This window comes from Moschus berezovskii, chromosome 19 (genome assembly GCF_049115385.1).
Source record: "Moschus berezovskii isolate FMDL1 chromosome 19, NW_MosBer_1.0, whole genome shotgun sequence".
Lineage (NCBI taxonomy): Eukaryota > Metazoa > Chordata > Mammalia > Artiodactyla > Moschidae > Moschus > Moschus berezovskii.
In genome coordinates, this window is record NC_142478.1 from 71,414,212 (window position 1) to 71,658,250 (window position 244,039).

At 49.2% G+C, this 244,039-nt stretch overlaps 3 protein-coding genes across 8 annotated transcripts; 2 read left to right on the top strand and 1 right to left on the bottom strand.

The window, feature by feature from the left end:
- The first annotated feature begins 375 nt into the window (after positions 1-375).
- On the top strand, positions 376-161,194 carry ZNRF3 (zinc and ring finger 3). Of its 5 annotated transcripts, none has more exons than XM_088828303.1 (13): positions 376-910; positions 87,275-87,400; positions 136,606-136,680; positions 137,082-137,213; positions 138,542-138,652; positions 139,608-139,775; positions 141,842-141,944; positions 142,570-144,339; positions 145,390-153,408; positions 154,787-155,209; positions 156,834-157,025; positions 159,606-159,716; positions 160,525-161,189. In XM_088828303.1, the coding sequence occupies exons 1-9, from the start codon at positions 611-613 to the stop codon at positions 145,431-145,433; spliced, it is 2,829 nt and encodes a 942-aa protein (XP_088684429.1). In that variant the 5' UTR covers positions 376-610; the 3' UTR covers positions 145,434-153,408; positions 154,787-155,209; positions 156,834-157,025; positions 159,606-159,716; positions 160,525-161,189. The 5 variants fall into 5 exon arrangements, with proteins under 5 accessions (XP_088684429.1, XP_088684430.1, XP_055261018.2 ...); XM_088828304.1 differs by having other exon boundaries at positions 145,390-151,596; positions 153,272-155,209; positions 160,525-161,188; XM_055405043.2 differs by having other exon boundaries at positions 145,390-155,209; positions 160,525-161,194.
- C19H22orf31 (chromosome 19 C22orf31 homolog) lies at positions 146,046-155,152 on the bottom strand. Its single transcript, XM_088827863.1, is given in 7 exon segments — positions 146,046-146,228; positions 146,332-146,469; positions 147,340-147,435; positions 149,459-149,944; positions 151,247-151,696; positions 153,299-153,336; positions 155,029-155,152. Coding segments are annotated over 7 exon segments (1,515 nt in total).
- Positions 161,195-161,437: 243 nt separating the features above from the next.
- Positions 161,438-216,479, top strand: KREMEN1 (kringle containing transmembrane protein 1). Of its 2 annotated transcripts, none has more exons than XM_055405049.2 (9): positions 161,438-161,658; positions 180,066-180,228; positions 184,092-184,183; positions 200,747-200,871; positions 206,757-206,910; positions 208,441-208,773; positions 209,578-209,736; positions 210,808-210,892; positions 212,696-216,479. In XM_055405049.2, the coding sequence occupies exons 1-9, from the start codon at positions 161,562-161,564 to the stop codon at positions 212,862-212,864; spliced, it is 1,377 nt and encodes a 458-aa protein (XP_055261024.1). In that variant the 5' UTR covers positions 161,438-161,561; the 3' UTR covers positions 212,865-216,479. The 2 variants fall into 2 exon arrangements, with proteins under 2 accessions (XP_055261024.1, XP_055261026.1); XM_055405051.2 differs by lacking the exon at positions 161,438-161,658 and adding an exon at positions 179,442-179,554 and having other exon boundaries at positions 180,066-180,125.
- Positions 216,480-244,039: the final 27,560 nt, after the last annotated feature.

Sequence of the window (244,039 nt, forward strand, 5' to 3'; positions counted from 1 at the left end):
CCTGACTTCTGCATGAGACCAGGAGGCGCGGGGCCGCCAGAGAGGACGCGCATCGCCCTGGAGCAGGATGCGGTCTCCACTCCCGCCGAACTTCTGCAACCGCGAGGAGAAATGTCTGCCGCCGAGGGCGGGGCGCGGCGGGGGCGGAGCGCGATGAAGGGGCGTGGCTAGAGCCTGGGGGCGGAGCGAGGACGAAGGGGAGGGGCAAGACGGTAGGCGATGGGCGGAGCGACAGTAAGGGGAGGGGCGCAGACGGCGGGCGAGGGGGCGGGGCGAGTATGGGGGCGTGTCCACTGCCCGGCTCCGCCCCCGCCACAGACGCGCCCGCCCCGCCTACCCGCTCCCCCGCCCCCCGGCAGCCGCGGCGGTCGAGCGCGGGGAGGGAGGGGAGAGCGGGTCACGACGTTGCCGGGGCGGGGATAACCCCTCACGTGGAGCAGATGAAAGGGCCGCGGCGCGACGGCCGTGGGAGCCCAGCCGAGCCTGCGACCCACAAAGCCGCCGCCGCCGCCGCGATGGGGCTGTGAGGCGTCCGCCCGCGCTCGGTCCTCCGCCGGCCCGCGACTATGCCCGGCCGCGCCCGCCCTCCGCGCCCTCCCGCCGCAGGACCATGAGGCCGCGCTCGGGCGGGCGCCCAGGGGCCCCGGGCCGCCGCCGCCGCCGCCTCCGCCGCCGCCCCCGCGGCCCCCGCGGCCGCCGCCTGCCGCCGCCGCCACCGCTGCCGCTGCTGCTCGGGCTGTTGCTCGCGGCCGCGGGGCCCGGCACGGCGCGGGCCAAGGAGACGGCGTTCGTGGAGGTGGTGCTGTTCGAGTCGAGCCCGAGCGGCGACTACACCACCTACACCACCGGCCTCACGGGCCGCTTCTCGCGGGCCGGGGCCACGCTCAGCGCGGAGGGCGAAATCGTGCAGGTAGCTGCCCGCCGCCCGGGCCCCGCGCCGCCGCCGCCACAAGATGGCTCCGGGGGCTGCGCCCGCCGACCCCGCCGCGGGCTGGCGGGCGGGCGGGCGGGAGGGGCGGCGAGGAGGCCGGCGGCATCCCTCGCGGGCGGGACGCGGCCTCCGGGGCGCCGCCGTGGGGGGGCGAGCGCACGTGGGGGCTCGGCCTCCCGTGGGTCCCGGGAGCGGGAGGGGAGACCCCGGGTCCCGGCGCCCAGGCTGAGGCAGCCCCCTCAGGCGGGCGGGGCGCTCGCCTTTACCTCAGGTGGAAGTCCCGGCAAAACTACCTGTTGAATGCCAACTTCGGCGAGACGAGTGATGAAGGATGGGGTGGCTCGTTCCAGGTCGCAGGCTGTGCAGGTTCTTTGAGGGAGCAGCCAGGCTTGTCCGAGGGTCTCCCCCGGAGCCTGCCGCCAGCCTCACCTGGGCGCCCACCCTCTCGCGGGGGCGCTGGACCAGCAGCCGCAGGAGGAGAGGCAGCGGGAGCTGGCGGAGGAGTGGGGATCGCGGGTGCCCTGGAGTGGCCGGAGCAGCAGCCCTCGCTGCGTGCCTCAGATTACAGAGAGGGTGGGAGGGAGGCAGCCTGCCCGCTCCTCGGCCAAGGACTGGTGCAGAGGGCCTGCACCTCGGGAGGAGGGTCGCTCGCTGACAGGGCCTCCACCTTGCTCCGAATGAAAGGGGTGTGCATTGCAAAGGAAGCTGGTGGAGCTGGGGGGGGCGGAGAGGGGGCTGCAGAGCGAGCTTTAAGCAGACCCCCGCTCTGTGGAGGAGGGACTCTGAGCCCAAGCCTCTGCAGGTGGTGAGCTGGGTACATGCCTTCCTGCTTCCTTGGCTGTGATTTTATCAACTTATTAGTAGACAGCCAGCACATTTACCACGGTGAATATGCGTGCCTGGGATGGGAGTGATTTGAAATGGTTGGCTTGTCTTTGAACCTTTTGCGGGTGAGGGGATGGCTGCAGGGGCTCCAAGCTTTGAGGCCTTGTGCGCTTTACTCTTGGATGAGTTATGAATGAAGAGTGGGGGACTGAATGGAATTAACTGCAAGCAGCCTTTCATTTCCCCTCCCCTGGTGCAGACTGAAAAAACTGCAGGGTTAGGGCAGGGGGCAGTGTGGCTTGGCCCTTAGAGGTGTGTCCTTAGGTTCCTGTCTCAGACTTCTGCAGGACAGATAGAAGGGGAAAAACTTACAGGTTGTCTGAGCTCTGTGACTACACATATGTTAAAAGCTTTTGGACTTTTTAGGGGGGTAATGTTATAATTATAGTCTTTAATTTATAAGCTTTAGAGACCATGGTCTGCTGAAGATTCCTGCAGCCTTTCAGTTGCAGCCTTCAAGCACAGTTTGAATCTTAATGCCTGCTCCTTGTGATTTCTTGTTTCTCTTTGAGGCTTTCACTGTGGCCTGATGCCTGTAGAAAATGTTTGATTTACAGCTTTCTAAGAGAAAAGATGTTTTAATCATGGCACTTCACTTTTTGAAGGAGACTTTTGAAGTTTGCGATTTTTATCTGCAGTGTTTTAACTTGTACTCTTTCTCCCTGGTAGGCTGTCTGGCGAGCTATCCATTATGAGTAGTGCAGTGCTTTGGAGATAATCTTGGGTTCGCCATTTAATACAAAATTAGCAGTTTAAACACACCATTTGTAACTATTTTATCCTTGGAAGTGGGGAGATACTGTGTGAATTTGGCAGAAGGAATCTGTTCTCTTTTGAAACTTTTTGAAGTGCTTATCTAACTCTTTTGTAGTCCATTAGCCTCACCAAAAAAAAAAAAAAGTCAACAACTGCTAAGTAAAGAAAAATGACTTAAATGGTATTTAATAAGTTTACCTGTTAAGCAATCACTAATAAGTGTCCTAATTCCCTTATAACTGCAGTAACACTGGTGAGTTTATCTCAGCTGTCTGAGTAGTCATTTCTTAGTGTTCTCTACATCTTTGATAACTTTATTGTGAGGCCTACTTGCTGAACCTGTGTGCACAGAAGGAGCTCGGCGTGGCTTCCAGGGCTGTGTGTGTACAGAGGCGGCTGCTGCTGCTGCTGCTAAGTCGCTTCAGTCGTGTTCGACTCTGTGCGACCCCATAGAGGGCAGCCACCAGGCTCTGCCGTCCCTGGGATTCTCCAAGCAAGAACACTGGAGTGGGTTGCCATTTCCTTCTCCCGTGTACAGAGGCTGGCATGCTTTTATTCTTGGAATACTCCTGAGTGAAGGAACTAGCGTGGCCCGTCAGCTCCGAAGAAGGTTTTTGTGAGGGAAGCTGATGTTTTAGGACTGCCGAGAGAGAGAATGTCACATCTTGCGTGGGAAATGAGAATGTAGAAGAAACAACTTGGTTGTTTCTTCAGCTTCAGATTAATCAGATTTTCTAAGTGCCCTTGTTGAACTTTTCAAGCCTCCTTCTATTTACTATCTTTAAAAAAAAAAAAAAACTCTTGCTATTTGCTATTTAATATTTTTATGGTCTTCGGAGCAGAGTTCCTTTTCCTTTAACTAAACCTAAATCGTAGCACTTTCAGCGCTGGTTTTGTTGCCGAGGGATTCTGTAGCACAGTTTTTCATGCTTTAGGGGAGAAAAGAACCTGTCTGAGAGCCTCTTTCCTTTAAGAATTCTAAGATAGGAAATTGGTTTGTATCATTGATTTTTTTCCCCTCTGTATTGTATGCAATGAAAGTATGTGTCTGTTTATAGAGTAGATACCTTATCACAGTCTGGTTTGCCCAGATACCTCTAATTAGAATACCTGTTCATTCATCTGCATGGGTTGGGGTAGGAGGAGGCCTGGTAAAGAAGGGTGTGTGTGTGAGTGAAAGAGAGAGAGTGAGAAAGACATACAGAGAGAGAGAGGGAAATTCAAACCTTGGGATTAGTCATTAAGAGTGTTGGTTCTCTCCTTGTGCATTTTAGGCTTAAATAACTTTCCCAAGGTCATCACTGTGCTCTGAAAGAAGAGAGATCCTTTTTCTTTTTTGACATCTTCGTCTGTGAAAGTTGTGGAAACAATATGTGGCTATGAAGTGCTATTCACTACTTTTAGTATCTTATTTATTCATGCAGCGTTACAGCCTGTTTGTTTGTAAGTGTCAAGCATACAGTGTGAACGCTGGAGGAAGTAATTACACTTCTGCTTTAGTTCTGAAGTGTGGAACTTTTAAGGGTTCTTAGATGTATTGATACATATTTCATCTTTGAACCAATTTGTTGCTATTAATGAGATCATTATCTGAAACTTTCAGACTTTCGCTGTTCAGCTCACATGGTTAGTGATGTTAAATAAAGACCCAATTAAACACTGGCTAGTGGTATGTGAATTGGTTAAGCAAACAAAGAAAATTTGCATAGCCAGAGGTGAAAGATTGTTTTAAATGGAAATGTATTCCCCCCCCACCTTGAAGTCAAATATTTAGAAACGCTTGAGAAATTCATTTGTAGGAGAAATCTGAAAGGTAGGTTTTGTGTAACTTTAAAATCGGCCTCTGGATCCTGGATTAAGTGTTGAATGGTCTTGAAAACAGAGCTTGCTGAGAACATTTAAGAACTAAGCCAGTGCCTTTAGCCACGAGGGCTGGGAGGAGAGCTGAGTGGTGGTTCAGAAAGGCTTGAGTGAGGTCCTTAAATAGCCAATGTTAACTAAGGGTATCAGAGAGAATAATTTTAGGAAACTAATTCCTCTGCCTTGTCTCCCTGTCAGTGTGTTTCTGCAGTTTAGCATTTGATCAAACACTTTCTTTTCATCTCCATTTTAAGTTAAGTTAACAGGCCTGCCTCTCTAAAAATTGACTTGACCTAATAGAACAATTGCGTGCTGACAGCTGACCTGGATTTACACAAAAAGGGATTGCTGACTGTCTTGTCAGAAGGGCCTTCATAGGTTAAAACCAAGCATTTGATTTAGGGAAAGACATCAGGGCTGTGTTTTGTGACCTCGTGAATTCTTTAGAGGCTCTTACTTTCTGTCTCGTTCCCTGAGATGCCATGGGACTTACTAATACAGCTCTGAATGGAGATGAAGATGGGAGTGAGGGATAAGTGTACAGCCTGTGGACTAGAGAGGGTGATGCTGGCTTCTCTTTAGGAGCATTTATTTTGTAGGGCACTGTGCCAAGCTCGTCATGTGTTTGCTCATCTAAGTCTTTAACATGGAATCAACAACTGTTGTTGATCCATTTGACAGAGGAGGAAACTGAGGCTGAGAAAGGCTATTTGACTTCAGCAACCTCACATAGCTAGCAAATGATAAAACTTGGGTTGAAACCCGGGTCTGTCTGGCCCCTTTGTTCCTATTACCGTTAAATAAATAGGAGTTGACTGGTTAGGTCCTGACGTTTGTTCAAGTCTAATTTTTAACAGTCTAGAATAGGGGTTCTTAACCTGAGTGTCACAGACTTCCAAGGATGGCCTGTGAATCCTTGAAATTATGCATACAGTCCTGTAAATGTGCACTTTTATTTTCCTGAGAAGATGTGTAATTTTCCCCTAAGGTGGGTTCTCTGATGCCCCTCCTCTCCAAGAGGAAAAAGAGAAGCAGTCCTGTCATCAAGTCATCCATCCCCGGGGATCTGAAGGCAGTAATGTGCGGCTCAGGTTAGCAAGAATCATTGAGAAGTCTACAGGTTTATGTGTCTCTGTCGAGCGTGTTCACTTGATGGATTTCTACTCAAGCCCTGTTCTGTACCAGATACTGTACTGCTGTTCCTTTAGATTTGTGTGGATAAATGATAATTCTTCCTGATGGGGTCTCCACACACAGCGGAGCCCTTAGTCTTGAAGGCATCCTTTACCTCTAATGGATTAATTTCTCTCCATTTCATCTATCTGTAGTAGTGAAATGCATTATCCTTGAGAGAAATGAGAAGGTATAGTTACTCCAAGAATTTTCTGCATTTAATATCGAATCACTATGTTGTATACCTGGAACTAACATAATGTTTTTGGTCAATTATACGTCAATTAAAGAATTTTCTGCATTTAGATGGTGAAAAGCAGGAAGATGAGGCTCTGAATGCAGAGTGTGGGAGTGTGGACTGCAGGTGTGTGTGTCTTCAGTATTCACTGGGAAATGAAATGGAGCATCCATTGATGTTGAAACGCCTTGAGAGCAACCCCTCACTGCTTCTCCATGGACCTGGCCACAGGCCTGTTTTTTTTTGTTCATCCCTGGTCCCCAGTGCCTGCTGCTTCTCAGACACTCAGTATTCAGTGAATGGATGATGGATTCAGAGTGGACGCCAGGCGGGCAGTGGATCTTTATGAGAACCACTTCATGTGCTTTGGCTAATACATTCTGGGGTCAGCTTTCCTTTTTGGTGGTTGTTTACAGAAACTTGCTTGCTTAGATGGAAAGAATGGTTCTGGTTGGAACCACTGCTGTTGTCATCCCAGGCTGTGGGACAGTGACACACGTGTGTGTGCCTCTGTGTTCAGGAGTAGGGTATCTGGCGTTATGAAGGTCTGAAGACATTCTTTTCATGGTAAGACACTGATTATTGAGAGCGGCCTAATGTGGACAGCTGTTAGGGATGGACAGACACATGAAGAACAGTTCATGGCCAGGCCCTAGTGTCCCTGGGCGTAACTGTAAAAGTTTGGTATTCAGGATTATCATTACCCTGAATATTATGTCATGTGAAAACTTTGCTTTTTGATGGCATCGCACAAGTCTGGAGAATGCAGATTGGCAGTTCATGACAAAAAGGATGTTTAAATCCATTTCGATAATCCGAAGACCCAGACTCAGCCCTTTAATATGTTAGATGAGGAGGCCAAGGTCCAGAGAAGTGAAGGGCCAGCACCGCTTGGTGAGGTTGAGATAACCCTGGAGAACCGTTTGGGTCTCCCAGGTTTGGGCCTTTCGGTCATCTTCAGCTGTACCTTGGCTGAGTGTGCCAGGGAGAGCCGACTCAGAAGCGAGCTTAGTGATCAGGTGTCTGACTGGGGAAAGCCAGGTCTCATAAAGTTGCACCTTGGGTGTAAGTGGCTACTTTTCTCTGTTAGTTTAGAGTTTTCACTCAGTCTTCCTCTGTCAGAGCTCTTAAAAATAGATGGTCATGATCCCATGTTTCCTGCATGCCAGGTACTGGGTACAGCACCTGAACTTATACTCAGTGGACAAGGGAAATGGGATGGCCCAGGTTTTCAGATGAGGAAACTAAGCTCAGAGAGCTAAGGTCACTCGTGGAAGATGCTGAGCAGGTCAGTTGCAGGGCTCATATTAAAACCCAGCTCTTTGTGATTCCCAGCCATTTCTGTTTTCACAAGCCTGCTTCACTTGGCACTTTCTTCTGCTTGGGATGAGATTATGGGAATTGATGGTGGAATTTAGAGTCAGTATAAACCCAGACTGATGGACCAAGAGAGGAGTCGGTAACTTCAAGTGAGAAAACCCTCTGCCCTTGGAGATTCCTCTCCTTCCTTCCTTCCCCTTTTCTCTTTCTGTTTTCAATCACACAGTCTCATTCCACCTTGTTTTTTTCCATGAAGAGCTAATCCGCCAAGGTTGGGAAGAGGGACCAGTCACTTGAAGTACACCGCTGTGGCGTGATGGCATGTCCGTTGTTTTCTGGCTTCGGGGAAATTGGAGTGGCCGTGGCGCTCTGGCATTTAGAGAGATCTCTGAAGTGAGACACACCTCCTTCCTGTAGCTGGCTTTTCAGAGCCCTTTCACAGCCTGTGTGACTTTCCCCAAAGAGGCTCCTTCCCGTGTTCATCGCCTTTCTTCCTTTATTTACACAGTCTGCGTGTTCCCTGTGATCTGAAATTTTGTTTCAAAGATGGTTAGAACCTGAAGCTGTGGCTTCCCTCTGCTCATCCCGTCCTCCTGGTGGTTAAAACTTCTCGTGGGTCTGCATTCCTGCAGTGGGCCGGTGTTCACTGCTGCCTTCTGTGCCCCCGACCCTGTGCGGGGCGAGGCAGCAGGTGGGTATGAGGGAGGCGCGGGCCCTGCCCGCAGGTGGCCAAGTGGAGGGGGCGGGCGGTGTGCTGACCATAGGGCCCCTCCGGGGGGACACAGCTGTGTGAAACCGGGGTGCACCTGGCCCAGGTGTGACAAATGGGCCTGGGCAGCCCATTCTGAAGAGGCACGTCTGCGTAGTGACACAGTCCTTGGGTTTGTGCCTTTTGGCCCTTTCCTGCTCATTTTTTTGGTTTGTTTTGTTTTTTACCTACCTTTGAGGTTAAAAGCGATAACCCCTCTGCAGAGAGGTGCCTTTATACCTGCCAAACAGCACGGGGAGGCCATAAAGAGTAGAGGGTCTTTGTTCCATCTGCCGCTTGAATGAGATGTTTGAAATTCTGACTTTGAGCGGCTCTGTTGACTCACGATAGTGTGAAGAGAATGAGGTCAGCCGGGCTGTTGTGGTTCAGGGGAGAGCGTTTTATTTTTATTGCCCTTCAGATGTGTGGTAAGGCTTGACATTAACCCCCTTCTCGGCCCAGCAGCCAATGTGATATGGTTGTTTAGAAATTCAGTGGGTAGAGTCGATTTGGTGAAGACAGACTCTGATGATGCTAGAAGTTTCACAGGGAAATGTATGTTGGAATGGGAGCTTCTGGTCTCCTGGTGCAGAAGCTGCTGCATTTTTAAAATAAGAGAGTTAAGAGTGGTGCTTGATCAGGTGCATGTAACCCTCTGGTACAGTAAGAGTTTAAACTTGATTTTTTTTTTTTTTACTTAAACCGAGTACGCTAACTTGTCAGAAGACGTTTCTTGAGTTCCTGCTGTGGATACACCTAGAGAAGCAGCAGCTCTGTGCACCCACGATACAGTTTGTGGTTTGCAGGTGCTGTTTTCATGATTTCTCCTGTGCACAGTGAGCCATTGAATTATCTGCACTTCCCAGAGGAAACTGGGGCTGAGAGTGTAAGTAAACTTCTCAGGGCCACAGAGCTGGGATCGAACTTGGGTCACTTGAAGACAAACCTCGAGACCCTCTTGCTCGAGGACCTGGGTGTCCTTAGACACGATTTGGGCAAAAAGACTGGGATAGATTCATTTTACATTACCTCTCGTCAGGGCCAATGTTTCCCGTTAAAGAAACAGATCATCTGTCGTTTATTCTTTTAACTATGAAAATCATACATGTTGATTGTAGAATACTTGGAAAATAAAAGTATGAAAAAGAAAATCAGTCCCACTGCCTCCACGTAACCTCTGTTAACCTTTTGTGATTTGGGATAGCTTTCCTTTCCATTTTTTTTTCCTATGCCCTTAGATTTTTTAGAAACTTCGAAAAAACACTATATAGTGTTAATGACCCTTTGTGTACCTTAAGTATTTCTCTCTTACTAATATTCCAAAACACTTTTAGTGTCTTGTTTTCCATTATTATAAGTGATGCTGTGGGGAGCTTTTTTCTCTATCCCTTGATTATCTTCATAGACTCAAGTTCTAGGATTGGGACCCCGGTGTGGAGAGGTATAAATACTTTCCCTGATCCTGTTGTGTGTTGTCAGTTCCCCCTGCAAAAGAGCGGGGCTAGTTTAAATTCCCCAGCCAGGTTGGCATTCATGTTTCCACGCACCCCTGCTCACAATGGGTAGTTTCTTAAAAAAACAAAACAAACATACCAATTGAAGGCAGGAGGAGAAGGGGACTACAGAGGATAGGATGGTTGGATGGCATCACCGACTCGATGGACATGAGTTTGAGCAAGCTCCGGGAGATTGTGAAGGACAGGGAAGCCTGGCATGTTGCAGTCCATGGGGTCTCAAAGAGTTGGACATGACTGACCAACTGAACCCACTGAAAAACAACTTCACAAAAGTGAAAGCCTGTATATTCCTGTATATGTGTTAGTCGCTCAGTCGTGTCCAACTCTTTGCGACCCCATGGAGTGCAGCCCACTAGGCTCCTCTGTCCATGGGGTTTCCCAGGCAAGAATACTGGAGTGGGTTGCCATTTCCTTCTCCAGAGGATCTTCCCCACCCAGGAATCGAACCCAGGTCTCCTGCATTGCAGGCAGATTCTTTACCACCTGAGCCCCAGGGAAGCCCTGTTATTTCTGTCACTTAGTAAGTGGTAAAATACTGGCTTTCCCCCTCTGCCACGAGGATCTGAGATGCGATTGTCAGTATCAAAGGGAAGGTGCCTGGCGTGGTATCTGGGTCCGTCCCCAGCGGTTGTGTCTGAGCCCAATCCAGGAGCAGGCGCCCTAGGGCTCTGGGCAGGGACCAGCGTCTGGCCAGGCAGATGGCCACGCTCTGAGGCCTAGAGAAGACCTCATGGAAGGGACCGCCTCGTGGTGGGCACACCCGGTGGCAGCAGATTGTGGCCCAGGAGGGTGCTGCTGCCTGGGATGTTCTCTGCCCTGCCTCTCTCCCTGTCCCCTCATTCAGAGCGGCGCTGTTGTCAGCATGTGGTAGGCAGAGGTGTGTTATAGTCGAGCTCCAGACTGTCAGGGTGCCCCTAAACAGCAGGCCCACGGGCGGAAAACGGCTTCCTGCTGTTTCGTTTGATCCCTGTTAAAAATCTAGAAGTTTTACATAAAAATCTGGAGCTTTGGCTCTTCTCAAAAAACCAAAAGATCTGGCAGCGTCGGGTCCACATTCCCACGTGGCGACAGCCTGCTCCAGTGAGACAGCAGCTGCCCTCTTCAGATGGGGCGCAGGCCCTGGTTTACAAGCTGCTCGTGCATTGCGGCGGCTCACCACTCTCACGGGTAATGATCCCGCGCCTGCTGGCGCCTGGGGCCCCCGTGGGCAGTAGTGTTTGCCATCCTTTCTCTCGCTGGAAGTTGTGGAGCCGAAAGCGTTTAAGTTGCGCTTGACAAGTCTCCGTTGTCCCTCCCCTGCCATCTGTGTGGCAGACGGCTGGGCCGTTAGTGACTTTATGACACTTCACTGCACCTTGTGAGCCTCAGGTTCTGCTTCCGGGGAGGGCCCGGCGGTCCTGGCATGGCCAGAGCGCTCTTGTTCGTAGCTGCTGTTTTTTGGCTGCCCCGCGTGGCATGAGGGATCTTAGTTCCCCGACCAGGGATTGAGCCTGCGCCCCCTGCAGTGGAGCACAGGGTCTTAGCCACTGGACCACGAGGGATGTCCCCCCCTGACCAGAGTGTTCTTCTCAGTTGACAAGGTGCTTCTGTTCCCTGGAGCCATTTGGCTCGCACCTTCATCTCGATCTTTGTCCCTTCTCTCTTTTTGCTCCTTGGTTTTTCTTTGACTATGAGAGCTCCTGTTTGAACCAGAGGGCACCCTGGAATGCCAATGCCCTGATCTCCTTTGACAGTGAGGGTGCTGTGGGCAAGGGCCTCGAGCCTTTGGTGGCAGGAGGAACTGGGGTTAAAACTCGGGTCTCGTTGGTCCAGGTGCTGGCCTCCCTGGAGCAGCATCCTTCTCTGATGCTCGGGTTCCAGCAAGTTTTCCACGCACTTTTAGGGCACCCCTCCACCCCTTGAACTTTCACCCGTATTCCTGGTTTCGTCCTCCCAGCTCAGAGAGCCTTCCCTGGATTCTGCCCAGAGGGCCATCTGCCATTCAGGTTGTCCCAGCTGCCAAGGCTTGTCCCACACTTGATGTCGAAGGCGTTTCTTTGTACCTAATTTTACTTAAGTGCCTTCGACATTTGTGTGTTCAGCACCTTTATGCGATTTTTGGAACCACCACTGGGTACCCGGAGGCTTGGCATCATTTCAATTTTCAGAAAGTGCCTCAGTCTTGGAGTAGGTGGTAGGCAGGCGGCTAATGGCATGTAAAGAATGTTGCAAGCGTGACTTGCAAAGCCATTTGCAAAATGTAAATCGAGGTAGCTTGTGGCCAAGTCAGAGGAATTGGTGCCCTTGCTCCCTCCTGCTGACCTTGCCCCTTCACGTCATCCGATGCCGCCTCAGCATCTCCCTGCCTCCTCGGTCTGTCTCCCCTGAGCAGCTCTTCCCCTCCACACGGGCTTCATCTTTCCCAAGTAACCGCTGATCTTGTCATTCCCTCCATCAGAATCTTTCAGTGCTGTCCCCTTGTTTGCTGAGCACAGAGCTGGCCTGGGACGCGGGCCTGTGTTCTGGGTGTTCCGGCTTTTATTTCCCGAATGGGTCCTGGGCTTCCCTCCCTCTGTGACCTTCCACAGGGATACATTTCTGCTGATCGCACTTTCCCGACCCCCACCTTTGCCCCCTACTCCACTTTCCCTTCTCCCCAGTGCTTTCACCTGTGGTCAAACTTCCAGCCATTCCTGTCAGGCGTTCCCAAATTCTGCTGGTGGGCTCCTTCTACCCAAGCCCTCCATTTTTCTCAGCTGATCTTCCATACCTTACTATTTCTTTTTCCCCACAAAGTCACGGCTCCCAGCAGAGAGGGCTTGTGACTTCCTCATCCCCGCTGTTGCCCTGCAGTAAAGCTCTTAAATATTTACTCAACTGAAATTCTCCTAGATCATGATACTTAGGGATACGGTAGAGGTGGAGATGTTAGTGGAGCCAAAAAAAAAAAGACTTGGCTTTTTGAGGGAGAGCTTTCTGTGATTGGAGAAACCGTTCACAAGACGTGGGTGTGTCCTAGGGCTATTCCAAATAGTTGGGGTGGACCAGACTCTCAAAATAATTTCCCCTTGCTTCTGTTCTCTGGGTCTGGAAAAAGGACATGGGATGAGGCTGTAGCACCATCTAACTCCTTCCCGGCTGGCGAGTCTGCCTGGGTGCAATGTTCGGAGCATGCTGGACAAGAGACATCTCAGCTTAGACTTTTAGGGAGTATTTTTTTTTTTTTTAATGAGCAATATTTTTGTGTCACTTAGAAAGCTGGTGTTTTGGGAAATAGTAAAAGTTACATGCAGCATAGAGTCGGACACTACTGAAGCGACTTAGCAGCAGCACTCCCAGAAGGGCCCATTCTTCACTCACGTTTGCATCATGATGTTTTCTCAACTCCCCTCTCCCCGCACACTGCCCCACCTCTGGCCTTGGGAGTTCCGGCTGAGGCTGTGTTTGGGTGCTGGGTGGAAAGCCGCTTTCTCTCTCTTTTCGAAATTCACTTGTTGATTTTTCGTTGCACCGTGTCTTTGTGGCTGCACCCGGGCTTTCTCTAGTTGGGGCGAGCGGGGCTCCTCTCTAGCTGCGGTGTGCACACTTCTCATCGCTGTGGCTTCTTTTCTTAAAAAATATCTCCTTTATTTGATTCACTGTGGCTGTGCTGGGTCTCATTGCTGCGCGGGCTTTTCTCTAGTTGCGGGGAGTGGGGGCCCCTCTCTGGTTTCGGTGCTTGGGCTTCTCCTGGTGGCCTCTCTTGCTGTGGAGCGCGTGGGCTGCAGTAGTTGCAGCTCCCGGACTCTCGAGCACAGACTCAGTAGCCGTGGTCCGTGGGCTCAGCTGCTCTGAGGCATGTGGGATCTTTACAGACCAGGGCTCCAACCTGTGTCTCTTGCACTGGCAGGCGGACTCTTTACCACTGAGCCACCAGGGCAGCCCCTGCTCTGGCTTCTTTCGTTTTGGAGCCTGGGCTCTAGAATGCAGGCTCAGTAGTGGTGGCCCACAGGCTTAGTTGCTCCGTGGCATGTGGAATCTTCCCAGACCAGGGATCGAACCCATGGCCCCTGCATTGGCAGGTGGACTCCTATCCACTGTCCTAGCAGGGAAGTCGGGAAGCAGTTTTAAAGGACGACCGGTAGTACTCTAAAGAGACCAGCAGGGACTATTTCCCTGGTGGTCCACTGGCTAAGACTCCATGCTCCCAATGCAGGGGGCCCGGGTTCAATCCTTGGTCAGGGAGCTAGATCCCACATGCTGCGATTAAGCGTTCACAGGCCACAATGAAGATCAAAGATCCTGAGTGCCGCAACCGAGACCCAGCACAGCCAAATAATAAACACACAAAAATAAATGTTAAAGAGGCTGGCAGACTACGAGTGGAAGGCATTAGAGTTCCAGTTTAAAGAACATGATTTTCTAGTCTTTAAGCAGCCCACCGTACACATTTGGGAATTATTAAGTTATTGCTTTGTTGTGTACATGTTGGCATGTTGAGGTTTTTCGGTTATTTATTGTTTTTTTTGTGGAACAGTGGCTATTATATGGGTGCTGGGACCTTCAGAAATAGTTCAGAGTCTATCTGTGACGTGTTATATTTCACTTGTACTGGAGGCTAGTCGCGCCTTTTCACAGCATGACCACTCCAGAAATGTTCTGAGGCCCCTCAGGTAAGCGTCAGCCTCACCCAGGGAGTTTAGTGAGCAGCCAACGTGTAGTTCTGAAGCTTTGGTGTTACTGGGTTTAAATCTCTAGGACACACACAAACTTGCTTGGCACTAAATGTGCCGTCTGGGTGATTCAGGTTCCAGTGGCAGTGGTAATTTTTGCATTTCCTGACTCTTGTGTTTAAATTTGCAGTCTCAACATTGCATCACCATAAGTTTTCACATTTAATGAATATTTATGTGGAGCCGAGTTCTATACGAATGTGGCGGTTTCTGACTTGATTATAGCTCGCTGCGTGCTGTGGCCAGGAGTGCCCTACAGACAACAGAGCTGGCACACGCCTCAGCACGCCAGGCCCTGGCGGATGTGGTTAGGGACCACAGTGACTGGTGCTCTGGTTGCCATGCCAACCTTGTTTTTGGAAGGGGGAGGCTCTGAAACAGCAATGGGGTTGGGGGTAAGAATAGTTTCGAATATTCCAAGTGGAATGATTCCCTGTTATGTGCTCCTAGGAGAAGATGTAGAAAACCCTCGAGTTCTTACTGCATGCTCAGGGAACAGGAGTTAACTTTCTTAGTTATGCAAGGCTGTTTGCATTGCCCCCTTGCAAACTTGTCAAAGTTCAGGCGTGAGTGTCTTCCCTACTTGTATGTGTGTCTGCGTGCACACGTGTATTTGTATGCTCAGTTGTGTCCAACTCTTTGCAACTCCATGGACTGTAGCCCACCAGGCTCCTCTGCCCATGGGATTCTCCAGGCAAGAATACTGGAGTAGATTGCCATTTCCTTCTCCATCCAGGGGATCTTCCCCACCCAGGGATCAAACCCGTTTCTCCTGCCATGGCAAGCAGATTCTTTACCATCTGAGCCACCTGGGAAGCCCGTCTACCCTACTTACTGCAGGGTAAATAGGGACTCTTCAGTCTCTTAAAAGTTACAAATCCCTCCCTCCACCTTCTGCCAACATCCCTTGCCCTCTGATATCTCTGATCCAACGGGGGTGATGGGGGGAGTGAAAGGGAAAGAACATGAGGCGGGATGGATAAGGGACTCTCCCTCCCGGAGCTCCTCATCCTCATTCCTCCCTGCTTCCCATTTCAGGAAGGCTTATCCTCTCCCCTCCCTGATCCTGTATATTCAGCAGAGACCATGATGGCAGGTGCTACCCCCCTGCCCATAAGTGGGATTTCAGGATGTACAGCTCTCAAGGTTGGGCATTCAGAGCTGGGACAAGGATAGGAGTGGTCTCTGCCACCCAGCCCTGGGATGCTGCCTGCCCCTTTGCAAATGATGTCCCACAGAATTAATTCTGTGGTGCTTGGTGTTGTGCAGTGAAACATCCGGAAGGGGATTGATCAGGCCCAGTAAGCTCGATGGGAGGCCCTGATGGTGGGGTGGGATGGGACGCCAGGGCACTGTCCTGGGAACCAGCGCCCCTCTGCAGAAGGAGACCCGAGTCCCTCGAGGCCGGGCTGGGGCAGTGTCAACAGCTCAGGTGGTCCCATGGTTAGAGGGCCCGCCCCCACCCCTCTGAATGGAGGCTTACTGCTGCAGAAGGGGATGTGACCACACGTGTCATCGTTGCTCAGTGACTCAGGGTCACCTGTATGACTCTCCAGTAGACTGCTCTTGTCTTCAGGGCAGGGCTTGGGGCTCGGCCTTTTGACATTTACCCATTCTGACTCACAGTGTCCCTTTGTATGAATGAGGGAAAGCTGCCCCTTCCTCAAGATACCTGGCATCTCTTTGCCCTAACGTGGATGCAGGATGACTGCAGGAGTGGACAGCGCCCCCTGGAGTTGTGCAGTCATGAGGTACCCGCCTGTACATTCGCTCTCTCCTCCCCCACAAGTCTTCTCTCTCAGCAAATGCGATTTGCGCCCCCCTGCCTTCTGTAGTCCATTCCTAGAAAACCAGGGAGCCAGTTTGTCAGAATTGAGAGTAAAGTTAGGAAACAAGATTCCAAGGTGAGTCAGGAGTTTAGTACAGGGATTTTTAACATCTGCTTTGTCTGCTGTTTTGCTTTGGACTGCCTGGAGTGGGGTCCTCAGGCCTTGGATGTTAAACAGAGAGGCCTTCCAGGTAAACAGGCCTTCTGTGGAGCGGAAATGGCACCCCATTTTATGGGAGAAGATACACATGCTTTCCTAGGAACCAACTTAAAAATTACCTTTTGGCCTATCACCTAATTTGGGTATGAGTTCTCTTTGGTTCTGTGTTATAACCTTGAGCCAGCCGTATTTCAGGAGCTGGGATGGCTCCTCTGAGTCTTGGGGCATTGGTGTGACTGTTAGCCTTAGTCTGCACCTTTGCTATGCAGACACCCAGGACTCATTGGCTTCCTTAAACTGTGTGTAAATGTTGGTGGTTCTGGATTTCCTTTGCTGACGTGAGAGGCAGCAGGGCAAACTGCCTAGGCTTGGACCCGACCCTGCCAGTTACCTGCTGTAGAAAGGTGACCATGCCTCCCTGGGTCTCAGTTTCCTCACCTGTAAAATGGAATTGAGTTACAACATGCACTTTGCTCAAGTGATGAAAGGATGATGATGAAGACAGTAATGTGCATACTTGCATAATGTTCCTCCTGTATACGAACACTCACCGTGTTGTTCCCAAGCGGCTGAAACTTTTTATTCTGAAGTCATCTGATCAAGGTTAAAGAATCCAAAGATGCTAGTCATCGGCAGGAGAAGTGACCATACCGTAGGAATCATTTCCCAACACGCTCAGTGCCTGACCGCTTGCACCCGTGGCTCTTCTCTCCTGGGAGTGTCTGTGAGGGGCCGGGGTGTTCAGTGCCTCGTGGATCCCGGGGGCCCTCTTTCAGCACTGTGTCCTGGTGGGTGGGGGGAAGCCCTGCTGCAGCTCCATCTGCTCAAGGCTGGGCCCTGTAGCCCGGTCACCGTCCAGGTTCCGAGCTCGGTCACTTGGACCTGTGTTCACACCCACACATCCACAGGCATGTGAACGTGTGAACTTCCAGTCCAGTGCATAGGAAGCAAGGCTTCTAGACCAGCCTGCTCCTTGTCCCTGAGGCCACTTGGCCTGCCTGCGGGCATGGCTGCTCCCAGGGGAAGCGGGGTGGTGGCTGGCTGCTCTGGATCCGGCCAGGGCCCGGGGGATGTTGTGATGCGCCCAGGCCGTGCTCTCGGGGCCTATTACCTGGGACCTGAGGCGGGCACAAGTGACTTCCACGCTTGGTTCGGTCCAGTGCGATTATGCCAAAGCACATACTTTATTAATCTTAAGCCCCCAAGTTAGGCACGTGGACTTTTTTCTAAAAATAGGAATGACCAGAGTGCATTGTGGGTTTTTTTTTTTTTTTAAAATAACTGCCCCCATCCCCTTTGCCAGGACTGGGCAGTGCATTCCTCTCCTTGAATGGAGGCGGTAGTTTCCACCTTGGCCTGCCCCCTTCTCCCACATTCCTGAGACAGGGCGATGGAAAGATGCCCCTTTCTCTTCCGTGCAGGTGTGTTTTCTCTCTGCATTCTCCAAGAGGTGCTGCTTCTTTCTAATTCAAGTCCAGAGAATCTTGCTCCTGGAAGGACCTGCCGTCCTGATGCAGACTTCACTAATGGGGGAGCTCTTTAGAATCCCGACTCTGAATGTGTGTTGGGAAACTGCTGGGTGACTGGGGGGCTCGGCCGTCATTTCTCGCAAGGCATGTGAGCGGGGTCAGGATGTGAAGAAGGGCTTAGGTGAAGGGCCCCCTCACAGGGCAGGAAGAACACATTTGGTATTAGGAGGTGAGTTCGTCCTTACCTGGTCGGGGGTGGGGGGGTAGGGTGGGGGAAAGCAGGCTCTAAATAAGCAAGCAACCTAACCTCACCTTGAAAACGATTCTGGGCCGGCCTCCTCCCTTCCTTTCCCTCAGCCTCTGCCGGGGACCTGGTGGGATTTACCAGCTTTGAAGTCCTAAGGTGCTATTTTAATACTTTTCTTTTACACTGCAGGTTTGGAGACCGATTTAACTAGATTCTGGAGGGAGCTCACTTTACAGCATTCTTAAGAGCTCTGACAATCTTGAAAGAGTTAAACTCTAATTAGCTCATTCCTAAGGTATTTAATGCCCTTATTAAAACTCAACTGCTCGTTCACTTTTTTCTTTAGTGAATCAGATTTCTCGAGGAGCTGAGCCCTCGCTCCTCAGATCACAGGCTCACATGTTGAAGCTGGCAGAGCGCTGGAGGCTAGTTCCTATCTGTGTGACAGCATTTTTAATTTAACAGGACCGCCTTTGATGTTTCCAAATATTTATAGGCAGCTTTAGATCATTTCAGTGTGTGCTTTCTTTTTCTTTTCTTCTCTCTCTCTCTTTTTTAAAAAAAAACTGGAGCAAAAGTTCTCCCTCATGCAACAGCCTTCCTTTTATCCTGTTGGTTTATTTTTGTTTCCTTTGCAGCTTTAGCGAAGGCTCTCTGGGTGCATTCACACACGCACACAGGCTTGACCCTTCCTTTTGCTTCTTTGGTAAAGACCACCTCTCTATATCATCCTGCCGGCTTGACATTGCTTAGGGCACTTTTCTGCTGTCCCTTGACTTTCTAGAAGCTGAGATTTTTTTTTTTTTTCCTGATTTGGCTCAGGAATCTGCTCTCTGGCTGACCTGAGGGCTTTCAGATCCGCGCGGAGACCTGGGCAATGTGTGTGGAGGTGTCTCTTTATGGATGACCAGGCTCCTCCTGTGCGTCTTGACTGGGCCCCAGCACGTTCTGATTTATGATGTAACTCTGGCAAGGACCGTCGTAGCTGGGGCAGGAAACACAGAGAGACAGAACCCTGTCCTGATCTCTGCAGGCCTGCTCCATTTGGTTTTGCTGGACTTCTGGCCAAAAGTAGTAGAGAACCTTTAGACCTCAGGCTCGGGAATGGGAAAAACAGAGCTACGAGGTAGATTTGTTAAACTATTAAGGAAAAGGGAAAGGAAACTTTGTACCAATCAAATCCAATGACAAGACAGAGGACAGTGGTTTCTCCCAGGCTGGACTCTGGGTAAACATTCTGCTTGTGAAACTACTCAAGTGATTACCTCTCGGCCGCTGTCACTTAACCTGGCCTGGAACCTTGCGTGGCTGGCTCCACTATCCCTGGCTCTGCCTGCTCCTGCAGGGGAGGCTTTGGGGGCTGAAGGTCACATGGGTGGTTGGTGAAATATTTGAATGAATGAAAGAATACCATGTTAGAGACTGCCCTTGGGGCTTTACACTGTTGGTCCTACTGGACCCTCAGGATGCTTCCACGCGGTGAGAGGTTCCATCCCTGTGTCCCTGGGTGACACCAAGGTGCAGGGAGGTTTAACGCAACTAGTGACTGGAGAAGCTGGCCCAGAACACAGGACTGTGTTTCCAGCCTTGCTGTAAGGTGGTTTGAGGCCGGTAAACCCTATGGTGGTCTGCTCGCCTCTTACAGGTAACTATGGCCACCAGCTGCATGCCGGGGTTTGGAGCTGACCAGGCTCTTGCCACAGAAAGGGTGCCGTGGTGCCAAGCATGGCCTGGGAGTTGGGCCAGCGTGTGCATCCCAGTTCTGCCACTGCCAGGCTGTGACCTTGGCCAGGTCATCAGCCTCCCTGAACTTCTGCCTCCCTATCCCTCACCCGGGACAGGATAGCTCGTCCCTCCAGAGGATCATGAGCTAATTCATGGAAAGCATGCAGAAAGTGTTTAATATATGTTAGCACCCTGGCTTTGCTGCTGTAGAGCCTTCGCCCTCAAGGAGTCCACAGTCCTGCCAGAAAGACAGTCAGGCCAAGCAGGTGACTGTGGTAGGCGCAGCAGAGATGTCCTAGTGCTCAGGAGGCACCCAGGATGGAGTCACGGGTGTGGGTTTCTGCCTTCCCTCACTCAGCACCTGCGGATCGAGTGCCCTGTGCTAAGGAAGCCTCCCCTCCCCCTCCTGAAATTTCCCTTTCCCTTGGGGGAGCTTGAGTTAAAATGTTAATTGCCACCTGGAGAAAGGTTTCCTGAAGTCATTTTCACTTGAAACCCCAAGGTGCCAATCGGGGGCATTTGACAGTTTATCTGTGTGGCTCTGTGTTATCCGTCAACTGTTATTTTAACCTCATCTAATTTCCCCCCTAATTTTCCTGGTCTATCACACACGAGAAGGGCACTGTCCTTGAGAATGTACCGGCAACTCGCCGAGGGAGCAGGTGGTGATCCTTTTGTTCCTCACGGTGCCCAGATGGTGTCTGTGCCTTCTCATGGTCTGGTTCCATGGGGATTTGTTGATAAGGGTTCGCTTTGATTTGGTTTTCCAACCCAGCGCCATATTCAGATTTGATTACCAGCACTCTGTAATTCTTTTCTCTGCTCCATTTCATTGTCTCTGTAAACACAAGTCTCATTCTTCACCTCCCCGCCCTTCTGCCAGCAGCAAGGATGGTGGCGCAGGAGAACTTTGGCGTGGTCCAGAGTTGGTGGTTCATAGCTTTCATTTGTTGAGTTGATTGATAACGTGTTTAATAAGATACGTTACATATTTTTAACAAAAAAAAGCATAATCAAACAAATGATACAGCTGAAAGGAGGTTGCTATTGTCTGCTGTATACTTTAAGAACCCAGATTAAGCCTCTTTCCTAAAACAGAAATCGGGTCAATTTTGGAGCCTTTTCGTTGAGTTAGCAAGCTTTCAGTGGGAAGCGGGTGTTTTGTAAATACACTGGCGGACCATGAAAATAGTGTTAATTTTCTACTTGGCTCCATTTGAAGATACCCACCAGGGTGGGTCACTCTGCTCAGCATGGGGGGGCCCCTGCTTTCTTTAAATAGTAGACGAGCTTCCCATCAAAGTAGCTTCCATGCAGCTAAGTCAGCAACCGGTTGAAAGGAGAGTTTGGAAGAAGGGTGAATGAGAGAGGAGGCGGCATACGACTGAATTGTGCTGCTGGTCTGCTCTGCAGTGTCCATGAGAATCGAGCGAAGCCCAGATTTCTCTCCAAAGAACCCCTGCTCCCTTCCCTTCCCTCGGGCATCTTGGTGGTGTCCTTCTGTCCTTGGGCCCCGGGTGCTCGTCAGCAACAGACAAGGATGAAGCAGCAGTGTCTGAAAGCACACCTCCCAGTAGCACTGGGGAGCGTGCGAGGTTATTCTGGAGAGAAGTGGGCGTCACTGGCAAACCTGGACAGAAGGAAGCGCAGGGAGGTTGAAACAGTGCCCCTGCGGCCTGAAAGTGGCGCTGTTTGTGTTCTCCAGTTACACTCGTGGACCGTCCACATGCCCCCTGCCCTGTGGGGCATGTCTTGCCCCCACTCTGACTGTCAAAACGAGGAGCAAAACCCACTGTGCGTCACACCCCTTCCTCTGGCTCAGCTGGCCCAGTTATGTGCTCAGGAGGATGCTGTGTGGTTTTGCTCGGAAGGGAAAGTCCGCACTGATGACACAGTGACAGGACCTGTGCTTGCAGTCTGGGTGCTTGTAATTGGGGACTAGAGCTGTCTTGGGGGGAGCAAAGGGGAAGGTGATGGTCCAGCAGGGCCCGCGGCTTCTCAGGCCAGGCCCAGCATCTCTGTTGGGCTTGTCAGGCCTGCTTGCCCACAGGAGCTCTTTTAAAGGTTTTGAACCACTTTCCAGAACTCCGAAGCCCTGCCTAGTCTTAAGTCTCTGTGGAAACTTGCGCTCTGGGGATGGGCAGCCCCTAGGAGCTGGCCGCCTCTAGTGTGGCCCGGCCGTCCAGGGGGCTTCCTGTTGGCCTCGCTTGCCGCCCTGCCGTGGACTCTGCCTCCTGTCCAAGACGGTGTTCACTTGTACTGATTTTCTTAGAAAATAAACTAAAATTCGATCTTGCTGGTAGGGGACGGTTCTGCAAATCTGTCCCATAGGCTTGTGTTCCTAGAAATGTTCAGTGAAAAGAAGGAAGGGCCTCCTTCTGGCCCACGTCTCTTCCTCATTATGCAACGAGTTTGCTGAGATCTGGTTTGTGTCCAGGAGCCTCAGTTTCTCCATTAGACCCCGGGTCTGAAATGGGGTGAAAAGAGAGGTGAGTGGACGCAGCGCTGTCTGCTGTGGGTTCGGGCGGCCCCGGTCTCTTCACCGTGGGCCGTGTTCTGTGTTCTTGGGCACGGCGGTGAGGAAGCCTGGGGTGTTTAAGGGTGCGTCCGGCCGTGCTTATGCTCTCTTTCCTGGAGTGGTTTGATGAATGTGGGCCTGACATCTTCCGGGTAGTGTGCACAGAACCACTGCGGGCCTCCTTCTGAGTGACCAGGGCAAGGGTGAGGGGGTGCTTCTGGGCCAGCGGGAAAGCCAGACTGTGCCCCCGAGATGGTGACAGGGCTGGATTGAGTACTGTGTGCCCAGGGCCGTGGGAAAGCGCCTGTCTTTGCTGCGAAACTCCTGGGAGCTCGCCTTCAGCTGGGTTCTTAAAGAACAGCGCTTGGATCTCAGGGGGTGGGTGGGGGACATTCCTTGCTGAGACCCAGGGCCGGGTTGGCCTCCGCCAGGGCTTTTCCAAGCTTGTGGGGGTCACAAGTAGACCAGGAGGCCCCGTGGCGTGTAGAGCGTGCTGGTGGCAAGCGGAGGCACTACTTGGAGACAGGACTCCCGACCTCCTCCCCTACCTGTCACATGAGTGAGACCCCAGGGAGCCAGCCCCTCTGAGCCTCAGAGCCCACATCCGTGAACTGGGCGTGGGGGCCAGGTGAGATTCCCGGGGGCTCAGATCTGTGTGCCCAGGGGTGGGATGGGAGCTGGAAAGGGGAGAGCCACCCATGCTGGAGAACCAGGGAAGCAATGAACTTCAGAGGGCAAGCACGGGATGGATCGGGGCGGCAGGGGGTGGGGTGGGAGTGGTGGTTTGAATTCCAGCGAAGGTGTGTGACTCTTTTGGCTGATGGGCTCCACAGCTCCATGCGGTGGTTAGGAGCTCCCTGTGCACGTCTGGATTTTTGATAACATGACCTCCCCCCTGCTCCAGGCTCCCTAGCCAGCAGCAGGGTTTGTAATCACAGCCGCCCAGAGGCTCAGTTGGGGGCTGTGCTCTCCTCTCCTGAGGAGAATAGCCTGGAATGTAAGGGAGTAAGTGACATTTGAGTGAAAACCTTGAATTCACTTTATTAAAGATAAATAAATTACATGCCAACTTTGGCCTTTAACTGTTATTAGTAACAAATTGCTCTCCACCCGTACTCTCAACCATTCATGACACCCTGGGGAAATTTGCTGTTGTGGCCCTTTTTTTCCTGAGAGTTTTCCTTCTTCTTTTTTTAAAAATATACCACAAGTGTTTAGAACCTTCTAGGGGAGCGATTCATCAGCAGCCTCTTAGGTTCTGCCCATAACCCTTCAGCTGGGGCTCCATCTGTTGACAGTCCTGGGTTTCCGAAGAGCAATTCTGACGTCCGTTAGGATTAGGCAATCGAGTGACAGACAGGCTGGGTTTGGACATTTTTCTGGTTATTGACAGGCCTGACTGTGGCTTCTCCCACATGAATGAGGAATATATTTTTCTAAATCCAGCCACTGAGCCAAATGAGCCACACAAGGATAAACTCTGTTTGTTTACAAATTATGTAAGCGGAGGGCCTGACCATTAAATTCTTTTGGGCCAGAATTCCTAGCCCCTCTTCAAAGTTGTAATCAAACTAAACAAACACTTTCCACAGGAACTAACTCCCTCCTGAGAAGCAGGAGCATCTGTTCCTGGGAGGCCGTCAGCGGCTCTGGAATGTTTAAAGTAGAAATATGTAACCAAGGTGAAGCCAGTTCCAGGAGCTGTTGCTTGCTCTAGCCAGGACCAAAGCACATGTCAGCTTTTTAATTTAGGGCGAGAGGTGCAGAATGAACTGGGGCCAGTCCGGGCGGCATTCTCCCTAGAATGTTTAATTTTCTGTTTTCATCTTTCCCTGCCTCTCATAGTTTCAGCTCTTTTGTGACCTTTATTCCTTTCTGCTTAAGTCACTTAAAAAAAAAGAAAAAGCTTGATCCTTATCTCTGAGCTATGCTGGATCACATCTGGGGATCAAGGAGCCCTCCTCCTCACCAAAGCCCTCACTTACTGCTTCTCTGTCCCTAGGAAAGAAGTCAGGTGCAGAACACACGCTCCTGGGGAGGAAGACTGAGGCTGTCTTGCATTTGTTGATCTGGCTGACTTTGTTTATTTTGGTTTGGGAATATTGTGAGTTTTTAGGGCCTGTATTAAAACAGAGGTACCCTTTCTAAAGTCCAGCGCAGATTTCTCTGGATTAGGCCTCAAAGACGAGCTTTTCTCAGGGCACCTTCTGAAAGATACCCAGTCCTACAGAATGCTCTGGAAAGGGTTCTACGGTGAGCTAACTTTGAGAATGCTGTTTATCATCATTCCATCTTGGAGACTTAGACTGCTCAGTAGTGAGTTAATGGCTCAGCGAAACCCCGCTGAAAAGGAACTGAACTCTGTTCGAGCTGGCATTTCATGAGTATCCTTGATCCTACAGCTCTCTTTTTTCAAAGGCCCCAAGGTGCTGGGGAAACTCCACTCCAGCTGTCTGGCATTAGGTTGGTTTAGGAACCACGTTCATCCTGTCGATGTCCTGTCGGATCACGAGCATGGAAGGCCAAGACTGTGTTGATTTCCAACTTCCTACAGGGCCCTGGGACAGTCATCCCCCCAAGAGCGGTCCGAACGCCTCTCAGCTGTGATGGGCCCTTTTCTTCCATCTGGGCAGGTTTGTGGTCTTCTCTGGACTTGGGTGATGGATGGGTTTGGGGTCAGAGTGTATAAAGAACCAAGAGACAGCACCTGTCTTTGAAGACTTTTAATGTCTACCAGCATGGGAAGATTCGTGAAAGAGTTAAGCAGTGATACCTTCCAAGCGGATAGGAGGTAATACCAGAGCAAGCCCAGCACCAGGTCCAGGCGGCCTGTCCTCTGGGCATTTGTCAGGGGCAGGAAGGAGCAAGAGTGTTGCAACCGAGTGAGCTGTGGGGCGATAAGACAGAGGAGCAGCCTGGCACCCGAGACGTCCTGAATGACTTGCTGCTGGGCTTGGCCCTGCGTTTGACCCATGTTCACGTGGAGCAGTCCCTCAGACTGCTCCGTGGTTGGTGTCAGAGTTGGATGCAATGCGCGTTGGAAGGAGCCTCTGGAAGGAGCACTCTCTTGGCTCCTGGGCTGGGTTCACATCCTGGATTTGGGGTTGGCCACCCTCCCCAACTCCTGACCCTCAGGCTGTGAGTCTGGCAGCTGGGTTTTGGGGCCCAGCTGCCTCAGAGGCACTGGGCTGAGTAGGATGGATGTGCATCTTTCAGGTTTGTCTACCTTGGTTAATGGACGGGAAGATTACATACGCTCTCCTGGCTCTGGTTGCCTGTAGGAATAATGTAACACGAGCAGGGCCGAGCCGCTCTCCCCGTGAGTGTGAAGAGGAGACTCCAGATGAGTTTTAACTCTTCTCCAACAATGTGTCACATTTCACAGAGTGTTGACTTAGGGCTTTTTTTTCTTTTTTTTAACTTTTTCAAGTGGGGTTGACCCTCCTGATGGAGACTGTCAGCAGTTGAGCTCTCCCTAGCCAGGGGTATCCCTCCCTTTGCCTCAGTGGCTTTTGATGAGGTCCCAGCCTCTGTTATGGCCCTGAGAGTGGGACTCAGCCTCTCTTCAGCTCCCTGCCCCCAACACACACATGCCCCTCAAGGAAGCAGCGTCTTTTTGCAGGGGTGCTGAAGTCAGAAGGTTCTTCCTTATACGGATCCAGACTCCATGCCTTGGTTCTGGTTTCTAGAGTATGTTAGCGTCTTCGGGCTCCCGGAACAAAGCACCACAGACTAGGTGGCTCATGCGGCAGAAATCCCTCTTCTCCTGGTTCTGGAGGCTCCACTTCCAAGATCAAGATGGCGGCAGGGTTGATTTCTTCAGAGGCCTTTCTCTTTGCCTCACAGACAGCCTTCTTCCCGTGTGCTCACATGGTCTTCCCTCGGTGATCATTTCTGTCCAGATTTCCCCTTCTTAAAATGACACCAGTCGTACTGGATTAGAGCTCACCTTTAAGCTGATCACCCCTTTAAAGGTCATACTCTAAGGTCCTGGGGGTTTGGACTTCAATATAGAGATTTTGGGGAGATACAATTCAACCGGAACATGTAGAACCACTAAGACGTGACGGCCCTTCAGATCTTTGAAGGTGGTTATCCTGCCACCCGCTACCCACCACCGCCGATGAAACCGATAACATTGGTTTTCTCCTCGCTGAGCACCCTGGTTCTTTCTATGATTCTTCACCTGAGATGGGTTTGAGATCCTTGACCAAGGCTTGCTTCAGTTAGGAAGATACAACATCGAGTACCCTGGACTGCCTACTGTATTCTAGATGGAATTAATTCTAATATCTCCTCCAGCGAATAGTTTTGATGATTTTTTTGGAAAAAATTTAAAGGCTAAAATTAGACCTAAGTTTCGGTAGCAACTTTACTATATTTATCTTTCATCTTGCCTGAGTTGGTCTGGCCGCTGACAAATGTACACACGTGCGTGCACACCCCCTCACGAGAGTGGTGCTGACCATGAGTCTTCTTCGGACTCAGGGTCCAGCCTTATTCACCACTCTTGTCCTTCTTTATACTTCGGTCTTAGGAAAGCCAGTGGGGATAGTTATTTCAAAGGAACAAATAAATGGAGAGTTGTGTTTATTCTTTTGAAGTGTAATTGCTGTCTGGAGAGCCTCGAAGTAACTCAGTTACTTGAATATAACTCCTTTTAGGTACATACTCTATGTCAAGTTCTAGTGTAATTAGAGTTAAGATTATAAGGTATCCTCTTCACTTGTGGAGACTGTTTTACTTCTTATTGTCCACATCTCCTCCACCAGAAATTAAGTGTCAAAAGGCCTATCTGTTTTGTTCTTTGTATCTTCAGCGCATGGCGGAGCGAAGTTTACAGTTTGCTGAATGACTAAGCGAAGCCTCTGAATCGCCTTGTGTTGATCTGATCTGGAGTGTCCTGTTGTGTCTCAGAGGCCCAAGCACAGCATAAATGGCAGCTGGGGTTTGGGGGATGCTCCGGCTGCTTCCTCTTGGCACTGAGCTATGGATCTTTCCACCAAGAGGCCCTTGGTGCCGTTCACTTTAATGCTCAGTACTGGTTTGTAAATCCTGAGGATGGTTCTGACCTTCTCCCTCCACTGTAGCCTCTTCAGATGAAGCTCAACACTCTTGGAGTTCCTTTCTTTGAAGACACTTTGACTGCACCACCCAGGGTTTCCAAATTTTGGCTCTGAGATGCCCAGAACCTTGGCCCCACACAGCTGTTGGGCCCTCTCTGTTCAGGAGGCCTGATGACATTAAAAACACCAACTATTTATAGCATCCTTTTCAGTGTCAGGAAATTACAGGATGCTCTTGCCAGTGGGTCGGGACAAACACCCACCTGCCCATCACTCTAGGGCTGCCCAGAAGCTGGCAGCCAGGTGGCGGGAGTGGAGGCCCACCTGGGTGCGGTTGGGGCCTCCCAGGACGCCCTGGGATTTCTAGTAGGTCCTTGGAGATAGATAGTGTGGGTGGGGGTAAAAACACAAGAGATGCCAAGGTATGTAGACTCCTGAGAGAAGCCCTTGTTGCTCTACCTGCAGCCCCTAGGTGACTGTGTCTTGGGTGGTCTGTGCAGAGAAGCCTGCTAGGTTAGGTCCCTGGTGAGCAGGAGCATGCCCAGAGCAGTGTCCAGGTCTTCTTTCCTGGAAGGATCCCTCGGATTCCAGGATGGGCACTGAGGATGCTGATTCTGGCTCTGGGGCCACACAGTCTCTGGAGGGTGAAGAATCTGGAGAGAATGTGAGAGCTCTCGAGGAGAACTGAGTGGGTCTGGGGTCTTAATCTTCCCTCCCCTGCTCCTTTGGAAGGCCTTCCAAGCAGTCCTGGGGAAGGGGGGGGCCCTCAAGGCGCTGCCCCACATGCTTAGAAGGGACTCAGCCGCTAGGATGCCGCCAAGGGTGGGTGGGCTCTCCCCAGGCCTCCAGGTCTCAAGGGGTCAGACTTTGGGGGCCAGGCTTGGCGTTAGCTTTTGAGCCCTTGAGCCCCTCGTGTGGCTCAGGGAGGGACTGAGAGAGAGAGAGGCCTGGTCTGCTAGCAGGAGTTTCCATTTAGCCCTGCCTCTGGAAGGCGCGCTGCCTTGCTGGAAGGGTGGGGAGCCGGCCTGCGTGCGGGCTGAGACGGCTCCCTGCGACCCCGCCAGGCCCCCACGGCCTTCTCAGGGTTAACGGCCCTGCTTTGGAAGCAGCTGGCCAGTTTACACTCCTCCCCGGGCTGTACAAAAATACTTCCTTTGAAGTGTGGGGAGACGCGGCAGAGGGTAAAACCTGGTGGAGAACCGAATCGGAGCGGGGCCTGTTGCCCGCACGTCTCTCCTGGGAGACTGCGGGGGAGGAAGTGAGCCCCCAGCCTTCCTGGTGACCCATCAGCGGGTCGAGTCTCCTCACACATTCACAGCTTGCAGCGGGGATGCGGCTGGCTTCCTCCTTGTGAATGTGTGCGCGCGTGTGCGTGCGCGCACACGTGTGTTTATGTTTAAAGTTTCTGCAAAAAGAGTGTTTCTCCCCAAGAGAGATGGCTAGACTGCAGCTCCTGGCGCAGGCAGGAGCCCCTCTGACCACACAGCTCCCGGGGGCTGCTCCAGTGGGGGTGGCATCCGGGTTTCTGGGAAACCCTGGTGTTTCCACCGAATCCTCAAGGATTGAGCCCGGCTCCTTGCCCCCCGCGGGGGTGGGACAGCCACCACAGATCCGGCCTGTGATTCAGATCCGAGCAGTGCAGCCCGGAAGACCCACAGGCTCAGGGCGGGAGGTTCTGATTCTGACACTTGGGACTCCTTGCTGAGAGCCAGCATGATGCCCTGACCCCTCTTAACCTCAGGGGTCCCTGTCCGAAAAGTGGGGCTGGCGGCTCCTGCCGCCAGGATGTCAGTGTTATAAGGATCCATGGAAATCAAGGTTCGAGGGCACCCTGAGAAAGTGCAAGACCCTTCTGAAGTGCAGGGCCCGCTGCTGTGGAGCAGAAACGGCATTTAGGGTAGAAGAGAATGCCAGAGCAGAAATGAGACGGAACAAAGCTTGAATGTCTTCTTAATCCTTGAGTATTTGCAGCTGAGGAGGGGTCGGGGTGAGATGGGAGGAGAAGCAGCTGTTAGATTCTAGGGGAAGAATGCCAACCTGTTTCTCCCCACAGATGGGGCCACACAAGTTCTTTCTGAAGTGGGGTTTGCAGTCCTTTCTTTGCTGGGAGGTGCCCTTATTATATGGATTCCTTACTTCTCATGACACTGTCCTATCTCCTTTAGACAAGGGGTGAGGGCCACAGATTTCAAATATCACAGGGCTAACATTTGTCACTGCCTTGGGACGTGATCACGATATGCCCGCATGACGTTAAGCACTCAACACAGATGACCATATTTATTTCACATAATAACTCTGTGCTGTTAAGTGCCCTTGTCCCCATTTTATAGATGAGGAAACTGAGACTTTAAAGAAGTGAAATGACTCATCCAAGGTCTTACTCCCTCCTGATACAAATATGGAAATGCAGACCCAGTCAAGATGATTTTAAACCCTTTACTCTTCATTGCTCTTAAGTTACACTAAGTGATGAAGGTTGAAATTTAATTCAGTGCCCCAAGCCTGGTCAGAAACTGTTTTTAGGAAAAGAAGCAGAACATTGAACTCCATTCCTTCTGATGGTTATGTTCATCTGTTGATTCTTCCTGATTGGTTGTATTTGAATTAAATACTTTTTTTCCCACTTGCAGTTTTTGAAAAGGAACTTTTCTAGTTCTTTGTGTTGTCTTCATAACATAAATGCTGTTTTCTCTATCATTGGGAAGGAAGGAAGATGGTTGCAGGGCTCTGTAATGGTGGCTTTCCTGCAGCTGAAGGTCTTGGTGTTGGGCATTTATGTACCTCTAGGAATCTTCGCTGTAAACTTTTGGTCTTACCCCAGACTAGATCCAGACTTGGCACTTACTTCAAGGGACCTGAGATCCCATCCTTGACCTTCCTCAGTGAAGGAGGGAGAGGATTGGGAAAGCTTGAGTGATTTACCCCCAGTTGCACATGGGGCCAGACCCAGGTCCAGGCCAGCAGGCCACTGGCCACATGCTTCTCCTTTTCACCCGAATTTCAAACAGGAGAGTAGATGAAAGGACTAGAAATGACAAGTCAGAGGAGTAGGAGGGCTCTCATTTGCAAACAGTTTCTTTTGATCTTCACCCCTTTGTTTAAACACGTGCCCCCCCCCCCACCCCAGCAAAGCCACATTGGCAGCCTGAACACATGGTTCTCTTTGGTTCATTGAGGGACAGTCATTTCTCTCTTAGCAGGAAGCCCCCCCACCCTCCAATGGCCTGTTTCAGCTAGGGCCCCGCATCCCCTCCTTGACTCTGCTACTCGGCTGCCAGATGTCACATTCCTCTTCAGGAGTCTTTGAGAGCTTTTTGACTCTCTGTAGGGTGGAGTCTAAACCCTGTTACCCTAATATTCTAAAGCCCTTGGCATTTTGCTCCCCATCTGTCTTTGCAGTGTGATACCCCACTGTAGAATCACTCACCTCCTCCAAACAGACTTTGTTTGCCTCTTTGCTTACTTTCTGCCCATCTTTCAAGCCTGCCACATCCAGGAAGCTCATGGCTGCACCCAACCATCTCTGCTGCCCCTGAACTTGAAAAAGCCTCATCTGGTCATATGTCTGTCACTTCATAATAGGCTCTGTGTGTGTGTGTGTGCCTCTTCACTAGATTGCAAGCCTACTGAAGTCAGAGGCAGGTTTTGTGTGTGTGTGTGTGTGTCTGCCTCTTCACTAGATTGCAAGCCTATTGAAGTCAGAGGCAGGTTTTGTGTGTGTGTGTGTGTGTGTGTGTGTCTGCCTCTTCACTAGATTGCAAGCCTATTGAAGTCAGAGGCAAGTTTTGTGTGTGTGTGTGTGTGTCTGCCTCTTCACTAGATTGCAAGCCTATTGAAGTCAGAGGCAGGTTTTGTGTGTGTGTGTGTCTGCCTCTTCACTAGATTGCAAGCCTATTGAAGTCAGAGGCAGGTTTTGTGTGTGTGTGTGTGTGTGTGTCTGCCTCTTCACTAGATTGCAAGCCTATTGAAGTCAGAGGCAGGTTTTGTGTGTGTGTGTGTGTGTGTGTGTGTGTGTGTGTCTGCCTCTTCACTAGATTGCAAGCCTATTGAAGTCAGAGGCAGGCCTTCTGAGTTGCACCAGCACTCTGCAGGGTCTTGGTTGGATGCTACATAAGAATCTGGGACTGCAGTCTTAACATTTTTTCTGTTAATAGGAATGAAAGACTTGATCAATGAGTTTCCAAAATAATTAACAGATAGATTTTTGTGCCAGAGAGATCTTGAGATCTTGCTATGCCAGAATCAATATGCTTTTAAATCAGAAACTCTTGAATGAGTGGGGGAATTTTTGCACATTTTAAAATGCATGTGATTTTACTAGGAACCAGTCTAGAGTGGGGTTTTTGGAATTAGACCGCTTGAGGATGAAAGCTAACAAGGGTGTGCAGTTTTAATCTGCTGTTGAGGTTTTGCTCCCCCTGGTTGGTTGTCCTTTTATTTTTAGGCTTTGACTTCAGGGTTCTGATAACTTCTCCCCCCGAACTCACTTCTTGGATCTCTGCTCATACCATTACAGTTGTATTCATCTCTTAAAAATATCCCTAATCTTTTCAGCTATTATGATACTGTATCTTGTTTCCTTGACCCTTTCAGAAGTTTTTGGTTGTTGTGCCCTGGACTCTGAGGGGTGCAGGTGTGTTGATGTCTTCACTGGAGTTTCCGGTCTGAGCTCCCAAAGGTGGATCCACCGTATGGAGAGGGTTTATTTCTCCTTGTCCAGCCCTTTCCTCTGCCTTCTGGCCTGTATGTGTATGAAATTCTGGCCTTGAACACACCTAACAGTCCTGGACCCTGTCTGTTTCCAAGTTAGCTCTTCCGTGCCCATCTGCGTGTGGCTTGTCCAGCTGCAGTAGCCAGTAGAATCATGTTTGCATCCCCACATGCATTTTCCTTCTTGGCATTTCGTCCCCCCCACACCATTTCTTACACCCCAGTTAAACCTGTAATAGAAGAGGGTCATCATTAATAACTCTCCATTGACAGAATGCAGGGACTGGCTGGGAGAAGCTAGGCAGCTTACCCAAGGCCGTAGCTCTAGAAGGGAGCAAGGTCGGCCTTACAAGGCAACCCAGAGATGTGCTGTGCACCCCTGGCCCCCATGGTGGTGTTGGGAGGCCAATGACTGGACACGAACCTGTAGCCCTTTGAGGAAGGGAGTGGTCCAAACAGAGCAACCTGGAGTGCTCAACTCCAGGGGCCGCTTTTGATCTGATTTCTATAAGTAATGGATTTGGGGGAGGGGGGGTTGGAATTTCCTCCAGGTTGTCCTGCGTTTGTGGGTGTTTGTTTTTTGGGGGAGAGATGTGTTCTCATCTTTCTCTTAAAGAAGGCTGAGGCCCTTAAACCAATGAGGAGCTCCCGACAGGGGTGCCCTTGCACCCCTCTTGCTGCAGGGATGGCACTGGGGAAGCTGGCTCCCCTGAGCCACATGTGCCCTGGTAGCTCCAGCGACTGCCCTGGAGGCAGAGTAGGAAAGTCTGATGTGTTCCCCTCACCCATCCCCCTGTCAGACCGCTGATTTCTTTCCTAAAATAAAAAGCCTATGAGGAATAACCTTTTAAAATAGCAAAGCGTCAAGAGGTTAGTTTCTTTTTCAAGTTCCTATTGTAGACAGTCTTCTACTTGTATTCGCAAGTAGACAGAAGGTGTCCTGTGCACCGCCACCCCGCCCAGCCGCCCTCACCTGCTTTAGAAGCTGTCAGCTCCCCGCCCCTCCCGTTCTTTTGAAGCAGAGCCTGCCTGTATCGTTCTTTAATCTGGAAATATTGAAAAATCTGTAAATATTCCCTAAAAGATAGTGGGTTTGTAAAAACATAACCTCAGTGCTATTCCCACAAGAGGTTATCTCTGAGCACAGGGACAGCGGCCCTCCCTGCTCCGCTTGGTAAGCCATCTCCAGCGTCCTGGCCCTGGCAGCCGAGTCTGGGGGCTGGGTGGTGATTGGCGGTCCCCGTGTGGACCGCGGTTCCCCGCGTGGGCGCGCACGATGGTATCGGCTTGGCCCCGGGGCGGGAACCTCAAGATCAAAGGGCACCGCGCGCTCCGCGCTTCAAAGCCGCCGAGCAGCCGGGATTGATGCAGAGAAAGAGACTCTGCTGATGTAATCGCAGCCTGTGAGACAGGTTCTTTTTTTTTTTTAATTTAAACAAAGACACCCCTTGTTTGTTTAGAGAGGTGAAGCGTGTGCCGCGGAGGGCACCCGGCATCTGGAGGGCTCCAAGCCTGGTGGAGGGGCGGTGGGGGCGGGGGGGTGGCGCGGGTAGGGCAGGAATGCGCCAAGCATGGAGAGTTTTCTTAGCTAGACTTGCCCGAGTTTTCCGGAAAACACAAACTGTTTCTGTTAGGAGCAGCTGATTTTTTGTCCGTTTCTTGGGGGTGGTCGGGTTTGTTCCCAAGTGGCCTTCCTGAGATTTTGAAAGCAGCATCCTCTGGTGGGTGAGTCAGCCTTGGGAGCACACCCAGTGAACCAGGTGGGAGATAAACCAGAAGTAGGCAGGGGAGCCTGGGGCCCCTCCTCCGCTTGTTCCTCACCTGTCCCCTCCACGGTGGATGGGAGAGGTTTGCCTGACTCAGGCTGGTGGACAGGGCTTTCTGTTGGGGAGGTGTTCCCCAACAATGCGGTAGAATGCCAGGATCCCCAGCACCCCTAGCCTGAACGTCCTCCAAGTATTTATAAGAATCACAGACATGTGGCTGATCTGAATGTTCCCAGCTTAAGCCGGTGTGTCTGCCTTTAGCAATTTGTTCAGTACACACATTGGCAAAAGCCTGTGCCATGCATACCTTCCATGAGTAAAGTCAGAGCTGTGCGCCATCGTCTTACAGACACAGAGCTGCACGCGTAAAGTAGTCCTCCACAGTGGGCCAGCTTACTGGACCTTGAGCTCCTTCCCGGGATCTCTCCCACATCAGAGGTTGGGATCACTGGGGTCTGAGGTGCTCAGCCAGGCCGAGTTCATGGTGACTGACTCCCACCTTGGCATCTTACAGGCACTTTAAACCAGCACGTGTAAAAAGCAGATTTCTCTTCTGTTCTCAAATCCATTTCCCTTGTGTCCTTGGTTGTAACTCAAGCTCAAATCCTGCCATCTTTCTAGTCTCTCTTCTCTCTTCTGGCCCCAAAGAGGCCTGCGTCCATGCAAGTCAAATTGTCTGTAAGCTCTTTGACAGCACGACTGGGAGGTTTTTATCCTTTTTTTAAACTATAAATCAGATTTCTCCCATCTTCTATGAAAGCCCCCCAAATATTTTATTGTGAAAAATTTCAGAGGAAAAGAAAAAGCGTTCTATAATGAATGACTGTACCCCCACCGTCTGCTGTTAGCGCTTTACTGTGCTTGCTGTATCGCATATCTGTCCCTCTGTTCATGTGATGTGTCTTAAATATTTGAAACCTGTGCACATGTATTTGGTAGGTGCTCAGATGTCTTAATGGATGTGATGGGGTTATTTGAGGTTCCCTTTTTATTCTGTTTTTACAAATTTCAGATCCAGGTATCTGTCTGTCTCTCTCTCTCAAGCTGGAGCAGACCCAGGGATCTTGGTTCTTTGTTTAGGCACTCAAAGGAGAACCCCGAAGGCTGCACCTGGGCCATAGAGTCTGCTTTGGGACCTGTTGTGTTTGAATGACTTGTCCCCTCACGCTTCCAGAGCCCATTGCTCTTCCTCAGTCTTGTCCTGACCTTTGCTGCCTGCTGATGTGGCCTGGGGTTCTGCAAGGCTTAGAGACTATACATTTTCCTACAACAAAGGACACTACTGTAGAGCGTACAGTTAGCCAGCTGGGTGGAATGTCTGGTAGGTTTTAAAGAAATTGGTGTTAAGGCTCTCTAGTTTGAACGGTATTGTTTTTTTATTTATTGTTTGTTTTTAACTAAGTAAAACAAGTCATGTTTCTTGGAATATTAGTATGAACCTGTGCTTTGGAGGGAAATATCACAGGAATTGACAAAGTCAGCTTATTGTGTAACCCTTTCAGTTGAAAGGCCTTCCTTCGCTCTTGCTTATAAACCTGCTTGAAGGATCCTGGAAACCTAAGCTACTTTGACTTCTGTGTAAAAACCTACATGTAAAAAGCTTGGCAAAGTTGAAGTGAACCATGGATTGCTGCACTTAAACTGGCCTTCTTTCTCTTTGCTTCGCTTGGCTGTGCGTCTCCTCCAGAACAAGCCAATGGGATTGCGGGTGTGTGCAAAGTCTTCTAGGGGAGAAGTGCTTGCTTTCACTGTTATGAACAGGAAAGGGACCACGTCTTCAGGCTTTACCTGATTCTTCTTCTTTAGAGAATGGGTCGGCTCTTCACTTTGTGTGTGGGGAGCAGATTTCCATTTCAGTCCTGGTTTCCCTGGTTACGGGGTTGGGGTAAGAGAGATTTCAGTTTAAGGTGTGTGTGTGTCCAAATGACCTGACTTTGCCGTGGTCTCTGTGCTGCCTCCAGGATGCTGAGAGGTCTGTGACACCAGTCGTGTTGTGAATCTGCAGGGTGTGCCTTTTGCTCCAGGGTTGTACCTGTTTAATTTTGCTGTAACGGTAGAAGGCAGCTATGCAGCCTTTTAAATAATGATGCCAAGCCCACCATCTCCAGTTTGATTCTATTTGGAGACCTTTCTTTGGTCTGGACCCATGATCCAGCAATACTTGTGATTTGATTGTCTCCCGAATCCCTATCTTGGTCTTTAATTTTTTTTTTTTTTTGCCCAAATCTTATTTTGAAGTTTTTAAACACATGGAAAAGTTTAATGAATAGTTGAGTGTGGCAAAATGTTAATAGTTGCCCACTTTATACTCTGACACATTGTTGTGTGTGCATTTTTTTTTTCTGTGTTGGCCATTCAAAAGGTGCTAGTTTTTTTACCCCTCAATACTCCAGCATACATGCAGTGAAGACTAAGGACATGCTGCTACCTACTGTGTCATCATCACGCCTATGAACGTGACATATTTAAATTTCTCTAAGTGTCTCAACATGGCTGTAATAACTGGCTTTGAAAAATGCAGGATGCATTCAGGCTTCTCTCGTCCTGTGGTAGCCAGCCTTTAAGTGGTTATATTCTGCAGATGCTCAGATACCAGAATGCTCATGGGACAGCAATACCAAAGGAAAGCTGCTCCTACAGGCCTACTGTCACAGTAAGCCAGGCCAGTTTCACCTTTCCATCTGCTTATGGTCTTTAAAAATGAAGCTCTGGACAAACTTTTCAGTTCATTTTCATCCCCATCCATGAGATAATTGGAGGTATCATGGAATGTGAAAGAAAAAAGAGAACTGACCAGCATTCTTGTGCTGTTTCACCACGTACACGAAAATTGTAGTCTTTGAAAATTCCTGCCAAGAGATTGGGAGTTTTATCAGGAATACCAGGAAGCCGGTGGCCTTTGAGTCCTGTTTGAGTTGAGAGGGAAGAAATCGCCTCTTCCTTTGGTTTGTCCAGAGGCTGGTTTTTCTGATGATGTAAACAGAATCGACAGGTCTGGAAACTCCTTTCTCCAAGGTGACTTCTTCAATCCCGGCACCGACCGCATTTTAAGCTGGATCATTCTCGGTCTGCCGGGGGTGGCGGGGGACTGTCCCGTGCATCTCAGCCACCCCTCCCCACCCGCTGGATGCTAGTAACAAACTTCCCTCTCAGTTATGACAACTAGAAATGTCTCCAGATGTGTGTGTATGTGTGGAGAGCAGGGGGAGTGGCACAAAGCTTCTTATGGTTAAGAACCATTGTTTCAGAAATGTTTTAGGGTTAATTACTGAGTTGAGGTTGACCGGGCTCCTGATGAATTTCTGTGGAGGGATATTTCCTATAGCCATGAGAATTAAGCTATGTTAAGCCCTCTCCCTGTGTGAGAGCCCAGAAATTCCTAAGATGTCACCGGCCAGGGACTGAAATCAGTTGGCAGATGACAACAGATTGTGTGCCTTTTGTGATAAGCTGATACTGTTGGGACCTGTAGATGGCTGGGTGATTGAACAAGGTCAGTTCACTTGAAGAAGGGAATGATTTAAAAAGTTTAAAAGCAGACATTCAGACTCAGGCTTTTGTGAATGGGACCACTGATTTATATTCCTCAAACCCTTATTTTAGCCTTCCTCTTGATCTAGCACTTAAAATTCACAGTTCTGGGCTTCTAAGCAAAGGGAAAACTTACAAATACCTGCAAAGCTATCAGAAATTCTGATACAAAGCTTCTAGAAGTTGCTTTCCCCTCACCCCTTTACATCTAGTCTTCAAAAGTTGCACTTAGTTCTCAACCGTTTTTAAAGTTACTTGCCTTCATTCAATCTTTCTTTCCACATTTTTTGACTTAGTTTTCCTAGACTAAAACTCAATGTTTTGATAACATTTATGATTTAGTTTCGTTCTAAACTCGTATCAGACAGAGTAAGAACAAACAGATCTATAAACACATACAGTCTCGCTAATGGGGATGGTTTCCTGGCCAGGCATCTGCAATGGGTACCAGCCAGTGGCGTATTGGGCAGTTCTGTTGATAGCCACTGCTCTTTTCCAAAGTAGTGGAGTGATTCCAGATGAAGGCAGTGCCCTTTCCTAAGTGTGGGCCGCCTCAGGAGTTGGAAGATCTGGGAGCAAGAGACCCCAAGCTTACTTTAGAGACCTCAACCTTCTGGCTGCTCATCTGTCTGGTTGGAGTGATAGTAACCCTGGTCTTAACCACCATGCAGGTCATCCTGCAGGTTCCAGGCAGGTCACCTAAGGGACACGCTGTACTCACCTTTGCAAATGTGCCCTGGGGCCCCTGGTGTGTTATTAGTGAGTCAGCTCTTGCCGAGTCTGCGAATGGATTGCTGTTCTGAGGGTGTGTTGGTTGCTTCTTGCTCTCTGACCACAGGACACCAGAACCATCACACTGAGTGCTTTGGGCCAGAATAGGAAGCAGAAGCGACTCTGTTCAGTCAGTGATCATACCCGTTGTTCGTTGGTGTAGTTCAGTCGCTAAGTCATGTCCAACTGTTTGTGACCCATGAACTGCCGGCAACACGCCAGGCTTACCTGTCTTTCATTATCTCCCAGAGTCTGCTCAAACCCATGTCCATTGAGTCGGTGATGCCATCCAACCATCTCATCCTTTGTCGCCCCCTTCTCCTGCCCTCAGTCTTTCCCAGCATCAGGGTCTTTTCCAGTGAGTCGCTCTTGGTGTCAAGGGGCCAAAGTATTGGAGCTTCAGCTTCAGCATCAGTCCTTCCAATGAATATTCAGTGTTGATTTCCTTTAGGATGGACGGGTTGGATCTCTCTGCTGTTCACGGGGCTCTCGAGAGCCCTCTCCAGCGTGTCCATACCCGTAACTGAGGAGGCCACTCTCGGCTCCTGTCGGCAGACTCTGTTGTTGTCGTAGGTGGAGTGGAGATGCTTGAGTGGAGATGCTGGCTTCTCAGTGGCGAGTGCAGACAGCAGGTGGGGGCGAGTGGGCCGGAGGTTCTGGGTCCTCATCCTGGCTCCTGTGCCTGTTCTTTGACGTGCCTGCAGAGTAAGTCTGCATCATCCTGGAGGAAGAGAGGCCATCATTTCATTGCAACATTCTAGGGCATTCTGGACAGTAAGAAATTATATATACATTTTTCCAGGATGCTGCTTTCATTCTTTCATCATCAGGCTAACTAGCGTTAGAGCTGTCAGCAGAGTCTTATGCTGCTTCATGAATGGTTAGATAAATCTCGTGCTGATGTTCAGATGTTGAAGGACCTTTTGTTGTGGAATGTCTCCAGTCAGAGAAACTGAGTCCATCCAGTCACTCTTTTTGTAACCTTCCTCCTCCTCCTCCCACCTTGGGAAGCTAGACTCTCCCCAGTAACTGAAGAGGTTATTTTGTGAGTACATTTGTAGCTTGAAGAATAGCACAATTGTGTTGCAATTAACATTAGGGAAACCCTGGAATTATTAATGCAAATTGTTATTAGTGCAGCACAGATTCTGCCCTGAAGCTAGCACTGGTCTTCTGACGTGGAATTGACCGAAGGGGAAACATCCAGGAGGCTGCACTTGGTTAAGGAAGCCCATCCATCCATTCCAGGTGCTAGGAACACCGCAGCGGAAAAGACTCAGATCCAACATCATACTGGGAAACTATCATACCACCGCAGTCATGCTGAAAACAGAGGGGCCTCCTCCTGTCCAGTTTCCCGGGGCTGGACTTGCAGTGAATGTGTGATCCAGAAACAGCTAAGCTTTGGTCACCTGGCAAAATACAGGTGAGGTTTCCATGGTCAGAGGAGGTGTGATGGGGATACCCTTAGCGTGGTGAGGCTCCACCATGGAGAGCCTGGGGGACCTGAACTCGGTGACAAGTGCAGACTGTACACCAGGCCCAGGACCCACTTGGAGCAGAGGCTGTGGAAGGGCCGGATTGTGTGTGGCTCCTTGTAACTGGGGCTCAGGTGATGGCCTTACCCTGCTCCAGCGCAGAGAGGACCAGCTCAGCCCCGCCCACCCATGAGCATTCTGGAGTGCCTATTTGAAATCAAAGATGAAAGCCTAGCAAAGGGAGGTATGCCTGGGGCAGTGGGAGGTGGTGGAGCCGATGCTTATCTGAGCTGGGGGAGGCCTGGCCCTCTCCTGCGCTTGGTTTCCTCACCTGTAAAAGGAGGCCTGCATCTCAAAGGTCTCTACTGCTTTGAATTTACAAAAAAAAAAAAAAAAGAAAACCCTGCAGCAGCTCAACATTGTTGAGTAAGAATGTAACCAGTTGCCTCTTTGATCTTTGATCAGCGATCCGCTTGAGTGGAGGGGACCTGGCTTTTCCTGGCTCCCGCTACCTTTGGCGTGAATGCAAACTGTCTGTCTGTAGAAGACCAAGGCCCTGCCGTCAGGGTCAGAAGCTCGGGCGGTGTGAGGGTGTGAGGGTGCGGGAGCCGCATGGCAACAGGGGCTCCTCACCGACTGTCCCCAAGCCGCTGTGCCCAACAGTGAGCTGAGCTGAGAGGCGAGACCCCACAGAGAGGTGCCTTCTGCAACTGGAGCCCTGAAGCCTGGGGGCAGGGCTGACCCCTGTTCCTTCAGTCCTTGTCTTGGGTGTTGCTGCCTGTGATCAGCCACCCCCCTCCCCTAGTGGCCTCCCCCACCCCACCCCCACCCCCACCCCAGGAGGTTCACCCCTTGTCCGCCTTCTCTTTACCAGCAGCCGATCCTCAGTGTGGGTCCTCTCTGAGCCGGGCCCTTCCCTCTCCCCCACGCCCCTGTCTCTCCCTCCCTCTGCCCCAAAGACAGAAAGCCAAACTTCTAATTATATGGAGACAAAGACTGCCAAAGTTCATTAGAAGTGGTGTGTGTGTGTGTGTGTGTGTGTGTGTGTGTGTGCGCAGTCCACCTATAATAACAGCCAAATCTTCCGCAGCGTATCATCTGACATTTTAGAATAGAGACTTTCTTTTCATGGCAAAGCCATATTTTAATAGCTGTGGTTTTTAAAATATCATCTCAAGTCAAGAACAAATGCATTCTTCTCAATTATGCCCTGATTCCACCATGATCTTCCCTTTCTTCTGCTTAATGTCTCTAGAAATCATTGGGATCTACTTGTTAAAACTGGGGGATTGCACATTACAGTTGTTCAAGTCTGAGCAGTGTGGTAATTAGAAGGTGTTTCAGGCGTTATTCTGATTTTCTTTTTTTTTGAAGGGACATTCCTGAACTTGAACGGAGCAGTGTTCCTCATGAGCCAGGGGCCGTGGAAGCACACGTTGGAGTCTTCTGGTGGGCGTCGTAACTGCTGAGGAGTTAAATGTTACCCCTGCCCATGTTTAAACATTAACCAGAGGGCTTCCTCTGCCGTTATCTGTTATCAACAATTACTTGGAACATTTTCTGGCAGTGGGAGCTTTGTTTTTCTTCCGAGGAGATGCTAAAACAGGATGAGACTAGACATTAGGCTGCAACAAAGGAAGATTCTTGATTATATCCAGCGAAACACTGGCATTGTGGGTACATAAAGTTTGCCGTCTCAACATTCTGTAACCTCCTGTCAACACCTCTTGCCCACCTAACACACACACACAGAGTTACCTGGGTCCGGGGGGAGAGGGCTGTAGTAATTATTTCACTGTATAAAGATGAACAGTACCTCTTTTCCTGTTTTGGTCTCGTTGTTGTTTTTGGTCACTAAGTCGTGTCTGAAGGCTCTTTTTGCGACCCCATGGACTGTAGCCTGCCAAGCTTTTCTGTCCATGGACTTTCCCAGGCAAGAATACTGGAGTAGGGTTGCCATTTCCTTCTCCAGGGGATCTTCCTGACCCAGGGATCAAACCCACATCTCTTGCACTGGCAGGTAGATTCTTTACCACTGAGCCACCTGGGAAGCCCCCTTTAGGGCCACTCATTAAAAGTGCTTTGTGGAGACAGTGATGGCGAGGTACAGGTAAACACAGTGAGTGCTCTGGTGAGGTGCTGATGCCCTGAGGCCACTCATATCTGGGGGTCCTGCCCTACTGCAGATGTGTTCACTGGGTTATGAACAAAAGGCCAGGTGACCCAGAAACTTAAACCCGGAGAAGAACAAAAGTACTTTCAAACTCACAAATGGGAAGATGCTGGAGGCTCCTGAATGGCCCCTCTGGAGTGCTCTCCCTGCCACCTCGCTTTGGAGCCCTGGCGTCTAATAGCGTCTCAGCCCAGAGGGCCCCATAAAATTTCAGCCTGTTTCTATGTAGAGTGGTCTGGAGTGGCCGTTTCTCTCCGCCCCTCATTTACTCTCAAATACCCCGCTGGAAAAAGAGCTGATGAGGTGCATTGAGAGTTGGCATCAAAAGCCGTTCATTGATCGCCATCGCCCAGTGCTCCTGGATTTTTTGGCCTTAAATTCCATTTAAAAAAATTGCTTTTGGGCTTCCCTGGCAGTCCAGTGGTTAAGACTCCATGCTGTCAATGCAGGGGGTGTGGGTTCGATCCCTGGTCTGGGAACCAAGATCCCACATGCCACCCGGTGTGGCCAAAAAAAAAAAAAAAAAAATTATCCCCCCAAATTGCTTTAAGGCATAGCTCCTGTAATTCAAGCAAACATTACAGTCTCATCAGTGAAAAAGTATTCAGATTAAGAAAGGAGTCGCCTTGGCAACCCACTCTTCTTCCTGTAAATGCTGCAGGCACCAGCTGGGTGCCTAGTTTTTCTCTCCTGCGGTTTATCTGTTATCTGCTAGCTCTGTTGCTAGACGTGCTGACCCAGGGCTCCTCTGAGTAGAACAGGGGTACTGGGGCACCACAGCTAAGCCCTAGCGTGGCATGCGACGCGGGTCGGGTGAAGCAGGACATGCTCGAAGGCGTTTGTGGGGCAGTGCTGCTGACCTGAAGCTCCTGGGTGTCACATCTCTTCTGTATGCTTCAGATGTTGCCCCACTTTCTGAGTATGGCTATTGCGATTCTTTTTTTTTTTTTTAAGTCTTTATTTATTTGGCTGGACCCGGGTCTCAGTTGTGTCACATGGGATCCTCGTTGCATCATGTAGGACCCCTCGTCTCCACACACAGTTTTGGGCTTAGTAGTTGGCGGCTTGTGCAGGCTTAGTTGCTTCATGGCCTGTGGGATCCTAGTTTCCCAGTCAGGGATTGAACCCGCATCCCTGGCATGGCAAAGTGGATTCTTAGCCACTGGACCACCAGGGAAGCCCCTGTCACGATTCTTGATCCTCTCGGTGTTGTTTTCCTGCTGTGGTGCTCCCAGGGTGGAATTTCGGGATATCTCAGTTCCTCTGACCTCAGACAAAACACACAGACTTGTCCCTGTTCCCGTCCTTTGTCCCCAGAGGCAGCTCTTCGGGGGCCCTCAGAGGCAGCCCACTTCGGTGTCACAGGCGATCAAGCCCCACCGTCTTCAGGTGTCAAGTCACTCGGCTCCGACCTTGGCATGGCTCTCCTGTGGCCTGGGTTTTGGGTGCCCCACCAGTGTGCTCGGTTCACTTGTCTTTATTCCAGGTTCTTTGCTTTGGGTATACTTCCAAGCTCCTTTTCAAGTCTGCCTGTTCTGTTTTGACTATAACAGTGACACTTGTGACAAAGCCAGTTTCTGTCATCTAGAACAGTGTTCTCGAAATTTTGTGTGCATCCTCACCTGGCTCCACCTCAGAGTCCGATTCAGTGGCCCTGGAGATCGGGGGAGCTGAGAATTGCATCTATAACAAGTTTCCAGATGCTGCTGCTGCTGATCTGGCAACTCCCCTTTGAGAACCATGGATCTTGCAGGGACAGGGAGACACCATCTTCAATCTGACCACTCAGAACCGCTGTTAACTTCTGAGATGTAGTGAATATGTGCTGGCGTATTTACATGGACAGATTTTTTAAAAGCAAAGATGGTTCTGGGCTGTAGAGGTTATCGCTTTTGAAAGAAGCCAACTTCTGATTTTAGAATAGTTTCAGACTTGCAGATAAGCTGCAAAGATGGAATAGATAGTTCCCATATTCTGCACCCAGTTTCTCTTATTGTTAATAACTTATCTTCTTATGGTACCTTTGTCACAACTAAGGGACCAGCACCGGTACACTGCAGTTAGGTAAATAAACTCCACACTGGTTTTGCTTTTAATGAAAATATTCCTTTTAATATTTTTTTTCCCCTTAGGATTCAGATACCAGAACTGTATAGTGACAGAAGTAAAAGGCCTCTTCACTCCCCCATCTCAGTACCTGTATATGTCAGAGTATTTTTCTGTGCACTTATGCACTCATGTTATCACTCACACACAGACACACACACACACACACGCCTACACCTTATTTTTGGACATGTTCTTTTCATCTAATGTGTCTTGAACATTTTTCTGTCTGTTGGTGTATCTAGATCTGTCCCATTGTGTTTTGATGGATAGCGCACATTGTTTGGTCCTCTTTTTAAACCTAATAATATCTCATCAGTTTCCAGATTCTAAATCTAGTGGATAAAAGGTGAGGTTTGGCACGCCTCCCTTTTATCTTACACTAGAGGTGAGACGTTATTTGCCCGCCTCTGTGGAGTACTTAGCAGGTTCCAGGCACCGCCAGGCCTTCACCTTTAGCATACATTATCTCACGCACTTATCAAAACAACCTTATGAAACAGGCATCATTATTATCCTTATTAACAGATGAGGAGACTGAGGGTCAGGAAGGTGAAGTGAGCAAAACCCTTTGATGACTTTCTAGTTGCAGCATGCTCTCTGGCTTTTCTTTTCTTTAACTGCCCCCCCGCCCCACACTTTTAAAGGTTCATTTATTTTTGACTGCATTGGGTCTTCGTTGCTGCATGCGGGTTTTCTCTAGTTGTGGTGCGTGGCCTTCTCATTGTGGCGTCTCTTGTTGCAGAGCACAGGTCCTAGGCGTGCTGGCTTCAATAGTTGCAGCTCAGGAGCTCTAGAGAGAGGGCTCAGTACAGTTCTGGATCCAGGGCTTAGTTGCTCTGTGGCACGTGGACCCAGAATCGAACCTGTGCCCCCTTCATTGGCAGGCTGATTCTTAACCACTGGACCACCAGGGAAGTCCCCCTGGCGTTTTGAGTGCCATGAGCCTCTCCGCTTAGCGTGACCATGCTGTGTTTGTTCACCTCTCCTGTGGGCCACACCCAGTGCTCAAATATGAAAGTGAAGGATGTCCTTTAGGAACGGGCCATTTATCTGCATGGGAAGACATGCAGATAAACAAAGAACTACATCAGAGGTTTTAAGTTACTGATGGGGTTTTGACGCCTTAAAAAAAGTTCCACCAGAGGAGGGGACGTGTGCCTGGAACTGTTGCAGGACAGAGGTGCAGAGGGGAGTAGAGCTTCAGGCTTGGCAGTCAGAGCTGAGTTCATAGTTAGCTGAGTGACCCAAGGTAAGGCGCTTGACCTTTTTGAGTCTTTACCATGAGTACCTTCTTACAGTTGTTGTAAGATTAAATAGATGCATGGTAAGAGCTCGCTGTTGTTATGCTCAATAAATACATAAATACATATTAAGTATTTTTTTCAGTACCTAGTGGGCCTCATACATATAAGCGTGTAATCTCTGCCACATCAGTTGCTGAGTGGAAACTTGCACTGAAAAATCCTTGGAACGTTCCAGATAGGAAATAAGGGAGGAACCACATCTCACAGTCTTCTTTTATCTCTTAAGACCAAATCTTGAAGGTCTCCTGGGATGCCTCATGCCCAATTTTGCCTTCTTTAAAAAAAAAAAAAAATTGTTATTTATTTACTTTTGGCTGCATCAGGCCTTCGTTGTGGTGCACGGGCTTCTGTCTAGTTGCAGCATGCAGGCTGTTTAGTTGAGGTGCGTGGCTAGGTCATCCCCCAGCACATGGACTCTTAGTTCCCCAACCAGGAGTTGAACCCTGCCTTGGAAGGCTGATTCCTATCCACCAGGCCAACCGGGGGAGTCCCAGTTTTGCCTTCTCACAATGGTCCTCGCTGTAGGCACCGACCCCTCGCTCCCGCGACTGCTGTTATCCCATTCGTGCCTTCTCTGCCCCCTGCAATTGCAGAGTCTCTGCCTCTCATTCTTGCGTCCCCTGCGGTTAAATGGAAACACACTGAATATCAGTTGCAGAACCAGGTGCTGTAAAGGAGGGGCGCATGCTCTCGTTGCCAAGGTGGTCAAACTTACACACGATGGATGGTCTCGGAAGAGTTTCCCAGACGTTAGCCTTTTACACCCAAACTTGAATTTTTAACACGGATGAGTTACTGCACATTTTGTTCAGCAAGATTTTTCATTTAATTTTATTTTTTTATGGTTTTGGCTGCACTGTGCAACACGTGGGATCTTAGTTTCCTGACTAGGGATAGAACGCACACCCCCTGTGTTGGAAGGGCGGAGGCTTGACCACTCGACTGGTCTCCAGAGAAGTCCCTCAGCAAGAGTTTTTTAATGAACTCTATCTTGATATATGAGTAGTCTTCATCATGAGTTAATCCTTGGCTCTTGCGCTGGGAAGAAAGATTTATGTTGATACCCCACCCCCTTAGGAAAGCTGGACAGAACCTCAGGCATCTCGCATAGCCAGGACAGTCCTGACCAGGCCACCACAGGGTGGATAAAATGCAGTTTGCCCTTTTCCTTTCCTATGTATGCCTGGGGTAGAGAAGCCTCTGGCCAAGATCCTGGACCAGTCAAGCTGGAATAATATTGTAAAGATTTGGTTGAAGATGCGGTGAATTGAGCTAAAGGAAAGACTAGCTGCTTTGCTGTGTAATGGCTTGGAGAACTTTCTGAGTTTGTCCTGGGGGACTGGTGGTTAAAACACATTCCATGTCGACCTGAACTGTCCAAACAGTCATCTTGAGAAGAAACAAGGCAGTGTTATTTTTGTTTTTGTTTTTCCTCCTTTCCCTGGAAAATCGGCCAAACCCCCACATATTGGTTGGAAAGTGGGCTTGACATGAATATGTGAAAACCCACTCTTCTGGATTCAGAAAGCAGGACTCCCATTTCTGACGGGCAGCAACAACCATGCTGCATTTCTGCCTTTTTTTTTTAAAAGAAGTTTGCTCCTCCTAAGAGAGCCAACTATTCAGGAAACTTAATCACAGGTTCTTCTTCCATTCAGACTAATCTGGTCATTCAGAGGCCCTCGCCCTCCCCTTCAGAGACTGCCGGCGGCCTGATCTGGGGCCACGGAGGTCTTCCTGTGGGCCTTCGGAAGGCTGAGAGGGCAGGAGCAAGTCTGATTCTCCGGCTTAGGGGGTTGGGTTTTGCCTCTTAAACTTAATCTCCAGTCGTGAACTGTAAGGGAGACGCAGCATCAGAGACCAACTTTCCTTTATCATTACCACTGCAGCCAGAAGCTTCTAATGGCTTTGGCCAAAAAAAAAAAAAATTATGAAAATGACCCAACATAACAGAAATGTGTTTCACTGAGGTTGTTCATTTTACGGACAGTTGCTCCTTTTCAGGCACTTGGATCACGCTCGTGAATCCCTCCCTTCTTTCTTTCTGTCCCCTCATCTTGTTCTGTCCCCAGTTCTCTGATGTGTTCAGGGACAGTGGGAGGGCCTGGAGAAGTCTTTCTTCACGTAAATTAGTGCCTGCATCTCTCCTCATACGTCTCTCATTTTCTTGGGAATGACAAACAAGACAAAAAGCCCACGAGAGTAGAAGCAGGGCTCTCAGAAACCCTGTGATGGCTGCAGCATTGGTGGCGGAGGAACAAAGTGGCGAGGCCCTGGCACGCCGATTAGGAGCAGTCGCTTGTTCACCAGCTGGGTGGCCATAGAAGGTGTCTGGAGAACCGCAGATTTATGTCTGTTGATTTGAATTCAGAGGAGTTTTTGAAATTTTTTATTTTTTTTCCTTTCATTTCATGTTGACTCTTTTCCACTTGGCTGAGGACAAACCCAGATAAAAGTCTTGGCCTATTGAAAAGGCCATTTAAATCTTGTCCTTTTGTTTTTTAGTACAGCACATTTTATATCCGCAAAATGTGGTGAAGACAGAGCCATTGATAAAAAACAGATTGTGAAAGTCTTTGACTTGCGAGTGTTTACCCTGGAAGAGATCACCCTTGCCTCTTCAACTTTGCCCTTTCACACAGGATATGGTTCCAAGACAGAGTTTCGCAGGATAGGGTTCCCTGATAAAGTTTTGGACCTGAACCCTGTTGCGTGTGTACGTCTAGCCCCATGAACCTCTCACTTGTTTCAGGAAATCACTTTGAGCGAAACAATACCTTCTCTGAGGCTCTGAGCACGTTCTTATCGAAACCACGTGGTACAGACATGGGGATCGGGCTGAGGACACACAGATGTGTCCACCTGCCTGGGGGCCTGATGTCCGTGACTACCCACTGAAACCGACAGACTGTCCTTTGGAAGCATTTTCTCTCAGAACTTCTGTAGAGCATGACAAGCCATTCAATAGCTGCCTGAAATGAAGACCAAGCCTCTCACCCCTCTCCTTGTCCCCGGACTTTTATGGTTGTCACCCGTGAGTGGAAAGGACTTCAGCCTGGGAGCTGGGAGACTGGCCTCCAGGTGAGCCGGGGGCATGTCCCAAAGCCTGTCTTCCTTCAGCCTGCAGGAATGGGACTTGATCCTCCTACTGTCTCTTCCCCCAAGTCCCGCGTGATTTCTGGGGCTGGAGAGCGCAGGTGTGACAGGGCCTCTCTGAGGCGTCCGCTTAGAGTCTGTGGGGCCTGCTGACTGCTGTGCCTCTATGCCTGGAAAAGTGAGGACCGCACCTACTCAGATTTGGGGGCGCACTCAGATTCCCCCGTTTAGATTCTGTAGACCGCAGCTAGGTCCACTCTGCTTTGTGGCTGGAGTTGCTCTGCTGGGAAAGGGGCGTTTGGAACCGAGGATTTAGAGATCTTTCTACCAGGAGGTGATTTCTTTTGTACTGAGATGGTACATAAAGCTGGTTGTTGTTGTTTAGTCCGTAAGTCCCTAAGTGTCCGACTCTTTGCGACCCCACAGACTGCAGCCCAGCAGGCCCCTCTCTCCATGGGGTTTCCCAGGCAAGAATACTGGAGTGAGTTGCCATTTCCTTCTCCAGGGGATCTTCCCGACCCAGGGATTGAAGCTGCATCTGCTGCATTGGCAGGCGGGTTCTTTACCACTGAGCCACCAGGGAAGCCCCTTATGCTGGTCCTTGCCATTTTATCACTAATGGCTGTGTTTTTCTTTCCACAGCCGTGGGTTTTCTCTGGCCGTCTCTCCAGTAGGCCCACAGCTCTGACTAGTGCTTAAAAAGGCAAGTTCAGGAAGCACTGTTTTCTGTGTTTCTTCTTTCCCTCCTTTCCCCCTTGTTGAGCCACACAGAACTGCCAGGTTTTATGTTCCACTGGGCAGCTGCTACCAGTCTGATGTTTTTCTCTCTGCTTCTTCCTCCTCCTCCTATGCCCCCTCCCCCGGACGCCCCCTCCCCAACCCGTGCTCTGCTCCGAGGGGCGCGCTGCCGTACCTTTGTGGTTCTTCTGCAGCTGCCGGACTTTGATGGGGACATGCTTGCTGCCTCTACACTCGCTTCCCGTAGCAACCGGCTCTTTGAAGATGACCTCTTGCTGTTTGCCTGTTGTCTCTTGTGTTGGATTATAGATGAGAGATTTACCAGGCTGGGGGTAGGGGCCTGCTGTTAGCACATTTCTTTCAGGGCTCCCAGCGTCCCTCAGCCTGTGCTTTCTCTTTCCAGAATATGAGGTCTGGGGGTGGGTTGGGGTAGGGAGGGGACTTTCGTGCTGAACCGAACACACTTTTGAGTGTGTAGGATTGCCCTGGTGGTGAGACAATTTGGAAATAGATGCCGCAGCAGTTCCTTACTGGAGTTACTGGGTTTACTTTTCCTTTTTATCATAGTGAGATTGGCCCTCATGGGAGGCGGAGGGCACTCATTCCCCTGCCAGCCTGCTCCCTGTCAGTGTTTGCGTGTTGGAACGAAACCTGCTTCCTGATATAATCTGAGCTCTGGGCATCACCAGAGTGTCTGAATCTCCACACACTTGAACACCCGTGTTTTCCCCCCAAAGTGCCAAGTTTCCTCTTTCTTGAAAGGCTTAGAATCCCCTCACATGTGGCCCCTGTCTGGCATGGAGAGCCCCCAACGTGCTGTGCATGTCTCTGTTGAGCCCTGTGGAAGCGCTGTGGAGAGAACGAGGCCGTTGTGGAACAGCAAGGATTCCAAAAGAACCCTGGAGTAAAACAAAAACTGGCCTTATTTATTTATTTTTAACAGTTGGACTGTGAAGAAAGCTGAGCACCAAAGAATTGATGCTTTTGAACTGTGGTGTTGGAGAAGACTCTTGAGAGTCCCTTGGACGGCAAGGAGATCCAACTAGTCCATCCTAAAGGAGATCAGTCCTGGGTATTCGTTGGAAGGACTGATGCTAAGGCTGAAAGTCCAATACTTTGGCCACCTTATGTTAAAGGTTGACTCTTTGGAAAAGACTCTGATGCTGGGAGGGATTGGGGGCAGGAGGAGAAGGGGACGACAGAGAATGAGATGGATGGATGGCATCACCGACTCAATGGACATGAGTTTGGGTGAACTCCGGGGGTTGGTGATGGACAGGGAGGCCTGGCATGCTGTGATTCATGGGGTCGCAAAGAGTCGGACACAACTGAGTGACTGAACTGAACTGAACTGAACGTACCTGAAATGGCGAAGACCAGTATAATAGTAGAACCTGTTTTAGTAACAGGTATAAGAAAATAGCTGTTTTTATGCGCTGCTGGTAGGAGGGTGGTTTGTAGCAGCAGCACATGTATCTAGAGGCTTACAAATATTCTGACTCCTTGACTCAGCAGTTTTTCTTCTAGGAATTTATCCTAGAAAGAAAAATCAGAGGTGCCCAACAAGATTTTCGTGTGAGGATGTTCACTAGTATGTTCAGTTCAGTCGCTCAGTCGTGTCCGACTCTCCGTGACCCCATGAATCACAGCACACCAGGCCTCCCTGTCCATCACCAACTCCCAGAGTTCACTCAAACTCATGTCCATCGAGTCGGTGATGCCATCCAGCCATCTCATTCTCTGTCGTCCCCTTCTCCTCCTGCCCTCAGTCCCTCCCAGCATCAGAGTCTTTTCCAGTGAGTCAACTTGTCGCATGAGGTGGCCAAAGTATCGGAGTTTCAGCTTTAGCATCAGTCCTTCCAATGAACACCCCAGATTGATCTCCTTTAGAATGGACTGGTTGGATCTCCTTGCAGTCCAAGGGACTCTCAAGAGTCTTCTCCAGCACCACAGTTCAAAAGCATCAATTCTTTGGCGATCAGCTTTCTTCACAGTCCAACTCTCAAATCCATACATGACCACGGGAAAAACTATAGCCTTGACTAGACGGATCTTGGTTGGCAAAGTAATGTCTCTGCTTTTAAATATGCTATCTAGGTTGGTCATAACTTTCCTTCCAAGGAGTAAGCGTCTTTTAATTTCCTGGCTGCAATCAGCATCCGCAGTGATTTTGGAGCCCCCAAAAATAAAGTCTGACACTGTTTCCACTGTTTCCCCATCTGTTCCCCATGAAGTGATGGGACCAGATGCCATAATGTTACTTACTGCCAGTAATGAGAATATGTAACAATCAAGAGCTGGGTCAGTGACAGTACTTTTGTTCATATAGTCGAGTTCCATGCATACCTTAAAATTGCTTGAGAGGATTTAATGTTGAGGGAGAATGCTCGTAAGTGAAAAAAAAGCAGAATATAATAACACAGTGGGCTTCACAGGGGGCTTAGTAGTAAAGAATCCACCTGCCAATGTAGGAGACACGAGTTCGATCCCTGGGTCGGGAAGATCCCCTGGAGAAGGAAATGGCAACCCACTCCAGTATTCTTGCCTGGGAAATCCCATGGACAGAGGAGCCTGGCAGGCTACAGTCCATGGGCTCTCAGAGTTGGATACCACTCAGCAACTAACACACACTTTTACATAGTTTCTAAAGCTAAGTATTTTTAAAATACGTAAACCAAGTTAATGCATCTGTTCTTTTGTTGTTGTCATTAGAGTGTGCGTGTGAGGTTTTTTTTATTCTTTTAATTAGCATCACCATCATTCTCTGTGTGAGAGAAATGGCTTTGCAGCTTTAAGAAGTTGCAGTTTTATCCAAAAGGAAGTTTTGTCCCTTAGCAGGAATTCAATAAGGTAATATATCATCTTTTGTAATCATGCAGTGACACCTGACTTCAAAGTGACTTGCTAATTTATGGGCATTGGTGTTTGGATTGGTTGTTTTTGGCAGAGTCCAGGTAGACTGTCCACTTGCTAGGGGTGTATGAATGACAGTGTGCTTTGGGGGCCTTTTCTGTTTGTTAGTGGTTGAAAGCACTAGTTACGGACTCTACCTTTCTTAGGAAATGTTTGTGATTTGGAGGGAAGGAGAAGTGTTCACAGGTGCTGGTTTTATGAGCAGGTTATTTAAGGGAGTCAGAGTGGCGGGAGAGGGTTTTGAGGACTTTAAGGTGAGTTTCTGGAGAAGGCACTGGCAAGCCACTCCAGTACTCTTGCCTAGAAAATCCCATGGATGGAGGAGCCTGGTAGGCTGAGTCCATGGGGTCACTCAGTCGGACACGGCTGAGAGACCTCACTTTCACTTTTCACTTTCACGCATTGGAGAAGGAAATGGCAACCCACTCCAGTGTTCTTGCCTGGAGAATCCCAGGGACAGGGGAACCTGGTGGGCTGCCGTCTTTGGGGTCGCACAGAGTCGGACACGACTGAAGCGACTTAGCAGCAGCAGCAGCAGCAAGGTGAGTTTCATTTGTGTTTGGCAGTAGCAGATGATGGTGGCTGAAGGTAGCAAGGTCTGTTCGGTCTATTGAGGTGAACTTGACTATGAGGTTGATTTACTTATCATAGCTTTGCTACAAGCCTTATACTTCTTCAACCATCACTGTCACCAGTTACTTGGAAACTCATAAAGCTGGGAGGAAGAGAAATAGAGCAGTCATTTCTTGAGAAGGCATTGAGAGTCAAGTCTAGAATGCTGGAATATGGATAAAACTGGCTTCTGTTGGGTTCATCTTGTGCGAGGGACTAGTGAAGTTAGGGTTGGCTCTTCTAAAAGGGCTTAGTTTTTTAACACTCCCTTCTATTTTGAATCCTTTAAATAGGGACATGTGGGAATTTACAGGTGTCTAGATGGAGTTTTAATTAGTATCCTGTTTTTAACCATTTATTACTGAGTAATGTTGCATTGTATGAACACCACATTTTGTTTATCCATTCATCAGTTGGTGACCATTGGGTTTCTACTCTTTGGTTATTATAAACAATGCTGCTGTGAACAGTCATGAACAGGTCTCTGTGTGAACCTGTTTTCACTTCTCTTGGGTGTAAGCCTGGCAGTGGTATTGCTAGGTCATATGGTACTCTGTGTTCATGTTTTCAGGAACTCCCAGACTATTTTCCAAATGGTTGTACCATTTACATTCTTATCAGCAGTGCATGAGGGTTCCAATTTCTCTGTCCTCATCAACATTTGTTATTGTCTGTTTTGTTCTTTTTGTTGTAGTCTTCCTAGTAGGTATGTTCTTTTTCTATTGTAAGACTCCTTAATGCTAAGTAGTAAGGAGCACAAAGATTTTCTTTATGAGAGTTGTTTTGCTGTTGTTCAGTCACTTAGTCATGTCCAACTCTTTGTGACCCCATGGTCTGTAGCATGCCAGGCTCCTCTGTCTTCCACTATCTCCCAGGGTTTGCGCAAATTTTTGACTGTTGAGTCGGTGATGTAATCTAACCATCTCATCCTCTGCGGCCCCCTTTTCCTTTTGCCTTCAGTCTTTCCCAGCGTCAGGGTCTTCTCCAGCGAGTCATCTCCTCACATCAGGTGGCCAAAGTATTGGAGCTTCAACTTCAGCATCAGTCCTTCCAGTGAATATTCAGGGTTGATTTCCTTTAGGATTGACTGGTTTGATCTCCTTGCTGTCCAAGGGACTCTCAAGAATCTTCTTTAGCATCGAAAGTTCTATGATGCTACAGTTCGAAAGCATCAATTCTTTGGCGCTCAGCCTTCTTTATGGTCCAACTCACATATCCGTACATGACTACTGGAAAATAAGCCATAACTTTGACTAGACAGACCTTTGTCAGCCAAGTGATGTCTCTGCTGTTTAGTACACTGCCTAGTTTTGTCATATCTTCCTCTGAGCATTTTTTAAACCTACTGATATTTGCCAGATAAGAAATTAAAACAGAAACTTTAAAAATATACTTTAAAATAATAACAAGCCCATTACATGTTAACGTAACTAACATTTTTTATGAAACAGGATTATATTTTGGAGATACAGTGAGAAGAATGGTCTGGTTTTGTATTTTCCTAACTCTCTTTAGCGTCTGGCTTCACACATGATAGTTGGATTCTCACACCTACTTCTGTACCCAGTCTGTTTTGATATGCTTTGGTTGAAGTATATGAAGAAAATCTGGCCTTACTCAGATATGTAGTTGGAAAACAGGAATATTTTCTTAGCTTCTCAAGATAATTGTGGATATTCTTTGATACTATGTCAATACTCAGGAAGAGGTAGTTTCTCGAAGGTTAGGTATAAAGTGGAACCTGAAACCATATTGATGAACTCTTCATGCTCTGTTCTGTTGAAATCCATTGATCTTGCTTGTCCTTTGAAGGGATCTCTTACTAATGAATGATTTTGTATTATCATGCACTGGTCATTTAGAAAATACTGATTCACTGAGTCACGCAGCTCTTTCAAATGTGGACACATTTCATCATATAGTATTTAAAAAATCACATTTGTTACTGTCCTTATTCTTCTCAGTAGGAAAGCCTTTAAGTAGTTCTGGGATTCTGTCAAGATCATGGTGGTAGATACAAATTTCCCCAACCTCTGATTTTACTTGGAAGCTCAAATTTTATCATTGGCAACAAATATTATCAATTGTTTTTCTTGAAGTGGCAGGCTCATTTCATTCATTTCTGAGAAAATGTCTGCCTTATACCTGTCTGTATAACCATATGTTTTAAGTAAAAATGGTGACCTATTAAGAAGTGGCTAGTTCAGCTTGCAACTCACAGTCACATGGTATTGTATGATTTATCATGAGGCAACCATGTGCTTTGGTATGCAACAGACATGCTTTGTGCAAACTTCTCATTTTTTCACACTGAATATTAAAAAGTATGTACTTAGGAGTTGAGGGCTTCCCTGGTGGCTCAGCTGGTGAAGAATCCGCCTGCAGTGCAAAAGACCTGGGCTCAATCCCTGGGTTGGGAAGATTCCCCTGGAGGAGGAAATGGCAACCCACTCCAGTATTCTTGCCTGGAGAATTCCATGGGCTGTAGCCCATGGGGTCGCAAAGAGTCGGACATGTCCGAGCAACTTTCACTTCACTGGGAGTTGAACACTAATAAAAAAATTTTAAAGTTAAATAAAAATAGCTTTTATTCATCAGTGTTCTTAATCATTATTGCTTCATTGACATTCTTCTTTATTTCTTTGTTTTTAAATTTTGGTTGTGCCACGTGGCATGAGGGATCTTAGTTCCCAGACCAGGGATCGAACCTGTGCCCCCTGCGTTGGAAGTGCAGAGTCCTAACCACTGCACCGCCAGGGAATCCCTGCTTCAGCAACATTCTCAAGGAAACTGTGTTTTCTGACTGCAAGTGCACAGTGATCAGGAGTGCAGCCTGGCGCCGCGGCCTCGGTTCCCACGACAGTCTTTTCCCACTGTTGGGCTTGCACCGTCAGTGCATGCGCTGCACAGTGTGAAAGGCAAACGTTGCCTTAGGATCTTTACAGAAATAGTTTTGCACTCACAAGTTCTCTGAAGAGGTTTCAGGACCACTCACCCCTGCAGCCATCACCCCTTTTGGGCTTCCCTGGTGGCTCAGACGGTAAAGAATCTGCCTGTCAATGCAGGAGACCCAGGTTCCGTCCCTGGGTTGAGAAGATTCTCTGGAGAAGGAAATGGCAGTCCACTCCAGTATTCTTGCCTGGAGAATTCCATGGAAAGAGGAGCCTGGCGAACTATAGTCGACAGGGTTGAAAAGAGTTGGACACTACCAAGCAACTAACACAAACCCTGCCCCTATACTACCCCCGCCAGGAGCTTGTAGACTGGACTTTCAGAACCCAAGGGTTAGATGGCATTTAATGGAAATGGGGATTAAATTGTTTTGAAGGCACTTGGCTCTCTGGTGAGGCTTCCCAGGTGGCTCACTGGTAAAGAATCTGCCTGCCAATGCAGGAGACACAGGTTTGATCCCTGGGTTGGGAAGGTATCCCCTGGCGGAGGAAATGGCAACCCACTCCATTATTGCCTGGAAAATTCCATGGACAGAGGAGCCTGGTGGGCTACCGTCCATGAGGTCGCAGAGAGTCGGACACGACTGAGCATGAATATCTGTTGCTGCTTTCTTCTCTGATAGTTATGCCTCTCTGGTATCACATGTTAGCACACACTTGCCTGGTGATGGTGACTGTGTGTGTGTGTGTGTATTATGCACCTTGTAGTTGGACATTCTTCCCAGTTGTCAGCAATATTCAGAATCAAAAAGCCATTACCGCTGAGGTCCCTTTAAAAATAATATGCCTTCCGCCTTTTTTTTCCTTCCAAGTAAAGGACCCTCTTCATTGCCTGTCTTTGCCAAATGTAGTGTTTCCTCATTTCATGCTTTGAATCTGAGAAAGCGGGTCCCCCTGGGGCCTCCTTCCATGCGTCTTGTTTCTCAGGACACTCCTTCCTCTGAAAACCCCAGGTGGGTGTCTAGCTCAAGCCTGGGCCAGTGGCTGGCAGTGACCCGATCCTTGCCACGTAAATCCTCCCTGAATGGCAGGAGACTCAAACTTAGCAGTTCACAGAATTGTAAGGTGAGCCCCGTTTCCCAGCCAATTATGACTCGATCTAAAGCCGTAGCTGGGCCATTAATGTATTTTGGGCCTTGTCCTCTTTTATATCTTGCCAAACTCGGAGAGTCTACTGTATAGCTACTGGCAACAGGCCTCTGCCAAAACAGTCTGTGAATGTATCATTTTACACTTCATTTTTTCCTGTTTCCCCCTGTGATGGCACCTTGCCTGTGTTTCTCTCCCACATCTTTCCACCCACTTAAAAAAAAATTATCCATTTAATTTACTCCTGCACTGTGATACAGACTTGTGGGTTCTGTAGTTACTTATTGTGAAAGAGATGCTAAAGAAAAGAAAATGCTCATTTCTTATAGGGCCCTTTCTTTCTTATGTACCCGTGGTTCTCCAAGGGTCTTATGGGTGGAATTACGTTCCCCCACCCCAAAAATCACATGTCAAGTTTCTAACCCCCAGTACCTCAGACTGTGACCTTCTGGGGAGATGGATTCCTTACAGAGGTAATCAAGTTAAAATGAGATCATTCGGGTGGGTCCTGATCAAATGTGATTGGTGTCCTTATAATATGGAGAAATCTGGACACAGACACGAACAGAGGGAGAACACCACGTGAAGGCAGGAAACAGTGACCGATGATTCTGCGAACCACAGAGGGCCAGAGGTCGCCAGCAGCACCCCCGCAAGCCAAGGGAGAGGCGGGGGACAGATTCACCCTCAGACTCCTCACTCTCTGACTGCTGCCCTCCGGGACAGCGGGACAGGGCGTGGGTGTTGAGGCCACTGGGTCTGTGGCGTTTGTCAGGGCAGCCCTAGGACACGGAGACCGGCTGCAAGGCTGACTGCGCTGTCTCATGGCCCTGTGGTTCTGTCATTTGCCTTGGACCTTTGTACCACAGGTCTCACCACGGACGGTCTCCCCGTGTTGCCCCCGCCTGAGGGTCAAGCCCCCCTTGCTCAGAGCAAGGCTCCCTTAGTGCTCCTGCTGGTGAGGCCTCCCAGAAGGATGGAAGGGGGGTGGGATTGCACCCCAAAGCAGGCAACTCCAGGCGTCCGCCTCCATCCTTCCCTGCCCGGCCTCCTTTTGCTCCCTGTCTTGCCGAGCCAGAGTGGGTATCTTCTTTGCTCCAAGTGCTTCCTCCCCAGGACCCTCCTGCGGGTTCCCGGCCGACCACCGCCTGTGTGAGCCGCACTGGGAGGAGTGGTGGCCAAAAAAGCGCCCTGCTGGGGGTGCTCCAGGGCCCTGCAACTCCCCTCTTTCGTGGTAGTTTGGTTCTCGGCAGGATGTCCTTGTAAAACTTTTATGAAGATGTTGTCGTGCTCGCATTGGAGGTTGCAAATCGCTGTTAAGTTGGCTAAGTCCCGTGTCCCCCAGGAATGTGGGACGCTGAGGAAATGCCTCCAGGCCCTCCCTTCTGGATGGGCACTCCTCAGCAGCAGCTGCCTGCTCCGAAAGTTGAACTGGATGGATGGATTAAGGGCCATCAGCTAGGCCTTTGTTTAAAAATATTTAAAATATGTTTGAACCTCCCTTTTATCAACAAAGAGCAGTTCCTTTCAGCAGAGAGAAGTTTTTCATTTCCATGTGTTTTTTTTTTTTTTTGCAATTTTTGTTTGGTCGCTTTGTATATTTGTGACTTTGGGAAAGTGTTCCCATTCACGTTTTTGAAAGCCGAGCACAAAAGGGGCTGCATAATGTCCTATTTTGCTTAAGGGAAAAGAGCAGTTTACTTCTATTAAGAATATAATGTTTATGAAGATAATCTTCTCAGGCTCGAGTTAATTTTTTCTGGTGCTGTTGACGATTTAGAAAAAAAAAAAAAGACCACGTTTGAGAATGTGTGTATTTAAAACTTCTCTGGAATTAGGAGTCTGTGGAGGTATATCAATAATGAAAATGAGCTCTGCAAGTTACAAAGAAATAAAAAGAAGTTCCTAATGTCGGGGGACCGTGCCGTTCTTAGAATGAGGAGCCTTTAACCTGCTCAGAGTCCCTGACCGTTAAGGTATTTTGAGTTAAATGTCAGAATAAAGTATTTTCCTAAAATAAGATCCAGGTTTCCCCTTGCCTTCCTCCGTGATGATCACAGTTTTGTGTATCAGGTTTCTGCTTCACTTCAGATCTTCTCTGGGCATCTGCCCAGAGTTATTAGAAACCCGAGCTCCCTTCTCTCTATGCATGCAGGAAGGGCCAGCGTGTTGCACAACCCCAGGGGCCCCATTCATCTGAGAACAGATGAGACCAGCGTGTGAAGGGTGCTGGCTGGAGCCGGGCCGCACGTGCAGGTGCCGACAGGAAAGGCAAGGCGGGTGGGGGTCCCTGCTCTGGGGGTCATGTATTACGTAATCGCATTTAGAAACGGACCTGGGCATAAACCCTGATACTCTGTGCCCTTGATAAACCAAATCATTCATCTGGAGAAATATTTGGCCAGCCCTGACTTATGGCTCTTGCCCTCCTGCCACGAGCTTACACAGCTTGATGGGGTGAGGCCACAGCCCGTGAAAGATCAACCCGGAGAATCGTCAGTTGACTCTCCAGGTTGCTTTGAACCTGCTTGCAGGCCAGTCCTGCAGTTGAGGAAAGGAACATACTTGCATTTCTCCTTTTTATGCGTTTCTCCAGTACCCCTTCATGTGCTCCAGTGGGTTCTGGAGACCGAAATCCAAGTCTCGAGACAGAGTTTGAAGAAGACGAAGAGGGCTTTAGGTAAACATTCTCGAATATTTCAAAAGTTTCAGGGTTTTGGATTGAGGTTAGGGACACGCACCACCCAAGACTGAGGTTCCACTCTGTCCTAAAAGGAATTGGCTCCAGTCAGTCACGTGCCAGCTGTTAATTAGACATTTAACAAATGGCTCGTGCAGCTCTTAGGTTGAATCCTTTGAACTTGCCATTTTTGTAAGTCAGAAATGGTTGCATATCCATGATTTCCCATGCTCCTACCCAGAATTCTCTGGGGAGGCTCAGAAGAGCAGGGAGCTGGGACCCATATGCCTGGTGCTGGGCTGGGTTCTGTGTGTGTCTAAGTGTGTGTGAGAGAGAGAGAGTGACATTGGGCAGGTCACCAGCCCCCTCGAACTGCAGTTCACTGCTCTAACAGGCATGATGCGGTACCTTGTTGTGGGATTTTTTTAAACTATTAAAAAAATTTTTTTTGAAAGATTTATTTATTTTTGGCTGTGTTGGGTCTTCATTGCCACATGGGCTTTTTCTCTAGTTGCACTGAGTGGGGACTACTCTCCAGTTGTGGCTCCCGGGCTTCTCATTGTGGTGGCTCCTCATGCTGGGGAGCACAGACTCTAGGGCGTATGGGCTCAGGGGCCGTGGCCCCCGAGTTCTGGAGCAGGCTCAGCAGTCGTGGCTCACAGGCTTGGTTGCTCAGGTGGGATCTTCTTAGACCAGGGGTCAGACCCATGTCCCCTGTATTGGTGCGTGGATTCTCAAGCCCTGGACCACCAGGGAAGCCTGTGGAGTTGTTTCCTAGATGAAGTGTGTTCAGTCTGTAAAGCCCCTGGAGCAGGCGTGGCTCATGGCTCGCTCTGTGCACTCTTGTATAACGTGGTTATTCTCGTAACACCTTCACGTTTCCTCCCATACCTGTGAGCCACGGTTGTTTATTTGAAAATTTTCTTTAAAGTGACCGTAATTCTAAACACTGAAATAACTTATCTTATTGATTTTTAGAGGCTTTCCTTTTTGGTATCATGTAATCTCTGACATTGGAATGTCTCAGAACCCATGGTGTGTCCTAGTTTAATTTTTTCCTCGCCATGTTTGGTTGATGGTATTTGAGCTTTGGTGAAAAATGGTACTTTTGAAAGGAGACTTGCATCAAGAATTTGTGCTCGTTAACTTTTTCTAACTCATACTAAAATGAACATATGTGTGTTGTTTTCAAAAGTCCGCCCATGTACCACCTTGAATCCTCTGGTTTTACTTTAGGGCTAGTTGATAGGACTTCCAGTACTAAACATGGCTGGGAAACTGACAGTAAGCCGTTCTTCTGTTTGCTCCCACACCAACCCCCGATGGCCCACTGAGGTCCTGTCCGCTGGGCAGGGTGGCGTGCAAAGGGTCCTCTCTGTCTCTGGGACAGGGACGCCCACGTGGTGGACCAGTTGGCCCACCTGACTGATGGTCGGTGGCTCTGCCCTTCACTGGAACACATCAAATACCACAGAGATGGTCAGAGACAGGGATGTCTGGCTTGGCCAGCAGTGCCTTCAAGTAGCGGGCCTGTTCTTCACAGGCTGCTTTCTGGGATAGAAGTGGGCTGGTCAAGTGCTGTGTGAGGCCTGCCCTGAAATACAAGGGACCAGACAGGTGTGTAGAACAGGTAAGGTAGGGAGGGGTCGTTTCTGCCAACACCTTTAGGTCTTCCTATTACAAAGAAGTGTTTGATGACATGTTTTCAATTTTCTCAGCAGCCTTTCATTTCTGTTTCCTTGATTTTCTTTCTTTTTTTAGCAGCAGTGTCTTTCACGGGATGAAATCCCGAGCTTCCTAGAAACAAAGGGATCTCCCGACTCTTCGCTCCTTTCCTTCTCTGGGGCTGGTGTTTTCTTCACGACCAATTGAGGAGCAGGAGCACAGGGAATTTGGGGAAGCCGGTTCTGCCTTTTCTCCTCCAGGAAGAGAGGCGTGTCTGCAGAGCCAGGGGCCTGCCTTTCAGTCCTTTGAAGTCACCCGCTCTGCTGGAGACAGTTTCCCCACTAGCTTTGAGCCTCGAGCTGAGCAAAAAGAAAAAAAAAGAATCACTTAATTGCCCAAAGCAGTACGTGAGGTGCGTGTGGAGGGCTTCACACATTCCTGCTTTAACTTTATCTGCCAGAGAGCTGAGAAAACTTTTTCTTAGACTCATGCCTTCTTAGGGGCATGCCTGCTTCTTATACACCTGGACGTTTGAAGGCCTCCTGTAGTGGTGCGGAGGGGAGGGGGTCTCCATTCCTTCAGGGATGGGGGATAAATAGTCCCCAAAGGGCTTTGGAATCAGGCCAGGTTAGTTCTGGAGGAAAGATTGGGCCTGAGAGCCACTACTGCTTTTCACTACAAAATGTCTTTAGCCCTCAGGGGCCTCAGCAGCTAAGTGGGGTCCAGCGGCACAGAGAGTCCTGAGGGGCACCTCCCGCTCCCAGCACATATTGATTTGTTAAGAAGGAAAATTTGAATCAGATCTAGAAAGGTAATATTGGGCAGACCACAGGGCATTTTGTTCAAGGCTGTCTGCATTTGGAAGAGCATTGTAGAGCAGTGTAGATTTATGTTAGTGTCTTTTTTTTTTTTTAAGATTTATTATTTTTTGGCTGTGCTGGGTCTTTGTTGCTGCCCTCAGGCTTTCTCTAGTTGCAGTGATCGGGGACTTCTGTCTAGTCGCGGTGCGTGGACTTCTCACTGCGGTGGCTTCTCTGGTTGCGGAGCACAGGCTCTAGGAGCTCGGGCTTCAGTAATTGTGAAGCACAGGCTTAGTTGCTCTGAGGCACGTGGGATCTTCCTGGACCACGATTGACCGGTGTCCCTTGCCTTGCAAGGCGGATTCTTAACCATTGGACCACTGGGAAAGCCCAGTGTCTTTGGTTTAGGACACTTGGTGTACGACGTCACTGTGGCTTGGAGCCAGAGCAATGCTTTCCAAATTCCATCTCTGTCGAGGGGCTTTGCAGAGCCGGGGTCCTGCTCTGGTGGCACCGGATAAGGCTCAGTCATAGGACTGCCAGCTGAGGATTGTCATCCGGAGCCCCTCCAGCAGGGGGGCATCCTTAGTGTGCATCCAGCAGAGGGGCATCCTTCACCATACCACTCCCAGCACCTGTCACAGTGCCTGACCCCAGAGGATGCTCAGTAAATTTATTGACCAGGTTTATAAACTTACAAATTGCTTTCTGATGGATAATAACTAGCTCACTGTTTCTGAGACCTTGTTCATCTCATTGCATCTAGTAATATTATCAATATACTACCTCCTCGAGATTGCACCCATTCAAGAGGTGGGAACACTCCATCTGGGAGTGTGGAGAACTTTGAGGGGGAAGAAGGATGCTTCAAAAAGCAAGTGACGCTTCTGCCCAGTTGTTAATAAGAGCCGAGGTTACTAGTCACCATTGATTGATTTGGAGATGGATAAAAGTCGGTTTTACCTTTGTCTCCCTCAGATCCAGAAAATGACTGAAAAGTTGGGTATTTTTTCCTGTTGGGGCAGGCACATGACCCAGGGACTCAGGGGCCTTGTCGGTGGAGGGGGCTCAGAGTGGCTGGTTTGCCTGTGGGTCCAGCGGCCGCCCTGTCTCTTTGGACATGTCGCCTCCTGAGCACAGGCCTCTCCTCTTGCTCAGGACTGTCAATCTCCAGTGAAGGAGTGGATATGACCTGCACTGAGGTTTGTGAAGACTGTGTACCTGGCAGTGGTTGCTGCCCACGGGGGCCGAGGATGAGGGAGTGGCCCTGATGGCCACAGAGACTCCGGGAGCCTCAGGCTGGGGGCCGGCCGCACTCGGTCCTTCTGCCCTCTGTGGGTGCCGACTCCTCCAGCTTCCTTCACTTGGCCCGTTTCCCAGTTTGGCTTCTCTCTCAGCTCTAGGTAAACAAGTTGACTGTGTTCAAAACCAAATGACTTGCATCTGGTACATTTTGTCCTCACATCTTATAGCAAGGACTAAACGGAACCGGGGTCATCAGCTGGGAAGCACACAGCCTCGTGGGAAGGCCAGGCCCTGGAGGAGGGTGCCCTTTCTGGTCCGGAAGTCCTCACCATCACAAGCGCTCCGGAAGGTTACCTTTTGGACTTCACCGTCCCATCCTTCCCAAGGGAAGCCGAGTTGCTTCTCAGGCTCATCTTAAGACCACAGGGGTGAGAATCCCAGTTTTGTTGAAAATAATTAGACCTCAGAAACAAGAAAATACAGGCTGGTCTTCCTGGAGGAAGAAGCAGGCTCAGTTTACACAAGCCTCTGGCCCAGCAGCTCTCTGACTCCCACACGGAAAGTGACCCCCGAGCTGTGGAACCAGGCAGCTTGGTGGGCACTCGCCCTTGGACTGCCACACCCGCTGGCTGCTGCCGCCTGCACCCCCCACCCCAGGAGAGCAGCACAGTTCATGATGGAGATAAACCTCCGGCCCCAGTGGACTTCTTGTAAATTAAGGTTATGCTCTCCGATGGATAAAAAGATGCCCATTCACCAAGGCACATGTTCACATCTAGAAGTAATGGCATCCTATTACCATATACAATTGTGACTTTTGTAAATAACAATAATTGTCAAATAGTGGCCACTGTCATATCATTCTTCCCGCTACTTCTTGGGAGCATCGAGTTATGATTCCTGTCATGTAGTCAGTTTCAGATAGAAAGTGAGAAACCTAAGTTGAATTATCTTGCTTGTCTACCCTTGACCTGTTTTCTTTGGCATAGGCAAGTAATTTTCAAAGCGGCCTCAGAAGTTCATCTTCATCAGAATCATGTTAAAATCCCTAGTCTGTGTCCCAGTCCTGGAGATTCTGATTGGGGTTATGTGTATGGCTGGACTTTGCATTTTTTGTGTGTTTACAGTCCCTTCTTTGTGGTTAAAATGTGCATGGAATGAGATGTACAGATCTTAAGTGTACCACACGGTGGCCCCTTGCGGAACTCAGCCTTTGTCTCTTTGGTCAAGATAAGGAACAACACGACCACCAGCCCAGAAGGTTCCGTCGTGCCCATTCCCAGTCAGTCCCCACCGGACTGCTCACCTCACGGTGCCCAGGGCTTCTGGTCAGTGGCGGCCAAGAACTGCTGGCGATTTCTGAGCTCCCGCACTGAATTGGAAGTCTGGTCTAGCAGGAAGGGTTGAGCATTGGAGTTAGCATCTGAAGTCAAGGCTCTTGGATCCTGTGGATCTTGGTCCTCCTGATAGGATCTATACAGTGTATATATGTGCGTGACTCTGCTCTGTCTTCGCCGCTGTGCGGTGTTCCCTGGCTGCAGTCTGTGTAGGTGCTATACTTCATTGCAGTGTGCAGGTGTTTCATTGCGGTGGCTTCTCTTGTTGCAAAGCACGAGTTCTAGTAGATGTGGTACATGGGTTTAATTGCTCTGTAGCATTTGGGATCTTCCCTGACCAGGGATTGAACCCGTGGCCTCTGTATTGACAGGCAGATTCTTAACCAGTAGACCACCAGGGAAGTCTGACAGGGACTGTATTTTAAAAAGACCTATTTTGGGCAACCTTCTTAGGAGTTACAAGCTACCTGTGGGTCTGCCTTGCTGCTCCCTTCTGAAATCAGGGTGTTTTCAGTTCTGGATGTGGAATCTCCGTTGTTGTTCAGACTTTTAGATCTTTGGGCCTGTTTCAACAAAATACCATGGACTGGGCAGCTTATAAGGAACAGAAATTTATTTCTCACTTTTCTGGAGGCTGCAATTCTGAGATCTGGGTGCCAGCATAGTTGGTGAGGGACCTCTCCTGGGCTTCAGACTTCTCACTGCATCCTCACATGGCAGAAGAGGCCAGAGAGTTCTGTGGAGCCTCATTCACAAGGCACTGATGCCATACCTGACATAAGCACCCCCTCGAGGCCCCACCCACTTAATACCATCACCTTTGGGGGCTAAGACTGCAACAGAAGAATTCTGTGGGGACACAAGCATTCAGACCATAGCAGTGCCCATCGCCTGCCAGGCTCTTGTGGGCTCCAGCCCCTTCGTGGCTCAGTTGTATCCAACTCTTTGTGACCCCAAGGACTGTAGCCTGCCAGACTCCTCTATCCGTGGAATTCTCCAGGCAAGAATACTGGAGTGGGTTGCCATCTCCTCCTCCAGAGGATCTTCCTGATCCAGAGATTAAACCTGGGTCTGCTGCATTTCAGGCAGATTCTTTACCGTCTGAGTCCCCAGGGAAGCCCCTGGTACTCTTCGGTGCTCATTACCTTACCTTTCTTACAGCTCTGTGAATAGGATGGGGCGGATGGTTAAATCCTGTGTATTGTGGAGAAACTGAGGTCCAGAAAGAAAAAAATAATTTTTTTTTTTTTTTTGCCCGAGACGACCCAGGGAGATCGCCGAAGAATTGATGCTTTTGAACTGTGGTGTTGGAGAAGACTCTTGAGAGTCCCTTATACTGCAAGGAGATCCAACCAGTCCATTCTAAAGGAGATCAATCCTGGGTGTTCATTGGAAGGACTGATGCTAAAGCTGAAACTGCAATACTTTGGCCACCTCATGCGATGAGTTGACTCACTGGAAAAGACTCTGATGCTGGGAAAGGTTGGGGGCGGGAGGAGAAGGGGACGACAGAGAATGAGATGGCTGGATGGCATCACCGACTCTGTGGACATGAGTTTGAGTGAACTCCGGGAGTTGGTGATGGACAGGGAGGCCTGGCGTGCTGTGATTCATGGGGTCGCAAAGAGTCAGACACGACTGAGCGACTGAACTGAACTGAACTGAACCCAGGGAGATCACCGGCAGCCTGAGCTCTGCCTTTTGCTCCCAAGTTTCCTGTGTCACCTGACCTCCCACTGGTCTCTGACCCCAGAACACCTTCACTGCTGGTTTCCCATGGTGTTTTGTTTTGTTTTATTCTGCGCTGCATGGTGCTGCCCAAACAAGATCTCTTAACCACAACAGTTCCCCAGTAAGCCTGCAGCATCCAACACATTTCTTTATCTTCTAGATTTGAGCCAATCCTGACTTTTAAGAAAATTTGAGGAGAACAGGGTAAAGAGTATCTCTAGACTTTTTTTGTTTTTCCCTCTCTTGAGATCAGAGGGAAATAATAGATTTCAGAGTCTAAGGTTAACATGACAGTCGCTAGCCAGGTGTGGCTCCTTAAATTTGAATTCGTTAAGATTAAGTAAAACTTAAAGTGCAATTGCCCAGTTTCCACGGCCACATGTGGCTCATGGCTCCCGCAGTGTCACTGCAGAAACAGAGCATCCCCATCATCATGGAAGGTGCTGCCAGACGGCCCTGGCCTAAAGCCGCAGCCTTCACTGAAGGACTTCTATGACCTCTGACCTTACACGGAAGGCTCGGGATGCAGAGGGTGTGATGTAGTTGTCTGTGGCACTGACGTGTTCAGGCCACCTTCGAACAGTCTCTGGTTCAGTTCCTTAAAAGACACAAGCGGTCTCTCATTTTTCCCAGAGAGGGACGACCTCTGTCTCTAGTCATTGTACTGAAATGTTACCAGTGCTCCTCCGATCAGGCAGCCTCCCATGACAGAATCCAGAACCAGCGTCTGTCGGCCTTGGATCCAGCCAGCCACAGACGGAAAGTGTTCGGTTGGGAAGCAGAATTCCAGAAAGTCCCCAAATGCGGAAACTGGATTTGCCTCATGCTGGTGACTCTTTAGCATTCAGTTCAGTTCAGTTGCTCAGTCGTGTCCAACTCTCCGCGACCCCATGAATCACAGCACCACAGGCCTCCCTGTCTATCACCAACTCCTGGAGTTCACTCAAACTCATGTCTTTAGCATTACATTGTATTTACAACTATTGACCTTGTGTTGAATGTTATAAGTAATCTAGAGATGACATAAAGTGAACAGAAGGACGAGTGTATTTGGTGTGCTCAGTCACTTCAGTCATGTCTGACTCCTCGTACCGCTTTGGACTGCAGCCCTTCAGGCTCCTCTGTCCATGGCATTTCCCAGGCAAGAGTACTGGTGTGGGTTCCCATGCCCTCCTCCAGATTATCTTCCCGACCTAAGGATCGAACCCGCGTCTCTTACATCTCCGCATTGGCAGTCGGGTTCTTTACCACTAGCGCCACCTGTGTAGATCATATGCAAATACGCACCATTTTGTACAAGGGACTTGAGCATCCTTGGATTTTGGTATGCAGGAGAATGGGGGATGGGGGTGGCATTCTGGAACCAGTTGCCGTGGACACTGATGGACAACTGTATTATCTCTGTCCCGTGTTTGCATGTGGTCACACTGCATGTGCTGTTAGTGGTGCATCGTGACACAGTTGTGTGTGCATGGACGAACACATATGTGTGAAGGCACAGCCTGTGTTGGGAGAGGTGTGGGGGGGTGAACGAGCCGCCACATTGCTGCCCCCACCCTTAAGAATTTCACTGTTACTGGTCTCTGACTGGAATTTGGTTTGTGCATTCTTTGGGTTTGTAAGAATAAAAGCCTGAATGCAGAGTTACAGGTAAGGGACTGCTTAGTTCCTGTGCGTCAGATGTAAAGTTATTCCATGCACACTGGCTGGTAGCGGGAATGTCCTTTTGGAAGAGCGAAGCGGAGAGGGCTCGTGTGGCTCAGCGCGTACACTGCCTCTGATGGGATGGTGAGACACCCAGAGGGCCCCACTCTCGGCTTCAGGCTCTATTCCACCAAGATTAGGGTTTACAAAGCCCGAAGCGCCAAATCCACACTCGTGATCTAGAAAAGATGTCGTCTCGTATTGGTTTTCCTGGTCCGGTTCTAAGCTAGAGCTGAATCAGAGAAGGAAAGTTTTCTTCCTTCTTTCCTAGGTCATTACATGTTTATGAATGAACAGCCTATTTACATAACTGAATGTCGGCACTGAGTTGCTTCTGATGTTTGGTTGGGGTGGAGAGCTCCATGGTGGAGTTGCTGACTCTTTTTAGAATGTTGTCTTTGTTTTTTGCCCTGAATTCAGCAATTTCCTTAAAACAAACAAACAAACTTTTAATTAGTGTTTATATACCATAAAGTAACCATTTAAAGGTAAAATGTAGGAAGTTTTGATAGATGTAGATCACCTTGTGAAACCAACACCACAACCAGTGTTTTCATTACCCATGAAAATTTCTTATCCCTTGGCAGCCCATCCCTTCCTCTGGCCCAGCCCCAGAGGATCACTGGTCTGCCTCCTGTCACTACAGATAAGCTTCTATTTTCTAGAATTTTGCATTGATGGAAACAGCATTATGTACCCTTTCTGTGGGGAGGGGAGGAAGGCTGGGTTCCTTTATTCGGTGTGTTGATTTTGACGGTCATCTGTCTTGTAGCACGCATCCGTGTTTTGTAGCTCTTTATGGCTGGGTAGTATTCCATTGTATGGATATACCAGATCTTATTTAGTCATTTACTTTGTTCATGGACACTGGGTTGTTCCCACTTTCTGGCTTTTGCAAGCAAAGCTGCTATGACTATTTGAGTACAAGATTTGTGTGGGCAAATGTTTTCATTTCTCTCGTGTAAATGCCCAGGAGTAGAATGGCTGGGTCACCCGGTAGGTCTGTGTCTTATTTTATAAGAAGCTGCCAAACTGCTTTTCCAGAGTGACTGTGCCACTTTGCCTTCCAGAAAACAGTGCACGAGAGCTCCCATTGCTCTGCATCCTCACCATCCCTTCGTATCGTGAGTCCTTTCGTTTCAGCCCTTCTCGGGGTGTGTGGCAGCCTGTCTTGTGGCGGTTGCGTCTCTCTGGCGGCTGATGACGCTGAGCGTCTTTCCGTGCGCTCATTCGCCACCCTTGTCACTCCCTCTGTGGAGTCTTTATTCAGATCCTCTCCCCATTTTTACCTGGATTGTTTGTGTTTCTGTTATGGAGTTTTAAGAGTTCTTTATACATTCTGGATAATAGTCCTCAGTCTTCTTTTGAGTCTCACAGTCATTTTCGTATCTTTGTAGTAAGACAGGGCCCAGCTTTCATTTTAGTGTTCAGAACTGAACTCCTTCCAAAACAAACCTGTTCCGTCATTCTTTTTCATCTCAGGCATTCACATTTCTATCCTCGGGGCCCTTCTTGACTACCATCTCTCTCCTCCACCCACGTCCAATCCGTCGACAATTCCTGCTGCTCTACCTTCAGATTATATTCAGAACCCGACCGCTTTCACCACGTCTGCCCTGTCCTTACCCACCGTCATTTCTCCTCTGGGTTCTCGGCCTCCTAGCTGGTGTCCCTTCACCTCCGCTCCCACTTCCTGCCACCCTCCCCACCCATCTTTCCCCAAATGGAGCAGCCAGAGCAGCCCTGTTAAACCCCAGGCCCGGCCCTCTCTCTCGCTGCTCTGTTGAGAATCCCCACCTGCCTAGGAGGGCCTGTAAAGCCCTCGCCTTTCTGCCTCGTTCCATCGCCCTTGCCCACTCTCTTCCTCAGGCCCTGCAGACCTGCCTCAGGCTTCTTGCACTTGCGGTTGTTCCCTGTTTTCTGGGATAATTTTCTTCCTGCAGGCATGGCTCTCACCCTTACCTCCTTCAAGTCTTTGTTTAAATATTCACCTTCTGCTCAGTGTTTATGTTTAATTTGGAGTTGCTTTCCTCCCGCCCCCCCGGCCCCGCCCCTAGTTCCAAACACCAAATATAAAAAGAAAATTAAAGATGCAATTATGCTCAAAAACAAGACAGACATATCTGTGAAAAACACACAACCAAATAAAAAACATCAGCCTTTTTATGCTGAAGCCACAGCCCCACTCCGCTGGGAGTCTGGAAGTAGGCTGTGTAGCTGGGAGCCCTGCTCTGCTGGGGCAGAGGGAACTAAAAGTAGCCCACGAGCCAGACTCACTGCTGAAAACAAGGTCTGGGCTGGCCGCTCTGGCTGTGGAAGGAAGCTAAAAACATCCAAGACAATTACTGCTCAGGGTGAAGTCTAGGGCACTGGGAAGAAGCAGACACAATCCTGCAGCCCACTCGTGGCCCAGCATCACCTGGAGGCACGACTGAAGTTTGCCTGCGTCACTATGTGCTAGGGGTCCTGACCTGTCAACATGAGGCGGACCCTGGGAGAAGTGACCACAAAACTGTGGGGGAGGGGTGGTGCAGAAGAGACCCACCCCCACTGCCACCCCCACCTGACTCCACTCCACCTCCTGCTGACTAACTCCGAGTGGACTTGCAAACCAAAACTCCAGAACATCTGAAGTACTAAAGATAGCCAACCAAATCAACACTGAGAGATACAGAGTTACGTGAAAATAGAGCAGTCCAGTATTGACTGTAAAATGCATGTTTAGATTTATCAGAGACGGAAGAAATTACAGCTATAAGAAAACAGGAGACACAACAGACAGAAAGGAAGTATTAATAGGTAGGTATGAAAAAAAAAGTGCAAATGCCAGAAATGAAAATTGAGAACGAAATTCAAATCTTGATGAATGAAGCCCCGTACTGGACAAACATACAGATAGGATTAGTGAATTGGAAAATACGCAGAATGCTGAAGAGGAGGAGTAAAAATGTTTCAATAGAGTAGCTGGGTCACATGTAGGGAAGACCTGAGCCTCCCACCAGATCCAGTAGGTGCTCTTGAGGAAGAGAGACAGGCCAGTAGCAGACAAGCGCTATTCAGAGATGAAGCCTGAGAATTTTCCAGAGGCAAAACAAGGTACAAGTTTTCAGAATGAAACACACCCAGTGCTTTGCTTTAACAAGGTGAATTAAAATAAACCCACAAGTCCACACCTGGACATGCTGCAGTACAATAGCCCAATGTAGACATAAAGCAAAAATCTCCCAAACTACCAAAAGAGAGAAGACTGTCAACCCATGAAGGAGCGGCAGTTTTGGTTTGTTTGATTGGCTTTTGTTTGAAAAACTACATTTTTATTTTACTTTATTTATTTATTTGGCTGCACAGTGTGGCATATGGGATCTTAGTTCCTCAAGCCAAGCAGGGATCACACTCACGTCCCCTGATTGGAAGCGTGGAATCTTAACCACTGGCCCTCCAGGGAAGTCCAGTCCCAGGAGTGGCAGTTTTAAGGCGGTGCTTTTTCTGCAGACATTCCACTCCATCTCAAGCCTTGATCCTAAGTGCTAAGGCAGAAGGTTACTGCTTAAGTCGTTAAGCAGCCACAGATTTTGTCTCATTGAGCAGTAAGGGGACCTGCGTCTGAGGTGCCACCCTCTTGTTGTTGCTGTTGTTCGGTAGCTCAGTCGTGTCCGACTCTTTGCAACCCCATGGACTGCAGCATGCCAGGCTTCCCTGTCCTTCGCCATCTCCCGGAGCTTCCTCAAACTCACGTCCATTGAGTCAGTGATGCCATCCAACCATCTCGTCCTCTGTCATCCCCTTCTCCTCCTGCCTTCAATCTTTCCCAGCATCAGGGTCTTTTCCAGTGACTCAGCTCCTCACATCAGGTGGCCAAAGTATTGGAGCTTCAGCATCAGTCCTTCCAATGAATATTCAGGACTGATTTCCTTTAGGATGGACTGGTTTGATCTCCTTGCAGTCCCAAGGACTCTCAAGCATCTTTTCCAACACCACAGTCCAAAAGCAATTCAGCGCTCAGCCTTCTTTATGGTCCAACTCGCACATCCATACATGACTACTGGAAAAAAAGCCATAACTTTGACTAGATGGACCTTTGTTGGCAAAGTAATTTCTCTGCTTTTTAATATGCTCTCTAGGTTTGTCATAGCTTTTCTTAGAAGGAGCAGCATCTTTTAATTTCATGGCTGCAGTCACCATCTTCTGGCCACCCCCTGCTACCCCCACATCCGAAGATGTACGAGCCGGGGTGTTTCTTGCCACATTTTATAGATGCAGAATCTCGAAGACCCAAGGGGCTGAATGACAATGACCTGTTCAAGGCCACAGCTGTAGGAGACAGAGTTGAGGCTGCTGCCCGGAGCCTGTGCTCTGTTCACCTCTCCTCAGGGTGGGAAATCAGATAAGCAGGCTTCCCGGGTGATCTGGAGTTGTTTGGTGCTAGAACCAAGCCAGGTTCTCTCAATGGGCTCTATCATGGTGGGTGGTCTTTCTCGCCTGGGCTGGGAGTGGTCCTCCAGCTTCTGGCTCTGGGTCAACTACATCCTGGGAAAGGTGATGGAAAGATGGGCTGGTTATCCTCCTATGCTGACACACAGACTGAAGTCCTGCTGCAGTCCTGCTTCTTTGGCCACCTCCCAATTTAAAAAATGACTTGTTATTTTATTAACATGTTTCTGAACCTAGTTGGTACACTTATGATTTGCTATTGTGTGTTACTTTTTTCTTCAGGTTAGAAAAATTGATATAGATTGGTAGTTTTCTTCATGCCAAGGTACTTTTTGGTACCCGTTGAGTTTCAGAGGTTTAATTTATTTTTACATTTCCCCCCATCATTTAGACAAGGACCTAGGAGCTTTGCATTGGTAGGAATTATGTTTTTGCCAGTCAGGACATTGGGAAAAGTATCTGAAAGCAGACAGGAGACATACTAGGAAGACTACTGATTTATGGAGTCAGTCGACTGTGCTTGAGATGGGGGTGCGGTGGGTAGATTTCTTATGTAACAAAGTCATCCGGTTTATGCTTTTTTTTTTTTCAATTGGCATATGATTGTTGGTTTCTGCTGTACAGTGAAGTGAGTCAGCTATATATGTATACATATATCCCCTCCCTCTCAGAGCTCCCTCCAACCCCACCCACTTATGATTTCTCAAAAAATAAAGGGATTGAGATGTAAAACAGTATATCAGATAATGTGGCCACCATCATGAATTTGGCATTTTTATTTCCATGGCTGCTTCTGTCTTAAATGGGTCTGGTGGATGATTATGGCTGCTTGCACATTCCTAGATTTGGAACTTTGGTTTGTGGAGGCAGAGGGCCATGAAGCCTTCTTCACTGGGGAACCGATCTGTTTCTCCTCTGCTGCCCCTCAGAGTGGATGATGCCTCACTTTTGGAGTCCCTTGTCCCCCACATCCCTGTCAACCCTTCTCCTTTCTCTCACCGTTGGTTTAAACTCAAGGTCAACCAAATAACTAAGACGGTATCAGGATAGGAACCATTCTTAGCACTTGGGTTGGAGAAAACATGTTCATTTTCTTTTCAGCACCAAGAAGGTGCTATGAATGGGGTCGTATTTTATGTCTACTGTGGCAGGGTAGTAAAGGCTGCTGCTGCTGCTGCTAAGTCATTTCAGTCGTGTCCGACTCTGTGTGACCCCATAGACGGAAGCCCACCAGGCTCCCCTGTCCCTGGGATTCTCCAGGCAAGAACACTGGAGTGGGTTGCCATTTCCTTCTCCAATGTGTGAAAGTGAAAAGTAAAAGTGAAGTCGCTCAGTCGTGTCCGACCCTTAGCCACCCCATGGACTGCAGCCTACCAGGCTCCTCCATCCGTGGGATTTTCTAGGCAAGAGTACTGGAGTGGCTTGCCATTGCCTTCTCCAGTAGTAAAGGCTGCTGCTGCTGCTGCTGCTAAGTCACTTCAGTCGTGTCCAACTCTGTGTGACCCCATAGACGGAAGCCCACCAGGCTCCCCCGTCCCTGGGACTCTCCAGGCAAGAACACTGGAGTGGGTTGCCATTTCCTTCTCCAGTGTGTGAAAGTGGAAAGTGAAAAGTGAAAGTGAAGTTGCTCAGTCGTGTCCGACCCTTAGCGACCCCACAGACTGCAGCCTACCAGGCTCCTCCATCCATGGGATTTTCTAGGCAATAGTACTGGAGTGGCTTGCCATTGCCTTCTCCGGTAGTAAAGGCTACCTGGGTTTAAATCTCAGCCATACCACTGACTTGGATGTAACCTTGAACGAATCACTGAACCCCTCTGACTCGATTTCCTTATCTAAAAAACGGGAATACTAAGAATACCTAACTCAAGGTTGTTAGGATCAAGTGAATTATCACCTGTAAAACTGGAAAACTGGTGCCCAGAGCACAGCAAGCCCACGAGAAGTGCTGGCAGCTATTACAATCCACCACTCTTCTCTGATCTTTACAACAAACTTATAATGTTAGTTCACCCAACTGAATAAAGACCCTTGAAGACAGAGGCCCACGTATAGACTCTTATATCAATTTTACACACACACAATGTGGCCTTGCCTTCACTTTGAAATACTGGTCTCCTGGGTTGGTAGCCTTGAAATTAAACCCTGCAAAAACTGGTCCATGAGTCTGATACCCAGGAACAGAGTCCTTGAAGACTCCAGGAGCTTGTCCCCATGCCCTTCCCCAGCCTGGCGGTCACTCCCCTCAGGTCCTAAATGTTGAGGGGTAAGGGTGGTAACATGAAGCAAAGGGTCTCAAAACCCCCCAATCCAGGGGACCTTTAATTATTTGTTTTTTTTATTTTTGGTTTCTTTACTGTGCGCGGGCTTCCTCTAGTTGCAGCGAGCGGGGGCCACTCTTTGTCACGATGCACGGGCTTCTCATTGAGGTGGCTTCTCTCATTGCCGAGCACAGGCTCGAGGTACACTGCTCCGTAGTTGTAGCCCACGGGCTTAGCTGCTCCACTGGCACATGGACTCTTCCCAGACCAGGGATCGAACCTGTGTCTCCTGCATTGGCAGGTGAATTCTTTACCACTGAGCCACCAGGGAGATCCTAGAGGGCCTTTTAAACCATCCGTCTCTGGCATCAAATGCTGGGTGCCCTGCTAAAGGTTAAAGGTGCCCTGTTGTTGAGGAGCAGGGTTTAGGGAGTGGCGTTAACCAGGCTGGCCAGGCAGTGCAGACCCAGCCTGGGCTGTGACCTCTGTGGTGCACTCTTAGAGCGAGAACTTTAATAGCAGATATAATAAAGCTTAGGTGTCATAGTGAGGTGAGGAAAGGGCAGAAGGCTGTCCCAGCTTGTGCTAATAATGCCTGAGACCTGGTGGTGTCTGCAGGGGGCCTGGAGCAGAGCTCAGGCATCATCTCGTTAATCCTCCCCAAACCCCCATGGGGTGAGCAGGGAGGCGGCAGGCATTCCCCTCTCTCTCAGGATCCAAGCGAACGGAGCCCTCATGCCACTCGTCCAAGGTTGTCCCGGGTGGGAAGGCGCAGAGTATAATTTATTGCTTTTATTGTTGTGGTCTCCTCTCCTCCCTATCCCCCTGCCCCTGCTATTAGCAGACTAACACAGGACAGTTTTAATCAGGCGGTTTTCATCCAGTGTCCCTTTCTGAAGGCTCCAGTCTGGAAACTCAGCAGCGCAATTCCAGAGAGGCGGGACGGGATGGGTGAACCCAGGGCCTGTGGGTGGAGCTAGTGAGTCCTTGAGGGCCCCGAGGCACCCTTCCCCTCCCTGCAGGCTCTTGCCCCCCACCCCCGTTCCTGATCCATCACTGGGGTCCCGCTTTCCTGTGACAGGTCTCTCGCTTGGGTCCATGGTCTCGGGCGTGGCGAACGGGGTGGTTGCACCTCCGCCCCACTCTGCTCTCACCCACCCTCTTGTCCCTCTTCCTCAAGACCCCACCCTCTTAGACCCTGTGCCTTGATACATACCCCTCACCCCCAGCCCCGGGATCCTAATTTACCGAGTATGTTGGCTCCTGCTGTCTTGCAGGCCCTGTCCCTACTTTACGCCCGAGGAAGTGGACCTCCAGGACTGCATTCTCTTCAGCACGCCATACCATTGCTCTTATTTAGAGTTCTGCCCTAATTTTTTTTTCTCCTTTAACTTTCCTTTTATGTGCATAGCTCTTTCATAACAGCTTTGTCGAGATATAATTTACACCCCATACAGTTCACTGTATAAAGTATAGGGTTCAGTGGTTTTTAGTATATTCGCAGAGCTGTAGAATGTCAGTTCAGTTCAGTTCAGTTCAGTCGCTCAGTCGTGTCCGACTCTCCGCGACCCCATGAATCACAGCACGCCAGGCCTCCCTGTCCATCACCAACTCCCGGAGTTCACTCAAACTCATGTCCACAGAATCGGTGATGCCATCCAGCCATCTCATTCTCCGTCGTCCCCTTCTCCTCCCGCCCCCAACCTTTCCCAGCATCAGAGTCCCCACAATCCATATTAGAACATTCAAATCATATCAAAAAAGAAGCCTTGTCCCTTTTCGGTCCTACTTCCCCAGCCTCTCATTCCTCAACCCTCCAGCCTTACGCAACCATGACTCTATATTCTGCATTTATAGATTTCCCTGTGCCGGACTTTCATCTGAGTAGAGCGATGTAATCTGTGGACTTTGTGACTGGTTTCTTTGACTCAGCTGAATATCTTCAAGGCTCACCTGTGTTGCAGTGTGTATCAGTACTCCGTTCCTCTGCATAGCCAGATGGTATGCCCTTGTATGAGTTTGCCATGTTTTGTTTACCCATTCACCTATTGATGGACATTTGGGTTGTTTCCATCTTTTTGGTGGAATAACGAATAGTGTTACCATACACTTCCAGGTGCTAGTGTTTGTGTGGATATATGTTTTCATCTCTGCTGGTTATATAGCTAGGAGTGGAATTGCCAGGTCAGATGGTAACTCTGTTTGCAAGATTATTGTACTGTCTTCACAGTTCCCAAAGCAGTGAATAGAGGTTCTAATTTTTCCACCTGGTAGACAACACTTGTTATTTTCTTTCTGATTACAGCCATCTTAGAGGGTATGGGGGCTTCCCTAGTGGCTCAGACTGTAAAGAATCCACCTGCAATGCGGGAGACCTGGGTTTGAACACTGAATTGGGAAGATCTCCTGGAGAAGGGAACGGCTACCCACTCCAGTATTCTTGCCTGGAGAATCCGCATGGACAGAGGAGCCTGGTGGGCTACAGTCCATGGGGTGGCAAACAGTCAGACAAGACCGAGTGACTAAGCACAGTGGAGTGCCAAGGGTATGAAGTGGTGGCTCATTGTGGTTTTGATTTGCATTTCCTTGATGGCTAATGACGTAGAGCAACTTTTCATGTGCTTATTTGCATTTGCTTTTTTTTTTTGAGAAATATCTATTTGGATCCCTTGCCCATGTTTTAGTTAGATAATTTGTCCTTTCGTTGCTGAGTTGTGAGGACGTTTCCGCATTTTAGTCCATTATCAGATGCATAGTTTGTGTGTGTTTTCCTCCATCTTGCGGGCTGTCTCTGCACGTTCTTGAGGGTGTCCTTTCCATTTGTCACTAGTTCAGTTGATCTGTTTTTTCTCTGGTTGCGTGTGCTTCTGGTGTCAGGTGTGTTGTCCCACTGGCCACCTGCCGGGACACGGGCCCTCTCCAGGTCTAACCCCAGGAATAGATGCACGTAGTCGGGATCAGCACTGCCCTCAGACGGGAAGCGAGCCCTGAGGAGGCATGGCTCTTCCCAGGTGGCCAGAAGTTAAGCGGCAGTGCCGGGAGCCACCCTGGCCAGCGGCTCATAGCCACATCCAGCACGTCAGGACAGCACCATGGGGTCAGCGGAAAGGACAGGCTCTGCCTGCAGGCTGGACACCCGCGTGCCCGCTCCCAACACAGTGCGGAGTCCCTCCGCATCCACAAGGGTCACTTGGCAACTGTTGGCTCATTCCTGCCATTTTACTTTCTGTGTTTTACTAATTAAGGAGACGTTCTGAATGAAAATGAATTAGAAGCCTGATTGGGAGGTAATGTAATGAATCTACCTCCCCAAGGCCTGACTTCCTTTGCATTCGGAAAATGCCTCAGAGTTACAGCAAGGCTGCATTCTCTCCCTAACTCCTCAAATCTCAAGAGTTGTCTTTATTTTATAAGGAACCCCTGACTTGCCCTTCATTGTCATATTTGGGGTGAAGAAGTATATTTTCTGGGGCTTTCTAGGTGGCAATAGTGGTAAAGAACCTGCCTGCCAATGCAGGAGACATAAGAGATGGGGCTCTGATCCCTCAGTCGAGAAGTTCCGCTGGAGGAGGGCAGAGCAACCCACTGCAGTATTCTTGCCTGGAGAATCCCATGGGCAGAGGAGCCTGGCAAGCTACAGTCCACAGGGTCGCAAAGAGTCAGACACAACTAAGCAACTTAGCATGCACACCGTGTATTTTCTAGGTGAAAGAATTTTTAGCTTTATTTTTGTTTCAGGTGTTTTTGTCCATCTGTCTTGTGTGTTTCAGAGGAAGGAAGATAACTCGCCCTGTTAGTAGGTGAAGTGTTTCTGTGATCAGGTGGCGTCTTGAGCAAGTTGGGCGCGTCAGAATGACGGGAGCTGAGCTGCTGTCATCTTTGGTTAGGATCGTGTTCATGGTTGATTCCTCGCTGTTTGCTACTGTATAATAATTTCCTCCTGTGTTTTCTTTGCTGAGCCCTTGCACGCAGCCTGTGCTGTTTGACCAGCACTTGCTCCCAGTGCCAAGCTGCATGTGGGGTCTTAGCTCCTGGACCAGGGATCAAACCCACACCCCCTGCATTGGAAAGCGAAGTCTTAACCATTGGACCACCAGGGAAGTCCCAACAATAGGTCTTTGATTACCTTCTGTTGTGCAGTGTCCAGCACCGGGTCAGCGCTCAGCAAACGTTGGTTTGGATGAATACTAAAATAAAATCCACGAAAGGGAAGTCTCCAGATACCCTTACACTCTAAACCCATCAGCTTTTAAAATTCTTTGTCTCCTTGCGTCCTTTGCCCCTGTGCAGATGGTAGTTTTGAATAGGTGCTGCCTTATGAATACACTTTTCTCACGACTTCATACATGGTACTTTTTATACCCTGTTATCTTCATCATTATCTTCTTAGGGTTGTACAATATCCCATAAATTAGGCATGTTGTTTTGTTTGATTATATACTCTTGGGGAAATCTTTTTTCTTTCTACGTTTTCATAGTTTGGAGGGGGACTGCTTGAAGATTTTATAATGTAAAGTTGTTACTGTTCAGTCACGAAGTCATGTCTGACCTTTTGCGACCCCATAAACTACAGCACACCAGGCTTCCTTGTCCTTCACTATCTCCTAGAGTTTGCTCAAATCATGTCCTTTGAGTCAGTGATGCCATCCAACCAGCTCATCCTCTGCTGCCCTCTTCTCCTCTTGCCCTCAATCTTTCCCAGCATCATGGTCTTTTCCAGTGAGTTGCCTCTTTGCATCAGGTAACCAAATTATTAGAGCTTCAGCTTCAGCATCCCTCCTTCTAATGAATATTCAGGGTTTATTTCCTTTAGGATTGTGTTTCTTCTTTTATTTATTTAGTTTGTTTTTGACTTATTTGTTTTAGATTAATTCCTCAGTATCTTCTCTGAAAATGGAATTATGGGGGAAAGGAAGTCATAAGATCTCGGGTTTGTTGCATGTTGCTAGACAGATTCCACCCAAGTCCACATATACCCAGCAGCACTCCCCTGTGGTTAGCATTGGTTTACGTTGGTGATTTTACTGTGCATTAATCCACAGTAAGGCTGATGGTCTTTCAGTTTTCTTACTATAACCTATTGATGTCTATCCTATAACCATCATTTCATTCCTTTCTGCTACTGATAACATGGAGACGTTTTAAGAATATCTTGTTCCTTCTGCCTCCTTTTGTTGTTCTTGAGCTTCCCTAAAGGGCTTCCCTTAACTCAAGTTGCCTCCTCGATTCTCAGAATAGCTTACGGACAGCCAAACTGAGCTTTTCTATGCATTGCTATACACCTGTTCCAACAGAATTGATCGAGTGAGTCCTTTCTCCATTCTTATGTTGCCCTGGTTTACGTCATATTAAGATCTTATAACAACTTAAATGTGTTTTTGGAATTCCTTTTCTACTTGTTCCATTTTTCTAGTTTTATTGATTTTGTGGTTTTATAGTATTGTTTGTAAAACTGGAAGAATGAGATGCCCACTTTACGCTTTGCCCTCCAACATATTTCTTCTCGATTTAGTAACTCTTTGGTGTGTACAGGCACCAAACCCTTACCTTTTTTATTGTAGGAACAATCAAGTGTCCTTTATTACGTCGCCTTGCAGTTTAAAATAAAACTGTGTCCGTGAATTTCTGTGTGGAGCTCAGTTCTTGTCATCAGGTAGTGGTATGAGTCACTTTGAGTCATTTTTAGAACAGAACATTTTCAGACGGTTTTCTATAGGCTATTGGATACTTTTTTCTTTTTTAAAAAATAAAATTTAACTTGTGAAACATATGCTCACCTACTTGGAGTCAGAATTGGAAGTTCTAAGTGAAGGTCTATAAAGTCAGACCTGGGATGTACACAGGGCTATATCTAAGTTCCAACATAATTGTCTGACCAAATTCAGTGCCTGGGGATGTTCAGGAGAAAGGGTGGATTTGAAATACTTGCTGCTTTGCACAACTTCCAACAGGCAGCTTCTCAGTGGTTCTTTTGGTGCCAAGAGGAACCAAACAGGGTAGATGCGGTTCTTGGTTTTTCTCTAAAAAGTGATGCCTATGGCCGAAGACCACGTTCAGAAAACCAGAGTCCTCAGCAAAAGAAACACTGGTTTTAATCCTCAAACAATTCCCATTTCGAAGTTTCCACCAAACAGCAACAACAGCCAGCTCCTTTTCTGTGTTTGTCTGTGGTACTTTCTGTTCCCATTGCTATGACAACTGGGGGAGAAAAACTGTGTTCAGGGACCTCTGGATTCTAGCTCCAGAAGGAGGTTCAGGATGTTTGTTCAAAGAGCAAAAGAGAGCTGTTTCTTTGTACATAGAAGAGAAAAAAAATAATCCTGTGATTCAAGAGAGAAGCGGGTGGAGCTGTCCTTTTCCACTCTTTCACATAAATTATAAGTCTTGACTGCAGCCACCACACCTTTTAAGAAAAGGTCCAGGGCTGTGAAACCCTGTACCACAATGACACCCTACCCTAGTTGACGGGCGGCAAAAGGACAAAAGGAAGGAAGTTTCCCTTTTAAATCCCCAGGAATTTTTTGATGAGATAATATTACAGACCGAAATGTCTCTCCTCCTATTCGTTCCGTGTTTGGCTCCAGTGTAACAGTAACCCACTTAGGAGCAGGCGGCCCTTTTGAAGTTATTTTAAACTTGCAGCAGAGTGTGGAGATACTGTAACCTTGGATAAGAGCTCTACCAGCCCCGGTTTCAGTTTTGCCCTTTCAGACTTGTGGAAAGCGCCCCGGTATATCTCAAGGATTTTGTACTGAGAGCTTCTTAAAGAGCGGGTCTTGGTTTCAAAGCCTGGCTTGATGTCCCGTCCCCAAGGGAGCGAGGTTCTGTTTTCTCCAGTTATTTAACCTTGTCTGACATAGCCTTTCAGCTTTGAAGTTCCCTCTAGTCTTCGTCCATTAAGAAAATAGTGAAACCCTGATAGTCAACCCTATCAGACTCTGAGAAATCTGAAGAAGGTCCATCTTCATATTTCAGCATGAAGCCGGATGCTCGATTCCTGGCACCGCAGGTGGCCGGGACTCTGCTCTGCTCATTATTAGCCATTTGCCCCCCGAGCAGCTCCTTGTGGGGAAGTGCAGGTCAGTCGTTCGGCACCCCTCCTGGAGGTTATGGGATCTATCTGTGTCTGGGAGAAAACCAGGGCCCCTTAGAACAACCGGCTTGTTGTGTCTGCCATCTCTGCAACCCCCAAGTCCCCGTAACACCCTGGTGCCACCCGGAAGTTATTTTGGGCTGTGGGGGTGGCGTGGGCTGCAGGGGTGGCGTGGGCTGCAGGTCCTCTCTGCACCATTCTCCCTGAGTCCTCCCCATGCCGCGTTCCCACTATCGCCAACCCTGGGCCTGGGGGCTCCCGACGGCCCTCCTCCAAGGCCACGGTCCTGTGCAGGTTGCCTGCGGGGTCTCTCTGGCCCGATGGAACACTTCCCTGCAGGACCCAGAGAATCGGCTGGAACACCTGAAGGAAGGTGTTCTGTCCAGCAGTTCCCTCAAAAATCTTAACCAAACTCAAGCGCATATACGTTTATAACAAGCAAAGGGTACTTCATGGCTTTTAATAAAAAGAGGCTTCCTCCGGGGCACGCATTGCCATTCCCGATTGCTCTTCTCAGAGGGAACTATTTTCAGTTATTTAGTAGTTTCTTCTACTGTTCACCTCCAGGAATATTTCTAAGTTTCTGTCAATAATTTCTAAATAGCGAGCTTATGCTGCCTCATATTTTAGCCCATTTATATGTTTTTTGACTTCCTCCTATGGAAGATGGAGATTTTGTTCTCTTACCCGCCTCATCCCTTCCCTGGTCCCAATCTTTCTGCCTGCCCCTGACCGCCGCCCCAACACACACACATTTCCCATCTCTGCATTTTCCCAGTGTAGTCACATAATAATTAATGCCTAGATCGGGATTTACATTTTATGGCCATCACTATTCCCAAGCAGGTCCTGTGTGCCATGCCCTGCTGTAGCTTACAATTCTGGCCTTAACTTTCCCAGAGTTAATAATTGTCCCCTCTGCCTCCACTGCTTTAGTTTGCTATATAATTATCGCATTTCGTTCTCCTGTTCAGAACTCTAACACTGCCCAGTGCTGCCGGACCCCTGGGTGCTGGCCCAGGCTGCTGCTGCTTGCTTGTTATCTGGTGCTCTCTGCAGTGCTCGTCCTTCTGGCCCCATCTGGGCTGCTCGCCCAGCCGGCCGGTGGCAGAGCTGTCATCCTGGGATTTCCCTCTATTTTTCTTCTCTGTTGGGTTCCCTGTGCCCTCGATCCAAGGCCTACCTCATCCTCGCTTTACTCCTTCGTCTTATCGGAGGTGACAGCAACTTCTGAGGTCAGACCGGGGTGGGAGAATTTGAAATTTATCCTCTATTCCTCATCCCCCTCCACCACCCTGATAAAGCCCTGTCATGGGCCTGCCCCAGGGAAGGGAGGCAGCATTGTGTTCCCCGCACTTCGAGAGCGCTGTCCGCCCCTGCCAGCCCAGCTGCGGTGACCAAGAAGGAGCAGCCTTTGCTCCTGTGCTGTTGCCAGGAAATCCTGAGGGCGCCAGTAAAGTCCTAGGAGTGTGTTGGTGCTTGGGGATCAATGGCTGTAAGAGCCGCTTCTACTAAAATTCATGTAGTCGCTTGCTGAAATTCTGTTTTGTCCCGGTCCCTCACCCAGGCAAACAGAGGCCCAAATGACTTCCAAGCAGAGCTGAGGCGTGGTAGCAGTGGTCATTTATTGAGCACCTTTTGGGTGCAAGGCTGTGGGTGGGGTGAAAGGGGACCTCTGAGAAGACTTCTAGAAGCAGCTGCCCATCCCTGAGGAGAGAGTGAAGGAACTGTGGCAAGCACCATGTAAAGCGTTTGGGAACACAGGGGTATAAGTCGCTAGCTGTACTGGTGCATTTAAGAAAGCTCCATGGAAGGGCTGACCTTGAAACTGGTCTTGAAGGACAGATGATTCTAGGCAGAAGTGTGACTTGCAAGCAAGCGTGACATGTCTAGAGAAAGTGAAGAAGGAGAGGACTTTCCCACTGATGGAGCGTCTGCTGTGCAACTGTGATGATGTGTTCTATCTCATTGAATCCTCACAGCACCCTGTTGAGGCAGATGCTGCTGTTCCCATTTTACAGATGAGAAAGTAGAGGTTTACAGAAATTGAGTCCTCTGCCTAAGGAGATGTGCCTCATAAGAGGCAGGTTTCAAAACATGGTTATATAATTCCAAAGCTTGCATCCTCTCCACCCCCCAAACACTCCTCGCAACAAAATCAGGAGGAAAACAGCAAGAGGCACAACTTCTTTTTTAAAAAAACTTCTATTATTTATCTGCACCGGGTCTTAGTTGTGGAACTTAGGATCTTCAATCTTTGCTGGGGCCTGTGGGATCTAGTTCCCTGACCAGGGATTCAGCCTTGGCCCCCTCCGTTGTGAGTGCAGAGTCTTAGCCACTGGACCACCTGGAAAGTTTCTAGACACAGCTTCTTAATGTCAAGCCTCACTATAGAGGACCAGCTGGGAATTTGCCTTCAGTTAACTTAAGCAAGAATGTTGACATCACAAAGTTATTCTGAGAGCGCAAGACCAGAGTTACAACACAAGACAGATCTTCTGTTAAATCCTCACAGTTTAGGGTAGCTTGTGAATTACTGGCATTGTTCTTCTGTGGACCCGCTCAGGAGTTTTCCTGATCTTCTCATCATTTCAGGCTGTCGTTCCCCTCCTTCAGTATTCTGTCTCCAGTGAGTTTTTGTCAAGCTCTGTTCTAGGTTTCTGAGTCTGTTTGGCTTTTTCCTTTATGCTTTCATTAGCTTTGGGTTGGCCAGAAAGTTGGTTTGGGTTTTCCCATAAGATGTTACAGAGCCAATAGCGTGGAGCCCTTGGAAAAAGAGGACCCCAGGGTGTGAATGTTTGGAGACCTAGGGCAGCAGGCACTTCTGGAAGCTGATGTCGTTCGTCCTCAGGGCTGAGTTGAGAGAGACCCAACTGGACAGTATCTGGCAGGTGGATGGAAGACACCTGTTACACCTGAGACGTGGCTGAGATTGTGTTCTCAGGCTGGGTAGTTCAGGCCTCTGGAGATACAAACTAGAGTAAGGAACTCTAAGGAACTCGGCAGAGAAAGAACTCCGGAGAGGAGCTTGGAAGTCAGTGGAGACAGTGAGGTCGGTTTTGGATGCGCTGAGATGCGATCTTGGGGGCCCTTTTACCCTCCCCAGGGAAAACAAACCACCCACACCAACCCATGACACCCGCCGGCGCTTTACAGAAATTCCTTTTGGTTTTTAAGTCTTTGATCCATGTTCAGAAGTCAACACCCTTGACAGGGCTGACACTTTGAGCTGCTCACAGTCACCCCAGCGATGGTCTGAAAGAGAGTCTGGGGGTGGGGAGGGGAGTGGGAGGGCGTGGTCACCAAGAAGGGGAGGGCCTGTCGGGGGGCGCAGGCCAGGGCTCCAGGGGGACCTCGGTGTGTTGAGGTGTGTGCAGTGGGGATTTCTGAGAGTTCAGGGCACCCCCTTGCTGCCCCTCCCATGCCTGCATGTCCTACTCCATAGCTCGAGCCTCTGCCCAGTCTGCCAACGGGCCCCAGTTTTTTCTCCCGCTCCTGCTGCTCTGGTTTCCCGGTACCACCCTCCCAGGCCCCTTCTTTCTCTGTCTGTCCCTCCATCTCCTCCCCCTCAAAGCCCTTGCTGTTGGCATCAGGCGTGTCAGGGTCAGGCTTGAGTCACATCTACTTTAAGTTCGTTTCTTCTTCATGCGTGTACCTGTGCTGTCCCTGACCCAGCATCTCTCAGAATCTGCCCCATGAGAAAGTGTGAGCATCATAAGCACAGCATGGGCTGACCATCAAAGGAGAGGGAATGCTGGTTTCAGCAAAGGTTAAAAACCCTTTTTTTAAACCTCAGGCCCCTGCAGAGCTTTAATTTCCAGATGTAGATCCCAAATTCGCAAGCCCTGTTGCTCCGCCTTCCTGCTTGTGTGGAACTGTCGGTCACGGGGCGGGGCTAGGACTCTGAGGACAGGGCCTCCTGAAGGGACACAGGGCTGGCTTAGACTCTGGAGGAGTGGAAACCACTGTTGTCCAACACTGTGGATCCCCGTGTTGACTGCGGACAGTAGTTTCTGAGTAAACTCTTGGGACATTAAAAAGAAAAACAACCTTTTAGCGTTTATTTAATTATTGGGCTGCACCAAGTCTAAGTTGTGGCATGCAGGATCTAGTTCCCTGACCAGGGATTGAACCCTGGGCCCCTGCATCGGGAGCTCAGAGTCTTAGCCACCGGACCACCAGGGAAGCCCCCCAAAAGCTTTTTTATTTCAGTAAAATTGACATCAAATTTACCATTTAAGCCATTTTAACGTATACAATTCAAAGTCCCTTTGAATGTTCATAAATACCAAAATTCCTTCCCTGAGAAGAAAATTAGATAGGAATTTGGCAAGTATCCTTTCTAAATTTTTTTTGAGAATTTATATTCCTAAATATATCAGTAAAAAAGACATTTAAAATTTTGTGTGTGTCAAACTGTATATACTTTTCAATTTCATTTTGTATGTCACTGTGATTTGATGTGTCTGTACTAGTGTATAGATCAGCCTCATTTCTTTAAACTGCTATGTAAGATTCAAAATCTGAATAAAGCACAACTTACAAATCCTCTTTAAAAAAAAATAAAGTATACAGTTCAGAGGCATTTAGTCCATTCACAGTGTTCGCATGTCCATTACTATCAGCTGACGCCACAACATTTTCATCCATAAAGTGAGTGGGGGATTAGGAGAATGTTTTAGTTTCCTATTTGCTGCTCTAACAAGTTACATCAAACCGAATGGGTTGAAGCAACACAGACTTACTCTCGCATATTTCTGGGTGAGAAGTGAAAAAAAATGGGTTGGCAGGGCTACATTCGCTCTGGAGGCATGCGAGAGAATCCTTTTCCTTGTCTTTTCTAGCTTCTGGAAGCCAACCACCTGCTTTCCTTGGCTTCTGGCTCCCACCTCCATCTTCACAGCAAATCACTCCAGCCTCTGCTTCCCCACTCATGTCGCCCCTGTTTCCACGATTTCCCCTTTGCCTTGTCAGGACCCTTGTGGTTACACTGGGCTCACCCAGATAATCCAGGACATCAAAGTTCATCACATCTCTAAGTCTCTTGTGTCTTTTAAGATAACATATTCCCAGGCTCTGGAGATTAGGGCATTGATCTATTCTGGCTAACAGGGTGGGTTCTTCCGTCTCTTGCATCTGTACCACGCCAGGAACCTAAAGACAAAGTTCTTCCGGTTATTTAAAGAGCTTAGCACCGTGATACAGCCCTCGTGGTAGGTTAGGTTTATCCTTGAGCACATCCTCCTCTTGGATGATTATCGGGGATTCTTCCGTCTGATCCCGGACTCAACACTAAGAACTGTTGAGCGCAAACGGCAGCATCATTCTGTGTTCAGGCTTCCACCGACGTCACTTTTCCTGGTAAAAATTTGACCAGCTCTTCTACCTATCTCTGATTCTGTGCTTTGCCAAATTTTGAAAAAAACCTCAAAAGAGTGTCACCTGTCTCCCAGTGACCAGGAGTGGCCTTTAAACGGCCTGTTAATTTTACCGCCGATGCCGCCCGTGGCTAGTGGTCTCTCCATAAATTCCTCACTTTTCCAGTTCCTCTTGCATCAGCTGAAGTAGATGTGTTTTCAGGTCTGGGAGCCAAATAGTCTGGGATGCTGCCACTGAACGTCACGGTGTTTCACAGTGATTTAGACCTGCCGTTACGTGGGAGTTAAGCTGTTTCTCTTTTCCTGCTTCCCATCAGGTGGCATCCGCCTTGGGTGGCTGCTCCGTACAGAGCAGTGAGACAGCGTCCATCCAGTCTATTTGTAGTGATCCTACCGTGTCCTCCCCAGGGGTTCGGCTCATTGTGCTGAAATAGCATCCCCCGAGGGTTGAAAACCGCCCTCACCGCCGCCCCTGCCAGACGCTTTTCGGTCTCGAGGTTAACTGGCATCTGAGACGGGCCCCGCGGGAGCCCCGCAGCCTGCCCACTGACGCTTTCCCCCACTTGTTCCCCAGATGCACCCACTGGGCCTGTGCAACAATAATGACGAAGAGGACCTGTATGAATACGGCTGGGTCGGAGTGGTGAAACTGGAGCAGCCGGAGCTGGACCCCAAACCATGCCTCACTGTCCTCGGCAAGGTGAGCTAAGCCCCAGGCACTCCTCCCACCTGCCCTGCTTCTGACCGGTGTCGTCCACGCCCTCACATAGCCGGGTACAGAGAAGGGCCCCTGTTGGCACAGCGCTTCTTCCTGGCTGAAGTCGTGTGTTGGGGCAGCCCCCCCGCCAGGGAGGTCAGCGGCTTGGACACTGGTGGCAGCTGCAGCCTCAGAGTGGCCTCCACCCTTGTCTGCCATGTGGCCTCAGGCAGGTCTCTCGCCCTCAGGGATTCCAAGTTTCTTATCGGTGGGTTGATCATAGAGATTCACAGTCCTTATCTTACACCCCAGGGGCCAGATATTTCAGCATTCTGAGATTTGGGGGGGTTTAGAAAAGTGCTTAGGTGCACATATTTTGTATTAAGGAGACATGGGGTGCCCTCAGTAACCAAACACACGCAGAGCTGGGGAGCCACCTGCACAGATATTCACATCTAGTGGGACACCTGGAATCTAAATAGCCCGGTGTTAGTTCAGGGCCTTGGTGTTTTGCTGCCAGCTGAGTTATGGAAAAACCTGGGGGTTGTGGAGCTTTTTTGGTTTCAGAATGGCAGACAGCAATTATGGTCCTGTCTTAGAACTTACCTCACAGGTCGGCCAGGAGGTAAGATGAGAGGCAAACGTGTAGCAGAGAGTGCTCCAGAAATGTCTGCTGCCATTGCCTGTTTCGTTCTCCCACTTCGCAGTACTTTATAAAAACAAAAAACAGCTCTTTTAGGGTCAGCATCACCTCTGGTTGCAGTATGAGATGAAAGATAGAGGTCCATTTATTTTGGAAAACCGTCCGTCAGTGATGTGAAAATACAACATGACATCTTGTTTTAAACCGGCTTGTTTTGGTGAAAGAGAAAGGTTTGGAGAAAGCTACTAGGATTTTGGTTGGATAAGTGTTATCACTTGGATGTTTCTTTATCCTCTCAGAAGCAGCTGTTCTAGGTATCACGGGGAGAGAACTGGAGGGGGTGGGGGGAAAACAGTCCTGGTTCTGACCTCCTGAGGAGATTCAGGCCAGAGCAGAGTGGTTCTGATACAGGGCACTTGAGAGAGAGCCTTTTGCAACACTTGAAAATGTCCCAGGGACTTGTCTGGTGGTCCAGTGGCTAAGACTCCACACTCCCAATGCAGCAGGCCCGGGTTCAATCCCTGGTCAGGGAACTAGATCCCACATTGCCACGACTAAGAGTTTGCATGCTGCCGCTGAAGATCCCGCGTGCCGCACCAAAGACCCGGCACAGCCAAATAAATAGCTAAATACTAGAAAGAAAGAAAGAAAATGTCCCGGCCAGTGTCTCCTTGAAGACTTTTGGCCCAGGAGACCCTCATGGATCTGTGATGTTTGTGTCTCACCCGTCTTCTGGGTAGCTTCCAACTGCGTGTCGAGTTCCCCTGCCTTCTTCTTTCATTATTTGATTTTGGCTGTGCTGAGTCTTCACTGCCGTGAGGGCTCTTCTCCAGTTGCAGTGCACGGGCTTCTCAGTACGGTAGCTTCTCCTGTTTCGAAGCACAAGCCCTAGGGTGTGTAGGCTTAGTTGCTCTGAGACATGTGGGATCTTCCCAGGTCAGGGATCAAACCCGTGCCTCCTGCATTGGAAGGGGGATTGTTTACCACTGAGCCGCTAGGGAACCACCCCCCCCCCCCCCCCCCGCCACCTCCCCACCCCATCCCCCGCTCCAGCCATCCTTTTATAGAAGAAGGAAAAACAAAAAAACCCCTCAGGGACTATTGCCTGTTTGGTTTACAATTCACGAAGTAGATTCTATGTGTTTCTGGCAGCCCCATCCTTCATCGTTTAAATAGGTGGCCATGCTGCCTAATGACGCTCAGAGAGCTGCAACCCCCTCGAGAACACGTTAGTGTTTTCCCAGAAGGAGTGCCAGCCACATCCAAAGCTTGGTCACAGCGCTCTCCTTGTAGGTAATACTCCCCTAACAGAGTATTTTCCTTTGTACCGAAGCTGCTGCTCCGCAGGGCTCAGAGGCTCGGCCGAGTTTGCTCTGCCACAGTCCGGTGGGCCTCCACCCGCGCGTCTGTCACGTCTGTAAATGGGCTGGAGCAGGACCCCCTCGGGCCCCGCCCACCATGGTCTCCTGAAGTCACTCGAGAACCCAGCTGCTGCTCCTCTGCCTGGAACAGCCATGGAGTGGGTGTGACTTGAGTCGTGTATGGCTTGGCCTGCCGGCCCGTGAACCCAGAGAGAATAAAAACCCTTGACATACACTGCACCGTTAAGTATCTGTCATGTTTATTCCTTCACTAAGTATTTATTGAACGCAGGACCTCAGCACGAGATTCCCCCTGCTTGCAAGCAACAGGCCACCCCCGACCCCTTATCCCCACCTCCATGGTTCTGTTTGGAGAGGCTGTGTGGTGGCCAGGCAGTATTCACACGTGGTTAGTGACTGAAATTTGGCTTAACACCCACGTAAAATCATGAGCAAACCCGCCAGGGCCAGACACAGCAGGGCAGTTTCGCCTTTGAAAACCTGGGTTGACTGAGCAGGTACCGGAGGCGGCCTTTCTCCCTGTCTCCTTCCTCACCTCTCTCCCTCCCTCCCTCTCACCTTCTTCAGTGTCCTTTCTTGTTTCCGGCTTCCGTTTTACTTACTTTGCCTGCTGCCCTTTCTTTCTTCCCGAGCCCCCCAGCAAGCCCAGTGGCAAGAGGGTAACACGGGATGAGTGGGGCCGCCCGCCCCACCGCGGACGCTGGGCGTGGTTCTCTGTACTCAGGCGTGTTTCCCTCTGCCCTCAGCGGTGAGGGCAAGAAGGAGGTGGGCAGCGAGGACGATCACAAAAGGAAGAAGCCGCAGCCAAGTCCCCGTGGGGGTGCGGGTGGGCCCCTCCTCCTCTTGTGGATGTTGAGACTTGTTGCAAACCATAGAAGGGAGGGTCCGCCCCCATCTGGACGGGCCTGTACGGGGAGGGGGAGACACAGACCCCTCTCCCTCCCCGTCACCCACCCCCTTCACCTACCCGCCCACAGAGAATGCCATGGGGGAAACGCTGAAATACCGGAGGAATGTCCTAAATTAAAACAACGTTAAATGCCTCTCCAGGAGTTCAAATAAAGTTTCATTTTAAGAGTGAAAGACATAAACTCATCACCTGGGTTTATTACTGAGTGCTTTTGAACGCCTCAAAAAAAGGGAACACTGTAAACTCAAGAGAGAAAAGTGATTTACGATCCCCTCCTTATAATCTTTTTGATTCTGGAGGAGGCAAAGGCAGACAGTTGGATCAGCTCGGGGGGCTGGGCGGGGGTTCAAAGTTGGGATGGAGGTAAGCCGCCCTACCCCCCCCCCCCCGCCCCCCAGAATGCAGCAGGCCAGGGTTCCAGGCCAGACCCCGGTCAAGTCCCTTCCGCTTCCTGGGCCTCTCTCTTCCACATCATGTGACGAGGCTGTCCTGGGTTCCTTGCTCATCTGATATGTTGAACTTCTGTATCATATTAAAAAGCTTCCCTTGAGATTCTACCTTTCAGAGATTTCTGGTTGCAACACTAAAAGACTGGCTGTGTTACCCGCGACGATCTAAGTCTTCAGAAATTAAAACAGAATAAAGTAGACATTTCTGAGTAGCTTGCTTTTGAAAGTCAGGGTCTTCAACCATCTCCAAAGTTGTAAGAGTCTGTGTTTAGGCCCCAGGCATTTCAGCCCTTCAATTCAAACAGTATTTATTGTATAAAGCATCCTATGGGATAGGTAAGACATCGTCCGGCCACTGCATGTACAGCCTTGTGGCAGGGAACACACCAGACCTGCTCAGGTCCAACACAGCCTGCTTGGCCCAGAGTCACCAAACATGGAAGCAGGGCAGAGCTCCGTCCCCCACACCCCAGGCTGGAGGGGGCTCTTAGGGTTCTGAAGCACAGGATGGTCAACAGACTTGAACTTGGCTCTTGCCAGTCCTCAGGAGGACAGCAGGAAGTTAGCAGAAAGACAAGAAAAGCAGGCGGCTTAAATCAAAGAGAACCCAGCTTTGGCTGAGTGGCCTCGGAAAGGTCCCTTCAGTTCTTGGGGCCTGTTCTCACCAGGGCTCACACTACCCCTGTCATTGTGTTGGGAGTTCTATGGGGAGCCCCAAGCACAGCGCCCAGCCCTCGGTGGATGCCCCGCGAGGGTGTGACAGCAGCCCTCGTGTGCTGGGTACTCGCTGAGAACCGGAAGAGTCCCACGCAGTGTCTCCTCCCATCGGCAGGCTGACTCTGGGGCGGTGTCTAGATGCCCATGCTGTGCTGAGGACATCTCAACGCCTCCAGAGGTCAGACGGCTCCGAGGCCGAGCCCAAATCTGAGGTGAGGCCTGTCCCGCCGCCTCCCCAGCGTTGCTGTCTTCCCCCTGCCTCCTGTGGTCTTTGCCGGTTTCTCTGGACTTAAGAACGGGCGCGCTTCAGTGGTTACTGGCCACGTGAGGAGTGCTGGTTCTTTTGAGTAGAAACCCCACTTGAGCTGTGTTGAGCCCAAAGGGGGATCTCCTCCTGAGGTTCCAAGTGTCGTCGGGGAGCCCGAGATGGGGGTGCTGTGCTCCTCTGCAGCTGCTGACCACAGGGCTCAGTACCAGGGCCCCTCCCTGAGTCTTCTGGGCGTCTGCTTCATTTCACCCTGACTCGCTATCTCCTGGGGGGAATAGCGCCCGAATATCCCTTGATCCGATGCATCTTGGATCAGGTGCTCCCTTTAGTCTGTCAGCTGTGATCAGAGCTGGGAACATGCTGGAACTACCCAGCTGTGAGTGTGTGTGTTGCGGGGAGGGAGGGTGGAAGATGCACTTTCCAGAAGGAAGCTGGTGGGGGCCAGCACTGGGCTACTGTCCCTCAGCAGCCCCCTCTGGCACCAGGTCACGTGTGCGCTCACAAGCCACCGGGAGACAGCCTCAGCTTCTCCCCAGCTGGTCAGAGAGGTGCCAGTGGGAAGGGCCTGCTCTGGTTCCTGCGCCCAGGGAACCTGCTTCCTCTTGTTCTGAACCGAGGGCCTGTCCCCAGGACAGGCAGCTGTGGCTGGGAGCGAGTGGCTGGAGGGGCTGTGCGAGGGGGTGAGGCGGGAGCAGTTTCCTCGGCAGGTATTGAAAGCTGCTGGGGCAGGAGGAGGCTTTGAGATGAAAGGGTTTCATCTCCGTCTGCCAGGAAGCTGGGAGCCACTGAAGGTTTGCCGGGGAGTTCGCTTGGCAATGGTGTCTAGGTCTAGGGAGAGGGTCAGTCGGGTTACTGTGCTGGCGGGTGTTTCCGGAGCTGAACAGGCCCAGACACCGGGGCTTTGGGAGCTCTGATAAGGCTCTAGCCAATGATGTTGACCTCGTGTTCGCCCTCAGATCTCCCAGCTCTCCACCCAGCCTCTTCTGTTTCTACCTGCGGCAGCCGCCTGGCCGAGCACGGCAGGCAGACGCTGCTGGGAACCCCCATCCTGTGAGACTGAGCTGCGGGAAACCCAGGGGTGAGGGGTTGGTGGAGAACGGAGCCTCATGTCCAGCCCTCAGAGTGTTTCTTGGTAACTTCTTCTAGAGAACAAATCCCTTGGTGCCCAAAGCGACTGCAAGACAGAAAACAGAATCAAAGGAATTCACTGTTTTCAAGATGGTTGGGGGAACGGGAACATGTAATGGTTAAAATTTGGGTTTAGTCACCAGACTAACCTGAATTTAAAGCCCAGTTCCAGCCCCCAGATCCATGTGGCCTGGGACCGTCACCAAACCCTTCTGCCCGATTCCACCTTCCGGAGACAGGAGGGACCTCAGGAGGAGAGTGTATGTCGGGTTCACACACGGCCAGAGACACAAATCAACTAGCAGTTCTTGGTGCCCAAGCTCCCTTCCTTTCTCCCTCCCTGCTTCCCTTATTATCCTTCGGTTGCTTTCAGCACTCACAGTGCCGTTACTTAAGTAGTCAAATCCTTAGAGACAGAAGTAGAGCGGTGGTTGCCAGGGCTGCGGGGAGGAGAGGATGAGGAATTAGTGTTTAACGGGGCCAGGGTTTCAGAGAGGAGGTGGAAGAGTTCTGGAGATGAATGGTGGGTGGTGGTCAGGGGGTGGGGGGTCATCGTGCCCTCCTCATCCAGGGTTCGGTCACAGGTGGGTGTCCCCTGCAACCCTGGGGGCCCTGACCCCTAGGCCAAGCCCAGCCTAGCGCCCCTGGGAATGAGATCCCCAACTGCATCTGAAAAGCCAAAGGAAGGTACTGGCCGACTGGAGCAGGGTCTAGAGCAGCAGCCCCCATCACAGGCACTGCTGGGAACTGAGTGTGAAGTTTGCCACATATCTGAGCTCAGGGCACTGTGACTGAGCAATTTGCCACGGTATCCCCAGGAGCACCTGTGTTTGGGACACTTACCTGTGTCACATCTTCCCAGAGCACGTCACCTGGGGCCTCTTATTGCAGCGATTCTCACCTGGGGTGGGGGTGGGGGGTGCACACACCCCTCCCTAAGGTCATCTGGCAGTATCAGGAGTCATGTTTGGTTTTCAAACAGAAATATCCAGGAGAGGGTAAGGGGGTGGGGCTGCTGCTGGCATCAAGCAAGTGGAAGCCGGGGACGCTACTTTGCTGCTCAGCACCCCTCAATGCACAGGCCAGGCCCCCCTAACCACAAAGTGCACTCTGGCCCTAGACGCTAACTAGTGTCACTGTTGAGGAGTCCCATCTCTCTGGGACACGTGCTGTCTCCCTGAGCAGACCCTTAATTCCCACTTCTTCCTTTGCTTCTCTGCCCTCTGGCTTCTGGCATGAAGGCAGGTCCATGGTGTCTGCTGGCATGTTGGCTGAGGTGCGTGGTCCGTGTCAGGGTGCGTTTGTTTCCATGTGAGGAGTGCGGGGAGCAGGATTTGCATGGATGCGTCGTGCCGGTACCACCCGGGCCCCCTGCACTCCTCTGCGCGCCTCACCCTGGGCCGGTCCACCTCCCTCTGTCTTCATTTCTCCATGCCATCCTCCGTAAAGAGCGTTGTGATGATTTAAAAAAATGACGTCCGTCAGTCCTTAGAGGGTGTGACTACTCAGCAAATATCAGTTTCCTCCCCGCTCTAAACATACTCCTAAGATGAGGTGGGTTTCTGGCTGGAGAGGAAGTTTGGAAGGCTCCTCAGATTTATTTTAAGGAGCACTTGGGTACATACCTCCCATATTTGGTTAAAAAGGAAAGCAAGAAAGGAAACTTAGTAAAAGAAATCAGATCAGGAAGAAAAGATTGGCATGATATGAATGGAAAAAGGAAAATCTCAGGGAATACCACTTTGCTTCTCACGTCCTGTGTCTGATTTGAAAGTCACAAACTTTTAATGGGATGCTTTTCTTCTTCACCTAAATCTTCCAGGAACCTCTTGGTTAACAGGCTATATTAAGCACAAGACTTTTTTTTTTTTTTTAAGCTAAATCTGAGACATTTTCAGCTATAAAAGGCTAACCGAAACTTTTCTTTGAAATCCCCTGAAAGGCTTCAGGCAGTTTTGACGGTAGAGCAAGTGAATAAAACAAACTAATGTTTCTGGCGGTCTGAGGCTGCCGACCACCTCCCTGGACCAGGGGAAGCCTGGCTCACAGCACTCCTCTGGCCACTGTCCCCTCCAAGTGAACCAGGCTCTCAATAGAGCAGTGGCCACAAACAAGGCTGTCCCAGGAAACTGGGGCTGATGTGACAGGCCAGCAGAAAAGATCATCAGAACTAGCTAATGGGGCTTCCCCGGTGGTCCAGAGGTAAAGAATCCACCTGCCAATGCAAGGGACACTGGTTCGATGCCTGGTCCGGGAAGATCCCACCTGTCTTGGGGTGACCACTGAGTCCAAGCTCTAGAGCCCGTGTGCAGCAACGAAGACCCAGTGCAACCAAAAATGAACAAAAAAATAAATAAATTTTACAGTAGTGATGACTTTTTGAGGGGCCATTTTGAATTCACTTATGTGAAGTTAGAACCTAGCACAGTAAGTCATGGTACTGTGTATAGAAACAGTCCCAAGCCAGGTGGCCTGCATCTCTCATACCTGGAGATCAGCCCCAAGGCTCCATCTCCTTACTGTTTGTTCTCATCTCCTTTCTGCCCAGGCTGGGCAGAGAGTCCCACGGGGTGCAGCCACGGAGGAGCAGGGATGCTGGCCAGCTTTGTCTGCTAACTGTGGACAGAAGCCATTTCTCTGCCTCATTGTCTTCGAGTTCATTCCCCATACAGAAAGCACCGTATTTCATCTGATAAAAGGTAGCATTCTGCTTTGGTGAGCTTACTTTCCAAATCAGACTTCAGGCCCTGTAGTGTAATAAGTTTTGTGCTGTTTTAAGTTTGAGGCAGTCTTAACAATTGGGATACTGAAACCCTTTAAATCCTGCCTCATTTTTGCTAGTTATAAAAATACTTAAGAGTACCAACACATTCCAGTAGTTCTAAGCACTGCTGGATAAAATAAATTTCTAGTCTGCCTGAAGATCTTGGTCTATTTTTCCTCCTCTGCCCATGGAATTCTCCAGACAAGAATACTAGAGTGAGTAGCCACCCCTTTCTCCAGGGGCTCTTCCCGACCCAGGGATACGAACCTGGGTCTCCCGCATTGCAGGCAGGTTCTTTACTGTCCAGGCTACCAGGGAAGCTCATAAAGCACGCAGCTGTCCCTATTACACTTTACCCCATTGCTGATGGATTTTCACAAGCGTGTTGCGTGCTAAGTCACTCTTTAGTCATGTCCAACTCTGTGCAACCTTATGGACTGTAGCCCACCAGGCTCCTCTGTCCGAGGGATTCTCCAGGCAAGAATGCTGGAGTGGATTGCCATGCCCTTCTCCAGAGGATCTTCCCAACCCAGGGACCGAACCCGTGTCTCTTGCATCTCCTGCATCGGCAGCCAAGTTCTTTACCACTAGTGCCGCTTGGGAAGCCCATTTCACAAGTATCAACTTTTAAATGAATCTCAGAGAATATGGAATTTGCTAAGAACCTTTGTTATTTTGGCTCAATCTTTAGAAATCAAATTTTAAAGCGGTTAGCTTCAAGATCTTTTTTTTTTAAATCTGTTTGCAAACATAGTAAATTGTTCGTTTTCGGTTTGCTTTTGGTCATAAAGTTGGATTAAGGGGTTGGATAAAGGGGTCCCGTGTGCCCTGCCCTTCCAGTGGAAGCTCCGAGTCTTAACCACTGGACCGCCAAGGAAGTCCCTAGATTTTTTTTTTTCAGATGAGTTATTTTTGTAATGTTTTTCCTTTTTTTAGAGTTTCAATTAATAGAATCTTAACATTTTATAATCCCGTCGCGGAGAGTCCGACACGACTGAGCGACTGAACTGAACCCAAAATTTAAAGCGAAAGCGAAAGCGAAGTCACTCAGTCGTGTCTGACTCTTAGCGACCCCATGGACTGCAGCCTACCAGGCTCCTCCGTACGTGGGATTTTCCAGGCAAGAGTACTGGAGTGGGGTGCCATCGCCTTCTCCATTAACTTATTTTACTGTTTCTATAACTAACAATTTTCTGGTCCCTTTCCTTTTTTTTTTAAAGCAATATAGTAATTTTACACAATCCTATGTTCCTAGTGCCAAGAACAGTGCCTAGTACATATATTTGGCATTTGGTAGATATTTGTTGCATGAAACAATTAATTATGGATTATTTAAAAACCGAAGGGGAAAATCCAACTTTAATTTTACTCCTTTAATTCAAGTACTGTCAGTCTCGGTTTATTCCCTTCCAGTCTTCCAGGGAATCCAAGTCTGATTTTTAATGTAATTATTATGAAGGTATGCATCTCTGTTCTGCCTTTTTAAACTTAATAACATATGCTAGTCATTTGAGCAGTTTGCTATTATTTTTGTAACCTGTCCTTTCATTGGCTGCATGACATGACAGTAGAACATGCCATGATGTAGTTGACCCCCAGGGTTCAGTAATTAGATGGCTTCTGTTTTATTTTTTAATCCTTACAGAGAAGCCACACTGAAAACTTTCTTCATATAAGATGGACTTTCGGGTTGTTGGTTTTTTTTTTTTTTCTCTTTGAATTATTCTCTCATGGTAATATTCCAGGAGCAGATTATAGATCAAAGGACATAAACATTTTTTAATGACTCTTGCTGCAAACAGTTGCAAAGTGCTTTTCAGGAAAGTTCCCTCAGTTTACCTTGCCACTAGTGAAGTAAGCGTGAACCATTTTCCACAGAAACAAATGCTAACATTGACCGTTACAGTTAGTATGTTTCTTTACTGATTAGAAAGATAAAAATAATACTTCAGTGTTTCCTTTGCATTTCTTTGATTATCAGCAAGCATTAAGCGCCAAGCATCTTTCCATCTACTAATTAAATTTCCTCTCTTGTGAATTGTCTATTCTGGCCCCTTGCTCTCTTATGGGTGGATCTTAATGTAGTTTTTTTTTTAAATAGCAACGTATTAATTCCTTGTTTGGAATGTTTTTAAACTGGCCCTTGTATTTACTAATTTTGTCTGTTGTTTTAGCTTTCTTGGCATGCAGAAGTTTAAAGTTTTTACATAGCCAGAACTCCTTCATGATTTCTTCTATTGCTTTTAAGGTTATTTTCTCCCCTCCCTTGCAAGCTTAGAATCATTTTGCCTTTTGTACTGTTTCTGTTATCATTGTTTTTCTTTTAATATATTACATCTTTAAATCACTCAATTTATTTTGATGTATAACATCAGGGAGTGGCTAATTAGAGTCTCTGCCTTTCTCAAAGTTGTCATTTCCTTCGTTTTATGTATCTTCCTCCTTTAAAAAGATAACATATTCTGACCTACTGAAACCTATAGCAGACAGTGTTATCTACTGTCAGATTCTGTATCCCTTTTAAGGCCAATAACACAGTTTTAATTTTTGTTGTTTCAGAACATAGTCCCCAAGTTAAGTAAAATATGCTTGTTTGCAAACACTTTATTTTTTGGCAAATTTATTTAGTTACTAATTTTGGCCACCCTGTGCAGCATGTGGAATTAGTTAAGCAGGGATCGAACCCACTCCCCCTTTAGTGGAAGTGCAGAGTATTAACCACTGGCCTGCTGGGGAAGTCCTGCTTACAAAAACATTTAAAAGGATTAATCCATTGGTAAATCAACAAAGCAAATGCCTGCTGTTGCTATTGTTTAGACCAGGGAATTCTAATTAAACCTCATTCTCTCCCACTCAGTAAGTATATCATGAAAGTATGAAAGTGTTAGTCACTCAGTCGTATCCGACTCTTTGCAACCCTTTGAACTGTAGCCCGCCAGGCTTCTCTGTCCATGGAATTCTCCAGGGAATACGGAGTGGGTTGCCATTGCCTCCTCCAGGGGATCTTCCCGACCCTGGGATTGAACGCAGGTCTCCTGCATTGCAGGCAGATTCTTTACCGTCTGAGCCACCAGGAAACCCTTAAGTATATCATAGCCCTGCCTCAATTCTGTCAGCATGGGGAGCTGCTTTCAGAATCTATTCATCATCATATCCAAGTTTCACTCCATTTTAGCACACACACGTAAGTTTTACTAGGAGGTGTATACTATGGTTAAAACCAACTGCCAGCCAAGCCTATTTCAACTTTGAAATGCCCAAGATCTTTTCCCTATCAAAGTTTTTCTACCCATTTCTGTTGAAGAAGTAAGTTTTCAGATGATTGGCCTCTACACAGAAATAGAAAAGAAATGACTGATCAGGTTGTTCCCACACAGAGGCTTCTTTTTATCTAAGCATAGAGTGGTTTTTTTGGGCTTCGCAGATGGCTCAGTGGTAAAGAGTCCACCTGCCAGTGCAGGAGATGCAAGAGACACGGGTTCAATCTCTGGGTCAGGAAGACCCCCTGAAGAAGGGAATGGTAGCCCACTGCAGTATGCTTGCCTGGGAAATCCCATGGATAGAGGAGCCTGGCGGGCTGCAGTCCATGGGGCCACAGAGTCGGACACGAGTGAGCATGCACACATGCACACACAGTGGATTTTAGTACATTCACAAAATTGGGCGACCATCACCCGCTGTCAATTTTAGTATTTTCATATTCTTTATGTGTTATGGATAGAAGTCCCTTATCAGGTGTCTGAACATTTTCATCAACCCGGAAAGAAACCATGTACCACTGAGCCATCCTCTCCCCTCCATCCCGGGCATTCCGTACACATGGAATCACGCAGAACATGAACTTCTGTATCTGTTTCTTTTTTGCTTAGCATGATGTCTTCAAGGTTCATCCATGTGACAGTAAGCTGTCAGTACATAATTTCTTTTTATTGCCAAATAATAGTTCATTGTGTGTGTTCATTGCTTGTTTATCCGTTGATGTACGGATAAAAACATTTAGATTGTTTCTACTTTTGGGTTACTAGAGTGATGCTCCTATGAACATTTGTGTGCATGATCTTGTGTAGGTATCGGTTTTCATGTATCTTGGGCAGTTAACTAAGAGTGGAATTGCTGGGTTATATGATAACTGTTTAGACTTTGAGGAACTACCAAACTATTTTCCCAAGGGGCCGCACGTCCCACACTACTGCCAGCAGTGTATGATTCCTCCAAATCCTAGCCAACTCTTGTTATTGTCTGTCTTTTTGATTACAGCCATCCTACTGGGTATGAAGTGGTATTTCATTGCGGTTTTGCTTTGCATTTCCCTGTTGGACAATGATATCGAGCATCTTTTCTATGTGCTTATTGAAAGTTTGAATATCTTCTATGAAGATCCTAAGAGTTTTTCATATATCCTCGATACCTGTCCCTTATCAGATATATGGTTTGCAAATATTTTCTCCTATACTGGGGGTTTTGTTTCAGTTTGTTGATAGTGTCCTTTGGAGCAGAAAAGCTTAACTTTCAGCAGAGTCCAGTTGATTGATATTTTCTTTTAGTATCATGCCTAAGAAATCACTAGAAAGCTCATTCTTTCTCTTTTAAATTTTATTGAAGTATAGTTGATTTACAATGTTGTGTTAATTTCTGCTGTGTAGCCAAGTGATGAGTTAGACACATCTATATTCCTCTTCACATTCTTTTCCATTACGGTTTATCACAAGAAGGAAAGCTCTCTCTTTCACTGAGACCCACTAGTGGTCCTTACTGGTCATATATTTAAGGCCCCTTCTGGGATTTGTAATAAAGAATTTACCCTCTTTCCCCCGCAAGAAGCTTACGGCTAACAGAGGGCCAGGAAACACTGGCCCGCCACTTCCCAGAATCCCAGCAGATGCCTATGAATGCGGGTGCCCCCACTGACCAAGCTCAGGGACCCGATTTCTGAGGCTCAAGGTTATATTCTGTCAGGCTTAAGTAGAGAAGACAAGACAGTCTACCAAAACAAAGGGGCAGGAAGAGCCAGTTTTGAAGTGCTCCAGGAAGGATGTAGGCGAGTGACAGCTGTCAGCGAGGCGCCCACCTCCATTGTGCTGTTGGTGCCTTGGAGGAGATGGCAGCTCACAAGTCCCATTTTAGAGCATTCAGGATCCTGAAAAATCTTTCCAAAATAATTTTTCTCTTAAAAGGTTTTGCCGATGAGCACCGGCAATGTGGAAAGAACTCCTGAACTGTTGGCTGCACCCTTGTTCTCCAGAGAGGGCGTAGGTGTCTTTGGGGTCCAGAGTCATCGACTGGGATGATGTCCTCCCAAGAGCACAGGCAGTGCGGGGGTCTTCCTCTGAGTTCTGGCCGTAACCACCGCCGGCCTGCAAGGCCTCGCTTAAGACCACTCAGCCTTGGCAAGCATGTGCTTCAGAAAGTCCCCAGCCGAAACCAGATAGACAGACGCACATGGCAGTGGGAGCCGGTGGTGCAGAGGCTTCCCACTTGCTGGACATGAGGCTCTTATCCTAAGTTCTTTTCATGCGGTCAGAAGCGCTGAGAAAAGGGGAGGAAAAAAAACTTTTTGCAGTTATATAGGGCTTCCCCGGTGGCTCCCAGTGGTAAAAAACTGCTTGCCAATGTAGGAGACAAGGGTTCAATCCCTGGGTTGGAAAGATCCCCTGGAGAAGGAAATGGCAACCCGCTCCAGTATTTTTGCCTGGAGAATCCCCATGGACAGAGGAGCCTGTTGAACTACAGTCCATGAGTTGGACATACTGAGCACACATGCACGTGTCATTTATGGCATCTGAAATTCATCTAAGACCCTGAAAATGCTATTTGTTGTTTACGCACCCCATTTTTCCTGCTAAACAGTCTTCAGTTCCTCTGCTTGCATTACAGTGCAGTTTGCTTTTCTATCACAAGTGTGTTAGATGGATGGATGGGTGACTGGATGCGGTAGGCTACCATGCAGAATGTTTACTTGACATGGAAATGGACTCTTCCCCTAAAGGTCAAAATAGAATCAGTTTGTTTTGCAAAAGGATTACGTTTTGTAGAAATGCTTTCAACTATGCTCACTGCCCTGCAAACTAAACCCCCGCCACACACAAAAAAAATTAAGACAAATGCAGTGTGCACCCGCCTCTTAAGCATCGTGTTCTGTTAGGAAGCTGGTGTTATGAAGCCTCCTCTCTTCCAGCCCCACCATCTGTATCCCTCTGCGCCATTGTCATCTCTGCTTAGGTTGGGCTTTCTTCTCCGAATGAGAGAAACTAAGAAAATTGCCTGTTTTAGGCAATGCAGGTGTGTTTCAGAGATTTAGAGTTAAGAAGTCAAGTAAATGTTTTGGCAGCCCAACAAAGGTAAGAAAGGGAGAAGGTACCTAATGGGCCTTTCAAATTACAGGCCTGTCCAAACACCACCTTCCCCAGGAGCCGCTGGTCAGGGCCAAAGCCTGCCCTGCTCAGTGGCGGCCACGAGGCCAGGCTGAGAAGTGGGCTCACTTCTCTCACTGGCCCTGGCCCTGGCCCAGTGCCCAGCAGGATGCTGTTGGACTCTGATGGAAAAGATTCTCATCAGTCAGGGCAAGATCTTTCCTCCTTAACAGATTCTAATCACATCACTTCCTCTTCCTTGCTGGGGGTGGAAAAAATCACAGATAGATTCTCCCCCCTCCCCTGCCCCCATCTCCCCGACCCCCGTTTAAATTGGAACCCTGAAGAGATGGGGCACAGCATCGCAGATAACTTGTTCAGTGTAACTTCATCTATCTTGAGGGTTGGGAGGTGGACAACTATGAGAGGACCTGGAAGCAGCAAGTTTCAGGGGGTCCACCCTCAGCGCGTCAGTCTCAGTGGCTTCTGGGTCTCCTGGTTTAAGAGCAGAGACATCCTTGAAGGAGGTAACTCTGACCTGCCAGTGGTGTGTCTCTTCTGAGAAGAGAACAGCAGACATGAAGGCTGCCTCTCTTCCTTTCCCCACATCCCCCCACCCCAGTGTCTTCCACTGGATCACCTTGGCAGGGCCTCATCTGAGGAGGAGGGCAGGAGGAGGGAGGTGGGAGCACGGGGCGGCTCCTTTGATCACCTCCCTCCGGGTTCCAGGCCCCACTGCCAGCAGGCCAGCCAAAGGGCCGGCTCTACTGATCTGATGAGGTGCTGAATGGGACCCGAAGGGCAGTGACGGGAGCGAGAAGAAAGCCTCGGGAATGAAAAGGAAACCCCGTGAACCTGCTTGGCTTCACTGGCCAGATTCTCCTACCAGGGAGCCGCTCAGTTCCTGCCAGCCCCCGCGGGCCGCCTGCCCCTCCCGCCTCCACTTTTCAGACCCCCGTGCGTGTTTGACGTTTGAATCGAGGCTGCTTTCCCTGGTTCTCAGGCTGGGAACCCACTGCGCCTGTTTCCATGGTCACTGGGAAGCGCTCAGCGCCATGTGCTTCAAAGGGAACCTTTCCCCTCCAGGCGCTCGCGCTGCCTGCCCCAGGCGGCCACACAATGAGCGGCTCCTCTGAGCCAGGCCTCTGACCCTCACTGCCCGCCAGGAGGGAAGCCTCCCCTCCGCCCAGTGCGGCTGTGTACCCGTGCGCCGGTCTCGCATGCCCTGGTAGGCTCTGATGGGATGTAGAGATCATAGGTTGGTGAGAGTTTGGGGAGCCTTTCTGAAACTGAAGGAAAGAACCAAGCCCGAGCCCCTTACAATTGGAAGAGAGTGGCCTCCTTTGGGGCAGGAGAGGGAAAGGAATAGGAGGCTGGATTGAGGAAGGTCGTGGGACCAGCAGGTCGTGGGTGGCTTCCTCTGCTAGATCCGTGTCTTTAGGGTCAGCAGAGAATGGAATCGATGCAGATGGCCCTGCTTCATGTCCCAGGAGCCAGGGTGGTCCGGGTGGTACCTGTTCACTCCTCCAGGACCACAGATGCGGAGCAGTCACCCCGCCCCGCCTCCCAGCTTGACTTTTGTCTTGGCTCTTTGTTGAATAATGCAGAGGAGTGGTGCCTCTCACATCATTTGTAGAGACAGAGGCAATGTAGGTGATCTGGGAGGGCTGCTGGACAGTGTTGCCAGAATTAAAAGATGAAATGTCCCCTGAGAACTCACCTTTCAGATATCAAGTCTGCCCTCTTCCCTCAGAGCCCAAATGTTAATTTCTGCCTTGGGCTTCCTGAACTAGAGGCTTGTGGGAAGGTGGATGTTTCTCCAGCTGTTAATTTGCTACCTAGCTTTGCATGTGTGGGTGCTCAGTCTCACTGTCATGTCTGACTCTTTGTGACCCCATGGACTGTAGCCCACCAGGCTCCTCTGTCCATGGGATTCTCCAGGCAAGAACACTGGAGTGGGCTGCCATTTCCTCTTCCAGGGGATCTTCCTGACCCAGGGATCCAACCTGCATCTCCTGTGTCTCCTGCATCGGCAGGCAGATTCTTTACCACTGAGCCACCTGCCTTTTATAATATTTTGATGACACTTCTTCTTTTTTCTCTTGCTCATTTGCCCTTTCTATGAAAACTCAATCTTGTTCCTTTTTACACAGCTACCCGAAACAGTCCCTCTCTCATTTGCGTGCTCAGATGATGAGGCTGGAACATACGATGGTGGCACAAGCTCTCTATATTCAAGAATGTCATCCTCACCATGTCCTGTTTGGTGGGCAGAATATGTGCTCCAAACCGTATTCTTACCAGTGGGATCAGGCAACCGTGAGCTGTTCAGGGTCTGGCCATGGGGTCTGGGGGTTGCTGATCACTCACGTGTGCTATGGGGTGATCCAGGTTCTGAGCCGACTCTCTCGAGATTCTTGATCCACCTCGACATGCAGAAGTTGATGTGCTGTGATGATTTACTTTGGCCCTGTTAGGTTGTCGGTCACATGACTTGAAGAAACTAGGAAAGAGAGGAGTGTTGATTGACTTGAACCTGTTGGGTTTTCTGCCTCGCCTTCCTCCCCAGGGCCAGGCTTGTCTGACTTGGATGTGGCACTACGAGGCTGAACGAAGGAGGACTGTTTTCTTTCTGTGTGTTCTCAGGACAGAGCTCAGTGAGACGGGCGTGGGACGGCAGGTGGAGACCGTACAGGCGATGGCTCCTGCCTTGGATTTAGCCATTCTTCAGAAGAATGTGGTTGGGTTTTCACCCCTTGGGGTGACAGAGGATGAGATGGTTGGATGGCATCACCAACTCAATGAACACGAGTTTGAGCAAGCTCCGGGAGATGATGAAGGACAGGGAAGCCTGGTGTGCTGCAGTCCATGGGGTCGCAAAGAGTCGGACACGACTTAGTGACTAAGCAACAACAGAAAGTGCCAGTGACTATCCCTCTTGGCAGCTTTCATAGAAGGACTGGGAAACTTAGATGCCTCTCACCACTCGAAACTGATTCTCCAGTTCCAGGTCTGTGGTTTGTCTGAATTCTGTGGCTGCGATCATCTAGGGAGCCAGTTAATCTTTTTTGTTCAGTTGTTGGGCGAGGATTTGTGACTGAAGGTGTGGATGTGTACAGTGATGTAAAATTTACCTGAAGTCTCAGAACTACAGCTTCCCACACACTCCTTTGTCCTGGTTGCCTGGGTCCCTCAACCTTTAGCAGGCAGCTTCAGGGTGTCCACAGGGCTCCAGCCACCCTCTGGGCACTGCGAGGCCATCACGGAGAGAGCCTCAGGACCGACTCCTTCAGGTCTTTGCTCATACATCACTTTTTCTTAAAAGTCTTTCTGGACCGGTGGTGTGGGAAACTGACCTCTCAAGGATGGTTGGGTTTGGGGTAAGAAACTCCAGGAGGAAGGGAAACTCCAGAAGTGGGACTGGCAGGAATAGCAAAGCCCTTGCTGTGTCCCGGGGCAGGGTATGCAGAAAGAGCGACTGGACAGGGCTTCGTGGTTTTAGTGGACATAAGAGCCCTTTGGTAGGGAGGGCATTTCCAGGGAGCATGTCAAAAGGTGTGCAAAAGAGGAGCACACAGTGGAGGGAACTGGGAGTGCTTAGATCTAGACACAGAATCCCAGTTTGGACATTTCTATGATGTTGCTGTAAATTGCTGTTCTGTGGCAGTTTAAGTAAAATAGAGGAATAAACTCAAAGAGGTCTTAAAATGTAGACTCCAAGAGGATTTTTACATGATTGAACTAAAGTGGTACTTGGTAGAACCTGCCCGGCCAACGCGAACACAAACAGGGGCTCTAGTTTCCCTTCCCTGTGGCGTTTATTCTTTTTACCCTGAGTCTTCTCTCTACTTTGTGGTTCTGTCTGTATATATGGAGTTTCTCTGGTGGCTCAGACGGTAAAGAATCTGCCTGCAATGCAGGAGACCAAGGTTCAGTCCCTGATTTGGGACGATCCCCTGGAGAAGGGAAAGGCTACCCACTCCAGTATTCTTTCGTGGAGAATCCCGTGGACAGAGAAGCTTGGCGGCCCACAGTCCATATGGTCACAAAGAGTCGTACACGGCTGAGCGACTAACACTGTTATCATTTTAAGCATTTTCAAGTGTGCAGTTCTTTGCACGAAGTACTTTCACATTCCGTGCGACCGTCACCACCGTCCGTCTCAGAACTTTCTCCTTTTCTCCAGTTGAGACTCTGTGCCCCTTAAACACCAGCTCCCCATCCGTCCCCCTCCCTAGGCCCTCCTGGCAGCTGCCGCTCTCCTTTCTGTCTGTGAATTTGGTTACTCCAGGTGCCTCCGGTCAGTTGGGTTGAGCACTGTCTGTCCTTTTATGTGCTTTTCACTGAGCGTAATGTCTTTAAGGTGCGTCCGTGGTGTAGCACGCATCAGAGTTCCTTTTTCCGGTTGAGTAATATCTTTGTGTGTACACGTTTGTTTATGCATTCATCGCTCAATGGACGACTGGGCTGTTTCCATCTTTCAGCTGCTGTGAATAATGTTACTATGAACACAGATATACAAATGTCTCTTCAAGACCCTACTTTCAGTTCTTTTGGGTCGATACCCAGAAGCAGAAATGCTGGACCACATGGTAATTCTATGCCTAACTGTTTGAGGGATCACCACACCTTTCTCAACAGTTGTCCCATTTGCATTCCCACCAGTAATGAAGAGGGGTTCAGTTTTCTCCACATCCTGTCAACACTTCTTGTGTTTTGTTTTCTCATAGTCTTCTTTAGGGGTGTGAGGTGATTTTTTTCACTGTGATTTTGATTTGCGTTTCCCTAATGATTAGTGAGGGCTTCCTAAGTGGTAAAGAACCTGCCTGCTAATGCAGGAGATGTAGGAGACATGAGTTTGATCCCTGGCTCAGGAAGATCCCCTGGAGGAATGCACAGCAACCCACTCCAGTATTCTTGCCTGGAGAATGCCATGGACAGAGGAGCCTGGTGGGTTACAGTCCATGGAGTCGCACAGAGTTGGACACGACCAAAGTGACCTAGCACGCGTGCACACACGCAGTGATTAGTGATGTTACGCATCTTTTCTTGTACTTATTGGCTGTTTGTATATCTGCTTTGGATAAGGGCTGTTCAAGTCCTTTGCCCATTTTTTAACCGAGTTGGGATCCAGATTCTCTCTTTTCTTTTTCCGTTTGTGGCCTTGTGCTTTTGATGTCTCTTCTCTCTTTTGCACTTGCTCCTTAATTCATCGCCTGCTAACATTTTTCTTACACGTAGAAAGTTATGCAAACACATCCTACACCTTGGTCTTGGTTTAGAATTTACTGTTGTCCTGAGAGTTCCAGAAAGGAAGAGAACGTTTTGCTTCCCATGCCGGGCTCTCGACTCCCTGTGTTGGAAGATGCGCTGTTGTGGATGCAAAGAGTGATATGGAACCACACAGAAAGTTCCGAGGCCGTTCGGAGGCCGGCCGCAGGGGTCCAGCAGGCTGGCCGCGCTATTCTGCGGTCGACCTCTCGCGAACGGGGAGCTCCTGTTGGCCTCCGTGGCCAGCTGCCACCGGCCCCATGGTGTGAATGGCGAGGAAGTGGGGGCTGGTGGCTGGCCGCCCTCCAGGATGTAGCCTCTGCTGGCAGGGAACCAAGGCGGAGGGGAAAACACGCTTGTGTATGAGAGAAATAGTGCCAGTTCCAAAACCTATAATTCCCAAGTTTAAAAAAAAAAAAAAAAAAGGCGGGGGGGTGGATTTTTCAACCAAACTGTGCTTTTATCTTTGGATTCTGAATGGGAGATTGTTCACACAGCTAAGCTGGCTGCTGAAGCCAGGCCAGTTAAAACAATATGCAGGCAGCTCCCCTCCAAGTAACCAGAAACTGTTGGCTCAAAGGCGCCCGAGCCGAGGAACCAACCTGCTGGGAGACGTTTTCCAAGTAACTCCAAGCAACAGCCTGAATGTAAATTCTCCTGCTGGGGAATGGCACTTTGGCAAATGAAGACCCTAATTAGAGATGGAAGGGTTTCTATTTTGTTTTTCTTTAATCCTTACCCTGGGGCCTTTGCAGGGCCGCCATGTCTCTGCTTGTGTGCAAAGACATTTCCAGCTCCTCTTTGTAACCAGATCCTCTTTGGGGAAAGAAGCAACAAGCTGACAATGCGGGCCCACCACCGCAGCCGGGGGGCACCCCGCCACTGGCCTCATCCCCAAACAAAGAGCTCGGGCTGGGCCGAGAGCCGGGTCACCTGGACTGACCAGGTCGTTTGAAGCTGATGGCCAAGTTGGGTCCCAGGCCACCACTACCACCCCCAGCCCCCTCGCCCCTCGCCCTGTGAGCCGCTCAAATGCACGCTTAGACTACAAGCGAAGTTTCTCAAGTCCCGAAGGAGAGCAGTGCGAACAGAATGCAAAGCAGCGGAGAGGAGCCGCAGCTCCGAGGTGCCCAGGCCAAAGTGGAGTTGGAACCGGGTGGCAGGGCCCTCTGATGTCTTCAGCTTCACACATCCGTGAGACTGACGGGCTGTGCTCCTTTTCAGACTCATCACCGCTTGGTATCTTTGCCAGGAGAATTCCATGGAGAGAGGAGCCTGGTGGGCTACAGTCCACGGGGTCTCAAAGAGTCAGCCATGACTGAGCAGCTAACACCTTCACCTTCTTGAATATCCCGAAGTATCACAGGTGTAGAGAATCTACCCATACCAGTTTCATTCTGTTTTGTGTACATTGGTGATTTGCCCAAGGACCCTCAGGGGCTAGCACAGATGGTCTTGCTCATTTTTATCTCTCTCGTCCAAAAAAGGCAAATGAGCAATGTTCTCTGTGCCCAGAGTACCGGGCTGTGGGTAGAGGGCAGAACAAACGGTGGACGATTCTAGATGATGAAGATGAGCACGAGTGATGCACCTTCCTCGATGCTCTTTGAGGAGTCCATCGTCCCTCACGTTGGGAGGAGTGGGAAGGACACATAAGAAGCCATGTGCCTGAGCATTTTATGCACCATTGAGGGCTGTCACCTGATGGGTCCCTGGATGCTTGTGCCCGATGAGTGCCTTCAAAAGTTCCTAAGGGAAAATGGCACATTTTGGAGTCGCATATAGGAAGGACGCCTCTCCTGAGCTGCCATTCCCTGAGCACGGAGCCCTGGGCCACACTGGATCCGGAGAGTCTCCTCTGATGCCCACAACTCCCAACCTCCTTTAAGATGAATATGCCAAGTCTTGGGGAGGACAGTTGCCTGCAGCCACCTCCTGGCTCTGTCCAGGCCCCCAAGTAACTCCAGACCTGCCCTAGGCCAGCCAACTCCTCTTTGCCCATCAGTTCTGTCCTTTGCATTAGAAGTAAAGCCTACAGATGGTGGTTCTTTCACTTGTGTATGTGTAACAGTCCAGCCAGAGGACTGGAAAAGGTCAGTCTTCATCCCGATCCCAAAGAAAGGCACTGCCAAAGAATGCTCAGACTACTGCACAATTGCACTCATCTCACACACTAGCAAAGTAATGCTCAAAATTCTCCAAGCCAGGCTTCAACAGTACGTGAACCGTGAACTTCCAGATGTTCAAGCTGGATTTAGAAAACGGAGAGGAACCAGAGATCCAATTGCCAACATCCTTTGGGTCATCGAAAAAGCGAGAGAGTTCCAGAAAGACATCTATTTGTTTTATTGATTATGGCAAAGCCTTTGACTGTGTGGATCACAACGAACTGTGGAAAATTCTTAAAGAGATAGGAATACCAGATCACCTGACCTGCCTCCTGAGAAATCTGTATGCAGGTCAAGAAACAACAGTTAGAACCAGACACGGAACAACAGACTGGTTCCAAATAGGGAAAGGAGTACATCAAGGCTGTATATTGTCACCCTGCTTATTTAACCTGTATGCAGAGTATATCATGAGAAATGTTGGACTGGATGAAGCACAAGCTAGAATCAAGATTGCTAGGAGAAATATCAATAACCTCAGATACGCAGATGACACCACACTTACGGCAGAAAGCAAAGAACTAAAGAACCTCTTGATAAAAGTGAAAGAGGAGAGTGAAAAAGGTGGCTTAAAACCCAACATTCAGGAAACGAAGATCATGGCATCTGGTCCCATCGCTTCATGGCAAATAGATGGGGAAACAATGGAAACAGTGACAATCTTTATTTTGGGGGGCTCCAAAATCACTGCAGATGGTTTCTGTAGCCATGAAATTAAAAGACACTTGCTCCTTGGAAGAAGAGTTATGACCAACCTAGACAGCATGTGAAAAAGCAGAGACATTACTTTGCCAACAAAGGTCTGTCTAGTCAAAGCTATGGTTTTTCCAGTGGTCATGTATGGATATGAGAGTTGGGCTACAAAGAAAGCTGGGCACTGAAGAATTGATTCTTTTGAACTGTGGTGTTGGAGAAGATGCTTCAGAGTCCCTTGTACTGCAAGGAGATCCAACCAGCCCATAATAAAGGAGATCAGTCCTGAATATTCATTGGAAGGACTGATGCTGAACCTGAAACTCCAATACTTTGGCCACCTGATGCGAATAACTGACTCACTAGAAAAGACCCTGATGCTTGGGAAGATTGAAGGCGGGAGGAGAAGGGGTCAAGATGGTTGAATGGCATCACTGACTCAATGGACATGAATTTGAGTAAGCTCTAGGATTTAGTGATGTACAGGGAAACCTGGTGTGTTGCAGTCCATGGGGTTGGATATGACTGAGCCACTGAACTGAACTGAACAGGGCAGATGGATTCCTAACCAACAGGCCACACCCCCACTGGGGAGGAGCCCACCGTTGCCACCCTTTCCTGTTGTCATGTGCCCAAGGGCCATGTCCACTGTGCCTGTTTCCCAGAAGCCCTCAACCCGCTCAAACTCTCTGAAGTGCAGCTTCAGGGAGCCCCAGGGAGTCTGTCCGTTCACGCTGTGCCTGTGGTCAGGCCGCTGCAGCTCGTCCACCACCTGGCTGGGTGATACCCGTGAGGAGCTTCCCTTTGGCATCAGCGACTGGCCTGGTTCCAGCCTCGCATCCATGCTTTAATTTTCAGCAGGGCTTCTAGAAACTACTCGAAGTCCCTGGAAAACAGGCAGATCGAAACGAAAGTGAAGTGAACGTTGCTCAGTTGGGTCCGACTCTTTATGACCCCATGGACTACACAGTCCATGGAATTCTCCAGGCTAGAATACTGGAGTGCATAGTCGTTCCCTTCTCCAGGGGATCTTCCCAACCCAAGGATTGAACTCAGGTCTCCTGCATTGCAGGCGGATTCTTTACCAGCTAAGCCACCAGGGAAGCCCAGAAACAAAAAGACAACCAAGTTTCTAGAGGTCCCATTGATCCTTTTAAAAAGCTAAGACAGAGACTGCCCTGGTGGTCCAGTGGGTAAGAATATACCTTGCAATGCAGGGGACATGGATTTGATCCCTGGTCAGGGAACTCAGGGAACTAAGATCCCACAGGCCTTGGATCAGCATACAAATGAGAGAGACAGGGGTTTGAGCCCTTCTCTGGGGATCTTCCAGTCTGAGGAAGCCAATAAATACATAAATATTTTTTGAAAACAAATTTAAAAAAATATTAAAATATAAGACAAAAGGAAACCTTCCCACCGTGCCCTCAATTTATCTTTTTGCTTTTCAGAAGTGTTGTGCTTAAGTGACAGAACGTGGTAGCAACTTGACCCTTGTTGTTATAAAAAATTTTTGCCATGTTACACAGTCACGGCTAACTTCAAGAAAGCTGTATCAGACTGAAAAGAGGGAATACAGTCATCTGCATGTCAGCTTGTACCTGGGCTTCCCCGATGGCTCAGATGGTAAAGAATCCGCCTGCAATGCAGGAGAACTGGCTTTGATCCCTGGGTCGGGAAGATCCCCCAGAGAAGGGAATGGCTACCCACTCCAGTATTCTTGCCTGGAGAATCCCATGGACAGAGGAATCTGGTGGGCTACAGTCCATGAGGTCGCAAAGAGTCAGACACGACCAAGTGACTGTTTTTTTCTTTTTGTACCTAATAAACAGCTTAAACCATCGCCTGCTAAACTTCTTATTGCAGCGGGCTTGGAAGAGGGCCCGAGTGTTAAGAACCAAATTCAATCACAGAGTTTCGATTGCCGGTGTGACCGTAAGCACGGTGACACAGAGAGAACTGCGATGCTGTACTCCGTTAGCGGGAGGAACTGGGGGCAGGAATGGGCACCATTCTCTGACATTAGCAACCACAGACGTCACAGATACTGCTGGCGGTCTTTTTCCAGACCAGCCTAGCATTGCTAATAGTGGTAAAATATCTCCATGCTCTGAAGGAAAAAAACAGTGCCGAAGTCTTCATAGTCTTAATATTGTTCCCTAAATATCTTTCCCCTGTATTTTTCCTTTTGCCCTGGTTATTTCCATGTTGCTCTGGGAAATCACGCAGACATCCAAGGGCTGACCCTAAGGATCCTTGCCAAAATCTTGCCCCTAGGAAGAGATGAGAAATGTCACTGGAATTACCCCTGTTGTTTTTCTTGCTTTGTGTTATTGTTGTTCAGTTACCCAGTAGTGTCCGACTCTTTGCGACCCCCATGGACTGCAGCACTCCAGGCTTCCCTGTCCGTCACTGTCTCCCAGAGTTTGCTCTCTCGTGTCCATTGAGTCAGTGATGCCATCCAACCACCTCATCCTCTGCCACCTGCTTCTTCTCCTGCCCTCAGTCTTTCCCAGCATCAGGGTCTTTTCCAATGAGTCGGCTCTTCACATCAGGTGACCAAATTATTGGAGTTTCAGCTTGAGCATCAGTCCTTCCAGTCAGTCCAGAGTTGATGTCCCCCTCCCCCCCACTTTTTAAATTTTTTAAACAAGGCAGTTAATAGTGGTGGCATCTTTGATGGCCCTCAGTCATCTGAAGTCATTTGTTAATGCCCTGCATGCCCTCAGCTGGTTCCTCCAGAGCAGTCACCCTGTGAGCTGCCTGAGCTGTGTGGCAGGCAGGCTTCAGCGATGTGATTTCTCATGTCCGTAGGATCCCCAAGCCCTGGCAATTCAGCGCACTGCATAGAAGCCAGGGTGGGGACGAGAGCTTGTAGGCCATCTCACTGCAACCCCGCATTTGACCAGAGGCAAAGATATACCAGGGCTCCCAGCAGTGGGGAAAGGATGCAACGAGCTCGACTCACAGCAGCTCCCTTTTGTGTGGAAGAACCTACTGCATCTTTGGATTCCATTCCTCTGTTCATGAAGTAACTTCTATATCCCCTTGCATGCGTGCTTAGTCGCTCAGTCGTGTCTGACCCTTTGCAACCCTACAGACTGTATGTAGCCCACCAGGCTCCTCCATCTATGGGATTCTCCAGGCAAGAATACTGGAGTGGGTTGCCATTTCCACCTCCAGGGGATCTTCCGGACCCAGGGGTTGAACCCACATCTCCTGTATCTCCCACATTGGCAGGCGGATTCTTTACCTGCTGAGCCACTGGGAAAGTCCCGTGTCCCAAGTCTTCTGCTCAATGCTGCTGATACAGTGGTAACTCAGATAGACAGGTCTCCTGCCCACAGGGGGCTGGTGGGCAGTGAAGGGGGCGCAGAGACCCCTGGCAAGTACACACACACACACGACAGGCTGTGATGTGCCTCTTGAGACCAGTACACAGGTGGGAGGCTGTCTGGGGCGTCTCTGCACATAGGCTGCCTTGAGCGGAGAGCCTGTCAGAGTCGAGGTTCCCACACCTCTCACCACGTCCCAGGCGCCCGCCTCTGCACCGACCCGACCCGGCACCTGCTCTTTGAAACGTCTGCTGCGTGGGGGGGCGCACTCTTGATTCCTGTGATTCCTGTCACTTTCTAACCATCAAATGGAACTTCGCTTCCATATATGTTCATCTGCCAAGTAATAGAGCGAGAGCACTCGAGTCTTGCAGAAAGTTAACAACTTATTTGAGGTATCCTGTTAAATATTATCTATTAATACTTGATTATTTGGTGACAACTTCTTTCAGATCCTCTAAAAGTTATCTAATGTGCTGGATGCTGTTAAAGGATGTGCTGTATGTAAAAGCTTTATTCTAATAATTTCCTAAAACTTACTGTATGGGGTTTTTTTTTCCCTTAATGGCTAGTTGTAGCCTAAGAAACCCCAAGTTTAAACAAACCTTGAATGGAGGGACTTCCCTGGTGGTCCAGTGGCTAAGACTGTGCTCCCAAAGCAGGGGACCTGGGTTCAATCTCTGGTTAGGGGACTAGATACCGCATGCTGCGACGAAGACCCAGCACAGCTAAATAAATAAACATTAAAACAAGAGAAAACTGCAATTGAAACTTAGGTTTCGGTGTATTGCTTTGGGTCAATATCCTTCCTTCCAGACTTTTCCTTTCCTTCTCCTAGTGGCTTTAAGAAGGAAGGGAAGGAAGGAAAGGGGAAAAGAAAAAAACATCCCCAAGCTATTGCAATGAAAACCAGCTTGGCTGGTGAAAGCTGTATCTTCTACTCTGAATTAAATAATTTTGCAAGAGGTCAGCTAGTCATCCCTAGATGATGTCTGTGATCCTGGCAAAACTCATGGTCACAGTTCACGGCAGAGCTTCCGGTGCACTGACCTCGCGGTTGCCTGAAAATCTAGAGACCAGACCAACCCTGCGTCCCCTCAGCCCAAGATGATAAGTGCATTTGGGAAGGTGATGTGGTGTCTGACCACCCAAGGTAGATGCAAGTGTGGACACAGGCTGTAATGAGCTAGAGAACTTTCTCTTTAGAAAAAAAGTGAATGAGAAGCAAGGCTTTGCCAGGGCAAGGGATGGGCGCTCTAGCAAATAAAAGGTTACACTAGAACCCACTTCCTTTGTTCTACTAAGTAAAGTCTTGCTAACACTGAATAATTATAGTAGGAAAAACCTGAATGAGGCCATCCTGTCACTTGTTCAATGAAGGTTAATTTAAGGGACTTAAATTCAAGGGTTAATTTAATGAGACTTGAGATAAAGCTTGAATTTAGGGATTTTTGCAAATTACCTGTTAGAGGTGGTGAAAACAGAAGTGTATTTGTTCCTTTTATGTGCGTGACCTCTTAGCATTTAAGTGATTACTGATTAACCAAGGAGTTTGAAATAAAACTTTTCATATTCTGATTTAAAGAACTTGACCCAGCTGAAGGCGGCTTATGTTGGGGAGCAGTGAGGGGTGGGATAGGGGTGGGCAGGATGCAGTATCTCAAGCAACGTGACTTCAGCTAGAGAAATGTCCCTCTGGGCAAAGCTCCCCTTGTTCTAAGGAGAATGCCCAGTGGTGCACAAAGCCACCTCTGCAACCCTTTTTCATCCAAGAGACTTGAAATGGGAGAGAAATGCTTGCCTAGAGAGGACGGTCTGGTCCCTGTATTCTAGATGAACTAGGAGAACAGTGCTTTGCCCCACAAACGGTCTTCATCAGCCAGCACATTGGCCCAGGCTCCTTCACGTAGTCATCTCAGGGTTCCCAGCAGCAGAAGAGAGCCAGCCCAATGCACAGGCACTTAGCAAGCCTCTGCAGGCATCATATGTGCTTACCAACCATTGGCCAAAGCCAGTAACAGGACCAAGCTCAAGCCCAAGGTAGGGCTTGAGAATTCAAAGCTGTAGGATTAAACTCTCCCTCCTTGTGGCTGGATTTTCTTTTCTGTCTCCCTTGACAGGTGTGAATTTCTTGTTAACACTTGACCAGAGAAGCTATTTGATGCTTTGGGTCAAACGTGTAACTCGTAATTGACCCAGGAAGGATGGGAGATCACGGGGAAGCAGTTTAAATTCTGATGACTCACCTAACTGTGGAGGAGACTGTTTCGGTTCTGCTCCAGACGAAAGCTAAAGGTGGCACAGGAGAAAGCCAGTGCCACTCATATTTGTGACAGCAAGCTAAAGCGATTCCTAAACACATGGATATACCCGGTTCAAAACTCAAACTCAAATTCCTTTCTCTCAAAGCAGCATTGTCTGATTCGTAGCAATCAACACTTGTTAGCACCATGACTCATTTGAGACTAGATCCTAGCTGCCATTCCTTGGTGCCTTCAGGGTGCTCACAGCGTGCCACGCACTTGGCACCCATGAACTGTCTGATCCCCTGAACAACCTTACAGAGTCCTATCGCTGGCTCACTCCTCCCCGAGCGGGAAGCCTGTGGGTCAGATAGAAACAACGAATTCAGGGGCACCTATTTAGGAAGTCAGAGAGTCCGGAATTTTAAAAAATAACGATTTATTTTTGGCTGCGCTTGGGTCTTCGTTGCTGCGAGCAGGCCTTCTTTAGTTGTGGTGAGCGGGGGCTACTCCTCATCATGCTCGGGCTGCCCACTGTGGGGGCCTCTCGTTGCGGAGCAGAGGCTCCAGGGCGCAGGCTTAGTAGTTGTGGTGCTCGGGCTTTATCTGCTTGCGGCACGTGGAATCTTCCCCGATGAGGGATGGAACCTCGTGTCCCCTGCACTGGCAAGTGGATTCTTATCCGCCTTATCAATTTTCAAAGAATCGCTCAGGCCACTAGACTCCCAGGACTGTGGGCAGCTGGGACACTCTCCACCCCGCATGCCCTCCAGTCCTGATCATCCCCCACCAACACGTGATCTTCTCTCCCGCCTACTGACCCGGGAGTCCCCAGGGGCTCGGGACTGCCGGCCCAGCTTTCCTATTCATCCAGATTCACCAAGAGTGGACTGGCTTTAGAGTGTAGAGACGTGACATATCAGAAGGAGGTCTTAATCTTGCTCAGTCTGGATAATTTTTAAAACCAGCTTTAGAATTTTCCTATATCAGCTAATGCTAACAGCATTCACATGATGAAAGCTATCTGTGTCAAAAAATTTTGCTTTTAAGCAGTTAAGAGCAATAATGGGGAAAGAATGTTTCCAGATTCTGCCTGCCTCCCCCACCTCTTAAGTTCTCTATTGATGTATAATCAACATAATAGACAGTACATATTTGAAGTGTACAGTTTGATAAGTTTTTACCGCCGCCCACCCCCCCATACACACACACATCCATGAAACTAGGATCAGAGTCAAGATAGCGACTTTCTATCGCTCCAAAAAGTTCCCTTTTGCCTCTTTGATACCCTTCCCTGCCACCCTCTCTGTCCCTTGCCATTCCCCAGACAACCATTACTTGCTTTCTCCTCTGTAGATTAATTTGACTTTATATGAATAAAATCATATAAGATGTACTCTTTAATCTGACTTCTTTCACTCAGCATAATTAGCATACTTTGAGATTCATCCGTGTTGATTGTATCAGCAGTTTATTCCTTTTAAAATTTTAAATGAGAAAAGGGAACACTGCTCTTTTTTTTTCCCTCTGAACTTGGCCCAGGACTATTGAAGTTGCCTACCAAATTGTACATTAACCAACTAATGCCAGCAATGAGTTAATCTATAACCTCATCTGTTAGCGGTTAATGCGACCCCCAAACCTAAGCTCCTCCTGACTGTCAGTCAGACCCTGATCCTGGGCACCCTTTCCCTTGGGGGCTCAAACTGAAGTCAGGCTGCAGGGCTTGGGGAACCCAGTAATTGTGAGTCTTGGTTCATCCCTGTCCACGGTCGAATCTGAACGTAGCCCATCTTCGTGTTCTCGTGACAGGGGTCTCTGGGCTTTGTGATGGTGTGGCCGGCAGAAGAGCAGGCTCTGGGTTCTCTGAGAGAAGCTTGGACTTCAGTCAGCTCTCTTTTATATTTCTAAGTTTGAGCTATGCAAATGCCCAGTAGAAGCAAATTCAGTATATGGGGCAGAAATGAGGAGACCCCTGCATTGTTTCAAAAGTAGTCACTTTGGGATTTTTTTTTCAAATAATGAACTCAATTCACTTGAAATTATTTGAATTGACACTTCTTTTCAAGACTCCATCTCCTTTTAAGGCTAACATACACCTGTCTGCTATCAAGTTCATTGCAGTTCACCGTCTTCCTTTTACAGATCAGTTTCTTTTTAACAGCTCTTTCCTTAAATGTTTGGTTTCAGACCTCTTAGTGTAGGAATGTTCTAGTAAACGACTGCTTAAAATAATATGCAAAATACTTATGTTCTTAGGCATAGGTACCAGTTAAATATATCTTTCAGCTATTTTTGGAAAACTATCACTGGACGCCCCTGAGTTTTGATTTTCTCCCAAAAGGAAAGCTCAGACATGACACAACATAATGGACTGCAGAGAAGTGGGGGCAGGGCCGACAGGATGTGAGCTGAACGCCCTCCCCTGCTGCCAGCGTGCTCTGACCTCGGGAAGTCACCGCATCCTCTGCAAATCTGGGGCGTGGGGCTAGGTGCTCTTTAATCCCGTTCCAGGACCGAGAGGCACTTAATCGATTCAGATGGACCATAGTCGAGGAGGTCAGTGTTGCCTCAGAGGCCCCCTTTATCCCTCTGCGTGAGGACCACAGCGGCTCCTCAGCTGGGTCACGTTGGCACCCGGGAGAAGCAGGCTCACCCTCTCTTCTGGATCTGGCTCACCGGTCCTTCCAAATAGCCAGCCTCCCGTGGGGGAACGGTTTGACTTGTTTAGCTTCAAAACGATGCCAGCCAGTCCCCCACTGCCTGCCTGATGGTGGAGTGCTTCCTGAACCAGCCCTGGCATATTCTACAATCACCTGCTTGTTTTTTGGGGGTGGGGTGTGGGCGGTGGGTTACATGGGCTTCCCAGATGGCTCAGTGGTAAAGAAAGGAGACGAAGGTTCCCGATCCCTGGTCAGGAAGATCCCCTGGAGGAGAGCATGGCAACCCGCTCCAGCGTTCTTGCCTGGCGGAGCCCATCAGAGGAGCCCATGGGGTCGCAGAGTGGGACATGACTGGACACACACCCACCCCACCCCGCTTACCTACCACAAGCCAGCCCGCCAAGCTCTCGGATCGTGAAACAAAGCGTAAGCACCTGGATCACGACCCAGCTCTTTCCTGTTCTTCTTTTGAGACTTCCCCAACAGGAAAGGCTCTGGGTAATTGATAGAGATTATCCCTGATTCCCTTAATGTAACCTTTTTACTCTTTCCTTTTCCTGGGATTAAGCTGTTCCTTTGCAAGAAGTCCTCTTCTTAATGACACAGTCATCGACCCATTATTGACCAAAGGAAGCGATCCAGCCCAACCCCACCTTTCTGTGGTTCACAGTCCCTTTGGTCTCTTTCATTATAAACGACTTTCAAAGTTATTAACTGTTTGTTTTTTTTTCAATTTTTGGCACAGTGAAAGGCTATCAAACTACACTTTAAAATCAGTCTGCCTGCTTGAAGCAATAATTGCCCGTGTATTTGTTATCGGCTATGAGTGTTCCCTCAGAAGAGATGTTTTAGTATTTGCTGAGTGAGGGTTCCAAGGCAGTATAGCCTGCCCGGGATGATGAGTTGAGGTCTGACGTAAAGTGGAGACACGTGGGCCCTGTCAGCAGGCACCTTCCTTCCCCCTATTTCCCCCCTTTCCCGTTTTTCCTTCATTCAAGGAGTATTTCTTGCTGTGCATACAGGGCCCCCAGTGTGACTGCTGCAGCTCCGAGCTAAGAGGGATTAAATCTTTTAGGACTGGGCCTGCTCAGCATATGACTGTACCATCATGGTAGGCACTTGAGAAATACGTGTTACATAAATAACTCCTGGGGAAGACTGTCATAATCACACATTTGCCTGTAAGCATAGAGCAAGCAAACTGAGCCTTGTGTACGGGTCAGAGCACCCCTCCCAGAAAAAAATGCAATTTCAGTTAGTGATCCAAAAATGTCAGTAAACCATAGGAGCTCTTGGACACTGTGTGCTGGAAATTAACCTGTGGGCCTGCTGCCTTCTACTGAGAGAAAAAGAGAGTTAGTTGGTAAGTAGTAGTCAAGCTGGAGAAGGCAATGGCACCCCACTCTAGGACTCTTGCCAGAAAAACCCCACGGACAGAGGAGCCTGGTGGGCAGCAGCCCATGGGGTCTCACAGAGTCGGACAGGACTGAAGCGACTTAGTGGTGGCGGCAGCAGCAGTCAAGCTTCCCCGGCGCTCACTGATAAAGACTCCACCTGCCAGTGCAGGAGATGCGGGTTGGATCCCTGGGTCGGGAAGACCCCCTGGAGGAGGGAATGGCAGCCCACTCCAGTATTCTTGCCTAGGAAATCCCAAGGACAGAGGAGCCTGGCGGGGCTGCAGTCCATGGGGTTGTGAAGAGTCAGGCACGACTGAGTGACTAAACAGCAGCAACCAAGTGGCAGTCAGTATTTACACGGTGGCCTTGGGAGGGGACCGTGATGTGTAATCACCCCACGCTACAGAGCATCGCCTCTCCCCTTCATAGGACTTGGTGGTGTCTGCAAGGTCTTCGGCCTCAGCCAGCACCTCACGTGTCCAGCTCCCAGCCAGCCTTCCCTTCCTCTTCACTTGGGCATGTTGGCCGCCAAAGCCCTTCCCAGCCACTTTTGAGCCCACAGCGCACGCCACCCCCATCCCAGCTCCTCTTTGGAGCTCCTATTTGGAGCATCCCTCAAGGCGGTGGTCCCACAGGGTTGGGCTCTCGATCCACTCTTTTCCCCTGTTGGTCCAGCTCCCTCTCTCTAGTCAGGACACTGCAAGCTCTGCACAGGAGAGTGATCACCGCCGACGGCCTTGCAGCCCAGGCTGCAGGCAGGACGGGACTGTGGGCCCAGGAAGTAACTGCTGCCGCCACCCTGATGCTGGGTAGGGATACACAGGAACCTCTTTCTCCTCCAGCTCAGGTCTGTTCTTGGCCTGAGGAAGGCCTGCTCGGTGCCTGCTCAGCTTGTCTCCCTCCACCTCCCATCACCACCACCATTGTGGTGACTGTTTATTGAGCGCCAGGCCTGGAATGCATTGGGGGAAAAACACGAGTGTACTTTCCACATGGCCTTCAGCTTGCTGGTCTGTAGATATGGGCTTATAAGGCTTGTTCTTTGAATTAGACACTAGAATATGGCCTTGCTGGGCTGAACGAACTCCCATGATGTTTTCTAGTCTGCCCCACGATCTCAGCTGCTCTTGCCAGCGTCCCCCTCCACACCCCCAGTCCCCGTCCCTAGAAGGGCTCCTAACAGCACAGTTGATCTGACTTCCCGCAGGAAAGTGGATCTGAGGTGGGCAGGTGGGATCCCAGTTCTGTGACTCGGCTAACTCGGCTCAGGGTGTGCTTGAAGACTTTGTTCAAGAAAGTGTGGGTCTTGTTAAGAAAAACAGGACTCTGGAAATGGAATCCTTGAGATTCTCATCTTGAATTTTGATCATCCTATTATCACAGAAGACTCTTCTGGAACTTTCATTCTGTTGCTCTGTCCAGTCAGGCCCCTGGGCCCCGGGAGATCCTCTGCAGTGAACCCCTAAGTTTGCCCCTTATGGGGTAGGGAGTTGCTCTGTGCCCACAGCGCCTCCCCCCAGCATGAGGGCCTTGGCACATTTGCTGCCTGAGGGGTCCCAGGTACCCTGCCGGAGGATGCCTGGGATAGTGACTGCCCCCGACCTTTGACCTTTGACTCTGAGCCTCCTGCTTGGTGGGGCAGTGGGGCATGTTATCATTTCCTCAGTCAGACATCGAAAGAAGCGCAATTATTTATTGCCTTGAAGCACGTTTTTCTGAGTGCCTTCCTTAGGTCTGAGCTACAGCAGCCTAAGTGGGCTTCTAGAAACCAAACAGCCCAACTGAGAAAGGAATCAGGCTGTCCTGGGACCGGGGCTGGGGTCGGGGGGTTGGCTGTGGACAAGGGATGGGTGAGCTAGGGCTGAGACGCACACTCCCGCCGCCCCGTCCTCTGACCTCCTCAGGGTCTCAGTCTGGTGGTCCAGCTCTCAGCTGTGCCCAAGGATCAACCCAGGGAGCCTTCAATCCTACAGAGGCAGGGTCCACCTTCCCGCCCTGGGCCCCGGTCTCCAGGGAGGGCCTGCCCCCACCCCGTGTTTTTAAGAGGCTCCCAGAACATTCAGATGTGTTACTGGCCACCTTCTCCTGGTTCTGTGCCTAAACAGTGAGGTTCCTGTGTGTCCAGGGTGTGCAGCACAGTCATGCTGACTTCCAGAACCTTCCACAGGTACAGTCCCTGTGAGTCCAGCAGAGTGCCTGCTGCTCTGTGTGGGAACTGGACCTGCAGGAGGGACCTGGAGAGGAGAGGAAGCCTGCACACAAGCGGTCATGGGGAGGGCCAGGGGCCCCAAGGAGACACTCCTGGCATACGTACTGCATCGAGATGGAGATGGTGCCAAAGTGCCTACCGCGTGCCAGGCGCTTTCTCGTCTCGTCTGTGAGCGTCATCCCCACCGTGCAGGTGCTCACAGTCAGAGCTGGGGAGGTGAGCCGGGTTTTTTTTTCTCTTAAAACACCAGCAGTGCTAAAAAGAACCCGGGTCAACCACCCATTCACAAGTCCCCTTCCAGCTACTGTTCTTTCTCAGGGCCAGCATGGTTGTGGGGGGTGTCACCAAACCCCTCCCTGGGCTGAGGGGCACTGGGCAATTCTGCCCAAGGTGGGTGGGGGGAAAGGTGTGGTTCTGTTGCTGCTATAAATGGCTATGGTGTAAAGTTAAGAGACGATGAAACGATATCACTCAAATTCTAATACAAGTCACAGATACAAGGAATCACGACAGCAGGGTACACAGGGGAGGACTGATGTGAACCAGGCTCAGTAGATCCTTAAGAACTATACAATGAGGGAGTACCCTCTTTGAGCCTGCACTGCCTAAGGAGCAGTGGACCTGCCTCCTGAATGAACAGCTTCTGACTGAGACAGTCATGAGCTTTCAAAGCAGCTAACCTGTGCAAAAGCAGGACGTCCCACCCTGCCACCCCACTTCATGTCGACTGCGTGAGCTGCATGGCATTTGTAAAGGGAGTTTTAAAGAGAGGGGGAGTCCAGCTGGGTTAGGATAAGAGATACCTGGAACTTCATTGTGGGGTTGGGAAATAGAATACTTACATAAGGTATTAGTGGGTGGGGCTTCCCCAATGGCTCATGCCTACCAACGCAGGAGACACAAGACATGCAGCTTTGATCCCTGGGTTGGGAAGATCCCCTGGAGGAGGCAATGGCAACCCACTCCACTATTCTTGCCTGGGAAATTCCATGGACAGAGGAGTCTGGCAGGGTACAATCCGTGGGGTTGCAAAGAGTCGGACACGACTGAGCACACACACACATGAACTATTAATGGACTACCATTCATGTCTGCACACATCTCCATCAGGCTTGATTTTTGGAAGCCCCTAGGATACCATGCTAACCATGATATACGTCAAGGTTGTATATTGTCACCCTGCTTATTTAACTTATATGCAGAGTACATCATGAGGAACGCTGGGCTGGAAGAAGCACAAGCTGGAATCAAGATTGCCAGGAGAAATATCAATAACCTCAGATATGCAGATGACACCACCCTTATGGCAGAAAGTGAAGAGGAACTCAAAGGCCTCTTGATGAAAGTGAAAGAGGAGAGTGAAAAGGTTGGCTTGAAACTCAACATTCAGAAAACGAAGATCATGGCATCTGGTCCCATCACTTCATGGGAAATAGATGGGGAAACAGTGGAAACAGTGTCAGACTTTATTTTTTGGGGCTCCAAAATCACTGCAGATGCTGATTGTAGCCAGGAAATTAAAAGACGCTTACTCCTTGGAAGGAAAGTTATGACCAACCTAGATAGCATATTAAAAAGCAGAGACATTACTTTGCCAACAAAGGTCCATCTAGTCAAGGCTATGGTTTTTCCCGTGGTCATGTATGGATGTGAGAGTTGGACTGTGAAGAAAGCTGAGTGCCGAAGAATTGATGCTTTTGAACTGTGGTGCTGGAGAAGACTCTTGAGAGTCCCTTGGACTGCAAGGAGATCCAACCAGTCCATTCTAAAGAAGATCAATCTGGGGTGTTCATTGGAAGGACTGATGCTAAAGCTGAAACTCCAGTACTTTGGCCACCTCATGCGACGAGTTGACTCCCTGGAAAAGACTCTGATGCTGGGAGGGAGTGGGGGTAGGAGGAGACGGGGACGACAGAGAATGAGATGGCTGGATGGCATCACCGACTCGATGGACATGAGTTTGAGTGAACTCCAGGAGTTGGTGATGGACAGGGAAGCCTGGCGTGCTGTGATTCATGGGGTCGCAGAGTCGGACACGACTGAGCAACTGAACTGAACTGAACTGAAGGATACCATGCGGAGAAGGCAATGGCAAGCCACTCCAGTACTCTTGCCTAGAAAATTCCATGGATGGAGGAGCCTGGTAGGCTGCAGTCCGTGGGGTCGCTAAGGGTCAGACACGACTGAACGACTTCACTTTCACTTTTCACTTTCACACATTGGAGAAGGAAATGGCAACCCACTCCAGTGTTCTTGCCTGGAGAATCCCAGGGATGGGGAAGCCTGATGGGCTTCCGTCTATGGGGTCACACAGAGTTGGACATGACTGAAGTGACTTAGCAGCAGCAGCAGCAGGATACCATGAGTATCTCTCTAGCCTCAGATTATAGAGAGAGGCTGCTGTCACAGTCTCAGCTCCCCACGATACCACGGCTGTATCATGTAACCCCTGGCCGTCCAGCTCCAAACCAGGAACGAGCCCCACCTCACCTGCAGATGTGTTGTGCAGGATCCGTGCTGTTTGAAAGCACTCGCTGCCTCGCCCTTACACAACAGGTTACTTTCCCTCTCTAGGTCTGATGCTCTGGGGTGGTCATGTCCCAAGACCAGGTGGGGGAGGCCCAGCTTCCACAGCTTCTGGCCACTCAAAGACAATCCAAGAGGAAGCCCCCTTCTAAATTGTTTCCAGGATCCCAGATCTCCCCCAAGATGGCCCTGTGCTGGCTTCCAGGACCTTGCAGTACTGTCCTCCAGGACCCTCCTCCTGGGGGCAGGGTACCCTGGCAGCACAGCCCTCTTCCCTAGGAGGGTGGGTGGACTTTGGCCTCTAGACTGGGGTGACCGCTCGCATATGCACAAGCTCCCCCCGCCCCAAATGCAGGGTGGGCCTGGGGTCAGCCTTCTCCACACCGAAACATTCCGACAGTGAACTCCAAGGAGTTGGAGAAATTTCAGTTAGAACCTGACCTTTCAAGCCTCTGCTGCTGCTGCTAAGTCACTTCAGTCGTGTCCGACTCTGTGTGACCCCATAGACGGAAGCCCACCAGGCTCCCCTGTCCCTGGGATTCTCCAGGCAAGAACACTGGAGTGGGTTGCCATTTCCTTCTCCAATGTGTGAAAGTGAAAAGTCAAAGTGACTATGAAGGTGTATATGTTAAGATATGTATGCGTGTGAGTGTGTGCTCAGTCGTCTCCAACTCTGTGCATGGACTGTAGCCTGCCAGGCTCCTCTGTCCATGGAATTCTCCAGACAAGAATACTGGAGTCGGTTGCCATTTACTCCACCAAGGGGTCTTCCCAACCCAGGGATCGAACCCGAGTCTCCTGCATCTCTTGCGTTGGCAGGCAGATTTCTTTACCACTAAGCCACCTGGGAAGCCCTCAAGATAGATGGTAGTAGCATTTATTCTATTTAAAGGTTTGTTAGTTTCCCCTCAAGCCCCACAGATGGGAAGAGCAAGCCTGCTTGGGGCATGCAGAAATTCTTTCATCCAGATTCCCTTCCTCTTAATAAAAATAAGAAAACATATAATCAGACTATCCTAGGGTTGTTTTTTGTTTTTGTTTTCATTTTGCCACCTGATTCAGGAATTCCTCCGCCTCATCAGCAGTCTTGCTTGGGATGCTGGTTACCTAGCTTCTAGACCTATTTGAGTCCAGTTGAACCAGGAGAGGCCTCAGAATGTGCCTCTGACAGGCTCCCCAGAGGTTTCCTGCAGCTTCTGACTCTGGTACCTCGGCCTTGTCTGAATTTTAAAACTGACTGAGAAACTCAGAAAAATCCTGCAGTGGGGGGCTCCCTTCTGAACAGATGAAATAGGCATCTCCGGGGCAGGGTCCCAGGCCTGCAGGCTGCCCGGGACCCCACGACTTGCCAAGGTTGAGAAGCAAGTCCGCCAGGAGCCCGGCCTTTGCTCTCCTAGTGGAAGGGAGCCTGTTGGGTCTTCAGACTCTGCAGGCACTGTTGTTGTTAAGCCCGATCCCGCCACCTAATTAACACTTGTTTATATTAAACAAGCGTTAGCTGCCCTATGCAGAGAAGGGGGTGGTCCTTTTTGAAGTTTCTAGTTGCTGACTTTATAAGATCTGGCCTGAAATGGGGCTTCTGGAAATTCATCAACCCGACAAACCAGCTAACAAGCCCTTCGAGAAGTTTCTCTCACAGGCACGGCCACCTCCCGAGGAACAACCCAACCTGCGGAGGTTCTCCCCCTCCCCTCTACCCCAACACTTCTTGACCCGGCAGCGCGGTGGCGCAGGAGGGCGTGGACAGCTTCCCGGGTTTGGGTGCTCCTCGTCAAGGTGTTAAAGAGGATCGTTGTGTTTCTTGGAACTGGTCTTAATGTCTCTGTTTAAGATTAAGATCTAGGGAAACGCATTTCCGTTCGAGACCCAGCGTTTTCTGCTCGTGAAGGGCACCAACCTGGTGATGGCGCCGTGACACGGCCGCGGCCCCCAGCCTCTCCGGCCGGTTCCTTTAATTAGGAGAAATTAAGTGGGGCTGCTACATATTTTGAGAATAAATAACACCGTTTAAACGCAGGCAGCCTTAACCACTAACTTAACCGCTTAGTTCTCGCTGCTACATGTCTCCTAAGTAGATCGGTATAATCTTCACTAGAACTTAAAATGCATCAGCTTCGGTCTGGAGCTCGGAACCCGCAGCCGACGCTAGCGCAGGGAGGGCTTAATGACTTTAATTATGGCGAGAAATACCTTCTCCGGGCGGGAGGGGCGCGGCCGGCGGGCCGGGGTCAGAGGAGGCCGGATGGGAGCCCGGGCCCCCCAGCCCCCACCCCCGAAGACGGCCCCGCGGCGTGGGGGGAGGGGAAGCGGGGGGGGCGGGGCCGGGACGGGGGAGGCCGCGGGGCCTCGGAGTTCTGAGCCGTGTTTGTGGCTTCGGCGCTTTGATCTCCGGCCAGGGAAACCTGGAAGGTCAGGCCGGGCTGCAGCCAAGCCCCGGAGCCAGGAGCCGGTGGAGCGGGCCGGGCCGCGCCACCCGCCGGCCGCCCCCATCCGCCTCCTCCCGCCCCGGAAAGTGGGCGCGCCTGGCCGCCCGACACCCCCGCTTCCCTACAACCACCCCCTCACTGGGTTGGAGCTGTTTTGCGTTGGTCTCCCTTTAGGCAGTGGATTAGGGTCTCCAAGTTGTGGCAGTAAACCAGACATATGCCCTGCAACTTTTGTTTAGTAACTGCCCTATCTGTCGCACATACTGTAAACGAAACCAGGTTATTTTTTTAAGCTCTGTGCTCCTCCGCACCTCCTTTCCCTCCTAACCCTCCCCTGCAGATTCCGCGCCCCGCCCCTCCCAGAGCGGCAGGTGATTCCCCTGCCCAGTTGGCGTTTTAGGGTCGGTTTTTTTTTTTTTTTTATCTGGCCGCCACTTCTGACGCCCACCCCCTTCTTGGCACCAGGCTTTTCTCACCATGTGCGCCGGTGTGTGACCTCATTTCCTATGGAATGAAAGGTTTCTGTAGGAAAACAGGGCGCTTGGTGAGACGGGCCTTGCAAGCCCCCTCGGCTGGCAAAGAGTGTCCCCTGTCGTGCGGTGACTCATGCCTCAGGGCGCAGCGGCGGACCAGAAAGCCCAAGAGCCCCGTGCCTGGGTGGCCATTCAGCCGGGAACACAGGGGAGGAGGAGGAGGAAAGGAAAGAGTGAGGAGCGCAGCTTCAGAATCCCCCCCCAGCGGCGTCCAGAGGGAGGGGCGCGCGGGACCCGAGCGCTGGCTTGTTTGTGCTGGGGTGGGACCAGCCAAGAAGGACTGGTGAGCGTCAGGCAGGGTGTCTGCGTCTGGCTGGTGGTCTCTGTATGTGGAGAGGCCCGCCTGAGCAGGGCTTGTTAGGGGCCCTGCGTTCCTGGCAGGGACCGTGCCTGGAGGTTCAGGCCTCAAGTGGATGAACCTCGCAAGCCTGCACTTCTGGTCTCTTGTGGCTCTGCCCAAGGACATGTTTGAGTCTGGGGGTTCGGAATCTGCCACCAGTTCTGGGATCTTGACGGCAGGCCAGTGTGCACACTCTGCCCCTCTGTGTCATGCAGGCCAGCTTCTCCCATCAGTCTTCTAGGAGGAAGGAAAGCCAGGTTTTCCTGAGTGATGAGAGGACAGTGAAAATGCACATTTCCTGCCGTCTGTGCCCGTGGATATACCTGGAGGTGGTGGTTTGCTCAGCTCTCGTCTGCTGAGAGTTGTCAGGGAGGCTTGCCTTCCTCCTGGGAGTAGAAGGGGCAGATGCGACGAGTGCCCTGACATCAGAGACCTGCTTACAAGAGGCCTGGGACCCTATAAAGAGCCCCGGTGAGGCAGAGCCACTCTCAGGGACTGGGGTGGAGGTTCCCTTGAGAGAATAATTCCTGAGTTAGAACCAACCACCAATAGAAGGCCTGTACGCAAGCACTGCAGCAGAAGACCCGGTCGCAGCTCATAAGAAACCAAATCGCCAGCATCTGCCCAGCAGAGGATCCTTACTTCCGAGAAGATCTGGTAGAGAATGAACCTTCCGCCACTCAGAAAGAGTCAGAGGAAACAGGAGACCAGGTGGCCTGGAGCGAGCTGCAGCCCGTGCTTGGGACAGCAGGGCTCGGTGTGTTTGATGCTAACCCCCGGGGCAAAAGCTCATCCTTTTTAGGTCAATCAACAGATGTTTCTAGGCCATTTTACCCTGTGCCAGGCTCTTTGCTGGATTCTGGGAATGGAGCGGGAAAGAAGTCTGAGGCCTTGGCTGCCCTCTAGTGAGGGAGGCACTTTAAGTAAACAGTGACAGTGTGATGTCACAAGAGCTGTTCCAGTGGAACGCCTGAGGCTCTGAGAGTTTGAGGAGGCCCAGCTGGCTTGTGGGCGAGAGGCAGCGTGTCTCCCCAGCAGGTGGGCAAGGAACTGTAGAAGCCCCTCCTCGGGGCTGGTGGGTTGAGTTCGCAGAAAGCCGGAGGAGTCGCATCCTATTCTGTTTTTTCGGAGGATAGCCGATTAACAGTGTCATGCTACGTCCAGGTGGGCAGCAGAGGAGCTCAGCCACACACACGTTCTCCCCCATACTCCCTTCCCAGCCAGGCTGCTGCGTGACATTGAACAGAGTTCCCTGTGCTGTACTGTAGGACTCGGTGGTTACCCATTTTAAGTAGAGCTCACGTCTTATTCTAAGAGCATCACGGAGTCATTCTGGAGAGTGGGGCGGGGCAGGTCTTCGATCAGAATGCCCTCTTGTACTGCATGGAGACTCTGCGGGGCCTGGGGGGCGATGGGGGCAGGCAGGGTGGGCTACGGAGCCCCCGGGAGGGTGCTGGTTGTGACTCACGTGAGAACTCGAGCGTCCGGGACAGGGTGGCAGCAACAGGAAAAGGATGATTGAATGTGGAAGATGGAATCAGCAAAACTTGGTGAGCAGCCGAGCGTCGGGGTGAGGGCAAAGGGGTGTGGTTCAGGCTGGCCCCTTGGGGGCGCTCGTGGGGCCCCTCTCTCCAGAGAGAGCCCTGGCTATAGGAAGGCCAGGACCGTGTGAAGGGTAGGCGCACACTCCTCTATCAGCCTGAGCTGGAACAGTGAGCTCTGCCCCGGGAACAGCTGCAGAAGGAACTCGGGAGCCCCGCTGAAGCAGGAAGCCGATGCCAGGTTGTGGGCACTAAGCCCTGGGCCTCTGGTGCCATCTTGGATTCTCCACGACTGTGGTTTCTGCCACCGTGGGTCATACTGCTGTGTATATTGGAGGACGGCTGCACATGAACACTCTTGAGTAAGAAAGGGAGAGACCTCAGCGCCCTTACCCTGCTTCTTGCCAACCAAGTTCTCTTCCCCCTCCCAGGACAACAGCAGGTGTGTGGAGACAGATGCCTCTGGAAGGTCCTGGCTTGGATCCTTCCCGGGGTGCCTGGCACACAGTTGGCCCCCTTAAGGAGCTGTCACATTGCACTGTGTCCAGCTGACCCTCAAGCAACACAGGTTTGAAATATGGGTCCATGTAGACACGGGTTTTTTCAGTGGTCAGTGCTGCATAACCCAGGGGCTTGAATCTGCGAACACGGAACCAGGGACGTGGAAGAGCCCTGGAGACTGAGGAGCCAAGTATACAGAGGGTGACTGTAAGGTCCGTGACGATTTCCCTTCAGTTGTGCAGAGGGTCAGCACCCTGACCCCCACATTATTCGAGGGTCAACTGTTAACTGAATGTTTTCACACCAGTGACCACCTCCTTTAAGCTGCAGTGGGTGTATTCCTTAGACATTGTCTTCCAGATCAAAATGTAGATTCTGGCCCATCCCTCACCCTCCGACCATGCGTTAAGAGCCAGGGAGCAGTTAGGCAGTGAGACTCCTGTCACCTGAGCCAGCCGTTTGCACAGAGCCTTGGGTCCCAAAGCTTCTCCCGTGGAAGGAAAGGTACAGACAAAAGTTGCTGCAGAAAGGGTCCTGTGTCGAAAACACTGGGGCTGCCGGGTAGCTGAGAGCCTTCCGTTCAGTTCAATCAGTTCGGTCACCTTAGCACACGCGATATTTCTCAAAGGACGCTGACCAGGACGGTGTCTCATCCCCTGAGACCTACTATAGGAACGTGGGATCGCTGGCTCCAGGCGGGTCATTTCTAACCCATTGGCCCTCAGAGCAGAACACTCAGACCTTTTGTTAAAATTTCCCCAAGGCTCTTCAGCAAGGCCTGCCCCAGCACTGCTGGTGAAACGGACACTCTGTGAGGACGGGGCGGCCACCGTCCTGCTCACCGTGTGTGTCCTCCCAGCCTCGTACCCACAGTAACTGGTTATTTACTACCGTGGAACGAATTGTCATAAATGGCACCACAAATAGAATCAAACTCTGCTGCCGCCTACTGTGAATTTATTGAGTAGGGGCTGCGCCCGCCCAGGGCGGTCTGCCCGTACACAGGTCAGATGTATGTCCTGTCTCCATAGACCCCAGGGCAGGTGAGCCTAGCATCCAGCCAGAACAATCACATGTGAGATGTTAGCGCTGTCTGACTCTGCAGGACCACGTGTAGCGATGGAAGGGATGGATGCCACCAGAATGTGAGTACAAGACTGTACATATAGCACTGATCCTGATGGAGAAAATGCAGAGAGCCCCTAAATGCCTGTCAGAGAGGCAGTCCACCCTCTATAATGGAAGACTATATGTAGCTGGTAAAAAGAAAAACGCTTTTCTGCATCACTGCATATAACGTTGTTGAGTAAATTGTTGAGATAAGGGGGGAAACAGTTGAGAACAGATTATATACATCCAATTTATTTTTAAGTATATTTTCGTATGTGAGTGTATATATCCATATGCATTTTATGCCTGCTGATACATGAATTTTTAAAAAATCACATGGAAGGATATAAACCACACTGTTGTTACATCATAAAGCTGGGATTTGAGGAGGTACTAAGTTGGTTATTTTTTGCTTTCAACTTGTGAGTTATGTTTGAATTTTCATGTCAAGCATGTTACTTTTATTAATTGCAAAAATGCTAAAGATGGTCACCTTTGCAGGAGAAAATGCATCATAGAAAGTGATAAGTGGCAGAGGAGAAATCTTTACAGGTATTAGAACTCAGGGATAAGAGCTGCTTCTGACTAAAGAGAAGCATTTACCAGTCTTAACGTGGGAGACTTTGCACATGAACTTGACCGTGAAGCATCAGTAGGCTAGGTAAGATTCAATACTCATTATAGAGTTCACTCTGGAGGTCTTTACACATGTGAAGTGTCTCCTGGAGGGTTACTGTCAGACTGCCAGCCTCCTTCCTAGCCAGCTCCCCAATGTGCTCCTTTATCCAGAAGTTAAATCTGTTGACCCGAATTTGTCTTTTATTGTCCTTGTCATCCTATCTTGTCCTTGCTGCAGATAAATTAAGAGTTGAGTGGGTTTATAAGGAAGAGCATTCAAATCTTATGTGGATTGTATAAAGATTCTTAATAATCTTCATTTTCTTTGGCCCTGGGCCTCCATCCTAGGAGAATTGGAAGTATAAGCCAAGATTCATTCAACGTGGCATTAACTATAAGAATAAAAAAAAACTGAAATAGCCCAAATATCAAAAAGATATGAGTGAGCAGGGTATCTGAAGGGATCTATCACAGCCTTAAAGATATTAACAAAAAATTTTAAATGATTTGTTGGAAGATTATGATAAGTGCAAAAAAAAAAAAAAAAGCCAGAATACAGACTTATATTCAAGAGAGGCAAGTAAAGAAAAAGTCTGCCTGAAGCCCCCATATGTCAGAACTTCCTGTAAGAGGTTGAAGACACAAGTCTTTGTATCCGCGCTAACAGTCCAGCTTCCTGGCTTATGCTCTGGTCAGGCGTGAGGGACAAAGGAGAGATTGTGGGCCATCTTTTGGGTTATTTCTGATTCAGGTTGTATTCCACTGAAAGTTTTCCTACAATAAAGTTTAAGCACTGGGGACACTGCATCCAGTGCTTGATGAAGAAACAGGGAAACGGTTTGTTTCCCAGGGGCTCTGCAGGGGAGCTACGGGGTGGGAATCTGTGTGTGCGCTCAGTCGTGTCTGACTCTTTTTGACCCCAGGCTCCTCTGTCCATGGGATGGTCCCAGGCAAGAACACTGGAGTGGGTTGCCATGCCCTCCTCCAGGGGATCTTCCTGATCCAGGGATCGAACCTGCATCTCTGGTGGCTCCTGCATTGGCAGGCGGATTCTTTACCACTGAGCCTCCTGGGAAGCCCCGCTGTGGTGTAGAACCAGGCCCCAAACCCAGTCTGGCTGTAACTGCACGCTCTGGGTCAGTGCCAGGTCCATCCCGGGTTGGAATTCCTGAATTTAATCGAAATCCAAGCGGACTCTAGGCTGTGGGTCTCTTCACCCACAAGGTGGCAGCGGTACTATTAGCAGGATGCACTGTACGCATCCGGAAATTCAAGACTCAAACATATCGATTGAAGCACTTCCTTGGGGGAAGACAACAGTCCACGTTCAGGGAGCAGTAACCCGAGAGCACAGTCCCAGGCAAACCTGCTCTCATTCAGAATAAGTGTTTATTGCATAACCTCAGGGGTCTTGCATTGCGGGAAGTGCCAGTCACGTAAGATCCTGCCTTCTAGAGCTTGATGTTTTGTACTCTGCAAGACGTAAGTCTGCAGATGTTGGCGCTTTTGTGACGTGTTTCAGTGGCTGTGGACGTTGTCGCCTCAGGTCTAGCAGGCCTGGAAAGGTAAATGGGGAACCGTGACAACCTTTTAGTCCACATGCTGCTGGGGGGCTTGTGGTCACCTGCTGGCTGGGGCTGACCTGTCCCGGCCTGGTGAAAGCAGCAGTGGTGATGAAGGGTGGGAACGTACCTGTGTGAGTGGGGCTAGGGGAAGGGTGGGCAGAGGTCAGTAAGCCAGGCCTTCGGCTGCTTCTGGGAGGCCCGGCCTTGTCCTCCCACCTGCTTTCTGCTGCCCACGCCCTTCTCAAGCTCTTCTTCTTAATCTGGTCTGTGCACAGATCAGGGGTAACTGTCCTCTCCAGCTAAAGCTCAGCTGCAGTGACTATCTAGCAGCATCCACCAGAAGGCATCTTCCCTAGACGTCCATTGAAGCAGCCTCATTTTGAGAAATTTGGACATTAGGTGTGTGACTTTATATAAAGACGAGGCTTTGAAATAACCTTCCGGCCCAAGTTTGACTACAGAAGACATGAAAGATCTAACACTTGAATACACGTTCAAGGACACTGCATCCATTTTTAAACTGAAAATGTGGGGTGAAGGGGAACTGTGTGACCAAGTACGTTTTTTCATTTGCTTTGGGAATAGTATGATCAATGTGTCATTTTCAAAGTGTAGATCATTCATGGCCTATCTTTAAATCCAGACTTTTCAGGAGACTCAGTGGTAAAGAATCGGCCTGTGAAGCAGGAGAAACAGGTTCAATCCCTGGGGGAGGAAGTCGCAACCCACTCTAGTACTCTTGCCTGGGAAATCCCATGGACAGAGGAGCCTGGTGGGCCACAGTCCATGGGGTCACAAAGAGTCAGACCCAACAACAACATTTTTAATCCCAAGCCTGCTCCTGACAAGTGAGTTCTGAATGTAATCCTGACCTGCCTCGTGTCCAGTCCTGTGTGCGGGAAATATAGCCTTACTTCAACAGCGGCTTCCGTTAAACCTAATTTTTAAAGTAAGTCAACTCTGAGAATGATTGTTTTCTCAAACAAAATATCGGTGCCCTGGACCCTGTGTATTAACCTGGTTGTGTCTGCATTTGAGCTATAAACAGAATTTAAGCTCCATGTTCTTGACCTGCTGTTTTCATGAGAGAAACCAGGAGACTGGCCCGCCTTCCACTGAAGCTCCCAAGCAAGACAGAGCTGCACACCCAGTCCCCTCCAGTGCTGTCCGATGTGCAGGGACTGAAAGCCAGTAAAGGAATGAGACATCCTGTTTATTTCCTCATTGGCAGCCAGTTTATGAACAAGGCAGGGAGGATCTTCCTTGTTAAAGAATCTGCCTGCCATGCAGGAGACCTGGGTTCGATCCCTGGGTCAGGAAGACCTCCCGGAGAAGGGAATGGCAACCCACTCCAGTATTCTTGCTTGGTGAATTCCATGGACAGGGGAGTCTGGTGAGCTACAGTCCATGAGGTTGCAAAGAGATGGACACAACTGAGTGACTCACACCCCCCCCAAGCACAAGACTGGCACTGAGTTACTGGGGACCCCGAGGACCTGCTGACCTCAGGCAAAGGGGTCTGTGCCCCTAACCAGCTTTATGGAGGAAGGTGACACCACCTGGCTCCAAACTTTCTCACAGGGACATCACATCCTCTCTCGCTGGAGGCAGGTGACGGCCATCTCAGCTCTTTCTGCAGCACTCTGGACAGCCCGTTGCCTCTGCGAGTAACCGAGACTAACCCTCACGACACAGGCTCTGTCCTCCTTTTACCGGTGGGGAAACTGAGGCTGGGGACTGAAAGAGACTTAGTGACCCACCCCCCATCGGCAGCTTGTCTCGCAGAGCCAGGGACAGCACCCGGAGCTCCTCCTGATGGGGGCGCACCCAGTGGGGAACCAGGGTGGGATCGGCAAGCGGCAGAGCAGACCAAGTACAGCGAATCTCAGTCCAACAGGAAGGTGTCCTCAGCAGAACAAGGACAGCACTCAGGTGCCTGAGCTCATTAAGTTGCAGAGGACTTTGCTGCATCCCGAAGGGTTCACTGTCCTGCTTGTACCAAGTACAGGGAGCTGGCTTATTGTAGCAGCTGTGGGGCAAGACTGCCCTCTGGTGGGCTGACAGAGCATTGCCCCAGCCACATTCCAGTCTAAGGCTCAGGGTTGCTTTCCCGTGCTGTATCCGTGTAGTGATTATTTCCATGGAAGGAATTCAGCTTTCGTTCTTTCTCAAGCAGTCTGGCCCATAGAGGCTTTCTTGACCTCTGAGTACTCGCCATCGTTTGTCCATTTTACAGAAGGCTGGGTTTTCATTTTGGTCCCTTCCCCCACCCCTCACCTTTAGAGGAGTCTTGCTTCCCTAACAAGATTCAGGTTCCTAAAAGCAAGGATTATGTCTGATTTTTCCTCAGCTTCTACCCTGTTGTTCCCTTAGCTGGACATGAAACTAGAAGGTTCACCAGGATGGAAAGGAATCCTTTCCACCCCCCAGAAAAGAATCCTGCCGCTTCTCATTTGTTCCTAAAACATTTCATCTCTCATCAGTGGGTCCCCAAGTGGTTGAATCCTCAGCAAACTTTCAGAACTCAGTTTCCTGGGCCTCACTCCAGCCCTGCTGAATCAGGCTCTGTGGTCTGAGCCAGGAAATCTGCTTTACAAACTTCCCCAAGTGGTTTTTGATGTGCAGCCAGGTTTGGCAGCCAACAGCTCTAAATCCCCATTTACAATTATTTCTCGTAGCCTTTCCCCCGACCCGACAGCATCTCCAAAGGTCTTCAGCTCATGTCCGTTATTAAAACTGACCATTTTGAGATCCCTTTGGACATATTCACAGGCTCTCCTAACTGCAGGGCTGGACGACATGGGGAAGAAGGAGGACGGCAAGAGAAGGGCCAAAGGCATGTGCTTTTGTTGCCAGTGGCCCTGTGTTCATAGAAGAAATTACTGAAGCCAGTACCTTTATGCTGACGGGGCAGGTTGTCAGTCTGTAGTCTGATGTTAAGGCTTAGGCTGAAGAGGGAGACAAAGGTTAATTGAGTACCCAGGTATTTATTTTCACCATTTCTAACTCATCTAGTTCTCAGGTTCAACTGAACAAGGTGCTGTTGCCTATCCACCCCCACCCGACTCCCTATCCTCTCCTTTTTTTTTAATAAAAAACAGATAGGCAAGTTGAGGCTTGAGCTTCCCTGATAGCTCAGTTGGTAAAGAATCCGCTGCAAGGCAGGAGACCCCAGTTTGATTCCTGGGTCGGGAAGATCCATTGGGGAAGGAAAGGGAAAGGCTACCCACTCCAGTATTCTGGCCTGGAGAATTCCATGGACTGTATAGCCCATGGGGTCGCCAAGACTGGCATGCGACTGAGCGACTTTCCCTTCACTTAAGTTGAGGTTTAGGAAAGTTAGTAACTCACCCAGTCACCTAAGTTTGTGACCATCAGATTCTGCATTCGAATACAGGTCAGATTTCCAAGGCCAGCTTTTTGGGAACGTCCCTACATGCTCTTTCTCACTCTCCCAGGCCAAGCGAGCCGTGCAGCGGGGAGCCACTGCAGTCATCTTTGATGTGTCTGAAAACCCAGAAGCTATTGACCAGGTAAGCTCCTGGGGCCAGGCCAAGGCTGCAGGGCCCCTGAGAGAAGCACCTCCCTTACTTAGCCTGGCTTCTCACGGTTGTGTCACCTGGGTCTTCGGGGCCCTTGTGCTTGTCTGCCCTCATTAGTGATTCGTGTTTGCACGTCATCCTCCAAAGCCAGTGTGTCGAGAGGGGTTAAGAGCCAGGGAGCTGGGGGCTGGGAGGCATTGTTAAAGACCCTTCATCCTAAAACAGGGGGCATCCTCAGCTTCATCTGCCTGGGAGCCCCCAGCCTATGATGCTGGTGCTTGGGGATTTTCGAAAGGGAATTTCGTGTTCTTTTCCTCCAGCCTTTCTTTCTCTCTTTCCGGCTTCTTGAAAGTAATTACATCTTCTAAGGAGCACCTTCTCTCCTTGCTTAGCTGAACCAGGGCTCAGAAGACCCGCTCAAGAGGCCGGTGGTGTACGTGAAGGGCGCAGACGCCATCAAGCTGATGAACATCGTCAACAAGCAGAAAGTGGCGCGCGCGCGGATCCAGCACCGCCCTCCTCGAGTGAGCCTCCACTGCGGTCCTCCACCACCTGTCCCTTCCCAGCTTCGGCCTTTTTTTTGCTTCCGGCTTTTTCCCCATCTAAAATGCTGATGCGCCCCAGGGACCTGCAGGTTTATAGCAGATGTAAGCCCGGAGACCAGGGAAAGATTACCAGTTCTACTTGAGGGCATCTGAAAAGTCCTTCCAGAGATAGATGACTTGTGACCAGGTGTCTCTTCCACCCGGCGTCCCCCTGGGTGACCTCCTATCCTTTTTTCTCTTTTGTCCCATCTTCCCATGAAAGGCTGACTGAGGACTGTTCAGGGAAGGGCGCCCTACCCTCAGCTGCTTTTCCTGGGTCTCCCTCCTCCTGTGGGTCTTCACTAAGAGGATAAGGCCTGTGCTTCCTCCTTCCTGTGGAAGTGCATTACCAAAACCCCCTAACCTGTACTAGATTCTGGAAAAGGAAGCTTTCAACTGGGATCGGAGCTCACGACTTCCAGGTGGTTAATGAATAGCTTTGTCTTCTAGGCTTCTCTTAGTTGTGTTAAAGCTACGCTGCTGGCATCCTCTGCCCAACCTCAGGCTCAGGATTCTAGGAACCTGGGACAGGTGCCCCATAGATGGTTTATTTCCTCTTCCCAAATATTGGAATATTCACATAAAAGAGGATCCTTTTGCAAAATATACCCAGATGCTCGTAGCATTCAGTGAGCAAAACTCCACTCCAGTGGGCCAAATGCACATCCCAGATCAGGTGGCTGTAAGGTTTTAGGAGGCTGTATGCCATGAGGGAAAGGTAAGAACTAAAACTAGAGGGAGTTTGCAGAAGAACTGACTTGCTGGCTGCTTTTTAAAGGAAAAAAAGAGCGCTTTGGTAAATATGACTCACTATAGTGGAAGCTGATATTTGTGGAAGCAGCATACAATTTTCTGAGTTGTTGTAAACCATTAATTATACGGTTAGTAATCACTGTTCCCTCAAAACATGACACTCACTCCTTTGTCCCATAAATGTGATATTTGTGTTTATTTGGAAGGGCCTCTCCTGCCGGGTACAGCGGACTCTGCGCTGTTGCGCAGGGAGCTGGGCTCAGTGAGCAGAGTTCTCCCGGCTGTTAGGAGGCCTGGCTAAGACCCCGGCAGGCCTCCCCAGGCCGCACTGCAGGTACTCCCTGTGCCCGGAGAGCGCACCGTGCGCCTGTTAGCAGAAGCCCTGGCATGTCCTGTAAAGGAGGGGAAACGCAACCCAGTGGCTCCATCCCTCCGCTGACCAGAGCCGACCCAGCCTGTGTGCCCATCCCCGGCCGAAGAGCGCCGTGACTCACTATGTCTGTGTTCTGTTCCAGCAACCCACTGAGTACTTCGACATGGGGATTTTCCTGGCTTTCTTTGTTGTGGTCTCCTTGGTCTGCCTCATCCTCCTTGTCAAAATCAAGCTGAAGCAGCGACGCAGCCAGGTAATGGCCCCAGAGCGGCCCATCACCTTCATCCCCGAGGCCCCGCTGCCAGTGCAGACCAGGGCAGGGTCCTGACCCCACACTGCAGCCTCTCCCTGTTGGCGCAGAACCAGCAAAGATGGAGAGAAACCAGAGCAGAGCTCAGAGCACTGAGTTGTTTCTGTTCCAAAAGGGCCGGTCCTCTCAATACAAGGGCTGAGCACTGATGCTGTTTCCAGCCACGGGTTTTTCCAAAAAAATGTTTGAATGTTAACATGAAGCCCGAGAGTCTCGCTCCCCAGATATGATTAGGGGACCAGCAGGCTCAGCATCACCTGGGAGCTTGGGAGACGTGCAGAGTCTCATGCCCTACCCCAGACCTGCTGTGTCTGAATCTGCATCTACCAAGCTCTCCAGGCGATTCTCAATTAACAGAGGAACCACAATAGTGCCCTGGCTGACACAGCACTGCGTGCTTACGGGAAAGAAGGGTTTGGGGGCAGAGGGCAATGGAGGGACACTCAGGAGTCCAGACCCTCAGGGGTGTAGCAGTGTGACGTCCCCGGAGAGACACAGCGCCAAAGGTCGGGTGGGCCGTCAGCGACAGAGCAGCAGCTGGTGTCTGTCGAGCACAGTCAGTCTGCCAAGTGCTGAGAACCCCCACGCGTTGTTCGTTGGCCCTCGGGACATTCTTCAGTGAAGGGAGGAGCCCTTAGCCCAGAGCTGCTCAGAGCAGACTTGGCCAAATAACTCAAGCAGACCTCTGCCAGCCCCACTGCCTAGGCCAGTGTGGTGGGCGCTCGGGGGTCTGGAAGACCTGTGCTCTTGGGCCGTGGTCTCTCCGTGTTTAGTGACTCCTCAGCAGTCTGTCCTGGCCAGATGCAGACTGGCATTAGGCCGATGGTGGTCCCCCGGGGGGTGACCGCCACTGTTAACACAACCCAGACCCTCACACGGGCCATGTTCTGCCACACAGAATTCCATGAACAGGCTGGCCGTGCAGGCCCTGGAGAAGATGGAAACCAGGAAGTTCAACTCCAAGAGCAAGGGGCGCCGGGAGGGGAGCTGTGGGGCCCTGGACACACTCAGCAGCAGCTCCACATCTGACTGTGCCATCTGCCTGGAGAAGTACATCGACGGGGAGGTAACGGCGGGGGCGGGGCGGGGCGGGACCCGGCCCTTTGGGAACGAGCTGAGGATGAGGTGGACTGGCCCGCAGAGGGCGCACGGGACCCGGAAGGACAGGCCCCACAGGCCTTCCCCACAGCCTTGTGCCAGGCGTCCAGGGGGCATCCTGAGACCTTCCAACCGCTGTCCCCCCCGGAAGGGGGTGGCCACATGCACAGACACTCTCTCCCAGGGTCCTGGCTGAACCCAAGTTGATCAGTAATCTATGTAACTCTGGTTTTAGGAATATTTACAGTTAATTTACATTTGAAGAAAGTGAAAGTGTTAGTCACTCAGTGGTGTCTGACTCTTTGTGACCCCATGGACTGTAGCCCACCAGGCTCCTCTGCTGTCCATGGGATTTCCTGGGCAAGAATATTAGAGTGGGTTGCCATTTCCTTCTCCGGGGGATCTTCCTGACCCAGGGATCGAACCCGAGTCTCCTGCATTGGCAGGCAGATTCTTTACTGCTGAGCCACAAGGGGGGCAAGCTTCTTAAATTAATTAAATTTAAATTAATTAATTTACACTTATTAAATTGAGGGCAGGAGGAGAAGGGGGCGACAGAGGAGAGGGTTGGATAGCATCACCGACTCAATGGACATGAGTTTGAGCAAACTCTGAGAGATAGGAAAGAGTCAGACACGACTTAGTGACAGAACAACAAGCAGCAACACTTAATTTTCGCATTGCTCATCTGAAAACTCTGGAACTCAGCTTCATACAATCCTCTCCTAAAAGCTATGTGGAACACTTACACCCATTTTTACTTATAAAGAGACAAGGGAGGGGACTCCCCTGGTGATCCAGTGGTTACGACTCCACACTTTTTCTGCCAGGGGCTCAGGTTCGATCCCTGGTTGGGGATTTAAAATCTCACAAGCCAGGTTGGTACGGGAAAAAAATAAAGTAAGGACAAAGGATGTGCTATCTCCTTTGTCCTTCTAGCTTTTTTTCTGAAAATTTCAAACTTTCAGAAAAGTTGCAAGAATCATACAGTGAACACTGTTATCATTCACTGAGAATCACCCATTGTTAACATCTTCCTTCATCTGCTTCATCTCCTTCCGGGCAGAGGCACATGTAAACACACACATTTGAGGGGGTAAACCACTTCAGAATTAGTTGCAGGCGTTTGACGCCCCTTTGATGGAAGTGTCCTGCCGCTGTGTAGACTGCTGAATGAAAACCAAGGTTCTACAGAGGCCTCAGATGAACAGTCTCACACAGTCTCTACCTGCAGACTGCTTGAGTTCTCATCTGGGCCCAGGAGGGTTCGAGCTCTGTGATCTTAGGCGAGTAACTAACTACTCTCTGTGCCTCTGCTTATGACATGAGCCCAAGACTGGCCTGAACTCCAAGTAATCACCAAGGTCACGTGAGAAACTCTAGATAGGACTCTCGTCATGGTCAGGCACAGCCTTAGGGATTAGTTGGAATGTGACTACGTTTAGCTGGTCAGAGAATGGAAAATCAAAAGTGGCAAGTCCAGAGGGTGCTCTGGGCGCAGGAACTTTAGAGGCATTTCTGCCTGCCTCAGAACCCCATCACCTCCTCACCATGTTACAGACCACGTGCCCTCAGGTGAATGTTGAGGGTCCAGTGAAGGGAAAGGTGGGAGAACTTTGCCCCTTTGCTGTCCCACCTGTCAGTCATGAATCCCAGGCATCGTCCTTTCTACCCACCTCATTTTGGGTATCTGGAGCCAGCCACCATCCCAGAAATGCAAAAGGTTTTGGAGCGTACCTAGCTGTCCCTCACGCCCCAGGCTGAGCACCCTGTACGAGCACATAGCTCTGGCGGGCCTGTGTGAGTGGCCCGAATGTGAGTGCCCTCCTCCAGAGGCAAGAAGGGAGCCTACTTCCTCCCTTGACACCAAGCACTGTGGTTGGAGCTAAAGATGGGGATGGGGGAGCCTCTGGGCACCGCCACAGTGCACTGGGCTCCTTGGTCCACTCCGGCCCTGCAGGAAGAAAGAAGCATGTGCGGACCGCCCTCTGCCTGGGCCCACGTTCAGGCTGTGTGTCCTCTCTCCTGCCCCAGGAACTGCGGGTCATCCCCTGCACTCACCGCTTTCATAGGAAGTGCGTGGACCCCTGGCTGCTGCAGCACCACACCTGCCCCCACTGTCGACACAACATCATAGGTAACGCTCCGCTGCCTCTGTCCCTGCCAAGAAGCACTGTCTTTCCCGGGTGCCTAGTGGGAGTAGGACGGGCACCACGGGCTGGTGAGCTGGCAGACCACCAAAGCACTTCTGCCAGGACCTGGAGGCGCCGGGGGGCCTGGGGAGGTCTGCTGGAGGGTCAGCCTGGGTCTGAGCTCTGGCTTTGACACAACTGGGTTCCTGACCTTGGGCCCATAGTCTCTTAAGCGGCACAACAGTGGTGACATGTGCCCTGCCAGCCGGTTACCTCGGGGTCATGATGCTGTGTCAGTGTGGAGGTGCCTGAGGGCCCAGAAGGCAGAGTGCCCTCCCCGTAACTGTTTTTCCAAGAGGGTCAGGGCCTTTCCTCTCTTGTCTCGGTTGCTCTCTCTCGAGGCTCTTGTCATGCAGAGCAGCTAGGAGGTGGGAGATGGACCCTAATAGGAGTGACCACCCTGAGAGTGGACAAGCAGGAGGCCTCTGCCTGCGTGGCCAGGTTTGGTGAGAGCTTAGAATGGGCCAGAACCCCTCCAAGCCAACCACCTCAGTCTGCCCGTGTCTGCCCCTCTAGCCCTGGGCCCCGGCGTGCTCCGCGCGCTGACTTGTTAACTGCGCTTCTCCCCAGAACAAAAGGGAAACCCCAGCGCCGTGTGCGTGGAGACCAGCAGCCTGGCGCGCGGGCGGCAGCAAAGGGTGATCCTGCCGGTGCACTACCCAGGCCGCGTGCACAGGGCCGGGGCCGTGCCCACCTACCCCACGAGGACCAGCATGGACGCCCACGGGAACCCGGTCACGCTGCTGACCGTGGACCGGCGCGGGGAGCAAGGCCTCTTCCCGCCGCAGACCCCCGCCTACATCCGCAGCTACCCGCCTCTCCACCTGGACCACGGCCTGGCAGCGCACCGCTGTGGCCTGGAGCACCGGCCCTACTCACCCGCGCCCCACTTCCGCAGGCCCAAGTTCGGCGGCCGCAGCTACTCCAAGGCAGCTTGCTTCTCACAGTACGAGACCATGTACCAACACTACTACTTCCGGGGCCTCAGCTACCCCGAGCCCGAGGGGCAGCCGCCCCCCAGCCTGGCCCCCGGGGGCCCGGCGCGGGCCTTCCCCCCGGGTGGCGGCGGCGGCGGCAGCAGCCTGCTCTTCGCGCCCACGGCCCCGGCCTCGCCCCTGGAGAGCGGCAGCGCGTCCAGCTTCAGCTGCTACCACGGCCACCGCTCGGTGTGCAGCGGCTACCTGGCCGACGGCCCGGGCAGCGACAGCAGTAGCAGCAGCAGCAGCAGCAGCAGCTCGGGCCAGTGCCGCTGCTCCTCCAGCGACTCGGTGGTGGACTGCACGGAGGTCAGCAACCAGGGCGTGTACGGCAGCTGCTCCACCTTCCGCAGCTCGCTCAGCAGCGACTACGACCCCTTCGTCTACCGCAGCCGCAGCCCCTGTCGCGCTGGCGATGTAGGGGGCTCGAGCCGGGGCCCCGTCGTGCACCTCGATGGCTCCCCGGCCCCCGAAGAGCTCCCGGCGGCAGCCCGTGGCCCCGGCGCCGCCCGGGGGGAGCCCTGGCTCGGGCCCGCCTCGGTCTCGGCCTCTGCCTCGGGGGACCAGCTGTCCACCTGCAGCCTGGAGATGAACTACAGCAGCAGCTCCTCCCTGGAGCCCCGGGGGTCCCACAGCTCTACCTCACAAGGGGGGCTCGAGGCCTCTCCCGGCGCCGCCCTGGACCTCAGGAGGACCTGGAAGGGGGCCCGGGAGGGGCCGTCGTGCGCCTGCTGCTGCGAGCCCCCGGCCCCCGCCCCAGAGCCCGGCACAGGGGCTGCTGGGGGCAGCGCCTTGTACCTGGGTCCCCCGCCCTGTGAGGGGTGCGGCCCCCCGGGCGGGGAGCCACAGCCCGCGAGCTCCCAGGGCCTGTACGGCCTTCACCCGGACCATCTGCCCAGGACGGACGGGCTGAAGTACGAGGGCCTGCCCTGCTGCTTCTATGAAGAGAAGCAGGTGGCCCGCGGCCGCGGGGGAGGCGGCTGCTACACCGAGGACTGCTCGGTACGCGTGCAGTACACGCTGGCCCAGGACCCCCTGGCCGGCTGTCACCCTGGGGCCCGGGACCTGAGCCAGCGCGTCCCCATCATTCCGGAGGATGTGGACAGCGACTTGGGCTTGCCCTCCGACTGCCAGGGGACCTGTGGCCTTGGCCCCTGGGGGGGGACGCTGCCCGGTCCAGATGCCCTGTGGCCCCACAGGGGCCTGGGAGCAGCCCAAGAAGAGGAGCGGGTTCTGTGCTGCCCAGTCAAGGCACCACGGCCACCTGGCTGCCCTCCAGAGGATGTGGGGGTCCCCGGGGCCAGCTCCTCCAGAGCCCCCCGGGACACTCGGGAGTCCAGCGCCACAGCCCCCGAGGCTGCAGGTGAGAGCAGACGGGTGACAGCAGGCCCGGGCTGGGGTCTTCTCTCCCCATGGTCACTTCCTGGGTGACTTTCTTGGTGTGCTTGGCTTTAAACCCCATCCATACCTGGTAATTTTCAGGTGGTACTCCCCCACCTACCCCTTCCTCTGCACTCCAGACCTGTAGGCCTTGTGCATCCCTCACCTCTCCCCCAGATGCCCCGGACGTAGCCCACCCGACCCTTCGCACCCTCTCCTCCAGGGCTCCCCACCCAGATGCCCAGGCCCCAGCCCCAAGCCTGCCCTGCCCCTCCCACTTCAGGGTCCTGGGCTCCACGGTCTGTCTGTGAGAAACCTGTGGGCTGGTTTGCCCCTCATCCAGAAAGGGGAATCCCCCAGAAAAATGAAACTTAGCTAAAGACGTGCAGAATTCCAGTCCAGATCATTTATTATGAGGTTGGGCAGACATGGTCAAACTGCGATAACGTTTCCAAACATTTTGTCTCAGGAGTGAACGGTGGGCAGCCTAGCACCTTTGAGTAGCACTGGGACCATTCCATCTCCACAGTAAACCCCACAGGGTCTCCACTGCTCCCCACCCGCTGTCCGCTGCCAGGCCCATTCCCTCTCTCCAGGGTGAAGGTAGTAGCCTTCTGACTGGTCTCCTCTGGCTGATCTTGCCCTCTGTTCCACGTTGGCGGCACAGTTGTCTTTTTTTAAACATTAAGTCTGTCTTTACACCAGAAAACCCCTCACGGACTTGCCTTACCCTCTGAATTTTAGAAATATAGACCCCTCTCCCAGCTGTGTATGATCAGGCCCTGCCAACCCCTCTGACCACCTCCTGCTTCCCTCCTCATTCATGATGTCATCCACCCCATGCCCCCATCCTGTTCCCCTAACATGCCAGGCGGTCCCAGCCCCCAGGTGCCTCTGCCGCTTCTTTCCTGCGGATCTCAGCTTAAGCGCCCCCAGGGGATGGGCCCCTGGGCCCCTTGCCTGGTCCCCGCACGTGGTGCCCAAAGGCTGCGGGGCCGGCCCCCTCCCCTGACGGTGGTTCTCTCTCTCCCAGGACTGCTATCTCGCCCGGTGGACAGCAGTGGCCCTGGAGCCTGAGCTCGGAAGGAACTCTTCCGTGGAAATGGGAACTGTATGGAGACTCCAAACTCTGACTTCCTACAGAAAAAAAGAAAACAAACAAAAAAAATTTTTTTAGCTTTGACAAACACAAAAGTGGTAATAAAGAGAGCCCTCCTTCTCAACCCAAAATGTGAGCCACCTGTGGCAACCCCTTCCCCCCCCCCCCATTAACAAACCAACAGACAAAATTCTGAGTCTTTTGCCTCTTTTGATAACATGTTACTCTTCTGTTTTGTAAAGCGTGTGTGCTTGGGGTTCCGAGGTGTGTGGGATTGACTTCTCTGCTTTTTTTTTTTAAGATAGTATATGTAAATGTAAAAAGTTATTTAAATATATATTTTAAAGAACCCTAACTGCAAACTTTTGCTGGAAAAAAAAAAATCACTGCTGCATTAATTGAACCACATCATGTGTAGATACTGTTGTCTCCCTGGAGGGAGCTCAGGCCTTTGAAAAGCTCAGGGCTACACCTGCCTTAGAAAATGAACCAGAAACTTGAAGTAAAGCTAGTTGATATGGGTACAAACTCTGAGGAACAATGCAATGCTGCCTCTTTCTTTCTCGTGGCAAATCCCAACGTACAAAGCGTCAGGCCTCCTCGGAAGCCAGGCCTGTCCAGCCCGCACCTGCAGGCCGCTGATGGCAACAGCCGGGGGTCGGGCGGAAGGTCTGCCACACTGGGGAGCCGGGACAAGCCATTGCTATGTAAGCCCCGGGGTGACAGGGACGATTCTGCGCAGTGTCCTCAGTCTGTTCCCTCTGGTCCGCGTCCTAGATAGAAGGACAGAGCCCTGATCTTGGGCTTCCCGCCACTGGCTGCAGAGATGCTTCGATGTGCGGTGTGGGGACAGACACCCAGGAGGAATGAATGTACATGGCTTTGCAGCCTCGGTGTCTGATCCAAGTTGGGGGAGGGGAAGGATGGAGGGCACTGGCGCAGAGTGGGCTTGTGCGCATGCGTCCCAGCGGGCGCGGCCACGCCCCCGGACTGTTCCGACTTTGGGATGTCTTCCTAGGGGTGCGTGGCAGGGACCCCATAGGGTCTGAGCTCCGTATGAAAGGTTCCCATCCCATCGCTTCAGGGTTGTTCAGCCCTCTGCCTCATGGCTGAAATTGCTCATCTCGTCTGCAAATGTCTACTATCCTTTCAACCTAATGCACTATTATGTATTGATTCTCCATGAGACAGAGAGAAAGAGACTATCAGATAGTTTAGCCCCAAAGGGTAGGTTTTTGTATAGTGCTCCAGCCTTTCGTTGTTTCCTGTTGTTGTTGTTGTCGTTTTAAGAGGGAGGGAGAGTTTAAAAACCCAATCCGTTTTCTAAAAGATGTTTCCATTTTAAAAGGGAGAATCTATTTAAAGCTATTTCAGATCAGGGATCATTAACCTGTTTGTCCAATGTATTTCTTGTCCTTAAAAAAACAAGTTTGTTTTTTTTTTTTTAAGGAAACTAATCACTTTAGCCCTTGTGTCTGCTAACTCTTCTGGTCATTTCTGCTTATTCATTTATTCAGCAGATGTGTGTTTGTTGTCATCTGAAATGCTCATCTGCCGAATAGGAACCTTGAGTCCTGGCCCCCCCCATAGGTGGGGAAGCGGAGACCTCTGCCAGGGGGCTGTAAGACTTTTCTCCAGTCTGCCCCAGGGGAGATCAGCCCAAGGTCTGCACCAGAACATTTTGAATGAGAATCTTATTGAATCCCTTTCTTAAAAAGCCCAGCTGTGATGAGGACATATACTTAGTTCTGGCCAAGATTTGTCAGAAAGAAATCTCAGCATCAAACGATTGAACCTTCTGCCCCTTAAGGAGCTCACTGTGGTGAGATTTGTCCCCCAGCCTCCGCCGTTGGACATCCCTCTGGGGCAACCCCCCAGCCCCACCTGTGCCTGGCACACCTGTTGGTGAGGGTGTGGGTAGCGCCTGAGTGGGTGACGTGTGATCTGGGCCGCCTTTATTCCTGGGGCCGAGAGTAACAGCTGCAGAGGACAGCAACTTGCATAGGGAACAGGTGGGGGCTTCTAACATGAACTACAAAAAGCAGCTTCTCATTGTTGAGATTCTGTTTGTTTGTGGGTTTGTGTTTTTTGTTTGTTTTTAATGCCTTTGAGTGCATATTCTCTTTGTCTGAAACCCAATCCCCCAAAGTGGCTTGCTTTAGTCCCGACTGGAAAAAAAAAAAACCACTCCTCAACAGCCTTAAGCAATAAATGGATGAGGAGAACATGTGGCTTCAGCTGGGCTTATTAGAATAAATGTGTCCAATTTTCATTTGAAAAGAGCAGTAACTACAGATGGCAAAAGAAACACATTTAATTTTCATATTTTATAGGGTGGTAGAAACAGAAGAATGAATTTTTCAGACGTTGAAATCTCTAACCATTGTCTTAAATCTGTGTTGGGTCACAAAGCATAATGACCTAACTATATTGCCTCACTGTTCAAGTCAAAAGAACTGTCTTCTTTGAAGTCGTAAGACTCCAATAATGATAAGTATCTTTTCTCAGTGGCCTCTCCGTGTTGTGTGGGGGTTATGTAGATGTGGAAACTGGAAGCCTCAAATCTTCCATTGAGAACCACCCCCTACACACACATACCCCTGAGCAGGACTGTGACTGTTGGGCGTGGTCCAATGGCCCAGCCTTGGGTGTAGGGAAGCCATGCAGATTGAAGAGTGCTGGAGCCAGTGAAAAATGGGGGTTTGGGAGTTCTGGTCCACCAGGTACCTCTTTGTGGACACAGCCCTGGGATGCTGGCCTTAACTCTCCGTCTCTTTGCCTTTCCCTTACCTTGGCCCTGACCCTAACCCACGCCATTTTATAAAGCTCCTTCTGCTGCCCACCACCCACACCCTCCCTCATGTGCTGCTAGCCCCTACTCAAAGCTCATGCAGGACTAATGCTTTTAAAATGAGGTCTAAAAAATAATTACTAATCAAGAGTATTATTTTTTACACAGAACTGCCTTTTTCTATTCTTTATATAAACTCTATTGTATTGGTCTAACAAGGCACTATTTTAAAATGTTTTTTTAAAAAAATATTTCTCCCATAGCACTTAAAGATATTTTGTAAAGACTTTTGCTGTAAAGATTTTGTAATAGAATTGTCTAAGGGCTCCTTCTCCAACATTACCATTTTTAAAAAATGTTTTAAAGGCTAGAAAACAACTTATGTATATTCTGTATATGTATAGCAGCACATTTCATTTATGGAAATATGTTCTCAGAATATTTATTTACTAATATATTTATCTTAAGCCATGTCTTATGTTGAGAGTGTGACATTGTTGGAATAATCATTGAAAATGACTAACATGAAGCCCTGTAAATACATGATAATTGCACACAGATTTTTCATATTTGCCGACCAAAAATGATTTAAAACAAGTTGTAGTCTTCTATGGTTTTGTAACAAATTGTACAAATGACTGTAAAAAAAAAATACAATTTTATCAAGTATGTGTTATATGTTGTGGTTGCTCTGTTTGGTAAAGGTCTTACAGATGCCACAAAGGAGACCTGTGCGTGAAGCAGTGCCTGTCACCCACGGGGGCGTCTGTGTAAACAGAATTCAGGTAACTGGGGATCCGGGTGATGTCCCAGGCGAACATTTGTGATTATGTCCCTGGTGGTGGTGGCAAGTTTTCTGCTTAGCCCTATGTGTGTGTGTGGCAGGAAAGCGGGGAATCCCAGGAGCCTACCTATTAAAAATGGGGACTATAGGCTGGATGTAACCATCAACTTCACCTGCCAAGCCTTTTCCTACTTGGAAGACTGAGGCCCTCCAGCCCCTCTTTAAGGAAAAGGGACTTGTAGGAAAAAGGCTTACGTGTCCAGCCTAGAAATGACCAAACCCTGAAGGTGGAGAGGGGGCCCTGCGTCTAAAGTGAATCTTCTACCCATCCGTGCTTGCTTCCCCCGTGCCCCGGGGAAGGTAGTCACTGATCTGTAAAGCGCTCTGAGATCACGTGGAAGGTGCAAAGCAGTGTTTATTTTTCAGACATCCAGCAGAGAACATCCTAATCCTGTGAGCTCCGGTTCCTATTTCTCACTCTTGAGCTATTTCTTGGGCACAGTCTCCTCTATAGGCTCCTCGTGGACTTCCAGCCACTTCCTGCCCAGCAGCGAGTCTTTCTGATCATCTTTGGGGGCGGCAGCCTGTCTGCACAGAGCCTCCCAGAGCTTTTGTTTGATGGCCTTGCCCAGCTCCAGGCTGTACCTCTTGGGGGTCCCAGAAGGATTCCACAGCATGGGCTCTACCACAGCATGGTACAGAGCCCGGTAGCCCTCAGTGGGGAGGCTGTGGATGACTAATGCATCCTCGGACAACTGCTGCCTCTTCCTGGTTTCGGGAAACGAGGCTCGGCCCTTCCAGGACACTGTCCCTACGTCCCAGGGTAGTGCTTGGGTGGCGGCCACATGTTCAGCATATCTGCTCTCAAGATCTTGGCAGACCTACGCTTTTTTCTCCTTTGAACTCTCTTTACTCTAGCCAGGAAGAAAGCAGAGAAGTCAAAACTAAAACTTGAGAAGGGAGCTCAGAATAATTATCTGGGATTTGTGTCCCCGAGTCTTGGTTACAGCCACAACCAACATTTGTCTAGCATGCTCTAGTTTACTGAATTCCTTCAGGGATGCCTCTGTGAGCGATTCACCACAACACTGGAAGGTCAGCGGGAGAAGGCTCTAAAGGCACAGAGCTGGCCCAAGGCCACACAGCCATTGGGTGGGCCATGGCTGTCACCTGCAGAGTGCCACACAGGACCTCAAGCATCTAATCTGCGCCAGACTTGGCTCGAAAACCGTTTGCGTGTACTAACTCATTTCATCCTCATGAAACCCTATGAAGGAAGGGCTGTCACTCCCTGTTTTATAGATGACAAAAGCCAATTACAGTCAGAGTTGGGATCAGAACCCTGAGTGACTAGCTCCAGGAGGCATTCTTTTTTTCTTTTTTTAATTGGAATATAATTACCCCGCTTTCCTGGTGGCTCAGTAAAGAATCTGCCTGCAATGCAGGAGACCCGGTTTGAGCCCTGGATCAGGAAGATCCCCTGGAGAAGGGAATGGCAACCCACTCCAGTATTCTTGCCTGGAGAATCCCAAGGACAGGGAGCCTGGTGGGCTACAGTCCAAGGGATCGCAAAGAGTCTGATATGAGTGAGTGACTAACACTTTCACTTTCTTCATAATTGCTTTACAATGTTGTATTGGTCTCTGCTGCACAATGAAGTCAATCAGATACATATGCATACATTCATCCTCTCCCTCTTGGACCTCCCTCCCACCTCACCCCCACCCCCGCTGCCATCCCACCCCTCTAGGTCATCACGGAGCACCAAGCTGAGCTCCCTGTGTTATGCAGCAGGTTCCCGCAGGGTGCCTCTGAGCTCTGCTGGCCATCATGGAGTAACAGAGCTGGACTCAGATCAGGCCTCAGGATGCCAAGTTCTCCATGTTCAGATTTATAGCTAGATCTGTGGCTCAGCTCTGGGGTTCAGGCGTGTGTCTCTGAGCCTTTCTCATCTTCATTTTCCCTTCACATCAAGTTCCTTTTGTCTCTGCTTCTGAAAACCACTTTATCCTCCTCCTGAGCTGGGCCGAGGGTACATGGGCATGACCCCAGATCTCGTATTCTCCACTGTATCACACCCCCACCCCCATCCTCACTCCCCCCACCCCCACACGCCATCTTTAACTTCAGGATTTCCTCTTCTTCGTGGGAATCCCTAGCTTACCTTTCCCTCTTCCTACTCTGTCACATTTCCTCCACTACCAGCCCTCTCCTACCTCATTGATGCCTCCTGCAGGCCTCCTGCACCTGGGCGAGCCTGGCCACTGCCCTGCTGGCTGCTTGCTCTTGGAACTGATGGAGTTTCTTGTTCCGCCCCACTGGGTGGTTTTCACTGTTGCATTGTCCCTGGGCTTTAATCTCTTGAAGGGTTTTGTGTCTCCAAACTTGGGTGGCACTGGGCAGCATTTCTCTTTCAGCTGTCGCCTGAGCACCAGTTTCACCAGGGAGAAGGAAGTGGCAATTACTGGGTCCTTTACAACTTCCCAAGAAGAAGTGGGACCTGGTGTGGGGGCACTGGTGTTCGGCTCAGCACACGTTCTGGTTGTCCAGATGTTAGTAAGAGCTGGTGAGTCCACAAAGCAGTCCTGGAGCCTGGTGTTGAGTAAGATAGACTGTCGGAGTCCATAGGCAGGGATGCTGGGGTCTCGTCTCACATAGATTGGATGCTAGAATCAATAGGGGGAAAGAATAAAAAAGACCAATTCTCAAGCTGAGACTAGAAGGTCTATTTTGGAGGTAAAGTACTAACATCTTTTTAAAGACCGTTCCTTCCACAAAAACTCTTAGAAACCTTTCTACACATCCTCTCTCCTGCTCGCCAAAGCCTTTTGTACCAAGTAGGAAAGCAGTAGTAACCTCACAGTGATGGTCAGGTTCTCAAAGAACATAGCATGCTTGCCCTGGAAGCGGAGGGAGGGTTGGGAGCATTTATAGAGAATTAAAAGCAATTTCTGTCTCCTGGAAAGCTGAGGGAAACCACAGTGGGAGAGGAATGGGAGACAGGATCACTTGAGCTGCCTATATAGAGCTGTAGCCAGTTCTCAACTCTGCTGCAACCCAGAAATGACAGCAGGTAAAAATCCCGCCAAGTCCTGAAATCGCTTCTAACCAGACTGCCATGAGCCAAGAAAAGCTGCTAAGCAGGGAAATATACTCTGGGGTCTATAAAGGCAAAAGCACAATGTAAATGATGCTGGCCTCCATTTCCCAGGACCAGCCAAAAACAAGAGAACAATTTGGAGAGATTAGAATCACACACTTAAGAGAGACCTGGCTTTCTAAGAAATGTCATCTATAATAAAATAAAATCACCTTACCATATTCCAGTTGCCTTAAACTTTATTTTAGCTAGCCTAGTGGGGGAAAGAAACATGTATTTCCTTTTCCCTTTTTCTCTTTTGTTTTGTTTTGCTTTGCTTTGTGTTAATATTTCTATCATCTGTCTTTCTCTGACTCAGTCATGCATGGGCAAACTGCTGTTTGTTTAGATTTTGGCTCTCATGAAGGCAGTTTTGAACCATTATCTCTAGTATTTGTGATGTCACTTTGGTTTGTGATGTGGGTGTGGGTAGGTGTTGCATCATCAGATTTTTATAGTTGATTTATGTTGGAAGAAGTCCTATTTTCTTGTTCTTACAGCCTCAGGAACTTCTCTAGCCCTCTTCTCCCTCAAAATGGCTCGGGTGGATTTTGAAGGTCCTGACCTTCTTGAGAAGCACCCTCTGCACGCAGCATACTCAAATATGCAGACCCAATCTGTGGGTACAGGTAGCGAGATGTATCCTTACCAGTGCACATAAAGAGGGTACTGTTACGTTCTCAGAACGGCTGCCAAGGTTAGGGACCAGAAATGAAAGAACACGTTCCTGCAGCTCTGGGCACCTACCTCTGCCCGCGTGTCTCTCCTAGGGAGACTACATGGTTTCTGGAATGTGGTTTTATTTTACATCCCGTGGCAAATGCAGTAATTAGAGCTGTTAGCGGTGTCAAGGGCTTGAAACAAGAACAAAGACGCCTCTTCCTGGGAACTCTTGGGCAACACTGAGCTCCTTATCAGGTGCTCGCCCCATTGGTGGTTTTGATATTTCATGAGCAGAATGCCAAAGGAGGCTCCCTCCCCGGGGGAGGAGGAGAGCGAAATGATGGAAAAACAGAGTATGAGTCTGGCAGGAGTTCCTGGAATCACACGTGTTGCCTGCTTGATTTTGTTTGTTTGTTTGTTTTTGTTTTCGTCTCTGGAGTGACTCAAAGTCGCAGGCAGACCGTACCGCAGGCCACCATGGAACCACCTCCAGGCCGCTGGCATCTGGACCCACAGATGCTCAGGAGGACAATGGGGCCCATTCAGTGGCGGAGCCTTGGCCTCACCTCCTGAGAGGTGGGTCAGTTTTAGAGCAGGGCATCGGAAAGGGTTTGTCTCTGGGAAGGGTTTGCGAACGTAATTTGGCGAGCCCCGGAGAAGTGCGGCTGGCTCTGGGGCTATGGTCTGCCTTTATTCCGCACTGTGGGAACAGAAGGGCAAGACGCAGGGAACCGCGCCTCTGTTTCCCTTGCTCCTTCCCCGTCTTGCGGTTGACTCTTCCTCACCACCTCGTTCCAAACACTCAAATGTATTTCCTTTCCTGGGCCTTTGACTCAATCACCGCTCTGCCTCTTGGAGCACTCAGAATCTCTTTCTAGCACAGAGCTCTTCACACAGATGGCAGCTGATACATACTCTTCAAGCTCCATTAAATTCTGTCTTCTCTCCCTTCCGTGTAACTCCCTTCAGTTGACACTGTCCCAAGAGTAACCCTCATGTTCTTTACCAATAATTCAGAGTAATTTGACGCATGCTATTGCTCCTATTTCTGTAAAACCTGTGTTGATTGGATGCTCACTATAGTCCAAAGCATGGCTCTAGACTCTTTCCCAGCATCATCTACCATCTTCTTTTTAAAAAACAAAAACAAACGTATTTATTTGGCTGCCTAGGGTCTTCGTTGCTGCACGCAGGATCTTCATTCTGCATTGTGGCATATGCAATCTTTAGTCGCAGCATTTTGGATCTAGTTCTCTGACCAGGGATTGAACCCAGGCCCCCTGCATTGGCAGCCCGGAGTCTTAGCCACTGGACCACCAGGGAAGTCTCTCCCCATGGTTTTAGAAGTTGTCTCGAATGTCCCCTGCTGTGTTAGGTGGACAGGGAAGTGGGTATAAGTAACTAGTCTTTAACAGAGGTTGTTCCACTGAAGGTTGTTCAGAAGTATAAAATCAGGATGGAAAGACTCCATTTGGTCCAGGGTCCTGAAACCATGGCAAGATTTTCCATCGTTGGTGCCAATCCTTGGTCCAGAGAACTTGGGGTTGAGGCCGTAGGGCTTCCGTGTTGCGGAAAGATCTGTCCCTCAGTTTGATTGGCCAATGAACCTTTTTTACTGTGCTGAGCTAAGTCTAAATAACTTTTACTTTCCACCCATCCTTTGGAGCTCTTCTTCCTGACATATCTAAATCACTGCTTCTATTTGCAAACACATCTGCCCTTCTCTGATGTTCAGCCAGGCTCTCCTCGCTGTATTTTTAGCTCTGTTACTCTTTCTTCTTTCTTCTTTCCCTTTGCTACCCCTCTTCTCTGTAGCTTTTCTTAGCTCCTAGTCTCTTTCTGGAGGGTTGGTGAATAAAGAGGAGGTTGAGCCGATTCATGTGAGCTCTCCTCTTCCTCCTTCATGACCCATCCTCAAGTTCTGATGGAATTTAGTTGTTTTTAATTTCCGCAGAAGATGTTTTTAACACCCAAGCAAGTAAACTTCCACACCCATATGGGAACACATCTGAGGTTCGTGATGTAGAAGTTTTAGGAAAGAAGAGAGAAACTCTGGATGAGAGAATTTGTAGATTCCTGAGCCGTGATGCAAACTCAGAGGACCAGTGATTTAGACCACATGTGCCGAACACACACCTCTCATGGCCAAGTATGTGAAATGAGGGTGTCCTGCCCACCCTGCCAACCCCTTCTCACCTGGCTCTGGGTTCTCAGACGTGGCCACCAGATGCCCCACAGACATCTCTAACTCATCATGTTCAAAGCCAAATTCTTTTTCTCCCTCCACCTCCATCAGAAAAGACAAACTTCTCTGCTCCATTACTAGTTGCCTGACTCAGAACCTGGGAGACAGGGTCAGTAACAGTCCTGTGCTGAGGTGAGCCTGAGACTAAAGGAAAATCAGGACTCTAGATCCTGATTTTATTTAAAATTTTAAGATTCTGTTCATGAGTTTTTTTGGCATTCATTTAGAGTTTTTAAAGATATTTCATTTAAACGTAATCCACTGGGACTTCCCTGGCAGTCTACTGGTTAAGACTGTGCTTTCAATGTAGGGGATACAGGTTCAATCCCTGGTTGGGGAAACTAAGATCCCACATGCAACATGGCACAGCCAAGAGATTTATTTAAAAAATTTAAAAAGTACATAAAAACACAGTCCAGGGCTTCCCTGGTGGCTTAGTGGTAAAGTATCGCCTGCCAATGCGGGAGACAAGTGTTCACTCCCTGATCCCGGAAGATCCCACATGCCTAGGAGCAATAAGGCCTGTGTGCTGCAACTACTGAGTCCTGGCTCTAGAGCCTGGGAACTGCAACAACTAAAGCCCATGAGCCCTAGAGCCCGTTCTCCACAAGAAGAGGAGCCTCAGCAGTGAGCAGCCCACACACTGCAATTAGAGAGTAGCCCCCAGTCTCCACAACTAGAGAAAAGTCTATGTGGCAACAAAGACCCAGCAAGGCCAAAAATAAAATAAATAAAATAATTTTCAAAAACACAGTCCATTAAATATATTTAATATATTTATTAACTATATTTAATAACTTAATTTTATATTTTATAACTTGATTAAATATTTATCTTGATTCCTGAGTCTGGGGCTGAATTGCTTCAGTTGTGTCTGACTGTTTGTGACCCTGTAGATCGTAGCCCGCCGGGCTCCTCTGTCCATGGGACTCTCCAGGCAAGAATACTGGAGTGGGTTGCCATGCCCTTCTCCAGGGGGTCTTCCTGACCCAGGGATCGAACCCGCATCTCTTACATCTCCTGCACTGGCAGGCAGGTTCTTCACCACTAGCACCACCTGGGTTTGGGGGCCCCCTTAAATCTTGTACTTAAAGCCAATGCCTCACTCACCTCACCCTAATCCCAGCCCTGGACCACTCAGGGAGCATTGGTTGCTGCTGCTGCTAAGTCACTTCAGTCGTGTCCGACTCTGTGTGACCCCATAGACGGAGGCCCACCAGGTTCCTCCTTCCCTGGGATTCTCCAGGCAAGAACACTGGAGTGGGTTGCCATTTCCTTCTCCAATGTGTGAAAGTGAAAAGTGAAAGTGAAGTCGCTCAGTCGTGTATGACCCTTAGCGACCCCATGGACTGCAGCCCACCAGGCTCCTCCATCCATGGGATTTTCTAGGCAAGAGTACTGGAGTGGCTTGCCATTGCCTTCTCCGGCATTGGTTGCTAGACCCCAGGCAGTGGGACTTCATTGAGCCCTACAAAGACAAGAAGGCAGTTCACCATGGTGGGTGATGAGGTGTGTGGTCCTGAAGTCCCACTGCCTGGGGTCAAAGCCCAGCTCCACCACTAGGCAACCTTTGGGCAAGCCATTAACCATCTCTGTATGAGGGGGTTGGTAAGGGTGCCTCCCTTGTAGGGTGACTGTCGTACAAGCAATGTGATGACAAACCCTGCACCCTGCCGAGAGCTCAGTAAAATCCTCAATGAACGCCTGCTATTCTCGTTATTGTAACCAGATTTCTCATCTCATGCTCTCTCCACAGCATGACTGCCCTTTGAGCAGAAATCATCCCAGCTGGAGTTTCAAAGATACCAGGATCCCCCATCTCCACCAGCTGAGATCACTCAGATTTTGGCAAATCCTGCTGCCCTCAGGAGGAATCCAAGGGCCTGACTGCAGGGCCCGCAGACAGACAGACACCAGCCTCTTCCTGGAGGCCCAGGGGCTGCGTGCGGTCAGTGCCCTCACTCTGTCCATGAAATAAAGCTGCTGAAGGACTGAGGCACGTGAAGCACCGAAATGAATACCTCAGGCAGCTCCGTGCCAGGGCCGGGGCCACACAACTGAGCAAAGACCTTGAGCCCTTGCGTGACCTGACCGAGACCTGCTTGGCTGTATTTTTAGTCTCTGTGTGCTGTTTCCATCACCTGTGCTGGGCTTTACGCTGGAAAAGAGCGGAGGGACGCCTGGGGACAGCTAGACGCATGTTTTTCATGGCAGCCAGTGGGGGCAGGGGCTTGCACACTATTTCTCAGTTCTGTTGTACAAGCCAGCTTTCTGGGGCTTGCGACATTCCAGGACTGTGTGTAGTTGATGACACAGGACTTCAAGCTTAGGAGGACCCCAGGCTTGGTTTAATGTTCTATTGTTGCTGCCTGGAAATTCTTCATTTTGAAGAAAGAGACCCCACATTTTTCTCTCTCACTATAGCCTATTCTGGTTACACAAGGCCAAGAGAGCAGACTGGCACACCTAGTCAGCAGGGGTGCCGGACAGTAAGACACACGGGAGCTACTACCATGAGGCATAAATCCCCAGATTTGGCCAAATAACCCTGATTTTGAAACCCCTGTCTGCCCTTCTTATTTCCCCTTCTGAAACTAGGATGACATGTGAAAGGACCTCATGAACTATAGAGAGCTGTGTCCGGCTTTGCTAAAACCGTTCCCTAGCGGACGAAGACAGTCCACAGAGCATCCTCTGTCAATATCATCATTTTCTTGTCTTTGTCCTACTTGGGGATGGTCTTGGTCCCCGTCTCCTGTACAATGTCACGAACCTCCGTCCAGAGTTCATCAGGCACTCTATCAGATCTAGTCCCTTAAATCTATTTCTCACTTCCACTGTATAATCATAAGGGATTTGATTGAGGTCATATCTGAATGGTCTAGTGGTTTTCCCTACTTTCTTCAATCTAAGTCTGAATTTGGCAATAAGGAGTTCATGATCTGAGCCACAGTCAGCTCCTGGTCTTGTTTTCACTAACTGTATACAGCTTCTCCATCTTTGGTTGCAAAGAATATAATCAATCTGATTTCGGTGTTGACCATCTGGTGATGTCCATGTGTAGAGTCTTCTCTTGTGTTGTTGGAAGAGGGTGTTTGCTATGACCAGTGCATTCTCTTGACAAAACTCTATTAGCCTTTGCCCTGCTTCATTCCGTGCTCCAAGGCCAAATTTGCCTGTTACTCCAGGTGTTTCTTGACTTCCTACTTTTGCATTCCAGTCCCCTATAATGAAAAGGACGTCTTTTTTGGGTGCTAGTTCTAAAAGGTCTTGTAGGTCTTCATAGAACCGATTAACTTCGGCTTCTTCAGCATTACTGGTTGGGGCATAGGCCTGGATTACTGTAATATTGAATGGTTTGCCTTGGAAACGAACAGAAATCATTCTGTCATTTTTAAGATTGCATCCAAGTACTGCATTTCGGACTCTTCTGTTGACCATGATGGCTACTCCATTTCTTCTAAGGGATTCCTGCCCACAGTAGTAGATATAATGGTCATCTGAGTTAAATTCACCCATTCCAGTCCATTTTAATTCACTGATTCCTAGAATGTCGACGTTCACTCTTGCCATCTCCTGTTTGACCACTTCCAATTTGCCTTGATTCATGGACCTAACATTCCAGGTTCCTATGCAATATTGCTCTTTATAGCACCAGACCTTGCTTCTATCACCAGTCACATCCACAACTGGGTATTTGTTTTGCATTTGCTCCATCCCTTTATTCCTTTTAGAGTTATTTCTCCACTGAGCCATGAAATTAAAAGACGCTTGCTCCTTGGAAGGAAAGTTATGACCAACCTTGATAGTATATTAAAAAGCAGAGACATTACTTTGCCAACCAAGGTCCGTCTAGTCAAGGCAATGGTTTTTCCCGTGGTCATGTATGGATGTGAGAGTTGGACTGTGAAGAAGGCTGATCGCCGAAGAATCGATGCTTTTGAACTGTGGTGTTGGAGAAGACTCTTGAGAGTCCCTTATACTGCAAGGAGATCCAACCAGTCCATTCTAAAGGAGATCAATCCTGGATGTTCATTGGAGGGACTGATGCTAAAGCTGAAACTGCAATACTTTGGCCACCTCATGCGACGAGTTGACTCACTGGAAAAGACTCTGATGCTGGGAAAGGTTGGGGGCGGGAGGAGAAGGGGAAGACCGAGAATGAGATGGCTGGATGGCATCACCACCTCTGTGGGCATGAGTTTGAGTGTACTTTGGGGGTTGGTGATGGACAGGGAGGCCTGGCGTGCTGTGATTCATGGGGTCGCGGAGAGTCGGACACGACTGAGCGACTGAACTGAACTGAACTGTCCTACTTGGTGCTCTCTGAAAATCACATTATTTTCCTGTTGGTTAACCAGCCTCTCGCCTCTGTATGAGTGTCAGTTCAGACTGTTAAGTTCTTATCTTGGTGCTTTTGACAGACTCTTCACTCAGCATTTGTTGAAGGGAGGAAGGATCCCCTTCCCTAAGTACTCACTTTGCGCTGATCCTTCTACCTGCATCTCCCCATTCTGTTCTCCTTCAGGCGGCTCCTGCTTGGGAGGGTGCACGTTCAGAAGTGAAGAATTCCCAGGTTGTGTTACAGGAGGCAATTTTGGAGGTGGGGAAGGACCTGATACTGTGCAGAAGACAGAGGGTAAGTTAAGTGCAAGGCACCAGGTGGGATGTGTAGGGTGTGGCTCCGGGAACGTGGGAGAGGGGCGGCCTGCTTCTCCAAGGAGCCCAGAGGAGTCTCCACCTCGGGAATGACACAGGGAAAACAATGACTGAACAAGATGACTCTTGCCGGGGCCCTGGGTCGTGTGGGTGGAGAAGGAGGGAGCCCAGAGGCCTAGTGGGAGGTAGGTGCGCCTTTGGGGCGCCTCTGGAAGCAGCTGGGACGAGGTTGGGGAGATGGTTGGGGGCGAAGTGGCAGGTGAGGGGACGGCCCTTGGGGGGTTAGGGGGCGCAGGGGACGGTGTCCGTAAAGCGGGCCGGGGAGCCTGCGGGCCGGGGAGAGATCAGCCCCGCTCAGGGCGCTGCGAGTCTGCAGGAGAGGGCGGAGGTTTTCGCCGCCGTGCCGGGCGCAGGCCCGCACTTGCAAGTCTGGTACCAGGGACTTAACAACTCCCGGCGCATCGCCCGGACCTGCCCCGCGGGGCGTTGCCGCGGCGCTTTAGGCGGGAGCCGGAGGAAAATTTCTGCCTAGGGGAGTGCGGCGTAGGAGAAGGGCCTACCACAGACCCTGGGGCGGGCGGGGAAGACCTTGCCGGTAGTGAGGAGCAATGGGCCGGCCACACGGAGGCCGAGAGCCGCCACGCGCTCTCTGCGCCCGGGGATCCAAGTGTCTGAGAAAGCACCGTCGCCCCACTCACTTCTGGACATTCTCGGGGTCGGGAGCTTCACTTGTTTCTATGTAATCTAACCTAATTCTGTGAGGGCCTTTTATTATTTCTATTTTGCAGATGACTAAGAGCAGGGAACTTGCCCTAGTTGACAAAAGATGTTTTAGGATTCGGAACCAGTGCTCAGTATGCTGCCTCTTTTGTGCCTGCAAGAATCGGCATGGTGAAAGGAACTCAACATTTTCTAAGCTCCTACTCTGTGTGCGTAAAAGTTTCCACGCATTTTCTCATTAGTACCACCGCTTTGGGAGTAATTGTTATCAAGGCCCCGGTTAACCGATGAAGAAGTTGAGTAAGAGAGCTATTTTTCCTTTCCCGGGTGGCTCAGCTGGTAAAGAATCCGCCTGCAATGCGGGAGACCTGGGTTCGATCCCTTGCGTTGGGAAGATCTCCTGGAGAAGGGAACGGCTACCCATTTCCAGTATTCTGGCCTGGAGAATTCCATGGACTGTATAGTCTATGGGGTTGCAAAGAGTCGGACACGACTGAGCGACTTTCACTCTCAAGATCTTACAGGTGATCAAGTGGGATATGAATTCGGTCAGGCTGACTCCAGAGCACCCTTTTTAAAACAGCTGCGATGAGCCAAGCAGAGAAAAGCGGTTTGCAAAGTGCTGTTTTGATTTTTACGGCTGCGGTTGAGCCCGCGTGTGGGTCACGACCCGAGCGAGGGTGGAGTAGGGGTCACTGGGCGCCCGGCCGGGTCCAGCGGGTCAAACCTCCACTCGGGGACTCGGAGGCGGTGCCCCAGGCCCCGCCCCTTACCTGTAGGTCCCGCCCCTCGAATCTTCCAAGTGAGTGTCCGCCGGTGGGCGGGGCCCGGTGCGGTCGGGGAGATGTGGGCGTGTCCTGGTGCGTGAGTGGCAGGCGCGGGCGGGCGCCGTCGGCTCCGCCCCTCGGGCCTCGCGGCTGAGCCGGGCGGGCCCCGGGCGGCCGGGGCGGTGGCGGCGCTGGGGAGGGCGGGCCGGGGCGGGGCGGCCGGGCGGCCGGGGCGGGGCGACGCTCAAGCCCAGCGTCCCGCTCCCATGGCCGCCCCCGGCTCCCTGCGCTGCCCCCTCTCCCCCGGGCCGCGCCCCGGGGCCCCGCACTGACGGCCCATGGCGCCGCCCGCCGCCCGCCTCGCCCTGCTCTCCGCCGCCGCGCTCACGCTGGCCGCCCGGCCCGCGCCCAGCCCCGGCCTTGGCCCCGGACCCGGTGAGTGAGCGAGCCCCCCGCCGCCGCCTGTCCCTCGCGGAGCCCGCCCAGGGGCCCAGCTCCCTCGCCCCTGCTTGGTGGGGCTCCGTTTCCAGCCCCTCCGCGACGCCCCTCGGACGAGGCGGCCCTTCTCCTCGGGCCCCTCCGCGACGCCCCCGGCCTGCGCGCCCTCTGCCTCAGTACCTCAGACCCTTTCCTCAGGCTCCTCGGCGACGCCCCCCCGGGCCGGGAGGTCTCCCCTCTCAGGACCTCGCACCCCCAGCCCAGTTCAGGTCCCTTGGGGCGACTCGCCCCGCTTGGGGACGCTGCCCCACCCCCACCCCCAGCCCCTCAGCGACACCCCGGGCCAGGACGCCCTCCGCCAGCCCCACAACGACGCCCCCGGGTCCCTTTCCCTCCCACGTCCGCGGGCCCCGCGCCTCCCGGCTCCCGAGCGGGCGCCTGGCCCCTCTGCCCGGGTCTGCGCCCCGCTAGCCCAGCTCTGTAGTCTGCGCCTCGTGAGGAGTCGAGTTGACCTGCCTGTCCTACTAGTAGAGGCGGATCTGGGTCCCGAGACGACCGGCTCTGCCCTGCCTGCACGTCCCCTTCCCCCCCGGGGCCCGCTTTGAACTTCCCGGGGACTCAGGTGCAGGTCCAGCGTGGAGAGAGGAAGAAAGGAAGGGGGTGATGGCAAACGTCTCCCCTACAGAGGTTAGGGTGCTTGTCGTGCGAGTGCAACGCAGAGCCCCCGTTTCCCATGGGTATCTCCACACTTAAAACAGGGTCACCCGCTCCCCAGACCAAGGTCAAGGCCAGGTTTTCCCCACATGGGGCCCTAGACCAGGATGGAAGCTGGAACTTGCTTAGCTTGCCCTCACACCCTTCCTTGCAGCAGAACTCTCCCAAGTTGAAGAGCAGGCAAGAGGGCGTTGTCTGGCCCAGGTACCTTTCTCAGCAGGTTGTTCAAGTGTGAGGAATTGGACATGAGAGAAAGGGGTGGGAGACGTGCATTACAGATTTGCCTGAGTGGGAAAACTCAAACCTCTGGGTTCTCCACCCAGAGTTGCAAACTGTGATGTTGGAGACAGGATTTTGCTGCTGAAAGAAAACTCTGGGTTGCTTTGTTTACTTGCCAGCTTGATTTTGTGATAAAGATCAAGTTTAATGTTGTCACTTACTGTGTGACTTTGGGCTGTGCCTTCGACTCTCTGAGCCTCAGTTTCCTCATCTGTAAAGGAGGGATGATGGTAATTCCCTTGCTGGGTTTGGTGAAGATTAAAGGATATACTGCAGGTAACACACCCACGTACAGCAGGCAGTCACTGAACACATTTAAGAATTCTTTTTATAGTGCTTCACAGTTTGCCAAGTGCTGGGCACCTCCTTTGCCCTGAGAACGCTCTGAGCTTCCAATCTGATTAAACCCCGTAAAAGGCAAAGCTTGGCTTTAGAGAGAGAGGTAGAAGGGGGCTCTCCAAATGCTGTAAACCTTACACTCAGGAAGGGGTTTCTGAGTGATCAGTGGCCTCTTAAGGGGACATCTACAAAAACTTCTGCAAAAGTTTGATCACTTCTACTGTTTACCGTATGTGAGGAATGACCGAGGAACTTTCTGAGAGCCAGGATATGTCAACATAACTGTAGCCTAGTAACCCTTTAGCTCCACTTTGCCATCTCTGTGGTTAGGGTTTAATGTCCTCTATGGAGAGAGGTACCGGTGGAAATAAACTGGTTCCTCTCCTGGAAAGGGCAAAGTAATAACTCTGAAAAGTGTTTAGGGAGTCTGCTGTGTGCTTACGCTTGTTGGAAGGTGGCACCCTCCTCAGGCACCTTTGCTTCAGTAGAAAGGGTCAAGTGCAGCAGTCCTTATGTCATGTGAACCTCAAACCTCGGTGTGCTTTTATTGAAGGGTCTGGGGTTTGTGTGTGCCTGCGTGCTCACTGAGTCCTTAAGTCCTGCAACCTTATGGACTATAGCCTGCCAGGCTTCTCTGTCCATGGGATTTTCCAGACACGAATACTGGAGTGGGTTGCCCTTTCCTCCTCCAGGGGATCTTCCTGACCCAGGGATCAAACTCAAATCTCCTGTGTCTCCTGCATTGGCAGGTGGATTCTTTATACTGAGCCAAGTGGGTCTGGGGTAGGGACAAATAAATAACCTCTATGAAATGATTTCTGATAAGACCCATGTTCCCAATTCAGTGAGCCTCATCCGCTTTTCTCCCTGCCATCTTGATATAAAACATCAGTGCCTTTGTGACTTTTCCTCTTTAGTTCCAGAGTAATTTTGGGGAGATGCCACATGGTCTTCACCATCACATCCTGTCTAGAGCCTACCCACTAGTTTTTAAAAATCCTTTCCAATAAAAAACATGTTTTACTCTGAAGATATGTCAGGCTTGCAAATTCATATTTTTGATACTGTAATTTTCTCTAAAATTTTGTGGATGGAAAAAATTATTTCAATACTTACATTCTGCATAATTTTGTAATATTTAAATTACTGGTGGTTTGCATTTTTGAATGCTGACTTTATGAAAACAGTTAGCTCATTCCCTATCAGTGATACTTCTAATTACAGTGTATAGCCAACCCAAATGATCTCCCTTCTCTTCATCCTTTGAGATCCTCTTCCTTCTTTCACAACTGATAAGGAGGAATGTAGAGGTTAGTGGTGGAATCTAGACTCCCTCCCTCTTCAAGGAGAAAGGCAACCAGGGCCACGGACTCTCCGACGTGGACTCCCATCTGGAATTTACTGACCTGCAGGGGACAGCCAAGAGGTAGGAAGAGAAGGTTGGGTGGACTTTAGCTCTGAGTTTTCCGCTGAAGGCAAATACCTTCAGTGTTTCACCATAATTTAGGGCCTGCTGGGTGTGTGTCAGCAGAGTGTCTCAACTCTGGTAACGTTTGCCGTGAACGTCATTTTATAGTTGATCCTCATTCTCCTCCAGCTCCTCATCTAGAATTTGTCCCATTAGACAGTAATGTGTCTTGCCCTAAAACCTGTGAGTTCAGTTAACAGTGAGAACTTCATACTGTACAGAGCTCTGTCCCTTGTGGGGACTCCATTAATGTTAATAGGATTTCCTGCAAAAAACCTGCCTCCCAATGCCAGAGACATGAATTCAATTCCTGGGTCGGGAAGATCCCCTGGAGGAGGAAATGGCACCCCACTGCAGTATCCTTGCCTGGAGAATCCCATGGACAAAGGAGCTTGGCGGGCTACAGCCAGACCATGGGGTGGCAAAGAATCGGACATGATTGAAGGGACTTAACATGAACGAACAGAAGGGCTGAGAGGAGTGAAGGGGACCAACGTGCATGCCAATTTCTTTTATGCTTTTAGTATTTTAAGAGACAGGGAAACGGTCAAAACTGACCTGGCATCAAAGAACTGTCATCTTTTTTGTGAAAACTCCTCACTCCTCAACAAAGCTGTTTAAGTGTTTATATGTATGAGACCTTTTATAAATCTTAGAGCAAAAAGAAGTTCAGTTTAAGCTCTCTGCTAAGAAACAGCAAGTCGGTACATTAAATAGATATTTCTTGATGTGCTTACTTATGATTTAGGTTATTTGGATCAAAGGCAATCAGTGATGAAGATAAAATATATTACTTTCAATTGCTTCACAGTGCACAGATTAGGAATTTGGTGTGATGGGCAATATATCGTCTTTAGTGTAGAATTTTCAAGCCTGTAATGCCATCTGAGGCTTTAGATCAGGTGTCGGCAAACATTTTTTATAAAGGGCTAGACAGTAAATAATCGGGGTTTTGTGGGCCATGTACTGTCTGCTACAATTACTCAACTCTGGCTTTGTAGGGCAAAAGAGGCCATAGACAAAATGTGAATGAATGGTGTGGCTGTCTTCCAGTAAAACTCACATGGACACCCACATTCAGATTTCATGTAATTTTTATGTGTCACAAGTTTTAGTTTTTTCCACCATTTAAAAGTTTAAAAAGCATATTTTAGCTCATAGACATACAAAACAGGCAGTGGGCCAGAGCTGGTCTACAGGCTATACTTGACCAAGTCCTGCTGTAGGTCCATATGTATTGATTTTTTTTTTTTTCCCACTGTTCACTGGTCTGGAAAGGTGACAAGGAGGCAAATGATTTTGGTGAATGAATGAACCTTTTACCTTTTACTGGTAGCTGACTTTAAAAGACTTTTGAGAAATGGTTGAAAAGGTAAATTTTATGTATGTATATTTTACCACGATTAAAAAGAATGTGTCCGGGAGGGAAATTTCATGCACATACATTTGGATCTTTACTAAGACTTTAAAAAAGAAAAAAAAACTTTAAAAAGAAATTTAGTGTGGTTCAGCGTGCAGTACATAAAGAAAATAGAGCCTGCCTCAGAACCAGCCCAGGGTTTGTTCAGCTATGCAGATGTTGCTTGGATCAAACTGTTGAGAGATCTGTTTCTCAGGGGAAAGCCCAGGCAGCAGGTGGCACCAGACCTGAGACATTAAAAAAAAAAAAAAAAAAAACTTCTATCATTTTCTGAAACAGTTGAGTTTTATTTCCATGGTTCTATCGTCATTTTTATAAAGTGGCCTTTAGAAAAACAACAATGTGTTTAGCATGGCTGATTATTTTAAAACATTTTTGAAAAAAACAAAATGAAACAAACATACCAAGTTGATTGTATTTGTACTGTGGAACAGTTAATGCAAAACACTTGGGAGAGGCCGGAAGTTTGGATCTGCAGCTTTTGTCTGGGTTTTTGCCTCCTGAATAAGAACAACAGAGGAGGAAGTGAATGTGTTCCATAGCAAACTACCTGTGCAGGTTTTGAGGTGAGGTCTCCTCAAGCCCCCTGTAGTCACCTGGCAGGTTAGTTTCTGGCTGACTCCTGGTGAATGGGTGAGAACCGTGACTGACATTCTCCCATGTTAGTTTGATCTTGAGAATCCAGCTGGAACCCAGAAGCGTGAGTCTAGGAGAGGAGCCCGAGGTCACTCTGTATCTTTCCCCCTTTCTCTGTTGTCTTCAGTGTCTTCCTCTCGAGATGGCAGTGCTTCTTTTCCAGACCTCACCTCTGGGACCTTATCCTGGATTCAGATTGAACAGAGAAAGCAAAGAAGCCCTTGTAGAAATGTCAGAAGGGTGTCCCTCTTCAAAAATGGCCACTCCACAGAAACCTGCCTTTTCCTTCTCTGTGGAAATCTTCCCACTCCCCACCTGCCTTTAAACCACTTTCTAGGTAAACACCTCCCTCGCCTGGACTTGCACCAGTTTGAAGAGGAATGAGGTTGGGGACTAGGAAGAACTTTATAGGCAAAAGATTTCAGGCTACCTCCTACACATGGCTGCGTCTCCCTCCTACTTATAACAGTACCCTCTAGGAGCTGCCCCTTTGCTGGGCCCAGCTTCTAGTTTGTCTCACCACTGATTTAATCCCTGGCAAGTAGCCAAAGCGTTAAACTTTTATTGTTCAATTTTCCACGAGGGCGGGGTCCCACTTCTAGTGGGCTGAGGAGGCTTCCAAACCAGAGTGTCACACCACATTAGCAACTTCAGACTTTGAGGGCTGGACTTCTTTCAGTTTGGTTAGATTCTTGGTTAGAACCAGAGCAGTGTACTCGCACTCAAAGTTTGAAAGCTAGGAAATAATAAAAACAGCAGAGGCAACTTTTAAAGATGATTCAGAACAGTTGTAGCGTTGATTTACAGGACTAACTCTCCCCAGTTTCTTGATATCTTCCAAACAAGTGTTAAGTGGCTGTCCATGTTCTTTGGTGTCCTGACATTGGATGAAAACATGGCGGCCAAGTAGTTCTATTCTAGAACAGTAGGGATTGTTAACCAGTGTCATCACAGTATGTAAATTACTTGCTGCTATTCAATCTATAAAAATTCATCTTCAAAGAAAATTATTGGACTGGTAAAAATATTTTTAATAATGACCACAGAAGCCATATTTGTTTTTCTTTGATGTTCTTCTGAAGACTTCTTCTGGTTTTAATCAGATTGTTCCCACATAAAATACAGTGGAAATCTACAATAATAAAGTCCCTATTCCTATGTCTATGGGGAAATAAACAGGATGGGGACTGTCCTTTTAAGGGGCTTTCCCCTTCCTTTTCCCCAGACTCAAAGCCTCTATTACTGGTGGGTGTTTTGGCCTCAGTTAAGGGCCTTCAGTCCTTCCCTCCCTCCATGCTTTGCTCTTTCATTAAAGTGTTTCTGTTGTCTAATTATATCCTTTCAATCAAATTAGAGACTGCAGCATCTGGTGAGGGCCATAACTGCTGCCATCTGCACCTCGTATATACAGGCCTTTTCAGCTGAGAATCACTCAGCTTCCAAATGGCAGGAAGAGATTTGGAAAAAGTTTAGTTGGAAGGGAGGTTAACTTAAAAGGAACATCTTCAAAGGCTGGGTGCGTCTCCCTGCTTTGTGATGTGTGCACTGCCATGCAGAACTTCATCGGCTTGGCTCACCAAAGATTCTCCTCCAGTGCTTCTGGCCAATGAAGGGTTTCTGGTTGTCTTAGCTGAAATAACTAGTCCTGTCATCCTTCTTACGGGCCTGAGGGGGCCCCAGGGCCAAGCTGGAAATTTCTCCCTTGAGAAGAATCTTTTGTTCTGTGACCGCTGGTTAATGGGTATGACACTCTCTGTTTATTTGACCATTTCTTCTAATTCACTGGTTTCAGCTAGAGGAGATTTGCGCCCCCAAGGGACATTTGACAATATCTGGAGACATTGTTGCAGTGGGGAGGGGTGCACTCCTGGCATCAAGCAGGTAGAGGCCAGGGATGCTGCTGATGACAGTCCTGGAATGCACAGGACAGCGCCCCTCTGCTGGATTATCTGACCCGAAATGTCAGTCATGCTGAGGTTGAGAAGCCCTGTTCTAGTCATGTTATTCTTTTGCCCTCCTCTGTGGCCTCCGAGTAGGCAACTCTGATCAACATCTTTTTTCACTCTTAAGAAAATAGATTCTTCATCCATATCTAAACTCCTTAAGCATTGCTGTGAACAGGGCTTCAGAAATCTCAGTGGAGTAAGGGAGGTCTGTGGGTCACCGTATGTTTCCACTTTCTCTAGAGTAAGAGTGCCAGATTAAATACAGGACACTCAATTAAATTTGAATTTCAGATAAACAGTAATTTTTTGTGTGTGTTTGTCTCATGCAATATTTGGTAATACTTATCTTAAAAAATTGTTCATTGTTTATCTGAAATTCCAGTTTAACTGGGCATTCTGTACTTCCATTTGCTAAATCTGGCAACCAAATTCTTGATCCATGAAACATTGCCTGAAACTTTAAACCTTTGACCAGCAAATCAGTCTGTTGGCCACCATCTGTCCTCGTTGTTCCGAGTGACTGGAGGTGACAAAGATGCCTGTTCTTGTTTGTAGTCAGCGCTGAACTGAGACTTTCCTTCTGCCTCAAGCTGTCTCCATGGCCAGGATTTCTGAAACTTGTCTCTTGAGTCATATCTTTATCTTGGAACTGACTAACAAGTGTTATCAAATCTCTACTGTATGCCACGCATCTCTGACTAGGACTTGTCCCTGTGCCAAATCTGAGAAAACGATAACTTTGTTGCTTTGGGTTTTAATTTAAAGATGTGCTCTAAAAATACACTGGGGAGTCAGGTGGCTCAGTGGTAAAAGACTCTGCCTGCCAGTGCAGGAGACTGAAGAGATGCGGGCTCGATCCTGGGTCAGAAAGTTCCCCTGGAGTAGGAAATGGCAACCCACTCCAGTGTTCTTGCCTGGAATACTGAGCCTGGCGGGCTACAGTCCACGGAGTCACAAAGAGTCAGACACGACTCAACACACACTCCACTAAAATACACTGTCTACCTGGCAGTCAGCTAGCTCCTCATTCAAGGGCTGTTGTATTTATTTGCCCACCCCATATCAACCAAGGGAAGCTGAATAGCCCAGAGCCTGGCTTCCATGGAGCATTGGCTGCCCTCCAGGATTCCATTATTGGGGAACTTTCTCACTGTCTGAAATTAAAAATCGGGCATAGGCAATACTCATGAAACTTGTCCAGAAGCTGGATTGTATCAGTTTATTTTATCTCCTTTTTAGTCTGATTGAGAACTTCAGTGTGATAGTGTTGCTCAAGTGATGGTTAGGCGAGGTGTAGATTTGAGCCAGGTGTCTCCTGTTGCAAGCAGACTCAGAATAGAAACAGGTATATTCATTGAAAGAGGGCTGATCATTCCGTGTTACAAACAATGGATTCCATTTAAATAGCAGATTACCCTGGTTTAAGTAGCAAGCATTTGATTTTCAAATACTTTGATTTACATAAACTTTCCTGGAACTTCTCCCGGGTCATTTCACAGTATGGCACCTACAGCCAGGGCGGAGGCCCAAATTGGTGAGGAAACCTGGGCTCTGAATATGTCCGTCTTGGGTTCCACCCCTGCCCTCCATACACCTGCTTCCCTCACTCAGCAGACGTTTGCCAGGCATGTTCTGTGTGGTCTGCAGTTGCTGAGAGTACAGAGATGAGTGAACCACTCAGGAAACTTAGGGGCAGGTGGAAGCAGGGCCAGGTGCTTCTGGAGCAACTACAGTTAAAGATGATCAAGTTTTAGAAGAGCTGGGACAGCAGGCGCTGTGGGACTTATTTTAGAGCCTGTGGTTTCCATAGGAGTGTAGTGCTGTCTCCTCTGGACCCTGAGCTTTCAAATAGTTCTCCAGCATTTGTCTTATGTTCTGATCCTTTACATTTGACTTATGATGCACTAAGTTATTGTCCATCAGAGAAGTGGACTTCAAACTTGAAAACATCCTATTATGCTTCCCATTTCCTTATGTGAAAACTCTAGTGTGAAATTTTGTTTCGAGATTGAAGAGGAGATTCATCAGTACATATTTAAGTAGACCCACTGGCGCTCAAGCAGTGCACTGAGAGAGGTGCTGTCACCACGCTGTGACAGAATATGTCCTGCTGGTCCTGGCAGAAAACTCCACGGTTAATTAATAGAAGTGTTTTCCTTAGAGTTCTGCTGAGCTAGTGGCTTCTGAGAGTCCATGCTCTCACTGAGGCTCGGCCTAACCTTTCTGTGTGTGTTGGTAGGTGAATGGTCATTCTTTCTGTGGGTTTTTTGGCTGCCTCAGGTCTTAGTTGTGGCACGTGGGTTACACTGCCCAGAGGCATATGGGATCTTACTTCCTTGACCAGAGGTCAAACCCCAATTCCCTGTATTGCAAGGCAGATTCTTAACCACTGGACCACCAGGGAAGTCCCTCATTCTTCCTTAAAAGCTGTCTCCTGGTCTTCAATTTGATGAACATACTTGTTTATAATATCCTACAGAATGACTGTCAATTCCTCAAGCACTACTGCATGTTCATGGTGACTCTTCCTGGCAAAAACACGTGCTTCACTGTGACAGCCTTGCATGCTGTCCAGTGGGTCCTCCCTGGGTAAGTGTAGAGCATATTCCAGATGAGACCCAGACTGGGGACTGGAACCCAAGCAGCCCTGCATTCAGGGCCTGCTCTGCTTTGATGGTTATCTGTTTTTCAAGTTATTATATAACAAGTAATAAGGACCCTTCTCTGAAGTCTTTTCATGGGTTTTCTGAATTTAAACCTCTGGTCCATTGCTTAGTATGGGTTCAGTGTTTCTTTTAATCAAGTATTTTATCTGTTAATGGGTTGGGAAGATCCCCTGGAGTGGGAAATGGCAACCTGCTCCAGTATTCTTGCTTGGAAATTTTCATGGACAGAGGAGCTTGGTGGGCTATAGTCCACGGGGTTGCAAAGACTGAGCAACTGAGCAACTTATTCATCTGTTATGAATAAGCTGGAGATTCAAATAGAAGACCTCAGGTCCTCTTCCAAAAGTATGCATTCTTCAGTTAAAATAACTTTGAGAGGTATGGGATGCTGTTTTTAAGCACACTCTTCCTATTAATGAAAAGGAAGATCTGAAAGATATCTTAATAGAAAAGCTACTGATAATTTAAATAATTGCAGTGATTATTTTGTGGCAATTCTACTTTGGGCAAAAGTACAGAACTACTTTTTCCTGTGGTCATTTGAACTGTGAATACATAGTCCAAGAACATGGTAGGTGAATGTCTGTCTTGATTTTAGATGAGTGAATTTATGGTTGATTGAGTTTGATCATAGTTCTTGAAAAAGAAACTAAAGTAGATTAATTGTAAAGCAACATGTTAGTATTTTCAAGGTGTCCTTTCAAAAATTTTTAATATGGGAAATTTAGAACATATACACAAATAGAAGAGTGTAAGGAAGTCATTATGTATCTATCTCCCAGCTTCCATGATTATCATCCAAGGCCAGTATTATTTCATTTGTATCCCTTTGATTCCTATAACTGGATTATTTTGTAACAAATCTCAGATATCGTATCACCTCATCTGTAAATATTTCAGTATGTATCTGTACAGGATCAGAACCCTTTTCAAAAACATAGTACCACTACCATTGTCACAGCTAAAAAATTTAACAATAATTTCTTAGTATCATCAAATATCCAGTCCATTACTCAGTATTTAAATATTCCTGATTGTCTCATGGGTGTTTTTTACAGTTCAAACAAGGATCTAAACAAGGTGCATTTAGGTAATCTGAATCTATTAACCTAAGTCTCTATTTATCTAGAAGTTTCCCCTTTTTTTCCTTTTTTCTTTGCCATATATATGTTGAGGATGTAGCTTCTTCTAAGCAAAAAAGAGTGCTTAAGAGCCTCTCCAGAGGCAGGGCCCACATGGGAGGTGAGTTTTGTTTTTTTCCTGAAGGATCGTTGCTTCCATTAGAGAAACAGAATTAGAGCATTGTAAGCTTGGAAGAGATTTTTAGTCATTAAGCCTTTCCTGTCACATTACCTCAGACTTTTGCATCTCTGTCCTATCTTGTTAGAATCCTGAGATTAGGGTTTAGGGTGAAGGGATGTTGGCTCCAATGCCCTCATTTCACAAGTGAAGAAGTGGAGTCCCAAATTCAGGTGATTTCTTTAAACCTCTCAGTGTCAGCTACTTACCTAGTGTCGTTCCCTCTTTCTGCCAGTGATTCTCTGTGCACCGTGTAGAGAGAAGGCCTCCTCCTTCCCCACAGACTACCCTCTCTCTGGGGATCTAGATCTGGATCAAGATCTAGATCACTTGCCTCCTTGTAATCAAGGGAGTCCCTGCCCTTGGGGAGCCATCGGCGTTAAAGATGTAGACTTTCTTCTCACAGGTTCAGCCCCATTGGGGTGAGAAAAGCTGAGAACCACTGCCTTCCCAGGGCCACACACTTCTTGACCGCCAGGTTCCGTGTAACTGAAATAAGGATTCCTGAAGTGCCTTTGAGTGTCTGAGGGCAAAAGGTGATTTTGTCAGGGACCGCAAGCATTGAGGACCTACACACAAGTTCCCACCAGACACCAGTCTGTATTGGAAATGCACCAGGTGTGTTGTATAAACATCTGACGACACTCTTGTGTCACCATCTAAGTATTAAAAGGAGCTTTTTCCACTTCAGCCTTGTATTTCTTTCTTTTTTTTTTTTGAACAGAGGAAAATTTATGCGTCGAACCTGGACTGGTCACTTATGATAATATACATGCTACAATTCCATTCTCCCCAATCATTCCACCTTCACCCTCTCCCACAGAGTCCCAAAGACTGTTCTAAATGCCTATGTCTCTTTTGCAGTCTCTTATACAGGGTTCAGGTTACCATTTTTCTAAATTCCATATACATGCGTTAGTATACTGTATTGATGTTCTTCTTTCTGGCTTACTTCACTCTGTATAATTGGCTCCAATTTCATCCACCTCATTAAAACTGATTCAAATGCATTCTTTTTGATGGCTGAGAAATACTCCATTGTGTATATGTACCAAAGCTTTCTTATCCATTCATCTGCAGATGGACATCTAGGTTGCTTCCATGTCCTGGCTATTATAAACAGTGCTGCAATGAACATTGGAGTACATGTGTCTCTTTCAATTCTGGTTTCCTCGGTGTGTATGCCCAGGAGTGCGATCGCTGGATCATATGGCAGTTCTATTTCCAGTTTTCTGAGGAATCTCCACACTGTTCTCCATAGTGGCTGTACTAGTTTGCATTCCCACCAACAGTGTAAGAGGGTTCCCTTCTCTCCACACCCTCTCCAGCACTTATTGCATGTAGACTTTTGGATAGCAGCCATTCTGACTGGTGTGAAATGGTATCTCATTGTGGTTTTGATTTGCATTTCTCTGATGATGAGGGATGTTGAGCATTTTTTCATGTGTTTATTAGCCATCTTTATGTCTTCTTTGGAAGACATAAAGCCTTGTATTTCTATACTCTACCTGCCTGCCAAACTTAATAGATATCTTTTAAAAGAACAGAAGATATTCCTGCTGAAAAATATTTTCTGCCTTATTTTAAGATGCCATAATTCAATTTAATGCTTGTTGATTCGTGTTGATTTCAAACTAGGCTAAAACAAGCCAAATTCTTCCAACATAGGATTGATAGAGATGCTGAATGGTTCTATGTGGAACAGAAACTCGACTTTGATGGATTAAAAACAATGACTCTCACAAACATCACGTAAACAGAGATCTAACTAGTAATTAGCTACCAGAAAACTAGGAAAATTCAAGACTCAGTATGAGAAAAAATTTCTGTTTCTCAATAGTGTGGTTAGGCATGGTTCAGGGAAACTTGTTAGGAATGACTTGGAGCTTCATTGAGAACTTATTCTTCAACCTTATTAAATATTATTGAGGAGCAGAATGTCTTTTGCTTTCCTACTACTATCTCATGTATGTGAAGTTTTAATTATTTTAACAGAATACCTCATTACAGTTTTAAACATGAACTTTAAAAATTCAATGTATATACAACCTGTCAAGGGTTAAATTGCCTGAGACTCTTAACTTGGCATTTTCCTCACTTATAATAAGTATAAATATTGAATTATGTGATTTCAGTAGCATATGTAAACAAAGACGTGTTTCATCACACAGTTGGAATTTTAAGAAAAGCATATACGTTTTTCGCCTTGCCTTTTATCCACTGAATGCTGGGATTCGACATAGGGTTCAAACCATATATATTTTTTCCTTTTATTTCTCTATTTTTAATTAATTTTTATTGGAGTATAGTTACTTTACAGTGTTAAAAGTTTCTGCTATACAGCAAAGTGAATCAGCTGTACGTGTACATGTATCCCCTCCTTTTCAAACATTACATGTTTTTTTCTATCCGCATGGTGGCCTGGTGACTGTCAACAGAATTGTAAATAGCAGAATGGTGTGCCTGTCCATCCATGGCATATTGCCTTTTATAGCTATGTATTTTTATGGGGTAAACTACATGATCGTGATTGTTACAGTACTTTCAAAGTTATAATAAAGTTTAATTTTTTTACACTGTTTAGTTACATAGTAATACACTGTTTATTTACATAATAATTTATGGGGCACCTACTGTGTGCTAGGCATTTTACTTGCAGCTCCTCTGATTCTTCCAGTTATCCCGAGCTATTAATAATCGAATCCCCAGTGAAGAAACTGAGGCTGAGAGTTCAGCTGCATGCCTGCAGCTTGTAAACCACAGAGCTGAGCTCTGACTCCAGCTCGTACCGTGCTCTTTCCATGCTAGAAGTTTTTCTTGCTAGAAAGTGGTGAGAAAAGTATTTGATTTAAACTGGAGATTAAACATTCAGTCCTGGAAGTTTACATGAGCATGTATGTCTCTTCTGTAGGTGTCACTTGTTCAGGTGGTCAGGGCTGCATAGACAGGCTTCAGCGGCTCCATGAGCACTTCTGAAACTGTACACTGTTGTGTATATGATGGTTGTCTGGGGAATCAGATCCCTGTCTTTCAGCCTGTTCTCCAAGCGGTCTGTGTGTCCGTAAAAGGGTTAGGACTCCTGATCTCACTGACGGCCCTCATTTCAGAGGTTAAGAAACTTGAGTTGCAGAAGGGATGTGCTGTGAAAGTGGTGCAGCCGCCAGGTCAGAGCCAGAGCAGGACAGGCCTGCGCCCGTCAGCATCCTCCTCTGACCACAAGTCCATCTCCAGTTTTTAAAAAATAAATGCCACAAGCCATACTTTGAAGGATTTTGGTGATGGAGAAAAAGATAAGGCATCACCAGCTTAGAAAGGCAGAATTAATCCTGAGTGCTTCAGGCTTGTGTCTAACTTAAGGGCTGTTTTCCTTCAGTCCCCTAAAACAAAAGACTTGGGGTTCTCTGATAGAGAGGAAAGGTCCAACAGAGATGAATGGAGGGGGCTCCAGCTAGAGAAGACAGTCAGGAAATAAAGCAGTGCTTTTCACAGCTTATGATCCCTTCCTTCTCAAAACCCCTTCTCCCTTAAAGATCCCACCTCCCAGACTGTGCTCTGTCAGCCATCTCGGCTGGGCCCTTCTTCCAGGCCTGAAATGCAGCAGGGCTCCAGGGCACGGCCCAGATATCCTCTCTCTCCACACAAGTGCTGTTACCGCCACACTTCTGGATCTGGCCTTGGCTTCTTTCCTCAACCCTGGGCTCATCTAGCCATCTGCTTACTCTCTTTTCTCCATCCAGTTTTCCTGTGCAAAACCAAAGCCTTGATTCCACCCGCAAGGTACTGTGCCTCTTGGGTCCGCCCCATCATAGTACATGGCAGCACCACTCACCCAGCTGCCCAGGCCTACCTCCTCGGTGTTGTCGCCGACTGCTGTTTCTCTGGGACCCTGTATTCATCAAACCCCTGCCCCCCAGCAAATATTTTGGTTCTACCTTCCAAAGACATCCAGAGTCCAGCCACTTCTTCCCACCCTTCAGCTGCCAGCCTGGCCCAGGCCACCCTTCTGTCCAGCCCATCGTCTGCAGCAGCCACCTAGCTGGTCCCCTTGCCACGTGCTTGGCACGCTCTCCACAGCTCTTCCTCCGCCCGGCAGCTGCAATTCTGCTAAAGAATAAGTCAGATCACGTCACTTCTCTGCTCAAAGCCCTCCAATGGCTTCCTGTCACTCAGAACAAAAGCCAAAATCTAACTTATAGGACCTTCAAGACCTTACATATCCTGATCTTGCCTGGCCCCTCCTGCTCTTCATGTCCCACCCACCCTTCCCCGTACACTCGCCCTACTCTGGCTGGGTCAAAGGAGTGGCCTCGCACTTGCCCAAAGAGTCTATGCAGTTTTCCGGGTTTGTGCCTGCCATGCCCTCTACCCAAAAAGCCCTTCTTGTGTCATTTACTGTTTGCTTCCTCCTCTTGTTCATATCTTTGCACAAGTATCGCCTTTCCAGGCCCTTCCTAAAAGAGAACCCCCACCGTTCCACCTCCATCCCCTTACTCTGTTTTCCCTTGTTGCACACGGCACTGGCTAGCGTTGACTTTGTTTGGTGTATTATGAGCGTGAAGCGCTGTTAGCACTTGAATGCAGATTTTTCACCACACGGCCCCAGTGCTGTGAACAGTGCTAGACACATAGTAAGTGTTGAATAAATATTTGTTGAATGAATTAATGAATAACATCCTGGACATCAGATTTATCACCTTTGCTTGTTCTCTTACCGAATGCATAAATATTAAAACCAGCCACGTGATACTTTATTTTTTTATTGGTTTAAGCCTCTCCTTGCTTGTCTAGCCAAGGCTTAGGTCAGTTTCCAAGTGGTAGGAAACAAGGTTGGCAGGGTCCCCATTACCTAGTACCTACCCTGGTATTCTGATGAAATCAAGATGCACACATAATTGTAATCCAGAATGTTCACGTTTTTCTTGGCCCCCCATCCCCCCCCCAACAATTGACATGCACTGGACAAGTCTGCTCAAAAAATAATTGTCAAATCTGGCAACATTGCCTCAGTTTCCCTAGTGTAATTAAGAACGAGACTGGGTCTGGGAGAAGCAGACTAAAGCCAGCAGGCTTGCTCATACCCATCCCATCTCTCAGATGCTACCTCATCTCGTTCCAGAGGGCTGGCCCTTGTATGGATGGCCACTGGGTTCTTCTTCAGATCAAGTCATCAGGGAACACTGACCCACTGCCTTGCACATTGCTGTCTACTGCTAAGGCTTTCAGTTGGTCGCCCCACATTTCTGGCTCCCAAGCCCCTCAGTCACTTTCGATAGGGGAAGAAGATGTATTAACACATACATATTAAGAGTCTAGTAACTGGCAAAGATTGGCATGATGTTCTTAGAGTCATCACCAGGGCAGATTTTTAGGAATTTAGGTTCCCAGGTCCTGCTCTAACCCTGAGACTGGGTAGGGCTCTGGTGTGGTGAGCCCACATGCGCGCCAGCTTGCGTACACACACACACAGTCTCTCTCTCTCCAGCAGATCGTATATATTCCTAGTGATGATAAGTGCTACAGGAAACAAATGAAGGGCAGAAAAACAGGAGTGGAGATGGTGGGGAAGGGTTTTCTGAGGAGATAATGTTTAGTCTGTGATGGGAAGTATTAGGGGAAGAACTTTTCAGGCAGGAAATAGCATGGTGTGTTTATAGAATTAAAAGCAGAAGAATGTGGCTGGAACACAGCACATGACGAGGGGAGAGCTTGGCCGGTGGAGAGAGGGCCTGGGGCCACGTCTCACAGGCTTCGCAAACAGGGATGAAGGCTCTGGGTTTTGTTCCCAATGCTCACGTTTCTCTGGGAGTTTTGAGCCCTGTGTGGAGAATGGGTTGTTGGGAGCACAAAAGTGGATGCCGTGGGACCCGAATTGGACCATATTGTCATCCCATGGCGAATGGGACAAAGGTGGCGGCGCCCAAGACGGAGAGGAGAGGGTAGTTTCAGGGAACACATTTGACAGAAGTCAACAAGACTCACCTATGAGAGGAAACAGGGTGAGGGAGAGCGTGGGAAAGCTAGGATGATGCCAAGGGGTTCTGTCAGGGGCAGCATAGAGTGTGATCGCGTGCCTCAGTCACCTCATCTGTAAAATGGGAGTGTTAAGGCCTCCAGGCTGGGCTGGTGATGAGCTGATATAAAGCACTTAGAGCAGAGCCTGGCCCTCAGTAGAACCCCAAGTAAACGTCAGCGGTGGTGTGGATGGTGGTGATTCATCCAAGGTTGCACAGCTGTTTGGCGTCAGGTCTGGGACCAGTGGATTTTCTGCTATACTGAACTGCTTCCTTCAGTTACATTTGGACTTTTTTAATTCATGCACACTCTTGGTGGAGGGTTCGGTTGACTCAGAACATGACGAGTTGCCCTTCTCACACTGTGTAAGTGAAGTGCGAGGGTGTCCTGTGCAGCCTGGGGTTCCCGGTTATTTTGGCTGTCCATAAAACCGTGCCATTCTGGGCAAAACACAGGGCCCAGATTGGGAGAGGAAGCATGTACAGGAAGAGAGGTGGTCTGTGGGTAGATTTCAGATACATTTCAGAATATAGACCTGCCCAGGTTATGCACATGCCAAGGCTGGAGGAGGAGCACGCCCCACATTGGGTGCCAGAGGTGTGAGTCCTTTATGCCGGAAGTCATGGGTCAGCACATGCCAGGAGAGGGAAAGGAACAGAGCCAAGAATGTTAGCGTAACTCCCCCAGATTGTCAGGTTCCTAAGGATACATCTTAAAGAAGTGTTTGAAGTGCTTCTATCTGTCAGTTTCAACTAAGCTAATTTTTGGAAATCGCTCTTTGTACTGTGCCTTTCTCGTGAACTTCTGCGAATGTAATGCATGCAATATGTTGGGGGGAAATCCTCTCAGCCAAGGTTCCCATCCAACCCCCACCCCCCTCCCCCCATGAAGTCTGAAAGGCAGATTTTAGAAACACAATTATTGCACCTGCAAGGATTTTGTCATCTTATTAAAGGGACCTCAGACCATGTTCAATGTGTCCTGTAGGAAGGAATTTCAGAAGGAGGTGAAAGAAAATGCCAGCTCAGCACCCGCTCCCTCCTGTTGACTGTCTGTTTTGTGGCACCTCCATCTCAAGCAGCGTGGGGAGGACTGTTCTTCATTACCAGGGAATGTGAGTCATTCCCAGACCCATGTGATTGGGATTCCAAAGCGTTGCTGTATCCGATGGTCTTATTAAATCCAAGTGTCAGTGCAGCCTTTCAGACCATAGAGGAGAGCTCAGTTAGAGCTGGTGCCCTGGTTCCAGTTACCATGCAGAGACGCTGGCGGCGCAGTGACCCCCTCTGAGCACCCAGAGTTCCTCACAGACAGCTCCCAGATTTGGGGGTTTTCCCGGTTCACTTCATAGGCTTCAATACATTTCAGCTCCCTGTTTATATCCTAGCTGGGATCTGCATACTTTCAGGGAAAATGTCCTCATGTCTGCAGACAAGCAAGTGCCAAGAAGAGCCTGGCCTTTGGAGGGTACCCAGACCTACCAATGTTCAACCCGCTGTACTCGGATCCAGCAAGATACTACCCATTTCCAGCTCCATCCAAACAAAACAAGACATCAAGCACAGAGGGAGGAAGCTGTAGATGTTGCCAGAAATTTAGTTTGCTCTGTCTTTTCTTTCTCCTAGAATGTTTCACAGCCAACGGTGCAGATTACAGGGGAACGCAGAACTGGACGGCACTGCAAGGTGGGAAGCCATGTCTGTTCTGGAACGAGACTTTCCAGCATCCTTACAACACTCTGAAGTACCCCAACGGGGAGGGGGGCGTGGGCGAGCATAACTACTGCAGGTAAGACCCTCCTCCGGTCTCTTCCCGCCTTGCTCACAACTAGGCAAAGCTTAGTCTTCCTTTTGGCCAACTCAGAAAGCCTTTCTTTTTACTATTTTAGAAACGTCTCTCCCAGAACTGCGTGTGCATGTGCACACAAACACAGAATCTCTTTTCAACTTGGGGCCCTTTGATGCTGGTTTTCAGAGCTCTGCTTTCCTGTCTGATCACTTCCATGTCTCTTTGGGAGGGTTTCCTTTGTTGGTGCTGTCACCAGAAGACTCAGCTTCTTAAGCTGCCGTGGATGTCATGGGCAAGCAGAGCACTGTCTGCGGCCCAAACCTCCCTCTGCTTCTGAGCAAAGGAAGATGCCCCGTGTTGTCCCACCTCCTGCCAGCCCAGGACCACCCTGTTCTGGGAGCAGCTGTAGCCAGCAGATTTGTGCTGTTTCTTTCCTTTCAGTATACTCGGGTGTTTCTTTGCTCCTTCACCTGCTGTCTGACCCTCATAGGGGCTGAACTCCATGGTGCTTCAAGTGTGTACTTGTGATTGTCGGGGGAGATGGTCCATGGCTTTGATCAGATTCTCAAAGTTGTCAGTGATCCAAATCAGGTTGAGAATCGCTGGTCAGTAGGGACCAGAGCACCTTTGGTTATAGCTACGTCTTAGGTATTTATACCCAGGGTCCTGGTTATGTGACTCATGGTTCAGCCATGTGCTGAATTTAATTATTATTAGGACAGGTACAAAGGCAGCCTCTTGAGCCACTGGGGCAGGGAAAAACGATCACTGAGCTACTCTTTGAGCCACACACTTTGCCCCCAGTTCTAGCAGAATGTTGGGATCTTCGCACTGTTGACCCAGCTGAGACAACATATTTATACCTATGCTGCACGGGCCCCAGTGTTTACCTGCTGTCCTCCCCAGGAACCTTTGCCCACATCTAGAACCCTTGGGCTTATCTTGAAGTCTCCAAGCCTGTAGTCCGTGTTGTCTTCATCTCTTTGCTTCACCTCGGTTCTAATAGACACCAACTGGCCATTCCCTCATAGCTGCTAGTGCACTGTTAGTTAGTTTGCTGTTTGATTGCTGTTTTTAATATGTTACATTTTATTTTTTGTTTGTTATAGAAGTATTAAAAGTTTATAAAAAAAATTTCTGAAACACCACCTATATATATATATAGTTTAAATAAAGTCCCCATTTTACCTCTTCCCTCCCAAATCCTCTCCAACAAGGCCTTCTTCCTGGAGGTAACAGTTTGTTTATATACTACTTCACATTTTGCTATCTTTTGCATATTAGCGTTAATGTTACATATGCTCACTAAATAATCCTTTTACATTTTATTTTCAAAGTTGTACATGAGCATTAATATTTTTCTTTCATATTTAAAAGAAATGAACCCCACTCCACTTCTGGCTTATTTCCTTTCCCCTAGTTTTTCTTGCCTGGAGAATCCCAGGGACGGGAGCCTGGTGGGCTTCTGTCTATGGGGTCACACAGAGTTGGACACGACTGAAGTGACTTAGCAGCAGCAGCAGCAGTTTTTCTATTGGGAATAGTTGGCTTGGGTTAAGAAGGGTACTTAGGAAGAGGAACCAGTGTTTGTTTTTTGATTTATCTTCTCGTTCTAAACTATCTCTTGGTATTAGGCTGTTGGTTTATTCTATTCTTCCGTTGCCTTCTATCAAGCAAGTCTTCTCAGACGTGCTCCTGTTTTTAAATCTGATTTTAAATTTCCCATGAGGTTTAATTTACATGAAAAAAATTTTTTTTTCTATAGATTAGCACCCAGTTCCACCACTAGGCTCCCACACATGCACCAGTAAATATCCATTAAGAAAACAGTAAACACCAGGAGCACCACCTTCGTCCTGAGCCTTGGCTGGCTGCAGGCCTCTCCTTTAATTTGGTGAAATGTACCAGACCTGACCTAACAGTTTATCCTTCAAAAAAGGGACACTGAAATTGTCGATTATTATCACATCAGAGAGCCCTGGGGCCTTTTGTTTTAGCACTGAAGCAAGTCAAAGATGAATTTACTTGTTCTTTCTTAACCTATTCTGATGCTTTTCAGAATGGTTTTGACTTTGATAACAAACTGTTGTTTTCGAAAGACTTTACCAAATCCTACATCAAAGCCAAACCCTGAATAGAGGGAGGAAAATGACAGTGAAATACTGTCTAAAGAAGGGCTTTGTACGAGTTCTCCAACTTTGATTTCTCAGCTGACACCCAACACCATGTTTGTCTTACGTGATGTTTCCAATGCCATCCCAGTTGCGACGTCTGAGAGATGGCGAGTGATGGGAATGGACTTCTCTGGGCTCTGTGTATCTGGGTTGGGGGTGGGAGGACAGAGAGGCCGGGATAGCAGGGTTGCTGCTGGCACCTGCCTTTGGGCACAAAAAATAAAAGGACCCTTTGTGTTTCAGGGTGGTTTATCTTCTGGGCTACACAATAGGCTGATCCCTCCCAGGCCTGATAGGGGCTGCTCCAAAAGCTTAGGCCACAGGGTCTTTATGCCCATTTCCGGCCTAACCGGAGTGTCAGGTTTCCAGCCTTCTGAGTCCAAATAAAGGGAGCTTGAAAAGCAACGGAGAGAGGCAAGGCTTTTCTGTGTGTCCAGTAACCCCTGCCATCTTTTGCTGTGTTTCAGCAGCACTGCCCATTATTGTCGTGGCATCTCAGAGCTGAAAAGACCTTAAAGACATTTATTCCAAGCCACTTGTTTAGAAATGTGAAATAAATCTTTTGCGATTATTACTGCCATGTCAGAAGTTGGTACCGGGATAACAGGACTCTGTGTTCTGACTGAGACACTTTGGTGTAGTTTTCTTTAGAAGTTTCTGAGAAGTCAGTATTTTGACATGAAAATAGGACCCATTTCTATCACACATGAGTTGACTGGCCTGATCCTGTTGAAAACTTGTCCGTGGAGTCTGGAGCATGTGAATTTTATTTTATTGTTTAAAAATCACACAGTGTTCACTCTAGAAGACGTACAAAAAAAAGAGAATCAGAAAAGAAAAACAGAATTATTAATACCTGTAGTCCCATCATCTAGAGATAAATACTTTCAAGGATCTGGTGTGTATCCGTCCCTAAATATATCTTTTCAAAAATGGGATTGTTATACATCGTGTTTTAGAGCTGCCTTTAAAAAAAAACCTAACAGGACGTATGAATATCTTTCCATATTAATAAATATGTCTCTACACCACATTTTTACCAGCTATCTAGCTTTCCCTTATATGGACATATTTATTTAACCAAACTTTAATTGTTGTTTCTAACTTTTTTGCATTGTGAAAATGCTGTGGTGAACATCTTTATAAGTAAAGATTTCCCTAGAATACAGCGTTGAAAGAGAAATTGTGCAGTAAAGGGAGTTTTGCGTATCTTCAGGACCTTTGACTGTGAATCACAAAGTCTCCATCCTGGCCATTTGCCCCATTCGTGTGCTTATCCACAGTTCTATGCACACCTGTGCTCTCCCAGTCATGGGATCCCCGTGTTCACAGTTAAGGTGCCAGGGCTATTTGGAATCATCTATTCAGTGGTCAGTTGTCCCAGTCACATTGCAGTGAATTCATGTAAACATACTTCACCTTTGCTCACCCCCCCACCCCCACCCTCAAGCTCGGACGTTTCTGTGGCACTGGATTGCATTGTTCTTGTAGTATTACCACTTTTTTCTTCTTCATGAGAGGTGGCATTAAGGTACATATGAATTGTTAAAAACAACACAGAAGCTGAAGATTTTTTGTCTGTTTGGTTTGGTTTTGGTGGGGGGTGAGCGATGGTAAAACTGAAAAGCAATGAGCCAGTTGACTTAAAGTGTTTTAAGTGTTACCGGGTGTGTCCTTTTCCCTCCCCAGAAACCCAGACGGTGACGTGAGCCCCTGGTGCTACGTGGCGGAACACGAGGACGGCGTCTACTGGAAGTACTGCGAGATCCCCACCTGCCAGAGTAAGGCCCTGACACCCCCTTGGCTCCGAGCACTAGGCTTCTGGAGTGGAGGCCAGTGCCCCAGGGTGGGGAGGGGAGGGGGGAGGGCAGATAGTGCAGGCAGGTGGGTTTCCTGGAGCAGGTGGGAGGAAAAGCCATCTGGGCTGAAGATTTTCATTTCTCTCATGGAGGCATTTTGGGAAGGAAACCCTCAGGTTCTCTCAGGAGCCCCTTCCCTCCATGGATAAGCCCAGAACTTCACCTTCCACTGGCTTTCCTCACACCGATTCTTTCATGGGTAGAGATGGCACCAGCTTGGTAGCAGTCCAGAAAAAGAAACAGTACCTTGCACTTTGGGGAATTAATTTTCAAAAATGAGGGAATTCTCCAAGAAAAAAAAAAAAATGAGGAAATTCCCTGGCAGTCCAATGGTTAGGACTTAGCACTCTCACTGCTGGGGCCTGAGTTCAATCCTTAGTCGGGAAACTAAGATCCCATGGGGTGTAGCCAATTTTTTTTTTTTTTTAAGAATGAATGAAGAGCCTTTTATTGACAGTAAAACTAAGTTGTGACTCTACTTACTGTTTAGATTTGATGTGCTGTGTCCCCTGAAAGCTGGTGTTCAATAAATGTCTAATCAGATACCTTCAAAACCAATGTGATAGCTCCTTTCCTCACATTAGCATAAAGATGTTCTATTGTTATATTACAATAGCTCACAATTTTTCACTCTCTACTACTGGAAAACCCACTTTCTTCAGCCTTTTAGCACAAGATCTGTCTTCTAATATGTTCATTCCTTCATTCCCTGTTCAGTGTTTATCATATGTATGTAAAGGCAGAAAGGTATCTTGACCCTCAGGGCATATGTGATATGTCAGGGGATCTTAGAAAGATACTTGAAAATAAGGTTGAAAATGTGGGAAGATTTAACATATGGAAATCAAAACTAAACATGGTAACCGTAAGGCATTTACTAATCGGTGTTTATAATATCTTGTTAAATATACCAGAGGAATAGAGATTCTCAGTTCTTAGAGCTGAAGGAAAGGACTGCTCTTTCATAATAATCCTACCCGGATTTTTTCCCTCATGATTTAAATCTACCCTTTGTCCTGCCTTCTCTCCCACTCCTCAGGTCAGGAAGGGGTATGGAGGTCCAAGTGGGACCCAATACTCTCTCCTCGTGCCTACCTCAGCAGTCTGAATTCTGCTGCCTCAGGGGGACCGGTGCTCACTTTTCGTGAGCTAAACTTTTGCACGTCTCACTATTGCCCAGCAGTTAGGCCCTCACTTCCCTGTCCTTCCAGCCTAGTATACCTTGATTCAGCTCCACCAAATTGAGAAAACTGTAAAAATCAGAAGAATAGGCTTTTGCCCAGGCTGCTTAATCAAATTTTTAAAATGAAAAACATCTCTTTTGGCTCTAGTTATGTGAAGAAGGAAGGGGCACGGGGAGAGGAAAGCAGATTTTCCTCGGTCCATTTGTTCTGCACAATGATGGTCTTTTAGCACCAGCCTATGTCATTCTCTCAGGAACGGCGAAGAGGGGGTTTCAGTCCTAGTGCTTTTATTTGGAAAGATAATCCTCAACTCTCATTTATAAAATATATTTTGGGCCAATGGGAGCAGACTCACGTGGTCACTGAGACTGAGTTCCAGAGTAGAGAATTCCAGCAAAACAGTACAAACCGCCTAGGTCCCCTCTAATTTGTAATATTTGTCAGATGTGTCTCACTGTTCCAAAAAAGAAAGACTAAATATCATTTTTCTTAAAGGTGCTTTCATAACCCTCTCAGAGCTTCTAAAGCTGGCCTTGAAATGGTCAAGGTGGGAAGACACACAGAAGTTGGGAATGAGAACTGGGAGCCCTTGGTTTAGAGTGGTGGGAGGAGGGAGCAGTATCTGGCTTTGGTCCTTTGGAAAACCCTTCTGTTCACCCTGTGGGCACCAGGGTCCCCACTGAGCCGGGCCTCAGACCTTGAGTCTGCAAGGACATTGTGCTTTTAATTTGTCAGGTTAACAGAGTTGAGAAAACCTCCTAAGCTGTTTGCAGCAGGAGACCTTGGTAATTGCCTGATGGACTCAGCTGAGATCCAGCCTGCCTATTTTAGGCCAGTTTTGCCCTATTTCTGGATGTGGAGTCATAATTTTCATGAATAATACTAACCCTCTGTGTGAAGCCCGCTATTCATGATCAGCATTGAACTTGTCATACAGGAAAAGGCCTGTGACATGATCAGATTCCTGGAAAGTTCATATCTGAATATAACAGACCCAGCAGGAGCCAGGGGGAATGAATGTTTAGGGACAAAGCCGAGTGTGGTTGAATGGTGGGCCATTGTGTGGAGACCGGAATCTCTGTTACGCAAAGAGCTAAAACGAGTAGGCAGGCAGAGACCAAGTCTAATTCTAAAGGGAGCAAAGAGAGATCTGAACTACGCTCTTGACCTATGGAGCCCGGATCAGAACTTACTGTTAAAAGGAGAACAACCCCCAGGAAATTGGATTTGCTCTTCAAACTGCTTCTGCCAATATGTTTCTCAGAAACCCCATTCTTATCTCAGAGCGAAGAAATACAGATTTTTAAAAGGAAATCCCAACATCAAGTTTACCATCCCTGTTTGTCCCGCCTCCTGAATCTCTTAAGTCCTGTTGACTACTGAACAGGAAATCATTTGGCTTAATGTCCAGCCTTTGCGTGTCTGTCTCTTGTTAAATAGTCAGCCTCACCAGTCCTATTCCTGTTTATTTCATTGCTTTTGAGGGACAGGCACTATAATACCCTGCATGGCTTTTGCTTTGTTCTCTTTTACCTACAAATTCTTTATAAAAGTTTCATACAGTTTTTGAAACTAAGTAGTCTAGTTGGGGGATAGCAGAACCTGCAAATGGTATTTAAAGACAAATATGATTTTCTTCACATCCCTGATTAGAGCCTGAGGCCACAGGCATGAGAAATTTATCATGTTGGCTCCAAGAGCTATTTTTGGTTTGCAGTAAAATTTTCACCTGATTTCTACACACTCAACCATAAAAATTCCCCTTTGAATTAGGGAAATTTGAATCCTGACAACGTTAGATTATATTAAGGAATCAGTGTTACCTTTCATAGGCACAGTAATGGCATGCGTACAGAGAGAGCCATTTTAAATTACAGATACACACCGAGGTTAGAGCATGTGTGAGACTCGTTTTAAGTGACCTAGCCTTCCAAAGAGCGAGTGGCTGGGACAGGGGCAGGGGCAACGGATGGAATAAGAATGTTTTTTCTAAAGTGGCTATTTGTTGATGCTTGGTAAGGGCTCATATTCTTTCCTACTTTTTGTGTACGCTTGAAAGTTTAAATTACAAAATATAGTTTTTGTAATACTAAAAAAATTTGTAATATTTAAAAATTTTAAACTGAATGTGTAAACACATTCAAAGTATCCAGATTCAAGTGTGTAACATGACTCAACTGTACTTTTTAAACATAGTTCACAGGTATTTGGGTTAGTTATTAAACTTTTAATAAGTTTAATACTGTTATTAAAGTTATTTAAAATTAGTTATTAAAGTTTAAAGGAAGTGATTAGCTGTGACAAACGACATCATTCAAGCTCCAACCATATCTCAGGCCTTGTGCACAGCAGGGGACACAGGTGGTATGGTCTGCAGCCTGCGGGGAGCCCCTAGCTTAGAAATGGAGGCAGCACGCAAGCAGATGAGCGTGCGTGAGATGCTCTGCATGCGTGAGATGGACACAAGGACAGGAGCACTGAAGAGGGCGGTCTACTCTGCACAGGCAGGCGGCAGGGCTGCTCTGCCAGAGGGCTTCTGCAAGAAGTAGGGCCTTAGTGCAGGGCTTCTCCCACTTTATGGTACCTACCATCACCAGGGAGCTTATTAACATGCAGTTTCTCATTCAGTAGCTCTGGAACAGACCTGGGATTCTATGTTTCTAACAGGCCCCTGGGATGCTGGCACTTCAGGACTGCACTTTAAGCAGCCAGGTTAGGGTGGGGCGGAGGGAAAAGTTTGTATGCGTGCACACACACACGGGAATTCTCATGCACATCAGTGTTGCTAAGACATCGGTTTTTATAAAAAAAAGTCAGGAAATGAGGTCTGAGAAAAATTAAACAGGGCCAGATCATGGTCTGGGTACAAAACCTGACCCAGAAAGACAGTGATGAGGCCTGGGGGAGTGCCAGGGTCAGAAGGAAGCCCTTCTCCATTACTTCCTAAGCCTCTGTGTCAGGGATCCAGGGCATTGTTCCTCCCTCCTAATCCGTGAGAAAGTCTCTCCTGGTGGCATCATTCTCCCAGACTTGCCCTAGGAGGACGCCAGCAACAGCACCTCTGCCATTGGGGACCTTTGGTCGGTTACCTCACTGGCTTAAGTTCCTTTTAATTAAATGACACCGTGACTTTGTTCAGACAGATTTGTTGTTCTTACAGAAATGCAACCCAAAAAAGCAGGGTTTGAAAGCTTCTAATTGTGATCCCTAATAAGAGTTTTTAAAATTCAATTTTAGTGTATGTGCTGCTGAAGCAAGCACTAGAGTGTTTAAACTTCAGACTTTGAATAAAAAGCCAAGGGCACTTTGGCAATGATGGTCAGTGCAGGTCCTCAACTACAGAAAATGTTTTGCTTCTGTCAGCACTTTTTGCATTTTAATGTCAGCACTGATTTTTTAATGTTTTAGCTTTTTTCAGTTATTATTGAGTACCTCATATATGTAAAGCACTTATATTCACATTACCTTTTCAACAATTCTGTGAAGCAGGTTGTATGTTCCCTCCCTCCTGCCCTCCTTGGTCAGATGAGAAAATGAAGCTGGAGTGGTTAAGTGATTTGATGAGGATTACCCTCTGAGCCAAATAGGATTTGAGTCTAGGACTCCTCATCGCAAGACCAACCAGTGCCCTTTCCCTCCCAGGACTTGTGAACAGCCCCATCTCCTTTATTTCCTTAAAAGTGGGGGGCTTAGGATGGAACCAGGCTACAGTTGAGGTCATTCTTAAGAATTTTTCTTTGGGGATTGTTTGGGAATTTGAGTTTGAAATTCTGATGGTATGTGCTGAATTATTAGGATTGCCTTTTCAACACTGGGGAAACCAAAGGATTAACTCAGTGGCGACAGAGGGTCTGCAGTTCAAGCTGTTAGCTCCAAGCCATTCTCTTTTCTCCTCTGAGTTTGGGAAATCCCAGGCCCCAGGAGTAAGCAGGCTGCGATAGTATCCAGGAAGCATTCACTGCAGGCAGAGCCGCTCTGGACGCTGTTGGGCCCGTCTCCACGGGTGTTCCCGGCCCAGCTGTTCTCAGCTGGGAAGGGGCTCCCCACAGGTGGACCTTTGGCATGAAACCACGCATCAGTGGCCTTGTCCCAGCCTCCGGGTCTCTCCCAACACCTGTTCCCACTGCTCTGAACTTCACCTTGAAAAAGACACATCTCTGCACGTCACTAACACTTTACAGCTAAATAATGAAACCTCAAACTGTAGTCCATAGCCAAAGCAATATTGAAATTGAAATGAACATCAAAATACTGTACTTTATGCAGTCTCATTTTTCACCTTTTCTCTCTTTGAAACTACAATTACATAACCTTTTTATCTAAGTGAGCCCTTTTAGGTTGCCAGAATTAACGGTCAGAATCCTGTTCTGATGATTTATTTTTTATGTTTGTTTTCCCAACTGGACTAAACTGTTCAAATACAGGCACTGGTTCTGAAATCTCTGTGACGGACAGACCTTAAGGTGGTGGGGACCCAAGGTTTCTTTGAAACCTGTATTTGCCCAGTGGGCTCTCTCATTTTACTTGGACTGTATGTCTGTTTATGGAGGGGTGCTGATAGAATTTATGGGGGCTTTCCCCCCTCAAACCATGTATTTTAACAGTCTTCCACAGCCCCTTGCACAGTGCAGACTGTAGTAGTTTAGTTCAATCGCTCAGTCATGTCCAACTCTTTGTGACCCCACGGACTGCAGCACATCAGGCTTCCCTGTCCAACACCAATTCCTGGAGCTTGCTCAAACTCATTTCCACCGAATTGGTGATGCCATCCAACCATCTCATCCTGTGTCGTTGCCTTCTCCTCCTGCCTTCAATCTTTCCTAGCGTCAGGATCTTTTCCAATGAGTCAGTTCTTTGCATCAGGTGGCCAAAGTATCAGTCCTTCCAATGAATATTCAGAACTGATTGACCAAGGGACTCTTGAGAGTCTTCTGTAACATCACAATTCAAAAGCATCAATTCTTCGGCGCTCAGCTTTCTTTATAGTCCAACTCTCACATCCATACATGACTACTGGAAAAACCGTAGCTTTGACTAGACGGACCTTTGTTGGCAAAGTAATGTCTCTGCTTTTTAATATGCTATCTAGGTTGGTTATAGCTTTTCTTCTAAGGAGCAGGCATCTTTTAATTTCATGGCTATAGTCACCATGTACAGTGATTTTGGAGCCCCCCAAAATAAAGTCTGTCACTGTTTCCATTGTTTCCCCATCTGTTTGCCATGAAGTGATGGGACCGGATGCAGGCTGTAATAGATGCTCACCAAATATACTTGCTGATGTGATTGTCATATCTCTCCCAGGAAGAGACAACACAATCCAGTGGAAAAAACTTGGCCTCCAAAGTCCTTCACCTTAGGTTGGAATCATCACTTGCTTAGCGCTCACAGCAAAATTACTCTCTTCTCTTAGCCTTGGTCTCCTCATCTCCACCTTCCAGGGTCATTTTGAAGATTAAATAAGTAAAATACACACGTCTCCGAGTCTAGGGACCTCCAGGGACCTAGCAGAAGGTAGGCAGAAAAGTACAGGCAGGGACTGTGGTGGCCTGTGCTTCCTCCAAGGCGTGGACTACCACTGGCATGTTCCTAATATCAAATTCCTAAACAGGTTCTTCCCAACCTTCGTTTTATTGCTATTCGGTCCTGCATTATCTGATTGGCCCCAGGGCCCTGGAGTGTGCCTCAACTGCTTGCCCGGAGGCTGTTCCCCTGGGGCCTGGTGTGACCCTGTGCTCAGGGAACACCGGATGGCCTGCATTCCTCTGACAGTGCAGTTTTATGGTTTCAGAACAGGCATATCTCGATTACTCATTGTTTTTGGCAGTGAATGTTATTTAATTTCTCATTAAAAAATTCAGACTTTCTGAACCAAGTGGACATTTTCCTCAGCGACAGTTATATACATTGCATTTCAAAATTGTTCTAAAGCATATTAATAGCTTAAAAAGGGAAAATCATTCAGATCAGTAAGGACAATTTTACTGATAATCTTTATACCAGCACCAGCCTGTAAAAAATACACATGAACATAAGGAATAGTCCCACCCTCAATCTTACGATGTAATTAGGAATCTGAGCTATAAACACAGGAGAAAATTGGAGACCAGCCATCAATTATATAAATAAGATTGAGTTATGCAGTAGAGAGCTGTGAGTTTTTGAAGTTGAGAGAGCTCGGTCAGGGTTGGGGAGCTGGAGGCATCATTAGGGAGAAAGGCCAGAGGGGCTGGAGGGGTCAGGGCCCCGCAGGTCAGGGAACAAACAGCCAGACAGAGACACAGAGGAAGGACATGGGACTGCTGTGCATGTCGGTGGGAATTACGCTGCCCAAGGAAAGGAGTGGACAGAGAGGAACTGGGTGGGAACCTCGAAAACCAGGGCTGATTAGATTGAGGCTCACATACAGGGAAAGCCCTCCTCATTCAGGAAGATGAGCCCAGTGTCTGTTATAGGGTGGATGGAGGAGGGATGTTTGGGGAGGGGAGGATAGGCGTAGATTTCTAAATGGAGGGATGAGGGCCTAGGCTATGGTGGTAACAGCAAGATCATGCAGGAAGGGCTCATCCAAGATGCATTTAGGAAGGAGTCAGAACTTGATGACAAGTGAAATACATACAACATGAAACAGCAGGATGAATAAAGGATGCCTCTGTGGTTCTTTGCCTGGGATGTTTGTGGTGTCCAGAAAGAAGGTTCGAGTCAACAAACTGAGCTCTTCTTCCTAGAGACACAGCAGTACCGTACCGTTCTTCCTGAACTCAGACTGACCTTCTGTTGAGTAAGGTGTTTTGGTTGTCTGTTACTGCATCACAGGCCACCCCAAAGCCCTGGTGTCTCAAACAACAACAGCTTGTTGTACCTCCTCGTTCTGTGGACTGGCTGAGTTTCAGCTCGGCTGTGCTCCTCCTGCTATCATCTGGGCTCAGTCAGGTGTCTGCATCTATCGGGCCTCTGCTGGGGCTGGGATACCCAAGGGATGTCCAGGATGGCCTCAGCCCCCTACCTGGGCAGCCTCTCTTTCCAGCGGCACACTTAGACCTCTTATAGGGTGGCCAGCTTCCAAGAGAAGCTGCCAGTCCTCTTAGGGGGTGAACTCAGAAGTCCACCGTATTCTATTAATCAAAGCAAGTCACAAGGTCAGTACTGATTCAAGAGGAGAGGAAATTGGTTCCAAGTTGAAAGTGGGGAGTCGCATGTATGGAGAGGGAGGAAATGATTGGAGCCTCCTTTGGAGACGGTCTACCACATTCTGTCCCCAGAAATGAACTTTCAAAGAAGGAAGTTCTGCCAGAGGAGAACCATCTCTGTGATACATCAGGGTCGTATGGGGGTCAGAATCCTTAGGAATTTTTCCTGCCTTCCCCAAGGGTAAAATTTCATAGGGGAAGACAAGACCTTGTTTACTTACTTATTTGGGTGAGTCGCTATGAGACTCAGAGACATGAGTAGAAGAATCAGAGTGACTGAAAATGAGAACTGATTTAGGAGTAAAGTTATAGAGGTAGGGATTGCCCTTGAGGTCCAGTGGTTATGGCTCCATGCTTTCACTTGCATGGGGCTTGGTTTGGATCCCTGGTCAGAGAACTAAGATCCTGCATGTTGCACGGCATGGCCAAAAGAAAAAGTTCCTGAGTTAGAATGGGGCCACGTTATGGTAGGACTTGGACCAAGCTGGCAACTGTCAGGTTTTTAATGGAAATTGTAGGTGGACAAGATGGAAAACAGGGTGCGCATGGGCTGGGAGTATGGAATAATCCACACCTAACCTGTCGATGCTCTGAGGGAAGTCTTTGAAATGACTGGTCATCTGATAGGACTATCAATGGCATCATCTCCTGTGTACTTAGATTCTTATTCCCCTCTCCTTCAGAACAGAGAATTCAGCTCCTGAGGCACCAGTGTGAAGGCAGAAGGTAGTGAATGACATTATGATGTTTATAATAATTAGCCTCACCCGCCCGCCCCGCCTTCTGTAGCCGGGAAACGCATTGCTTGCTCTTGGGAACTTTCCCATCGAGGAGTTAGTAGATGCCAGTATACATATATCGTTTCAGTGTTTTGTTAATACTTCCAAACAGTGTACATTGAAAACAGAATCACTTGTTTTCATAAAATTCTCCCGATGCGCTTCATCACACATTAGTGATCAGAAATGAGATGTAATTTCCCAGTCCCTGCCCACAAGACCTGAGTAGGACCTGACTGTGAGTTGAAAGGAAGATTCACCCTAATTCATGGATTTTGCAAGAATGAACTGCTGTTGGGTTTGATTGATTGTAGATGGGTTGTGGTGTGGTGTATCTGAAGGCTATTGAATGCAACTTACAGTGCTTAATAAAAATCTTTATTTTTTAGTATAAAAAAGTAAAACAAGCAATCGCTGCATAGTTTCCGAAGAGCCAGATTTCATTTGTAAGAAAATGTAAAAGATGTTCCCCAGAGCCAGGGCAGAGTTTTCTAAAATGCAAGAGAGAAACTTTGCTTCCGGTTTCTTAAACAGATCTCTTAAATTTGGCAGTAGACAACACAATGATGGATCAGGATTTCTTATGCAAATTACCAGCTGAAGATTTTTATTCAGATTGAACTTTTATAATAAAGGGCAGGCTTTCTTCTTTGTCAGGAATTGTCTGCAAGGAATAGAACTCACTCAAGCTAACTTGAGCGCAAGAGATTTATTGGAAGGGCATTGGGAGAATATCACAGACTCCAATCCCTGCGTCCCAGAACCTGGGAAGGAGGTGCCCACACTTACCATCTGTCTGTGGGGCTGCACAGTCTCACTCTCTGCCCCTCTCTGTCAGTATGGAGTCCATTCTTCTTCCTCTTTGTGGACCAGCAGAATCGGCTCACTTACCCACTCACGTGGCCCAGATGTGGCTTGATGCCTTAATCCAGGCTTGACCGAATCCCACAAGTCCGGTGCCTGCAGTTCAATACCTAGAATCCTAGTTCCAGGTTCCTGGGAGAGGGAGTCTGGTGACCCCAGTGGGGATCAGCAGTGGCCAAGGATGGCGCTCGTAGGCCTGCCCCCAGCCAACAGCAGGTCCTCCGAGACAGTGGTTCTCAGAGAAGAGCTGTTGGCCATGGAGGCCCTGTGGAGGCGTAAGGTGCACCTTCAAAGTGAGACCACAGTTATATCCAGTTGCAAAGGCTGTTGAGCAGGTCTGCGTGGTTGCTTCCCAACAGTTGCTTGTGGCAGTGAGAAGACAGTAGTTCCTGGGTTAATCTGAAGAGAGAACCATCTTCCCTTAGCTACCTCTAAAACTTTTACCTCTGTCAAGAACCCTGAATCTCTGAAAAGGTTGTTGGTAATTAACTGTCACGTTTTAAAGCACCAAGTGTGGTAAACAAGGGGTCCATTTATATTTTCAGATGATTTTTAAAAATTGAAAATGTGGAAGCCTCTTTGGTAAGAGAAAAAAAATGCATGACCAAGCCACAGGACTTTAAAGTGGTCTTGAAAGTAAAAAAGGAATTTGAGAACAAATATCCTTTTACAAATTGACTTTCCCTCCCCGCTTCTGGGAAGAACTCAGGGTGGGACACGGTCTGGAAATCCACTCAGCTGACCAGTCATGCTTTTGAAGACGACAATGACGTGTCTTCTCTGGCGAGACTTGGAGCCACACTTTCCAGTGAGAGTCAGCGGCAGCGACAGCCCTCAAAGGCTGGCCTTACGGTACATAGAGTGCCGAGGGACTAACATGTCTGCAGATTTAGCCCTTCATCTTAGGGAGTCACTTTCATTTAGCTCCCAGACTGGCCTTATCAGGAGAGGGACGCCAAGGAAAAAGCTGTGGAGTGAGCATTCCCCCAGAGCAGCTGACCTCTGCTCTCCAGGGAGAACAGCCTCTCATGTATCCCCCACTCAGGGCCCTGAGCCTGGCCAAACTGTGGCTTCTTCTCGGTCACCTAGGAAACCCATCTCCTGTCTGCCTTCCTGAAAGGGCTCTGGGTTTCATGGGAAAGGCTTGCATGGCAGTGCACTGGATCTACCCAGATGTAGAGGTTAACATTTTAATATCTGGAATCAAATCCAGTTTTCCAGGATAACTGCCTTTGATCTTATCTTTTAATTCAGTGCTGTTTTACTCTTCTATCAACCCAGCAGGTTATTCTGGTTTGTGTGGGAAATGATGAAAGCCTTTTTGTATGTAATGATAGCAAACAGTGTTTATTCAGCACATACTATATTGCCGGGCCTTGTGGTGTTTATTTACATTATTTAATTTTAATTCTCACAAGAACCCTTTGAGGCCCATATCACCCACTGTGGATGAACCTGAGCTTAGAAAGGCCGTGGCAGAGGGACCCAAGTTCACCCTGTCGAAAGCCCACATTTGTGATTGTTGCAAAACGCTGGTGCTTCTGGACAGGTGATGGTAGCACCAGCGCCCTTCAGAACATTTCCAAGAACTGGGAAGTAGGCAAACAAACAAAAGCTCTGAGCTACTGTATGGACAGCTGAAATTGAGAAGGAAACGTAGAGGCCTTCCCTCTTTCAGAAACTATTCTTATTTTCCACACAGTTCTAATAAGCTCGATAGTTTTTGTTCTAAGCCTACTTAGTTTTTAGTGTTAATCGCTCAGTTGTGTCCGACTCTTTGTGACCCCATGGACTGTAGCCCGCCAGGCTCCTCTCTCCATAGAACTCTCCAGACAGGAATACTGGAATGTGTATTCCCATTCTGAAATGGCCATTTCCTTCTCCAGGGGATCTTCCCAACTGCAGAATCAAACCTGGGTCTCCTGCATTGCAGGCTGATTCTTTGCCATCTGAGCCACCAGGGAAGTCCGTAAGCCTAAGCCTAAGCAGCAGCAAGCTAAGAAGAGCAGCCAAGACCACAGGCACTGGCAGTAGCAAGTAGACACTCAGACCCCTTCCAGTGCTAAGGCTCTGAGGGCTCAGCTGCCAGCTGTAGCCGTGGGGACAGACAAAAGGACACAGAAAAGCACACAGTCGGGGACCGTTTGGCGACATCCAGCTGGTGACCCCAAGCCCCAAGGTACAAAGTAGGTTAAGCTAGGTTGTTGTTTTTTTTAATTATCTAATGCATTTTAGAAAAGTTTCATCCAAAATGATGAAGATAGAATTTTACCTTTTAAAGTTAACCTCTAATGGAGAACCTGGTTATCTGGAGTGGTGTTTCTAGCTAGCCAAAGAGGACAGTGAGGAGTCAAAACCTAAGTGGACATCAAGATTCAGGTCAGCTCTCCTCTCACTCTGCTCTGCACTCTTGACTCCCTGCTGCCTGACAGGTACCTTAACCCACACTCTCCATGAGTTTAGCCAGCAATGTGGGACACATTTGTTCATTGAGCACCCAGTTTCAGGGCACCCACTGTATGGCTGGGACCATACCAGGCCCTGGGAATGCAATGGTGTGCAGAAGATACAGTCCAGCCCTTAAGTTCACATTTAATCGGCAAATTAACTGACATAAACAGGTGTTTAGAGTCAGGTTTCGCACAGGCTGCTATAGGAGCACACCACAGGGGCGTGCAACCTTTTCTATGGAATGGGAGGGTGACAGGAGGCCCATGGGGCTTCCCAAGGGGAATGATGCTCAGGCTGCTATCCTGAGCAGAGAGGAGTGTTCTAAGCAGAAGGAACAGCTTCTGAGCAAAGGCCAGAGAGCCATGTGCATGTGGGCAACTAGCAGATGCACTATAATGTATGTTGGGTTTCATATGGAATGTGAGCCAAGGTTCAGAGAGAGGGGTCATGCTGAGGGGATGGGATAGAGGAGCAGCATAGACCAGGTAGGGCCTTGGGCCCCACGTGAGAGAGTTTGGACTTGATCCTAGAGGACGACCCGGGAGCCCCGAGGGTTTCAGGCAGGGCCCCTGCGTACCTCTGTAGCTCCTGCTGCCTTCCCGTCTCTCTTTTACTGGTCACACTCACTTCTTTGTGTTCCTATGAAAACCAAGGTCATTCTTGCCTTAGGCCCTTGCCCTTGGCCTTCCTTCTGCCTGGAATGTACTGTAAAGGTTATTCTGATTGCAGTGTACTAACTCGATTAGAGTAGGGTGAGCCTAGAAACAGAGAGATGGAACAGGAGGCTGATAGAATAGTCTGAGTGGGAGAGGTGTGTGTTCTCAGTCATGTCTGACTCTTTGCAACCCCAAGGATTGTAGCCCACCAGGCTCCTCTGTCCATTGAATTTTCCAGGCAAGAATACTAGAGCAGGTTGCCACTTCCTATTTCAGGGGATCTTCCTGGCCCTAGGATTGAACCCACATCTCTTGTGTCTCCTGCATTGGCAGGTGGATTCTTTACCACTGGCACCACCTGGGAAGCCCCAAATGGGAGGGAACAGTGGCCTAAACCAGGGAAATAGCAGCCTGGATAGAGATGTGGACAGGTGTCTGAAGTATTTTAGGAGGTAGAATGGACCATGTCTGACAGGCAGTTGACATGGTGTCAAGGATGATACTAAGGCCACCGTTGTCCAGATGGAGGGAGCAGCAGCATGGTGTGGGCTGGTTTCCAGGCTCTGTCTCCCTAGGGTGTTCTGGAGCCTCACTGCCCTCCTGGAACTGAACATGAGCTCCCTGAATTTGCTCACCAAATTGTTGTGAATAAACCTGATAGGTTCCAGCTGCATCCACGCAAACCACAACCTTGTTTATGTCTAATGTTAACATTTATGATTCTGTGCCTTGGGCTGTCTATAAATGAATACATAATAACATGCCTATTTATGAGCATGGAATGGAATAAATGAGACAGAAATCAGACCAAATGACCAAGATGATCACGATCAAGTAGCTCTTATTAAAAACCATTAAACGCATGCTTCAGGTTTCCATGTGTAAGGCCCCTTTAACAAGCTTATATGATACAGCCCTAACTAAAGATGCTTAGCTCACTGCGTTTGTTTAAACTCTAATGCCTAGCTATCCCCAAGCCAGGCCCCACTGAACGCTGAACTCCTACTGCCTAGATCTTTTCTGTTTACATTTGCTACTATAGAGATTTGGTTTGTTTCCGAAAGATGCATTTTAACATTTGTGTGGTGAGCCACATTTGTTATATTTGACCCATGTGTGACGCAAGGGAGAAGGGTAACCACTTGACTTAGATGGGGGGAGGGTGACTCTTTGGATTAGCTTCCTGCCAGTTTAAAATGAGCTGGTTAGATGTAGATGGTGGCAGAAATTGAAAAGTGTATATGTGTGTGTGTGTGTGTGTGCATGTGTGTGTATTTTTATGTGCCCCAAACTAGTATGGGTGTAAAGTTTACTCAAAGTTGGACCGTGCTGCTTTCCACTCTTTTAAACAAAAAGTGCTTTCTAAGAATCTATAAGTCTCACTTTGGAATTGGATAATATGTAACTCTGACTGGCTTAGAAGTGCTTCTAGGACCAGGCCTCATTCGTGTCTTATATCTTGAGTGATGTGAACTTTAAGGAGCCAGATAGAGACCATAGGGAAAGGGCTTCATCCGATGGTAGAGTGATTTCATAAATTAATAACACAGATGAAAAACTAAGGGACAGAGAGGTCCATTTGTCCATTGTCATTTAGTCGCTAAGTCATGTCCGATTCTCTGTGACTCCATGGACTGTAGCCCACCAGGTTTCTCTGTCCATGGGATTTCTGGGGAAGAATACTGGAGTGGATTGCCATTTCCTTCTCCAAGGGATCTTCCTGACCCAGGGATAGACCCTGTGTGTCCTGCATTGGCAGACAGATTCTTTACTGCTGAGCCACCTAGGAAGCCATAATTTGTCCATGGCTCACGATACATTCCTTTATTCAATGAGCATATATTTAGATGCATGTTATATAGGTGTATTAGTCATCTGTTGCTGTAACAGATTACTCTAAAATTTAATGAGAACACACATTTATCACCTCACACTTTCTGTAGGTCAGGAAATCTGGACATGGTTTAGCCGGGTCCTCTGCCTCAAGGTCTCTAGTAAGGCATCTGCCAGGACCGGGGTCTCATCTGAAGGTTCTGCTTGGGAGGATCTCCTTCAAGCACACATAGGTGTTGGTGGGATTCAGTCTCTGCAGAAACTGGAAGTCTCAGCTCCTTGCTGGCTATTGGCTGAAGGCCATTCTTATGACCTCTGATGTGATGCATTGCTTTATTAGAGTATATAAGCCAAGAAGGCAGTAGAGAGTCGACTGGCAAGGCCGAAGTCACAGCTCTTGTGGTCCAATCACAGGAGCTCCCCTCAACTCCACCGCATCCTGTTGGGCAAAAACAAATCACGCAGTTGTCCAGCCCATACTTCAGGGGAGGGAATCACCCAGGGGCACAGACACCAGGAGGTGGGGGCACATATATTTAGGTTTCTTTCTTCTCAGTTGCAGCTTTTCCCACTAGACCAGACCATCTGACTTTGGTGGTTGTGAAACGCTAATACGTCCACTGTGGTAAACAGAAAAATCCCCCTCCCCCAAAAGTCTACGTCGTAACCCCCAGAATCTTCAAACATGTTACCTTATGTGGCACACGCAATGAAGACGAGAATTTTGACATGGGGAGATTGTCCTGAATTTCCCTGGTGGGCCAGTGTCATCACACGGGGCTTGTAACAGAGAGGCAAGGGGATGAGAGACAGAGAAGGTGGTGTGATGACAGAAGCAGAGGGGGAAGGCAGAGGCTGGGATGGCGCAGCCCCAGCTGAGGAACGGGGGCAGCTTCTTCAGGAGGCAGCAAGAAGCAGGCTGTGCCCGGGAGCCTCAGGAGGAGCCAGAGTTCTACCGACACCTTGATTTTAGTCCCATTAGACCCATTTAGTACTTCTGACCTCTGCAACTGTAAGATGATGGATTTATGCTACTTTAAGCCACTAGGTTTGTGGTCATTTATTGCAGCGGCAATAGGAAACCATTAAATTCACGAAATGACCTGGTAAAACCAACTTGTGGGGCTTTTTGAGGAACTAGGGAGGCACAAAGCATAGAATGGTGGCTTCCAAGCACTTTTTTTTTTGTCCTCCAGTGACTCAGACGTAATTTATATGTTGTACCTTCTCTGTTTTTAAGAATCTATGCCTAGTTCTTGTCAATACTAAATTCTATCAATACTGAACAAGGAAAAAAATATCTTAGGGTCGGTTTTATGGGTTTCGCATACTCGTTAAAATAAAACAAAGATATAGCAGTTAGCAGAGGACACCAAGACTTCCATTTTTAACACTTGGTGCTTGCTATTTATTTGCACTTTAAGAGTGGAAATATTGGCTGAGATGAAAGTACCTGGCACAACACGCTTTTCCTTCTTGGTGTTTCACAGCCAGATGTTGTGAAGTTCTTTTGTTTTTCTTTTTTCTCCAGTGCCTGGAAACCTTGGCTGCTACAAGGATCATGGAAACCCACCTCCTCTGACTGGCGCCAGTAAAACATCTAACAAACTCACCATACAAAACTGCATCAGTTTTTGTCGGAGTCAAAGGTTCAAGGTAATGGTTCTGTGGCTTTATATCTATGGGAAAAGATAAAGGTCTAAATACATTCTGCTGAGATATCATTTAAAATGTATTTAAATCATTTAAATTGTTAAAAACAACAACAACCTATGAAGCCATTACACCTGTACTTTTCTGGCTAAGAGAAGTTGGAGGAAGAGTGGGGCTTGGGATTCCAGGGCATGAGGCAGCACTCTGTCCAAAGACTGAGAGAAAAAAGGAAATGCCCCAGTTAACCTGCATCCAGCTTAACCTCCAGCGGAGTCATGTGTTTCCTCCAGCCCCTGTGTGTTATGAGCAGAGATGTCTCTGGCTCCAGGGGGGTGGATCTGAGAATAAGCCAAGGTAGCGGTTACTGCTTTGATACATTAAGGGGCCCTTGCCTGGATACCAGTCCAAAATATTTTCTTTCCATCCTGTCCATTCTTCTACCTGAAAGTCACTCGTCAGTCATTAAGGTTCAATAATGCTATTGTTTGTTATATCAAAAAAAGAAGTCTTTACCTCCCTCCCTCCCTTCCTTCCATCCTTCATTCCTTCCTTAATAATTTCGTCAAAAAGCCATTAATCAGGCCCAAGCAAGGAGAATAGACTGGCAGTGCTCAAGGCCTCTCTGAGGCAGGGGCTGAGCAAGGCACTTGGCCCAACATGATCTAGCAACTGGTTGCTTGCAAAAGATTGAACATGTTAGGTAAATCTATGGAGGATAATGGGAACCAGGTTTCTCACTATTAGAGAAGGGGGCTAGAGAAAACTGGAATCAAGCCTGCAGTGTCAGACAGGGATTGACATTATTAGTATAGTGCATGGTTTCTGATATATATGTAGAGAGAGATGTACAGAAATAAATATATGGGACTTGTAGTAGTTGTCCAGTGATTAAGACTCCACACTTCCACTGCAGGAGGCACAGGTTCCATCCCCGATTGGGAAATAATATCCCACATCCACATGATGCAGCAAAAGAAAACAAAAAGGAAAGAAACATAAATATAAAACTGTGTGTATGTGTGTTTGTATATACATATGTATTTCCTAGCTCTTTCCACTAAGAGGGCCTGGGAACAGTGACATACTGAAAAAAGAGCTACAGTACTGGCATAAAGATGGACAAATAAGCTGAAGGAAATAAAATTTAGAGTCCAGACATTATTATTTATGGCTATATTATTATTATATTAATAAATAATAATTTATACATATTTATATATAAATATATAATATACATAGTATATAATAAATATGTTATTTATTATATTATGTCAGAAACCATGCACTGTACTAGTAACATCAATCCCTGTCCAACACTGGAGGCTTCATTCCAGTTTTCTCTGGCCCCCTTCTCTAATAGTGAGAAACCTAGTTCCCATTATCCTCCATAGATTTACTTACATGCTCAGTCTTTTGCAAGCAACCAATCACTTGATTGATAGTATTATTTATGGCTGATTGATATTTGTCAAGGGTGCCATATCATTCAATGGGAAAAAAACAGTGTTTTCAGCAAACTATGCTGGGACAACTGGATATCCACATGGTAAAAAATGAAACTGGACCCCTACTTCATATATGAGAATTAATTTAAAATGGATCACAGACCTACATGTAGCAGCTAAAACTATAAACGTTTAGGAAGAAATATGGGTACAGATATACATGACCTTGGATGAGGCAATGATTTTTTCAGTTAGGATACCAAAAGCACAGACAATCAAAGAAAAAATAAATTGGACTTCATAAAAACTTAAATTTTCTGTGTATCAAGGACACTATTAAGAAAGTGAAAAAGCAACTCACAGAATAGAGCAAATATTTGCAAAACATATATCTGAATAAAGATCTAATGCCCAAAATGTATAAAAAACTAACAGTGTGACAACAGAAAGACAAACAGCCAATTAAAAAATGAGCAAAGGATTGAATAGATGTTTCTTCATAGAAGATGTACAAATGGCCAATAAGCACATGAAAAAGTGCTCAATATTGTACCAATGTTACACATAATAATAATAAAAAAGTTTTTTTATGCTTCGTGTAGTAAAGATGCTCAGTATTACTAATCTTTAGGGAAATGCAAATCAAAATCAATGAGACACCATTTCATACAATAAATAACCTAGGATGGCTGTGATTTTTCTTTTTTTTAAGGACAAAAGCAAATGTTAATTAGGTAGAGAAATTGCAACCCAGAACTCCCATTGCTAGATATTTACTCTAGAGAAAGGAAAGCTTATGTTCACACAGAAATATACACAAATGTTTATAGCAGCTCTGTTTTATAATCATGAAAAACAAAACAACTCAATGGATTAGCAACCTGTGGTACATCCCTGCAATAAACTGCCACTCAGCAAGCTATAGGTCAGTTCAGAGGAACCTCAGAGAGACTATGCTGAGGGAAGGGAGCCGGCCTCAGAATATAACTCTGCGTATAGTGTGTCTGAGTCTGTCCTGACTGCTGTGCAGAATACTTGGTCTAAACCAAGCATTCACCAACACAACATTGTAAAGCAACTATATTCCAATTTAAAAAAAGACAACAATAATTCATTTCTCAAAGTCCTGAAAGCTGCGAAGTCCAAGATCAAGGCTTTGGCAGATTTGGTGTCTGATGATGGCTTGTTGGAGGCCTGGCGTGCTGTGATTCATGGTGTCGCAAAGAGTCGGTCACGACTGAGCAACTGAACTGAACTGAACTGATGGCTTGTTTCCTGGTTCATAGATAGCTGTCTCCTCACTGTGTCCTCACATGGCAGAAGGGGAAAGGGGGTCTCTTTTATAAAGGCTCTAATCCCATTCATGAGCATAAGCCCTCATGAATCTCTTCGCAAAGATTCCACCACTAGGTACCATCACATTGGGAATTAGCTTTCAACATATAAATTTGCAGGGGAGGGGCAGACATGGACATTCAGTCTCTAGCATATGACAGTCTTAAAAAGTTAAAACTATGGTATGAAAACTAATTAGTGTATGACCTCAATCAAATCCCTTACGATTATACAGTGAGAGTGACAAATAGATTTAAGGGATTTGATCTGACAGAGTGCCTGAAGAACTATGGATGGAGGTTTGTAACATTGTACAGGAGGCTGTGATCAAAATCATCCCCAAGAAAAAGAAATGCAAAAAGGCAAAATGGCTGTCTGAGGAGGCCTTACAAGTAGCTGAGGAAAGAAGACAAGAGAAAAGCAAAGGAGAAAAGGAAAGATATACCCATCTGAACGCAGCGTTCCAAAGAATAGCAAGGAGAGATAAGGTAGCCTTCCTAAGTGATCCGTGCAAACAAATAGTGGAGAACAATAGAATGGGAAAGACTAGAGACCTCTTCAAAAAAATTGGAGATGCCAAGGAAACATTTCATGCAAAGATGGGCACAATAAAGGACAGAAACAGTGTGGACCTAACAGAAGCAGAGGTATTAAGAAGAGGCGGCAGGAATACACAGAAGAACTGTACAAAAAAGATCTTCACGACCCAGATAACCACGATGGTGTGATCACACACCTAGAGCCAGACATCCTGGAGTGCCAAGTCTAGTGGGCCTTAGGAAGCATCACTACGAACAAAGCTAGTGGCGGTGATGGAATTCCAGCTGAGCTATTTCTAATGCTAAAAGATGATGCTGTGAAAGTGCTGCACTCAATATGCCAGCAAATTTGAAAAACCCAGCAGTGGCCACAGGACTGGAAAAGGTCAGTTTTCATTCCAATCCCAAAGAAAGGCAGTGCCAAAGAATGTTCAAACTACTGCACAATTGCACTCATCTCACACACTAGCAAAGTAATGCTCAAAACTCTTCAAGCCAGGCTTCAACAGTATGGGAACTAAGAACTTTCAGATGTTCAAGCTGGATTAAGAGGAAGCAGAGATCAAATTGCCAACATCGTTGGATCCTGGAGAAAGTAAGAGAGTTCCAGAAAAACATCTACTTGTGCTTATTGACTATGCCAAAGCCTTTAACTGTGTGGATCACAACAAACTGTGGAAAATTCTTAAAGAGATGGGAATACCAGACCACCTTACCTGTCTGCTGAGAAATCTGTATGCAGGTCAAGAAGCAACAGTTTGAACCGTGCACGGAGCAATGGACTGGTTCCACACTGGGAAAGGAGTAAGTCAAGTCTGTATATTGTCACCCTGCTTATTTAACTTATGTGCAGAGTACATCATGCGAAATGTGGGGCTGGATGAAGCACAACCTGGAATCAAGATTGCCGGGAGAAATATCAACAACCTCAGATATGCAGATGACACCACCCTTAGGGCAGAAAGTGAAGAAGAACCGAAGAACCTCTTGATGAAAGAGGAGAGTGAAAACTCTTAAAACTCAACATTCAAAAAACAAAGATCATGGCATACATTCCCATCACTTCATGGCAAATAGATGGGGAAAAAAATGGAAACAGTGGCAGGTTTTATTTTCTTGGGCTCCAAAATCACTGCAGATGGTGACTGCAGCCATGAAAATAAAAGACACTTGCTCCTTGGAAGAAAAACTATGACCAACCTAGACAGCATATTAAAAAGCAGAGACATTACTTTGCCGACAAAGTTCTGTCTAGTCAAAGCTATGGTTTTTTCCAGTATTCCTGTATAGATGTGAGAGTTGAACCATAAAGAAAGCTGAGCACCGAAGAATTGATGCTAATTGATGCTTTTGAACTGTGGTGTTGGAGAAGACTCTTGAGAGTCCCTTGGACAGCAGGAATATCAAACCAGTCAATCCTAAAGGAAATCAGTCCTAAATAGTTATTGGAAGGACTGATGCTGAAGCTGAAACTCCAGTACTTTGGCCACCTGATGGGAAGAACTGACTCATTGGAAAAGACCCTGATGCTGGGAAAGATTGAAGGCAGAAGGAGAAGGGGATGACAGGGGTTGAGATGGTTGGATGGCATCACTGACTCAATGTACATGAGTTTAAGTAAGCTCTGGGAGTTGGTGATGGACAGGGAAGCCTGGTGTGCTGCAGTCCATGGGGTTGCAAGGAGTCAGACACGACTGAGCGACTGAACTGAGGGGTCATAGAGGGGAACTATAGAGCAATAGCACAAGAAAGGTTATTGCACATGTTCCGTGTCCTGATTGTAGTGGTGGTTGTACAAATTTATTCATGGGTTAAAATCCTTAGGCCTGTACACCATTCAAATAGTTGTATTTTATGGTAATATAAAAATGTTAAATAGGGGATTTCCCTGGTGGTCCAGTGGTTAAAAAATCCACCTGCCAAAAGAAAAGTAAAAAAAAAAAAAAAAGGGAAGAAAAAATCCACTTGCCAATGCAGGGAACAGAGGTTCGATCTCTAGTCTGGGAAGATTACACATGCCACAGGGCAATTAAGCCCATGTGCCACAACTACCAAGCCTGCTCTTTAGAGGCTGCATTCCAAAGCCACTGCAATGAGAAGCCTGCTTACCACAACTGGAGAGACCTGTGCACAGGAACAAAGATCCGGTGTAGCCATAAATAAATCAATTAATTTAAAAAATGTATTACATAGAGCCTACAGTAAGTTTGCAATAAGCACTAACTTCAAAGCATTTATCACCTGTCACACAGTAAACATTCAAGAAAATGTTTAGTTGTTATTAATGTTTCAGGTTAATGGGATCCCTGCCTTTAACTGAGTTAAATACAGTAGAATTGCAAACGTAAGTAAGGGATGCTCAGGAGGGGAAGCACCGTGGCGGTACACAGTTACACAGTTACAAGTCAGCGTGTAGTGAAGTGTGGTGAGAGTGGTGTGGGACCAAGGTAGAGGATCCAGGGAAGGTGGGCTGGGGAGGCAAGGTGCTTGCTTGCCAAGGGGCCAACCCAGCCAGTCCACCTGACACCCCGACTGACGCTTACCAAGTGCTGCTTCTCTGTCATGGCAGTTTGCCGGGATAGAGTCGGGCTACGCTTGCTTCTGTGGAAACGACCCTGATTACTGGAAGTACGGGGAGGCAGCCAGCACTGAGTGCAGCAGCGTCTGCTTCGGGGACCACACCCAGCCCTGTGGGGGCGATGGCAGGGTCATCGTCTTCGACAGTGAGTATGCTCCGGGCCCTGTGCTGTCCAAGCCTTGGGAACCCTGGGCTAGGGGAGCTGGCCTGCCATTGTCTGACCCTGCCTCCCTGCTATGCATTCATTCACCTGCAGTACTTACTAAGCACCTACTGCAGGCCAGGGGCGGGTGGCTTTTGCCTCTGCTCTTCCTCCAAAGGCAATGAGTCGTCTCCTGGCTACTCTGACAAGAGTAACATCAGCTCCCAGGGACAGACAGGGGCCTGGGAGCAGAAGGGGGTGTGGCCCCTTCCTCTCAACTTCAGGCTTTTGCTCCAGGAGGGTTCTGGAAGAGACCAGGTTATCAGGCCTGTCCCCCAGCAGCAGCTCATCACCTCCTGCCCACTAGTCCCACCAGTGGGGACCCTTTGGTCTCCTGCCCCACTCCAGTCATTCTCATGGGCACTGGGTGGAGGCCTACACAGAAGTGCGTGCAAGTGAGTGCAGACTGTTGTGTCCGGGGCTTCCAGGCATCCTGGACTGAGAAGCTGGTCCACATTCAGCCTTTAGAAATTTGTTAAAATTTTAGCTGCTTTCTTCTTCCTTGCTTTCATGGTGGCCTGTTCTCATTCTTGTGCTTTGTCAAGGATGAAGCACTTTGTGTGGCCTGACTTTCCTCAGAGGAGCTTCTTAAATTTCAGAATTAAAATCCCTTGGTTGTCTTGAGACCTCAGCTTTCTGATGGGTTGAAGAAAAAGTTCTGAGCTTCTTCTCAGTGTTAGGATGGAAGCACCTACATCCTAAAGGGAAGTGGGTGCCCCCCGCCAACCTGGCCTGCTTTGTAAATCCTGGGCCCGCCCTTCCTCTTGAGTACTTTGATTTCTAGGCTCTTGTCTTCACCTCACTACATAAGACTGTGAAGTGGTGCGTCCCCTTCCCTGAACCTGCCGCTCAGAACCGGGGGTCCAGACATTAGATGTGCTGGTGCAGAGTAATGAGGGAACTTCCTGTCTGCAGAAGGTCATTTCTTGTGCCACAGTGTCCCACTTCAAAAACAAGTGTGGCCCCTCCCATGAGCTTTGCACCCCTAAGGTACCCAGGAGGCCCTCACCTCTCTGAGTGCCCCCTGTGGAGAGGTCTGTGTTTTCATGTGCTTTGTCTCATCTGTCCTCACACATTCATATGATACGGGAGCAGGTGGTGGTCTCTCCACCCTCAAAGCCGAGAGAAGCGAGAGGTCTGGATGTGAAGTGAGCACTGGGATCACACGGCCCAGCTGGTCCCGAACCCAGACTATCTGACTCCAGCCCAGCCCCGGCCTAGGCTGTACTGCCACGCTGTGTGCTCACTCTGAGGTCTCCTGGGGAAAAAAAAAGCCTCCAGTCATTTGTTCAGGGTTTAAGCCACTCATTCTGTGATTCAATCCTGAAACATAAGATGGTCTGGTTTTGCAGACAAAAAACAACACCCCAGACTGGATCCCATCAGCTCAGAAGTTTTGTTTGTAACAGGTTGAAAAGCAAACCCCATGGCTGAGCCCGCGATTGAGGGCGGGTGTCCTTTTGTCTCCTGCAGCTCTGGTTGGTGCCTGTGGTGGGAATTACTCGGCCATGACCTCTGTGGTGTATTCCCCTGACTTTCCCGATGCCTACGCCGCGGGGAGGGTCTGCTACTGGACCATCCGGGTCCCCGGAGCCACACACATCCTCTTCAACTTCACTTTGTTTGACATCCGGGATTCTGCAGACATGGTGGAGCTGCTGGATGGCTACACCCACCGCGTCCTGGTCCGTTTCAGCGGGAGAAACCGCCCACCCTCGTCCTTTAACATCTCTCTGGATTCCATCATTTTGTATTTCTTCTCTGATCGCATCAATCAGGCCCAGGGATTCGCCGTCTTATACCAAGGTAAGGCCCCGGCCTCCTCGGGCCCCGCTTGCACCTTGTTATGATGTGCGGACCTCAGGTGGTTCTTGCATGTCAGGAGCTGCCCAGTCAACTTGCAGGTTTTCCCACTTCCTGTTTTATAACTTGTGCATGCTGCATGATACAGAAAAGAGATGCCACCTGTGAGTTTTGCTGTTTTAGTCATTTTCATGACAGTTTTCATGGAAAGGCTAAAAGAATAAATAAAAGAGCTGAGATTGGTAGAATCAGAAAGTTCCAAAGAGGTCATTTGGTTCATCCTCCTGTCTCTGAACACCCTTGCCAATCACCAAAGCCTGGTTCACTGTCCTCAGACCGTCCTAACATGGAGCTATGCCCCTGTACCGTGGACACGTGTGCTGGGTACACAGAGGGCATCCGTGACCTAGTTTCTGCCCTGGACGTCAGGAGCCTAGAGAAGAGTTCAGTCAGTGTGCAGCTGCAGTGTACAGGTGGGACAGGCTGGAAGGAGGGTAGGATTGGGGCAGACAGATAGGAAACAAGAGGGCCTTCCAGGCTGAGGGACCATAGCTGCAGAGGCACGAGGGAAGGACCACCCTAAAGCGTGTCCAGGAGTCCACACAGAGACATCAGATGGCTCCTTCAGAGCCACAGCCAGAGCCTGGCAGGTTCTGCTTTGGGGCCAGGGTTGGGGTGCGGGGTCCAGGACAGAGAATTGCCGCCAGGACTGAACCAGAGGAAATGGCCCCCTCTTCATAACCAGTGCCAGCTCCTCTTTGGCATCTCCACCTGCTTTCCCCCAGCTAATTCCTTTTGATCTTCCAGCCATCAAGGAAGATCCACCACAGGAGAAGCCCACTGACAACCAGATGCTGGCCGAGGTGATCACGGAGCAGGCCAACTTCAGTGTGAGCGCTGCCCGGTCCTCCAAAGTCCTCTACGTCATCACCACCAGCCCCAGCCACCCACCCCAGACTGTGCCAGGTAGTCATTCCCAGACACCATCAAAGGGGTGGGAGCCACAGAGCTTGGCAGCAGCACCCTAGGCAGTTACAGGGTGCTCTTGGGTGTTTCCCTTTCCGAGGCGGCTTGGGGGTCCTGGCTCCGTGACTCTCTTTGTTCTGGCCTTGGAGGGACATCTTCTCTCTGGTTCGATTCCTTAGTCCTTGGGCAAAATGCTCACCTCCTTTAGGACACGGTATTTAATAAGCTTATCCAGTGTTTTCCACAGCCCCAGTTTGTAGCTCGCCAAGTGCATCAGCAATTGCCAGAGCTCTTTCCTCAGTCATTGGGCAGATCTGTAAGTGCTTTAGTGATGCTAGACTCTGTTGTAGGTGCTGGACTGTACGGAGAACCACACAGAATCCCTGCCCTCCTGCCACTTTTAAGTGGGAGGAGAAAGACAAGAAGCAAAATGAGAAGTCAGATAGTGACCTGAGCTGTGAAGGCAGGTCCCACAGGAATAGGGTAGAGAGGGAGCAGTAGTCTTGTGGTCCAAGCTGGGTGACTTGATTGGACACAGACTGTTGTTCCCTCTTTTCTGCCAAGGAAATGGCAGTCTTTAGGAGCTGGCAGAGCTGCAGACACGTTAGTGATTCCCCGGGAGTTAGGCAGGAGAGCCCCTCCTGGTGTGTCTGTAGCATTTCACAGTTCACACATCCCATTCCTCAGATGAGGAAACCGAGGCCCAGAGAGGTTATGTAACTCGTCTGCAGTCACACAGTGGTCCCAGCAGTGGAGATGGAATGTCTACCACCCCTTTTGACTCTGAGTTGAGTGTGCTTTGGACCACACTGCCTGCCTCTCTTCACAGGGGTGTCAGGAGCCAGGTGAGGTGCTCAAAAGGACTGGGGCTCCATGCCATCCCTGCTCCAGCTGCATCTTGTGGCTGCCCCCACCTGCTGGGAACTCCTCAGCCAGCCTGCCCCCCAGCCCCCTGACCCCGAGCTGCCAGGGCTCCCTCAGGGCTCCACACAGACCTCCTGAAAACTGAACTCACACCCAGTCCAAAACTCAGCGCTTGTGCAAACTCACCCCTGTGTTTTATACTTGCAGGGTGGACAGTGTATGGCCTGGCAACACTCCTCATCCTCACGGTCACAGCCATCATAGCAAAGATACTTCTGCACATCACATTCAGGTGAGTGAGGGAGCTGCCTAGCCCCAGGAAGGGAAGGTGATTTTCTACTAAGTTTCAGTTGTCTGAAAACACTTGTAACGTCAGAACACAATTCCAAAGTACTCAGCACGGGGCAGTGTACGGCCATATACACTCCTCATTCTCTGTGGAGTGAATTGTCCAGCTGGACAAATCTCACTAAGGTTTGAGGGATTGTGTTTGCTCCCCCATCTAGAGGATATCATTTCAAGGAGGACTGAAATAGTCTGGGCGTAAAACAGGACAATTTCCATTGTTCTGATTTGTGCTGATTTGTGATTTATGTAAGAGCAAAGATTCCTAGGATAATACCAGGTATATTTCCTGATGCTGTCTAGAATCTGTGAGACAGTCTTAGGAAGAGAAGTTTTATTAACTACTGTTTAATAATTATTTTAAAGCAGTTATTTAGGAAGCTTAAAATAGCTTCACCCTTCAATTCTGACCAATTTGGGAAAAAAATTTTTTCCTTCTCTTACTTCCACTATTCAGGTTTAACTGTTCTGCCTTTCAGGAAAGGGGCGGTTGTTCATGCACAGGAGTCTGTGCACCTACAGAAGGGCTTGCTCATCTTCCTAGACCTCTGCTCTGTCTTTCCTGTGGTTCCCAGTCTAGGCTCTCTCCATTTCTCCCCCCCACCGCCAGTTTTATTGAGATAATTGACATAAAGTCTCTCTCCATTTCAAGGCCTTCCTGAGCGTTGGTGTAAACGCTACCTTTTCCCCAACTTTCTGGCTTGTGCTCTGACTCAGGGTGTTTTGTTTTTGTTTTCAGTTGTCCTGGGTCTTCGGGTGGGAGCTACTCTCTGTTGCAGTGCATGGGCTTCTCACCGTGGTGGCATCTCTTGTCGCGGAACACAGGGTCTAGGTGTGCGGACTTCAGCACCTGCAGCACGTGGGCTCAGCCGTGGTGGCTCGAGGGCTCCAGCCCACAGGCTCGCTGGTTGCGATGCATGGGCTTAGTTGCCCCGAGGCTGCCACAGACTTTCATACATTAAATGCCGGCTCCTCTATTGCCCTGTAAAGGCTACCCTTGGCCACTTTGGCACTACGCATAGGCCTTGCCACCCTGCACTGTATATTTTTCAGGGAAAACAATGTCCTTATTATTGTTTACTGATATATATATATATGTGTGTGTGTGTGTGTTTTTCTTTCTTTTTTGTGAGTCACAGTTCACACACTCCAGGGAAGCCTCTCAGGCGTACTCCCGTCTGTGTGTCCCCGACAGCAGGGAGGGGGTGGGGTGCTCTCTAGGGCCCAGCACCTCATGTGCCAAGACCCCAAAGCTCGTGTGCATCTCCCGTCTGACACCCAGTCCCTCTGCACTTTCTCCGCCCAGCAGCCCGAGGGGCTGACACAGGGAGCGGGGCAGGTGGGGAGAAAGGCAGGGCCCACTCCCAGCAGAGCAGGTTTGCCTTCGTCCTGTTTAGGTAAGGTGAGCTTCCGAATAAGTGTCATTCGAAAAGAGTTCGTCTCCTTAGAAGGAGGAGATTTTTGAAAACTCATAATCTCTCAGGCCAGCCCTTTCCAAATTGGAATAATCCTGCCGGCTAGAAGGTTCTTCGTTACTCTGAGCTTGGATCTGCCCCACTGCACTGCCATGCCATGGGTTTGGGTCACCCGCCTGGCGATCCCTCCAGTCTCTAAAGGCAGCTATTAGGTTTCCCCAGGCCTCCTCACTGAGTGCCCCATTTTATAGGTGCAAGTATCTCATGAAATGGTAGGTTGCTTTGGACACTTAGTTCTGTTCTACTTGAAAAATTAAGATATTTTTATTTGACAGATCCCATCGCGTTCCTGCCTCGGGGGGCCTTAGGGATTGTCATCAACCAGGGACATCAGGGGAAATTTGGAGTATTTTTTACGAGCCTTCTACTTCGATTTCCATCTTTAAGAAGAAGCTCAAGTGTCAGAGTCAACCAGATGACTGTAATCCTCTTGTGAGTGACTAAAAGCTCCCCCTCTGTGCCCAGGACACGACATCCCTCTGCACTCGAGGCCCCTGGGGATCATCTCTCCCTTGGTTTCCTTCCACCGACTCTTCCCTGCCTCGCCTTTGACCTCCTCCGGGGCAGCAGTCTTCCGACTGGGCAGGCACCTGACACAGGGGCCACTTGGCCTGGATTCAACCTGCTTCATCACCACACTCAGGAGAGAGACTCAAGGTCCCCCTTCTGTGCCCCCTGCGTCTCACTCTGATCTCAGAGCAGGGGGTTGGGACAATGGGACCTGAGGTGATGGGGTGATTGTGTCAGGTATGGGGCTCAGGTACATTCTAGATGACTGTCAGGTAGTGGGTAGGCAGTGCTTCTTCTCAGTTTTGTCCGTGCACAGATGGCTTTCTCCTGGTCTTTCTGCTTGGGAACAGGCCAGGCAGAGAGAGTTCTGAGGCTGTCCTGAGGGGTGGCCTGGTCCAGTACTCCCAGGCGTTAGCCGCCCCACCCATGATATAGGCCCAAGTTCTGCGCTGGCTCTGGGCTCTGGGCAAGGATGGGCGTCCTTCAACCTGGAAGGCCATCAGGTCAAGCCTGACACCTTCACACGCGGCTACTTTCTATGGCTTCTTTGTGCAGCTTGGTGACCAGCAGATAGGTTTGAGGGATGGTCATAGGAAATGTCCAGCCATCTATTCACGCAGCAGACTTCACCGAAAGCTTTTCTAGGTGCTCAGTAACTCCTCACTGGGTTTGCTGGCCTCGTCCCCGAGCAGCTTGAGTTCCCATGGAACCCAAGCCAAGCCCCGTCTGGTGACTCCTAAGCTGCCTCTCTGTTCAGAACAGTGTATATGGTGGAGCATCCAGGCAGCATCTTGTGACTCTGGGCGCCAGCAGTCCCTCCTTTTAAAAGAGAATGAGAAATTCCCCATGGCCTGGCGTTCGGTGATCTCCATGCCCCTTCTTATGGGGACAGGGTGGGCTTTGGAATGGCTCAGCAGGGAAGGAGAGGGCTCTTGTCCCTGGTCCCAAATCCACTGCACCACCCGCCCCCCCGGCCCCGAGCCGGAGAGGAGCCGCAGAGAGTGGTGTGCAGAGTTCAGAGGGAAGGCATGGGAACCGGAGCCCCTCCGGGAGAGGCCTCCGGAGATGGAGAGCTGCAGCTGCAGTGGCCATCGAGTCGGTGCCATCCCTCACGGCAGCTGGGAGGAGGGCCCGGCCCCCGCGGGCAGGCCTGGCCTTTCTCAGAGCGAGGCTCTCCTGTGGGCACATAGGCCTCAGGCCTCACCACTCCCTGTTTGGGCACTTTGCCCCCCTCCCCCAGCCCCTGGGTTTCTCCTCACTTGGCCTTCCCTGGGGGTCTGCCGCACTGGCAGCCATCTGCATCCGGCTCCCAGAAAGACAGAGAGCCACGTGGGACCGCGGGGAGGTGACCCCAGCGGCCAGAGAGACGCTGGGAGCTGGCAGGGGGGAGACTCAGAGTGGGAGATGCAGCAAGTCCGCAGGAGGGCGGGGGCACTGCCCCAGGCCCTAGGGGAGGCTTTGATCTAGAAAGGCAGTTCCCCCGGAGCAGCTGTCTCCCGGCTCCCGGGGTCTGGAGACAGGCCTGCCATGTGCGGGGACCACTGGGATGTATGACATGTGCAGTCTCCCCTCCAAGCTATTCCCGGCCTTTGTGGAATCTCCTCTCAAACACAAGTGTCAGGTGTGTGGTCACTAGGTCCCTGAGCAGCGCAGAGGGAATGTGGGATCACGGCCGGGAGGGCTCTGCCCGACCAGGAGCAGTTGCTCGAAGCCACGGGCTCCCTCTGATCACTGGCCCTGGTGCGTCCTGTGAGTCCACCTGCTGTCGTCACACCTGGTGACTTCCGGTCACCGTGTGTCTGAGCAGCTGGAGGAACCCTTTCTCAGAGATCCCCAAGGTTCTGGAAGCCCAGTGCTATCCTTCCTGCCACCCCTGGTGCAGCCCAGTGACCCAGGATCCATTTACCATCCCAGGAGCAGTCTTGGAAACCCAAACTGGCCTCAAGATGGCACAGGGGGAGAGGGCCATAAATTATCCCAGGCCGAAGGCTGTAAGCCTGACCTGGCCATGGCCTTGGCTGGAACCTGTCAGCCACCTGCCCAGAGGGGCCCCCCGCACCCAAGTAAACACTTGAGACACAAATTGTCCCAGAAAAGGGGAGGTGTTTACACCTAGGAACACCCAAGGGGAGCACTTGATCTGCTAAGAAACCACTTCAGAGGCGAGAAAGTAGGGGTTGGAGGGGACTGGGAAGGGTGACCCCGAGAAAAGCACACAACAGATCACACGGGCTTAGGTAAGAGGAAGCCTAGGGGCTTCAGGGACCCCGGTGGATCAAAGCATCCCTGCCCTGGGGTGATGGGGTGCTGCCGGGACCCAGGCCCCCCCTTCAGCCCACTCCGGCCAGCTGGGGAGCCTGGCCTCTTGGCCCCTGGAGAAGGCGCACGGGGCTTGTGTTCTTCCCCAAATGGCCAGTGGCTCACAGAACAGAGAAGGAAGAGGAATGAACCCAGGTGCCTGCACATCAGAACGGGATTGAGGCCCCCCAGTTTCTGGGTGTGAGTGAGGTAACCAGGTTGCTGTAATTTCTGAAGTGTGGGCTCTGGCTCAAGACTCCAGTCGGCCAGAAACCCACAGAGATCAGAGCACTTGCAGGCGCAGCTGTCCTGGCCCTTCTGCCAAACCCAGGGGGAGGGAGGGGAGGGGGTAGGGCCCTGCCCATTTTCAGCCCCTGGCAGGAGTGGTCGGACCTGCTCCATATCCAGCCAGGTTGTCCTGACCCCAGTGTCACCACGCCCCTGTGAGTCCTGGCACTTCATCTTCCCGAGCACTTGCAGGTGGACGGCCTCTGAGGTCGGTCCCCGGTCTGACCACACCCCGGCCTCCCGTAGAGCTGGGCCGGCCCACAGCCCGCAGCCCTCTTGGTTTCCAGTCTCCCTTGCTGTTTGATGTCTGCTTTTGCTGCCACCTTGGGAATGTTTAACCTTCTGATTGTTTCCTCTGGTGTCTCGTTTACCTTCCTCACTGTTCTACCTCCTGGCTGGGGCTCTCAGCTTAGCCGCCCTGGTGCGGGGTGTTTCTCTTCCAGCCGCAGCTGCCTCCCCCTCAGGCTGGCCAGCTCAGGGGGACGGGGCCTCACCCTCAGCCTGCAGACCCCAGGGGGCCCATCTCCCAGGTTCCCGTCTTGCCGAGTTGAACACACTCAACGAGGCAGCAGTGGGGTGTGGGGGCAAGTCCAGCTCAGTCTGCTGCTTCAGAAAGGACGTGTCGCCAGGAGCACATGGTGGGGGGTGGGGCTGCTGCCACGGGGTCCTCACGGCGTCAGGACCGCCCACACCCAGACTCACCTTCCCAAGGGGCTCCTGACTCTGGATGACAAGGCTTTACCTGTAAATACACTCTTAATATGCAACTTTGAGAATAAAATAGAAACATCATGTATTTTAAAATATAAGATGAAGTGTGACGCACTGTATACAATTTAATATATATTTTTAGGATTTTGTTATTTAAGAAAATGGAATGTAATGGTACTTAACTTTTACAAAAGAGAGAAAAATGTTATTTTTACTGTCTGGAGAAAATAAATATTCTCATTGTTGTAGAAACCACGATGGGCCCAGGGTTGTGTTTATGAGAGGCTCCCAAGCCCGTGGGCTGGGATGTTGCTGTGCTAGGGGACCCGCGGGCCCACCCCGGGTCACTGCCTCCCAGTCACTCAGCTCTCGTCCATGCCTCTGACCCGCAGCCAATCTCCGACTGGTAATGTCTGAAGAGTTGGGATCCCACACCCACAGGGTGGCCACGGGCAAGGGCACAGGACCCTGGGTCTGAGGTGGCTTCAAGCCGATCAGTCCAATGTCTGCTCCTGTAAGATGCACAGCACCCCTGGCTCAGGAGGTTGAGGAGGCTAGCGAGCTGCATGGCTCTCGTCCACACGATTCCCCCTGCCTTTCTGAGCAGCCGGCACTTCCTCTCCCCTTCCCCCCACCCACCCCTTCCTTTTTAATAACAGGGAAGAAGCATGGGTGTGAGTCGCCCATCCCTGTGAGGGCTGTGCGCCCCAAAGCCCCTTTCAGCGGGTCCTGAGGAAGCCGAGCATCAGCCTGTGGGACCCAGCTGCGAGGCTGGGGGTCTAGAACTGGGAGCCTGTGAAGGATTTCTGTGGAGGAGCAGCATCAGGTTCCCAGTTGAGAAGCATTTCCCACTTGCATTCGGAGAAGAGGTCGGGGTGAGGAGGTCAGTCAGAGACGCCCAGGGCCTATCTGGGCCCCCAGAGCGGCGCTGTGGTGGGAGGGGAGGGCCTGAGAGAGACAGCCGGCCACCTCCACAGGGCCCGGCTCACCCCCCAGCCCCTGCACTTGCCACATGACCTTGGGTGAGTGGCCCCTCAGGTACCTGTTTTCTCACCTGTCAGGTGAGGGCAGTTACAGTACTCAGGTCACCTGGCTGTGATGAGTTGTTACCTGTGGTATGTTTTCATAAGTGGTAGCTGTTCTTGTTGTTCTGGAATGCAGCTGGTAGGTGAAGAACAAGGTACTGCCCAAGTGTCCTCACTTGGCTGCTGAGAGAGAGGCCAGTCTCTGCGGTAAAAGACATGAAAAGAGAGGAAAGAAATGTGCTGAGCTCCGTCAGGCTGAGTCGAGGGAGGTCCCCATGGGATGCAGAGGCCAAACTGTCAGACCCTGGACAGGCGGCCTGAGGCCCAGGGAGGGTCAGGCCTGGGGGCTGTGGCCCATGGAAGCAGAGGCACAGCTGACATCCCCGGGGTGTGTCTGGGTAGGAGCAGCTGAGGACAGTGTCGCGGACATACTCAGGCAGATGGGGGGGAGCTGGGGCAGGGCTGGGGCAGGGGGCTGGCCAGCGGGCAGGAGAGGGGACAGCCCCAGAAGCCAAGCTTCCGACCTGCTTGGATCAGGCTGCCGCTGGTTCTGTAAGCCCCCAGGTCCAAAATCTCAGGAAGCGATAGGCCAGGCAAGGCTGCCGGCACCACCACCTTAGACTCAGGTGTGCTTCTTGGACTGCCGCCTGGACTGCTGGCCTGAGAAACCCTCGTGTGCTTGTTCGAAAAGCAGGTTCCTAGGCCCCACCCCAGACCCACCAGAATCCCCGGGAAGCCCTGACTGATGCCAGCGCTCACTGAAATCCAAGTTTGAGAAGTTTGATCAGTAGTCACCTTCTCCTCTGAAATGAATTGTCCACTCATAGACAGCGGCCTTAAGTTCCACTGGCCGCTTCCTCCACCATCCACAGACTACTGGTTCCTCGACTTAGAAGGCCGTATCGCTCCAGAGATTCATTGAGGGACAGAGAAGGGCAGGGCACAGCAGTCATTCCAGATGCTTCTCTGGAAGGCGCTGCCTTGACATGGTGGTTTCACCACCCCGCGCCCCCTCCTAGCTCGGCCGGCACCTCAGAGGCCGGTGTCACTTGAGCATTCGTCTTCTCTGAGTTCTCCTTCTCTCTTTCCCAGAAGCTCTTGCCTGCCCCTGAAGGAAAATACTAATATTTTTAATGGCTGTTGGAGAACAAATGGGGTGGCCTTGCTGGTGAACTTCTTAGAGACGGATCCGCCTGCAACAGAAAAAATACACGCAGCCAAAACGCAGGCACCTGTCCTGCCTGAAGCAGGGCCAGGAGGAGCCCCCCCTCCTGGTCCTTCTGAGTGGACTTCGGGGACCGCTGACCTTGACCTCGTCTCCTTGTTCTGAACCTGCAAGATGGGACACTAAAACCAACCCGCCTGGGAGCTGGCACCAGGGCAGCGTCAGCCTCATCCTCTGTCAGGCAACCAAGGGCCTTCCTCCAGAGACGAAAGGCCTGGACAAGGACAACCTTGTCTTCAAGCTTGCAGATCACATGACCACCCCTCTCCCCACTGGCCTGCGCGTGCCTGAAACTGCAGACGGTCTCTGCAACACAGAGAACTGGGGCGCCTTTGTTCCTCTGTGGCAGGGTCGGGTCCCCGTGGGGGATTGTTTTTGCTTGGCTGAAAGGGGCACTTTGGGGATAGAATATTTCAACCTCAAGAAGCAGCAACATTTGCTTGTAGCTGGAAGTCTCCCTTCCTGGTCTCCAGCTGTTGTCTGGAGCCACTGGGCCCCAGCTGAATGGGACCACACCATTCAACTGGGTGCAGACAGTACCAGGCTGGCCTGGCCATGGACCAGCCTGTGTGTGGAGACCCGTCTCCAGGACAGGCCTGTTGCCGAAGATTCCCTGAGCCCTCTCAGAGGTGGTCAGTGGGCCCTGGAATGAACCTACCTGCTGTGGAAGACTGGGCCAGGGAACTGGGCTGCAGAGAGAAGCATTTTAGAGGGAAAGCAGATCCAAGCTCGAGGTCCAGAGTAACTCCTCAGGTGGAAAAAAAAAAAAACGAGAATCTGAAACAGCCAAGCTTCTTGCAACAGAGAACCTTCCAATCTCTTATTTCACTCTCAGGAAATGTCTATTATTGTCCCTGTTCAAATGAAGCCACTGAACTTCTAAAAAAGCAGAATTGGGGGCCTGCTGTTTGGCAGACTGACCGTGTGAATATGTCTCATGAACTCACTTTAGTTGCTGGTACCAAAGATAAAGGCAAATCAAGAGCAGTGGGAATTCAAACCTCCTGTTAGCCAGACATGGGACAGCTTTTCATGGGTTCCAGGTGAGCTGAGGGAAGCTTCTGAATGTCCAGGGATGCTGATGATGATAACAGTAAGAGAAGGTACCCTTTTTGTGGTACCCTGTGTACCAGACACAATGTGGTCAGCCCTCCAAGTTCTCCTGGGGCCAACCCAGCCTGGGAACCAAGGCTCGGAGAAACAGACTGGCCAGTGGAGGGCAAGGCCGGGATTGAACCCCTGTCTGCTGGCTGCAAAGCCAGGGCTCTTGGTTCCTGGTGCTTTGCAAGCCCCTCACACCTGGGCAGGGGCGTGGGTATCTGAGGGAGGCCCCAATGGCTTCCAAAATCTTCCCCAAATATCATCCGTGTTGCCTCCAACCAGCCCAGAGAAAAGTACAGATCAGTGTCTGCAATAAGGAAGGCGTTAAACCTACGCTTCTCTACCTGTTTGAGAACGCAGACTCCCTCAGGAGTCAGATGAATGTCATGAAGCCCCTCCCCAAAAGACCTCACCTACAAAGAAACAGAAATTGTCTGGAGGTTCAGAGACAACCCCAAAACCCTTCCAAAGACTTCAGGTTCACAGTCGCTCCATGAGGCCAAAAGCAAGGGGCACCCCAAAGTTAAAACTAGACCAAGAGAATCATAATGGCAACCGTGGATGCATTTTACTGATCACTCATCCAGGGTCAGCTGCTCATGCCAGGAGTCGACCAAGTTTTTCTGCAAAGGGCTAAATGAAAATGAAAGTCGCTCAGTCATGTCTGATTCTTTGCGACCCCATGACTGGGCCTGCCAGGCTCCTCTGTCTGTGGAGTTCTCCAGGCAAGAATACTGGAGTGGGTAGGCATTCCCTTCTCCAGGGGATCTTCTCAACCCAGAGATCAAACCAGGTCTCCCGCATTGCTAAATAGTAACTATTTTATCTTTCCTGGCTCCTACGGTCTCTGATCTCTGTCACATCTCACCTCTGCCTGCAGGGGTTGGGGGCAGCATCCACTGAGACCACGGTCCAGCCCCAGGGAGCCCCAAGGACCCCAGCACTGCAAGTCCTCAAGCCTTGGGTGACTCCGTGAGGGGGCGGGGAATTGGCAATGGGAGGAGGGCACCAAGGCCCATCCCTCACAGCCACAGACAATAAACAGGAAGTCCCCTACACATGAACCTTCAAGTTGCAAGCTTTCAAAAGATGCAAACGTACATGCCAGCCCCTGTATGCCAACTATGGTACTTATACTACTACACTTTTCAAGGTACTGTCCTGTAAGATAAAAAGATGTTTTCTTGGGCTTCCCTGGTGGCTCAGTGGTAAAGAATCCGCCTACCAATGCAGGAGACACGGGTTCCATCCCTGGTCCAGGAAGATCCCACATGCCGCAGGGCAACTAAGGCCATGAGCCACAACTACTGAGCCTGTGCTCTAGAACCGGGAAGCCACAACTACTGAAGCCCACTCACTCAAGAACCCCATGCACTGCAACAAGAGAAGCCCCCACAATGAGAAGCCCCAACTCTGCAACTAGACGAAAGCCTGCACAGCAATGAAGACCCAGCCAAACATAAATAAGCAAATAAAACTACTTTTTAAAATGTTTTATTTTGTGAGTTTGTTTTTTATGTATGTATTATTCATGTGGTAAGTATTAAACCTATTACCATACAGTACTGATGCTAAAGCTGAAGCTCCAATACTTTGGCCACCTCATGCGAAGAGTTGACTCACTGGAGAAGACTCTGATGCTGGGAGGGATTGGGGGCGGGAGGAGAAGGGGACGACAGAGAATGAGATGGCTGGATGGCATCACCAACTCGATGGAGGTGGGTTTGAGTGAACTCCGGGAGTTGGTGACAGACAGGGAGGCCTGGCGTGCTGTGACTCATGGGGTCACAAAGAGTTGGACACGACTGAGCGACAGAACGGACTGACTGACTATATAACCAGTTGTCTTAGCCGGATACCTAGGCTAACTTTGTTGGACTTACGAACGCAGTCTCAGAATGAAACTCATTCGTATAAGTAGGGACTTACTGTATAAACAAATGGCAGGTTATGTGCCAATAAAACTTCATTTATGGACTCCGAAACCTGGATTTTATATAACTGTCACACATCTTTTGATTCTCCCCTGACAATTAACACATGTTCTTAGCTTGTGGGCCATAGGAGAGCAGGCAGCAATCCTGCAGGCCAGCCTCGGGTGCCGGGCCAGCCACTTCTCATCCATCCTGTTGAACACGTAAAATGGCTGGATGGGTTAGGCCTTCTTATCATCCTCATCTGTCAGATGAGGACCCTGAGGCTCAGAGAGTTTACATAACTCACTCAGGAAGCACAGGCTTCAGGACTTGAACCCGTCTCCAAGCCTGTTTGCTTTCTTGAAAGACAAGCCAGCCAGTGAGTTTAAATTGTCCAGGAAGGAAAAGGTGCTGGTGGGGAGCCAAAGGCAGTCCCTGGGAGCATGAGGTGGTGATGGGGGAGGCTCTTTGCTCGAATGGCCTGCCCTCCGGGGTGGGTGGGGAGCGGCTGGTTTCCTCCAGAGAAAGAATCCCCAGATACAGAACAGCTGGCAGCCCTCGCATAGCTTGGCCCTCCCAGGTTCTCTTGATTATAACCAATTTGCCACCCTCAGCAATGCCTCGTTCTCATCTGCTAATACCCGTGAGTTGGAACCAGGAACCAGACTCCTGGCCAGCCGGTGGGCTAAAATCACTTCCCTTTCCCACGTTGGGAGCCCCAGTCTCTCAGAAAATGGCCTTCCCTGTCCCGCGAGGCAGCCAGGGCCACCCTTTTGCACGTGGCCTTGCTCAACTGAGTTCTGCCATCAAATCTCTCAGCAAAGGGTCTCAGCAAAGAATCTGCTTTCCTTTCTCCGACTCCACACCTCCCCAGCTGGCTCTCAGGGCAGGAAACTGACTTCACAGGTGGCCCTTGGCCCTTCGCCCTTCATCCCCACTGAGTCATTTGCAACTTGGGCCCAAGGCTTGGGAGCCCTCCATGCCAGAAACACACTCGGGGCCGTACCTCTGTCTTGTCTGGGGTGACAGGGACCAGAAGCTGAACCTGAGGGGTGCAGGGAGGAGACGGGCTTGCTGCCACACCTACGTCGGTAACCTTAGCCAAACCACGGGGCTTCACGGGGGAAGCCGTGACTCCTCATCAGAGGAGCATGGAGACCGCGAGCTCTGGACTTGCGGGGGCCAGGTTCCATGTGGGGTCCGCCGTGGAACCTGCTCCCAGACCTCAGGCAAATTACCCTTCTAACCTCAGTTGACTCATCTGTAGAACAGGTCTAACAGTTTCTCAGAGTTGCTGTGAAGGTTAAACACTGCAATAAAGGTAAAGTATTCAACTCTGGCAGTAAACTAGGGTAGTGACACTCTAACCACACAGGTCTGGAGATGGTCAGCATGTCAAAGGCCGGGTTTACAGTCCCGACTCTGCAAACAGGAGCCGACTCACACGGTTCTGCAGCCTGACCTCCCAGGGGCCACTGAGAGCAGGGGGACCTCAGGTGCGCCCTGCCTCTGGGGCTGAAACCCTGTTCATCAAATTCCAAGCACACAATGCACCCAGAAAGGGTGGCTCGCTCCTTAGAAAATAACTCCTGACTCAGTTCCTTTTAAGTAGCTAATTTCCCTCAAAATGTTCAGTATGTGGCCCTATTTTGTAAAACTATCTGCTGACCATCACCTTTTCAGCAGCGTTATCTATTGGGTGAAAATACCCTTCTCTGCTGGCCTCCTGCCTGTAGTGGATTTTTTTTTTTTTTAAATCTGTTGCCTCAGGTCAGGAAGCTTCCCTGGTGGCTCAGTCGGTAAAGAATCCACATGCAACACAGGAGACCTGGGTTCGATCCCTGGGTCAGGAAGATCCCCTGAAGAAGGAAATGGTAACCCACTCCAGTATTCTTGCCTGGAAAATCCCATGGACAGAGGAGCCTGGCAGGCTACCGCCCATGGGGTCACAAGAGTTGGACACAACTTAGTGCCTAAACCACCATGTTCAGGTCAGGAACAAATGCAGAACTTGGATGTCCTTTTATTTCCCTCATGGCCCCAGGTGGGCAAGCAGACAGGCCAGCCCAGAGGCCCAGCTCCCCATTCCCCACTGTTGGGACCCTGCCTCCTCCGCCCTGGCTCTCCTGACTAGAGCCACCCCTGTTCAGACTTGCTCAGCAGTGCCCCCAAGTGGTATGATTAGAGAGCTGCAGCTGAACCGCAGCCTCCTTACAGAGCTCTGGGCCCTAACCCTGAAGACTAATCCAGGACACTCTCTCACCACTGACACCTAGGAGCTCTTGGATTCTCAAACTGTCTACCCAGAAGGCGAGTCCTCTGAGCCAGATCTTTACTTAAGAGCATCCTCTTTCTCTTCTTATAAAAAGAACACGTTGCATCAGCAGGTAAGTGAGCAGATGAGTTATTCTACTTCCATACTATGAAATGCTGTGTCAGCATTCAACACATTTTATTTGATGCATTTATATGTAGCTTGAATCTTTTATATTCTTGAATTACATGTGCAATTTTGGGGGGAAAAGCACATTGTTTGTTTTTTTTTAATGGAAAGTGTAAAAAAAAAACACAAAGCAACATTTGCCTCTCACTGGCACACCACTCAGAAGAAAGCACTTCTTCTGTCGAAGAGTGAAAATGCTGGGACAGACTGAGCCCTGAGAAGCAGCACATCTCCTACCTGGGGAAGTCACCTGGGGTCCCCAGGCTGGGCTGACAGCTTCTGGCCTTCCCCACCCTGACCTGAGCCACCCCCAGAGGCACCTGCTCCTGTAGGGGGCCTCCCCAAAGTCTCTTTCTCCCTGGGGCCAGCAGAACACTCAGCTTGCAAGCCAAAAGTTCCTTCTCTTTGTTAACTACAAAATAAACATCTCCAGGCCCCCTGGGCTACTTGCAGTACAAATGTTTATGCCTTTGGAAAGAGAAAAAAGACTCTTGCAAGTTTGCCCAAGCAGATGGGCGCCAAGTTTGTAATTAACCCTCAGCAGTTGGGGTGTCTGATCTTTCGCCAACGGGTCTGTAGCAGGTTGGGGGTGGTGGTGGCTGATGTGGGCTTCTGCTATAAATTTGCTTTTGATGGGCTTTTGAGGCCTTGGAACGCTCTCTGGAAAGGACTCTGGCTACATCTTTAAAACTCTGAATTAGGCACTGGGGACTCACCCCTAGAGAAAGCCCCCAACACAGCAGCACCCACTCCATGTGAGAGGCTGTGAGCAGCTGCAGCACTCACACCACTTGGGGGCGAGACCCCTGATGTTGGGTGTGTACACAGAGGCGGGGGAGCAAGGCTAACATGTGCTGAAGATCAGGTACTTTGTCCTGTCAACAGTGGGCATGGATTAAACGTCTGAGGACCAGGCTCCCTGCTAAACTCAACACACTTTGCATTATTTCATTTGAGCCTCACAGCAATGGCAAGCCACTCCAGTACTCTTGCCTAGAAAATCCCATGGATGGAGGAGCCTGGTAGACTGCAGTCCATGGGGTCGCTACGAGTCAGACACGACTGAGCGACTTCACTTTCACTTTTCACTTTCACACATTGGAGAAGGAAATGGCAACCCACTCCAGTGTTCTTGCCTGGAGAATCCCAGGGACAGGGGAGCCTGGTGGGCTTCCATCTATGGGGTCACACAGAGTCGGACACGACTGAAGTGACTTAGCAGCAGCAGCAGCAGCAGCAGCCACCCACTGGGGTGAGTATGGTTATATTCACATTTCACAGATGAGGAAACTGAGTCTCAGAGAAATCAAGTCTGCTTTTTTCATTTTTTATCCCCTAGTCTCATTTAATCCCAGCTAGTTAGGTCCTTTTCTTCAGACAGAAGGCAGCCTTTGCCCGAGGTCATCGACCTGGTGACTGGAGGGCAGAGCTAGGACTGAAACCCAGGGCTTTGCAACTTCAAAGTCACCTCTGGCCATCCCTGTGCGGTTGTACTTCACAAAGGAGAGTATCGCCTTTCAGATCCCTAGAAACAACACCGAGCTCAAAAACCTACCTGTGGGGTGGGTTCCCAGATGGAGTGAGAGGGCCAGCTGTCAGCCCCCACGTCCTGAAGCCTCTCAGGAGAGGCTGGGGGGATCTCAAAGGAACAGCCTCCTCCATCTCTCCACTGGGGAAACTGGAGCCCAGAAGGCAGAATTCATGCCCCCATGTTGCCACCAGGACCTCCTTCACAGCCCATGCCCTTCACACGACTTCATGGAGCTTCCTGAAAAAAACTGAAGCTGGTGGCAAGCACTGGACGGGGAAAATGGGGCAAAAGCTGATCTTCCAAATTGCCTGGGTCTTTGGTCTAGGTGGAGGGCATCACCCAGTTTAAGGGTGTTTCCTTCTTGATGCAGAGTTGGCCATGGACTGCTGCCATCTTTAGCTCCAGCATCATGTGCATTCAAGGCACCCTTGGTGTCAACAAACAGTGTTGGGAGCCAGTGTGGGTAGAGGGTCTCCAGGAGATTTTTTATGGGTGGGACCCAGGAAAGTACTCCTTCACTGTACTTCACTTCCTCCCACATCCTATTGGCCATAACTAGTCACATGGGCTCAGCTGGCTGCAAGGTCTTCTGGGAAATGTAGTCCTGCAGGAGAGGCAGCTTGGGACATGAAATAGGTCCGTCGAAGGCACTGTTTCTGCCACAGCTATTCAAAAATCCCATCAGGGCCTGAAATGCCTCAAGATCTGAGGGAAGTCCAGGGTGAGTGCTGCTCATCATGTAGGAGGAGCAACAGAGGGTGAGGCTGGAGAAGTGGGCCAGCCCAGCATGAGAAACACCAGCGGAAAAGTAGGAAGGAGAGAAGATCCTGATTTGCAATCAGGCCCTTGTGGCTCAAGTCCCTGACATCAGTCCAGCCACAGCAGGAGAGGGACAGGATGGTGCCAGAGCAAGAGGCAGAATCTTCCAGATGAATGCTAAGGGAAACCCAAGAGCCCTGAAGATGTTCAGAGGAGGCCCCACCAGCCAAGACTCCTGGCTGGTTTTCCAGAAAAGAAGAGGATGCAAGGGGGAGCTGGAAGAAAGGAGAGGAGAGAAGCAAGCACAGGGCGCCAGGGAGGGAGTTCTGAGACAATAGCGACTGGTGCCAGCAGGGCCCGCTTCCCATGAAGGCTCCCTGCAGGGACACAGGGCTGCGTATTCAGAAGGGCCCCATGCTCTGCTCTGCGGTCACCATCTTGAAATTCCTGATAATTTTCAAAGGAGCCCCACATTTTCATTGTGCATTGGGCCCCACAAAATTGTGTAGCCAGCCCTATGTCCAGTGGTATGGGCGTGATGACCCTGCCGCCAGGGCAGAGGTGCTGCTGACAGAAGCTACTTTCCAGTCTGATCGTACAGCAAGGCAACAAGAAATGGAACTGGAGGCAGTTGGAGGGAGGGGTGTGTGGTCAGCTCAGGTGTGTCTTGTTCCTTAACATTCTGAGGATAAACATTTAGGAGGGACTGGATTCAGATTCTACCAACTGGGAGGAAAAAGATGTTAGCCGGTAAGAGATTTTTTTTTTTTAATTGAGAATGATGAGCTCTGTAAGAGATATGATTTTTCATTTAAATAAGGAGATCCTCATATTTTATTTTATTTTATTTATTTATTTTGGCTATGCGGCAGGTGGGATCTTAGTTCCCCACCCAGGAATGGAACCTGCCCCCACCCCCACACACACATTACAAGCACAGAGTCTTAACCACTGAACTGCCAGAAAAGTCCTGAAATGTGATGTTGAAGATGACAGATGATGGATGAAGTCCAGGCACCCAAATGGGGAAATGGGGACGTTGGATTAGAGCCAGGTTCATCCTAATCGTAGGAGTCTCTACCTTCATATAATAAGAGACATTCAAGGAGGCCTACCTGTACAGTTTTTTTTTAAACCAGTCCTGGTGTTGGTGATATTGCAAAAGCAGGAAACAGGTTAACTAATCCAAAAGGGAAATGGCTGTGGGTGGGGGGGGGGGGATCCTCTTCAAGTCAAAGAGAGTTTCAGACATAGCTGGCAAGTCGATGGGACCAGCCCTCTATCACGTTACCTAGAACAGGCCACAGCCTTGAGGAGGAACCTAGTGCAATGAGCTTGACCTTGATACAGAGTTTGATTCCAAAAAAGAAGAGTGACTAATAACTTGCCGAGTGCACACAGTACCAGGCACTGCACTACACACCTGTGTGAGTTATACGTGGCTGTATGACATATCCCGTAATTGAGAAGTTTATAACAATGAAAACGTATTATCAGCAGTTTCCCTGGGTCAGTATTCAGGAGCAGCTGAGTTGAGTGGCTTTGGTTTAGGGTCTCCCACGAGGTTACAGTCAAGATGTCAGCCAGGGAGCAGCCTTCCACTGTGGCTCAGTGGTAAAGAACCCACCTGCTGACACAGGAGTTTGGGTTCAATCCCTGGGTCAAGAAGATCCCCTGGAGGAGGAAATGTCAACCCATTCCAGTATTCTTGCCTGGAAAATCCCATGAACAGAGGAGCCTGGCAGGCTACAGTCCATGGGGTCACAAAAGAGTCAGACATGACTGAAGCGACTAAACAACAACAGCAACAGCCGTGGAGGATGGAAGGAGGAACACCCCAAAGGAAGCCAGCTCAAGTCGCAATATGCTTTATGATCTGTACTAGCACATAAGTGTGTGGCTTGCTCAGGGTCAGTGGTTGCAGTCGTTTAATGGCAGAGGTGGCCTTGTCACTCTGTGACATCAATGGTCTCCAGGCCCAAGGCAGGCTTCTCTGAGAACGTCCCAGAACCAAGTTGCATATCATTTTCCTGTTGGTCAACATCCTGGTGTGCGTATTTCCCTGGGGAACCTCACGGGAAGGAGGATTTGGGCATCCCTGGATCTCCCAGCTGGACACAAGCCCCAAGGACCGCAATCCCACCATGACTTCAAGCACCGACTTCGAGCAGCAGTGGGTGGCCTGGGCCCCCAGCAGAAAACAAGGGTAGTGAGTGATGACAGGTGAAGCGTGTGCCCTCGGGGCAGGCCCACACGCACATGTGAGAGAGCCCGGGGGCCCTCAGACAGCACGCTGAGACTGTGTGGGAGGCTGGCCACCCCATCTTCGGACCAGATCTGCCTAACTTACCTCTGGTTACAGACACCTTCCTAAAGGCCAGGACCAAGTGATTTAGGGTGCAATCCAGAGTGTCTGCCTGTCAGGCCCCCTTCCAGTGAAGGCACGCACCCCTCCAGCTTCCTCAGCAGGTGGCCCTCCACCCCTGCATGCACCTTCCTGCAGCCGGAAGCTCTTGCCTCTGCAGGCAGCTGCTCCTGCACTTGACAACACAACTCTCGCCTGTCCAGCCCTTGTACTCTTGCTGGCCCAGAAACGTGGGCCTTGTCCCGACCTTTCTCTCAGTCCCGTCCACTGCCCTTTATCTCTCTGCCACTGCTGAGGTCAAGCCATGACCACCCCTTGCTGGGTGACAGCAGTGGTCTTCTTGGAGGTCTCCCCACTCCTGTCCATCCTTCACCCTCCCACAGGGGGGCCTCCTGAACCCAAAGCTGACCAGCTTCTTCCTGCCTAAACTTTTCCACAGCCAGACGCCAGCCCCGAGAACCCCAGTGCTTCCAGGATAACAGGGTTTGTGTGAGCTGGCCTCAACTGACCTCTCCAACCTCATTAAGAAGAAGGAGAGGCACTCATCCTTGTGATGGCCCACAGCCTGTAGAGTCTGTTTCTCTCTAAATAAATCCTCTTCTTCTCTATTAAAAAAAGAAGGAGGAGGAGGAGGGGGAGAAGGAGAAGGGACTTCCCTGGCGGTCCAGTGGTTAAGAATCTGCATGCCCGTGCAGGGTACTTGAGTTCCATCCCTAGTCTGGGAAAATCCCACGTGCCGTGGAGCAACTAAGCCCATGTGCCACAACTACTGAGCTGGTGCTCTAGAGCTCAAGAGCCTCAGCAAGAGAGTAGCCTGCACACAGCAATGAAGACCCAGTGCAGCCGAAATAAATAACAGAAAGTTGAAAACAAATTTTATTAAAGAAGATGATAGTGGTGATTGCCAACACTTTACAGCACCTACCAAGCTCCAGGCACTGTTTAAATGCCCCAGACTGCCCTGCTGACACCTTGATTTTGACCCAGTGAGACCCATTTCCAACTTCCGACCTTCAGAATGATAAGGGAATGAATCTATGTTGTTTGAAGCCACTAAGTGTGTGGCAGTCTGTTACAACAGCCACAGGAAATGAATACATCCTATTCGAAATTTAAATTGAGAACTTTAAAAAGATCTATTAATTTGCTTAAAAATAACAGTGAGTGTATTTCTTGTTATACTAAGAATATTTTTATTTTAAAGTAACTATATTTTTAAAAAACATTAGTGTGAAGATGACTTTTAAAAAAATACTTTTGCAAATCTTTTTATGTCTGGCTCCACAGAATGATGGCTGGATTCCCATGTCTGAGCCTGCATTCTATCTGTTGTGATGTAGTGTTTGGGTTGAAAATATGAAGAAAATTCAGCCTCAACAGATAGGAAGGTGGGAAAAAAGGAGGAGCATTTCAAAGAGTTTTCAGATAACAATGGCTATTTTTCTTTGATATAAACTAAAATGCGAAAGAGGCAGTTTCTCAAAGGTTCCTTGCAGTGTGGAGTCTGAAACCACATCAATGGCCTTTGTTATGACAGCCTTTGAGTGATTCTGGCCTTGATGCCCCTTTGCTGCCCAGAGGAGCTGGCAGTCCCCTTGCTGGGGGCGCCATGGAAGGTGCTGGAGGTAACCCAGGCCTAGCAGGAGGTGGGTCAGGGGAAGGACAGAGGTGACAGTGGGGTGGGGGCGGCAAAGCAGTTCAGGACAGTGGCATTGGATTCAACCAGCTGAGATCTTTAGAGGCCACTGGTGACAATATGACACTGCCCCATCCCCTCCCCATAGACAGTTACAACCCCAATAAAACTAACCCTAAGACGCAAACCTTTGCACGTTGGAATTAACATAGCTTCTCTCTCTAGATCTTCTGCTACCTTCTAGCCAGATTCTGGCCGAGTTTGTCAGAACCACCTCCTCTCACCTCTCTGGTCCTGGAGTTAAGACAAGCTGAGTGTGAATGCAGGTCCTGCCATACATCAGGTCTGTGGCCCTCGGTGTGCCCCTCAGTATAGCAGGCATCTTAACACCTGTCCACCGGGGTTGTGAGAGTCCTGAGAGGAGGCTTGTGAGGCACGGTGCCTGGTGTGTGCACGTTCAAGTTTGCTGTGATTATGGCAGGAATGCAAGTGACCTTCCAGGGGCCTCCAGCTGGCTCCGGCAGCTCAGACCTTTCAGCCAGGGCCCAGGACTTGGCGAGGTCGATCGAACTGTCCACTCTCCCCTCAGCTCCATAACTGGGGTTTCCCTGGAAGCCACAGGGCTGGGGAGGGAGCAGTCGATGAAAATAATCCAAAACAATCTATAATAGGAATAGCAAAGAGTTTTATTTGAGCCAAACAGAGGACAATAGCCAGGAAGACAGGTTCTCAGATAACTTTGAGAAACTGCTCTGTAGAAGCATGGTTTTCAGCACAGTTTTAGGTCTTGTCAGAACAAAGAACATCAAACGCATTAGGGATACATTCCTCCAAGTTTAAGAAAAGAACAGATCAGCATGGACACAGCGAGTCAGCGTGGACTTGGCACCTGGGAAGGGAGTCTTAGCATCAAGGGAGAACAAGCAAGCATTGGAATCCCAGGAAGGGAGGGTTTAGTCTGTGTTTTTATCATGGTCATTCTTTACCTGTGGTCAAATATCCTTTTTTATTTTAAATCAAAGCAGACATGCAATGTATGTTTAATAGGTCACAAATGGGCCATACTAGTTAGCATAAAATTCAAGTTAACTCGTGTATAAGCCAGAATGACTCCCCTGGACCCCAATACATTGGACATTTCTTTTATCAGAGGAATACAAGGAAGTGTCTCAAACACAAGCAACTTCTCCATCTCCTCTTCCCACAGAGCCCAGAGCCACTGTGGCCGTTTCCTGAAGGATGGGCTTGGGGAGGCTGGGGTGGGGGTGGGGGGACACAGGTCAGGAAGGCAGCACACTTGTCCCACAAAATTGAATAAATATGTACCATTTTACTTTAAAATATTTACTAGTTTAAAGTATAACACAGACTAGGTGGCATAAACAACAGAAACTTGTTTTCTTACAGATCTAAAGGCTGGAAGTCCAAGACCAGGGTGCCGGCAGGTGTGGTTTCTCCTGAGGCCCCTGTCCTTGGCTTGCAGACGGCCACCCTCTTGCCACCCTGCACGTGGTTGTCCCCAGGTGCATGTGCACTCCTGGCATCGCATTGCGTGTCCAGATTTCCTTTCCCAGGCATATCAGGTTAGGGTCCACCCGAATGACCTTGGTTTAACTTAATCTCCTCTTTCGGTCCGCACGCTGTTACTTCTTGAGACACCAGGGGTTAGGACATTAACATATGAATTTGGGAGTGGGTACAGTTCAACCCTACACAGGTCCTGAGAGATTACTTTTGTCTGAGCTAAGGGGCTGCAGGCAGTGGGGGGGAAGCACAAGGGAAGTGGGCGTGGGAACAGGACCCATGATCAGAGGAGAGAGGGGGGTTCAGGGGAGGCTGCCTGCTGTCATGGCCGTCCGAACGCAGGTTGTAAAAGGATTTCCAGACACGGAGTGTTGCAGAAGGGAGGGAGTTTATTGAGAACAAAGGGCAGAGATAGTGTGGGCTCTCTGAGCTCAGTAGGCTGGCTTTGTGACAGACCAGAGAAATCTGACAGGACGCTGTTAGAACAGCGGGCTGGCTCGAGAGAAAGCCGATGCATTCATGGGTTAGAAGCCATTTTTATAGCTTCAAGATAAAGGGAATTCCTGCAGGAAGGGTGGCGTTAGGTGATTAGGGCGCCAAGGGTGAGCACTGAGGTGGGCATTTTTGCCTAACCCAGGGTCAGGAAGCTTGCAGGTGATGATCAAGGGGGGTTTTGACAACGGTTTCAAAGAGGACCAGAGAATCCCATGCACAGAGGAGCCTGGTGGGCTACAGTCCATGGGGTCACAAAGAGTGGGACACGACTGAGCGACTAACACTTTCTAACACTTTCACAAAGGGGCTCAGTCATTTCCTGAGGTGACCTTGGTTCTGGCATCTGTGGCCTTGGGATGGGACTCCACACCTGCCACAGAGATCTTTCTGGGAAGCAGAGGAGCCAGGAATACACACCGTGTCTGTACTCCAGCTAAGTGGCACAGAATCCAGTGGGTGGTCTCTGACTGGCCGGAGCTTCCTTGGTAGGCCCACAGCCACGTCAAAGCCTCAGGCCTTCTGGAAAGTAGAAACTGGAACTTGGGTGTCAGCCCAGCTCAGCAGAGGGGGCCTGGGAAGGAGATAGCTAGGGAGACAGCCGTGAGAGCCACAGGGCCCAGGGCAAAGATGACATTGAACACGCTCATCCCTCCTGGGCCTCTCCTTGCCAGAGGTGGGTGTTCCCTCACAGGCCCTGGTCAGATCATCTCTGCACAGCCTCAGCCTTCACCATGACTGAGAAATACTCCTGCAGTTTCTGCAGCAACCCCTGACCTTCCTTTCACTGTCTGGACTGGCTCAGGCTTTCTCCACATTCTTTTCAACTTAATTGACATTTATACAGCTTCCTACCCCCAAATTGCAGAATCCACATTCTTTTCAGATGCACACGAAACATTTACCAGATAGACCATATTCTGGGCTATAAAACAGACCTCAGTGAATTTTAAAGGATTTGAGTAAGCTTCTGCCTTCAGAAATTAAAAGAGAAGAAGGAGAGGGACTTCCCAGGTGGCCGGGTGGTCAAGAATCTGCCTTCCAATGCAGGGGATGTGGGTTTGATTTCTGGTCAGGGAACTAAGATCCTGCATGCTTCAGGGCAACTAAACTTGCGTACTCTAATGAAGACCCAGAACGGCCAAAAACAAGAAGAGCAGGAGAAGGAGAAGGAGGGGAGTGGTCTTTGCTGAGTGTGTAGAGTTTCTCCATCTTGGTCTGCAAAGAATATGATCAATCTTATTTCAGTATTGATCATTTGGTGATGTCCATTCATAGAGTCATCTCTTGTGTTGTTAGAAAAGGTGTTTGCTATGACCAGTGTGTTCTCTAGAGAAAATTCTATTAGCCTTTGCCCTGCTTCATTGCCTTTTACTCCAGGTATCTCTTGACTTCCTACTTTTGCATTTCAATCCCCTCTTGATGAAAAGGACATCTTTTTTTGGTGTTAGTTCTAGAAGGTCTTGTAGATCTTCATCAGTTCAGTTCAGTTCAGTCGCTCAGTCGTGTCCAACTCTCTGCGACCCCATGAATCACAGCACGCCAGGCCTCCCTGTCCATCACCAACTCCCAGAGTTCACTCAGACTTATGTCCATCGAGTCGGTGATGCCATCCAGCCATCTCATTCTCTGTCATCCCCTTCTCCTCCTGCCCCCAATCCCTCCCAGCATCAGAGTCTTTTCCAGTGAGTCAACTCTTTGCATGAGGTTGCCAAAGTATTGGAGTTTCAGCTTTAGCATCAGTCCTTCCAATGAACACCCAGGATTGATCTCCTTTAGAATGGACTGGTTGGATCTCCTTGCAGTTCAAGGGACTCTCAAGAGTCTTCTCCAATACCACAGTTCAAAAGTATCCATTCTTCAGCGATCAGCTTTCTTCACAATCCAACTCTCACATCCATACATGACCACTGGAAAAACCATAGCCTTGACTAGACGGACCTTGGCTGGCAAAGTAATGTCTCTGCTTTTTAATATACTATCTAGGTTGTTCATAACTTTCCTTCCAAGGAGTAAGTGTCTTTTAATTTCATGGCTGCAATCAACATCTGCAGTGATTTTGGAGCCCAAAAATTAAAGTCTGACACTGTTTCCACTGTTTCCCCATCTATTTCCCATGAAGTGATGGAACCAGATGCCATGATCTTAGTTTCCTGAATGTTGAGCTTCAAGCCAACTTTTTCACTCTCCTCTTTCACTTTCATCAAGAGGCTTTTTAGTTCCTCTTCACTTTCTGCCATAAGGGTGGTATCATTTGCATATCTGAGGTTATTGATATTTCTCCCGGCAATCTTGATTCCAGCTTGTGCTTCTTCCAGCCCAGCGTTCCTCATGATGTACTCTGCATATAAGTTAAATAAGCAGGGTGACAATATAGAGCCTTGACGTACTCCTTTTCCTATTTGGAACTGGTCTGTTGTTCCATGTCCAGTTCTAACTGTTGCTTCCTGAACTGCATACACATTTCTCAAGAGGCAGGCCAGTCAACTTTAGCTTCTTCAGCATTAGTGGTTGGGGCATAGACTTGGATTACTGTGATGTTGAATGATTTGCCTTGGAAATGAACCAGGATCATTCTGTTGTTTTTGAGGTTGCACCCAAGTACTGCATTTTGGACTCTTGTTGACTATGATGGCTACTCCCTTTCTTCTAAGGAATTCTTGCCCACAGTAGTAGATATAATGGTCATCTGAGTTAACTTCACCCATTCCCATACATTTTAGTTCACTGATTCCCAAGATGTTGATATTCACTCTTGCTATCTCCTGCTTGACCATGTCCAGTTTACCTTGATTCGTGGACCTAACATTCCAGGTTTCTATACAATACTGTTCTTTTCCGCTTTGGACTATACTTTTACCACCAGACATATCCACAGCTGAGTGTAATTTCCATTTTGGCCCAGCCACTTCATTCTTTCTGGAGCTATTAGTAATTGCCCTCCGCTCTTCCCTAGAAGCATATTGGACACCTTCCAACCTGGGAGGGGTGGTTCATCTTTTGGTGTCATATCTTTTTGCCTTTTCATACTGTTCATGGGGTTCTCAAGGCAAGAGTACTGGAGTGGTTTGCCATTCCCTCCTCCAGTGGACCACCTTTTGTCAGAACCCCTCACTATGACCCATCCTTCTTGGGTGGCACAGCATGGCTCATAGCTTCATTGAGTTACGCAAGTCCCTTTGCCGTGACAAGGCTATGATAAATGAAGGAAAGCTACGACAAAGCTAGACAACATATTAAAAAGCAGACACATTGCTTTGCCCACAAGGGTCAGTACAGCCAAAGCTATGGTTTTTCCAGTGGCCATGTATGGATGTGAGAGCTGGACCGTAAAGAAGGCTGAGAACTGACAAATTGATGCTTTTGAACTGTAGTGCTAAAGAAGACTCTTGAGAGTCCCTTGGACTGCAAGGAGATCAAACCAGTCCATCCTAAAGGAGATCAACCCTGAACATTCATTGGAAGGACTGATGCTGAAACTCCAATATTTTGGCCACCTGATGTGAGCAGCTGACTCACTGGAAAAGACTTTGATACTAGAAAAGATTGAAGGCAAAAGGAGAAGGGGCCATCAGAGGATGAGATGGTTATGAATTTGAGCAATGGACATGAATTTGAGCAAACTCCGGAAGATAGGGGAGGACAGGGGAGACGGGTGTGCTTCAGGATACGGGGCTGCAAAGAGTCGGACACGACTTAGCAATGGAACAACAACAAAGTGGTCTTTGCAGATATAATTAAGAGTTGTGAAGTGAGAAGATCATCCTGGATTATCTGGGTGAACCCTAAATCCAATAACGAGTATGCTTATATAAGACACATGAGGAAAAGGTGTTATGAAGTCAGAGGCAGAGACAGGAGTGGTGTATGGAATGCCAGGTGGCCACCAGCAGCTACAAGATATGAAGAAGGGATTTTCTCATACAGGCCCCTGAGGGAGCATGGCCCTGCCAACACCTTGCTTTCAGTCTTCTGACCTCCAGAACAGTTAGAGGATAAACTCCTGTTGTTTTAAGCCATCGAGTATGTGGTAATTTGTTGTGGCATCCTCAAGAAACTAGTGTAGAAATACATATGCAATTTTTTTAAAAAAAGAATTTTGGCCCACACCTTGAAGTGTACATGAAAATTAACTCAGAAACAGATCATGGTACTTCCCTGGTGGCTCAGTGGTGAGGAATCCTCCTGCTAATGCAGGAGACACAGGTTCAATCCCCAGTCCAGGAAGATCTCACATACCATGGTGCAACTAAGCCCGTGTGCCATGACTCCTGAGCCCATGTGCTGCAACTGCTGAAAGCTGCACGCTCTAGAACCTGTGCTCTGCAGCAAGAGAAGCTACAGCAATGAGAAGCCTGCTCACCATAACTAGAGAGTAGCCCCCGCTCGCAGCAATTAGAGAAAAACCCGCATAGCAGTGAAGACCCAGCACAATCAAAATATAAGTAAATAAATTTAAAGAAAAACACAGATCATAAAAGTAAATGTAAAACTAAAACTTCTAGAAGAAAAGAAAACCTTTGCAACCCTGGGTTAGGCCAAGATTTATTTATTATTTTTATTTATTGCTGCACTGCGAGGCACGTGGGATCTTAGTTCCCTGACCAGGGATCAAACCCACGCCTCCTGCATCCAGAAGGCAGATTCTTAACTACTGGACCACCAGGGAAGTCCCAAGGCTTTTTTAATTTATCTGCTCTTAAATGTCCGGCACTGACCGTGAGCTCAGGCTCCCAGAGGGCGCTCAGCAAACGTGTGTGAGTGGGACGAATGAAGCCATTCAGGGCCCAAGACGCTCGGGCCACAGAGCCGGCATTGAGTCTCCTGGGGATTCGAGTCGGCCACGTTCCACCCAGCAGGGAAAACTCAAAGCTGACGTCAATTCAGACCCCACATACATGATTCTTACCCAGAGAGACATTGAGACAATCTCACCCTTTGTCAGAACTGTGGTGGGAGTCTTAACTTAGGCGGAGAGAGAAGCAGTCTAAAATCAGTCGCTTTTCTAAAACCATCCACTCAAGAAATTAAGGATTCTGTCAACGTGCCCTGAATTTCTGGGCCCAGCAATTAATTCCTTCTAGATTAAAGGATTGTTGTGTTTCTAATGCATTATTATGCGGAGCGGGCTTGCTGTGAATTTTAAAACTTTAGCTAGAATCCTCATTAACGGGGACCTTTTATCTGTGTGCAACTTCTAGAGGAGGCTGGCGGCTGGAAAGTAAGCTGACACATCCAAAAAGGAAAAACACCGACTCAGGGGGCGTCCTGACACACATTCAGTGTGAGCGGCTGTCCTCTATCCCGACTGCAACAGGGCCGTGTCCTCACAGGGCACCAGGCCCAGGCTGGACGTTCTTCCTCAGCCCACCGGCCCTCACCCACCCTGTCAGGTGTCCACAGCCGCTTTCACCTGCGGCTGACAGGGGAGGAGACGGCGACTGGTGAAGGGAAGTGAGGGCCCCTGGCCCAAGCCCATGGTGGCCCACGTCTGTCTCACCTCCAGACCCCATGCTTGTCCTGTTTTCTACAGCAGCCCCTGCTCCCCAGACAGTGGAGATCGCTGTGCAGAAGGATAACCCCAAGGCCTTCTGAGTCCACCATCCATTCAAGAGCCAGCGCGGTACCCGAGGCCACGTATGTGCTGGGAGCGAGGCTCCACTGGGCCCTGGGGAGCCCGGAGGCCACAGGGGGCCGTGGGTGACCCAGAGGCCAGGGGTTCCCTCCTCTGTCTGGGCACCTCGGGGTTCTCTCAGAGTTCTCTTCTCAGCATCCAGTGTGGCTGCACTCACGGCAGAAACTGAATTCAGAAGTAACCCTTTGTGGGGAGCTTTCCAGGACCTGGTCAGACCCTGGCTGGGCCACCGTGCGTGAACCTGGGTCTCCCCACCCCTAGTGTTTCAGCCAACCCTCCTTTTCAGTCCTCACAGGTTCGTATGCATAACGTGTGTGCACACAGCCACTTCCTCACTGCACCCCAGCCCCGCCGCCTGCCCCTCCACCCCTACAGTCCAGTGCAGCTTCCTGCAACCCAGGGTCTCCTTCTAGAAGCTTTAGAGACTAAAAGGGAGTGGGTCAGGAGTTTCTCTAAGAAAGCGCCCTCTTCCAGCTCCCCAGGTGAGAGGTTGGGAGTCAGGGAGGCCCCTGAGAGCAGCCACAGTCCCAGGGCCTCCTTCCTCGGGGCCCCTGGAGCCCACCTAGGGCAGAGGGGCTGCTCAGTACCTCCTCCCGGGGCAGCCGGAGCTCACCCACCACGCAGAGCCTTCACAATATTCCTCTCTCGGAAAATAAAACCTAAAGGAACTTTAGGCTGGGACTTCCCTGTTGGTCCAGTGGCTAAGACTGTGCGCTCCCAATGCAAGGAGGCCCAGGTTCGATCCCTGGTCAGGGAACTAGATCCCACGTGCAGCAACTAAGAGTTCACGTGCAGCAACCAAGACCTGGTACAGCTGAATAAACAAATAAATGAATAAATAAATGTTCAAATAAAGGAAATGCTGATGCCTGCGGCAGCATGGATGAACCTTGAGGACATGCTGCTGAGTGAAATCTCCCAGTCACAAAAAGACAAACACTGTGTGAGTCCACTGTATGAGGGCCCTAGAGCCGCCGAATTCACAGAGACAGAAAGCAGAATGGCGGTTTCCAGGGAGGTAGGAAGGGAGGGATGGGGAGATTGTGTTTAACGGGGACAGGGCTTCCATTTTGCGAGATGAGAAGCGTTCTGGAGATAGATGGTGGTTGCACAGTATGGATGTACTTAATACCGCTGAACTTCAAAAAATGGCTAAAATAGTAAATTTAAATGATATGCATTTTACCACCATTTTTTATAATCTGTTTTATATCAATGAGCTGATAATGTTTTTTATTTATTTATTTATTTTTGGCTTTGCTGGGTCTTCCTTGCTGCCTGCGGGCTTTCTCTAGTTGTGGAGAGCAGGGGCGTCTCTTGTCGTGGGGCACAGTCTCTAGGCTTGAGGCCTTCCGCACTTGTGACTTGAGGGCCTTTGAGCAAGAGGGCTCCTGTAGTTGTGGCTCCCACGCTTAGTTGCTCTGAGGCATGTGGAATATTCCCGGACCAGGGATTGAACCTGTGTCCCCTGCATTGGCAGGCAGATTCTTATCCGCTGTGCCACCAGGGAAGTCCACCCCAATTTTTTTTAAGTTAAAAAAGTATCTAAAATTTCCCTTCATCAAGTATCCTGGGATTCCCATTCTCCCACCGAATCCTGGCAGCCGTATTTGGAGGTAATTCTACTTCTGCCCTCATTTAATAGGTAAGGAAACCAAGATGAGTGAGGTGATATGAGTGGTTTGAGGTCACCCAGAAAGTAAGCACAGGGCCAAGGCTTGACCCAGGGGCCTACTGCAGGACCTGCTCTCTCCTGCCGGGGGCCCTGGCCATAAAGGGAGCCACCCCTCTCTGACCACTTGCCTCAGCTCAGCCCCTGTTCCCCTGCCAGGGGCGGCCAAGAGGCCATGCAGACGATCGGTCCCTGCTGACCGGGATGGGGCCAGATTGGAAACCCCCAGCCAGGGCTTCCAAGTGCAGCCCAGACCTCTGTCCTGGAAGTGCCTATATACTGCTGCTGGTGGGGGCAGTGGGCCGTGCAGAGAGGTAGCCGGGTCTGGCCACAGGCCTGGACAGTGACCGCTGGGGCGACAGGGTTTTGGAACAGCCCAAGGCCCCCCCCACAGGCCCTGGAATGCCCAGTTTCCCCAGGCTGTGACACCCATCCCTACCTGTATAGAGTCCTGGGGCTGCAGTAAACAGGCACCACAAACGGCAGGCGTGAACAACACACTTCCGGTCTCACAGCTCGGGAGGCAGGAGTCTGAGGTTGAGGGCTCAGCAGGTGCCTTCAGGGGCCCGAGGGGGCATCTATACCACCGCTCTCTGTACCTTCTGGTGGCCTCGGGCACTCCTTGTGTCAGCGGTGGCCCTCTCCCTGTCTTCACACCATTTTCCCTCCATCTGTCTACGTGTCCAGATTTCCCCTTTCATAAGGACACAGCCATGTCGGATGAGAGTCCACCTCAATGACCTCACCGTAACTTGCATGCTCCTTCACTGCAATCATGTTTGACTCTTTGCGACCCTATGGACTGTAGCCCACCAGACTCCTCTGTCCATGGGATTCTCCAGGCAAGAATACTGGAGTGGGTCGCCATGTCCTCCTTCAGGGCATCTTCCTGACCCAGGAATCGAACCCATGTTTCCTGCACTGCAGGCATATTCCTTGCCACTGAGCCACTGGGGAAGCCCAGCTTAAGCAACTTCAAAGACTCTCTAAATAACATCACATCCCAAGGGGTAGGACTTCAGCATGTTTTAGAGGGACACCGTCTAACCCACGACAATTACTGTCTTTGGCCTCCCCGAGGCCAGCGGGGAGGTTCCGAGCGTTGGGGATGTTTGCAAAGTGAAAGGACATTTTGCATACTCTCTAAGATTTTATGAATTTATAACCGTCGTCATCCCATACTGAATGCTCGCCGTGTGCCAGGCACCCTCTGAGGATGACTGTCACCCATTTCGCAGCCCTCAGTGAAAGGAATGAGACTCAAATCATCACAGCTGGAGTAAAAGGTAATGCCTGGGAATTCGGACAGGAGAGGAGGTGTGTGGGGAAGGTTTTTCTACCTCCTAAATATCTCCTTCCCAGGTAGCGCTAGTGGTAAAGAACCCACCTGCCAATGTAGGAGACTGTAAGAGATGGGGGTTTGGTCCCTGGGTCGGGAAGATCCCCTGGAGGAGGGCATGGCAACCCACTCCAGTATTCTTGCCTGGAAAATCCCATGGACAGAGGAGTCTGGCGGGCTACAGTCTATGGGGTCTCAAAGAATCAGACATGACTGAAGTGACTCAGCACGCAAAAATCTCCAGATCTGGTGACTTCTCTCCATCCCCACGTGCCCTCCTGTACCAGCGTCCTGGGGCACAAACTTGGCTTAAAGCTGCAGAAGTGTATCCTGTCACACTTCCGGAAGAGGAAGTCAGGATGTCAGTGGGGCTCCCTCTGAAGCGTCGAGAGGGGCGTCCTCCCCTGCCGCAGGCAGCTTCCGGTGGCTCCAGGAGCTCCCTGGCTGGTGACTGCATCCCTCCTGAAGTTCTGCCTCTGTCTTCACAGGTCCTTCTTTCTGTCTCTCCTCCAGTGTCCTTTATCAGGACATTTGTCCTTGAATTTAAGGCCCCCCTGGGTAATCCAGGATGATCTCATCTGAAGTCATTAATTTAATTACAGCTGCAGAAGACTTCCCTGGGGGGCCGAGCGGTTAACAGTCTTCCGGCCAATGGAGACGACTCGGGCTCAATCCCTAGTCCGGAAAGACTGCACATGCCTCAGGGCAACTAAGCCCATGAGCCTGTGCGCGGGAGCCCTCGATTTGCCACTATGGAGCCCATGCGCTGCAACTCCTGAAGCCCGTGAGCCTAGAGCCCATGCTTCACAAGAGAAGCCCCCGCGCTGAGAAGCCTGTGCACCGCGTCGAAGAGTAGCCCCCACTCGTCACTTCTAGAGGAAGCCTGTGCGCAGCAGTGAAGACCCAGTGCAACCAAGAATAACCGATTAGTTTAAAAATAATTTATATTTTAAATTACAAACGTGAGACACGAGAGACCACCAAGCCAACTAGTTAGAAACGAGAAAATAAGGCACACCCATAATCCCCACGAACAGAGCTATCTGGCGTCCAACCCTTCAAACACCCCTTTGCGCTTTTCACTTCTGTGGATCCTGAACGGGTGGCCGTGTATGTGGAAACTGTGACAGCTCCTGGCCTCTGCATTCAGCTTCCTCTGATCTCCTGTGTGACTATCGATAAAGAACAATTCAGCGCAGATTAGAAAGAAACCAGTTTTAACTTCAAAGGACAAGCAGTCAAGAGTTTAGCTAAGAAAAAAGGAGGATTTTCAGCTGTCTGGAGGTGGGGAAAAGATTTTCAATGAGACTGGAAGTTCTCTTTCTTTGGCAAAAAAAAAAAAAAACCCTTAAATGAAGGAAAGGCCAAACCCCAAACAAAGATCTGGAGAATCACTACATCAAGGTGGATGGATTACAAATGATTTATTTTCTTTAAAAAAAAAACACTTTAATGATAGTATATTATCATAATGTTTTACCACTGAAAAGAGTCTAAGAAGGCTTTGAGGGATTACTGACAAAAAAGAATGATTTCCTAAAACCCAGCAATTCTTAAGGAGAATGCAGCCAAAAAGGCCTTTCCTGTTCTTAATCGTTTCTTCCAAGAACAGGCTCGCTGAGACGTAGACTGAGTGAGCCGATAGCCACAGACCTGAGGGAAGCTCCAGGAATGAGAGTTGCCTGTGAGCACTTAGGAAGAAGCAGGTAAGAAAAGGCATTCGAGGTGTCTCTCTTTAAAAGGACTGCGGTGAGAGACTCCCCTGGGGATCCAGTGGTCAAGACTCCACGCTTCTGCTGCATGGGGCACAGGTTCCATCCCTGGTCAGGGAACTAAGATCCCACATGCCTCGAGGCACAACGGAAAACAGAAACGACTGTGGGGAAAAAATGGAAATTCTTAACTGTCCATAAGAAAGGCTGAACCTTCATATTTTCTTTTTTTTTTTTTTAATACTTTGCTGCAAATGTTTTCCCAAACTATATGTTCTTTATTACAAAAATTATTTGTGTAAGTATCCCTTCTTAAACAGTGATTAGTAATCCTAATATTTACATCCAAGTGTTTCACAGATTCCCACTTAGTCTAAAAAAGTAGCGTTAAATAGAAACACATACTCAGAGGCACGGTCTAGAGGACTGTGGGCACAGAAGCCCGTTTTCTATTTCTTCATCCAGGGCAGCCATTGCTAAGTGATCACAGCACTCTTTTCCATCAGTCTACAGACTGTCTCTGTATTCCTGTCTGTTCTCAAAAAGCAACTTCTTGGAGTGGATCACAGGGACCAAAAAAAACCCCAGAAAAACCTCACTTCACTGCAGGTGCAAACCCAAGACGCCACCTAGTGGCAGAGCTTCCTAATTGCAGGCAGAGTACAACCGAAACTGGAAAGAACCGGTTGGTTCCCCCGGCCAGCAAAGAAAGCCAGCCGCCAAGACAGTAATTAAACTATTCGATCTAGTCTTGAGTAAATACATAGAGAAAAATTTTGAATTTCAACAGGGATTTTCCTTGCTTTAGCCGAAGATATTGGCCAATAGAAGCATGTCACAGCGAGGGACCCTTAGAAAACCCGATTCTCCCCCAATATTCTCTTTGCCGAAGACTGGCTCTTCCATCTGTCAGGTTTCCCCAAATGCCCAGATGTCTCATTCTGCAAACTGCACACCCCATGCCTCAGATTCACGTGGGTACTTTTTCCTGAGCAGAATGTAGCAGCCCTGCGTAAGGAGCTCCTCTTTTGAATTTGAATGCTCCTCTTAAGCTTATGGCTCAGTGGTAAAGAACCCACCTGCAGTGCAGGCGACATAAGAGACGCAAGTTGGATCCCTGGGTTGGCAAGATCCCCTGGAGAAGGAAATCCACTCCAGTATTCTTGCCTGGGAAATCCCATGGACAGAGGAGCCTGGCAGGTTGCAAAGAGTCATACACGAGTGAAGCGACTTAGCTCGCACAGTTAAGCAGCTTACCCTGAGACAAGTGCTGCTATACCCATTTTCCAGGCAAACACACTGAGGCTCAGAGAGGGGACGCGGCTTGGCCAGGGCCACACAGTGAGGAAGATAGAGGCAGGATTGAAACGTCATCCTGCTGGCCAAGCTGGGGCTACAATATCAGCCCCTTCCTGACAGCAGGCTGGAATCCAGACA

Excerpts from the sequence above, each read along its gene's own strand:
- KREMEN1 (XM_055405049.2), top strand. The coding sequence starts at position 161,562 with ATGGCGCCGCCCGCCGCCCGCCTCGCCCTGCTCTCCGCCGCCGCGCTC. Across the intron at positions 200,872-206,756 it reads GTCGGAGTCAAAGGTTCAAG|TTTGCCGGGATAGAGTCGGG; the intron begins GTAATGGTTCTG and ends CTGTCATGGCAG. Across the intron at positions 208,774-209,577 it reads ATTCGCCGTCTTATACCAAG|CCATCAAGGAAGATCCACCA; the intron begins GTAAGGCCCCGG and ends TTGATCTTCCAG.
- ZNRF3 (XM_055405043.2), top strand. The coding sequence starts at position 611 with ATGAGGCCGCGCTCGGGCGGGCGCCCAGGGGCCCCGGGCCGCCGCCGC. Across the intron at positions 139,776-141,841 it reads AGAAGTACATCGACGGGGAG|GAACTGCGGGTCATCCCCTG; the intron begins GTAACGGCGGGG and ends CTCCTGCCCCAG. Across the intron at positions 141,945-142,569 it reads CTGTCGACACAACATCATAG|AACAAAAGGGAAACCCCAGC; the intron begins GTAACGCTCCGC and ends GCTTCTCCCCAG.